At 52.0% G+C, this 243,793-nt stretch overlaps 3 protein-coding genes and 1 long non-coding RNA gene across 18 annotated transcripts; 2 read left to right on the forward strand and 2 right to left on the reverse strand.

Moving 5' to 3' along the window:
• Positions 1 to 44,213: 44,213 nt before the first annotated feature.
• SETD3 (SET domain containing 3, actin N3(tau)-histidine methyltransferase) lies at positions 44,214 to 122,594 on the reverse strand. 8 transcript variants are annotated; one of them, XM_061395286.1, is made up of 14 exons: positions 122,425 to 122,594; positions 105,937 to 106,043; positions 105,716 to 105,825; positions 104,220 to 104,312; positions 101,952 to 102,100; positions 99,571 to 99,643; positions 99,008 to 99,264; positions 58,423 to 58,481; positions 57,456 to 57,570; positions 52,620 to 52,694; positions 51,518 to 51,684; positions 50,545 to 50,630; positions 47,214 to 47,374; positions 44,214 to 45,535 (listed from the first exon to the last, which is right to left on the reverse strand). In XM_061395286.1, the coding sequence occupies exons 2-14, from the start codon at positions 105,948 to 105,950 to the stop codon at positions 45,089 to 45,091; spliced, it is 1,806 nt and encodes a 601-aa protein (XP_061251270.1). In that variant the 5' UTR covers positions 105,951 to 106,043; positions 122,425 to 122,594; the 3' UTR covers positions 44,214 to 45,088. The 8 variants fall into 8 exon arrangements, 7 of the variants coding, with proteins under 7 accessions (XP_061251270.1, XP_061251271.1, XP_061251272.1 ...); XM_061395287.1 differs by having other exon boundaries at positions 105,937 to 106,079; positions 122,425 to 122,543; XM_061395288.1 differs by lacking the exon at positions 105,937 to 106,043 and adding an exon at positions 118,447 to 118,510 and having other exon boundaries at positions 122,425 to 122,543.
• Positions 122,595 to 122,713: 119 nt separating this feature from the next.
• Positions 122,714 to 153,023, forward strand: CCNK (cyclin K). Of its 5 annotated transcripts, XM_061395296.1 has the most exons (15): positions 122,714 to 122,883; positions 123,109 to 123,204; positions 133,816 to 133,886; positions 136,067 to 136,138; positions 137,268 to 137,517; positions 138,192 to 138,273; positions 139,721 to 139,852; positions 144,109 to 144,214; positions 144,696 to 144,753; positions 145,506 to 145,675; positions 145,996 to 146,267; positions 146,888 to 146,921; positions 149,037 to 149,090; positions 149,432 to 149,503; positions 151,694 to 153,023. In XM_061395296.1, exons 5-15 carry the CDS (start codon positions 137,321 to 137,323, stop codon positions 152,317 to 152,319), a joined length of 1,803 nt encoding a protein of 600 aa, XP_061251280.1. In that variant the 5' UTR covers positions 122,714 to 122,883; positions 123,109 to 123,204; positions 133,816 to 133,886; positions 136,067 to 136,138; positions 137,268 to 137,320; the 3' UTR covers positions 152,320 to 153,023. The 5 variants fall into 5 exon arrangements, with proteins under 5 accessions (XP_061251280.1, XP_061251278.1, XP_061251281.1 ...); XM_061395294.1 differs by lacking the exon at positions 133,816 to 133,886; XM_061395297.1 differs by lacking the exon at positions 133,816 to 133,886 and having other exon boundaries at positions 136,072 to 136,138.
• Positions 153,024 to 153,395: 372 nt separating this feature from the next.
• CCDC85C (coiled-coil domain containing 85C) lies at positions 153,396 to 231,546 on the reverse strand. Of its 3 annotated transcripts, XM_061395299.1 has the most exons (7): positions 230,426 to 231,546; positions 172,379 to 172,452; positions 166,418 to 166,456; positions 162,319 to 162,426; positions 157,422 to 157,517; positions 157,033 to 157,131; positions 153,396 to 156,233 (listed from the first exon to the last, which is right to left on the reverse strand). In XM_061395299.1, exons 1-7 carry the CDS (start codon positions 231,228 to 231,230, stop codon positions 156,144 to 156,146), a joined length of 1,311 nt encoding a protein of 436 aa, XP_061251283.1. In that variant the 5' UTR covers positions 231,231 to 231,546; the 3' UTR covers positions 153,396 to 156,143. The 3 variants fall into 3 exon arrangements, with proteins under 3 accessions (XP_061251283.1, XP_061251285.1, XP_061251284.1); XM_061395301.1 differs by lacking the exon at positions 166,418 to 166,456 and having other exon boundaries at positions 162,319 to 162,423; positions 230,426 to 231,545; XM_061395300.1 differs by lacking the exon at positions 166,418 to 166,456 and having other exon boundaries at positions 230,426 to 231,543.
• A 107-nt stretch (positions 231,547 to 231,653) lies between these two features.
• Positions 231,654 to 243,345, forward strand: LOC133234579 (uncharacterized). Of its 2 annotated transcripts, none has more exons than XR_009732190.1 (3): positions 231,654 to 231,923; positions 233,735 to 241,696; positions 242,388 to 243,345. It is a non-coding gene; the product is annotated as an uncharacterized LOC133234579 (long non-coding RNA). The 2 variants fall into 2 exon arrangements; XR_009732191.1 differs by having other exon boundaries at positions 231,661 to 231,923; positions 233,735 to 233,852.
• The last annotated feature ends 448 nt before the right edge of the window (positions 243,346 to 243,793 follow it).

Consider the following 243,793-nt stretch of genomic DNA (forward strand, 5'->3'; position numbering starts at 1 on the left):
AAGATGGGGGCCCAGGAAAGCCCTCCTAACCCAGCCCACTCACGAGGGGCCAGCCCGCCGTGGCAGGTGACAAGTTGGCCTTGCACAGGTGTGGACGAAGCCTGAGGCTGCACTGGTCCAGGTGGGCTCTGCCGCTGACCCTGTGTGACCCTGGGCGGGTCCCTCTGTCCCTCAGGCCTCGGGTTCTGGGGCCTTAGGAGGAGGATCCCCCAGGTCCTGCAGCTCAACAGTGCAGGCTGGGATTCTTCTGGACAGATTTGCTGGTGATTCGGATGAGCACCATGTTTTTGCCTCCACTACTCACTCCTTACGTGACCTCAGGCAAGTTCCCCCCGTGGGGGACCAAGTCTTCAGCTCTGAGCTGTGCCTAGGGAAGGGTGACAGCACCCACGCTCCTCACAGCCCCAAGGAATGAATGTGCTCACCCCCCGGAGAAGGAGCCACACAGAGAGATCCCGTCCACTACCATCACGTGCCTCCTGGCTTGCGGGGTCTTGGGTCTGAGACGGGAGGGCGGCTCCCCACCTAGGACCCTGCTGTCTTTGATCCCCTAAGTCCTCGGGAGCTTCAGTAGCTTTGCAGGAAGCCACTTGGCTCATGAGGACATGGGTTCTGGAGTGTGACAAGCCACCGTTTGGATCTGTTTATCAGCTATGTGACCCCGGGCCAGAGACCCCTCTGAGACTCAGTTTCCCCATCTGCTCGGCAGGGCTGAGAAGCCTACTCAGCACTAGCAGAAATAACGTGAAAAGTCAGGGGGGCTTCTGTGTCTAGCAAAGAGACTGCTGGCTTTGCCCCACTGGTGACAAGTCTGGCCTGAGCGCCCAGGCGCCGTGCCCCTTGGCTCCCCGCACACGCCACCAGACTCCTGCCCGGGACCGACGGCTCAGGGGTGGGGGGCAGGGGCCTGGGGGCGCTGGGATCTGGCCACGTGCTCTGCCTCAGTCCAAAAGCCACGCTCACGTGACCATCGGCAGCGGATTGATGAAATTAAGCACAGATGGCTACTTTGTTGTTGTTCTTTGAACTGACAGCTGCTGGTATAAAAATAAATTAAATTAAATTTCACATAAGTCAGACTTTTTTGTATTTTTTTTTTCAAATGATCTAAGTTTTTTTGTGTTGTTGTCGTTAAATTGTTTTCTTTCTTTTTAACATACGGAGGCAGAGAAAACTTCAGGGCAGCAGAAACAAGAATGAGAAGGAGAGAGCGCCAGGGTGACCCCTAGATTTGGAGAAAAGTCCCCATTATGCCTTCCCAAAGCCCCACCCCTACCCTCCAAGATTTTTGAAGGACCACAGAGCTGCAGGGTTAAAAAAAAAAATCTCTTAGCTCCTTTGTCTTGAGACATCAGCCAGGGAGTCAAACAGTGTGAGTTTGAAGCCAGTCTCAGCCACCAGCCCATGTGCCCTTGAGAAGTCATTCAGCTGTCCCCATCTGTAAGGAGGGAAGTGAGGCTGCCTCCCTGGGGGGCACTTAAGTGCTCAGCATTCTTGGCTTGTTATTACCTGCATGACCCAAGTAGATACAGAATCCTCACTCACTCGGAAGGATTATTGTGAAGGTTAAATCCAAGAGGAAATATGGAAAGAAGCCCCTGCAACCCCTGTCTCCCAGCAGGCTCTCAAAAACCACCCCCTGTGGCTGGCCTCACCCACCCACTCAATCCACTTCCTGCCTCCCTGCCCCACACCTTGTGCACCGGGTCCGCGCTGGGCATGGCCACATGATACATGGGAGGAGTGGGCAGCTACAATGAATGCCCCTGGGGTCTCCATCACCTGCCCTGTGGCTGTGTTCTTAGACCACCTACTAGCCACAGCCAAGCGGTCCAGGGGAGAATAGACCAATCAGATCCCTGTCCTGAGGTTTTTCTAATGACAGAGGGAGAGAGAGGCTGACCTTGCGTCGGGTGATAAGCTGTGAACCTTTGGAGAAGGTGGTCGGGAGAGACAGAGGATGAGGCCAGCCCACAGTGAGAGGCAGAGATGAGAGATGGGGAGAAAACCCCAGGGCCATTCATTCTCTGGTCTTCCCTGCATCTCTGCAGCACCCTCATCCTTCCCACGATTCAGCTGTCCACCCTGGCTATAGACCTCTTTCTGCCTCAGCTGGCTCCAGCTCAGTGGCTCGACCAGAAGGCCCTGTCCGTCCACCCCAGGCCAGCAGAGGAGACAGCACGCACTTCTAACAGTAACAGTAGGGAGAATCCGCGAAGGGTCGTAGGCAGGCTGAGATAAAGGGCGGTGGGCACCCTGGAAGGGAGAGGTCGACTCTGATGGGCAGTGTGAACACTTTCTGGGAGGAGGAGAGACAGGAGGGACAGGGCAGAGATTTGAACAGGTGAACAGGGTGATGCTCCATGAAGGAGCAGAGTGAGCAACAGCACAGAGGTGGGAAAGACAGGCCTGCATTATGTACACGGTTAACGGTGGGAAAACACCAGGGAAGTGGGCAGGGTCAGATCATAAAAGGTCTAAGTGCTAGCCTAAGGGATAAATGTTTCTCTATGGAAGGGAACCATGAGAGCACGCACACCCCCCACACACAGGCTGCTCTTTCCTCTCAGGCCCCTGGCAGATCTTATTGACCCGACTCCTCACTGAGGTGGGATATGGTTTCGGGATCCTTCTTAAGGCTTAATGCTCCAGGCTGATGGGACATAGTGTGTGGGGTAGAACCTATTTGCTACCCATATAGCCCTGATGGGGAGGCTACACCCCCAACCCCCTCCCTACCTCCAGGGAGTGATTCGGTCCTAATTGAGTATTAGTAGGGGGCACTGACAAGTCACTACTAGCTTTTGACAAGACCCTGTCCTGCTCTGGCACTCCAATGGCCATCCATCAAACAAGGAAATGGACAAGACCAGTGACTTCCAAGTCTGTGTGTTTTAAGCAGTTGAAAACTTTACTCAAATTCCACAAACCACCCTCCAAGTACACTAAAAATCACCCTCCTGTCTGCTCTAGGGAGAGGTGGCGGAGATCCACCTGGGTTACGAGCAGCTCTCTGTCCCAAGGGCCGAGGTGCCTGCGCCTTCTCCCTGAGGATGGGTGTGTGTCCACGCCTCGTCACTCAGTCACGTCCGACTCCTTGTGACCCCATGGCCTGTAGCCCACCAGGCCCCTCTTTCCATGGGATTTCCCAGGCAGGAATACTGGAGTGGGTTGCCATTTTCTACCCCAGGGGATGTCCCCGATCCAGGGATCAAACTTGCGTCTCCTATACCTCCTACATTGGCAGGCACATCCTTTACCGCTGCATCATCTGGGAAGCCCCAAGGGTGGTATAAAGCAGTAAATCAGGACTCCCCGGTTCCCAGGGCAGGAAAAGGGAATGGCAGCTGAGAAAGGGACGTGGTCTCACAAACGGCCCCAAGCAGCGCGATTCTGATGGAGCACCAGGGGCCGCTGGTCCTCTGGACCAAGGCTTCCTACGGGATAAAGGGCTGAACTCCAAGTCCTGTGGCCCACAGCTGGCCTGGGAAGCAGGGCTTGATTTCAATCATTCAATCCCAGGCTATGACCACGCCAAGTGCAACGAGCAGTAAAACAGGGCTGGTCAACAATGGTGGTGATGTGGGTTCATGTTCCTTGGAGAACAGCTGCTTCTGAGCAGTTCAGGGGTCCTAGGCAGACACCTTGGGCTGGGGGTTTTCATGTCCCATGACATTAACCCCACCCCAAAGCTCCCGGAAGTGACCACTGGGGCCAACTCCCAGGGCCTCTGCCGCTACCCAGCCTTTGGGTAACTTGATGGAGTGCAGGCCTCCCCCATTCTGGTGACCACTCATTATTTAGCAGGAAGTGTCCCTGAGAGGTCCCTCTCCACGGGGACCTGACAAGTCACGGCAGTTGTTTTCAAATTAAGGTGTTTTTTAAAAAATATTTATTTACTTGGCTGCATCAGGATCTTTGTTGTGTCACATGGGATCTTCCCACGTCTCAGTTGTAGCAGGCAGGAGCTTTCAGTACAACGTAACTCCCTAGTTGTGGCACATGGGCTTAGCTGCTCCTCGGCACGTGGGATCTTAGTTCTCCAACCAGGGATCAAACCCACATACCCTGCATTGTAAGGCAGATTCTTAACCATTGGACTACCAGGGAAGTCCTCAATGCATGTGCTTTTATTTCTCCATCTGTGGGGAAGAGAAGGCAGAGGGCAAAACAGAGTTCTTCCAAGTCTCTTTTGATCCCAGGTTGAGCGCGGCATTTCCCTTCTCTTGACTTGGTTTCCCAGTTTGTAAAAAACAGAAGTTGGACCGGAGACCTTTTTGGTATGTAAGAGCTGGGACTTTCTCCAATTCATTAAAAAAAAAAAAAAACCGTGTAACAACAAGGATGAGAATGATAAACAGCCGTGGCAACTACCGTTTGGAGAGTGTTTGCTTGTCACCAGACACCAACAGCTTTAGCCGATGCCTGTGTTTCCATCAGTGAGGGCGGGATCATTACCTTGCTTTGAATAGCCGATGAAGCCGAAGCTCAGAGAGGTGAAGCAACCTGCCCCAACTCACAAAGCCCACCAACAGCAAGGCCACCATGGCAAGTTCAAGCCACTCTACTGCACAACTCTCAGTTGATTCTCCCTCTCACGTCAAAGTCCCCATCCTCCCGGCTTCTCAAGATCAGGAGACCTGAGAGCATATCATTCATGGAGTCCAAATATCAGACCCACAGGCATCATCTGATCCATCCCCTCAGTCAGCAGGTAGAGGCTAAGACCCCAAGGAGGGAAGGGATTGACCTTGGTGCCACGCCAGTGAGCCAGTACCTCAGGCCATGAGCTGGCTCAGGGAAGATGGGAGAAACGTTTCTATCACTTGCAACCAGCTAGCTCCTTGCTGATCTGGACAGGCCAGCCGTGTGGAAGGAGCCCCTGGAACCAACAGACAGACCGTCCTACAGGGAAGTCCTGCGGTACCACTGCTCTAAGCTCCTCGGTTCTCTGAGCCTGTCGCCCCATCTGAAAATGGGGAACCCCTGCTCCCTCCTGCTAAGGGACAGTGGCTGCACTCAGGCACAGGGGAGCAGCTCCGGGCACAGCCCTGGGGGCTCAGGGGGTGCTACAGCCCAAGGACCAAATCCAAGGACGGAGAGATCCTGGCCAGGAGAGGGCCCCCGGGAAGGGACTGGGCCTGAAGCAGCTCATCCCTCCGCTGCAGCGAGTCGGTCCTTGGGGCCGAGTCCCCAGCCGCTCGGCCGGGAGAGCCTGGCAGCCACCCGTCCCAGTAGCACCAAGAAAAGAGGATTTCAAGTAAATTAAAAACAAGCATGTGTGTTTCTCCTTGGCCCATCTGTGGCAGTTTCTCGAAGCACCAGCTCTCTTGGAAGGGGGGAAGGAACAAGGCGGAAGTCGAATGGCTCTTGTAGAAGCTGGAAAAATTAGCAATTAGGAGGGAAAATTGTAATGAGAAAATGAGCCTTAATAAGGCAAACACAATACTGCAACGGCTTTTTTCTTGCTCTCTCACGAAAACAAGCGGTGACTTCATGTCTGGGTTTCTCTGCCTTCCTGCGGCAGAGCCAACTGGGAAAGAGCGGGAGAAAATGTCTCCGTTGTCCCTAGCCAGCGTCCAAGGCATCCAGGAGAGGCGACCTGCTAGGCCGTGATGAGCAGGGGAAGCTCACCGGTGCCCTTCGCGGAACCCCTGCTCTGCTCTTGGCAACACACACTGTGTACCCACACTCCATTAGCCAGGATGGGCCAGGTCCTGCTGCAGCAACCACCCAAACTCTCACTGACTCAACACATAAACTTTACATCTCAGTCACATTAGATATCCAGAGGGTCCGCTTGGCTACGTGCTTTATGGTTGTCGTGGGGGGCAGGGGGTAGAGTGAATTTTTCAGTCTCTCACTGGCACTTACAGTTTTTATGCATAAGGGACACTCATCACTTAGCATGCATATTTCACTAGCCAAAGTAAGTACTTGGCCACACCCAACTTCAAAGAGGCATGGACCTGCATTCCTAATGTGTACCCCACGGAGGATCAGGAAAATCTGTGACGAGCCCTAACAACTATCACACATGTGTTATCTAACCCTCTCCAAGGGTCGTAGATAGTAGCATCCTCACCTCAGGGTGAAAAGGCTGAGCCTACGAGAGAGGACATGAGTCCTTTCATTCTCTCAAGTATCCATCCAGCCTTGATCACTTGCACTTTCAGTCAACAACTAAATAAGCCTCGACTTCTTGATATAACTTCCTATAATGCATTCAACATTCAGCCAACATTTTTTGAGGACTAGTGCTAAGCCTGGCACTGGGGATACTGGAATGAATAAAATACACATATGCTCTGCCTTCATGGAGCTCACGGTCTAGCTGAGAGACACACAAACAAGAAAGCGAGTGAAGAAACTGGAAAAATGACAGTATGAAGCCTAAGAAGGACAATACTAGAACTGTGAAATGAGCATGCTGAATGAATGGGTACACTAGGGAGTGAATGAATGTTCCCGCAAGACCCCACTCAAGGGCCAGCCAGGCAGCTGACGGCAGGGTCTGGAAGCTGAGGCTGAGCTGCACTGCCACCACTTTCTAGAGCTATGATCTTGAGTAAATCACTTAATTCTGCAGGCCTTGGTTAAGACAAGAAAGCTTACACTGAGAGCTTTACCTACCTAGAAAGAATTTATATAAGGTGCCCAGCACAATAAACGTACTCTAATTATCGCCACCTATAGACCAGGGACACAGAAAGAGACCTTAGAGTAATTCCAGCGCAAAGAAAACAGAGAGCCCGAGACTGGGTAGGGGCTGAACTCTGCTCCTGCCAGGGCCAGCTTTCCAGCCTGCAAAGTGGGTTGTCTGGGTATTCCAGGCCCTCCGCTCTGATATCTCTGGGCCTAAGAATTAATATCTTTAAAGGACAGCAGACAGGCACCCTTCATACAGAAACATTTGCGTCTTTCAGCTGTTTCTGTATGAAACATTGAAACATGTTTCTGTATGAAACATTGAAACATGATCCTAGGGCGGATCAATGTCCCTAGGCCTGTCCACTGATAACTTCAACAGGCCATCTGCAGACACGAAATCACCAGTGGTGACATCACTGAAACCCGTGCCCAGCCGGCTGCTACCACAAGGGCCTCTGCTAATCTCCAAAGGCATGGGCCGGAGACCTCCAAGTTCTCACCTGGGGCTGTTGGCACCACCTGGGAGTTCAGTTCCAGGGGCACTGGCAGGGCTCCCAAGCTGCTAGGGACGCAGGTACAGGTGAACAGATACCTCCTAGAAAGAAGCGTGGTGGCACCCAAAGCAGGCCGCACTGAGCTTTTATAGCTTCTCCGTGAGAGGCTCTGATTGGCTCAGGTTGCCACACTTCTAGATGGAGCATTCCTATTGGACAGAGCTTACGTCTGCCACCACCCATTTGTTTGTCTTTGGCTCCGCCCCCAAGCCCTGGTCCAATCAGCTATGTGGGAGGGCACCTGGTGCTGTTGTCTGGCGTAGAGGCAGTGGCCACGCCAAGGGCCCTGCAGCCAGGAGTGTTCGGTCAACCTGGCTGCCACCGCCCCTAAAGACACAGACATTCTGGAGGAGTCACTTACTTTCTTATCTGCAAAATGGGTCCAGTGGAATCCCCTAGTTGTGCTGTTCATATCGCCCTACAACACACCCCGGGAGTGATTCCTGGCCAGTTCCCGCCACACTCGGGAGCGGTCAGTCCAGCTGCTACATGCATGATACCTCGAGGATGCGAGTGGGGAGGGGGAGAGAAGAGGAAGATGGCCCCTGGAAGGCAGCCCAAAGCCCCCAGCCCCTTATATGCACAGCGTGCAGACAGCACCTGCGACACGTAGCCTGGCCTCTCCACGACCATTTCCTCTCCATCTAACTTTTCGAGCATCGGGCTAGCTAGCGGGGCACCAACACCATTCCTGCTGTGGACGGAAGGCTCTTCGCTGCCAAGGAGTTACAAGCCCAACGCATTAAGGCCCAGAGTAGCTGAGCATTTCCGGCCCTCCCATGGCCAAACCTCTCCCTTCCAGCCCAGGAGGGCCAGAGCTGGAGAAACAGCTGGACTGCCTGTGCAATGTGAGTTAATGGGAGTTATAATTTCTCCAGTGCCTCCGCCTAGAAATGGGAGCGATGTGCATAATTTATGGGGGTCTGGGTCTGTGCTACCAGGCTGGGCGCCGCTTGCTCGCTGTTGGACAGATGTGGGAGAAGGGAAAAGCTCCCAGAGGAGAGCCTGCCCAGAGCGGCTGCCCTGGCCTGGCTCTCAGCCCTATTCTGTAGAAATCTGATGTTCTGGGGGCTGGAGAGAAGGCCTAGGACTAGGATTTCTCTGGGCTCCACTGTCTGGGGGCAGTGGGTGAGGGGGGAATGCACCTGCTTTATTATTGATGGTGGCTTTTGTAGCCCTGAGTCTCCACCCCACTGAGGAGGGGGCATTTAGCGCCTTGCGGGGGTTCTCTCACTTGCCTTCCAGCCTGATGCCAAGCTGGGCATTTGTTCATTTTCTGACTTTTCCCCACTAGAACATCAGCTATGTGAGGGTAAGAGTCTTTGTTTCCTGACTACTGTTGCTTCAGCATCTAGAATAAAGCCTGGTCCATAGTAGGTATTCAGTAAATGTTTGTTGACTGGCTGTGTGAGCTCAGAATCTCAGCAAGAATCAAGGAGACAGTGTGGTAAAGTTGAAAGAAACAGGTATGAGTCTGAATCCTTATTCTGCCGCTGATTTGCTGTGTGACCTTGAATAATTTGTTGTTTTTCATTGCTAATTTGTGTCCGACTCTTTGCAACCCCATGGACTGCAGCACACCAGGCTACCTTGTCCTTCACTATCTCCCAGAGTTTGCTCAAACTCGTGTCCATTGAGTCGGTGATGCCATCCAACCGTCTCATCCTCTGTTGCCCTTTTCTCCTTCTGCCGTCAGTCTTTCCCAGCATCAGGGTCTTTTCCAATGAATCAGTTCTTCACATCAGGTAGCCAGAGTATTGGAGCTTTAGCTTCAACATCAGTCCTTCCAGTGAATATTCAGGATTGATTTCCTTTATGATTGACTATTTTGATCTCCTTGCAGTCCACAGGACTCAATTTAACCTCATTTTAAAACTCGGGACCACTGCTTCCTCTTCCAAAAATAGGGACAATGGGACTATTCTCTTGGGACCCTAATGGGGTATCTCAAGTTGGGAAGAAGGGTCATCAGGCATCATGCAGAGTTGGCAGAGCAGTTATGAAGCCCATCTCAGTATCAACCCGGGCTCAGGAATCCTTTCCATAGACCAAAGTTCCCCACTTGGAGGAGACTTTCTCCTCCAGGGGACCCTTGTTCCTATCTGAAGACATTTTCGGTTGTCACGCTGGAGGAAGGCTGGCATCTAATGGACAGAGGCCGAGGGTGCTATTTAATGCCTACAGTGCAAAGAACAGTCTCCACAAAAGGATTACCCAAACCAAAAATGTCAATAGTGCTGAGGTTGAGAAACCCGGGTCTAGACCAAGGAGGGCATCCGGAGCTGCAGAGTCCCTGTCTGTAACCGCAGATGGGGTGACCACAGCCTGGGCAGACTTCCACCGAGTCAGAGTCTTCCAAGCCCCCAAACCCGCCAGTGCCCAGAGGGAGCTGTGAGCATCAGGGGGGTGGGTGGGGGGGGCCCTCCTGGGGAGCGGGCTTCCCCTGAATGCCGGAGGAAGCAAGGGGCCTCCAGGGTCTCTCTCCACGCATGTAAATCAGCCCAGGAAGGTAGGAGCAGTGGCAGCCCTAATTGAGGCCAGAGAGCTGTGTCAAAAGTTCAGAGAACATTCCAGGATTTCTTCCTTAATCGTGTCTTTAAGAGCAAGCCCCAGACCCTGGCATTCACTGCTGCCAGGTGCGCCATAAACCATCTTTTCATGACAGGCTCTGTCCCAGAAAGCTGAGCTCGGGAGGGGGCTGGTGAGCTCTGCGCAGTGCGACTGGGAGCTCAGGTTCTGGAACCATCCCCAGTTCTCCAGCCACCGACTCTGAGATTCAAGAAACCACCCCCAAGCCTCCAGAGCTGCCCACCAGGACTCTAGAGCCAATGGTTCTGGGATTCTGGAACTGGGCTCCTGACTTTCTGACACTAGCTCCACAGCCAAGTGTGCAAGAAGGCCAAGGCTCAAGAAGACATGTGCCTTGATGATTCTGGAAGCATGGGCTTTGGTATTCCACCTCCAGCTTAGGGACCCCATTCGCCTTGACCTCAGGGAAGCCCAGCTAGCACAGTCAACCAGGGTGGTGAGCTGCATCCCGCAGACCAGCAAGGCCTGTACTTGCCCAGCGTCAAGACCCAAGAGGGAGCCTGGAGTTAGCAATAGAGACATCAGTGGTTTAATGCATGGGGGATCTTACACTTCTGAATCGAGGTCCTGGAGCAACATGCCACCGTGTGTGTCCGACAGTGGGCAGGACGTGGTGGTAGTCTTGGTTCCCGGGGGGAAGAGGAGGTTTCCAGTTATAGGGGCAGCTGATGTTGGGTTGGCTCATCGGTAACCAGGGGAACTACCAAGAGGGGCTTGCCCCTCACTGCCTCTTTGATAAACTGTCGTAGTGGAGATGTTCTGATCTCCACTAGTTGCAGTGGGGGCAAGTACATAGGAAGCTTAGTCGTGTGAGTAGGGTCTAGGGGGAGCAGGCGTGGTCAAGCAGGGGATTGAAGCAGGCTGAGCAAGAAGACAGCCATCTTGGACGGCCTGAGCATACACAAGGGTTTTCAACTTGACGGTCTGGCATGTTTGCAGTCACATGGCTGACACAGTGCTGAAACCACAGGGCATCCTGAGTTCCGGGTTTTCCTGCTGGAGGTCAGCTCCCTGTAGGGACTGAGGAAAGAGTGTCCACAGCCCTGAAGGTGCCCAGCACACTGGGCCAGCTCCCCGGGAATGGATTCTGGGGGGCTCCCACCAGCGAGGAACACAGCTGAGCCAGTTCGTCCAGGAGTGTGGCTGGAACGAGCCCGGGTACTCAATAATACATTCCCCCCAAATGGGGACATCGATCAGGTGGCAGCGGCGGCCCGCGCCTCCGCCTGCGTCGGGCTGGGACGACACATCTGTTTCGGCAACAAGGCGCAGGCTGCCTCCCAGAGCCCTGCAGTGTCGCCAGCCCCCAGGGGCCTTTTGAGAGAGAGCAGCGCAGCCAGCCCCGACAGGCTCAGCTTCTCTGCCCAACAGTCTGAATATTCCATGGGCTTGAATAATGCAGACCCCAAGTGAGTCAACTGGGGCTGCTAGGAAACTGCAGAGAGACAGGGTGGTGGGCTTCTGATTTTTCATTCCAGTCCATGGCTGTTTTGAACTCCAGGAGGTCCCTGCGAGGTGAGGGATGAGGCCTGACATGTGGGGCAAGGTCGGGGCAAGAGGCATCCAGCGGCACCGTGCCATTGCTGACCTCTGTGGTGTTTGAGGCATCTTTGAGTTGGAAGGAGAAAGGTGTTGGAGCTGGGCTAATCCAGGCTCAAATCCAGGCTCCACAACTTAGGCTCAAGTCACGTAACCTTGCTGAGCCTCAGTTTCCAAATCTCTAAATGGGAGCCATTGCCTTGGAGCATTAAATGAGGCTGGATGGGGAAATGCAAACTGGAATTCTCAGCATGCCTTAATCCCCCTCCTCCCCATCCTCCTCCATCACCTCCACCATCACCATCATCCTCAAGCCAGAACGCCAGGAGCTGCACTCCCACCTTGCTTTCACCTTCCCCCGTGTGCTGTGAAATTCTCCTGACTGCTTCTGAGAGTATGCTTGCCCAAGAAATGCGGGGGCTGGAAAGGAAGACCATTACACAAGGAGGTTAAAATGTCTAGCCCAGACTTCCCTGGTGATCCAGTGGTGAGGAGTCCTCCTGCCAATGCAGAGTACACAGGCTCCCTCCCTGGTCCGGGAAAATTCTACATGCCAGCTAAGCCCATGTGCCACAGCTACTGAAGCCCACGCACTGCAATGAGAAGTCCGAACACCACAACTAGGGAGCGGCCCCCACTTGCCGCACCTAAAGAAAGCCTGCGTGCAGCAGTGAGAGCCCAGCGAAACCAAAAATTGAGTAATTAATTAATTAAATGTCTTGTCTGTCACTGTCTCCAGGAGTTTCCTCAAACTCATGTCCATTGAGTCTGTGATGCTATCTGACTCTCTTATCCTCTGCCATCCCCTTTTCCTTTTGCCTTCAGTCTTTCCTAGCATTTTCCAAGGTCTTTCAATGAGTCAGCTCTTTGCATCAGGTGGCCAAAGTATTGGAGCTTCAGCTTCAGCATGTGTCCTTCAGATGAATATTCAGAGTTGATTTCTTTTAGGATTGACTGGTTTGATCTCCTTGCAGTCCAAGAGACTCTCAAGAGTCTTCTCCAACACCACAGTTCAAAAGCATCAATTCTTGTGGCGTTCAGCCTTATTAATGGTTCAACTCTCACATCCATACATGATTATTGGACAAGCCATAGCTTTGACTGTACGGACCTTTGTTGGCAAAGTGATGTCTTTGCTTCTTAATACGCTGTCTAGGTTTGCCATAGCTTTTCTTCCAAAGAGCAAGCATCTTTTAATTTCATGGCTGCAGTCACCGTCCGCCGTGATTTGGGAGCCCAAGAAAATCAAAAGTCTGTCACTGTTTCCATTGTTTCCCTATCTATTTGCCATGAAGAGATGGGACCAGATGCCATGATCTTAGTTTTTTGAATGTTGAGTTTTAAGCCAACTCTTTCACTCTCCTCTTTCACCCTCATTAAGAGGCTCTTTGGTTCACTAGGGCTGCCGTAACAGAGTATCACAAACAGAGTGGCTTAAACAACTGAAGGTTATTCTCTCCCAGTAATCTAACGTCACTAGGAATCTGAAACCAAGGTAACTGCAGGGCTGTGTCGCCTCTAAATGTGCCCGCGGAGGATTTGTTCCAGGCCCGTCTCAACTTGTGGTGGCTCCATGGCTTCTGACAGTGGAAGTCTGATCTTCACCTGCTGTTCTCCCGGTATGTGCATGTCTGTGTCCAAGTTTCTTTTTTGTTTTTTTAATTTCAGTAGACCTTATTTTTTAGAGCAGTTTTAGGTCCACACAAGAACTGAGCAGACGTTACAGAGATTTTCCATATATGCTGCAAATACACATCCTTCCCGCATCACCACCCCACACCGAATGGGACATTTGTTACCAGCTGAACTTACATTGACACAACATACTTACTCCAAGTCTGCAATTTACACTAAAGTTCGGTTTGGTGTTGTTCCTCTTTTCATTTTATAAGGACTCCAGTAATATTGGATTAGGGGCCCACCCTTATCCAATATAACATCTTAACAATTACATCTGGAGCAACCTTATTTCCAAACAAGGTCTCATTCTGAGGCTCTTGGAGTTAAGACTTAAATGAATGAATGGCGGGGGGCAAGGAGAACAGAGTTACAGTTCAATTCATAACACTCTGCAACTTTCTTTTTTCACTTAAGCACTTATAAAAAAAATCTTTCCAGGTCATTATTCCAACTTACTCTTTTTTTTAACATTTTGTCTGTTTATTTTTTGGTTTTGGCTGTGCTGGGTCTTCGTGACTGTGTGGGCCTTTCTCTGGTTGTGGCATGCAGGGCTGCTGTCTAGTTGCAAAGCGTGGACTTCTCATGGTGGTGGCTTCTCTTGTTGCAGGTCACGGGTTTTGGCATCTGGGCTTCCGTAGTTGCAGCTCCGCGGACTCTAGAGCACAGGCTTAGTCATTGAGGCACAGGGCTCAGTTGCCCCGTGGCATGTGGGATCTTCCTGGATCAGGGATTGAACCCATGTCCCCTGCATTGGCAGGTGGATTCCTTACCATGGAGCTACCAGGGAAGCCCCAACTTATTCTTTAAAAACACATGCACATGATTGAGACATGATTCACATAACATACAGTGGACCCATTTAAGGCATATCAATAACCTCAGATACACAGATGACACCACCCTTATGGCAGAAAGCGAAGAACTAAAGAGCCCCTTGAAGAAAGTGGAAGAGGAGAGTGAAAAAGTTGGCTTAAAACTCAACATTCAAAAAACTAAGATCATGGCATGTGGCCCCATCACTTCATGGCAAATAGATGGGGAAACAATAAAAACAGTGAGAGACTTTATTTGGGGGGGCTCCAAAATCACTGCAGATGGTGACTGCAGCCATGAAATTAAAAGATGCTTGTTCCTTGGAAGAAAAGCTATGACCAACCTGGACAGCATATTACAAAGTGGAGATATTACTTTGCTGATAAAGGTTCATCTAGTCAAAGCTACGGTTTTTCCAGTAGTCATGTATGGATGTGAGAGTTGGGCCATAAAGAAGGCTGAGCACCAAAGAATTGATGCTTTTGAACTGTGGTGTTGGAGAAGACTCTTAAGAGTCCCTTGGACTGCAAGGAGATCAAACAAGTCAATCCTAAAGTAAATCAGTCCTGAATATTCATTGGAAGGACTGATGCTGAAACTCCAATACTTTGGCCACCTGATGCAAAGAACTGACTCACTGGAAAAGACCCTAATGCTGGGAAAGATTGAAGAAAGGAGGAGAAGGGGATGACAGAAGATGAGATGGTTGGATGGCATCACCAACTCGATGGACGTGAGTTTGAGCAAACTCCAAGAGTTGGACGGGGAAGCCTGGCGTGCTGCAGTCCATGGGGTCACAGAGAGTCAGACACAACTGAGCTACTGAACTGAATGCATATAAATCAATGGATTTTAGTATATTCACAGATATGCATAATCTTCATTGCAGTTAATTTGATAAAATTTTCATCACCTCAAAAGGAAACCTCATACCATTTAGCTATGGTTTACCCTCTTACTGTTCACCCCTTTATTATCCCATCCTCCCCAGTCCTAAGAAACCACTAACCTAATTTTTGTCTCCATAAATTTTCCTATTCTGGGCACTTTCTATAAATGGAATAATTTATACTTTGTGATCCTTTGTGACTGGCGTCTTCTACGGAGCATATTTTCAAGGTTCATCCGTGTCATAGCAATTGTTAGTACTTCATTCCTTTTTGTGGACAAATAGTATTGCATTGTATGGACGTACCATATTTTTTAAATCCATTCAACTGTTGATAGACATTTGGTTTGTCTCCACCTTTTGGGTATGATGAATAATGATGCAATAAACATCATGTAGATAAACATCTTTGTGCAAGTTTTTTATGTGGGCAAATGTTTTCTTCTTCTTGGGCATATATCTAGAAGTAGAATTGCTGGGTCATGTGATAACTCTGTGTTTAATCATTTGAGGAACTGCCAAATTGTTTTTAAACATGGTTACACCACTTTATACTCCCAACAGTTGTGTGTGATGGTTCCAGTTTCTCTGTATCGTCATCACTTACTATTATTGACTCTTTTTTTAAACTATTATCTGAGTTTTTGATTTAGCCATCCTAGTGGGTATGAAATGATATCTCATTGTAGTTTGATTTGCATTTCCCCAAGTATGAATGAAGTTGAGCATCTTTTCAGCTGTTTATTGACTATTTGCATGTTTTCTTTGGAGAAATGTTCAAGTGATTGGCCCGCTTGTAAACTGGATTTTTTGTCTTTTTGAGTTTATGAGATCTTTATGTATTCTAGATATAAACCCTTTCTCAGATAAATGATTTGCAAATATTTGCTCCCACTCTGTAGTGGGCTGTCTCTTTATTAACAATGTCCTTTGAAGCACAAAGATTTTCAGTTTTGATGAAGCGCAGTTGAGCCATCCTTTCCTTTGCTGCCTCTGCTTGTGGTGTCATATCCAAGAATCCACTGACAAAACTGAGATCGTCAAGATTTACCTCTGGAAAGAAGGTTCAAGAGGGAGGGGGTATATGTATACCTATGGCTGATTCACATTGATGTATGGCAGAAACCAACACAATATGGTAAAGCAGTTATCCTTTAGGAAAAAAACTCTCAAAAAATTTACCTTTGTATTTTCTTCTAAGAGTTTTATAAGCTCTGCTTTGGGTTAGTTTAGTTCATTGTGTCATTTTGAGTTTTTTGTACGGTGTCAGGCAAATCTTGGGGAAGGAAATGGCAACCCACTCCAGTATTCTTGCCTGGAAGATTCCATGGACCGAGGAGCCCAGGGGGCTAGGGTCCATGGAGCCTCAGAGGTCGGACAGGACCTAGTGACTAAACCACCACCAAGGCACATCTGATCCTTTTTCATGTGACTGTCTCATCGTCCCAACACCACTTGTTGGAAAGACTGTCGTTTTCCCCACTGAATGGTCTTGGCACCTTTGTAAAAAAATGAGTCCATCATGGATGAAGATGTATTTATATGACGTACAACAGAATGCTACTCAGCCATAAAAAAGAGTGGGAGTTTTGCCGTTTGCGGCAACACGGATGGACTTGGAGGGCATTGTGCAGGTGAGACGAGTCAGACAGGAAGACAAACGCTGTATGGTACCACTTGTATGTAGACTTAAAAAATACAACAAATTAGTGAATATAACAAAAAAAGAAGCAGACTCAAAAGTATAGAGCGCAAACTAGTGGTTACCAGGGGGGAGAGGGATGGGGGAGGCGCATATACTGGAGGGGGAGTGGGAGGTACACGTAAGCTACAAAGGTATATTGCACAACATGGGGAGTAGAGCCAAGTTTTGTAATAATACTAAATGGAGTATAATCTTTAAAACTTGTGAATTGCTATACTGTACACCTGTAAATGATATAACACTGTACATCAACTGTACTTCAATTTTTAAAAAAATTTTTTAAATAGTTCACCATAGACACATGAGTTTATCTCTAGACTCTCAGCTCTGTCACACTGATCTGTATATCTGTTCTCGTGCCCATACCACACAGTCTTCATTACACGCTTGCTTTGTACTAAGTTTTGAAATCAGTACTGTGAGTCCTCCAAATTTCTTGTTTTCTCACAATTGTTTTAGCCATTCTGGGTCCCTTGCAGTTCCATTTGAATTTTAGAATCATCTTGGTAATTTCTACAAAGGAATCAGCTGGGATTCTGATAAGGATTATATTGAATCTATGGATAATTTAGGGATTATAGCCATCTTTACACTTTTAAGTCTTACAGTCTCTGCATATGAGATGCTTTTCCATTTATTTAGACCTTTAATTTCTTTCAACGATGTTTTGTAGTTTCAGAGTGTAAATTTTGTGCTATTGTTTCTTCCTCACTATTTTATTCACTTTGATACTATCATAAATAGAGTATTTCAAGTATGTTTTTTAAATATTTACAAAAAATAGTTTTTTCCCATCATAAATATGATGGTTTTTCCATTTCCATTTTTGTTTATTGCTAGTCTGATGAAAAGCTACTCTGTGGTTGCTGATTTATCTAGTATCCAGCCACCTTAGCCTTTTGTTGCTGTTGTTGAATTTTCTAGACACATAATTTATAATCTGAAAATAAAGAATTTTATAACTTCTTTTCACATATTTACATTGTCTTTGTTTATTTTCTATAACGGTACATTTAGCCCAGATAGTGTTGAGTAATACTGGTGACTGGTTAGAGAGCATCCCTGACTCGATAGACATGAGTTTGAGTGTTAAACTCCAGGAGACAGTGAAGGACAGGGATGCCTGGCGTGCTGCAGTCCATGGGGTCACAAAGAGTCAGACACGACTGAGCGATTGAACAACAGCAAAAACAAAACCAGTGGTGATAAAAGGCGTCCTCTCTTAGTCCTAATTTTAATGACAGTGGCTTTAAAATTTCTGTTCACCGATCAATTTGGGCAAAAGGACTTTACACGTTTAACAAGTTTTAGTATCTTCCTTCTTACTTAGGAGAGCATTGTAGTTAAACGTGTGTATCCTGGAGTCAGACAGGGTAAGTCTGAACTGTAAATTATTTACTAGATATGCAACCTTAAAGAACTTATTCAACCTCTGTTTCCTCAGCTATAAAGAGGGGATAATAACAGTTCTGACCTTACACGTTTGTTGCAATGATTACATTATTCCTCAGTCTTCAGACTTCCAGAACAGCAAATGAGAAGTCTGACTTTGGTCTAGATTCTCTTAGAAACATTTTTCCTCGACCTGGAATTTTGAAAGCTTTAAAAAAGAAAAAAAAAAGTTTTCCCTAGAATTTAGGAATTTCAACAGACTGATCCTGCCTGAAACTTGGGGTGCCCTCTGGATCTGAAAATGTTTGCGTTTCCATTGAGAGGGGGCAAAAAAAAAGGTAGTGACTTCAGACCAGCGTTTGTGACGATCGTTCCTATCACCGAAATATGAGTGCCACACTTCATTTTAGGTTTTACTCTGTGGCCAGTGACAATATCAATTGTTGACAACTATTTGGAACATTGGGAACTTCGCTGGTGGAAATCAAAAATTACCTAAACCACTGTTACATTATGAGATAAAGTTGAGGAAAAGAACACCCCATGACCCAGCGCTTCTAGCCCCGGGTATGAACCTCACAGAATTCCAGCCCAGGGGCACCGTGAGCCTGGCCTCGTTAAAGCAGCACTATTATGAGAGCAAAGGAAAAAAACATCCTTGGAAACCACCCAAATTTCAGCAGCAGAAGAATGAATCCATAAATTGTGGTCCGTTCACAGGACAGAATGCTATACAGTGGTGAAAAAGAATGACCTGCTTTTTGCGCCGTGCAGATAGTCTGGGGACATCATGAAAAGGGAAAAAAGCAGAGGGTAGAAGGATCCACACAGAATGACCCAATTACCTGAAGATCAAAAACATGCGAAACTAACAATGTCATGTTTGGGGCCGCATGCGTGTGGTAAAACAATAAAGAACAGCAGGAGAATGAAACATGGGCAGAAATTAAGGCCTGTGATGGCTTCGAGGGAAAATGGGCAGGGAATGGGGCCTGGGACAGTAAACAGAGGGCCTCCAGGTCAACGCACTCTCCCAATGCACTTTCTTAAACTGGGTACCCCGGGTAGCCCTGGGGTTCCTGGTGGTTACTCCTTATAACTCATGCATTTTCATAAATGCTCTTTTTTGAGTCCCACTATTGAACTCAGCAAGCATTTCATAGAGAATGTGGTTTATGAGGACCCAGGGGTTTACTGTGAAAGGGAACAGAGACAGGAGCAGGTGGCTGAAGGGACATACGGGGTCAGGGTGGCGCTGTCCTGGAGGTGTGGGTGGTAGGGGTGGTCACCAGGTACATTGTTTGTAAAGAATTTAAAACATAATAAAACTGACTGAAAGTCGGTCTGCTTTTTATTATCACCATGTGCCTGCAATTCTATACAATGTCAGTGATAAATAACCCTCTCTGGGGGAAAAAAAAAATCTTCTGCTGGTCTGATGCATAAACAATGACTACAGTTACTGTTGAATTTTAATGATTTTTAAAGTATTTTTATTACTTACCTTCAATAAACATCGAGATCTACATGGAAGTAAATTCCATCTGCACTTGAAACATACAGACTCAGCTACCCCTGGGCTGGCCCAATGGTCTCCTCCTGGTCCCAATTCCCATGGACAGGATGCTCTGCCCAGACCTCCTGCCTCCAGCCCCAGGCTTCCACCTGGTGCCTGCCCTGGGCAGCCCTCTGCATGGCACCCACGATGCCCAGGCAGACCTCAATACGACCTTGTGCTGAGGGACCTCATCACCAGCTGCCCTTCCTCCCAGCACAGGCCACCCCATTCCCCCCACTTCGAGAGCTGACCCCGTCTGCAAAGCTGACCTCACAGCCTGTCCTCCCGAGGCCACAGCTGGTGGCTCTGAGCCCCATTCCCTGTCCCACAGGCAGGGCTTTGTTGCCTGGTCCCTGGTCACCCTCAACACCTAGCCCCTGGACGCCCCCAGCTGGTGCTCAGTGCGCATTTGAGGAGGGTGAATGGTGTTGGAATCAGTCCTTCCACACCAGGATTCTGGGTCCCAGAGAGGGCCCCACAGCACCCCCTGGAGGGGGCCCCGTTGACCCTGTGTGACCCGGGCCACACACGAGGCCCCGGGACCCCAGGCCCAGAGCTGGCGTCGGTGGTCCAGGGAGCCTGTTTATGAGCGCTCACTGTCTCAAGGCCATATCACAATGCCAAGAATTAATATTTTTGCTCCCTCTTAATCCCCTCAATAAATCTATAAATTCAACACAATCCCAATCAAAACCTGATCAAGATTTTAATGGGATTTGACAAGCTGATTCTAATATTCAGATGGAAGTGTAAATGTTCAAGAATAGCCAAGACAGCTTGAAAAAAGAAAGAACAAAGAGGGGAATTTCGTCCGACAAGATGTCAAAGTATATTATAGAGTCATTTAAATAAATATAATGTGATATTAGCACATGAATAGATAAATAGATTCTTGGAACAAAAATAAAAGACTTTAGGATATGAAGAAACGTGGCATTTCAAATCAATGAGGAAAAGATGGATTAGTCAATAATAATGGAACAACTTAAAATTAAATTTTCTCTTCATTCCGTTAACAAAAATTAATGAAATAAAGACATATTTTTTTAAATCCTGGAAGAAAAATAGAATAAAAAAACGTAAAATGTATTTATGATCTTGAGTAATCTTAAACTAGATTTAAAGAAAAGCAAATTCATAAATTTCACTGTAGGATTTAAGTCTCTATGAAGAAAGATAATGTAAGTTAAAAGAAGAGTAGCAAATAAGATTTACATCGTATATAACAAACTAAGGATAAGTATCCAAAATATACAAAGAGTTCTTTAATAAGAAAATAGGAAAAGGCTCTGAAAGGATAAGATGCAGAACAGAAATTATAAAGGGTTAAGATGCATGTTAGGACTTCCCTGGCGGTACAGTGGATAGGAATCAGGCTTGTAATCCAGGGAACACCAGTTTGATCCCTGATTCTTCGTGCAGTGGAGCTACTAAGCCTGTAGGCCACAACTATGCGCCTGGAGCCTGTGCTCTGCAACAAGGGACGCCGCCGCAATGAGAAGCCTGTACCTTGCAGCTAGAGAGGAGCCCCAGCCCTCCGAAAACTAGAGAAAAATCTGAGCACAGCAAAGAAGACCCAGTGCAGTCAAAAATGAAATTAATTTTAAAAAGATGCATGTTAAAAGATGCTCACCTTATTTAGTAAAAGAGGGAAATGCAAATTAATTTCACATTTTCCCCATCAGATTGACAAATATTTAAATGTGTCAACATCAAGTGTAGGGAGATAGGTCCTCTCCTACACTGCTGGTGACCATTTTGGAGACCAATTTGTCAAGATCTATTAAAATTTCAGGGACTTCCCGGGTGGTCCAGTGGCTAAGATTTTGTGTTCCCAATGCAAGGGATCTGGGTTTGATCCTGGTCAGGAACTAGATCCCACACGTAGCAATAAGACCCAGTGCAGTCAAATAAATATTTCTTGAAAATTTTACAGGCAGCCTGCCTGACTTCTTTTCTTCTTGTCTAGTCAGACCAAAAGCTGTTAGATAAGGCTGAGCAGGGTAGGTACCCACACCAGAGGCAAGGAGTGCACAGCAGCTCAGCTTTGCTGTAGGAGACTGAATGGGTCCAAGCAGGCAAGATTTTCCACATTGAGGGCCAATGACATGGGGAATCAAAGACTCCACAGGGGTGAGAGGGTGCCCGGGCAGCTGAGCACAGGGTATCGCTGCCAAAACAGAGAGAGAGGTGAGGAGGGTCCCCATACACAAGGGTAATGATGGTGGCAATGAGAGACTGATCACCTACCCAGGGGGGATTGATCCCATAAGCAATTATTTTGAGGATATGGGGGCCTAGCATCTCACTGTTGGGAAACGGAGCTACAAATGTGGAAGGTAGAACACTCGGATGAACTCAGTGGTGTTGGAATGGAACTGGAGGAATGAATTATATACAGACAGAGAAATATGGCAACAGATGAACGTGTAAGCATATGTGTGTTTAGCTCTGTCCACAGAGAGAGCCCGGAGACTGACATCCCAGCAGCAAGGAGCACACCTCCCGTCCAGATCTTGGCTGCTAACACCACGCCCCACTAAACAGAGACAGAGCATGCTCCAGGGCTGGGGCGGAGAAAGAACAAGATACAGCTGGAGTGTCTTGTGACAGAGGGTAAGGAAGTACTCAAAGAATGATAAGGACCAGAGTCAGCCTAAAAGGCTAACCTGCTGGCCAAATCAGGACCAAAATGAAGTCGCTCAGCCGTGTCCGACTCTTTGCGACCCCATGGGCTGTAGCCTGCCAGGCTCCTCCATCCATGAGATTTTCTAGGCAAGAATACTGGAGTGGGTTGCCATTTCCTTCTCCAGGGGATCTTCACAACCCAGGGATCGAAGCCGGATCTCTTGCATTGCAGGCAGATTCTTTACTGTCTGAGCCACCAGGGAATCCAATAAATCAGGACCAAGTTGAATATCAAAATAAATAATGATAAAAAAAATTCTGGAAAAGGGGATGACAGAAGATGAGATGGTTGAATGGCATTACAGATTCAATGGACATGAGTTTGAGCAAACTCAGGAAGATAGTGAAGGACAGGGAGGCCTGGTGGGCTGCAATCAATGAGGTCACAAAGAGTTGGACAGAACTCAGCAGCTGAACAACAACAGCAAAATATATATAAATAATAATAATGATAGTAATAGAAGAGGAAAGGGCTGTTTGCATATCACATACATAAGGCTTCCCAGATGGCGCTAGTGGTAAAGAATCCACCTGCCAATGCAGATCTAAGAGACATGGGTTTTATCCCTGAGTCCAGAAGACCCCCTAGCGGAGGGCATGGAAATCCACTCCAATATCTTGTCTGGAGAATCTCATGGACAGAGGAGCCTGGCAGGCTACAGTCCACAGGGTCGCAAAGAGTCAGACACAACTGAAGCAACTTAGCACTCATACACAGATACAAATGTAACCCCCAACACACATACACAGGAGATGTGGATAAATGAGCTAACCCCCTGCCTCAACTTCTCCATCTATAAAATGGGACCGTTACAGCACCTATTTCACTGTGGCGAAAGTAACGCCACAGTCGGCAAATCTGGCAGAAATGACCACAGTCCAGTGAACAAAGTCAGCCTGGCAGGCTCTGCGACAATAGAAATCTTGTCCCACCTCCTATGATGCAGGGAGCAGAACACAGCATCACTTCTGTAGGTTCCTGAGAAGCTGCAGAACCTGAATCTAGACATGACAAGCCCCAGCTGAGACCATTATGGGAAAGAGCAGGCCTGTGCTCCTTGGCAGTGAAAAGATCAGGACAGGCAAGGAACTCTCCAGATGAAGACAGTTAAAGATGCTGTGTATGTAGGTGGGTGGGTATGAGCGTGTGCTCAGTTGCTCAGTGAGGTCTGACTCTTTGCAGCCCCTTGGACTGTAGCCCACCAGGCTCCTCTGTCCATGGAATGTTCCAGGCAGGCATACTAGAGTGGATTGCCACTTCCTCCCGCAGGGGATCTTCCTGACCCAGGGATCCAACTCGAGTCTCTTGCGTCTCCTGCATTGGCAGGCGGACTGTTTACCAATAGTGCCACCTGTGTGACAGCTAAACATGAGGCGTGGTCTGGGATCCTTTTGCTATAGAAGACCTTCTGGGACCCCTGGTGAAACTTGGATGGACTCTGAGCATCGATGGTCATAATGTGTCAGCGTTCATTTCCTGCCTTGGTGGTTGTAACATGATTAGGTGAAAATGTCCTTGTTTGCAGGAAATGCAAACTATGGTTTTTTTGCTTTGTTTTGTTGCTTTTTGGCGGGGTGGGGGAGGCTTCAGTGTTGGTGGTGCATGTGTGGGCATCTTCAAATAGTGTTCAGAAAAAGAAAGGTTTCTGCAGCAGCCTTGTCTACCTGAGCCTTTGTGGTCGTAGCTGATGGGAGTCATCATTGCACCACGAGTACCAGCAGCGGGGCTGGGTCTGTCTCAATCACCAAGGAAGTGCCGGCACATGGTAGGCACTATGTAGATGGTCCTTTTTACAATTTTTAAAATATGGACCATTTTTAAAGTCTTTGCTGAATTTACTACATTTGTTTTTGTTCTTTTTCTATGTTTTGGTGTTTTGGCCACAAGGGGTGTGGGATCCTAGCTCCCTGACCAGGGAGCGAGCCTGCACCGCTGCCTTGCAAGATGAAATCCTAATCACTGGAGCGCCAGGGAAGTGCCTACTGATGGTCTTCAAAGGGGGAGTTTGGGGATCACAAAGGCAGCCTGCCTATCAGAGAAGGGCTGTGCCTAGGTCTGTGTTCATCTCTCGATTCCTTAAGGAATAGGTTGGCTTTGTGATTTGGGCAAATTTCAATATTCTTGTTAGCAAAATGGATATAATAATAAAAGAATTGGACTGGACAGTCAGTTGCAGCTATGTAGAAAAGCTGGAGTCCCAGTCTCGGTCAGGGGGTCTGGCATCCTCACCTGGACCCCTGGACCACACCCTTCCTACCCCCTCAGAGTTCTGGTTCATGCCGACTCCTATTTCCTGGGGCCCTGTGATCGGTTAGTCCTGGAGTTGGATGCCCGTGGACCAGGATACATCGGACGTGAGCTGCCTTCAGTCTGGTGAGGATCGCAGGCACATTGACAACCACGACACAGTGGGGCAGATGCCAGGGGACCCCCAGGAAGGAACGAGAGGCCAGTAGCCACCCTGGATTTGGAAAGCAAAACCACCAGACTCGGCTCATCCGTCCAGGTCATCCTGACACCTACACAGTGGGGCGTGTGGGGACGAGCATCAGTGACAAGTCACTCCAGCTTCGGTCACAGTCTGCTCTGTGCTCAGCAGCCCACATAGAGAATCTGGTATAATCCAGGAGACAACCATGTGAAAAAGTGCTGTTACTGCCCCATTTCATGGACGGAGAAGTTGAGGCAGGGGTTAGTGCACTTGCCCAGGCAGCTATTATGTGAATGCAGGCAATTCTATCCTTTCATATCGTTGCCCAGAGAATAGATGGGGAGAGCAGCACACACACCAGGGAAGTCCTTGTCGTGGTGATGTGGTCCCCTGGGGCAGTGGGCTGGGGAGGGTGGCGATGACCCTCACTGACCTGCTGGCCATGCCAGCATCCTAGCAACCCAGAAGGCTCTGATGAATACCTCAGTTAGTCCTGGAGGACTCACATTCTTTTTTTGTGTGTTAGAAATGTCACAGGAAGTCCACTCAAATGTTTGAAGTCACTGCCAAGCGTGCACACGTTTGATATTAATTAAAGCGAAAGATGACAGCCTCCAGGAAAAGGAGTAATTTTCTTCTCTTGGAGAAATGACCTTTCAGGAGAGCTTGTTCTCAGTTCTAGCTGGTCATTATCAGAAATTACTGAGTATTTTCAATAAAGCTGGGGTGACCAGCTCTGTTGGCAGTGTTCCACCTCCTGGTAAGAGAAGGGGCTTCCTTCCTGGGGCGGGCTGGGGAGTCCCTTGCTCTTGGCCAAGCCATGAACGATGTCCTTGGTGCACACAGAATGAACCATGCTTGGAATGCCTATAGCCGCACCCCAGCCTGGACCCCTGCAGCCACCGGGGGACAAGGTCTCAGCTGCCCAGCGCTGTGACCTCCTGCTTCCTGTGGTCTCACCGTCCACCTCATCTCAGGCCCGCGGCCACGGCCACACCCTGACCTTCATCACCCCTCCCAACAGCAAGTCCAGCTCGCCCTCTCTGCACCCCCTCCCTCCTCCAGCGGCCCCCCTCCACACCCCTTCCCAAAGCTGTGGGGACGCCCCGCCCTGGCCAAGATGGCCTTTCCGTGCCTTAAACCACACAGCTTCCCAGTCCCTTCCCTCCCTGGGGAACTCGCTGCAGCTTCTTGTGGGCTGCACCTCCTGGGAGACCTTCCTCAACCCCCCTCGCTGGGCAAAGGACCTTCCCTTTCTGGCCCCCTGCCTACCTGCTTCCTTTTCTTTTAGGTCCTTGCCAGCCTCTGGCACCATCTTAGCTGTGTCCTGGAGTGTTATAGGATTCTCCCTCCAGAACGGGAGCCCCCCAGGAGTTCCAGGCCCTCTCCTCCCTTCCTGAAAGGGGACCCACGTGGCCCAGTGCCGGGAGCCGGCATATTGCATATTGAGTGCATATTGCATATTGAGTGCAGCACTTTTCAGGATCTGGAATAGCTCAACTGGAATTCTATCACTGCCGGTAGCCAGCGTGAGGAACTCCACCCATGACAAAGGTCATGAGGAAGGAGGCTTGGCATACGCAAAGGCGGGATCAAGCCTCAGGAGTCTCCCTGGAAATTCTCGAGCAATCTACCCCCAAAACCAGAGTCTGCCTACTTTCTGCTTTGTGCTTTCACCTACACCTCTGACTTTACGGGGGGCTGTCCCCCACTACCTCTCTGAAAAAAGTTAGCTTACAGCTCCAGTTAATAATTCCTGGGTGTGACAGTGTTTAACCTACAAACTCCTTTGGAAATCCTCTAGCCTGCCTGAATAGGTTTTTCCGGCCTCATTGATTGTTCGGAGCCTCCCAACTGTGAGAGGCAGGAGATGTTCTAAACTGTCTAAACACAGATTCTTTTGAGTAGTTAAAAGATTGATTAGAAATTGTATTGGTGAAGGGATTTTCACTTGTTGGGCCAATGTTTGCTGCTAAGTTTCCATATTCCTTACCTGCTGTGTCCCTGGCAGTGTATTGATTAATATAGTTGGTGTAAACAGTAGCTTTAATGTTTGTAACCTGGGACCCTTGAGTTAATTCTTTTTCTTGTTATAGCCCACCACACCTTTGCGCTGTAGGAATGCAACTTTATCTAATGCTTTTGGAGGGTGGCTCCTGACCAATCACCTTTAGAGAAAAATAAGTTTTCTGAAGAAAAGGTCTTAAAATGTTAACAGGCCTCTGGGCCAGAAGATGATGCAAATCACCTAAGCTTTTGCATATGATAAGTTTGCAGGAAGAAAGCCTGGCTTGCTGCCTGACTCTACCCCTTCCCCCATTATCCTCTATGCATAACTTAAGGTATAAAAACTACTTTGGAAAATAAAGTGCGGGCCTTGTTCACCGAAACTTGGTCTCACCATGTCGTTCTTTCTCTTACCTTCTGGCTGAATTATTCAGCCTCTTTTCTCCACTGAATTTCCTCACTGAGCTATCCTTATTTCAGCCTCTTTTCTCCACTGAATTTTCCTACTGAGCTATCCTCATTCTATTACTCTTTATATCCTTAATTAACATTTAATTAAGCAATTGTTTCCTGACCTTCGCCTACGCCGTCTCTCCTTCGAATACCCTGGTTCAGCCGGGGCTGGTCCCCGGCAGCCCAGGATCCCCAAAAGCTAGGAACCGAACTTGGCCGGAGCCTAGGTCCTGTGTTCCTCTCCCAGCTCTTCTCTCTGACCTGGTTTCCTCATCCATGAGACAGACAAGCCCCCGTACCCGCCTATCTCAGGCCACAGGGAAGGTCAGATGGGATTGCAAGTCACCTCTAGATGGTAGGGTATGAAGATGGCCCACCCGTTTGCCGTTTACTGAGCGGCTCACTGAAAGCTGAGAAATGCCCAGTTGATGCCACTTCATGCTCTGTGGGCCTGTTTATTTCTTGGAGCATCCACGCGCCTGTCCCAATGTCGGAAGTGCCTTCACTGGTCCTCGAGGTACCCGGGCACACCATCCATCTCAGTCCCTCGGACGCACTTAGACTAATAAAGGCTGAGCCTCTTTACTGTGATGGAGACAAAGCTGCTTCCGGGTTTCTTTTTGCAAGATAAATAGCTGGTGGAAAAGTAATACCGCATAATAGAATATAGTCAAGGAAGGGAGTGTTTTAATATAGCTGGATGCGGCGTGTGGGTGGTGAAAAATAGCTTAGTTTGTTTTTAAATAAGAGAAAAGAGAGGTGAGACGCCTTGTCCCTGCAGGAGAGCCTCCGAGGCCCACAGAGGAAACACACAGCCCCGGGAGGGGTGCTGCAAGCTGGTCACCGAGTGGTGGGAAGAGGCCGGGACCAGAGTCCCGAAGCTGAGTCCAAGTCGCAGCATCCTCTCCCGGCAAGTGTGAGGGAGTCCGTTTGGCCTCCGGGGCCTCAGTTTTCCTCCTCTAGAAAATGGGGGTAACCCACCTTCTTCCCAGGTGTCAAGGTTCATTACCATCCTTCAAGGCCTCGGGGATGGAAGGACCCTGGCAATTTGGTGGAGAAAGTAGAAGGGGTTTTGAGTCTCAAGGACTCAGGGAAGTACTGTGAGGTCCATTATATTAATACTATCTTTATGTCTCCCTGGGTAAAGAACTGAGTGTTCTCAAGGCTGGCACTAGGTTACACAGTCCATGGGGTCACAAAGAGTCGGGCACGACTGAGCGACTGCACTTTCACTTTTCACTTTCATGCACTGGAGAAGGCAACGGCAACCCACTCCAGTGTTCTTGCCGGGAGAATCCCAGGGACAGGGGAGCCTGGTGGGCTGCTGTCTATGGGGTTGCACAGAGTCGGACACGACTGAGGTGACTTAGCAGTAGCAGGGTTTAGAAAAAGGAACATCTGAAGGCTGAATGAGATGGTTGGATGGCATCATCGATTCAATGGACATGAGTTTGAGTAGACTCCAGGAGTTGGTGATGGACAGGGAGGCCTGGCGTGCTGCAGTCCATGGGGTCTCAAGAGTCGGACATGACTGCGTGACTGAACTGAAGGCTGAATTTGAGGAACCGTTGACATTGAGGAGGTCGCACTTTAGTGGTGAAGGCAGACGTAGAAACAAATCATTAAAGACCCCTGGGGTCTTCCCAGGCGGCACTAGTGGTGAAGAGCCTGCCCGCCAACGCAGGAGATGTAAGAGACTCAGGTTGGATCCCCGGGTCAGGAAGATCCCCTGGAGGAGGGCATGGCAACCCACTGCAGTATTCTTGCCTGGATAATCCAATGGACAGAGGAGCTTGGCGGGCTCCAGTCCATGGGGTCACAGAGAGTCGGAAGTGCCTTGGCGTGCACGTGGCACGCACACAAGAAGGCCACAGGGGGAGGCAGCAGGAAGGGTTCCCCGATTTTGTGGAGGTACCATTGGAGCAATGTCCTGCAGGCAAAGGGTCTCTGTCTGCATTGCAAGAGGCTTCTTCGTCACTTGAGGTCCGAAGGCCCCTCCTAAGCTGCCACAGGCTTTGAGGCCAGGGCAGTGGGCTCAGCGGGCAGCCCTGGTCAGCCTCCCCCTGGCTGTGCCCATGGGGTGGGTAAGGGGTGGGGGGCGTCCCAGGCCTCTCTGGGTCCAGCTCCTTGTCTGGACAAAGGTGGTCATCACAGCTCGTCATGTCGTGGGGGGAGGGCTGCAGCCAGGCTGCCCAGGTCCCAGTCACATGTGCTCATGCACACTCACTCACACACACACTCACACTCACATATGCAGGGTCACGCATGCAGGCACACCCATGCACGAACTTCGCTGGGCCTCAGCTTCCCGGGTCATCAAGCCAGGTGGCCCCGGAGCCTCGAAGGGACGTGACTGACACGCAGGGAGTGCCCTGGGGCTGCGCTCGGCATCCCTCCCATTAGCTCTTCCGTCTCTGCCAGTCCCTGGGGTGGGGGGACTCAGATGGCCTCAGAGGCAGACCATAATCCAGGTCCCGAGCAGCACCCACGTCCTGATGACGGGATGGGGGGCAGGCTTGCTCCCCCGGCCGGGCGAGGGCTCAGCTCCATGGGATGGGGGACGGCACAGGTGGGTGGCAGACAAGGAGAGCCAGAAAAGGAGGGGGGTTTCAGGCAGACGGTGGCAGGGAGGGCCTTCCGGGAGGTTCCAGGCCAGGGGGAGGGAGGCCAGGGCCCTGGAGGAAGCATCGGTGAGGTGGCGACATGACCCGCCCTCCCTGGCTGGCTGGGAACAGTGGGCTAGCACCTGGAAGCCCACCAGACAGGTAAGTGTTCCGTGCATGCGACCCTCTCCCCTAGAGATGAGCACCAGCATGTGTTGCTATTGGCTGAGTTTTTCAATTGCCTGAAAAACCCTGTCCTTTTTCCTCTGTGTGGGCTACCAGTCTCTCAGCATTTCATTTCAAAAACAAAAAAGCACCACTTGGACCCTTATGTGCTGCTACAGATTTGTCTGCGGTTCTTGCTGTACTTTTTTAAAAGAAATTAAAAAAAAAAAATTTTCATGCAGCCTGGCAGCTTGATTTCCTCACAGTGCCGAGAACACAGGGCCGCCCCTGGGCACGGTCCTTAGGACTCTCTCGTGGAGACCCTGTCCATGCGGGCAGGCCTGGGACCCCGGTGCCCTGCGGGAAGTGACAGGGCGGGGTGAGGCCCAGGCAGTCTCAGCCAGAACACAGGGTCTTGCTCTGTATTTTTGAATTGAATTTAGACTCACAGAAAAGCTATAAAAACAGTGCAAAGTTTCCATGTATCTGTCATGCAGCTTGGCCTCAGGCTCACGTCTTGCATGACTGGAGTGTATCGAGCAAAGGCAAGCAATGAACACAGCCCTTCCTCGGATGTTAGCAGGTTCCAGCGTCCCACCCAGGATCCCGCATCCCTTCGTTTTCCTGGCTCCTTGTCCTCTCCAGTCTGTTAACAGTTCCTCCGACTTCCCTTGTTCACGGTCCTGGCACTTCCAAAGAGTATCGATAAGCTGTTCTGTAAAAGGTCCCTCAATCTGGGTCTGTGTGATTGTTTCGTCAGGATTGGATTGAGGTTGTCCATTTTTGGCGAAAATCCCACAGAGGTGATGCCGTGTCCTGCTCGCTGCCTCATGTCAGGAGTTCATGATGCCTGTGTCTCTTCACTGGTGATGTTGACCTTGGTCACTTGTTTAAGGCGCTGTTTGCCAGGCTCTCTCTTGTCTGTCAAGCTCTTATCTTTCCTTTCTAATTAATACATGTCTTGAGGAAGGTACTTTGAGGCCATGCAAATTTTGTTTCTTCTCGAACGTTCACCCATTAATCTTAGCATCCATTAGAAGATCTTGTCCATAACAACTAATAGTGTGATGTTTGCTAAATGATCACTTTCTGTTTTCTTTTATGCTAATAAATCGGAATTTGACTGTAAGGAAGAACTTTCCCTTTGCTCCATTTATTTATTGAATTGATTGTATCAGTATGGACTCATGGGCAGATGTTGTAATCTATGTATTATGATCCAATACTACCATTATTTCTTTTATTGCATAAACTGGCCCATCATTTTTATCACTTCCTAATGTCCTGACACCACAAGATGGCCAATCCAAGCTCATCTTGTATTTTCCCTGTTCCAGTCCTGAGACCAATTCTCCCAGGAATCTTTATTGGAGGATGGTGCTTAGAAACCAAGATTAGACACTAGGGGAGCTCACTGTTCCTGGGGCGTACTTGCTTCCAGGCCCGCTCAGTGGACAGAGCTGGGAAACACGTGTGTTCTACATGTGCTAAGCACAGGCACACACATCCATGATCCCGGTCTCCCTGTCTCATCATACACAGTAAAAACCATGAATTCATTCAGATCACAGGAATCATTTTAGCTTTCCTCTCCTCCTTCTTTGTAACTTCTTTCTGCAACAGTGAGAAAACCAGCTCTTGGAATCTGCAATATAATGATTATTAGTTCCGTTCTCGTGGCTGAAGAGAGGAGTTTCAGGATTGCCTGCTGACCCATTCCCCTTCAAGAGACTCATTTCCTGACTGGATCTTTCCCCTGTGACCTTACAGCGTCTAGTCAAGACACTGATTTCCAAAGCTACTTAGGTTAGTTCCTTCCCCATACCCTACAGGGGTAGGTGTACTATTCATGCACAGCGTGGCTTGGTTCATTGCTGGTGGGGGTTATTCCATTTGGGTCTACTCTCACATCTCAGTTTGTTTGATTTTGGGGGCCAGGTGAAGGACAAGTGAAAGTCTGGGAAGCACTGCAGACCCCAGTCGCCCCAGCCCCCTCCCTGCCACCTGGTTCCATTCCCCACTCCTGGGAGCAATGAGAAAAATGGGGGAAATGCATGAATGTGCAATTCACACACATAAAGTCCTCAAGCATGCAAACAGTGTCCAAATTCATTCATTGTGGAGAAATGCAATTTAAAGCAATACCGATACACCATTTTCCCCCTAATAAAAATTAAAATTCAACCATGTATTCTTGGTGAGACTATGGGTAACAGGTGCTCTCAGGCACTTCTGCATTTGCACTCATGCAAATTAGTGCTTCCCTTGCAGGAAAATGTGGCAATACTCCAGAGAGCTACGTATGCGAGTACCTGTCGGCGCAGCAACCCTTCTAGGAATCCGTCCTGAAGACACAGCTGCAACGTGTGAAACAGATCCACACAGAATCGTTCATTGTAGTGTTTGTTGCTGCAAAATACTGGAAACGGCTTAGAAGTTTATAAATAAGAGAGGGGTTGAATCAACTCTGCTACCTCCGCACAGTGGAGGAGCAAGATCGTGAGCTGACCTGAGTGATTTCCAGGACATGCAGTGAAGTGAAAAACGCCAAGTGCAAGAGAGTTCCTACAGCACGTTGCCCTTCACGGGAGAAAGAAGGCAGTCTAATACACGCATTTATGCAAAGGAAATACAGGAATAAAAACAGACACTGAAGAGATGAATTACATACAGGCAGTGAGGAACTAAAAATGGAGCTGCCATATGACCTAACAATCCCACTTCTAGGCATGTACCCAGAGAAAACCGTCATTCGAAAAGATACCGGCGCCCCAGCACTATTTACAATAGCCAAGACATGGAATCAACCTAAATCCCCATCAGCAGAGGTGTGGATAAAGAAGATGTGTTACATATGCAATAGAATATTGCTCAGCCGCAAAAGTGAGTGAAACAATGCCATCTGCGGCAACCTGGGTGGACCTAGAGATTATGAACCCAAGTGAAGTCAGCCAGAGACAAATACCATACCACATCACGCACAGGTGGGATCTAATTAAAAAATAATACAAACGAACTTACTTACAAAACAGAGTTACAAGTATCAAAAGCAAACTAATAGTTACCAAAGGAGAAACACTGGGGGGAGGGATAAATCAGGAGTTTGGGATTAACATACACATGCCACTATATACGGAAAAGACAATGGCACCCCACTCCAGTACTCTTGCCTGGTAAACCCCATGGACGGAGAAGCCTGGTGGGCTGCAGTCCATGAGGTCACTAAGAGTCGGACACGACTGAGGGACTTCACTTTCACTTTTCACTTTCATGCATTGGAGAAGGAAATGGCAACCTACTCCAGTGTTCTTGCCTGGAGAATCCCAGGGACGGGGGAGCCTGGTGGGCAGCCGTCTATGGGGTCGCACAGAGTTGGACATGACTGAAGCGACTTAGCAGCAGCAGCAGCAGCCACTATATACAAAATAGATAACCAACAAGGACCTACCGTACAGCACAGGGAACTCTACTCAGTGTTCTGTGATAACTTACATGTATAACTGACTCCCTTTGCTGTGTGCCTGAGACTAACGCAGCATTGTAAATCAGCTGTGTGGTGGTGTTCGGTCGCTGAGTCGTGTCTGACTCTTTGTGAGCCATGGACTGCAGCACGCCAGATTTTCCTGTCCTTCACCATCTCCCAGAGTTTGCTCAAGCTCATGTTCGTTAAGTCAGCGATGCCATCCAACCATCTCATCCTTTGTCTTCCCCTTCTCCCCCTGCCCTCAATCTTTCCCAGCATCAGGGTCTTTTCCAATGAGTGGGCTCTTGTCATTAAGTGACCAAAGTATTGGAGCTTCAGCTTCAGCATCAGTCCTTCCAATGAATATTCAGGGTTGATTTCCTTTAGGATTGACTGGTTTGATCTCAACTGTAATCCAATAAAAATTTTTTTTTCAATTATGTGTTCCATCAAATCTATCCATCTTGTGTTGCTACTGGGTTTTGAGGGCAAGTTAGAGTCTTCAACCTACCCCTGAGTGCCATCCTTTAAAGTGGGGAATGGGGATGGGAGGAGGAACAGGCATGGGAAGGTGGAGAGCTCTGCTGGAAATAGAAGACAGGCCAGTTCAGTGTGGAGCTCGAAGGGATTCCAAAGGGACTCACTTAAACAGGTAGCTCCCCAAACACTTCAGATTCCGGTAGATTTGCTGAAATTGAGCTGAAATACCATGCTTCCTGAAGACGTTGATTTATTTCACAGTGAGAGCAGAGTCAAGGGCAGGGTCCCGTGCCTCTGGAGCATGCGTGGAGAGGGGTTGGGAGGGGACCGTCTGAGCGTGGAGAGTCGGTGCTGGTGTACTACCAGTGGGTTCTTTAGCTGCTGACCTGTGGTCCAGGTGGAGAAACTGGAGGTCAGTTAGGTAACCCGGTCACGTGGTGGAAGGGCTGTGCCGAGGTGGGGCGGGGGCTTATTTGTCCCCCAGGAGACCCGCGACCCATCCCCAGGGCAGTTTCGGTTAATGGCATCTGCAGGCCCCGGGCTGTGGGCCTGGGCTCACCCCTCCCCCACAGGTGCTCCCACCCACCTGCCTTTCCTCCTGAACCTTCTGCCTGCCCTGAGGTTTATGCTGCAGATGCCCGGGCGGCTCCCTACTCCAGCCTGAACCCCCAAGCACCGTGTAGAGCGCCATGGGGATCTGTCTGCACTTCAGAGAGCGCCCCCTGCAGGAGAAAATCCCCATTTCTCCTACCAGGTTGTGGGGGGTGGTCGGTGTCGTGGGCGGCTCTGTAACCAGCCTCCAGCCATCTCAGGGACGCCTCCTTTATCTCAGCCCCATCCCTGGCTCCGGCCCGCCAGCGCAGAACAGCCGGGCACCCGCTGCCTCCCTGTCCACTGGGACAGTACTGCTGTCTGCTGCGGCCAGGCTCCCAGGCCACCTCCCCTGAGCCCCCTGCGTCCCTCTGATGTGCCCAGAGCAACCCTGATTCCATCCCGTTTAGGGGTCTGCTCCCCTGTAGGCGGGCTTCCCTGGTGGCTCAGCTGGTAAAGAATCCACCTGAAAGGCGGGAGACCTGGGTTTGATCCCTGGGTTGGGAAGATCTCCTGGAGAAGGGATAGGCTACCTACTCCAGTGTTCTTGGGCTTCCCTGGTGGCTCAGCTGGTAAAGACTCTGCCTGCAATGTGGGATACCCGGGTTCAATCCCTGGGTTGAGAAGATCCCCTGAAGAAGGGAAAGGCTACCCACTCCAGTATTCTGGCCTGGAGAATGCCATGGACTGTATAGTCCATGGGGTCGCAAAGAGTTGGACACGACAAAGTGACTTAGCAGCAGTAGCAGCAGCAGCAAGCGACCTTCACTTTCCCTCTTCCCCTATAGGTACTGGGCAGACTATAGATCCAATAAAGTGTCTGAAACAAGCTATTGTGGACAAGGAGGAGGAGAAATGGGGCGGAAAGAGGGGGTTGGAGCCGGGGAGGCAAGAGGGGCAGGAGGAGTGGGCAGGTGGGAGAGGACTGGACCAGGTCCCTTACGGCCCGGGAGTTCAACAGGAAACCAGCGCAGGCCAGAGTCACCTTCCTACAGTTCCGTGGCTAAGACACCACGGTGTCTTTTAACCAGGCCCCGTGAAGGGCCCAGAGCATCAGGTGCGCTCAGATTTAACACAGGTTCGCAGCCTGCAGGGATATTTCAGGATCGGCAGATGCTGCTCTGTGCTCCTGCGTTTCCCTTCCGCACCCTCCGAGCGGCAGGTGTCCCTGAGGACAGGCTGCTCCCAGGAATTCTGTAAACCCAGTTGTGTCTTTGCCTGCAGACCACAGTTCTCCAAGAAAGTGACCTTTCCTTCCTGAAAGTATGCGGTCACCCTGTGAGCTCCTATCCGTCCATCTGTCCCCTCTGCCTGCAGGCGGAATGTTGTGGAATTGTTCGGAATAAAGCATTCTAGTGCAAGTCACCATTCTAATCATTTGCCAAATTATATTTTGTAAAAGCGTAAAAGACTGTTTCTTATTTATTTTATTTATTTATTTTTTTTGGCTGTTTACAGTTTCAGTTTTAGCTCACCTCTTGCTGAGCTAAATGGCTTGAACTTTGTTCTTCTAGGGCATTCTTTGGGCACCTACTCTCTGAAAGGAGCAGTGGGCACACGGAGCTGTAAATGGGGTGTCAGGGATCAACTGCAAAGTGAAATCTCGCGGCGGGAGTGCGGCAGTGGGCATGCAGGGAGGACCTCAGTCACAGCTTAAGGGTCCAGAAGCTGGATAGCGGGGGGCGGGGGTGGAAATCCAGGGCCACAGGGACCCGTGGACAAGGCCGGGTCCTGGCTCCATGCCTATCATCGGTATTTTTTGGATAAATAGGTGTAATTGTAGGTCTTAAATGTTCCTTTAATGTTGAGCATCTCTGTGCTGAGAAGCGTTTATTTACACAACACAATGGCAGCACCAGCAAGCCCCAGACACCCAACACCAGCAAAAGCCCACCTCTAGAATTAAGTTCTTGGCTGGGTCTGGGAAGCTACTTGCTCGCAGGGCGGTGCAATGCAAGGGCTCAGCGCGGTTTCCCCCGGCGGCTTCCCGGTGGGCGGGTTGTCCTAGCTAGCACTGCCACCAGGGGGCGCACGCGGAGCAGGGGAAGGGAGATGGCCCCGGTAGGACCACCTACAAAGGCCGCGGGGAGGTGACCCAGGCAGGGCTGGAGGGAGGGCGTGGGTTGGGTTGAGAGTGGAAAGGGAGGCTTGGTTTGTCTTTTGTTCTGGGGCGGAGGAAGCCTTGAGGTCCTTTCTCTGTGGTTTCCCGTGCCGGGAAGAGATGATAGAATTCCATCCCTCGTGGACAGGGCTCTGGGGTGCTGCCCGCGGCGGTGGTGCGGGGGAAGGGCATGCAGGCTGCCCATCGCTCAGCTTCACCCTTGGCCTCTGGTCGCCGGTGACCTAGCTGCCTGATGGCTCTGTTTGCTCGTCTGCCTGTGGGTCATTACAGGGATTCAGGGTGAACCTTTTGGTTAACTCACGTTGTACTTTGTTGCAAGTTTGCAGAAATTACTTATTTTAAAATGGGCAGATTGGAAACTTGAAGCCTGAAGTCTGCATAATTTGAATGACTGGAATCCTGAGGTGAGTGAACAAGCGCCTATACTCATATTATCCTACTAACAGCGCACGGTATTTGGGCTTAATTTTTCTATTTCCCCGGCTTGTAATCTTACTTTCCCTCCCATCAGATACACGGTGATTCTGTTCTTCCAGGATCAGCTGTTTTATAATCATCACCCTGACAGCGGAACTACATCCCTGTATTCATTTAATAACTATTTATCATCCTCTATCTTCCCATTTTCAGAAAGAAATAAGTGCTCCAGAAATTGGGGGAAAAAATGAAATTTGACCTTTATTAACTGGGTTAATTGTCAAAATCTCTGCTTGTAAAAAAAAATTAATGACCAAAAAGTGTAACTTTTAGAGTTTCAAAGATTAGGTTCATGTCCAAGGAAATATAAACTCTGACCTTTTTGACACATGTCATAAGTAACATCTATCCTAGTAAATTGCTGCTGTGAGCAATTATAACATTTTTCCTGTATCCAATTATGCAATTTAATTGCTGCTGGAAAGTCTGGCTTCCTTAAGAGATAGCCTGAAGAATTTTTTGATACCTACAGGAGTCATTTTATATTTGTTCCAGGGGAGTATATTTGTTCATTTGAATTTCTAACAGATTGAGATATCCTGGACAAAGAGCCTAGCCACTTTGGCCAAAGGCAGCTTGGTCAGTGAACAGCAAAACTTGTCACAGGAATGATGGGGAAACAGGAGACAAGATTCTGTGCCCAGATGCGGTCTGTCACTGAGGCTGGAGCCTCTCATTTCCTTGTTAATTGTCAGGTTGAGATGGAATGAAGTAGGTGTGGATTAGTCAAACTCCATGGGATGAACAGGTGGTTTTTAATTTTTTTTCTATTTTTTTAAACATTTTATTTTAAATTGGAATATAGCCAATTAACAGTATTGTGATAGTTTCAGGTAGACAGCAACGGGACTCAGCCATACATGCACGTGTCCATTCTTCCCCAAACTCCCCTCCCATCCAGGCTGTCACATTGAGACAGAGTTCCCATACTACACGGTAGGTCCTTGTTGGTTATCCATTTTAATTATACCAGTGAGTACATGTCCATCCCAAACTCTGTAACTATCCTTCTCCACGCTTTCCCTCCTGGTAAAGATAAGTTCAAGTTCATTCTCTAAGTCCATGAGTCTGTTTCTGTTTCATAAATTCATTCGTATCATTTCTTTTGATTCCACATATGAGGGATATCATCTGATACTTCTCTGTCTGACTTACTTCACTCAGTATGACATCTCTCGGGCCATCCGTGTTGCTGCAGATGGCGTTATTCATTCTTCATTGGCTGAGGGATACTTCGCTGTGTATACGTACCCCATCTTCTTTGTCCATCCCCCCTCTGCTGATGGACAGTTAGGTTGTGTTCATGTCTTGGCTACTGTAAGCAGCGAGCAGTGGTCTTTTAGATGCTATCATGCGGGGATGGGTGTTTGCAGACTAGTTTGAGGAAACGGGGCTAATGCCCTGCATTCACACTCACACACACCGGTCTCGTAACAGGTTCTGTTGTTTCTGTTTCAGCAAAGGAAACAGGGATTTCAAAACTGTTATTAATCAAGTCGCCCCAAAGCTATGATGCTGGGGTCCCCTCTTATCATTCCCACAATGTTAGAAAACCTGGAAATGTAGTATCTAATAAACATGAAGAAGATTCTAGTTCCCTGAGGCATGCGTTCAAAGCATGTAAGTTGTGAAAAGAAATCAGACTTAAACTCTCTACTACTTGGTAATAGAAATGAACCTTTGGGGTGGAGGAGAGAGAAGGAATAAAAATTAGGCTAAGAGAGAACTAAGGTAATCTACCATTTTGTAGATTGTGGCATTAAAAGCCCTGGCCAGTCTCGTTTATGTTAGGAATAGGAAAAAAAAAAAAACACCAATGGGTATGTACCTGAAGACCTGGTTTGGGGGTGACTTCCCCTGGAAGGCCCCCTGCACCCTCCAGACACAGGCAGGCGCTGGGCCTGCTCCTCCTGGGGCTCCTTGTGGACGAGGGACCTGGGGCCTGCACTCTTTGTCCCCCCAGCCCCGATCAGATACTCAAACAACTGTGGGCGAATCTATGGGTGTCACTGAGTGAAAATCACTCAGTCATGTCTGACTCTCTGCGACCCCATGGGCTATAGTCCATGGAATTCTCTAGGTCAGAATACTGGAGTGGGTTGCCATTCCCTTCTCCAGGGGAATCTTCCCAACCCAGGGATTGAACCGGGGTCTCCTGCCTTGCAGGCGGATTCTTTACCAACTGAGCTACGGGTGTCACTGAATCAAAGTTTATTAAGGAAGAGAAAGTAGGATGAGACCCTGTGGCCATTGGTGGCGCCTGGACCTGCGTTTTGTCACCTGGAAAACAGGGCTTCCTCCCTGTCCCAGCCCTGGCCACCTGGTGCAGTGGGGGGAGCAGCAGGCCGGGGCTGCCTGGGTCCCCGTGGAGAAGAACCTGCATCTTGAAGGCTGTCTGAGCTCCAAGAAGACAGCCCTGGAAAACCGCTGGGTCCCGTGGGGCCCTGCTCAGCCTGGCTGGAGCGCCCCCCACTCACGTCGCAGGGCTGAGTATCTGGAGGAGACAGCCACTCTGCCCCCACAAGGACAAGTGGGAAGGTCAGGCTCTCCTGGCACTCTGAGGACTCCACCCAGGTATCTTACAGGGGAGAGCGAGGCCCGCCGCCTGAAACACTCGGGAGCTTTTGTCAGTGTTGCTGACCCACGAGTTAACGGTTCCCCCGGCCTCTCAACAAGTGGCAGGAACACACCCAACCAGGCTGCTGTCCACCTCAGAACCCTTGGCACCTGAGTCCGCCAAAATGCACACTGGAAATGCTTTTCTGTGAAACACCACCTTTGTTCGAGCTGCTGGCAGTTAGGGGCAGACACGCCTAACTATGATGGCACAGGGTCTATGACAGCACTGGCTTTCTGAGCTGGGGGTCTCACGTGAGGAGCTGTGCTGTGCTTAGTCGCTCAGTCGTGTCTTGACTCTTTGCGACCCCATGGACTGTAGCCCGCCAGGCTCCTGTGTTCATGAGATTCTCCAGGCAAGGATACTGGAGTGCGTGGCCATTTCCTCCTCCAGGAGATCTTTCTGAGCCAGGGATGGAACTTGCGTCTCTGATGTCTCCTGCATTGGCAGGCGGGTTCTTTACTACTGGGCTTCCCTCATAGCTCAGTTGGTAAAGAATCCGCCTGCAATGCAGGAGACCCGGTTCAATTCCTGGGTCGGGAAAATCCCCTAGAGAAGGGATAGGCTACCCACCCACTCCAGTATTCTGGCCTAGAGAATTTCATAGACTGTATAGTCCATAGGGTCGCAAAGAGTCAGACACGACTGAGCGACTTTCACTTTCACTTTCTTACCACTAGCGCCACCTGCTGCTGCTGCTGCTGCTGAGTCGCTTCAGTCGTGTCCGACTCTGTGCGACCCCATAGACGGCAGCCCACCAGGCTCCCCAGTCCCTGGGATTCTCCCAGCAAGAACACTGGAGTGGGTTGCCATTTCCTTCTCCAGTGCATGAAAGTGAAAAGTGAAAGTGAAGTCGCTCAGTCGTGTCCAACTCTTCGAGACCCCATGAACTGCAGCCCACCAGGCTCCTCCGTCCATGGGATTCTCCAGGCAAGAGCACTGGAGTGGGGTGCCATTGCCTCAGAAGCCCAAATGCGTGTGTATATGTATATACATATACATATATATGTGTGTGTGTGTGTGTGTGTGTGTGTGTGTGTGTATGGACTCACACACAGGTACAGCTGAGTCGTAAGAGGGCACTAGGAGACTGTAAATAAGCCTGGGAGTTGGCACTGAAATGAGTGTGAGCATCTGGGTTAACTTTCCCAACCCCACAGTCAGACTGAGGCTATGAACACGGGTTTCTCTGCAGTTCTCCTGTGTTTCTACAGGAAATACTGATGGTGGCATTTGTGTTTAAACCAGCTGGCCACCACTCCATTTTTCCATCTGAAGTTCATTTGCTGCAAGGGGGGTGAAACTCTGCAGGTGCTCTCCTGGGGGTCCCTGAGCCCCAGCCCAGTTCAGGAGCCTCCTGTGGGGTTCGCCAGGCACTGCCCTGCCCCCAGGGGAAGCCCTGAATGTGCCTGTCCCACATCCTCCAGCGCTTCTTTTCCCCGAGTTCCCAAGTGCACAGAGCACCTCCTTCTCTTGAAGCTCGGCGAGCTCTGCCCGGGCTGATGGTTATTTGTTCAAATGGCTGCCCTGCCACCTTGGGGGCAGCCCAGGCTTCTTAGGAATCTGAGTTACACAGAACCTGGTGTCGCACCAGGAACACGACCGCTGCTCCGCCCGGGTCTGAAGTTCCTGTCTCAGTTGGACAGATGCGAGCAGCCTGCCCGCAGAGCAGGGACCCGTGTGCTCCCCCCACCCCCTGAGCCCCCCCACCTCTAGTCCCACGAACATTTCCTGCCTCCCGGGAGCCGCTCAGACTGACAAAATAGTAATAACTCACATCCACTGAATGCTTAGCACGCAGCCAACACTGTGCCAGAAGCTTTTATCCCCATTACCTCATCCGGTCTTCCCTGTCCCCTCGGGAGGGAGGAGGCACAAGATACCCTAAAGACAAGTACAGAGATGCCCAGGGACTGTCTGCAGGGCCCGGGAGAGCAGCCTGGGACTGTGGGCCCCAGAGCTTGCACTCTCAGGCAGCACGGACCACCTGTACTGTGATGAATAAAACCAGCCCCCGGCACTTAGAACACGCCCCTCATGTCAGGCACCCCTTCCGATGGCCAGCGGTCTGTCCGGGTCCACAGGCACAGCAGCCTCCCTCGGCGGGGATCTGCCTCCCCGGCCACTGGCCAGGGTTGTGCCGAGTCCCATCCCTCCTTCCAGGGAGGCTCCTCACACCCAGGACCAGCCCTGCAGCTTCATTTAAATAACAGATTCGACAGAGCATCTGAATGCAACCCGAGTTCCTCAAATTCCATTTACACACATGATTCTAGGTTTACACTACACGAGGTGCCACTGATGAAAAGAAACCGTAGGGTGACCCTTAATGAGGTGGCTGGATTCTACTCTACACTTAACTGAAACTTAAAAGTGAGCCCAATTCTTTGGTCAGGTGATTGGCTATAGCCTGTTAACAAACACGTTCATTTTGCCAGATCGATAATAATGGGAACGTGGCACAATATATCACAGAAAGAGCCTCTCACTGTAGCCATGGTTACAGCCAACGCTTCACGGTCTGGGTTTTCTGAAACTCACCCCCTAAACCAACCCCCAGTAACCATGATTCCTGATTTTCTTTACAGACACTGCTATTTTAGTTCTGAACCCAAGTTGCAGGTACTTTCTCTGGGTGTTTTTTTTTTTTTTAATTCTTTCACTCAAACATGTATGCATTAACCACCAAAAATATAGTTAAGTGAGGATTTACAGAAAACAAATTCCCTCCTTTTCAAGTGGAAGTTTGACTTAGTACAACCCTGTATGTTGGGAACCTGGGAATATTATATTTTTAATGTCTTACCCCATCTCTCAGAAAAATTAAACACATCTTTTAGTGAGCCTATTCTAGAAACTATTGGGGGAAATCACCCATCGATTGCCAGCTTGCGTGGAAAAACGGGGTGATTTTTCTAGGGCTGGTGAAATTTAATTGCTGTTTACACAAATAACGCACAGAGCTAACGAAACAGAAGCAGAAGCTGGCGTTTTTCCAATGACTAGCCTGAGCAGCCTCTTATCCAAAAGCACTAAGAAGAAAGTAAACTTTAAAATGATTTGAGAGAAAGGTCTATTTCCATGACAGATGGCAGTGAGGGCTCTTCAGTGCCAATTTAATCACTTTTCCTTCAGTTGTGAATCCAAGTGTCTGTGTGGGAGCGCTGCCTACCTCTCGGGCACAGGGGGCTGGTTACATGCACTGTGGTCTTGCTGACCCCGCCGGGGTCCTGCCAGGGCGATTCTCCTCGACCTAGGAAATCACGTTGTTCACACACCGTCTTCCGACATCGAAAGCGTTCTATGAGCACCATTTTTGTTACAGAGTCTCCTCCATTGGAGCCTAACCTGCTTTCTGTCCAATATCCTTAACAAGCAGACCCTGGTGGAATTAGTGGACAGAGCAGTCTCCCAATTTTTAAGCAGGGACTGCTGGTAATGTAGTGCCATTCTCTCACCTCCCAAGTAAATTAAGGGACTGAGCTCAGAGCGTGGGATTCCCCCACACACCCTCCATTGGTGCCTAAGGACCAGGGCACGTCCCTACTCCAGTCCAGCTCCACCTCAACTGGAATCTTCTCCAGGGAGTATTTTGACACCATCCCATCTCATGAAGCTAGTCTGTCTGTACCGGACATGCACCTTTCAGAGGATACACTTCACATTAGACTTGAAAGCTGTTATCCAATGAGAAACTCATCTACAATCAGTCATAAGCATTCCTGTCTCTGGGGCTTCTGTTCCAGACAGGAAACTCCCTGAATACCACTGTGCTTTTGCCTTTTGGAAGTTAGCCACGTATGTCTCCCAGACTCATACTTTGGTAAAGGAGTTCGGTAAAGGGCTGATGGGAGAGTTGGTGTCACAGGCAGCCTCTTAGGAGGAAGTTGAAACCGTGATCGCATGAACAACGCAGGACGTTAACGGGTGCCGACCTCATGGAAAGACGAAACCTGCCCTGAGTGTCCAACGCAGCAGGTACACTTGATGCGCCAAGCTTGGGGAGGCAGGGTGTCCTCAGTAGAGAATGAAGCAAGTGGTTGACAGAGCTGTGTCTTCTCCAAGGAGAAACCCTGAGAACGTCCTGGAGACATCTGTGTGCAGTGATGCTACTGAGACGGTCGGGTGAAGAGTTCACTTGGCATTTTTAAAAATAAGTGATGTACTTAATAGGGCTTCAGAGACGTGAAAATATCAACATGAAGTTGAGGATGACTGGCAGTGAGCAACTTGAAGGCTGGTGGCTTTCTGCGGAGGGACCCCACCACACCCCCAGTCACCACCCCAAGCCTCTACCTCCCCCGACACTAAGAACCCCCTTCCAGTGTTCCTGGTGCTGCCGGAACCCGAGCTCCCCCTGCGGGTAGGGGAGGGTGCTGAACACAGGCTTCTCACCCATCTTAAGTCTCCAGGGGAAGCAAACCCACGCAGCACAGGTCAGGTTCACAACCTGCCCGTTGGCGAGCAGCAGGGTTTACATAAAAGCTCCCCTGGTGGCTCAGAAGGTAAAGAATCCGCCTGCAATGCAGGAGACCTGGGTTGAATCCCTGGGCCCAGAAGATCCCCTGGAGAAGGGAATGGCTACCCACTCCAGTATTCTTGCCTGGGAACTCCCATGGACAGAGGAGCTTGGCCGGCTACAGTCCCTGGGGCCACAAAGAGCAGGACTCGACTGAGCAACTAACACTTTCACTTTCGACTCAAGAGGCCTGTCACGCTCCAAAGAAAAGGAATAGACAAAAATATTAATCACGTTTTCCTTTTAATAAGGCTTTTTACTCAAAAGTGTAGCTTTGAAAATCTCTAGCTTGTTGCGACAACCAGAGAAGCCGGAGCGGCCTCGCCTGAACACAGAGCGGGGCCCTCACGGGCGCTCCGAGCCAGGATGGAGGGCGAACGCACCGCTTCACAATCAGAGCCAACGCGGAAATTCAGGGGCAGGATACGCATGTCCTACTTTGATTCCAGGAGGAAGGACAAGTTCTTAGCACAGTAAAACAAAACACAAAGTAAACAAATCTTTAGAAATCACTAGATATGTGTGTGTGTGTGTGTGTGTGTCTCTGCGTATTTATATCATTAGGATTATCATCAACACTTAAAACTATTAAAAATAAGGTTGCCACCTTTCCTTTTCTTTTGGTACTGGGGCATTATTTTTTTAGGGAAAAAAAAAAATGAAAGGATTTCATTTCTTTTGCCCAGGCTCCCAGGTTCCCTAACCTCAAGCCCGTTTTCCGCTGGGCACCCCCGAGCGCCCCCGTCAAGCAGGAGGCGGGGCGGGCCTGCCCCTGGCTGCTGAGGCCAGGCCCACAGCAGCACAGCGGACCGGGAGCGGCATCCTTTCCCAGGAAGAAAAGGTGTCTGCCAGCAGAGGGCCTGCAGAACCTTCCGAGGTGCCTCTCCCCTCTGTGTTCTGCTTGGGCAACTGGTTGGTTTGGCCTAGAAGCAAGATGGCAATCATAATCAGAAAGGGAAGCTAGATTTTTTAAATAACTTAAAAAAATCATTTTTATATAAAGCAGCAAAAACATATTTTTCTCTCAGCAGAAAGAAAACCGTGAACAGGGAAACACAGCGATGTAAACGGGCCTGTTCATAACCTCGGCCGAACCCGGGGCTACTTTGCAACGTCCTCGGCGCTGTCGGAAGAAGGTTCTTTGGCGTCTCCAGCCGCTCTTTTACTTTCCTCTTGAGTTAAAGTTTCCTTCTCTGACCTGGTCCCGTTGGGGATAGAGCTTTCGCCGTTGACGAGCCCGTGCTCTGCGGCCTGGGCCCTGCGGACGGCCTCGCTGAGGGTCAAGGCTTCCTGCGCGCCCGCCTCCCCCTCCAGGTTCCTCAGCACCAGCGGCAGCTGCGAGTCCGCCACGCCCTCCAGCAGCCCGGCGCCGCCCTCCTCGTACTTGGGCAGCGGCGCGCGCTCCTCCATCTGCCGCCGGTAGAACTCCCGGTTCGCGGCCGCGCTCTTGACAGCTCTCTCCAGTATCTCCTTCTCACCTAGGCGCAACTTGATGGCCATGGTGGCACGGGCGGAAAGGTCATGGTTTTTCAAGAAGGACTTATCTTCCTGGAAAAGGAAACAGCAAAATCAACTATCACAAGTCGCTGAACTGGTAAACTATAGCAGCGGAAGGCACGTCAGTTATTGCCGGGGACGAGGGCACACACGGGAAACTGGGGGGTGGGGAGGGGAGAAGGTTCGGGAACTCGATTGTGGGGGTGGCTGCATGACTGTATACTTACACCCAAGCATACACTTCAGAAGTATGAATTTCACTGTATGTAAATTATATCTAAATAAATGATGGTCAAACAAAAAAGAGGAGCCTAAATCACACAGTGCTTGGATGTTGGATGAATGATGGGTATTTGAAGTCAAGTGACCCAGGAGGAAACTTTGAAAGCACAAATAAAAACTTACATTTGCTTGTATCGTATGAATCACAAATTATAAAAAAGCATTAAAGAATTTAAAAATTTATCTTCTAATCAATAATGCCTTGTGGCTCTTTTGGTGAGGGTAAACGTGTTAAGTAGAAAAACATTAGTAAGTTAAATTTGGCTCTTGTTGTTTAGTCGCTGTCGTGCCCAGCTCTTCTACAACCTGGTGGGCTGTAGCCCACCAGGCTCCTCTGCCCATGGGATTTCCCAGGCAAGAATCCTGGAGTGGGTTGCCATTTCCTTCTCCAAATAAGTTGAATGAAAAATGTCAAATACGCAATGATTTTGCTAAATAATTACAGTAATTTACATTTAAGAATCTCTCATGAGAAAAGATGCTCAACATCACTCATTATCAGAGAAATGCAAATCAAAACCACAATGAGGTACCATTTCATGCCGGTCAGAATGGCCACTATCAAAAAGTCTACAAACAATAAATGCTGGAGAGGATGCAAAGAAAAGGGAACCCTCTTACACTGTTGGTGGGAATGCAAGTTAGTACAGCTACTATGGAGAACAGTGTGGAGATTCCTTAAAAAACTGGAAATGGAACTGCCATACAACCCAGCAATCCCACTGCTGGGCATACACACCGAGGAAACCAGAACTGAAAGAGACACGTGTACCCCAGTGTTCATCACAGCACTGTTGACAATAGCCAGGACATGGAAGCAACCTAGATGTCCATCAATAGACGAATGGATGAGAAAGCTGTGGTACATAAACACAATGGAATGTTACTCAGCCATTAAAAATAATGCATTTGAATCAGTCCTAATGAGGTGGATGAAACTGGAGCCTATTACAGAGAGTAAAGTAAGTCAGAAATAAAAACACCAATACAGTATATTAGCGCATATATATGGAATTTAGAAAGATGGTAACAATGACCCTATATACAAGATAGCAAAAGAGACACAAATGTAAAGAATAGACTTTTGGACTCCATGGGAGAAGGCGAGGGTGGGATGATTTGAGAGAATAGCATTGAAACATGTATATTATCATACGTGAAATAGATTGCCAGTCCAGGTTCAATGCATGAGACAGGGTGCTCAGGGCTGGTGCACTGGGATGACTCTGAGGGATGAGATAGGGAGGGAGGTGGAGGGATATTCAGGATGGGGGACACATATACACCCATGGCTGATTCATGTCAATGTATGGCAAAAACCACTATAATATTATAAAGTAAATCGCCTCCAATTGAAATAAATAAACTTTTAATAAAAAAGAATCTCTCATGAAAAATCTTTTAAAACATGACAAAGCACAAATCCTTGCTTGATCAACTGAATCACCTCAATGGTTGTCTTATATGTTTTCAGAAGAAGCGAGGCTCGGTCTTCAAGAAACGTCCACAGTCTGACCTCGTTGTCCCAGCTGACGGGGTACTCAGAGTTCCCCAAGGTGAAGATTCTGTCAATGGCACTGTCTCCCAGCAAGTGTTCTTTCAGCTCCTCTACAGGAAGCAAACAGTGTCTGTTAGGGAAACAGCACTCCTTTCATACTAACCAGCGGCCACCTCACCAAACAGCCTCCCAGCAGCGTCCTCGCCCGCGGCGAAGTGCTCCCTTCTCCCCGGTCAGTCAGAGCAGGGTCAGAGCTTGCCCTGTCTCAGGGAAGGAAAAAGCGGGGAGGTCTCCTTGATCGGCATCCAGATCAAGCCTTGCTTGGCCAGCACTCCGAGTCTCATTGCTTTTAAGAGGGGTCCTGAGAGCCTTTAGATGGTTTCAGAAGATGCTTCTTAAAGACCATCTGGAGAGACACACCCCTTATTCTGAGAACACCCTTCCCACAAACTGTGAGCCCAGTCACACCTACTGGGTAGAAGAGACATCCAGGTAAGCAATGCAATCAGGGAAGACAAACAGCAGCACAAGGGCCCAGTGACCCTTCCAGATTGAAATCTCATGGTACCAGTTCCAGTGGCTGACCTGACAAAGCTATCTGTCTCATCTTGTAACAAGTAAACCACAAAGTGAAACAAGAAAATGGACCAGAAAAATCTTAATGAAAAAAATGTGCCTATACCCCTCACTTGTCAGGCATTTAAATAGGAATTACAAATAAACACAAGTGCACATCTCAATTACCTTCAAATACATGTAAGAAGAGGAAAGAATTCAGCAACTGCTCTGAGCACTTTATCTCCTGGCACATTATCTTCAAAAGACCAAAACGTGCCGATCCTATTCACGCTCAAGAAGCACACCCGTGCTTCTTATGTAATTATGAGACAGTGTCTCTTTCAGAGCAAAATGCCCCACAGCTGTCACTATTTACAATTCAAATGGAAGAACTTCTGCTGCCAGCAAACCAAACTTTTATTAGTATTAGTGAGAATGATTCAAAGAACGCATCAATTGTCTTGACATGACAAACTGTCTGTGACTGCAGAGAAACTAAAGAGAATCAACGAACCTAAAACGATTCAAAAGCAGGGTTTTTTAATAGAAGTTAATCTAATATTCAAAAACAAATTTATTAAGTTGCGTTTGTTAGCAAAAGATCATGAAAAAATTCAGGATTTTTACATTTTTGAGCCTATAGTTTTATTCTTTGTATAAAGAATATAAACTTCTTGGGTGGAAGAGGTATCTTTTTAGAAGTCCCCAATACTAAGGTTCCTATCTTTTTTCTTCCTCAAGCTACTCGAGTTTCACCCTTTAATGAATGCTGGGAAGCCAAGGAGCTGAAGCAGAGCTTTCTCTCTGCTGCTTTTCAGTGAAACCGACCTGACTTCACACACTGGAGATGAAACCTAGGAAAGGCCATCCACCTTTCCGCAACACTCGGGAAATGAACACAGCCTCCGGGAGCAGGCTTCTTTCCCCTCTTCCCTGACTCACAGACCCATCCTGGATTCTCTGCACTCACAGGGCTCCTCACCACCCCGCTTCTCCCCCACCCCAACCACCATGAGAGCGTGGTTTGGTGGCCCCCAGTCTGGCTCCGTGTCAAAGGCCCCGCAGCGCAAGGACCTCTTCCATGGACGCAACTCCTGCAAACCAGCAGGAGCCACAGGGGGCCTGGGCACAGGCTCTCAAGTCCAGGTCACTGCCTGTGAGCTGAGTGACCAAGTTCCTCTCCTCATGGCACAGGAGTTTCTATGTCAGTCAAGTGGGAAGCCCTGCCTCCCTCCTACAAGGTGGCTGAGAATGAACAGCCTGCACCATAGTCCTTTGTAAATGCAGACTCTGACACGGTTAGATAATCCAAGATTATCTGTAAGTTTTCTCCCAATGCAGTAGAGAATTATTTGTTTATTACAAGAGCCCCGCACAGAGTGGGGCTCCCAGACTCCAGGGGTCGTCATCGTCATCATTGATCTTAGTTATAAGCTTCTTCAGACCATGAACTGTGACATGTGACACTCAACTCTGTAACCCTACCTGATACGCAAGAAAAGCCCACAGTTAACCGTAAACTCGTGTCCACTAAGCTGGAGTGATGGCTCACCACCACACCCAGAAGCACAAGCTCTCACTCAAGTGACGGGGAGTCCAGAGCAGTGTGGCTATGAACAAGGAATGAGGACCATCATGCATGTCTCTGGGCTCTGCAGTTGGGGTCCAAGTGACCTCTCTCTGCTTTGGGACTCAGATTCTCCCACCTCCATCCCGATGACCAGCCAGATCCGGGCAGCACTTCTCTGGCTGCGGACATGAAGACAGGGAGCCGGGTGGCAGAGCCCAGCAGGCTCCCTCCAGGGGCCGGCATTTCTGCTCCGGCCCAGCTGCCCTCGCTCCAATGCTCAGACAGCCTCACACTTGTCTGTTCAATCAGGGGGCACTTGCTCGCTTGCTCACTCTTTCCCACCCAATCTGTTGTGCACAGGATCCAAGGTGCTTTACAACAAGAGCAAACTCACACACAATTAACAATGGAACCTCAGGACCAGGGGATTTGGAGGAGTGTATTTTCCAATGAAGAATGAAACATGACCGCAATAGGTCACATCTCAGTACCAGAAACCCCAAGTGGCTTATCTTACAGAAACATAAAATCAATGCTCAATACTATATATATATATATATATATATATATATATATATGAAACTCTTTTTGTGCCTGTAGTAAGAGGCTGTTGACGAGAATATTTTGCAATGTAAACAGGTTCTGTTTGCAGTGTTATGTACTCCAACTGGATGCCTGGCATTAAAAGGCCTGCTGGCGATTTTGGATCCAAACCACAGAGCTGGTTAACAGATGAAGGCCTCTGGCCCACACAGGCCCCAGCCGACCCCACAGCTTCAGTGACAACTGCCCCCTCACTCGTCCAGACACCGAGGCTCTGTCATTCCAGGTAAATAAACACATCAAAAACTCCCGTCTACAAATGTAGAATCTGATACGGTTAGATAGTCCAAGATGTTATATGTTTCTTCCTAAGGCAGTAGAGAATTATTTGTTTATTACAAGCGAATACTGACAACACATCAAGGATTTAACAAAAAACTTCCAGGATGAAACATCATTTTCTTCTTTTTCCAATATTACCATCTTACCTCCTCCCCCAAAGTGCTTTAATTTTAAGCAGTTTTATCTTTAATCTGAATCCCTCTGCCTCACACTTCATGAATTAAAAAAAAAAAAAAGTCAACATTTTTTTTCCCTGAGATGATTTACCTTCGGTCATGCAGAAAACTCGGAGAAAAGCTAGCAGCTGGGCGGAGATGGGCGGCTCCGTGAAATGCAGGGCAAAGACGCTGGAGCTGACAAGAGAAGAGGCCGCATCAGTCCCGGGAGCCCACTCCTGCCCGCCCGCTCCTCAGGGAGATCTCTAAGCCTGCCCTCGGTGTGGTGACCCTCAGGGAGCGCCGGGCCACCCAGAGGCCCCCGTGCTTCTCCCCCCAATTCTAAATACACAGCGTTCAGTCCTGGCAAGATGCGGCAGGGCTGGGCTGGCCCGGGAGGACGGCGGGGACCGCCACTGCCAGCGGTCGGTCGCCGGTCTGACAGCCTTCACCTCGGGGCACACGACATGCTGGAGAACCCAGCACACCCACGGTTCCTAACAAGAGGGTAACGATAATTTATGTTGAGTTCACATTTTAATCATTCATCAAATATTGACAAGTTCAATAAAAAAAAGGTCTAGATAATCCATTTTCATTAAGAATGGTTCCTCCATTCCCTGGAGAACCAATAAATCATAATTCTTGTCTTCTTTATCATTTTGCACCTCAAATGCAAGAAAATCTTAAAAAATTTAACCAGAAATTCTTGAAATCACTGAGGATCGTGACTTCATTACAGAAACTAATGGTGGCAAAGAATTAAATGAAACAAATTGATCCAGGTCATTAACCTTTTCAAGGTGAAAGGCATTAATGACATGGAGGCACCGATTTAACTGAAGGAGGATTTCAGGCCACATCCCCTGGAACTGACTGTGGGATGCTTTCAACGACATGATTATGTTGATCTGAAAACGCTGGTAAATCACCATACATCTAACGGTTTAAATTCGCAGTATAATAGGGATAAAGGGATTAAGACAAACTACAGCGGAGGAGTTGCGTTAACTCGCCAATTAAACACTCTGCAACTGGAAGTATTTCAAGGACCATAGGAGAGAGCTGACAGACTGTCTACGTACGTTGGGATGCCAGCGCGAGCCAGGACCTCGGCCTTCATGGCGTAGAGCCGGTCACTTTTACTCACTCCAAGCTTTATTTTCACTCTGTCGTGTGAATTATTGTCAAAGAAAAAACCACTGTGGATCACAAACTCTGCATTTGACCGAGTGCCATAAAAAATGTAAATCTGAGATGCAGTAAAGAAAAAATAAAGGGATATAAAAGAAACTTAACATCCATTCTCAGTACAAAGCAGGGCAAAGGGTCAGTTCTCATACATTTAGCGGGACTTTACACTAAGGATGGACAGCCCTGAAGGAACCACACCCTGTTCTGAAGGCCCCGTGCGCCGGGCTGGCCAGCCAGGGGAGGAGAGCGCCCCCCCAGGCCTCCCAGCACACAGAGGAGCCAGACCCCGACCTGGTCTCTATCATAACCCCTCCCGGCAGGCTCACCGATACTGTCCCTTTACAACTGCACGTTACAATTCATCTTGTTCTCCCCTCCTCTGACCACCAGAGTGTCTGGTGGAAACCCATTTCTAGAGGCTGCGGCAATTCTGCAAGTAGCAGAGGGGTGATGAACTTCTCCTCCAGACACTTGGTTAGGCTGACACTTTTCACTCTGTCTCCGCGAGAATGTCAGTGGCCTGTGTCAGATCTTGCTCACGGCTGACAGAATATAGGTGTTCTTACCTGCATATCTGCAAGCGGACTGAGAGGCTGAGCCCCGCCCACCCCCACCCCAATGATTACTGAAAACAGGTTCAAGAGAAAGTATAAGAAGACAGCTCTTGTGGGTCCCGCTTCCCTTATGGTTTTGCCACTTAAATACATAGCCTTCATATAAAGAAGGTTCTAATCCACAGAGAAAGGTATGAAAGCAATGCAGTTTATATAATGGAAGAAATCTGTTCTACTGTCGTAACACAGAGCTGGTTTTCAGTGGACAGTGTTACACACAGTAGGGCAGCTGTGCAAATCTTTCTCCCTGGCGGGCCCAAAGGTCCCATGCAGAGCACGAAGTGTTTATCCTGGTTCTGGGTCCTAGAACATGCTCCTCAAACAAGCCTTAAACACAAATCTCGCACAGTGTGAGCTGAGGGTCTCGGACGGAACCCACCTGCTCTCCGGCCCGGAAGTCCTGCAGGGCCACACACTCGCAGCGGTCATCTTCCAGGTTGTAGCCGGTGGTGATCTGCACACGGGAGGGAGGGGGACAGGACAGCGTCTGAGTGCTCTGGCTCAGAAGGGCCTTTTGTTTTTTTTGGCCATTAGAGGATAAGAAACACCCAAAGCTACTTAAAGGGGTACATTCGGCCCTGCTTCATCAAACTGAGCAGAGTTATTTTCATTAATTCTGTTCACACCAGACATCCTCCTGCAAGACCCCAAACCTGCAATGAGGGACATACCCTTCGGAAAATGTACACATTATCCCTTGCTGGTCTCAACCAAATACAATTATTCGTTACATAGTTACTGCCTTTGAGCCCATCCACCCCCAACCCCACAACACAGGACAAGCGCTCCCCAAGGATGAAGCAGGATCCCAGGAGAATTGTGAAAGTGAAGTCACTCAGTCGTGTCCAACTCTTTACGACCCCATGGACTGTAGCCCACCTGTAGCCCACCATGCTACTCCATCCATGGGATTTTCCAGGCAAGAATACTGGAGTGGGTTGCCATTTCCTTTTCCAGGGGATCTTCCCGACCCAGGGATCAAATCCGGGTCTCCAGCATTGTAGGCAGAGGCTTTACCGTCTGAGCCACCAGGGAAGCCTGTAACTGACTTGGAAATAGCATCTTTTTCTCCTATTTGGCCACTAAGAACCCAATGTGAGTCTTCTACTGGATCAAGAATCAGGGAAAAGAAAAATCCTGTTTCCAAATTATATACATATTTTACTCTAAAACTAGAGAAATTCAAACTTTCAGACAAGCAAAAGAAAAAGAGAACAGCTTAGGTGCATCCTATCCACTTTCTTTATGCTAAAGGCTATACTGTGAGTTTCTAAACCCCCCAATCACTGACTACATGGAAACCCTGCATCTCTCATCGCTCCTGTACTGGGAGCGGGGGCGGGGGAAGCAACACTGCAGTCCCAGCACTTACACCCCCACTTAATTCTCTGGGCCTCAGCTGGTCAGCATGTCACCTTCCAGGTCGCCCTTTGGGTTCCATCTGCCCAATCGCCCCCCTGCTTGTTTGTGCCTGGCTTATCATGTGCAAAACCCTCCCAACTGGTCTCAAATTCCTGCACCGGCCCTCCTGCATCCCTGGGGATATACACTGTTGACTTCTTGTTTACAGCCTTTCAGTGGTGCTCTCCTTTGCCTTCAGAAAAAAAGATCCAAATTCTGGAGCAAGGCCAGTTTTCAAGAAGCCTTGTGCCTCCTTACGGCCTCTGGACCTGCCACCCTGGCCACTGTCCCCGCTGCCTCGTGCTTGCAGCTGCCTTCAGCCCCTGTTCAGCCTGAGCCCTGGCCTCTCTGGAGGCCTCCCCTCATCCCACCTTCCCTCCATGCCCCCCAAAGCCTCTCCCACTCCACAGCAGGGCATTTATCTGTGCACCTGCCCCTGCCAGCCAGACCTGCAGCCACCTCTGGGCCTGCAGCTTGGCTCACCGTGCCTAACACCCGACACTGCCCCTGCCCTTGACAACATCTGCCTGACAAAGCAACCTCCAGCAGGGGAAGAATACGGTCCCTCAGGGCAGGCCCCCATATCTTAGAGGGTCTGTGCGTGTAAACTCAGTCACTTTAGTCGTGTCCGACTCTCTGTGGCCCCATAGACTGTAGCCCGCCAGGTTCCTCTGTCCATGGGATTTCCCAAGCAATAATACTGGAGTGGGGTGCAATTTCTTTCTCCAGGGGATCTTCCCAACCCAAGGATCGAACCTGCATCTGTTGCGTTGGCAGGTGGATTCTTTACCCTCTAAGCCACCAGGGAAGCCCTAGAGTGTCTGTAAATGCTCATTAATAAGTCTGATCTCCCCATTTTATCCCGGAGAATCAGAATTCAAGACAGCTTCACGTGCTATTTCCTAAAAAAGGTGTCAACAGCTCAAAAGATTACTTCTGAGTCTAGGGAAAGGCAGGCCAGACAACACTACTCTCTAAACCCAGCATCCTCAGAACCAATAGCTGAGTAGACACACACCGAGAAATCCGTACACTTGTGATCTGCAAAGACCAGTGAGAAACAGGAAAGCAACAAGCATGTCGTGAAGCCAGCTGTCCTGGCTCATTTTCACTTACAGAACAGCTTAAACACTTGATAAATGAAATCATGGCCTGAGGAGGCAGCGGGGCAGTCAGTGCAGAGGCCCTGCGGTGGGCGTGTGCAGGTTTCAGGGTCAGGGGCCGAGCAGGCGCTTTTCTGCCACTGCAAACACCTGGGCTTCCCCTTGAGACTGAAGCCTGACGCGCAGCTAAATGTTTCAGACTTTTCAACACTCAAACAAAAAGGCCTTGGGGAAGAACCTCCCTTGGTTCTGCCTGAACCTCCCAAAGCCATTCTCATCCTGACTGGCAGAGGCACGACTCAAACCCAAGGGCTGATCGTCCAACATGCTCCACCTGCGGGCACGAGTACAGGGGCCCCAGACGGCTGGGAAGCGGCCTTCTCTGTATAAACGGACCGCCCTCAAGGAAGGGCAGGCAGACCGGCGCCCCCCCTCCGGTTCTGACCCAGGCACGCAGAATTCAGATACAGCTCAACACGATGCCTGCAGACTTGTCTGTGTGCTTCTCTCTATGGACGGGAGTGGTTCCCCTGCGCCAGGCTCCGGCAAGCCCGGGGCAGCCACCCAGCCAGCCCCTTCCTTCCTCACGATCTTCTTCGCTGCTGCTGGTTTGGAATCACTGTCACAGAACCTGACTCTTCCATTTCTGCCCCCATAACCAGGTGCAGGCACACTGTCAGAAGCACGCAGCATTGCCCAGTTACTAATTTCTGTCTCCTCCCTCAGTGGCAAAGATCAGACAGACAATGGCTGTCAGGACAGACACACACAGAGAAGCAATCTACTGTCTGAAAAGCTAAGCCTTAATTTCAAATACCTCACATTAAAAAAGAGATTACCTGTTCAGATGTATGACATGCAACTTCACAGTGTTAAAACAGATTCTGAAATCCTCCCAGACAGAATTTCCCATGAAGCCTTACAATTATGATGGCAAACAGTTCAACAAAGGTGCAGCAGAAAGAATTAAGTATGTGGAGAAAGTAACCACTGGAAGGAAAAGTACTAACATCTCACATGAGCCTTCTCAAGGGCAGCAGTGTTCCTGCCGGGCTGCGGTGGCTTAAAGACTTGGTGAAGAGTGTAGAAAAAGACAGCATGAGCATCGTCGTCAATTCAGTAATTTTATTACGAGATAAACTTTCTTTAACTTTTAGGGGGAAAATGTGAGTAGTATACATGAAAGCAACATAAAACCAGTCTGTGTGTGACTGTGTGAACGGGCAAATGCATGGAGAGATTCTCAGAAAGCCAGTGGCCAGCTGCCCAGGAGCCACCGAGTGGGACAGATCACGGGGCCCGGTACTGGCGGGGAACCCTGAACTTCACGTAGCAGAGGCTTCTGTTTTGGTTCACAGGTTTTGTTTACAATAAATGTGTGCTTTTTACATTTAAGAAAGAAAAGAATAACCCCCAACAATCAATCAAGTCTGGGAACCAACGTCTTAATCCAAAAGAAGAAAAACAAAAATGCTACAGCCAAAGATTAAAAGCTATTCGAAAAATTTTAAAACTTCAATATGATAATCAGTTCAAAACAGCTCTGAAAGAAAAGAGCAAAATGTAAAATTTTATTAATGAAAATATATGATAAAATATGCTAAGAACACCTCAAAACGGCTAATTAAGCATATCTAAATTAAGGCGAAAGTACAATTAAAAAAGTCTTCTTCTCTACAGTTTAAGAGTGTACTGGTTGCTAGACCTTCCCAGATTAGCACTAGGGTGTTCTATCTTAAGTGTTTGGCAAATGTTACATGTGTTCTGGCCATTTTGTGGAATTACATGTAAAATACTCATTTGCAGCATTTTTATAATCTATTTATAATACTGCTAATAATAACAAAGAAAGCTGACAGTGAGAAAAGATGAACAAAAAACTAACCAAACCAGTATATGATTATAACATGTAAGTTCAAAACATCCTGAAGTTGACTACCTTTCCGACACTGATTTCAGGAAACCTCTCTCGGACACCGTCTCTGCACAGAGCAGCACTCTCCTCTGTGGCTCACGGCTGAAAGCACGCTGAGCCACAGAGGCAGACTCCTCTGCACGTCCTGACTAAACATCATCTCGGCATCTCCCTGTCTCCTTAGCGTCCTCTGAGGCCAAGTGCACCTCCCCCGCCCCACCGCCAGGGGCACCAGGACAATTAACACCAGGTTAATTGAGGGGGCTGAGGACGTGTTTGCCTATCAGGTGAAGGAGTGGGCCAGGGGACAGAAGAGAATCAGAGAAGCTTAAGGAACTGGAAATCAGTCAGCAAGGAGAGAAAACCAGTAACACAGGGGGAAACAGCAGGAAGGAGATAGGTTTTTTTCTTTCTTTCTTTTTTTTTTTTTTAATAAATCAGTATTTTTTAAAGAATCAGGAAAAAGAAACTTGGGTTTAGTCTGTGGTCCTTAGATAAGAAAATGCATGTCTAGGCTTAGCACATAAATGCTGTTCATTGTGGCTTCTGAAAGTGACATAAGACTCCCGTCCTCAGGATTAACACAGGGAGAAAACCCCCAGCCTCTACTCGAGGGGGGCAGGGCAGGTGGCAGGTTTGGTTCTGTTTGCTCCTCTGGGAGGGGAGGTCGGGGAGAATGACCTGAAGCAGCCCGCCCCTTCCCGACTACGCAGGACCCAAGAGTGGCGGTGGGGAGGGTGACCTGAGGAAGCCCGCCCCGTCCCGACTACACACGACTCGGGCAGTGGGTGCTCACCAGGCCGCTGGTGTGGTTGCACATGTCCCACAGGGGAATAAGTGCCAGGGTCACCCGGGAGCCATCCTCCGTGGGAATCTGGTTTTGTCGAGTCATAACGGAAGAGACCGCCCACCTGCAACAATCCAAAGAAAAGAGGCTGATTAGGGCCGGCACATCAGAGAGCCCAGGGCAGTCACAGTTCAACCAAAATCGAGGTACCTGACTTCTCAAAATTCTTTCCTAAGTTGCAAAGGTGACAAGTGGCCACCTTCATCGTCATTTACAATTTACTTTTAGGGTTGGTTGGGGGGGGCAGGGAATGGAAGGAAAGGAAGCCAGGGGCAATCAAGGAGTCAGCAGTTAAGGGTGGGGGTGCTTCTGGGGAAGAAAGTGGCCTGGTAGGAGGGCTGGCTGAGACCAGAGCTGGCCAGTCCTCTGCAGGTCCCGAGCTGGGCGGCCAGGGGGACCCCAGGCCTCTTTCACACAAACACTGACTCTGTTCCTCCTTGCAGCCTCAGTGAAAAGCAAGCAATATAACTCCTTTCTGATCAGAAATCCTCTAAGAATGTTTCAAAATGTGGAATGCTATTTTTTACTATGCTGTGTGCTACACTGAATCTTTTTGTTTAAAAAAAAAAAGCCCCTACTTCAAAGCACTAAAATAGTCTACTTAGAAAGAAAAAAGATCCTCCAGACCTCCCTACACTAATGTTAATCTCAGGCAACACTTGGCTACAACAACTAATCCCCACCAATACAGGTTAGTGGAAATTTCCACATGGCTATGAAAATGCGGCTACTTACCCCAGCTGTCCGGAGAAACTTGGGAAAGACTTCTTTTTTTTTTAAAGGCTTTAAATGGTCATGCAAACCACTTCTTATCAAAGCTCTTCGCACTTCTGAGACCCCAAATTCACAGGAACCACCCTCCAACACATGCCTCATGCACATGCACACCCCCCCCATCACCCTCCCACACACCAACCTGTAGTCCTCGTAAGTGAAGGAGTCCTTCAAGGGCAGTTTGTGGGCATGAGGATGGGTCTGGGAATGAGGAAGTTTTAGAAAGCAGAGGTGAAAAGAGAAAAAGGGAAGACAGAAATCAGTCAGCAGAATTTCATTATTTAGCTGCCTAACGGATCCTAACAAGAGCCAAATGAAGCAGGAGGCGTCCAGCCGCGCTACCGAGGGCTCATCGTGCTATTATGTGCTCATACATCACTGTCAACTTAATTTGTGGTGCCCAGCAGCCGCCATAAATCTGCTGCTTGTATTCTGATACCAGGGCCCACAGACAAGGCACACAAATAAAATTTAAGGTGGACTGAGTTTACAAAAGGTAGGCACACCCGCACGATGAGTATCTGATCAACACAGAAACCCAGAGCCCAAGTCAGGTCCCACCTGCCTCCACATCCTGTCTCATACTGTGTGGGACAGCCCTTACAAAGAGTCCAAAGCTCTTCTTACCTCAGTAAAAGGAGCAATTAAAGGTACTAGAATAAACTGAAACTTCTCTCATTAACCTCTGACTTAAAATCATTTAGAAGGAAATCAATTTGTTATGTGCAAATGAATCACACACATGCCAGATGCAGCTCAAATACAGAAAATCAAGAAAAAATACAGTTCTGTAAATTATGAATTAAATTTTACAAATAAATATAATGAAGATAAAATTGAGATCAGCACATTTAAACTTCACTACTTTTTTTTTTTCTCTAGACAAAAGATCATTTGATAAAAATATCCCAAATTTCACACACTGGAGAAAATTTTAAGCATCTCAGGTTCTCCCTCCATAACACTCTCCCCACACACACCTTAGACCTTTTGAGCACTTAAAAAACTTTGTCTCAATTAAGAAATTAAAAGCTATAACGGTATAATTTTAATCTTCAGTTTCCATTACAGGCTGATGGACAGATTGCAGTAAGTGATCAAATGAACAAACGGTGATTTCCGAGACACCCATGCAATCGGCTGCACTGTCTCTGCACCACGGTTAATGCACGAAGCCCCATGTAGTATGCAGTTTTTACTCTTGACGCATTAGCATCACAAGTGCACGGCAATTTATCATCGCTCACGGTAATGTACTCGCTGGCACCGGTACGCAGGACAGTGGGGGACGAGGTAAAAGTGGCTCAAACCGTAAATCAATTAGAAAACAAAAGCTGGTGCTCTGCGCGCGATTTTAGGCAAATTATATATTACACAAGGCTGCCAATTGGGTGCTAGCTCCCAGGTGCCTGCTTCTCCCCTCTAACCCTCAACCCAGTTTTAACCCTTTGGAAGAAAAGTCAACATAAGGAAATACAGTCACACAATATTGTGATGTTGTGATAATAAAAATGTGATAATAATCAAAATGAAATTAAAGAAGATGCAATTTAATATAAAAATAACCTATTGCCCGGGGGCATTCTCTTGCTGCATTTTCTAACTAGGAAGATTAGGCAATCCTGTTTCTGGTTAAAAACAACAACAACAAAACCCTATACCATGGTCAAGCACAGCAAAGATGGGAGAAGCTTCTCATTACCTCTTCTTTGAATAGATGAAATGTTAAGGCTGTGCTCCAAGACGCCTAAAGATGCTTTCCATTTAATTATGGAACTTGACCACAACGGTGCTCACGTTTTTTTCTCATAAAAGTACAAATTCAGCAGACAGGAACTTCCCTACACCCCAAACTGTGATAAGTACCACAGAAAAGCTTCCAAACTTAGAGAATTCTATTGCTAGAATTTCCTTTCACTTATAATGAAATGAAGTTTCTCACCGTCTGACATACTAGAAATGTGGCACAGCCCATCTCTCCTCAAACTCTAGGAGGTGGGAAAGCGTTGCTGCTTTTGTTATTTTAAAATATTTTAAGTTCACTTAAACTGTGGAATGCACTACGGTATTTTCAAAGTTGGTAAATTCTAATGCTAAAACCGTTAAGTATTAAAAATTTCACCCCTCCCCCTCAAAAAATTTGACTTATTGTAGAAAGATGAGTTTTCAAAATTAGAACGCTGAATGTCACAATGACTTGAGGAAGAATGCTCCAGACACTCAAACATCTTTAAATAGCTTTGGACTCTACGAAAACTCTTCAAACAAGGGCCACCTCCCTAAGGACCAAAAAGATGGAAAATTAACTCTCAAAAATGTCTCCCTTCCTACTATTTATATACATTTCTTACCAAAAATACAAGTTCATGTTCATTGTCCTGACAAAGTCGTAAAGAAAACTCAAGGAAAAAAAAATGTGCAAATGCTTTCTGCAAATTAATTTTGAAGATTATTTTCGCTGTAGAGTTATGTATATTTGCAGAATCTCTTAGAAACAGTTGTTCTTATGTGCTTAAAAAATAAGGTGTGCCCACTGTACGTAATTCTGGTTTAAAAAAATATTTATGTTCTGCCAAACACATTCACTTAACAGACTGAAATGGAATTTGAGGCTATAGAGAAATGCAAGTAACTGCCGTGTCAATGGGGCTCTCACTACTGTGACACCAGTGCCACCTACTGGCATCATAGTGGAATACATTAGAGCTGCAGGGTTCTTGAATTAACAGTCAGGGTGTGAGGCCTTCAGAGAAACTTACCCTAAACCCAAACTGGGTTTATCCAGAGTGGTTACTAGCTCAGCTTCACTCAAGAGAAATTTGGTTTGTTAAAAATAAAAAATCTAACCTGCCCCTTTAGATTATTATATAATAGTTTTACAAGAATCTTGAAACAAATATTGAAATGATTTGCATGGGTGCAAACACTGCATGATTTGCATTTAACTTTAAATATACATATTTTCACACACCCTGAAAAAATAAACAAGAATAAGAAATGTGTCTATTCCAGACACTGTTTAAACTCTGGACAGATTTTTTTTTAACACATTAAGTCTCAAGGTTTAAAAATACATCTTCCAAAAATTACAATATTAATCTGAAGTTACTTGCAAGTTCCTAAAAATGTTCTTGGATGAAACTTACTACACTTATACTTTATGGGGAGGATAACTGAACATTCCTCACTTTATAGAGCAAAATCCTATAAGGGTTTTGTTTATCTCCAGTACAAGACAGTCCTAATAGGTACCTTAAAAATAGAAATCTAAATGAAAGCAGAAGATGTGGCTAATTGATTTAAGCTGAGATAGCTGTTTCCAGGATGTGCCTACCCACACATGGGATGGTGAGGGGCTGTCTGGCTTGGACAACAGTGACCCCATAAACACAGTTTAGAAACCAGCCATAGATTTTCTGCAGATTTTTAAAGTGATTGATATTTTCACTTTCTTATGCATTATAAATATTCAAAGTTGAGATATGAACAGTTGCTGCAGCTCATGCTGAGACCTGAAGCCCTGCAGAGCTCACTTTTAAAAGAAGATTCTTGTTTGCTTATGTCAAGCCCGGCAGCCCAGGGAAGCCCTCCCCAGTCCCTCTTCTAGCGGAAGAGGCGTTCCAGATGAGACACAATAATACTGTACCTAGTACAAAATAATCACTGTGTTTGGGAAAGATTAATATCTAAAATCGTTTGTTTGGCTTCAATAAAAAGAAGTAATATTGCTAAATATGTAAGTATGACATTTTGAAGAATTTACCATATTGCCTGGGTCTGGTAGCTATGCTTAAGGAAATTAAAAACCACTACAGTCAGCATATTTCATCCTTATTAAAGTTCTGTCTTGAACTATCACTCACATAAAACAAAAATAAACCAAGAAGAAATTTAAATAAAAAACCTATGGATTACAGGAGTTTGAATATGAAAAAAATGAACAATATTCTGGCTTTAAAAAATTGATTTAGCATGCAGCTTCTCTTTATAGTCCCTTGATAAAAATGAAATCTCCCTAACAAACACTTAATAAAACCTGTCAATATCTCTAGAAAGAAAAATGACACAAATGCATTAAGTATTAAATACCCTTGGAAAAAGTCACATATTCCATGAATTTTTGATGTACTATCTTGACATTAATGTAAAACCTTGATATTTATAATTGACAGATATTTAATAAAGTGTAAAAGAAGGTGGCTGCTGTGCAGCGTGCAAACTCCTCAGGTTGATCAGAAATGAAAGATACAGTCATGTACTTAAACTAAATAAACAGTTAATATGTGCTGCACGAATCAGCTGCAGTCTTATTTCAAGCTCACACAACAAACCTTCACAGAGAAGCAAAATAAGCAGAATTCATTACTATGTGAATTCCTAATTCAAAAGCATCTCGTATGTGAAACGGTTCTGAAACAGCTCTGCACGTGAGACAAAACACCTTCGAGTTAGGGTTGGTTTTTGTTTTTAACATTTGACAGTAAACATTTCAAAAATAAAGATAAGCACTTTCAGAACTACATGGAGAGGTATTTCCTAAAACAATTCTTTAAAACACACACACACACACATTTATCTGGAAGAAAGACTCAACATCCTCTGAGGAAATTAAAAAAAAAAAAAAAGGATTAAAACACACAAGTGGTCTCTAGGACATAAACACTTCTCAAAATTAGATCTTTACTTTTCTAAAAAATACTCATCTCTCACCTTAACCAGTTTTTATATGGAAACTGAGTTGAATACATTTAATAATCACCTTCCATGAGGCATTTAAATATATTAAAAGGAAAGTAGCAAAGTTCAAAAAAAAAGACTCCTAAATACTGTATTTTAAAAAATTTATAGCCTGCTATATTATCAATTGTTAATCTGAAAAATATATACGGTAGTTCAGCAACTTAACGACGGTTCTACAGTATCAGGAATGACAAAATACAATTCAGAAATTGTGCCTAGTTGCTCTGATTAGAACTTTCCAACATAACACGTCACAGGTTGTATTTGGCATATATACTAAAAGGCAGGGGACAGGGAGGAGAAGGAAAATGTACACTTAGAACACTGAGGTTCCCCTTCTAGCTCCAAAAGCAGACTAATTAGAAGCAGCATGTCAGGCAGCGATTTCTAGTAGGTCCGTCAACCCTCCTGCTCATATTTCATTTTCTAAGTGGATATAACACAGTTTAACAGAATGACAAATTGCAAAATATCTATTGAATCTAGAATTTAGTTTTGATGACCATAAATCAGAATCAAAGCACGCTTGGTTCATACATTTGGCTCTTGAGGGAAAAAAATCAATTTTTAAGACTTTTATTTTTAAACACAGATTACATCCAACTCTTTAGGGAATTTTTCATCATAAAGTTCTCTGAACTCACTCAATACGATCAAATAAATACATCAATACACATTAAACTGCTTGCTTTTTGCTTATATATATAATTTCTATAGCAAATATGTATTACCTTAAAATAAAAAATTTAATTTAATTAAGAAAATGAGATTAGTGGAAAAACATCAATACTGTTCAGTAAATTTATAAAATTACTTTACAATGGAAGAATTGTTTTCTTTTATTGAAACACTGAAATCTATAACCTACATCCAGGTTAGATTAAACTGAAATCTACGAAACACTGCAAAAAATATGTCTGTTTAAAAACTTTACTGGTTACCATTTGTATTCCCTGAAGAGGGGCAATCGGCCACGAATCAAATTTAGTCATAATCAATCTACACTTTTGACTGTCAATCATTTGTTCACTCAACAAATATTCACTGACTCCAAAAAGAGATGAACAGGTCAGGACTAGAAACTCAACAAACACTGTCTTTACTGTCTGTCTTGAGGTACACAACGCTCTGAGGGGTGGACGCGGTCACCACTCTCAGGGGGCCCTGCCTGGCAGCAGTCAGATAAGTGACTTTAAAAGAAAGGTGAAGCCAGAAGTTACAGCCCAGACACCCTCCTCCACCTCCAGGCTTCCCTGCTGTGTCGGCCCAGCCCTGCGCCCTTCTCCGTGTGTGTGTGTGTGTGTGTGTGTGTGTGTGTGTGCACATACATGCACATTTGGTTTATGTTTCTTGGCCCAAGGAGGCATGGGGGGCAGGAGCCATGTCCCGTCTGACCACTTGGGGATCCCCAGTGTCTCGCGGGAACCTCACTGCCTGCCCACCCCAGTGAAAGGCAAACACTCCACATGCCCTTTGCCCTGGGCAGTGGGGGGAGCTGGCATCGCGCTTACAGGATTTCTTCTGCATGAACCTGCCATGGCCTCCATGACAGGTGAGCAGACAAGAGGCAGCACCAGGGTCGCCAGGCAAGTTGGCTGTGACCAGATTACAGCCCTGGGTTATCTGGTCTCCACGTTCCTCTTCAGAGGGCCGTGCCCCGTGAGCACTCCTGCCACCCAGGGAAACCACCATATGCTTCCAGAGTAGCAGGTCTGGGTTTCCTTTGCCTCTGTCATCCATCTCTTATGAATGGGGTATTTTTCTACAATAGGGCCAAAGGATCTTCTCTGTTTTTTGTTTCCCCCAAATCTAACTTCAAACACATTTACTCAAGAAAGCTCTACTTTTAAAAATCTGTAGAATCTAAAAAAATGGCTCAGATGAACTTACTTGCAGGGTAGGAACAGAGACGCAGACGTAGAGAACAGACGTGATGATACAGGAAGGATGCAAAGGGGATCAAGATGAACTGGGAGGCCGAGACTCACATCTACACACTCCCATGTGTAAAACAGATCGCTAGTGGGAAGCTGCTGTATAGCACAGGGAGCTCAGCTCAGTGCTCTGGGATGACCCAGAAGGGTGGGAGGGAGGTTCAAAACGGAGGAGATACATGTATACACATAACTGATTCACTCTGCTCTACAGCAGAAACCAACACAACATTATAAAGCAACTATACTCCAATTAAAAGAATCCACTGAGGAGCAAAATGGACCAAGCCCAGCTGTTCCCTGTTCCAAATGGTCAACAAATGTCCCTCCAGCACACTCCAATGCACCGCAGCAGAGGTACACCTTTAAACAGCACTGTCCTTCCTGGTCACCTCAGATGACCTGACCCCGAGCCTGTGAATCTGAAAAGGGGGCCAGACAAGAGACCTCTATCTTCTAAGCTCTTAAATCTTTTGGCTTATTTGCCTTTGACACTCCTCTCCCCCAAATACCTTAATCTACAGATCAACTTAAGGACTCTAAACCATGATCATACCTCTTTTCTGGTCTGCAAAAAGATAACAACTAGAAAGCAATATTTGCAACTTCTCAACTTATCACTAAAGAAACCAGAAACAAATAGAATGGTAAAAAGCAGCTATCATTTTAGATGAATATACCTGAATCAAAAAAGCAGGCTAGAATTATTTATCATCAGCTTCACAGTATTCTTTTTATTTCAGCTACTTTCAGTTCAGTTGAGTTGCTCAGTCGTGTCTGACTCTTTGCAACCCCATGAATCGCAGCACGCCAGGCCTCCCTGTCCATCACCAACTCCGGAGTTCACTCAAACTCATGTCCATCGAGTCAGTGATGCCATCCAGCCATCTCATCCTCTGTCGTCCCCTTCTCCTCCTGCCCCCAATCCCTCCCAGCATCAGAGTCTTTTCCAATGAGTCAACTCTTTGCATGAGGTGGCCAAAGTGCTGGAGTTTCAGCTTTAGCATCATTCCTTCCGAAGAAATCCCAGGGCTGATCTCCTTCAGAATGGACTGGTTGGATCTCCTTGCAGTCCAAGGGACTCTCAAGAGTCTTCTCCAACACCACCACAGTTCAAAAGCATCAATTCTTCGGCACTCAGCCTTCTTCACAGTCCAACTCTCACATCCATACATGACTACAGGAAAAACATAGCCTTGACTAGATGGACCTTTGTTGGCAAAGTAATGTCTCTGCTTTTGAACATGCTATCGAGGTTGCTTATAACTCTACTTCCAAGGAGTAAGCGTCTTTTAATTTCATGGCTGCAATCATCATATGCAGTGATTTTGGAGCCCCCAAAATAAAGTCTGACACTGTTTCCACTGTTTCCCCATCTATTTCCCATGAAGTAATGGGACCAGATGCTATGATCTTAGTTTTCTGAATGTTGAGCTTTAAGACAACTTTTTCACTCTCCTCTTTCACTTTCATCAAGAGGCTTTTTAGTTCCTCTTCACTTTCTGCCATAAGGGTGGTGTCATCTGCATATCTCAGGTTATTGATATTTCTCCCGGCAATCCTGATTCCAGCTTGTGCTTCTTCCAGTCCAGTGTTTCTCATGATGTACTCTGCATATAAGTTAAATAAGCAGGGTGACAATATAAAGCCTTGACTTACTCCTTTTCCTATTTGGAACCAGTCTGTTGTTCCATGTCCAGTTCTAACTGTTGCTTCCTGATCTGCATATAAGTTTCTCAAGAGGCAGGTCAGGTGGTCTGGTATTCCCATCTCTTGAAGAATTTTCCACAGTTTACTGTGATCCACACAGTCAAAGGCTTTGGAATAGTCAATAAAGCAGAAACAGATATTTTTCTGGAACTCTCTTGCTTTTTCCATGATCCAACGGATGTTGGCAATTTGATCTCTGGTTCCTCTGCCTTTTCTAAAACCAGCTTGAACATCTGGAAGTTCATGGTTCACATATTGCTGAAGCCTGGCTTGGAGAATTTTGAGCATGAGTGTGAGATGAGTGCAATTGTGTGGTAGTTTGAGCATTCTTTGGCATTGCCTTTCTTTGGGATTGGAATGAAAATTGACTTTTTCCAGTCCTGTGGCCACTGCTGAGTTTTCCAAATTTGCTGGCATATTGAGTGCAACACTTTCACAGCATCATCTTTCAGGATTTGAAATAGCTCAACTGGAATTCCATCACCTCCACTAGCTTTGTTCATAGTGATACTTCCTAAGGCCCACTTGACTTCACATTCCAGGATGTCTGGCTCTAGGTGAGTGATCACACCATCGTGATTATCTTGGTCGTGAAGATCTTTTTTGTACATTTCTTCTGTGTATTCTTGCCATCTCTTCTTAATATCTTCTGCTTCTGTTAGGCCCATACCATTTCTGTCCTTTATCGAGCCCATCTTTGCATGAAATGTTCCCTTGGTATCTCTAATTTTCTTGGAGAGATCTCTATAGTCTTTCCCATTCTGTTGTTTTCCTCTATTTCTTTGCACTGATCGCTGAGGAAGGCTTTCTTATCTCTTCTTGCTATTCTTTGGAACTCTGCATTCAGATGCTTATATCTTTCCTTTTCTCCTTTGCTTTTCACTTCTCTTCTTTTCACAGCTATTTGTAAGGCCTCCCCAGTCAGCTACTTTAGATTTTAACAATTTAGGATAGAGTCTGTGGACTCTAAGTAAATCAAGCTAGCATGATCAGAGCCACCAGTCATTCATAAGAGGAGAGAATTCTGACCACCATGATGAAGCCCATCTTCTGGACTGACATTCAGAGATGGAACAGACCTTGTCCCAGAAAAGGTCAGAGTCAGAGGAACTGAAAAGGAAGGAGGGAGGGACTGCTGTCCAGTTGCTAGGTCGTCTCTGGCTCTTTGCAACCCGGACTGCAGTACGCCAGGCTCCTCTGTCCTCCTCTGTCCACTAGTTCTCAGAGTTTGCTCCAATTCATATCCATTCAGTTGGTGATGCTATTAACAACCACCATTTGCTAAGCACTCAGTGCGAGGAAGTCTTGTGAACTCGCCATGTACTATATAATTTAATCATCTTGCTTCCTAGGAAGTAGGCACTATTATTAGGCCCATTCTACTGCTGCAAAAACTGAGGGACAGAGAAATCAACAGTGCGTCCAAGGTTATTACCCAGTTAATAAATGACAGGGGCGGGATAACGGCCAGGCAACAGTTTTCTGGAGTTTACTGAAAGGCACAGAATAATCAACTGTCCCACTTTTATAAATTAAGTTTAAGTTCTGATACGGTAAATACATTTTTTCTTGTTGAAATGCTAGAAAAATCCTTGGTAAATATTGCTGTCACTTAAAACGCAGCACAGAGGGCTTCCCTGGTGGCTCGGTGGTAAAGAATCGCCTGCCAAAATTCAGGAGACGGAGGTTCGATCCCTGATCCAGGAAGATCCCACCTGCCATGGAGGAAGCCCATACACCCAACCACTGAACCTGTGCTCTAGAGCCCGGGAGCCCCAGCTAGTGAAGCCTGTGTGCCTAGAGCCAGCCTGCGCTCCGCAACGAGAAGGTACTGCAATGAGAAGCTTGTGCACCGCAGCTAGAGAGGAGCCCCCGCTAGCCACAACTAGAGAAAGCCCACGCAGGGACAAAGACCCAGTGGAGCCAAACAAAGAAATGAGTATTAAAGTTTAAAAAGGGTCAGCACAAGCACAGAGATGTTTTAAGGACATGACAAAGCTTAGAGGCAGGCAATATTAGCAAAACTAAGACTGAATCTATTATTTCCAAATTACCAGAAAGGAAACCATATTTAAAGTCATTATCTACAGTCGTGAAATCTCAGACCCAGGTGTTGACTTAGAGATCATCTAGCCCAATTCCCTGGTCATTCTGGACGCGAAGAACCCTGGTTCCAGAAAACACACGTGTACCAAATACATGTAGAAATGTATACTCTTTTCCTTCAATACATTTTAAAACACAGGGGTCATATTTGGAATTCATATGCCACATCGGTGTCCTGAAAACTTCCAATACCACATTATCTGGAACCCCTATCATTTCACGATAACTCTGAACAGCCTCTAAGACACCCCACAGCTTTAATCAATCATTAAACCAGTATTATCTCCAAGTTCTTACACAGGCACTATCTCTTTGGGCTACTTTCAATTCTCCTAGTTGTCATGTTAGAAATGAACTTTGGTCCCTTAAATTTTCTGCCTTTAAGCCTAAAGGAAGTTGAAGAAGTCACAAGCAGCTAGTGAGAAATGAACCCCAGGGGTGTGCCACGGAATCTGAGAACTCACATATTTCAGACTTGGGATTCTGATCAAGATGGGCCAACTTGTGATGTAATGCATCGATTCGAAGGATTCAGGAGGGTCCCCACAACTGAGCAAGCCTCTGGAACCTCTACACTCTGAGGCACGTTGTATGAGCCCATACATCATGTATGCGACTTTGTCACCAGCTGCTGTGAGTTTGCTTTGGTAAACCCCAATGATAACAGAATCTAGGGCAAAGGTCCCTGAGGCACACAGCCAGCTGCTGGTCACAAGGGAGGTGGTGAGGGTGCGAGGCTGAGATCACATGCCGAGGTCAGGGCATGTCCACCACCCCTGACGGCGCTGGGGTGTGAGAGAGAGAACATGGCCGATGGTGAGGGTGCTGGCCCCCCTCCACTGCAGGACCACCCCCATCCCTTCCTTTCTGACACTTACACTGTGCTCAAGAGGGGCCCGTCAGAGAGAAAATCCCCAGCACTGTCTCTCTGCAGCCCTGTCAGTAGAGCAAAATTACAACCAAAATGAGAGGCACAGAGGCCACGGAACACGAGGTGAGCACACGTCTCTTGTCCCATGGCCTGGTACACAGGAAAGCTCCCCGCACCTCCAGGAGAGAGGGACAGACAGACAGACCGAGACAGAAGGGAGGAGGAGGTACAGGTGAACAATATAATGTCACTGGCAAAGAACTACTGCTGAGAAAAGTGTAAGAACCTTTTCTGTATCCCCTGAAAAGGGAACTTGCAAACACATCACCCTGAGATTTGACAAAAAAAATAAATATTTTAACATTTTTTGGTAAAAAAAAATAATACCCCCATTAAAATTGCAATAAACTGAATTATAGGCTATAATTTATTAGAGTCACACTAGAATGTTATTACAGTTTAAGTCAAGACAACTCACTTGACTAACCAAATATAATTTAAAATGCCCATGCCTTTGGGAAAAGTAGCTGAGAGCTTTCTTTTTGATTAAGCAAAATTATTTTATATTCCGCTTCAGTTGATAAAAAAAAAAAAAATTCACTCTCGTTTCAAGAGTCCATAACTCTTTCGAGCACTGTTCTATCAAAAAATAAAAATTAAGAAAGTGGCACTAAGATGTTATTGGTATTTTTTAGCTATTTCTCTACTGGCATTAAAATTTCTAACGGAAAAAAGTCATAAAGAAAAATTATTCTGTAGAATTACAGTCTACCTTGAAACAAAACCGGGTATGACACTGAGAAGGTTTAAGGGCTGATCAAGTTGTGCAGGGTTGTCTGCACCAGATTCTGCTTGGCTCCCACCTCTGAGAACCAGCCAACTGAGAGCCCAGCAGGAAAAGCAAGAAAATGCAAATCTACTTCTTTTTCCATCAAAAAAAAAAAATTATTTGCCTTGTATTTCCGTAATTAAATGCTTTACTGATCAATAGTTATGAGATGGATTTCATTCTTGTTTTTATCAGAGAAAATGCTGTCTCACTTTCTGAGAATAACACCATTAAACATCATTTTGTTGGAGCAGTCAATATCTGAAAATGGATTTCCAGTGAGAGAGCAGTTTAACCAGTGCACAGCTTTTAATCCCTACCTATAATACAGGCAATTATCAAATTGTTCACTTGGAACCAAAAGCAAAGAATCGACTATATTAGCTTAAGTCACCTTTTGACGTAAGATGACTTCTGATTATAGTCAGAGATGAGAGAATATTTTAGAACTGGGTTTTGAAAACCAGGTCTAAGTCCTAACCCAGAGTCCCGAAAGCTGGGGAGCACCCCTGTTCAGGGGCAGGGACGGCAGTGAGAGAAGTGCGGGGAAGAGAGCCTGATGGGTCCGCAGGAGCTCGGGGAGGCCAAGGAGGCAAGGCGGCAGGAGGCCCTGGGCAGGAGGACGGGCGGACGGGACCCATCAGGGTGCGTTGCCGGCGGTGGGAGCGCCCAGACCCAGGGGCCTGAAGATCTCTCAAGTGTGGAACATCCTTGGTAGACGCCATAAGTGAAGACAGAGGGGACAAGACATTATCTCAGAGGCATAGGGACGTTGTGTAAACCCAGGGGCTACACCCGGGAAGGAAGGAAAGATGGGGATGGAGAGACGGCACCCCGAGCGATGTCACAAGCCCCGGGCACAGGCCATCAGGCTCGACTTAACTGCTGGCCAGGACCTCAGAGAGACCAAGGGAGGCAAAGACACAAAGAAACTGAGAACGAGACAGCAAGGAACAGGAGAAATGCCTGTCACCAGGTCTGAGCTCTCTCGTAGTAAAGCAGCAACGGGGGAGCCTGGAGGCAGCTCAGGGCTGTGGAGACTCGGAACCACCACCTGGGAGATGAGATGGTCAGCAAGGTGCGACGAGGCATCTCTCTGGCCAGGCGGGGGTTGGCCTGTCTCGGAGCTGACGGTCACCGGGACACTCCTGATGATGCTCTTGGGCCTGGGAGCAGAGGCTGAGAGAGGCTGACATGGAGGCCTGGGATCCGCTATAAAGGGTAGTGCATACGCCTCCTTCCTAACAGACTCGAGACAACAAGGGTTCAGGTTTAGTCTCAAGCTACTCAGGCTGGGGAAGGCGGTGCAGAGAGAACCTCTTTCTAAACACTTAATGAATCTGCTGCAGAAAGAAAAAAATCTGTTTTCCCATCTGCACTTGCAGACACCTATAATAAAGTGACATTTTCCAACATAGGTTTTTCTAGATCATTAGCTTTGTCAATTAAGACTCCATGCTCAGCAAAATGACCATTGCTTTTTTCAGCCATCTTCTAATTTCTAAAAAAAAAAAAAAAAAAAAGCTGCAAAACTTGCAAGTAATCTTATATATTCCTGAAAAAAAAATGTGACGTAGAAAAGAGTTTCCCCAATTTTCACAACTAGTGTTTGGTACTACTTTACAGAGTAGAATGATTTGCCTCCCGTCCAGTGATTCACTTTGCCAACCCTAAGACAGTTTAAGATTCCTCTTATTTCAAATCGTTAGATGACCTTCAGTGACCTGTGCTTTTCTAACACAGAAGTCTGCAAAATACCACCTAGCATTTGGCTTCACACCATATTAAACTGTTCTTGAGTTGCTCCATTCATTGATTCATTCAGTCACTCCCTTGTTCAACAAATACTACCGAGTGCCTGCTCTGGAGTGAAGTGCTGTACCAGATGGGGAACAAGTGAACAGGATGTCCTGGCCTTCTACCCTCCTGGAGCTTCCTGTCTGCTGGGTAAGACAAGGTCACAGACAGGCTGAGAGGAGGAAGGCAGAGCAGAGGGGTGGTCCAGCCAGGCAGGTGGCAGGGGGTGTGGGGAGGGAGAAGGGGCAGGCAGAGGCAGCCCTGGGCTCCCCTGCTGAACCCGTCACATACGAGGAGCTGACCAACACAGACTGACCCCGGTTCACTGTTCCCACTTCCTGTTCCCGTTAGGGGTCAAGCCCCAAGGGGGACAATCAGTAAAACTGGTTCCCCACACTCAGAGCAATGACATCATCGCAGGTAGCCTGTCCGGATGGGCAAAACATGATGTGTCACAGCAGACCACATGCCGTGTGCTGGAATCACACAGAAGGGGCTGCAGACACTGTTGGGAACAAGATCAGGCAGTGACTCAGGGAGGAGGGGGCACACGAATCCGGTCTCTGAGCAGGAAGGTAGGAAGCGTCCTGGGCAGACAGCACCGGCAGGTCGGTTCACAAGGAGGGGCCGAGGCGTGCTGGGTGGAAACGCACGCGCGGAGCAGCAGCAGGCGGAAGGCAGGTGGGGGGCGAGGGCCCTGCAGGGGAGGGTCAGGGCCCAGGGCACTGGCTCTGCAGTGGCCTCCACCATCGCTCAGCAGCCTCACCCACGACAGGAAGACAGTGCCCAGCCCCCTAGGTTTGCTGGTACTTGAGGAGGCATCAGCAAGTTAGTATCCTTCCGGGGGGGGGGACTTCATTTTAGTAGACGTTGGTAAATTAACAGAAATGATGAAGGTCTTCTTGGAGCTGCTTTTTTATACTTAATATTTTGGCCACACCACACAGTTCCCCAACCAGGGACTGAACCAGACCACAGCAGTGACACTGCTGAATTCTAACCAGTGGGCCACCAGGGAACTCAAAGGTCTTCTTCAGGGAAAGTAATTTACCAAAGGATGAATCAAAACAGAGCCAAGGAAATAGAGAGTATGGGGAAGGGGCTGGTACTTTGTGAATCTGATCAAAACCATAGGTCTGAGGTGGGAAGACCTCAGCCACCAGCAGTAAGAACTGCGTCCCCAAGGAGCAGAGACCTGCCACCAACGATGAGAGGGGGCTGGGACACGGATCCCACCCCAGTCAAGCCCTCAGAGGAGAGCACATGCTGACTGCACACTGAGAGACGCCTGGGATGGAGGACCCAGAGAGGCCATGCCTGGATTCCCACACCAACCATGAGGGGACAAATGTGCACTGTTTTAAGCCTTTAAGAAACACACAAACAAAAAAATATGGGCCTGGGAGAGCTTCTCAAGGAAGTTCACACAAGCACATACATGCCTTTTAAGTCAGGATGGGCTGGGAGCTGCTGTAGTAACAAGTGTCTTCAGTAAATGCTCACAGCTTTCTGCCTTTTAGGAAAGAGGAAGTGACCATATTTACCAGGAAAAAGGAAGAAGGTGCACAGAAAAGGGAGTAAGTGACAGAAGAAGGACACGGGGGCATTTCGCTACCAAGGGCACAGGCAGAAGGGCTGTCTGGACGAGGAGCGAAAGGTGCAGAAGAAGGAGGGGTGAAGCGACACGGAACTCTGAGGAGAACAGGGAGGAGCCACAGAAGCGAAAGGTGGCCAAACACCTCAGTTCACCTCAAACTGGAGACCGGAGACTTTCCTCAGAACGAGGGGCATCTGGTCAGCTTTTCGACCATTACAAGTGCAGTGATATGGTTTCCGGTCCCTTCTGCCCCTATCTGAGCTCAGGATTCACTCAGTCACCTGAAAACGAATACTCTATTTCAATCCTAAACTTACAGCTTTTGCAGACATCTAAGCTCTTTGAAACATATGCTATGTACTCTGAACAAAGACACTGGCTAGTTAAGATGTGATAAACAGTTGCTTCTACACTGGCAGCCTCAAACAGAATCAAGTCCAATTTAGAAACCCATCTGAGTCTCTTTAATTTCCAAAGTTCCTCATGAAAATCAGGCATTCTGAAGGCCTCCATAAGGCCCATCTTATATGCTTATGGATTTATTTTGGTCTCTTCAATTCCATACACCTGTTTTGTTCTGTAAAACAGATGAAAACTGTGACGCATAAAGGGGATTGTAAGATACTCTGGACAGGCTCCAACAGCAGGCTCTCTGCTATTCCAGACTCCTACAGTCCAGGGTGCTGCTCTCTGGGCACAACATCCAGGCCTCAGCCCAGACCCACCGACCCCGAGAGCAGAGTGTAGGAAGTACTGTTTTTAACAAGTTTGCAGGTGACTTACGCTCACTCGAGTTGGATCCAGGAACTGGGTGTATTGCCAGCTGCCACCAAGGAGGAGACAGTGAGGATCTCTGCTATCTGATCAAGCCCTCCCCATGCCTCGCATGTACATATGTGCACACAGATGAACGGAGGCAGAATGCAGTGTGGGAGAAGCTACATTTCACACTAAGGTTTCTGGCCCCATCTGTGTCCAGATCTGCCCACTTGAGGCTCCAGGTCATTGAAACTCTGCCAAATAGAACATATAAAACCTTAACTTTCCCCCTTAAGCCGCTGTGTATTTTTTATTACATGTATGTATGGTTTCCAATTTTAAAAATAATTCCACTTCAAAAAAAAAAAAAAAGTCAAAAAGGCCTCTGACACCAAGGCCAAAGACTCAGCCACATTACTTTTTTCTCTAAAGCAATCTTAACGACCTCTAACATGACTCTTTTGGCCACATGACTTTTTCTCGGGATCCCTAACATAGTTTTGGACCTGACCTGCAAATAATCGATCATCAAAATTTACTCAACATACATTTATCAGGTGCCAAACATCAGGCTAGGAGCAGTGGAAACAAAATCGAAGAAAGTTTGTTCTCAGCCCTTCTGATGTTGAAAATGGCCCCATTAAAGAAACCAGTGTAATTAAACAGGTGAGTCATTAATGAACAATTAAACTCTGAATCTGCTGAGCAGTGAAGACACGGGTAAATGCGGTGCATCCTGGCTCACATGTCTCGTTCCTTCCCGCAGCAGGCCCTCAGTGCCCATCATCCCCTGCCTGGCTTCACAGTGTGGAGGACCACAACCCCTACATCAGGGACTCATCACACCAGCTTTCAGAGGCCTGGTCAGCCCATGCAGAAAAGGGTCTGACTGAGGCAGACACTGAATTTCATTATTATCCAAATCAACTCTACAGTAACAATAAAATAATTAACGTTCATTGAGTATCTACTATATGCCAAGCACATAAAATATCCTAGGCATTTTACAGCTTAACAAACTTAAACCTCGCAGGATCCCTGTAAGGTTGGTACCGCCATCACCCTCATTTACAGATAAGGAACGACGCCCCAGAAGAAACGAGCCCCAGGTCACCCGGCGAGGAAGGGGAGGTCCTTCCAAATCCACTCACCTGATTTCATGTGCTGCCTCAGTATAAACACAACACAGATCACAAACAAGTGGTGGACCCACGAGCAAATGGGTGTGTGTCAGCTGCTCAGTCATGTCTGATTCTTTCTGACCCCATGGTTTATCCATGGATTCTCCAGGCAAGAATACCGGAGGGGGTTGCCACACCCTCCTCCAGGAGATCTTCCCAACCCCAGGATCAAACCGGAGTCTCCTACACTGCCAGTAGATTCCTTACCATCTGAGCCACCAGGGAAGCCCTTGAACAAATGGCCCCCCACCCCCATTCCTGTGAGCATCTGCACTTCACAAAGAGCTCTCCACTCCTCAGTCAGTCCTCCAGGACCCACACGGGACAGCGGCCAGTGCCTCGCCTACCAAAGTGGGGAGCTGAGCCACCCCTGGGTTACTTACAGGCAGAGCCATGACTCAGACCCAGGTGTTGATTCCAAACTGGCACCTCTCTGGCGCACACTAGCCACACATAAGGAGAAAAGGGGGAACCAGTGTTGCCCTAAAAGAGCAACATTATAGTATTTTTAAGAATTTTAAAGCAAGATCTAAGTATCTAACCCTAAAACCCCTAGGTCCCCTTGCCAGGGTCAGTTTCAACAGCAAGCAGTTACCCGTCCACAACATATGCTAGATAAAGTGATTTCTTTTCCCCATCTGACCACTCAACAGCCACAAATTCTTATATATAATTAGATTTTAAAGAATATCATGAATGTACTGGACACGACCGTTAAACACAGGGGAACGTTCTCCCAACAACCTTTTTGTCCTTGCTGTCCTCCTGAACAGCTGTCCACATCGGTTAAAGGCACCACTTGCAAAGTTAGGTTCTCCTTCTAGCAATCCTAGAATGTCACAGCCTATTTTACCAGGATTTGAATATTTAAGTGGTCAGTTTTGTGGAAGACCTGACAAGTAGAAATCCCACTGAACTACAATGGAGAAACTAAACAATTCCCTGTCTGGCAAATTCTAATCATGACACTTATCTGTAGAGAACCAGGTCAGTGAAAGTCGCTAAGGCATGTCCAGCTCTTTGCGACCCCATGGCCTATACAGTCCATGGAATACTCCAGGCCAGAATACTGGAATGGGTAGCCATCTCTTCTCCAGGGGATCTTCCCAACCCAGGGATCAAACTCAGGTCTCCCGCCTTGCAATCAGACTCTTTACCAGTTGAGTCACCAGGAAGCCCCTCAAAGACTCTGGTAACAGTCTAGTAAAAACAGCACACTTGAGAGTCAGTTTATTTTGTGAGTTGCATCTTTTGTGTGGGTGTTTTCATTACAGTTGTAACCTGAAAGTTAAAAACCACAGAAACAAAAACTCTATCAAGTCCTTAATAATCGAGTTGGAAAAGGAAAAAACCCTTCAGTTTCTTCACGCGCCAGACAGTCACTTCATGCTCCAAACACTGGCCTTTAGACCACCAAACACCGAAACTTCAGTTCTATATGTGAAAACGTTCCATGTACAGTTTCTGACAATGAGTTGAATTTTGTTTTAAATAAAAGGCTGGGGGCCCAGATGTGGAAGAATCAAGATCTCTCTCAATTTCTTCTCATCCCATTCACCTCGGTTCCAGAGAGATGGATCACAAACAACTGCTAAAGGGAAGGCGGGAAAACTTCCAGAAGCGAATGTACAAGAACACCCTGATGGTCCTGGCCAGGCCAGGCTCTCCCCAGCTCAGCACTCCCGATGCTATAGGTCAGATGAGTCTTTGTTGTGGGGAATGTCCTGTGTGCTGAATGCTTGGCGGCCTCCCAGGCCCTGTTGTGAGAGTCAAAAATGTCTCTCTCCCCGAGGGAAGACTGCTCTTGGTGGAGAGCCCCTGAGCTTGGCAAGGAACTCGTTACAAGGACATGAAGAATACTACCTTAAAAATAAGACTGATAAATCAGACTTCATTAAAATTAAGAACTTCTATTCATCCAGTGATATCATTAGGAAGGTGACTAGGTGAGCCACAGACTGGGAGGAGACAGTCAAAACACATCTTGTAAAAGGCACATATCCAGAAGAAATGGAGAAGGAAATGGCAATCCACTCCAGGAGTCTTGCCTGGAGAATTCCACGGAAAGAGGAGCCCAGTGGGCTACAGTCCATGGGGTAGCAAGAGTCAGACACGACTGAGCAACTAAAATCATCATCATACAGAAGAAAACGCCAAATTATTAACACAAATAACGGAAGCAGGCGGGGGCAGGGGAATTACTGCTTAACATTCACAGAGTTTCTGTTCATGATGAGGAAAAGATTTTGATAGAGGTGATGGCTGCACGTTAGGAATGTAATTACTACCACTGAATTGTATGCTTAAAAATGGTCAAACTGACAAATTTTTCGTTACATATATTTTGCCATAATTTGAAAGCTCAGTAACATAATATAGTACTACGCTCACAAAATACACTCTGGCTTTTGATGATTCATTATAAAATATACCATAAGTCAATTGATTATATTTTTAAAGGATAATCTTTTAGCTATATTGGGTTAAATAAAATATATTATTATAATTTTATTTTAAGTCAATAAGATTGCGATAGGCACTTCCCTAAAGAAGGTGTCCAACTAATTAATAAGCAAGTGAGACCACACTCAGCACCGCTAGTCACTGGGGACAGAAGCCGGGACCATGAGGAGACAGACACACATGCACAGGCCGCCCCGAGGCCCAGGGCTGGGAGGGAGCTGAGCAACCAGGACGCTCATGCACCGTTCCTGCCACCGACTGGGTTCAGCTGCTTCGGAAAATGGTCTGTCAATGTCTACCGAGGCTGGGTGGTCACATACATGACCGCCCCACACCCCAGTTAAGTCTTCTTCCAAGAACACCCAGAAGAAAGGAATGCGTATGTCTACAAGGACATATATACAGGATTACGTATAGCAGCTTCGTTTACAACAGAGAACAGATAAATGCTCTGCGGTATATTCATGCACCGGAGGACTGTTCTGCAGCAACAAAACACTAAACCACTGCCACACCCAGGGACACGAACAGAGCTCACAGACTCTGTCCCAGCAGAGCAAGGCAGAGCTGAGTCACACTGCACAACCCTCATGACAGGAGGCTGGGGAGCAGGCAAAAGGAACCCTCAGTGACAGAATCCAGCAGGGGTCACCTGTGGAAAAGGGGAGGAGGGGGGCACAAAGGAGTCTGGGAGCTTCCTGGGATGGAAGAGATGCTCCATATCTTGATTTCGGTTCCGGTAATCAGCGTAAAGACGAATCTGTACCTACTACCTGTGTGATTTGTGTGTGTAAATTAAATCTCAATTTAAAAAGTCAGTGGAACATTTCCCAAACTGTTCATCATTACCACATGATGAGTGTTACTCACATGAGTAACTAGAGGGCTGTTCCCTTTATTTTTTACACTATATATTTATTCTATCAATATTGACCACTTTAAATAACTCACACTCAAAAGCCTGTTCATTATATATGAAATAATTCATCAATAGTTATGCATCATTTTTACCGTTTTCAATTATTTGCCACGTATAATGTCTGGGGAGACTAAAGATAATCTTACTTAAAAATAGTTTATAATGTTCGATGTTTGGAAGCAATTATTGACCTTTACTGTCTTTACAGTACAGCCATATTTTTATGTGATGAACTCTTAAACCATGCAAACCTTCCCCGCTCTAAGTTTTGTCTAGAATTTTGGTAACCGACCCTGTACCAACCAGCGAAAGCGTCCACTGCCATCAACTGTCGCCTGCACGCTCTACTGCCATCCAGCTTCTCCCCACTTGTCTCCCTTCCCCAGGAGACGGAGCAGAGGACAGCAAGCCCCTGCACCCACTGGGCCGTGACTGCAGCGGCCACTCCACGCTCCTCTGAACTGGGAGGAACCAAGGCTGGCCACGCAGCTCACTTCACACCTCATCTGAGATTCGCCTCTTTAGAACCCCCAAGGGGCAGTGACAGGCAGCTTCTCCCTAAGAAACAGGCATTTGTAAAATGCTCTATTACCTAAGAACAGCTCCCCTTCACTCCTCACCTGGCCTTACATGCCTGCGGGTGACACAGGGCAGGCTCCCCTTTTCAGTGACAGAGACTGAGGGAGCATGAGGGACAGGTCCCTGCTCACGACGACGGCGAGCTACTGCTGGGAACAGGCCTCCAGGGCTCTGAGGTCGGCTCACCAGTCCTCCCAGCGTGCCCTCTGCCTTCCTAGTGATTCCTGTTCAATCCCATCCTTCTAGCGTGGCCAAGAGCTTCATGAATCAAGAGAGGCTTAGTCTACTCAGGGAGTCTCCTTGGCTGTTCAGCACCCAGACATGGGACTGGCATGCCTCCCAGGTCCTCAGTCCCGACAGGTGTGTGGGCGGGACAGGCCCAGGAAGTCAGCCTGACGCTACCCGTCACCTCTCCGACCACGTCCAAGGCACTCCTCTGTGCAGCACCAGGGTGAGTGAGTGCCTTGCTGAGATGAAGCATCTTCTTTAAAATAAAAAGCAGAACAGTCAGTGAAGCCGGCTTGGGATGAGTCTTTCTCAGGGCAGGTCTGACTTGGCCCACGGCTATGTTCTCATGTGCTTTTCATTCCCAGAGCAGCCTGTCCAGGACGCTGGTGCCGCCCACACACTAAAGGAAACCCAGAATGGCATCCAAACGTGCCAACCCTGCGGGCGGTCCCCACCTCCTCTTGGCCTCACCCAGGAGCGCTCTCTCTTCCCCGGGAAGCAGGCCCCCGGCTCTCGCTGCATACCAGCACTCTCTGCTCTAGGCGCCCGACAGACACTGGCCAAGCCCGCCTCTGAGGGGCTTTCACTTCCACAGGACTCGCGGGCACACGTGCACGCCTGAAGCATTTCTACTGCTTGTGGTGAATGCAAACCAGATGGCTGCGCTGTGAGCACCGCACGTGTAGACGGAGTGAGCGACCCACTCCCAGGGTACAAGGTGACGTCAGCATGGCATCAGAGATGGAGAAGGGAGCTCAGATTCAGGTGGGAATCTAAGGCCTCATGTACCAACCTCCAGGGGCGAGTTTAAGTCCTGAAACAGACGGACCAGCAAAGAGGCCTCCGTTTCCTCATCTCTCAAATGGGAGCAGCAGCCAGATGCAGCAGGGCGACGGTGAGGGCTCAGAGCGCACCCAGCCTGCGCTGGCCGACCCCGCCCTCCAGCCTGCCTCCCCACCCCTCCTCTGCCCCTCCCCCGCACACCAGGCCAGCCCGGGCCCCTCCCCTCCTCAGCAAACCTGCACCCCGCCCCCTCTCGGAAGCCTCTCTGGACACCCAGGCCTGCTGCTGATGCGCCCCTCACCTCTGGGCAGTGCCCCCCGCGGCCCTGCTCACCTCTCCCGGGATGGGCTTGACCCTCCACTAGAGGGAGCGCTCTGAGACTAGAGACTATGTCTGCAGCCCAGCACCCGCCAGGGCTCCTCTCACATTAGTGGTGCTGGGTAGCGAGGGAAAGGCCTGGATGCACTGGGACCTCTGCGTGACTGTGTGACGTGTGACGTGTGTGTGTGTGTGTGTGTGTGTGTGTGTGTGTGTGAGACAGAGAGAGAGAGAGAGAGCCCGATCCTTCCCAGGAGCTCTTTCTCGGTTTGGGAATACTCCTCCTGGGTCTTCCATGCACCCCGGCCCAACACTGCGCTCGCTGGGGAGGCTTCACTCGCGTCTACACGGCTGCGACTCAAACAGATCCTAAGACTGCACCGCCCGAGCTCAGTGGCGGCGTGGCAGCGTTAGACACAGCAGCCGTGTCTAGGCAGTCCCCCTAGCCAGCCCACTGGCCTGCTAACAGGAAGCTGCTGTCCTTCTGGTTCGAGAAACCACGGCCACTAACTCCCATTAGACTGATGAGAAGACCACACAAGAACCAGGACTTCTAAGCCGATGGCAGTAGCTGATGTCAACACCGTCAAATTAAAAAAAAAAAGGGGCTTATTAATTTTAAAGGACTTCATAGCATTTAAGGAAAAAAATGAGACTGACACAAAGATTTCAGAACTCGTTAGAGACAGCCTTGAAATCACTGATATATTTAAATTGAAAGCTGCTCATCTGACAGCCCTTCGTTCAGACGTGCTATTGTGTGCATGTCACCACGGTTAAGGTTGAGTGAGCACTTCCATTAAAACCTTCACCTTTGCAAGCTTATAATTTCACAATAAAGATTTGCTCCAGGCTTGACTTTTGCATACAAAAGATTTCTACTTGAAACATATATTCCAAAGTATAAAACAAACCTGTCCGGACTGAAAACTCAGATACAAGGATTACTTTCAGTGTCTTGGGTTTAAATAAATTAGAATAAGCTAGAAATTTAGGATCAAAAGTCTCCTTTCTAAACCATAAAGATTAGAAATACAGAAAGGGTGGGGAAATCAGTTTAGGAACAAGGGGAACATAATAAACTTAAAAGGATTTTATTCCAGAAACTGCAAGGTCATCCTACACTAACTGTCTCCCAAACTCTTCTCAGCCAGTCTGTCACCAGATACTGTCAATTTGACCTTTAAATACTTCTCAAAGTCCTCAGGCTAACTGGTCTTCTGACCTCCTTGCTGCGAGGTTATCTGTAAGCAAGCAAACCAACCCAGGCAGTGTGACCACTCTGCTGCCCGGGGCTCCCTATGACATGAAGGGCACAATCCCCAGGCCTGCTCAAGGCCTCCCTGGTCTCCCTCCCTCCAGCTCCTGGCAACAGGCCTTTCTGCCTCCTGCCTTCATGTCCACTACTGGAGCCTTCTGTTTTGATATCACTGAAACATGCTCAAATCTGGCTTCTGGTGAATTATGTTAACAGGATGTTATGTTTTAAAACCACATTTTATCCCGATGTCAGCTGTAGACAGGGTTGGATGGGACTGTGGAAACTGAGGCGCCTGAGCAGGTGTCATAAAACACAACTGCGGAGGCCACAGCTATTCCATCCCACACTGGCCTGAGCCACAGAGGCTGCAAGCGTTCCAGGGAGGCGCCCGGACCCGCCTTCGGGGAGCTGGTCCCTGTGGCACACCCCTGCATGACCTCCCTCAACTCTGCGGCCACGGCCTCGGCAGGCCATGCTGTCCCCCATCCTCAGAACACGTCCTGCCGCCCCTGACGCCACGTCCTGGCTGACAGCATTTCCCTCCCTCGGCCAGACCACTCTGCCCTTCAAGCCCCAACTCAGGTACCACCTGACTGCCCCAAGGAGCTCAGACAGCAGTCACGGCCTCACATTTTTTTTTTGCTCTTCAATGATTTCCTGCTGGGTGTCTTCCTCCTCTCTCTCTCTAAAATCCCACCAGCCAAGGGCCTCAGAGGACTTTTCTATCTCCCAGCACTGACTGGGAGGAGAAGCCAGCATTCAGCAAAACACCATCATTATTAGAAGATATTTTAAATAGGTACTTATTTGACTTTCAAAAAATTATAATGAATACTATGGTAATTTTTTCCTGATGAGGCTGAATGTAAATAAAAATACAGTATCCACGCTATGTTTTCAATGACTAATATTTAGGACTCACTTTTTCTCTTAAGTTGAAAGAATAAAATTGATTCATGAAAGGACAAAACAACTCAAGTCGTAACCTGTGACAAAGCTTAAGGACTAAAGAACACAGGTGGGCCTAAAGGTGACAGCTCTCCAAAAATGTAACTCAGGCTCAAACCGTCAATAATCGCAGGGCGTTTTGCCACAGCTGTATGCGAGGTGGACACACCCCGTAATTTTCAGGAGGAAACAGCGGGAAGAGGGTCAGGAGGGACGCCCGCGGCCTCAGACGCCCACACGGCAGCACGCAGAGGCGGGGCAGCCCACTGGAGCCACATGAGGGGACACCAGGCCCCGCGCAGTCAGGGAGCCCTGGCTGGAGCGGGCGGGACGCAGCAGCAGCAGGAGAGCTGGTGGGAAGTGAAGAAGAACGGCCCCCAGCGCCCCTGCACGGAACTCTGACTCGGAGCCACAGAGCCTGGCCGTGGGCACTGGGAGAGAATGAAAGAGCAGAAGCCGACAGCACAGTGAAGTACATTTCACGTCACCTAATCTTTTGGAAAATACAGACCATCTTTTTTAACAGAGGAAAATACAGTTGCCCAAGAGAGTATACATCAGTTATGTGGAAGCAGTGAAAGTAAGCCTGCTAAAAGCAGAGGATCTGATAAACCCTCCCCTCACTGCATGGTTCGTGTCCTGGAAGAAAGACCAGGGCACACGCCTCCAGGGCTGCCGCGCGCACAGCCAGGCCTTGCTCTTAGATTCAGGCAGCCCTCATCCACGTGGCTCCTCTGAGGGCCCATCAGGCTTAGCACCTTGACACGGACCTCTGCACAAATTGGAAATGGCTGCCTGTAGCTCTGCGGGGACACAGCTTGGGAAGTGGGGAACGGGCTGGATTTTGGCCACTCACCTCCCACGAGGCCCTGGCCATGTGAGAGTCATGTGGAAAACTTGCAGGTGATCGGTTCCCCCACAGAACAAACTCTGCCCAAGCTCTGTGGGTCCCACACAGTGTCACCTGGGCCTGAAGAGCAGGGTCCCTCCAGAGGAGGATACTACAGGCTAATACATCAATCTTACAAAAGCCTGCTGTGAAGGTGGATTTTGTGTGTCAACTTGGCTGAGCCACATGCCCAAATGTTTAGTCAAGCATGATTTTGACGTTCCTGTGAAGCTGCTTTTGGAGGAGCTTACCGTTTAAGCTGGTGGACTCTGAGTAAAGCAGACAGGCCGCCCTAGTGCAGGGTCGGGGTGGGGGGAGCCCATCCAGTCAACTGAAGGCCTGAACAGAACAAAAGCCTGACCTTACTCAAGCAAGAGTGAAGTCTGCAGCAGACGGCCTTTGCATTTGAACTGAAACAACAGTTCTTTCCTGGGTCTTCAGCCTGCTGGCCTATCCTGTGAATTTTGGACTTGCCAGCCTCCATAATCATGATACCCAATTCCTTAAAATAAACTCCTTCTATATAAAAAGCTATGGTTTTTCCAGTAGTCATGTGTGAATGTGAGAGTTGGACCATAAAGAAGGCTGAGCGCCAAAGATTTGATGCTTTTGGAGAAGACTCTTGAGAGTCCCTTGGACTGCAAGATCAAACCACTCAATCCTAAAGGAATCAATCATGAATATTCATTGGAAGGACTGATGCTGGAAGCTCCAAACTTTGACTACCTGATGCTAAGAACCAACTTATTAGAAAACACCCTGATGCTGGGAAAGATTGAAGGCAGGAGAAGGGGAGGACAGATGACGAGATGGTTGGATGGCATCACCAACTCAATGGACATGAGTCTGAGTGGGCTTCGGGAGTTGGTAAAAGACAGGGAAGCCTGGCATGCTATGGTCCATGCGGTTAGAGTCGGATGCAACTGAGCGACTGAACAATAAACATACATACAGCCTATTGGTTCTCTTTCTCTGAAGAGTCCTACCTAACACACTAACATAGTAGATAAGGAAGATCTACTTGAGACAAAGGAAAGGCACACTCAAACTGTAATGTTGTAGCTGAAACCAGAAGGCTGAGAAGGAAGCAGCCACTCAAAGACCAGGGGGAAGCCCCCACAGAAAAGAAGCAGATAGCAAAGCCCTTTCGGCTACTGCCCAGAGAGGCTGGGCAATACCGGGGAACTGATCACAGCCACGGGGGGCAGACAGCAGTGATGGGGAGGAGGGGGCCCAAGAATGCACCTAAAGTGGGCAGGAGTGGCCACCTCGGCAGCCCCGCCTTTCGGGCTTTCCCAAGTATAATGGTACCAGCGGCATGACACAATTCACGTTATGAAAAGATCTCACTGGTTCTACTCAGACCTAGACAGGAGAGATCAAAAGTGCAGAAACCCTCTGAAGGGAGGACGGTGTCTGTCATCACTGGAAGGAAAATGAATTCCTAAGAAAGAAGAAATGACAGTAAAAAAGCCCCCAGCCATTTTAACAAGTCCAAACTGTTCCAGATTGAAAATAAAACCAACAAGAAAATAACCGACTTGAACGCTGAAAGAACCTGGAAATGCGACCACAAAGTCATTGCTGGTGATCTCTTACAAACCACAAACAATTTCAGAAAGCGGTCTAAACGCAAGAAACACGCAAAGTTCCCCATAAAAAAGAAAAGTAAGCCAGGGAACACAGAAGTCTGCTCCTGACCCCTTGCAGGTTCCTGCTGCTGCTGCTAAGTCACTTCAGTCGTGTCCAACTCTGGGTGACCCCATAGACGGCAGCCCACCAAGCTCCCCCGTTCCTGGGATTCTCCAGGCAAGGACACTGGAGTGGGTTGCCATTTCCTTCTCCAATGCATGAAAGTGAAAAGTGAAAGTGAAGTCGCTCAGTCGTGTCCGACTCTTTGCAACCCCATGGACTGCAGCCCACCAGGCTCCTCCGCCCATGGGATTTTCCAGGCAAGAGTATTGGAGTGGGGTGCCATTGCCTTCTCCGTGCAGGTTCCTGAGGAGCCAAGAAATAGACGACCAAGCAACAGGTGGCCCGAGTTCTGGGACTCTGAGTTGGGCGGGGAGGGCGGTAGCGTGCAGAGAGCAGGGCCTCTGGGGTCTCAGCTGAGCCGAGACCCAGCCTGGCTACCGCCCACCCCAGAGGCCTGGCAGGCCTGTCCTTCAGGAGTAAAGCGGAACTGCACCTCTCACTGGCTGTTGACAGAAGGAAACAAAATAAGGCAGTGTCTGATCAGCTTTGCTCAGTGCTGTTGCCTGCCGTTTCGGCTACCGGCTGGTGGCTTTACTCGACCAACAAACAACTGAGCCCCTGGGATGTGTTAGGTACCTTCCAGCTGAAGAGGAAACAGCACCTGCCTGCAGCGCGCTGACACTGTGGCTGGGCAGACAGACAAAGGAATGGAGAAACGCACACTACGCTGTCAGGTTCTGACATGCGCTGGGGGGAAAAGCCGCCAAAGGTGAATGCAGAGAGCAGTGGGGGTCCGTCTCTGAGGTCACCTCCAACCACCACTGCTCCCTGCTTAAAAAGTCCTCCTCAACCTCTCAGCTGAATGGACTCTTCCTTCTCTGAACTTCCATGTTTAGTTTTTCAATCTATGCCCCTAAATATCATTTTAATACTTTTTTTGATGTGGCCCATTTTTAAACTCTTTATTGAATTTTGTTACAATATTACTTCCATGTGCTTTCTGCTTGTGTTTTTTGCTGTGTGGGATCTGAGCTCCCTGACCAGAGATCCACCCTACAGCCCCTGCAGTGGAAGGGGAAGCCTCAACCACCAGACCTCTAGGGACGTCCAAATATCACTCTCTACTGGACTGATTACAGAGGGTCAGCAAGCAAGCTCCTGATTAACTCTGTAAACCACTGGCTCCAAGCAGGTGGACCTTTCAGAGAGGTGTTTGAAGGCCTCCACTGGAGGGCAGCAGGGGGAGATGGGGAGAGGAGGAGTCATGGCAGAAGGCGAAATCTTTCACTCTAAACGTCAGGAAACGGCTCTGAACGATGGTTCTAGGGAGGTAGACTTTGCCTCCGTACAAGGACTGGCCTTCTAAGTGGTCCTCATACTGCAAAGGGCTACCTTGTAGGCTTGAACCCTGAGTGGCCCGACAAAAATCAGAGGGTGGCCTTGGGGCGGGCTGGGACTGGCAGAGTGTGCCTGTGGGCTGGCTCCCGTGGGCTGGCTCCCGGGTGCTGGGCCTGCAGGGTGCCTCCTTCTTTGTTCTACATGGCCTGGCCAGCAGACGCCCGTATTTCCTTTCTACAGATAAGGGACGTAGACTCCAACCTAACCTGTGCAGATGCACCCAGCAGGTAACACGCTCAGACTGCAAGGGACTGTTCCTTCCTCTACAGGACACTGACTTCTCTGAAAACTGGCAAGCTGGGTGCAGGAGGGACGGCTCATGTAGAAGCTGCTATTAACAAGACTATTTGAAAATTATTAGATCGCATGGGCCAATCTTCTGGATAATAACTATAGCAGCAGAAACATGCTGCTCAAGAGTTTCCGTGATGGTAAAAGATGTGGTCCACCTGGTCTAACCCACCAGGGCTAGAACGACGCACTGAATACTCACATCAGACTGTCTGCCAGCATCAGTCCCAGGCAGAGTCAGTGCGCAGAGCAAAAGCAGGAAGCACGCAACCCCAACGGCACCAACAGCAAAACCCCACCCACACCCCGGCTCTCAGATCCAAGGAGGCCAGGCAGCCTGGACTCTGGGTGTGTCTAACCCACGGCAGGCACCTCAAGGGATAAGGGCAACAAAACACGGGCACCTCTGACCGCTCTCCGAAGGTCACTAGCCTGTCTTCTCAGAGCGACTGTCCTCACCACCTCACGCCGTGCAGGTCTGGAAGTTCACTCAAGCTCATTCTTCCACTGGGTATTAAAGCGCAGCGGAGGTGGACAGTCCCGGCTGTGCTCACACATTCAGCTGCTGAGAGGCCCCAGACTCAACTCGGGTAATAATGACATATTAATAACACAAAAACAGGTGTTACCAAGGTTCCTCTGTTGTCTCCTTCCTCCTCATGACTCCACTATAAATGTTTCTCTCCCTGAGAGAAGGTGAGGACAATACACAGAGTGGCCATGGGATGCGGGCAGCCTGAGCCTTAATTTCTTGGGTCATGTGCAATTACAAGAGCGGAACGGTTCTGCAGGGAAGGAAAGGAACTGGGGCGTCAACATCAACCAGCACGAGTGGCTGCAAATGTGCTGCTAACATGGAAGGCTACTCCTGTAAGGGTGCTTGTCAGAGGTCTCAAAAATAGAAGCAGGTTCCTGCTTTATCAACACACTCAAAACAAAAAGTAAAACTCCAAAATCCTATCCCAGAGAATAGGGAATGTAATCATCAGATACAGATCTCAGGGGGCTTAAGCAGCAGGTTTCAAGAAAGAGTTTTTTGGAGCTTTTGTTTTTAAACTCGTATTTTCCAAAAAGTTCCACTGATCAGATGTGTGGGAAAGACCCGAGACCGGTAAAGCGTGGGCCAGAGGAGGAGACAGGAATTGTAAAGAGGCCAGGTCTGTGGAGGCGAGGGAAGTTGGGAAAAACAGCCTCCAGGGTCAGGCGGATCTGGGTTTCAAACCTGCTCAGCCCATCTCACCTGTAAAAGGGGGTGGCACCCAGCTCTGGGTACCATGAATCAATCAGGGTAATGAATCACACTACCAACGACCTGGGGCTGGGCCTGGGGGTTTCTGCTGAATCTAATTTGATTAACTCTGTCTCAGATTCTTATGGGAAGGCAGTAGTTCCTGGAATAAAAGGTAAGAAAGCTCTCCCAGTGCTAGACACACAGCCAGCTTTGCCAAGCATGATTACCCTTGTGATGGCTCTGCTGGACTTCCATTCCTAACTCTGATCAGCAAAGCTGGAAGCTCTTCTCAAGGGGCCCAGGTGACGAGTACGGGGAGGAAGGTTGCAGTTCACAGAAGGATGGCCAAAGGGAAGCGCCAGCAGGCCAGGCAAGGGCTAGAGACAGCCACACAGCAGCCCGTAGACCCCAGAGCCTTACCTGGAAAACTCCTACAGGAGGACCCGGAGCGTGGGGCTGCCCAGCATCTCCCCTTGTACAGACACCACAAACCAGCACCCTCCCTTCACTGCCAGGATGGAGTACCTGCCCCCAACTGCACACAGGCGTGGCTTTTCCCACTCAGAAGCAAGAACACAGAGAAAAGGCACTGCACTTCCTGAGGCTGTGGAAACAAAAACTGGAAGAAACAACATGATTCCCAGAAGGTGAAGTCTGTCTCTCTCTGAATTGTTATAATTTTATACAAAACAAGTAAACAACTAAAAACAGAGATTAGGATTTTTTAAAATGTCTTTATCTACAGCCTGTGTTTATAAAAATGGTGAAAATTAGACACATGTTTAGGACGAATAATCCACAAAGTCAGAAACCTTAAATGAGGGCATGGTAAGGACAACACTCATACATTTAACACAGATTAACACTGCTCAGGGCCAGCCATAAGGAGCAAGCAAGGACACGGGCCACAGCATCTCAGCGAGAGGGCCAGGGGCTCTAACACAGATTAACACTGCTCAAGGCCAGCTATCAGGAGCAAGCAAAGACACGGGCCACAGCATCTCAGCAAGATAGCCGGGGGCTCTATCAAGATCACAGAGGCCCTGGAAACCCTCCAGAGAACACACAAGCCTGGAGTGATTCTCCTAGGTTCCAGTGTTTCCACAATTTTTCTAACATTAAAAGCCAAGCTGGTAAGGATAAGGGGGAAAAAAAGGAGAAGAGAGACAAAGAAGACCACCACTGGTCCCAGCAAGGGGAGAGGCGGCTTCCTCTGCAGGTGACCCTCTCCCGCCACTGCACACAGAGGAGCTGAGGCGGGAAGGGGCTCCTCTGGGAATGGAACAAACTCCAGCAGGCACCCTGTGCAGGCCCAAGGGACAGCCCACTTTCTGCGAAATGAGAGCCCCAAAGGGAGACGAATTAAGACTGCTCTGCCCTGAAACTAGACCACTTCTTTGTCCCCAAAGTGAAGACCAGGAAGGGCTGCAGAGGCAGACTGCGTCCCACCAGCCCCGGTTCGGGAGGGCCACCCCCCACCTACCACTGCTCATTTGCAAAGGGAGGACCTGCCGCTCCCTGGCAGGGTGACTGTCAGGACCAAAGCCCTAAGGAGGGGCCCAGGGAGGATCACCCGAGCGGGTGGCTCTGTCCCCACGAAGCATCTTCATTAGTGACCTCAGGTCCCTGCCGCGGGCTCGGGAGCCACTCCCACCCCTGGAATGGCCAGGGCCCTGGGGCACCCAGCACAGAGCACCACTCCCAGGTCGGGAAGAGGCCCCGCTGCCTCTGGGTGCAGCTTGAGACTGGAGGGCATTATGTTCTCCCCATTACATCCTGCGTTTCCACTGAAGCCATGACCACTGAACCCGGGTTCACCTCGACACCCCGAGCCCCTGAAGCGCCTCCTCTCATTCCCGCCGTCGCCCCTGCCTCACCTCTGTGGCGCTCCACACCCCTGCTCTCCGTCAGAAGTCACGACGCCGTCAGGAAATAGGCTGAGAGCCAGAGCGCCGCATACGGAAGGCAGGGCCTTCGAGGAGAAACTCAAGTGGACCCCAGGGCAGGAGCAGGGTGTCCAGGAAGCAGTGCCCACGGCCAGGTTTTCAACTTTGTATTATGTTTGCAACTTTTTTGTAAGCCAAGAAAACCATTTCAAAATAAAAATTTCCAGAAACGTCTTTGTACTCCCAGGGACATTTGTCCCTGTCTTCCTGTCCCCCAGGTGTGGTGCCTCACACTGGAGATCTCAATAAACAGCAGATGAATGACTCAAGAACCAGGAGGGTACAATGGGTGAAAACAGAAAGAAAGGAGAGTGAGCCCAAGGGCAGGAGGGGCAGATGGGCGGGCTTGCCTGGGAGAGAGGACCCTTACACAGGCTTCTAGGAGGAGAGGAAAGGCCGACAGAGGGGGAAGCTGGCTACAGAGATCCCACAAGTGCCCCCTGACCCACAGCCTCAGGGACGACCTGGAGTAAACCCACGCATAAACCGGGGGTGCCCGTCACACCTCAGCCACCAGCAGAGGCCAAGCTCCATGAACGCACACGCACGTCCTCCTGTGGTGCCGCTCAGGCACACACATTCACACGTGTGCCCAACAGCACTCGACACTCACGCACATCACCCGCAGAAGTCAAGACGTTGGATCTTTCAAGTCTGTGGAGGCCCAGGGGCTTGACTCAAGGCCGCTGCTCAGCCCTGAAGGCCTCGGCACAATCAAGAGTTCTCTATGCATACGCGAGCCTCACAGACACAGGGGCAAACCCGCCTCAGGTAACGCACATCTGCGCGGCCCGCGTGGCTCTGCCAGGGCGAGGGGCAGGGCCGCGCCCGGGGCTCAGCCGCGTTCCCCAGGCTGCAGAGACTGCAGAGCCACCGGCCTCGGGCTCTGGGGCAGCCTGTCTTCCACAAGCGGGGAGGCCGGCTGCCTGGGTCCCTCGCCACTGAGGGCCTGCGGGGGGAAGCTGCCTGTCTGGGACGACGACCATCATCACACAGCCTCCCCCTACCCCGGAGCATGAGGCCGGCAAGGAGGAAGCCCACTGCCATGGACACACACCGTGAAATATTAAAATTCACAGCACTGGGCACACAAGTGAGCTTCCCCTCAACACCCCTCCCTTTGCATCTCTGAGATTCAACCAGCGCAAAGGAGGAAACCCAAGGAAGGTGTACTAATCACTTATGTGATGAGATAAACCAGAAATAGTATTGTCATAGATACACCTCTACGCTGTTAAACCCCAAACACCTGAACTTACTTAAAACAGCATTCTGTTCAAAGTCAACAGCACGGGAAAAGGTGCACGTTCCAAGAGCACTCTCAACCTTGGGACAGGCTGGCGGCCCCACCCAAGGCCTGGCCCACCACACAGGATCTAGTCATTTCTTTTTCACTGACGTGGGTGAGACACATTTGGACTATTATTCATCTACATTGAGTCAAGATAGGATTTTCTTCCCTTTCTCATGATCACACTGCTTCAAAATTGGGTTTAAACTAAATCCTGCTTTTTATTCCCACTGATTTCTGTCACAAAACTAGTCATATTTCCATGCAAAAGTCCCAACTTGGAGCCGAACTTTGGAATGCCCTGGCCTGTTAGGTTATTTTTATTGGTTAAAGCTCTGCAGCAGTTTCAAAGGCCAAGTTCTGCCTCCACCACTGATCCTCTCCTCTTCCCTGGCCCCTCCTTCACAGACAGACAGAAATCCTACCAGCACGCAGGTTCTCAATCCCCACGAGCCTTTTCCAGCACTTGGCTGAGCCACAGTTTCTAACTTTAGCTTCCTGAGTTTGGGTGTGGACATTTCTCAACCATGAAGCTGCAGTATAATGTTTCACCAGCAGGTGTTAGATCTTAACACAGGTATGCATGACAAAGTCCCTGAGTCTGAGGCCCTGGTTACATACCAGCACCTTTGAGCCCCTAAAAGACACGCTGTACACTGCACATCTCAAGAAGAATACGATGTAGGTATAATGTAAAAACCCTGAAAAACTGTAAAGCCCAAGCCCTGCTGCACAGGTGAGGATCAACAGAGGCCTGGAAAGGCTTCTGAACCAACTCTGGGAAGCAAGCTAAAGACAGAAAGTAACCTGAACTTGCAAACAGCCGCAGTGAAAAACCCTTGACCAGAGAGATACGCTGGGAGGCAAGAACACATGGAATTATCTTCCTAGGTCTGAGGCAACAACAAGCAGAGAGAGACACATTAAAACAAAGATGCAGCGCAGCACAGAACTGCAGCACAGGACTCCACGGCGACTAGACCTGAGTACTAGCGCCAGTTTTGTTTTAGAACAAACAAGCTAAAAGCTGAAGCAAGAGGACTACGAACACTTCCCCGGGCTCCTCTCCAGGGAGCTGGGATCGCCACCAGACACACAGACCCGGCGTGCCTGGGTCACACCGCTAGTGCACCAGGAGGCCGCGGCTGGCACACCCTCCAGCCAGAGGTCAGCTCAGAAGACAAAGAATGGGCTTTAGTTCAGATGCAGAGCTTACGATAGGTCCCAGAAAATGACTTTAAATTGCAAGTCATAACAGTAAACTGTTCTGGAATTCCAGTCCCCAAACGGTAGGCCAGGGTTTGTCATTACAGCACACAGGCGTGTTTCTCTAGGAACAGAGTGCTCGAGACCCTGAAAGAGGTTTACAGGGCAGGTCATCACACTGCAAATGTTGACTGCGGGCTGCTGTGATCCTGCCCTTACCCCTGGGGGATAATTCATTGCTGAAGTAATCTGTGTGCGAATAACCGGGAGCCAAAACCCAATATCCAAGCCTAGAAAAGCATACGGTGAGAACACACGAATAACAGCAGCACCAAGCTACCAGTCCTGTTCACTCTTAATGATTACTGAAGACTTCTATAAGCAGTGAGAGCATCCTGAAACTAGAAAAACAGTGAGACTCCAAGGATGATTCTTAAAAAGGTAACTCTTGCTTATACCTGTTTTTCTTTGTCATGAATTTTTATGCAAAAACCCTCTTCTCCACAGCCCAGACCCTCTGGTTGTTTCAGCAATACAGCTCATTCTGGGCTGCCTGGAGCTTTCACTGCAATGGACACAGAAATTAAATAACTGATTAAGAAATTTTCTGTGAGACTCAGAAAACAAACTTATGGTTGCCAGAAGCAAGGGACAGTTATGGATTTGGGACAGACGTGTACCCACTGCTACATTTTAAATGGATAACCAACAAGGACCTACTGTACTGCACGTGGAGCTCTGCTCAGTGTTACGTGGCAGTCTGGATGGGAGGGGGGGTCTGGGGAGAATGGATACACGTACATGTATGGCTGGGTCCCTTTGCCATTCACCTGAGACTACCACAACATTGAAATCGGCTATACCCCAATACAAAATAAAAAGGTTAAAGTTTGGGGAAAGAAAGAAATTTTCTATGAATTCTGATGTAGTTTCAACTTGTGATCATATCTTCTGCTGCCCATTCTTACTAACTTCAAGTGAGTGTCACATTTGCTTTTCCTGAAAAAGAACCACCCTTACACTGAACACACCGAGGGGCTCAGGGTGTTCACTCCACATAAAGCCGAGCTTCTCCTGCTGGGTCCTGGGTCCTGGGGGTGCGCAGTGGCATGCAGGGTCATGGGAGAACAGTGCTGGTTCCTACAATGCCGATCTACCTTGACAGTAAGTCACCTCACACGATTTTCAAACTTCAGCAAACAAACAACTGCATGAATTTTTAACATTTAAGGGGCTTCCCTGGTAGCTCAGATGGTAAAGAATCTGCCTGCAATGTGGGAGACCCAAGTTCAATTCCTGGGTCAGGAAATCCCCTGAAAAAGGGAATGACTCCCCAGTCCAGTATTCTTGCCATAAACAGAAGAGCCTGGCAGACACAACTGAGTGACTAACATTTAATATTTAAAAACATGAGATTTAAAAAAACCCAACAATAACACCAAAAGCACGAGGTACGGAAGCAACTTCAAGTTTGTAAAGAGTCACTTGGGAGGACTTCCCTGGTGGTCCAGTGGTCAAGAGTCTGCCTTGCCAATTCAGGGGACGTGGGTCTGAGCTCTGCTCTGGGAAGATTCCTCACGCCACAGGGCAACGAAACCCATGCGCCCCAGTGCCCACGCTTCCCAACAAGAGCAGCCACCACAGTGAGGAGCCTGCACACAGTGACACAGAGAGAGACCCTTGCTCACTGCAACTAGAGGAAGTGTACACACAGCAACCAGCACCCAGCGAAGCCATAAATTAACTGATTAATTAAAAAAGAGTCACTTGGCTCTAGGCCTAAGTCCTACAAGAATGTGCTTTATTATCCACGGCCGGTAGGGATTTTAGTAGGAAAGTTAAACACTAACATGAGGTACTGTAGGACGAAGGAGGTGCAATTTAAATAATAAAACACAAAACAGAAATGGACGAGCACTTCCATGCCAAGTACTGCCGGATGGAGTGCCTCACACAGGTTAACTCACTGTGTCCACTCAGCCACTGGGAGACAGATGCTGGAATAGCCCATTTTACAGAAAAGGAATCAGAAGCACCGAGACCTGCCCAGAATGAAGCTCTGGGGATTGGAGCCCTGGCAGGCCAGCTCCAGAGGCCACCCTCTCCATTACCCGGCGGGGGTGGCTTCAGCCACGATCTCTGTCGTGTTTCACACATCACAGGCACCGCGGCCCTGGACTCTGCTGAGGGCTTTGCTGAACAACCCAACTTGTGCTGACAACAGTTATACTGAAAAATGGTCTTCTACTTCTACCTAACAGACTAGGAGACAAACACAGAGGGGTAGGGTAAAGCCACTAATGCCAAACCACACTTAATTTAACTAATAAATACATTTATTAGGATTTCTCTGCTCTTCCCCAGTAGCATATTGGATACCTACCAACCTTGTTGGGGGCTGGGGGGGGTGGGGTGGTGCTCATCTTCCGCCGTCATATTTTTTTCCCTTTTCATACTGTTCGGATGTGAGAGTTGGACCACAAAGAAGGCAGAGTGCCAAAGAGTTGATGCTTTCGAACCGTGGTGCTGGAGAAGACTCTTGAGAATCCACTGGACAGCAAAAAGATCAAATCAGTCAATCCTAAAGGAAATCAATCCTGAATATTCACTGGAAGGACTGATGCTGAAGCTCCAATACTTTGGCTACCTGATAAGAGCTGACTCACTGGAAAAGACCCTGAAGCTGGGAAAGATCAAAGGCAAAAAGAGAAGGGGGTGACAGAGGATGAGACTCTTGGATGGCATCACCGAGTCAATGGACATGAGTTTGAGCAAACTCTGAGAGACAGAGAAGGACAGGGAAGTCTGGTGTGCTGCAGTCCATGGGGTTGCAAGGAGTCGGATGCGACTGAGCAACTAAACAAACAAAAGAAGTTTGGATTTCAATTCAGGTCTGTCTGGTACCACAGAGCTTGAGTTTTTTCCGTGCAGCCTCTCTCGTGGGCAGAGGCTCATCTCACTGCTGCTTCGACCCTGCCTGAGACCACCCTCAGTGAGGGCAGCCCCGTCTGTGGCACACGGTCCTTCCCTCTTGGCCCACTGCCCTCTTCCTGACTGAACTCTCACAGCTCATGTGGAGCAGTGATGGCAGTCCACCAAATAGAGTTCACTTGCAAAGTGTGATTACAAGGATCTCCTCTTGACTCCTTAACAACTCAGACATCTCCAAACCTAGTTACAGACTTGTAAACGTTTAAAAAGAAGCGATGTCTGTTCAATGACAGCAACAGAAAAGCACTTCAAATGTATTCCCCCAGCCACGGCCAGCAGCTAATGCCGGGGTGGGGGGGAGGGGCGCGGTGGGCAGTGGCCCAGGAAGACTTTCTGACCTACCAGCAACCCACGCCAGTCAGACCCGAGGTGTCCAATCCCTAGGGATTCTGGAATTTCACTGTATAATCACAAAGCAGGGCTCTCCGCCTCTGCACTACTGACGACGTCACGGGAAGTTCAGCTGCAGGCCCCCCACCCCCGCACTCCACCCCGCCAAACCTAACAACCAACACCATCACCACACACTCTCTCAAGGACAAATACCCTTCGACCGCCCAGCTGAGAAGCACTGATGTAGAAGAGAGGAACCTACTATGTGGGCACAAATACCCTTTGCTCTCTCTTCAGTTTGATACTTTTGACACTCAAGAAAAACACAGTTTCATGTCACCCTAAATATTTTTACGCTTTCTAATTCTGTAATGTTTTTTCTTTTTACCTTTTGACCCCCTTAGTCCTTTTCAAAATCATGACACCCATGACCATTATTTTTCAAATACTCAAGACTAACTTAATTATGCAAAAAAGCCAACATTTGTCTGATAGTTATAATTTCACATTTGATATATCCTGTTTCATGATTATTGGCTAAATTTTTCAATAAAAAGGAATAATAAATAAGGAAATCCCATGGACAGAGGAGCCTGGAAGGCTACAGTCCAGGGGGTCACGAAAGAGTCAGACACAACTTGGTGACTAAACAATGACAATAAGGAATAATGATAAATAGATCCATTAATGCTTTAAGATTGTGGGTTTTCTTTTTAAGGATATTTGGATTCACTATAATTTATACAAACTGTTCTTGTTAGTTATGTGAAAATTTTATTATTATTAGAAAAACCTCTGAATTAAAGTTTATTTTTAGAATGTTCTCTACTTCCTGAGATATTCCCAATAAATACAATTTACTACCTAGAATGTGGTATAATTCAGTCACCTCAGCATCACCTAAGGGGGTTTATTTCAGAGGGTTGTTAAGAGAGTATTTTAGTGACTCAGTCTTTAAAAATCTCATTGCCTAAGCAAAACTGCGCTACTTCATTAAGACTGAAATCAACAGACCGGTGAGTGCAATGAAAACCCAGAGATCATTCTGCCAAGCCAGCTGTCAGGAAACCCGGCATAGTTCCAGAATTCCTGACCTGACCGCGGAGGCGCTACCTTCCCTCTCAGGGCAAGCCGCTGGCACTCACCATCTAACCACCCCGACATGAGAAACACATTCATGGAAAGAGCTAGTTTCCAGGTTGCTGCCTACTGATAGGACATGACAGAGGCTTAGACCTGCCAGGGTCAGCTTCACGTTTAATCACTAAGACACACGAATAACAACCAGAACAAAAGCACCACCCTTTCAGGTCACGAAGAACCACATCAAACTTTAGACTGCAGGATGGTAGCTGCAAAGTAACCAAATAACCAAAATTTTGATTTGGCTCCATCAGTATTTTTTCAAGTCAAGCACACTTGAAGTAAACAATGTATAGATGCTGTATGATAATTCTTAACAACTTCCTGAAGTTTAAAGTTTAGAAAAGCAGAGACTTCTACTTGAAGGTAAGAGTCATACAGTTTTTTATATATATCTGAAGCATTTGACCCACTGAAGGATGTAATTTATGAGTGCAGTATTCCTCTGCAGTAAGCATGCTGAATAGACAAACATTTATTTCCTGTCACAATGAAATGAGATCACCATTTCTTGCAGATGAAAAACAGCAGAGACAGACCAGCTACAGGAACAACTATATCAAGCGTAATTCAGGTTATCAAATTGCCCAAAGAAAAGAGAAGGGAGCAGCTCACTTTTCACCGGCCACTCATTAGGTCCAGAAGCCCAGGAGCTGATGTGTGGCAAATGAGAAACAGGGCGCCTCAGGAAGCAGAGACCCCGCCCTTTCTCAGCTCCACGGGAGCCGTGGCGCTGGCCCCCACCATCTGAGTGCCGATCAACTTGAACGGAAAGTAGATGCTGGGACGCTGGCTGAACCGCTGCAACACAGCAAGGAGCAGCCAGGCGAAAAGCAAACGCTCGACACCCCACAGAGACTTCTTCGTGACACTTCCACTCAGAACTAATTACAATTAACACAATACAGCGTACACTTGGAAAAACATAAAGAAATCAAGTCAGTACTTCACTACTAACGTATACATGAAGAATCCATAAAGGGACTTTCATTTTCTTGGAATATTTAGACTTGGAGCATCTTCTTGTATCAGACAGACTTGAGCGACTTCTAACATTCCAAGGTTATCTTCTGTCTCCAGAACAACGTCACGACTCTCATGAGATGGGAGTAACCACTGCCTGTTTTCACAGTGGGCACCGAGGCAATCATGTATTCCAACCACATCTCAGTGACATGTGGTAAAAACAGAACACACACTCCATGCCTCTTCCCTTAGAAAGCAAAATGTCTCAGGGCGACACTCGAGCACTCAGGTCTCCTCCTCCCCGCGCCGTCAGCACCCGCTCACCTGGATGACCTTGTAGAAGTAGGCGTACTGCCTCGCCGTGTTCTTGTACTGGCTGAAGACATCGTGTATGGCCTGTGTGGACTGCAGGTAGCGAACCTCATCCTCCTCGAAGTAGAGGGGGGTGTCGTACTCGCTGGGGAGGGTCTGAATGTAGGGCTGCCAGAACGAGTTAGGGTCGGCCCGCTCACACAGCAGATGGAAGGCCAGTGTGATGTTTCCCATGGCTTGAAGAATCCGGTCTTGAGAATACAAGGGCCCTGAATTAACCCAGAAGTAATAGCATTAGTGCCACAAACTGCTTTACAAAGTGTTCATTTCACAAGATACATTAAAGTTACAGGAGCAACCTGAGAGTCTCATAACATTTAAAGTTTAAGTGCCCCACTCTTTTGCTGTTGTCCTACTATGTCAGATTACGAGCATGGAAAACACTTCATGGGGACTGCGGGAAATATCTCACTAGTTGAGAAAACAACCAAAGTTGGTCCTTAGCTCCACAAAATGAAATTTTACATATTTTTATCATTTTTGCTCTCCTTTCAATGAACAGAAATTATTCTCACCCAACACTGAATTTTTAGCAGATTCAACAGTCATTAGTAATTTTCGTGGAACCCATAAAAATAATTCTTCTGCCTAGGAGGAAAAAAATAAGACTAGAATTACCAAAACATGTTACAACTGTCAATCCAAGCACATCCATGGTCAGAAATCCAGTCAGAAGGAAACACAACTTATAGTTGCCAACTGGCGTTTCATTTCTAGTTATCAAACATACTTCTAAATATAAATATCTATATTATAGTTTAATGAGTATAGGCATGATCTTGAATCCTGTATCCAAAGAAACGGAGAAGAAAATGGCAACCCACTCCGATATTCTTGCCTGGAGAATCCCATGGACAGAGGAGCCTGGTACAGTCCATGGGGTCACAAAGGGTCAGACACGACTGAGCGACTAAACAACAACATCCAAAGAAAAACTATAGATACTGAGAAGAAAATGAAAAAAACGGCTTTCAACTTGAATTTGAAGCAAACAGAACAATGTGGGGTAGAGCACAGGGTGTTTATTTACTCTTCCTTAGATGTATCTATTTCTGACTGTGCTGGGTCTCTGTTACTGTGTGGGCTTCTCCTTAGAGGCCGTGTGCGGCTTCTCACTGCTGCAGAGCACGGGCCCTGGGGCAGCAGGCCTCAGGAGTGGCTGCACCTGGGCTCAGGAGTGGGGACTGCAGCCTCTAGAGAGCTGGCTCAGTAGTTGCGGCACATGGGCTTAGCTGCTTTGCGGCATATGGGATCTTCCTGGACCAGGGGTTGAACCTGTGTCCCTTACTTTGAAAGGAGGATTCTTAACCACCCTGTTTATTCACTCTTTGCTATACTCACATTAATTCTAAAGACAAAACAAAATCCTACCTCCCACAAAAAGCCTAACCTGCCAATGTGAATCACTACGGAGTTTTTGAGGCCAGAGTACCCTCTTTCCTCTACATGCTTGCCCTCCAAGCACAGTTAGCTCAGTTACCAGTGAGAGCACACGCCCATAAGACATACTGTGGTTACCGATTGTTTCCAACAGTGCTACCTCACTGTCTTGGCAACATGAAGGCTTGGGTTCAGGCAGTCCTGCATGTGTCTATACTGCCTAAAGCATGGACACTGTAGTAGTACCTGAGAGAGGTGATGGTGTCACAGGTACATGCCTATGTCCAAGCTCATCAAAATGTATTCATTAAAGATGTGCAGTTTTGTGTATCAATTATGCTTCAATAAAGCTTAAAAAATAAAACACATGTGCACCGTGAAGACACCGGCACCAAGACACTGCAGGCAGCGTCCATACTCCCAGGGCTGCTCTTCTGAGACATCTGTCTGCTCGGGCCTCTCACCAGCATCTCCCGTTCCCTTTCACGTGTGTCTGGTCCCTTACTAGACATTATAAGCATCATGAAGGCAAAGAGCCTGGTGTTTTGGGAAGCATGGTATGATGATAAACAAGGGACTATTCACATACTAGCTATTCAACAGGTATCTAATAAAGCAGCATATAGCTTACCAATGGATCACTGAAAAGTAAACTACAACTTGACCAACAATGTTGCTGGGAGTTTGAGGGGACCCAAATAAATAACATCCACTTCCTCTACCTAAATTCTGAACTGAGAGAGACACAAGAATACAACAGATGGTCACACAAAATGTCACCTACGGAATCCCAGAATTAGACCGACTCCCCCACCTAGTTACAGGCAGGACTGGAGCCCACAGGCCTCCTCCCCACAGTTACAGGAGCCCCTGTAAACTCCCAGGGTGGGGAGGTGGACACACAGCAACCAGCTCCATGGAGAAAAAGCCCAGTTCCTTTTTCCAGAACCGTCAAGACTGCTATGCCTCCTCTCTAGGAGAGGCAGGAGTGAGTGCCAGAGGGAGGCCTGGAGCCGGTCAGGGAGGCTGCTGCTCCCTTAGCTGCTGGGAGGCTGCTGTCAGGGAGGCTGCTGCTCCCTTAGCTGGAAGGAAGGATTGAGGCTGGAGAAGAGCACTTGTCCCTTCTTTCCCATGGCCTCTGCAGCTGCCATCTCAGTAAGTGGTACCTCCAGGCACTAATCATCCATCCAGAAAACAGGTCTCCACCCTTAACACTGTCGATCCTCCATCCTATCCTGCATCCAATCCATCACAAGGTCACTGCTTAACAGTACAGTTCCAAGGACGACCCGGAAGGGGCTGCCTTGAACCCCGAGTCGAGGCTCCTCCAGACCCATGAGACCAGCTAGGAGACTACAGGGCAGGGAGGGGACTGTGGACTGCACCGCCGAGGTGCCCTCAGGCTCAGAACTCAGCCCAAGGCATCTGTCTCCAGGTCCTGGGCCCTCCACACCACACACCACCCAAACACTGAGCTCCCCGCCCACCCAGACCCACAGCTTACCTACAAACTCACCTTGATATCTCTTGTTGCTCTCAAACCAAAGCCCTCTTCTTTGAAGTTCACCATTTCAAAACCCTCAACAGAGGCTCCATTTTCAGAGGCCCATTTCATTAGATCAGGAAAGTAATCTTCTCTTTTTCCATCAAAAGTAACAGACAGACCTATACTCATCCATGTGTCAGAAAATAAGAGCTACTTTTAGGACATGTATCAGTCACGCTGCCACAGAAAATAAAAAATAGACTACTGGCAATAGTAATAAGACATCAATCTCAAAAAAAAAAAAAACTGACCACCAGTCACAGTGCATACCTTAACTAGTGACAGGAAAGGCAAGTTAAAACACTAAATGCCCCTGCTGGTTACAGAGCAATAGCTGCGGAGCCCAGGTAACATGAGCACTGGCTGTTAGGTTCTATCAGGTGCTATCAAGGGAGGGTATTATGGGAAGCCTTCTGACCATGCAGGTTTCCAGAACAACCTGCCCTCTCATACGCACACTCAGAACTCCCACAGACACCAAGATCAGCAACGCACACGTGTGCACAAGGAGACGTGTGGAAGGCGAGCCCTAGACCCCAGTTAAGAGCACAAAACTGAGCTCTGTATTCCGCCCAGCATCTAAAGTGAGCAGGATCCGTATATATCACTGTAACTAAAACACAAAACTTCACAATGGTTTTTTTTTGTTTTGAAGATGCAATAGTATGATACCATTTAAGTAAACTGTTAAAATACCAATTAGTACCATCTATTTGTATGGGGTTATGAATGAAGCAGAAACACATTCACTGGAAAGACAAAACCCCTGGGGCGGGGGGTAGGGGTGGGGGAATGGGTGAAGTGTGTGGCTTCAGCTGTTCCTGAGACACCTCCTTTCTTAAAAACAAATATAAGAACCAATCGAAGCACAGAGGGAGGGGAAGAGATGGGACCAGTAGGTGCAAAGGAAGGAAAAAGAACCTGACCCGAAAAGACTCGGGCATGTGTCCAGATGATACAGTGGATGCTTAGGGGTGATCTCCCAGGCCTCGCAGCACGTTTGAAATATCAAAAAAGGTGAAAAGCCACGCATAGGAAAAATCATCATTTTTTTGAGCAATAAGCAGAGAATAGGAACTTTAACCACATGAGATGCTGGGCTTGGCACCCAGCCCAGGGCCTGTGGCCATGTCCCCAGGACACAATTCACAGTTAACCAGATCCCGGGGCTGCGCCAGGTGAGATCTGCTAACTGGAGAAAACTGAGTTTGTGAGGGATACTCTAAGACAGAATGTACCCTTCCCTTACTGAGAACAAATGAGCGCTCTAACTTCAGTGCCAGCAGTAGTAAACGATCTCTACTCAGAACAGAAACTCAGGACAGACAAGAACTTTTTGGCAATCAACGTGGTGAGCCAGGATGATCACAGTGTACCAATTAGTGCAAACAAACACACTCTAAAAGAGCCGGTCCCCACGGAGGGTCTGAGACCATCCCACCTGAAGCCTGCATGTGTGCAGATGCTACAGGAGAGCACCAACACTTAACAGCTACCAGCGCAAGTGAAAAACCAACCCACTTCCCACCTCCATGGCCATCAATAAAAAGGGAGCCAAGTTCTTTCATCCTTTTAAATGCAGGCTCCTTACTGTGTTTCCTCCTTCCACTTTCCCTGTGGCCGGCATACAAATCTACTTTTTGTGTTTTACAGCACAAAAACAATAGGTATATTGAACAAGCTTTTCCAAATTGACACTTGGCCCTGTTGCCAGCCTGGCTGAGAATCATTAAGATGCCTACTGAATACACCCTGGAAAAACACAGCTTGAGAAATATAACTAACTCTCTCAATCAAGGTAGATTTGAGTTCATCATAAATCTTATTTAATGAGACACTACTCAATCTGGATATATTTGTGTGTTGACCATACGACATCATGTACTGACCTGAAACCCTGAAGGAAACACAGGATACCAAAACAGATTTAAAAACATATTTCATAAAATAAAGATCAATGAAAGTTGTACCATTTTAGTCCCCAGACATTCCCCCCACCTGAAGCCTAACGTTTTTATTCCTTCCAAAGCAGTCATAGCGCCTCATAAACGGGAAAAACCCTGATGGTTTTCTGACGCAGATCCCCTCCAACCTAGCAGCCCTTCCACAGACACCCTCCAGACAGGCATGGGGGCCTGAGGTTTCATACGGAGACCTTCTTTCTCAAAACCGCTCTGCCTTGGCTGGGCCAGGTCTCCACAGATTATTATTAGAATAAGATCACGCAAGGAAATTTACCTTTTTGCTTTTTTCGTATTTTCTCAACTAGAGACCGGATCTGCACATACTCTTCCCATTCTTTTCCAGGGCCAGGGGCAGGGCTACTGCATTCTGTAACACAGAAACCACGGCATGCGAACAGTTTCCTGCACCTTAACCTGTGAGCCTCCAGAAGAAAGAGGACCTGGGTTTTGTCACCGCTGCTGGTTTATTTTTAAAGGACAAAGACACTGTAGCTGTGATGACAGAGGGAGAAGTGCAAACCAGGTGTGCTTTTGTAAAGCACGTGAATCCTCTGAAATCGGCTTCCCTGGAGGCTCAGTGATAGAGAATCTGCCTGCCAATGCAGGAGACGGGGGTTTCATCCCTACGTCGGGAAGATCCCCTAGAGGAGGAAACTGCAACCCATTCCAGTATGCTTGCCTGGAGAATCCCATGGACAGAGGAGCCTGGCGAGTTACAGTCTATGGGGTCGCAAAGAGTCAGACATGACTAAGCACACAAACCCTCTGAAACCACTCAGGCCGAGTGTTACACGGTGCCCACAGGACACAGATGTGGGCACCTAACCTGCCTCTACCTCATTCTTGCTCCTCTGATCACACTTCCTCAGAAAACGCTCATAAACAGGAAAATGTTAAAAGCTAAGCTCAAATGCAAAACATTTTCCTGAAAACTCTTGTGGATGGTAAGAAGGAGGTACATTAAAAGTCAACATTTATTTCGAGTTAAACCCCATAACAATGACTCCTGAGGGAACCAGATAAATTGGACATAAGGACAATCAGTCAACAAACGTTTCGCATCCATGTGTAAGGCTCTATAATAAGCGCTCTGGGGGAGTTACAAAAAGAGACGGCACAGCTGCTGCTAAAACAGCAGCGAGGATTCTATCGCTGGGCCAGAACAGGCACTGTGGAGGGCCACAGGCCCCCTGCCTGCCAGGGCCCTTCGCTCTTTAAACAGCTGCCTGTTTCCCGCCCCACGTTCCTGCTAGACCTCCAGGCCCCCTCTGTTCCCTAAGGAGAAGACTAGATGTGGTAAACAACGAAGAGTAACCAGTTACGTGCTGGTGTGTAACTGTCAGGTTAGCCAGTCTTACCCACTCTTCCATCAGCACCGACTGTGGCCCTGGAACACGGGAGTCTGTCCTTAGGCCATCTACAGTCTATCTGAGGAGACGTGGGAAGGAGCAGGTGGGGGAATGTGTCTATGGGGGCCCACGCTGAATTGCGGGGGGGAAGCCACAAGAGAGGACGGGAGCACTCAGGGAGGGACAGTTACAGCCAGTACCGTACCTGTTAGGTAACAGTTACCTGTTGGTACCGTTTCTCCATTTTTATAGGTGGGGAGACTGCGGGCTGGGGAAGATAGGTAATGTGCCAGGTTCCATGGCTAACCAGCTGGGATCTGAAAACAGTCTGTTTTGCCTCCTGCTCCCCAGACCAGGGACCCCTCCCCATGAAGACAGATGCACACGCCCCCAAAGGCTGGGCAGCCGAGTCAGGACTTACTCTGCAAAAGCTCACTGGTCAGGTTCAAGGTTTCCTTCGGGGACACGCTTGCTGCAGCACCAGTGCCTGATTTCTGCGTTTTCACTCGGCTCTTCTTACCCATTTTCTGACTATAGAGAGAAAGAAAAGACAAAGAGAAAAGCCCTACATTTCCAAAGAACAAAATCAGGAAACAAAACAGGGCACGGCAGTGGCTCAGCCTGGAAACATTAAGATCTTACCTTGCAGGAGCCATATTCCTGAAGTTTCCTTCCAGAAAAAGCAACGTGTAACAAACACTATTGTTTGGAGGCACTCAAATGGGGGGAAAAATGCTGCTTTGTAGTCTCTGGAAGAAAAGTTCACTCCTGTTCACCTACAAAAACTACAGTGGAAGCAAGTTTTACTCTAGAATTGTTTTAATTACACACACTTTACTGTATATTCTACTGTGTTTATTCTGTGACACTACATTCATGTGTCACAAACTCACGTGGCCACAAAAATCTAGTCTCTCCTCACTTTGCTTTAAAAGAATAATTTCCTGTGAAGAGTATCTATATCATAAGCAACCAATCAGACTCTCTGGACAAACACTGAAGGCACTTTGGAGATCAAGGAAACTTCAGGGAGCTAATCCAATTCCTCAATCTCGTTTCAAGGAAAATCCACAGTGCCTTGCCCAGGGTTTCAGAGGAGTCGCTGGCAGACCCGAGCCTCAAAAGAGGTCTCCATCACTGCCTCCCCGTCTGGCACTGCAACCACCCTGGAGGCCTCAGGGGTCTAACAGATGAATGGCCACAGCAGACAAGGTAGTGGGAGGCAGGTGCCAGGGGCTGCGAGGCAGAGACGCGATAACACCTGTGAGCAAACAGCTGACAGCAGTGAGTCAGGAGACTGTCCCGAAGAAAGCAAGGGACTGGGACGTGTGAAGAAAGAGTAGGCGACTCGAAGCTTGGGCAAAAATGAGGGGGCCACCTGGGGGCCCGGGGGGGTGAATGTGCCCACCTGGAGAGGAGCCTGTGGGGAGCGGGGAGAGAGAAGACCCCAGTTGCAGGAGAGGTGCCACTGCTGCCCGAGGACTCTGACCCAAGGGTTCCTCCTAAGTCAGAAGTGCCTGAGGACAACCGCCCGGGAAGATGGGGAGTAGCAGGCAAGCAGCGACTGGAGCCCCCTGCACACTACCGGTCAATGACCGCCGTGGTGACGCTCCACAGAACCCTCGCCAGCAAGTTTCCCTTCACCTCAAGGGCGAGCCAGAAAGCCCACTCTGACCTACTTGGTTTTTTACAAAGAGCAACAAGTACTGAAGTGGGGAGAGCTGTGAGGGGACAAAGGGTTAAAATGCAGGATCTCCCAGTCTAGCTGTTCACTCACTCCAGTATAATGACTCCATGCAAATACAGGCAGTACTCCAACAACAGGAAAGGCATTCTCTGAAAGGACTGCCTATGTAGCTTCTCAGTCTCTGATGTAACTTTGTAACTTATGTATCAAATAAGCCTTCTAACACAGGGAGCAGAACACACAGTATCTGGCATCCTGGAACCAAAGGAAACAAGTAACAAAACCTAAAACTTGTGCAGCAAAGAGAGTGAGTTATTTTGAGATCAAACGCAGGGGAAAAAATATTAAAGCACCTTTTCCTAAACTCAAGGACTAAAGAGAAGGAAGCTGCCGTGTTCGCTGGCTCTCCCAGCGCACCTGCCACTCTCCTCTGCAGCAGGCCCTCCACATCTACAGAGGGCATCTTTGCAGAGGACCACTGAACTTGACCTGAAAATGACTAAGACTGGTGCTAAGTCTGCAAAGAAGGTCTTCTATCACACTCCGAAATGTTGCCTGGTGGGAGCACTCGGAGAGGGCTTGCTGGCCTCTCCCTACAGCCCTGCCGTCATAACCTTCTGTGTGTCAGAAGCCAAGCAACTTGAAAACATCACTCCAATAGGAGCTCGAAGACCCTGCCCCATTCTTAGCAGGCCTGGGGCACAGTGAGGCCGAGCCAGCCAGACCCCCCACCCCTACAGTGGCTGCCTCAGGGCACGGACCCAAGGGCTACAGACAGCTCCTCCACTCTGCCTGCAGCCCTTGTGCCCACCCCGCAAGTTTTCCTCAGGAATCCCCCTCTCCCATCCCGCCCCAGCATCTGGACACCTGCCCTGATAAGGATCCTTAATTAAAACAACAGCGGCTACTCTGTGTGCAATCCTTAACCTTTGGACACACAGCTGTGTTTGACCTTCCCAGACACTCTCATCAATAGACATTAACCTTCTCTTCTAGACGACATTCTCAAAAAGATGCAGCCCTCAAAAAGGTGCAGCGAGGACTCGAAAGCCTGGGCTTGGCCACCGCCCGGCGGCTCCTGTGAAACGCAGAGGAAAGCACGGCGCTCTGCAGGGAGCAGGAGGGCGGACCCGACCCGGACAGCTCCTGGACAAGGGGCCACCCCTGAGGTCCTCAGGTGACCTGCCCCTCTGGAATCCACCTCCTGCTCAGACCGCAACACTGTCCTGTGTCCTTCCTGCACACGCCCACCCCTGCCGCTTAAGTCTGCCCCACTGAGTAACGAGTGCAGAAACCAACACTGGCGGAACTTCGAAACACCTCAGGAAACGAGCGCCTGGGAGAGCAGCTGTTCTTGAATTTCATACAAGTAGGATTACACCACACAGGCTTCTTTTGCTCAAGGCAAGGTCTTTCCATAGCTCTAACGTGACACCCACTCTCCTAGGCACAGCCCTCAGGGCCCTTCACCCCGTCACCCTACTCTACCTGCCCCGCTTTCTTCCCATCACCCATTACACAGCACAGCGTCAGGATCTGCTCATGTTCTCCCCCCTTTCCAGAAGAAAGCTACCTTTGGCTCCCCCTGTCTCCTCCAGACAACAATTTTTCACATACCCAGGTCAAAATGTCCCTAGTGGCCTTGAGGAAATTCTGGGTCCTCCATGCAGACTTCACTCCCATGGAAATCAGTTAAGACTGGGTCAAGTTCAATGTGATCAGCAGATGCTAAAGGCTGCACTCTTGCCTGAAAAATCCCATGGACGGAGGAGCCTGGTGGGTCGCAGTCCACGGGGTCGCTAAGAGTCGGACACGACTGAGCGACTTCACTTTCACTTTTCACTTTCATGCATTGGAGAAGGAAATGGCAACCCACTCCAGTGTTCTTGCCTGGAGAATCCCAGGGACGGGGGAGCCTGGTGGGCTGCTGACTATGGGGTCGCACAGAGTCGGACACAACTGAAGCAACTTAGCAGCAGGCTTACCTTGAGATTTGTTGTTGTTGAGTTGCTCAGTCATGTCAGACTTCTTTGCAACCCCATAGACTGTATTCCCCAAGCTCCTCTGTCCACATGATTTCGCAGGCAAGAATACTTGAGTGGGTTGCCATTTCCTTCTCCAGGGGATCTTCCCAACCCACAGATTGAACCCACAACTCCTGCACGGGCAGGAGGAATCTTTCCCACTGAGCCACCAGGGAAGCTACCGTTGAGATCAGTCTTTGGGAATTCTCTTTGGACTGTGTCCCTCCCACGGGGATACAGGCCCCAAAGACATAAAGTAGTTCACCCAGGTTGTTGTTCAGTTGCTAAGTCATGTCCGACTCTTCGTGACCCCACAGACTGCAGAATGCCAGGCTTCCCTGTCCTTCACCATCTTCTGGAGCTTGCTCAAACTCATGTCCATTGAGTCAGTGATGCCATCCAACCATCTCGTCCTCTGTTGTCCCCTTTTCCTCCCAGCTTCATTCTTTTCCAGCAACAGGGTCTTTTCCAGTGAGTCAGCTCTTCACATGAGGGAGACAAAGCGTTGGAGCTTTACCATCAGTCCTTCCAATGAATATTCAGGATTGATTTCCTTTAGGATACACTGGTTCGATCTGCTTGCAGTCCAAGGGACTTTCAAGAGTCCTCTCCAACACCACAGTTCAAAAGCATCAATCTTTCAGCAGTCAACCTTCTTTATGGTCCAACTCTCACATCCATACATGACTACTGGAAAAATCAAGCTTTGACTAGACGGACCTTTGTTGGCAAAGTAATGTCTCTGCTTTTTAATATGCTGTCCAGGCTGGTCATAGCTTTTCTTCCAAGGAGCAAGTGTCTTTTAAAATTTCATGGCTGCAGTCACCATCTGCAGTGATTTTGAAGCCCAAGAACATAAAGTCTCTCACTGTTGCCATTGTTTTTTCATCTATTTGCGATGAAGTGATGGGACCAGATGCCATGATCTTTGTTTTTTTGAATGCTGAGTTTTAAGCCAGCTTTTTCACTCTCCTCTTTCACTTTCATCAAGAAGCTCTTTAGTTCCTCTTTGCTTTCTGCCATAAGAGTGGTGCCATCTGCATATCTGAGATTATTGATATTTCTCCCAGCAATCTTGATTCCAGCTTGTGCTTCATCCAGCCCAGCATTTTCCATGATATACTCCGCATAGAAGTTAAATAAGCAGGTGACAATATACAGCTTTGAAGTACTCCTTCCCCAATTTGTAACCAGTCCATTGTTTGACGTAAGGTTCTAACTCTTGCTTCTTGACCTGCATACAGATTTCTCAGAAGGCAGGTAAGGTGGTCTGGTATTCCAATCTCTTTAAGATTTTTCCACAGTTTCTTGTGATCACACAAAGGCTGAAGCAGAAGTAGATGTTTTTCTGGAATTCTCTTGCTTTTTGATGATCCAACAGATGTTGGCAATCTGATCTCTGGTTCCTCTGCCTTTTCTAAATCCAGCTTGAACATCTGGAAGTTCTCGGTTCACATACTGCTGAAGCCTAGCTTGGAGAATTTTGAACATTACTTTGCTGGGGTGTGCTATGAGTGCAATTGTGTGGTAGTTTGGGAGTTTGGCATTGCCTTCCTTTGGGATTGGAATGAAAACTGACCTTTTCCAGTCCTGGAAAACTGCTGAGTTTTCCAAATTTGCTATATTGAATGTAGCACTTTCACAGCATCATCTTTTAGGATTTGAAAGAGCTCGGCTGGAATTCCATCACCTCCACTAGTTTTGTTCATAGTGATGCTTCCTAAGGCCCACTTGACTTCACATTCCAGGATGCCTGGCTCTAGGTGAGTGATCACACCATCATGATTATCTGGGTCATGAAGATCTCTTTGGTATATTTCTCCTGTGTATTCTTGCCACCTCTTCTTAATTACTTTCTGCTTCTGTTAGGTCCATACCGTTTCTGTCCTTTATTCTGTCCATCTTTGCATGGAATGTTCCCTTGGTATCTCTAATTTTCTTGAAGAGATCTCTAGTCTTTCCCATTCTATTGTTTTCCTCTACTTCTTTGCACTGATCGCTGAGGAAGGCTTTCTTATCTCTCCTTGTTCTTCTTTGGAACTCTGCATTCAGATGGGTATATCTTTCCTTTTCTCCTTTCCCCTTAACTTCTCTTCTCTTCTCAGCTATTTGTAAGGCTTTCTCAGACAACCATTTTGCCTTTTTGCATTTCTTTTTCTTGGGGATGGTCTTGATCACTGTCTCCTGTACAGTTTTACAAACCTCCATCCATAGTGCTTCAGGCACTGTCTATCAGATCTAATTCCTTGAAACTATTTGTCACTTTCACTGTGTAATCATATAGGATTTGATTTAGGTCATACCTGAATGGTCTAGTAGTTTTCCCTACTTTATTCAACTTAAGTCTGAATTTGGCAATAAGGCGTTCATGGTCTGTGCCACAGTCAGCTCCCAGTCTTGTTACTACTGACTGTATAGAGCTTCTCCACCTTTGGCAGCAAAGAATATAATCAACCTGATTTCAGTATTGACCATCTGGTGATGTCCGTGTGTAGAGTCGTCTCCTGTGTTGCTGGAAGAGGGTGTCTGCTATGATCAGTGCATTTTCGCAGCAAAATTGTTAGCCTCTGCCCTGCTACGTTTAGTACTCCAAGGCCGAGCTTGCCTGTTACTCCAGGTATCTCTTGACTTCCTACTTTTGCATCCAGTCCTCCATGAGGAACTGAACATTTTTTTTTTTGGTGTTAGTTCTAGAAGGTCTTGTAGGTCTTCACAGAACCACTCAACTTCTGCTTCTTCAGCATTAGTGGTTGGGGCAGAGACTTAGATTGCTGTGATACTGAATGGTTTGCCTTGGAAACAAACGGAGATCATTCTATCATTTTTGAGATGGCACCCAAGTACTGCATTTCAGACTCTCTTGTTGATTTTGAGGGCTACTCCATCTCTTCTAAGGGATTCTCTCCCACAGTAGTAGATATAATGGTCATCTGAATTAAATTTACCCCTTCCGGTCCATTTTAGTTCATTGAGTCCTAAAATGTCAATGTTCACTCTTGCCATCTCGTCTTTGACCACTTCCAATTTACCTTGATTCATGGACCTAACATTCCAGGTTCTTACGCAATACTCTGTAAAATGTTCTTTACAGCATCAGACCTTACTTTCACCCCTCAGACATATCCACAACTGGCCACTGTTTCCACTTTGGCTCAGCCATTTCATTCCTTCTGGGGCTATTTTTTTTGCTCTTCTCTAGTAGCATATTGGGCACGTATTCACCTGGGAAGTTCATCTTTCAGTGTCATATCTTTTTGCTGTTTCATACTGTTCATGGGGTTCTCAAGGCAAGAGTGCTGAAGTGGTTGCCATTCCCTTCTCCAGTGGACCACGTTTTGTCAGAACTCTCTGCCATGACCCGTCTGTCTTAGGTGACCCTACACGGCATGGCTCATACTTTCACTGAGTTAGACAAGGCTGTGGTCCGTGTGATCCGTGTTTGGTTAGTATTCTGTGATTGTGGTTTTCATTCTGTCTGGTCTCTGCTGGATAAGGATAAGGGGCTTATGGAAGCTTCCTGATAGGAGGTACTGGCTATGGGGCAAAGTGGGTCTTGCTCTGATGAGCAGGACCATGCTCAGTAAATCTTTAACCCAATTTTCTGCTGATGGGTTAGACAGTAGGAATCTTCCAGGTAAGCACTGTCAACTCACTCTTCATTAAGAAGGGTGTAGAGAGGTGCCTGTCCTTGTCCCTGAGGTGCAAGAGCCTAGGTCTAGACCAGCTCTTAACCTGTGCTACCCAAAAGCCAGGTTGTCAGTGACCTTGTCCAGGAAAGTCCTCCAGTCACCTGGCCCACTCTGTCAGGATCCCCCCATCACTCAGCCCCCCTGCACACTGACTCAGGGGCATCCTCAAGCCTTCAGGGTACCTGAAGAACTCACGCTTCAGGAGGGTGGTGTGTCTCTGTACCCACTTCTATGGCCCAGTTCAACGGTTCTTCTGAACTCTGCAGCCATCAGTGTCTGGAAGATTCATTTGCCTCTGGATTTGATGTGGTTCGACACCAACTGTTCTAGTATTTGTGTATAGACAGCTGACTAGAAGCACCTCAGAGGCAAACGCGCATTTCTTTTCACCCTAGAAAGTACCAGGACTTCCTGCCACTGTAACCCCCTTTGGCCTGGCACCACCCCATAATATATTTATTAGAGCCTTTGGTGAAGACGCTGAAGTCTCAGCTCCAACTCCACCTACTAAAAGCTCCCTCCCCACTCTGAACCCAGAGCCCAGCCCCAAGCCTCTGCGGCCTCACCCGCTCTGGTCGACTTCATTTACGGGCTATCTCTTCACTGGAGTGGGCTTCCATGTTGTAGCAAAAAAAACCCCAACCTTCCATTTCGAAATTATCTGTAGGGTCTAGTATGGTGTGACAGACACAGTTGAGGGTCGAATATCTGCTGAATGAAGGAAAGCCTGATTTTAACGCACTAGTGTGACTTGTACGCTTCCCAGGTGGCGTTAGTCGTGAAGACCTGCTGCCAGTGCAGGGGTTCAATCCCTGGGTCGGGAAGATCCCCTGGAAGAGGTGACGGCAACCCACTCCAGTATTCTTGCCTAGGAAATCCCATGGACAGAGGTGCCTGGCGTGTGACAGTACATGAGGGTCACAAAGAGTCAGACACGACTAAGCAACTGAGCAAGCACAATATTACTTGTGAGTGATTTATTTCCCATCATTATAGTAAGACTGTACAGCAATGAATGATTTTTATAATATTCCCCCACCACTGACAGGACAGAAGCCAAAATGAGACATTTACTTAATATTTAACTACTACCTCTAAAGAACTAGGATGACTCTAAAGTCAAAATACAACTTTATACACATAAAGAGATATAAAATTCACATTTAAAAGATGGCTTCCTTTGGGAATCCACAGTTTCTTGTCAGAAAAGTTTTAAGATATTAAATTTCATAAAAGAATCTCTCTGCTTTCTAGAAAGCAACCAAGCAGAAAGAAGTTCATTTCCAACAGAAATGGAAAAGCTGCAACTCGTGCATGACTTCAAGCTCCAGGAACACTTGTGACGGGGGCACAAGCGTCAGCACAGCACTGCCCCGGTCACACCATCCCCGCCACAGCCCGCTGAGGCCGGCAGTGACCGCTGTCACCTCAGGGGACTCACACACAACTACGACTTGGCCAAGAGCCCATAGCCACCAAGCAGTAGGCCTACAGCTTCAACCTGAAGTCCTGTGTTAGGCCCAGCACATTTGCAGCGAGACAAGCTCGCTGGCATCCCCGTGCCAGGACCATGCCGGTCAGGGCAAAAGAGGAACAAGTGAGGGACAGTCAGGCCTGCAGCCTCGAGGATGAGGAAGTGGGCACCCAGGACACAGCCTGAATAACCCCTCGAATGTGTGAGAAAAGTAACAAAACAAAGAGGGGCAGAGAATAAAGTGCAGTTGAAGAAGAACGACTGGATGCTAAGATTCAGACGGAGAAAAGTGTTAGAATCCAGTCTGGGTAGTCTCCTAAATTCAACCCCCTTCTGCCTTTCTTAGCTAATGAAGATGTTCCCAACACCAAGGATTTAAAATAACTACCTACCCTGTTTATTTATGATTCAAAAACTTGTTATACACCATGAATAATTTTCATTGTGAGTTCAGCTGAATTTGGGGCAGGATTCCAAGTTTTAGCAAATGAAAGAGCCAAATAGGTATCCTGAATATTCTTAATGTTCTGAGTGGAAAAAAACTACTGCTTAGTTTAATTCATCAACTTCCTACAAAGACTCAATATTTATCTTCAATATTTATTTCAAATATACTTATTAGAAAAATTAAAATATGTGTTAAGTTAGATCTGTGTATACATACATAACAGAGAAGGCAACGGTAACCCACTCTTGTACACTTGCCCGGAAAATCCCATGGACAGAGGAGCCTGGTAAGCTGCAGTCCATGGGGTCACTAAGAGTCAGGCACGACTGAGCGACTTCACTTTCACTTTTCACTTGCATGCATTGGAGAAGGAAATGGCAAGCCACTCCAGTGTTCTTGCCTGGAGAATCTCAGGGACAGGGGAGCCTGGTGGGCTGCCGTCTATGGGGTCGCACAGAGTCGGACACGACTGAAGCGACTTAGCAGCAGCAGCATACATACATAAAGGTAAATTCCAAATTCCAGTCAAAAGATACAATACTAAATAAAAGATGTTTCCTTAGAGTTTAGATCAAAATCTGGCATAAATTACGAATTCTTATTGAATTATCTTAGGGGAAACAAATATATGGTTTAAAAAAAAAAAGGACTTAATACTTAAAGACAAAAGAAAATACTACATAGAAAAGCAATACTGAATTGACAAGCAAATGGATTCTACAATAAAGTTACTACAGTGACAGTCCTTCAAAGGAAGGGCCATCAATAAAAAGAAACAGCAAGCTAAGAGTTTTACACGTATCTATATTTCTCCACCATCAAGATTTTTTAAAAATCTACAGAATCTTCAAAATCTGGCTCTTTACAACACCATAAACTATTTTACAAGACTATCAACAACCTCTCCACTTAAGAGATGGAACAGGCTTAGAAAACCGTAAAATAGATGGCATTTTCAATTATTATTTAAATTGCTAATATGCAAGTGGCATCTGTAATCAACAACCACTTCTGATCAACGGAGTGATTCTTTCACATATTATCTGCACAGGTGGGGAGAAACATGAACACAGAGCGTGCAGGGAGCTTGGCTGAGGGGATGGTGGGAATGGTAAGGGAGGGTGCTGGATACTTAACCCATTTTTACAAAACCTACTTCACACTTACTGAACAGACTGAGATGGAATTCAGCTGCGTGGACTTCTTTTTTTCTGTCCCCCAAATATTCTAAATGGAAAGACTGTAAATGTGCATTATTCTTGAATTGCTTTCCATTTATGGCAGAAAGTGAAGAGGAACTAAAAAGCCTCTTGATGAAAGTGAATGTGAAAAAAAAAAAAGAAAGTGAATGTGGAGAGTGAAAAAGTTGGCTTAAAGCTCAACATTCAGAAAACGAAGATCATGGCATCCAGTCCCACCACTTCATGGGAAATAGATGGGGAAACAGTGGAAACAGTGTCAGACTTTATTTTTGGGGCTCCAAAATCACTGCAGATGGTGACTGCAGCCATGAAATTAAAAGACGCTTACTCCTTGGAAGGAAAGTTATGACCAACCTAGATAGCATATTCAAAAGCAGAGACATTACTTGGCCAACAAAGGTTCGTCTAGTCAAGGCTATGGTTTTTCCTGTGGTCGTGTATGGATGTGAGAGTTGGACTGTGAAGAAGGCTGAGCGCCGAAGAATTGATGCTTTTGAACTGTGGTGTTGGAGAAGACTCTTGAGAGTCCCTTGGACTGCAAGGAGATCCAACCAGTCTGTTCTGAAGGAGATCAGCCCTGGAATTTCTTTGGAAGGAATGATGCTGAAGCTGAAACTCCAGTACTTTGGCCACCTGGTGTGAAGAGTTGACTCATTGGAAAAGACTCTGATGCTGGGAGGGATTGGGGGCAGGAGGAGAAGGGGACGACAGAGGATGAGATGGCTGGATGGCATCACTGACTCGATGGATGTGAGTCTGGGTGAACTCCGGGAGTTGGTGATGGACAGGGAGGCCTGGCTTGCTGCAATTCATGGGGTCGCAAAGAGTCAGACACAACTGAGCGACTGAACTAAACTGAATTACAACTAGAATAAACATTTCTGATTACACTACTTGGTAATTCACCCAGAAAACCTTTGCTCAAGCCCAGCATCTGCTTTTCAACACATCCTGCATCTTTCCTCTCAACTCTGTAGCTAGATCGACTAAGGGAGAGGATGGCCCTCAGGCTTTCTCCTACCTAGGGCTCCCAGCTGTAGCAGTGTTCGAAGGGAGTGTAAAGCCTGCCTGATCTCTGGAGGAAGAAAAGAACCTCACTGAAATCCCTTGCAGGCCATTAGGATCAGAGGACAACATTTTGAATTAAGTACACAAATTACAGGATGGTGGCCTAGGCAAATAAAAGCGCTCCCAAATTGAAAAGTATTTAAGTTCTCTCTGCTACAAAAACTGATGAGGTGTACATAGTCCTTGCATTGGCACCATGTTAACTGAAATGTCAGGAACATCCCTCTTTGCACGGTGGCAGGATCTAGTAACACGGTCAAGTCATACTAACTTATCCCACTTCAAGAGGCTAAGGAGCACCCACCATTCCAATCTCTATCAAAGGTGTTGTGTGTCACAACTCACAACCACCAAGAAGTCAAGGCAGGCAGACAGGCAAGACAGTGGAATTAATTTCAACTCAGTAGCTACACACATAGCAAGATGAAGGTAGACCTATAAGGGGTAAGTAAAATTCCAATTTTTATACAGAACAAGTTGGGCTGTCAGACAAATACACAAACACACAAACTTGAGATCTTTTTTTAAAAAATACAGGTATTTCTTGCTTTCTACAATGTTTTTACCATATTTCCACTAATATACATGATAATTTTATAGATGCTTAAACTATCTTTGATTGACTTTTCAATACATAATAGGTGCACTTTTAAACTGCTGTTGAATTAAGTTATAAACACAATTAAATTAAAATGAGGCTTCTATTTAAAGAAAGTTGCTCCCCAAAAAACCCCTCTTTATAAAGCAAAGAATCATTCAGTATCATAAATAATCATTTCCTATTATATCTTTCTTAAAGAAAAAAGAAAAATGCTAAAGAATGAAGAAACAGCTAGCTGTAATCTGTCAAGAAGTTACTTTCAAACCACCCACACTCCTCCCATAAGGATACTAGATTCTCAAACTGTGGAATGTCAGGTTTGGAAGAGACTTCTGGGTTTATTATCTGTGTTCTCACCATGAACATCTTTAAAACAATGACATCTAATGTTAGGTAGCAGGTATGGTTGTCAAAGTGCTTTGTGAACCACAGCCAAATTCGACTCAAGGATATTTTACTAACACGGATGGTTCCCAACTTAAGATGGTTCAGCTTAGACTATTTTGACTTGTAATACAGATGGGGCAAAAGCCATAGGCATCCAGGGGAATCCTTGCATTCTGATCTTTCCCAGGCTAGTGACATGCAGTGCAATGCCCACTGGGGTGCTGAGCAGCGAGTCTCAGCTGCCAGCCAGCCAATGGAGCACGAGGGCAAGCAAAGAGCACACTCGCCACCATTCTGAACCCAGACCATCGTTCGGCTTTTCACTTTCAGGATAGCAGTCAACAAATAACATGAGATATTCAGCACATTATTATGAAACAGGCTTGTGTTACATGATTTCGCCCAACTGTAGGCTAATGTCAGTGTTCTGAGCATGTTTAAGGTCGGCCAGGCTAAGATGTTTGGTATGTTAGGTGCACTAACTGCATTTTCAACAATGATATTTTCAAATGCTATCAGGATATAACCTCATCATAAGTTGAGGAAGATCAATATAGCCAAAACAGCCTTACTTTTCCACCAGCCAAGTGAACAAGTGAATTCACACTTGGATTCAGAGCATATTTCTTGAGTAATCTGCAAAGGAAAGATAAGTTAAGACAGCCTTTAGGATAAGGTGATAACCAACTAAACCCTTGGTTACATAAACTGATATTCAGCTAGATCCGTGTGCTTTATTAAACAATAAATCCAAATGCAGTTTTAATCCAAATGCAATTATTCATGCTAACTGTCATGTTGTTTGTTTGCAGGCTAACTGTCATTTTGTTTGTTTCCAGGCTGTTGAAAGTGTGTGCGCCCTGGGGCAGGTTCCCACATGACCGCCTTCATCCTAACTGCACCGTTCAGGCATTCTCTGTATCAGGAACTGAGGTAAACATTTTACACAGAAGATAAAGTAAGATACTAGGCCCACTTTACAGATGAGAAAGGTCAAGTTTAGCGCGGTTAATCAATTTATGCAATGTGATAAGCAGAGCCTCATCAGCAGAGCTCGGTGTCCAACTTCGCCGATGCCCAATAGTATTAACATGTGAGAGGTTAAAATTTTACTCTGGCTTGGTAATCAGTACCACTTTTCCTCAAAATCTTAACTTCAGAATTAGACTTCATCTTCCATTGCAAGCCAAGAGTGTTTGGACTTGATTAGTTAACTTCTAATAATACTTGGAAAGGACTTGAATAAGAAAAAAATTTTTCAAAGCCTCAACTTTGGAATTTGAATTTTATAATCATTTGGAATCATTTTTCTTCCATTCAAATTTATTTCAGCTGAAAATTGTCAATTGCTGTGTTTGTACTTCTGGTTTTACAATCTGTTTATTTCTAAACCTAGAAGAAACTCCCAAAAGGAAAAGGAGTCTACACAGCTAATCTCTGGCCTGAGTTACTGAAGGAATTTAACAACAGAAAGGATTGCTAATCTTGCCAATTCTGTTAATTGACTTTTTTCCCCATAAGACGATTAAGTGACTTAGAAAAAAGTCTCAATTCCTTCGTAATTAAAAAAAATTATATTACTATTTTGTTAGAAATTTACTTTGAGAATAAACATTATGTAAATTCCCTGGTGGCTTAGAGGGTAGTGTCCACCTGCAATGCGGGAGACCCGGGTTCAATCCCTGAGTTGGGAAGATCCCCTGGAGAAGGAAATGGCAACCCACTCCAGTACTCTTGCCTGGAAAATCCCATGGACAGAGGACCCTGGAAGGCTGCAGTCCATGGGGTCGCAAAGAGTCGGACATGACTGAGCGACTTCACTTGATGGGTAAATTATATTTGCAGATAAAAATATTTTACAATTTCCAATTTTATGAGTTGGAAAGTGAGATGACATAAGGAAATCCAGGATACAGAAGTCAATTTTGCCAAGTAAGGTACACTTGTACAGGCAATTAAAGTGAAAATCAGGAAAATTCAAAAGCAAGGAATCCTTAAACTAATACCTGTAAGCAGTTAAATATGATTCAAAATGAACTGATAGCCAAGATAACACTTCTTCAACTGTACAAAGAAAAAAGGATGCACAGGAGATCAAAATATTATTTCTGATAAATCAATGGGCCCAAATATATTACTTTTTAATTGAGAAAACCAGTTTCTAAAGATAAAAAACCTCCCAGTAACAGATATTCATCAAACTGCATCAAGAAAGATACAGTATTACTGGTTACATTTCTAAAAACTACTGCAGATTAGTGATTAAAAAAAAAAAGAGAGACTATGTAGTTCAAACATTTTAAGAGACTTGGAATATCTCAAACTAGATTGACACCTTGCAAAAATAAAAGAGAAACCCTGAGCCAGGAGTTAAGATTTTTACTCATATTTTCACTAAAATTCCACAAGCCACAAACTAGGTACCTGCTTCCCACTGAATTCAATGACCATCTACTAGATATTTACTGTGAGCAACCTCAGTCATACTGTAGACAGCCTCTTCCAGCCACCCCCGTCTTTGTCATCTTCTTCAAGATCATGAGAGCAGCAAGTTCTAAGGAAAGGTTGTGATCAGTTATCAGAGCTCTCAGAACAAAACAGTTTTCTAGGGGCTGAACTTTAGAATGGAAAACTTTCAGTACAACCTTCACAGCTCTCTCATTTTCCAATGGCTTCTAAAGCAAAGGTTTAATCATCATTCAAAATGTGGCCTAAATGTTCACCACACGGAAGAGCAGCTTGGAGTGTCTTCCTGACAATCTTATTGCACAACTATTGACTGATGAACAGAAGTTTTCATGACTACAGACATGCAGGCATAAATGTTTCATCTTCGAGTCCAACATCATTCCTATTCCAGGGATCACTGGAGAAGAGACCAGAAGCAGCAACTATTTTACTCATTCAGACTATAGAGTTTCACTGCACACATTAACTTACAATTTTGAAAAAAAAAAAAAAAAAATATATATATATATATATACATATATACAGGGTAGTAGAAAGAAAACTGAGGTTGTTGAGGGCCCAATAAAAGTTGTTCTGTAGCTGTTTGAGAACTTGGCTTTGCCCATTACTTCCCTGGGCCAGAGGAAAACTCCTCCTTAAAATGCTGGAACCTTTCCAAAATATCAATCACAACAGCCCCAGGGACTAATCTGGTAAGAAGAGACTGCATGCATAGTAGCCCGAATAGACACACTATATCATGGCTCAAGTAAGTCTTTCCAAATTTTAATGGTGGAGAAAAGCTGCTTTTATTTTGCTATACTCTCAAGTTCTATGCATTCACTTAAAATAGTTAAAAAAATTTTTCTCCTAATTACTGGTTCTTTCTGTTTGGAAATAGCAGTGGGGTCATTTTGGAGAAGAAAAATGGGCAAGAGGTATCATTTGCACATGATAAAATCCACACTTTTGCCAGTTCTGACAAACCCATACACCGCAAGCAAGTTATGTTCGGATCTGTCGCTAAAGGGTTAACGCCGCAGAGGATGTTAAAAGCAAAAGTCACCTGTCAACGTACTTTAAAAGCACTTTTGCTTCTGAAACATCACCTCCTGCATTTGGAAATGCAACACAACACACTCCAAGTGATCCTAAACCTGTCAACACACAGCGAGGGTAAGCACTACCCCCCGCTCCGTTCCCCCGCAGCAAGTGGCGCCCGACACACTAATCGGCTCCCTTCTGCACCCGCACCCCCACGCCCCCACCCCGGAGTAGAAACAGAGGAGAGAGGGGGTGCAGACTTGCCTCGCCAGGCTGGAGTCACGAGGAAGAAGAGTTTGATACCCCAGAATGATAAACTCCAAAGCACTGAATTCTTCTTCCTAGTAGGGCACGGAGCGTGGGGAAGATGGCCAAGGGGCGCGTGGGAAGAGAGATGACCTATTTTCAACGACCGTTTTTATAACTGGAAAGTGAGGGAGAAGCGGGGCGAGGCGGGGGGCGGGGGCCGGCTAGTCCCCGGCACCCCCGCGGGCGCCTGAGGTGTGAAGAGAGGAACACGAAAGCCACACAGCCCTGGCCCAGGCGGCGGGGTGACGACGGGAAGGAGAGAGGAGAGAGGAAGGAAGCGGGTGCGCGAGCCGGCCGCACGCAGGGCCGAGCCCACGGGCGCGAGAGGGACGGACCCCGGCCCCACCCGGTGGGCGCCGAGGGGCCGGGCATTCCTGCACCTGCTGCCGCCGTCTCGGGGCGGGCGGAGCGGGGACCAGGGGGCCTTGGGCGCCGGGGGGGGGGGTGAACGCGCCCAACCCCCGCCCCCCCCGCCCCAACCCCGGGCAGGGCCGGAGGGCAGAGAGGCCGTGCAGCGCATGCCGACCTCGCCGGACTCCCGGCGCCCAAGGCCCGACCCGCCGGGCCCCCTGGGCGCACACCGCCTCCCGCACTCTGGGCCCACAGAGGGGCCAGCGGGGCGTGGGCCTGACCATGGCCGAGGGCCGCTGGTCCGGGCGTGGGGCGGCCGCGCAGAGCTCCGGGGCTGGCTAGATGGCGGTGGCGGAGGGCAGCGCGAGTCGGCTCCGAGGGCCGCCGCCGGCACTCACCTGCCCACTTTTGCCCCTTCGCGCGGCGGCGGCGGCGCCACACTCCGCCGGGACCCACAAGCCACCTCAGCCAAGCCCCAGGCAGCGGCGGCGGTGGCGGCGGCGGCCGGACGGGAGGGGGCGGGACGGCTGCCTCAGACAGCCCCGCCGCCGCGGCCCAACCCCGCTCCGCCCGCCCCCGGGCCCCGCCCTCGAGCCGCCGCCGCCGCCACCGCCCATTGGCCCGCGATTCAGACGCAGGGGGCGCGGCCCCGCCCCACCGCCCCCTGACCGTTCCTCGCCGGTTCCTCCCCAGCCATTGGACGGGCGAACTCCTGGGTCCGGAGTCGCCAGTTCGGCCCGCCAGCTTCCAGGCCATAATTGGCTAGGCAGAGCCCAGGCCCGAGCGTTGATTGGAGGACCGGAACTCCCCGCCCCCCCTCCCGGGGCCCTCCTCTCGCGCCTCAGTTCCGTTAGCAGGTTCGGTTGCTCCAGAATTCCCTCTCCCCCACCAACCCCCACCCTCCAGGGGGCGGGACCGACGGGATGGGCCCTCTAGCGGGCCCCTCCTTCCTCACGCCGCGACCGCCGACTCGGGGGGCGGGGCCCGGAGGAGACTGGCGGCTCTTTCCTCTTTTGGGAGCGCTAAGTTCTTCTCATTGGCTGACCGGCTTTCCTCCGGTCGCTCATTTTTTTCCGTCATAGACGCAGCGTGATGACGTACATCCCCGACATTCCACGTCCAAGATGGCCGCAGTCGGCAAGGAGAGACGTCGCTAAGGGGCTTACCTCAGGCGAGGGGTGAGTGAGCGACGGACTTCGGGCAGCGCCACTCAAGTCCCGCGTACCTGGAGGTCGGGTTAGGGTATGGCCACCAGCCTCCAGCCTCTGGTGGAGTCTCTCTTCCTGGATTCCGCTTCTCTCCCCTACCCCCCGGTGCGAATCAAAGTTAGCGGGCGATGGCGGGGCTGCGGCTTCCGAGACGCGCTCGGGGAGAGGGTCTGAGGCCCAGGAGCGGGTCAGGGAACCTGGCTCGGACTCTAGAGCAGGTAGCAACACACGAAATGAAAGGCGGTTGTGGTTCAGGGACTTTTTGGAAAGTGGGGAGAAAGGGCAGGGGGTCTTATGCACTCTCACACACTCAGCGATATATCCGCAGACTGTCCACATCTTTCCAGTCATTTCGCAGTGTGCCGGTCCCAGCCTTGGTAAAGCTTGAGTCTTTGCGTATTGTTCCACAGCTAGGATGCTCTGACTTCGGAGTTTGAAGACCGCTGCAAAGAAGGTGGGACTGGAATGAGGAAAACGCACTTCCGCGATTATTAATAGCTCCGTTCTTCCGTTCGCGTCGTGCTTACAGATCCTCTCCAGGGTTGTTTGGTTTGTTACTGGAGGGATTGTTCTTTAAAAGTTGAGGTGTTAAGTCCAGAGGCATATCTCAGAGCTCTCAGATTACCCGCACAAAACATGGTGGTTAACGCTCCCGAAATTTGGCCTGCCAGTTAAAACGGAGCTTTCGCTAAATCTTCTAACATTAGGAACGACTGCTCAGAGCACTTGGTTGAAAGCGGTCTTTTTATGTTTTTAATGGAAACTTGATGATGCTTGGGTAGCTCTAATTCGCTCGTTAGAGATACCTAGCACCATGCCTTGCAATCTTAGCGCTGATGACGGTTTGTATGAGTGATGTTACTAGAGTGAGAGCTGCACAAAGCTCTCTATCCTCAGCACCCAAAATACTGCCAGGATAATCTGTCCATATTGCTTGATGAATGCGTGAAAGTCGTTCAGTCGTGTCCAACTCTTTGCGACCCCCCAGACTATACAGTCTGTGGAATTCTCCAGGCCACGATACGGGAGTGGGTAGCCTTTCCGTTCTCCAGGGGATCTTCCCAACCCAAAGATCGAACCCAGGTCTCCAGCATTGCAGGTGGATTCTTTACAAGCTGAGCCACGAGGGAAGCCCAAGAATATTGGAGTGGGTAGCCTATCCCTTCCCCAGCGGATCTTCCCGACCCAGGAATCGTACCGGGGTCTCCTGCATTGCAGACGGATTCTTTACCAACTGAGCTATCATGGAATGAATGCATGGATGCTGATAGTAGTGGCGATATTCATAGATATTTGACTGGTTAAGAATCTTAGTGTTCTTAGATGCCTGCCTGTTGACTATGAATATAATAGTATGAATATAATAGTTATCCAAGATTTTTTTGGTTTATTTGGAATGACTACCATTGGTGTGTAATGTTAGTGGTTTGTTTTTTTTTAACTGTTGTTTCACTTCGATTCATGCCTGGAAAATCCCATGGACCGAGGAGCCTGGTGGGCTACAGTCCATGGGGTCGCAAAGAGTCAGACACGACTGAGCGACTTCTGTGTGTGTGTGTGTCACTTCGATTATCTTGGGATGCATTGTTGAAAAACATTAGTTGATTCTTGCATAAAAGCATGTTAAACATTTGTTCCATTTTATGGAACTTACTTTGCACCCACAGGCAATAAAGAAACATTCTAATTGTTAATGAGATTGTTATGTCTTAGGCGTCATTTCTAAAATTGAATGTCACAAAGAAAAAATGGTCATGGTTTGGCCTACAAAATAAATTGTTCGTTTATCCCCACAGGAGATTATATTTGAAAGCAATGGGTTTGGTAAGAATACAGAAGAAAAAATGTTTTCTGTTTTTTCTAAAACTGCTGCTGCTAAGTCGCTTCAGTCATGTCCGACTCTGTGCGACCCCATAGACGGCAGCCTACCAGGCTCCGCTGTCCCTGGGATTCTCCAGGCAAGAACACTGGAGTGGGTTGCCATTTCTTTCCCTAAAACTAGGTCAAGACAAAACCGGGAAGGATTAAGGTCAAGGGAATAGTGATTATAAAGAATACTTAATTGGATTAAATCTGATTCGTATTTTCAGGGTCAAATAAACAGTATACCAAAATATTTACAGATAAGATTGTGAAATCATTGTTCATAACACTTGAGGAATCTTCAAAGTGCAGTTAATGATAAATACTGGAGTTCGGTAAATGTGTCAGTTTTTGCAGAGAACCACTGAATGGCTTTGGATGCTAGAGCCAGTTGTCGTCGTTGTTCAGTGCCTCAGTCACGTCAGACTCTTTTGCACTCCTTGGATTGCAGCACACCAGGCTTCCCTGTCCTTCATCGTCTTCTGCAGCCTGCTCCAACTCATGTCTGTTGAGTCGGTGATGCCATCCAACCATCTCATCCTCTGACGTACCCTTCTCTTCTAGCCTTCAATCTTCGCAGCATCAGGGTGTTTTCCAATGAGTCAGCTCTTCACATGAGGTGACTGAAGTATTAGGGCTTCGGCTTCAGCATCAGTCCTTCCAATGAATATTCAGGACTGATTTCCTTTAGGATGGACTGGTTGGATCTCCTTGCAGTCCAAGGGACTCTCAAGAGTCTTCTCTAGCACCACAGTTCAAAAGCTTCAGTTCTTTGGCATTCAGCCTTCTTTATAGTCCAACATTCACATCCTTATATGACTACTGGGAAAACCGTAGCTTTGACTATATGGACCTTTCCCAGCAAAGTAATGTTTCTGCTTTTTAAAAGCAGATGGTATATAGCTTTGTTCATAGTGATGCTTCCTAAGGCCCACTTGACTTCTCATTCCAGGATGTCTGGCTCTAGGTGAGTGATCACACCATTGTGGTTATCTGGGTCATGAAGATCTCTTTTGTATAGTTCTTCTATGTATTCTTGCCACCTCTTCTTAATTACTTTCTGCTTCTGTTAGGTCTATACCGTTTCTGTCCTTTATTCTGTCCATCTTTGCATGAAATGTTCCCTTGGTATCTCTAATTTTCTTGAAGAGATCTCTAGTCTTTCCCATTCTATTGCTTTCCTCTATGTCTTTGCATTGATCACTTAAGAAGGCTTTCTTATCTCTTCTTGTTCTTTGGAACTCTGCATTCAGATATCTTTCCTTTTCTCCTTTGCCTTTAGCTTCTCTTCTTTTCTCAGCTATTTGTAAGGCCTCCTCAGATGACCATTTTGCCTTTTTGCATTTCTTTTTCTTGGGGATGGTTTTGATCACCGCCTCCTGTACAATGTTATGAACCTCCATCTATATTTCTTCAGGCACTGTCTATCAGATCTAATCCCTTGAATTTATTTGTCACTTCCACTGTGTAATCATATGGGATTTGATTTAGGTCATACCAGAATGGTCTGGTGGTTTTCACTACTTTCTTCAATTTCAGTCTGAATTTGGCAATAAGGAGTTCATGATCTGAGCAACAGTCAGCTCCTGGTCTTGTTTTTGCTGACTGTATAGAGCTTCTCTACCTTCGGCTACAAAGAATATAATCAATCTGATCTCAGTATTGACCATCTGATAATGTCCATGTCTTGTCTCGTATTGTTGGAAGAGGATGTTCGCTATGACCAGTGCGTTTTCTTGGCAAAACTGTTAGCCTTTGCCCTGCTTCATTTTGTACTCCAAGGCCAAGCTTGCCTGTTACTCCAGATATCTCTTGACTTCCTGTTTTTGCATTCCGGTACCCTATGATGAAAAGGATATCTTTTTTTGGTGTTAGTTCTAGAAGGTCTTGTAGGTCTTCATTGAACCATTCAAATTCTGCTTCTTTGGCATTAGTGGTTGGAGCATAAACTTGGATTACAGTGATACTGAGTGGTTTACCTTGGAAACTAACAGAGATCATTCTGTCATTTTTGAGATGGTACCCAAGTACTGCATTTCAGACTCTCTTGTTGACTATGATGGCTACTCCATTTCTTCTAAGGGATTCTTGCCCACAGTAGTCGATATATGGTCATCTGAATTAAATTCACCCATTCCGGTCCCTTTTAATTCACTGACTCCTAAAATGTTGATCTTGGCATCTCTTGGCATCTCCTGTTTGACCACTTGCAATTTACCTTGATTAATGGACCTAACATTCTGGGTTACTGTGCAGTATTGCTCTTTACAGCATCAGACTTTACTTGCATCACCAGTCACACCCACAACTGGTCGTTGTTTCCACTTTGGCTCAGCCTCTTCATTCCTTCTGGAGCTATTTCTTTGCTCTTCTCCAGTAGCATATCGGGCACGTACTGACCTGAGGAATTCATCTTTTACCTTTTCATACTGTTCATGTGATTCTCAAGGCAAGAATGCTGAAGTGGTTCACCATTTCCCTTCTCCAGTGGACCACATTTTGTCAGAACTCTCTGCCATGACCCATCTGTCTTAGGTGGCCCTGCAAGGCATGGTCCTACATGGGACATGCTCAGTATATCTTTAATCCAATTTTCTGCTGATGGGTGTGGCTGTGTTCCCTCCCGGTAGTTTGGCCTGAGGTCAAACTGTGGTGGCAGTAATTGGAAAACTGCTAATGGAAACCTCCTTCAAAAGGACTTAGGCCAGCACCCTGCAGTTCCCAGGACTGTTGTATTCAGTGCCCCTGACTGTCAACCCACGCGACCGCCAGGGACTTCTGGGCACTCACAGGCAAGTCTGACTCAGTCCCTTGTGGGGTCCCTGCTCCTTTCTCCTGGGTCCTGGTGCGCACAAGGTTTTGTTTGTGTCCTCTGAGAGTCTGTTTCCCCAGTCCTGTGGAAGTTCTGTATTAAAATCCCACTGGCTTTCAAAGTCAAATTCCCTGAGGGTTCTCAGTCCCTTTGCCAGATCCCCAAGTTGGGAAATCTGCTGGGGCCTAGAACTTTCACAACAGTGCAAGAACTTCTTTGGTATAATTGTTTTCCAGTTTGTGGGTCATCTGCTCAGCAGCTCTGCGGTGGGGCTAATGGCAACTTCCTCCAAGAGGTCTTAGGCCACACGCTGCTCCTCCCGGCTCTGCTGCAGCCAGAGCCCCTGTCCGCACGGCGGCCGCTCCTAATCCACACCTTGCAGGAGACACTCACACACTCAAAGGCAGGTCTGGCTCAGTCTCTTGTGCGGCCCCGGGTCCCGGTGCACACAAGGGTTTTGTTTGTGCCCTCTCAGTGTCTCTGGCGAGTATGAGGTTTGATTCCAAACATGATTTTGCCCCTCCTACCATCTTGTTGGGGCTTCTCCTTTGCCCTTGATGTGGAGTATCTTTTTTTGGTGTGATCCAACATTCTCTTGTCAATGGTTGTTCAGGAGCTAGTTGCAAATTTGGGTGTTCTTGCAGGAGAAGCTGAGCACAGGTCCTTCAGTCCACCATCGAAGTCATACTCCAGAGCTTATTATTAATCTATATTAGGATCTTGAGGATGAGCAAAAAGAGTTTCTGAGTATTTGGAAAAGTAGGCTCATAGCCCCAAACTGGGGGAGCTTCCATTAAAAGAAAGCTAGTGACACAAATCGTATCTCCTTTTGTTACAAGTTTACTAGACTGATGGGGGATAATTTCCTAAGAACACTGAACATAATCCCACTTCATGTAATAGATACCAGAGGTAAATGTACACTGAATAAGGTCTGGTTAGATGGATTTATAGCCATTCAAATTACCAAATCACAAATGTTGATCAACAGGTTGATGTCAACTTGAAAAGAGTTCTTTGGAGATAAAGCTGCAGGGCTCTCTGGTCTTGCTTTCACTCTGGTTAGCACTTTTTTTTGTTACCAACTTTAAATATATGAGGCATGCTTCTCAGATTAATAAATGTATTCAAAATCTGTAGTAGAAGTTTGTTAGATGACACTTAGATTCAACTCATTCTTAAAGGCTGAACTTATAAACCAAAATTAACAAGATGCAGATTTGCCAAGAATTACTGAATTCACAAAAATTTAGTTGTGTGTGTGTTTGAGATGAAGACCTGACTTGGGAGAAAAAAAAAAGGTTGTATGATGTAATGTTCCATTTACAGAAGTGAACTATAAAGTTTTCCCCAGATAGGGGAAAGGTGGTGTTTCGCTCTAATGATAAATTGCGTTTCTCCCATTTACTCACTGTGGAATTAGGCAAGTTGCTTCATGTCTCTTTGGCTCATTTTCTCAGGGATAAATTGTGAGGATAAGAAAGCATAGCTTGCGGGCGTGCTGCAACTCGGCAGACACACAGTGGGCATGTTGGTGAATATTAGTATATTCATTCATAGTATGCAGATCATATGGGGAATGTTGTTTTCCACATTGATTGCTAATGTTTAGGGAGGCTCTTGAAATACTAAAAGCCACATTGAGAAAACAGAGCTGTTTCTTTACCCAAAAGAGAAAGGAAAAGAAAAATTGTCTTCACATATTTCAAAGTCAATCAGTAGATGAGGGAAAGGTATTTTCAAGGCCTAGGCGGCTAGGTGGGAGCTACAAAGTTGTTGAAAGGTAGATTTCATTCATTCATTATTCTGCGCCATTTATGTACCAGATCCCGGGGATGAATAGAACAGATAAAAATCAATAGAAGGTTAATGCAAAAGTAATGTAAAAACCAGTTATTGATACCTAGCAATACCGTAGGCTGCTTTGTCAACTATTAAGGTCCCAGTGGAAATGGCGAATTGAAGGTGAATGACCAAACGTTACTGTTTAGAGGCAGTCTGTGTACCAGAAGAGAAAATTGAGTAGTGACCTTTATAGTTGATTCCAGTTTGTAAGTATCCATAATTCTAAATGTTGAAAATGCATTTAATCTTTTCTCAGTTAAAGTGATACATTTAAAGCACATTCCTGAAAGATGTTGTTAAAATGCCTTAACATGCCGCTTGTTTACAGAGAGAATTTTACTTTGTGGAGCTCATAAATCTCTCCATCATTTTCACAGTAGTCATGAACTGCTAATGAGAAAATTTAGAACTCTAGAGTCTTGTGAAAAAAAAAAATTGAAGAGTAATAGGGAACAGGCTTCTAGAACCGAGGTTGGAACTGTTTCGGGAGTGACTGATTTAGAGGACTGTCTCTATTCTGTTTATGTGACTTATTTTCTCTGTGTTACGCCTGTTCATCCTGTCCTGGAGTCTAACAGCACATAGGGTAGATTATTAGCATGCGTTTTGGCGATGACAGCAGGGTAAAATGGGTTTGAATTCTTTTCCATCCCTATTTAATCCCTAGTGGACTGTTCCTGATCCTTTTTTTCCACTCTGTCCCTCTCTTCTCAGCAGAAGTCTTGGCACTTCCCAAAGAGAATGGAGATGCTGTCTTATGATTTATTTTCTCCCCCTTAAATGATTTTTTAAAATATCTTTCTCACACTCTTCCTTCCCTCTGTCTCAGAGAAAAAGCAAGCTCTTTTTTTATTATCCCTAGGCTTTTTATTATCTCTTGGCCCCTTAACCACGCAGTGGCTTGCTCAGCCTCTTCTAGTGACTCCTTCTGGCTACCGACATCGTTCATTCTCCTCTATGCTGAAGAAACAATAACCTGTTTTTTAGCCTGTTCATTTTTTATCACCCATACAGTTTTCCTTCTGCCCTACTGCACCTCCAGAAAGTTTCTTCTATTTACACATGTGTATATGTCTGCTTTATTGAGATAACAATTCACGTATCATACAAATCACCCATTTAAAAAGGTACAAGTCAGTGAGTTGTGCACCCACCACTACACTGAACTTTTAATGTTTCATAACTAACCACCAGTCCTAGTAGCCTTTTCTTTTTTCCTGTCCTTTGATTTTTCTTTAGCATTTGTTGCTGTTGGCTAGTGCCTCTTGGAGAAGGCAATGGCACCCACTCCAGTGCTCCTGCCTGGAGAATCCCATGGACGGAGGAGCCTGGTGGGCTGCAGTCCATGGGGTCGCTAAGAGTCGGACACGACTGAGCGACTTCACTTTCCCTTTCACTTTCATGCATTGGAGAAGGAAATGGCAACCCACTCCAGTGTCCTTGCCTGGAGAATCCCAGGGACAGGGGAGCCTGGTGGGCTGCCATGTATGGGGTCGCACAGAGTTGGACACGACTGAAGCAACTTAGCAGCAGCAGCAGCAGTGCCTCTTACTTAAAGCTGGTGTTCCCTTGATTTCTTATGTAATTAAGGGTGGAAATTTCCCTACCTTTTGACCATTCCTTCCCTTTCTGTCCTTCCTGCTTCTTAAAGTTCTTCAGAGTTGTGTCCCTGTCTTCACGCTCCATCCTTCTGTCTATGAACATGATGTTACCTGTCACGTCTATGTAGGTGAATCCCAAGTAGATGAATCCTTTCTAGAGTTCAGTAGCCCTGTTTATGGGTCTGGTGGTTATTTCTGCACAAGTATCTAGTAATTATAGAACCACATTCTTTCCCTCCTCTATCGAAACCAACTTTTTTTTTCACACTTAAAACATAGTAAATTAACTGAAAGTCAAAGTCGCTCAGTCGTGTCTGACTCTTTGCGACCCCATGGACTATACAGTCCATGGAATTCTCCAGGCCAGAATACTGGAGTGGATAGCCTTTCCCTTCTCCAGGGGATCTTCCCAACCCAGGGATCGAACCAAAGTCTCCTGCATTGCAGGCGGATTCTTTATTAGCTGAGCCACAAGGAAAGCCCAAATTAACTTCACTCTCAGAGAAGGTAATGTTAAAGAGAAAAATGGGGAGGAGAAAGAGTTTTGTTAACTATACTTCAATTTAAAAAACAAAACTCTTTCTCTTCCCCATTTTTCTCTTCAATATTACCCTTCTCTGAGAGTAAACTCGAGTCCTCTCTTGCTGTTCTTTGCCTCGTGGCCAATTGTGATGCCTGTCTTTCTCCCAAGGCCATTTGTGGGGCCGAGGCCTGGTTAGGCATAGTTTCAGCAGCTGTTATAGTCTTCTGACTGGTCTTCCTTCAGCATGTCTCTAAACTGCCCCTGAGGCATCACTTCCCCCCACTTACCATGCTTTATTGTTTTCCTTGACACTGGGACTCCCTGACGGACACTGACATATCTGTTTCTCTTTGTGTCTGCCTAGAATGTAAGCTTCTGGTGGGGTTGAGAGCTTGCCTCTCTTGTTTTCTGTCATGTCATTGAGGCCTGGCTCATAGTAAATGTGCAGAAAACATTTGAATAAATATAGAGACATATTTGAATGAATATGAGGAAAATATTTGAATGAACATGGAGAACTGTTATTTTAATATGTTTTAAAGACTCCCAACTAGTGTACTGTGAATAAATTACAGATATGCTGAGATGTCTGTCCCCTCAGGCAACTGGCCAGTTTCCCTCTGCTCTACAAGAATGCACGAGAATGTTTATTACGATTATTAATAATTGAAAACCAGAGACATCTCAAGTGTTCATCCACAATCGGTTCAGTTCAGTCGCTCAGTTGTGTCCGACTCTTTGCGACCCCATGAATTGCAGCACGCCAGGCCTCCCTGTCCATCACCAACTCCCGGAGTTCACTCAAACTCATGTCCATTGAGTCGGTGATGCCATCCAGCCATCTCATCCTCTGTCGTCCCCTTCTCCTCCTGCCCCCAATCCCTCCCAGCATCAGGGTCTTTTCCAATGAGTCAACTCTTCACATGAGGTGGCCAAAGTATTGGAGTTTCAGGTTCAACATCAGTCCTTCCAATGAACACCCAGGACTGATCCCCTTTAGGGTGGACTGGTTGGATCTCCTTGCAGTCCAAGGGACTCTCAAGAGTCTTCTCCAACACCACAGTTCAAAAGCATCAATTCTTCGGCGCTCAGCCTTCTTCACAGTCCAACTCTCACATCCATACATGACCACAGGAAAAACCATAGCCTTGATTAGATGGACCTTTGTTGGCAAAGTAATGTCTCTGCTTTTGAATATGGTATCTAGGTTGGTCATAACTTTCCTTCCAAGGAGTAAGCGTCTTTTAATTTCATGGCTACAGTCATCATCTGCAGTGATTTTGGAGCCCCCCAAAATAAAGTCTGACACTGTTTCCACTGTTTCCCCATCTATTTCCATAGAAAACCATTATATTCACAGAATAGAATACTGTGCAGCAGAGCGTGTCAGCTTCAGTGCAGTTAATCCCTTGTTGTGAGAGATTCTTCTGTGCGTTAGGAAAGTGCTCAGCTATACTCATGACCTTAGCCACTGGATGCCAGCAGCAGCTCCCAGTTAGGATAGGCCCACCAAAACATTGCCACGTGCACGTGCCAAAACACGTGCCTGGGGGCGAGCTCACCCCAGGTTGAAACCCCTGCTGTGTAATGATGAGAATGCAACAAGGACGAGCCCCACACGCATAGTACTGAGCAGAAGAAGCCAGTTGTAAGAGAGTGATAGTATCTCATTCCACATCCTTTAGAAACAGGAAAGACTATCAGATGGGAACAGAAGTCAAGACGGTGGTTATCTTTCCGGAGGTGGTGATTAGGAGAGGAATGAGAACTGCTGGGGTTTTAGTAATGTTCTACTTAGCAACTGGATGGTGCTACACAAACATGTTCGTGTTGTGAAATTCATAAGCTCTACACTTAAAATGGGTTTACTTTTCTTTTTGTATACTATAATGCTCTTAAGGCTGGCTTCTGAGTCCTTTTGTAACTTTGACTTTTAGGACTCCGGAGCTAGCCTGAAAGAGCTGTTTCCCGTGGCTGTAAACTGGACCAGTGGGAGCAGCAGATAATGGTAGTGGTGGGATTATAACTCAAAGAATAAGATAAGTATTGATGAGCCCATCCTTGTTTAAATAAATGATCAAATAAATAAATGAGGGAGAGAAGGAACAAATCTTTCTTACAAAAGAACTCCAAGTGATGTTGAAGGAAGGAAAGAAATAGAAATTACTAGAACACCACAGTAAAAATTGCAGGCAAGATCCTCAGAGGAATGCTAAAATTAATAGCTGATATTTCTGGAGAAACAGGTACTTTGCATACTGCTTTGCATTGCAAAATATCCCCACGCCCGCCCAAAGACGTAGCCATTCATACTGCAGTAGTTTTGATACAGGTCCACACACATTCTTCAGCACAACTCCTTCAGGCAGTGGCGCTTAATTCCCTTATTTCCCTTACCCTAGAGTGTGGCCTGGACCTTGGGGCTCACTTTTAAAGAATAGAAGATAGAAAGTGAGAAATAGTGACTTAGAGTGAGAAGCTGGCAGACCCCATCGTAACAAATGAGCACAGTAAAGCAGCAGTAAAGCAAGTCGTTCTGCATCACTGTCTCCTCGAGTGGTGTGATGAGAAGGGCACTTTATGACGCTCTTCCTCAGAATTCCAGTCTATTGATAGGAAAATATCAGACAGACCTAAATCAAGACAGTTATTAGCTTCTAGTACTCTTCAAAACTAGGAGGGTCAAGATAAACAAGGAAAACATGAGAAGCATTAGAAGATACTAAGGAAATGTGAGCCCCCGAATGCAATGTAGCATCCTGGATTAGATCCTGGAATGGAAAAGAAGTTTTTGGAAAAATTAAAAATCCATATCAAGGCTATATAGTGTAGTTAGTAAGTTTCCAAAATTGATTTTTTTTAAGGGAAGCTGGTTTAGGATATACGAAAATTCATCTTTACAACCGTCTTTACAACTATTCTATAAATGTAAAATTATTTTTAAATAAAAAGTTGTTTTTAAGTGAAAGCCTTATAAAAGGATGTACTCAGAGAAATCTCATTCCCATCCCAGTTCTTTACATTCTGTTCTCCCGTTCCCTATTGGTAACCAGTTTTTTTATTAGTTTTTTTTTTTTTTTTTTAAAGTAAAGATCTCTATTCTTACTTCCCGTCTTTTCTTACATAGATACATACTAATGTTAGTAACCATGTATGCTGATCCTGGAAATTTCTCCACACCCATAATTAAAGATCTTTCTCAATCTGTCATAATAGCTGCATGGCACGCCATTTGTGTTAATGTACCATATTATTCAGCTAGTGCCCTAATGATGGGCATTTCGTTGTCTACAGTTTTTGCTGTTATAAACAATACTTTGATCTTGTGCACCTTTGTCTCCTATCTGTGATGATATTGTCTGAGTGGATACTTGGAAGTGGAACTGCTAAATCAAAGAGCAGATGCCGTTGCCATTTTGTTACATATTGCCAAATTCCCCTCTGTGAGAGTCGTTCGTTCCGTTTTGTACCCCCACCAGCAGCATGTGAGATTACTTGCTTTTCTCCAGCCTTGCCAGCAGAATATATTGTCAAACTTTTGGGCTTTTTGCCAATCTGATGGGTGAGAAATGATATCTCAGTACGACATCTGATATATATACCATTTTCTGGGTATATTATAAGATAAAGCAAATATATAAATGGTACAACTGAAGATCAAGTTTTTCAATGCAAAGAAAACATATAGATAGATACACACACATATATAAATGAGATCAAAGATTAAAAAAAACCCAACTCTTGATTTTTGCTAAGCATCTGATTTTGAGCTCTTCGTATATACTGAAGCTTTAGTAAACCAGTCTCCCCTGGCCCTCATCCATTGCCCAGTTCAGTTACACAGAGCGTAAAATTAGTTCAAGAAGATTACTTGTCTCCAGGTAGTACTTCATTCTTCCTGTTGGAGGAAGACCACATTCTCTTTAGAGCTCGCAGGTGCAAGGAGAGCGGTCCACCCCCTGTCGCTTTTCCGACCAGAAGTAGGGTTTCCAGAAGTTAGGTTTCCAGAGCCTGGCTGCCCGGATGCTATTTTCTTGCTGAACCAGACCAGTCTGGTTCTAGCTGCCTCTTTAGAACCTTTTGTCTGCCCTGTATGAAAATTCCTGTTTTCTGATCCAATTTACAAATAATTTACATATTACAATGATCTCTAGGTGAGAATCCTTATTTATTGTTTTCTTTTCTCAGCTTAGAGGTTTTAGAGAATTTCTTCATTCTGAATGAAAGAGAAGAGGATGAGAAAGCAAGAAAAATTTAAAGGTACTTCTCTCACTTGTAGACACCTCCCTTCACCCTCTCACCCCAGATCACTACACCCATTTGATCTACATTGCTCTGTTCAGTGGCTTGTTCAGATATTAATTCATCCAGTATGGTGGCTTTTCTAAGTGAAAGTACCTAAATGGAATCAAGTAAACTCCAAAATCACTGCAGATGGTGACTGTAGCCATGAAATTAAAAGACGCTTACTCCTTGGAAGAAAAGTTATGACCAACCTAGATAGCATATTCAAAAGCAAAGACATTACTTTGCCAACAAAGGTCCATCTAATCAAGGCTGTGGTTTTTCCTGTGGTCATGTATGGATGTGAGAGTTGGACTGTGAAGAAGGCTGAGCGCTGAAGAATTAATGCTTTTGAACTGTGGTGTTGGAGAAGACTCTTGAGAGTCCCTTGGACTGCAAGGAGATCCAACCAGTCCATTCTGAAGGAGATCAGCCCTGGGATTTCTTTGGAAGGACTGATGCTAAAGCTGAAACTCCAATACTTTGGCCACCTCATGTGAAGAGTTGACTCATTGGAAAAGACCCTGATGCTGGGAGGGATTGGGGGCAGGAGGAGAAGGGGACGACAGAGGATGAGATGGCTGGATGGCATCACTGACTTGATGGACATGAGACTGAGTGAACTCCAGGAGTTGGTGATAGGGAGGTCTGGCTTGCTGCGATTCATGGGGTCACAAAGAGTCAGACACGACTGAGCGACTGAACTGAACTGAAACTAAAAAAGGGAAAATTTGATTGGATGCTAGATGGAAGAAATGGATAATTTTGGAGCATAAGTCTTTGGGGTTAGGACAGACGTAGTTTTTACTGAAGAACAGAATGTAGACCAGCATGAGGGAGCTAGGTCTAATGAAGAAAGGCAGAAAGAAATGAGACAAATGCTCTTCCTTTTAAGCTGTGAAATATGGGATTTATCATACTACAGGTCACTTAAGTGTTAAATTGTGTTTGGAGATGAGCCTGGTCTTCTAAATGCTGATAAGTAGTGTGTCTTCTATTGGAAATTTTATCAAGTACAAATCTATGATTGTAGATTGTTTATAATAATGGAGATTGTTTAATGTGAGGTATCCCTTTCCAACATTACTTCTTCTCTTTTTCTCAGGATTCTAACATTTTTCCGAAAGTCTTTTGGAAAGACCAAGTCTACTTCAATAAATGAAGGAGAATAAAGAAAATTCAAGCCCTTCAGTAACCTCAGCAAACCTGGACCACACAAAACCATGTTGGTACTGGGATAAAAAAGACTTGGCTCATACACCCTCACAGCTAGAAGGACTTGATCCAGCCACTGAGGCCCGGTACCGCCGAGAAGGGGCACGGTTCATCTTTGATGTGGGCACACGTTTGGGACTGTATCCTGTTTCTGGAATCTACAATGGATGGGCTCCCCATCACCACCACCACCAAGAATTAAATTAGGCATTATAGATGAAAGAGTAACATCCCTGACTAAAACAGCTTTTAAATATCTTTCTTATTTAAATGCTACTTCAGATTTGCCTGGCTCCTTAGGGGGTTTCTGTTTCCTTTTTGCCACTTAAATGTGTAGAGCCACTGAGCTTGCGGCCACCGGTCTGGAAAGTAGCACCCACCCACTGATGGCAGATGAAGTGTATCTAAGGATAGTGAAGCCCTGCCTTATGAAAGCTCCCCAGGCAGCTCAGTGGTGAAGAGTCCACTTGCCAGTGCAGGAGATGCAGGTCCAGTCCCTGGGCTGGGAAGGTCCCTGGAGGAGGGCGTGGCAACCCACTCCAGTGTTCTTGCCTGGAAAATCCCATGGACAGGCCTCGCAGGCTGCCGTCCATGGGGTCGCAGGGCGCCAGACACGACTGAGAGCACAGCACGCACACTGTTAAAGCACAGCCGCAGCTCGCAGCACAGTCCTGACACCTCGAGACGCCCATTCATCTGCTTTGTCACTGATAATATTTGCTTTCCCACTTCTCTTGTTATTGTTTACTTTTATTGTTTTTCTGCATTTAATGAAGACATAACTCTTGGCCAAAGTCCTTAACCAGAACAACAGACACTATGACACCCTGGCAACTGGAATAATTTATTTTCATCGCTTCTATATGTTCCATTCCTTCAAGCAATTTCCAAGATATGTAAGTATTTTAATTATATTGTAATTCTTTATCATGTGTTATTATTTCTGCATAGTTCAGTGGACAGATTGTAGCCTCTCTTTTTATTATATTTTCCAGGAAGTATTCATTTTTTTACGGTACATACTATATATAAACAAAATCAAGTTCAAACTTTGTTTTTTCCCAACTAACTATTAAAATATTTTTTGACTTTTTTATTTAGGTCGATATGAGCCATAATCGTGTAGTTCTTAGTGTGCTTACTTCCTTGTTACTTTTCTCAAGATTGGCCTTACGGTTGAGACCCAGCAAAGGCAAATGGCCTAGGAGTTCTTTGTTCCATGTCAGTGAGTCTTCAGTTACTTTTTAAACCTGCCCTGTGGAGGTTCCACCTCCAGTAGTTTCCGGTCCAGGACAGCTGATCTGATGAGTACGAAGCACACGTAGAGAGCGAGGCCGTTGGAGAGGCACCAGAGACTAGCGCTCCAGGGGAGGGGTTCACTGCATCCTGGGGAAATCGGGGGAGATGCCAGGGAGGAGGGGCCAGCCCGGAGTCAAGCCTTGGCAGTGAGTGGGACCTTGCTGTGCTGAGATAGATAGAGCAGTCGTCCACCAGAAACCAGCCTGATCCAAGCTCTGGGGGAGGCGTGCAGCCAGCCAGGAGGCCCGTGGGCAGGAAGGGCATGGTGGCACTCTGGGTGGGAAAGTAGTCCGAGCTAGACTACTGTGGGCCTTGAATTCCAGACCGGGGAACTGTGACTTTAGTAGGTCAGCTGACACGATGGGAGAGTCTTATGAAGAAGACTAAATTAGACATAACAGGAAGTTAGTCTGCTGGGGCTTCTTCCTTTTGCTGAGATTTACTCAGTTCTGCACACATCTCTTCCTCACTAGTTTGTGATACTCTCAGAGGAGAGACCATGTCAGGATCCACTTTGTACTCCAGCATGGCACCTGACTGCTGTGTTACGTGTGGTCAGGATTCTGTGAATGGAGGGGCACGTAGAAGAGCAAGCAGGCAAAGGAAAGCTGGAGACAGAGCAGTGAGAAGGTCGCTGTGATGGAGGAGCTGGGCCTGGAGTCAGGCAGCAGGAGGAAGGAAGGAGAACTCGGGCCGTGGTACGGGGTGAACGCTCTCTAGCAAGGCTACTGGGCAGGGAGGCAGTGTCTCTAAGAGCACAGCATGAAAAGAAAGTTTGTTTCTATGACTTCTTCCGTCTACATGATTTACATGGCATTTTATTCAGAAAACTGTATTTAAGATAATTTGTGAAGCCAAATTGGAGGTCGCAGGGTGGAATGTTTGTATGTGGACTTTGCTTCAAGCTTTTAGAGTGCCCTAGTGTTTGTGAATGAGAAGAGCAAGGCAGGAAGGGAGGCGCCCCGGTTGTTGAGAAGGCCCCACATCTTTCTGTTTCTGGGTGAGCCTTGATAGTGAGATCAAGAGCTTTTGTCTTCCTTTCAGGTAACAGGAGCTTGTTGTCTCTTTCTGGCTGGGAAAGTAGAAGAAACACCAAAAAAATGTAAAGATATCATCAAAACAGCACGGAGTCTATTAAATGATGTACAATTTGGCCAGTTTGGAGATGACCCAAAGGTAAGAATCATAACTTCCTGTGCTCAGGTCTTGATTCCTCAGGGCAGCATTAAGGCAGAGTTCCTTGTGTTGACAATGGCTGTGGCCCCAGTGTCTGCCAGTCCCTGGAATCCTTAAGAGGCCCTTATACAGAGGACGCTCTTCCTTGCTTCTGTGAGTAAGCAGCGGGGATAACGTGCCCTACACTTAGGTGGCAGCCACTGATGTGCTTTGTTGGCTTCGGAGCCCTTCAGGAGCAACAGCACACGGAAGCGGTAGGAGCAGAGTTCTCTCGTGGCCATTAGCACTCTTAGGCCCAGAAGCAGTTTGGCTTCTCGGGTTCATCTCTAGCCGGCTTCTGGGTAGAAGGAAGTACAGGTGCTGTATGTACACGTGCTGCGTGTCTTCTGCTTCCCAAGGGTGGTGGAAGATACGGACATTTGCAGACACCCAGATTAACAGACTATCCATCTTGTCCCTTTCCCACAACACCTGCTACTGTCAGGAAATGGTGGCAAAATAATTGTACACATTCTTCTATTATTTTCTAAAAAGACCATTTTCAGGGATTGGTAGCAGCTTTCCTTCTTCCCTGTTCTTGTCAGGATCTCCCATTATGGTCCTTATAGCACTGATGAGAGTTATCCTTTATGACATTTATCACAGCTCATAATTATGTAGATTTTTTTAACCAGGTCATCACACAAAGAGTATTCCTTTTCTCAGTTGTAGTCTGTAAGAGCTCAGACCCTGTCTGTTCTGCCTGGTGCCTAGTGTTCTCTCCTGGCTGGATAGAGTAGACGTTCAGTAGACTAAATGACAGACTGAGATTGTGGGGAGAAACTAAGAATCACAGAAATGCAGAGCTGACCCAGACACAGATGTTTGGCGCACCCACGGCCCCATTTCTCCTAGTCAGCTGGTGTTGCTTCCCATGGCAGTCACCCTCCCTGCACCCCACAGAATCTGTGTGTGATTATAAAACACGTGTCTGTTAGTTTTCCTTCTCGCTTCAAGGAGGTGACAGAGGCCAGAATGCTTTTGCACATCCTGTTTTTGCGCTAAATGGTGGTCTTTTGTGTAAGTATTGTCAGTGTGGGTAACCCTGTCCCTTGAACTTATTTATAAATCCGTTCACCTGTTTATAAAAATGTGAATCTATGAGAAATTCATAACTAACAACGGTCAAAAATGTATTTTATGAAAGTAATGTAGCATCGGATATTTCTGATGCCATAGGTTTTTGATTTTCATGGAGCACAGAGACTTTTGTAGAAATGGATTGTGCTTTGGTCAGGTCTGATCACAGGGGCAGAAGGACCCTCTGGCTCACGAGCCATGGTTACTTGGGGGGAGTTGCAAAGACCTGGACGCTGCAGCCACTGGTGTGTGTTGTCCAAGACACCTTTGGAGGAGTCCTCTTCTACTTTCGACCTTAACCCCCTGTACCAGCACATCAGGAACCTGAGACCCTGACTAGGCACAGCGAGGCAGAAGTTCTGCAGCTCAGTGCCCTGCTACTGCTGCTGCTAAGTCGCTCCAGTCGTGTCCGACTCTATGCGACCCTATAGACGGAAGCCCACTAGGCTCCGCCATCCCTGGGATTCTCCAGGCAAGAACACTGGAGTGGGTTACCATTTCCTTCTCCATTGTATGAAAGTGAAAAGTGAAAGTGAAGTCGCTCAGTCGTGTCCGACTCTTAGCGACCCCATGGACTGCAGCCTACCAGGCTCCTCCATCCATGGGATTTTCCAGGCAAGAGTACTGGAGTGGGGTGCCATTGCCTTCTCTGGGCTCAGTGCCCAGAAGCCAGCAAGTGGGGAGTGGCCATGCTCATCAAGCTTTTGAGGCAGGCCAGCTTGACCCACGGGGTGGAGGGGCTTTGTAGCCCACACTGCTTTCTCACATACAGTCTCCCTCTGCCTGACTGGGTGTCGGGGCCGAAGGAAAGAACCTGGGTCTGGGAGTGGTGAGGACACTGACAGGCGCTGTCTCGATGGAGAAGAGAGGAGGGCGGATTGGAGGGAGGCCACGTGAGCACGTAAGAAAAACAGGGTCCTGAATCGTGTCCTAATAAACTTGGCCCAAACTGTGTGATTTCTCCCTGTTTCGTTAATATCTCATGTACTCGACAAACACTTGTTCCAGGCTCTGTGTTAATCACTAGACATAGGTAGCAGTAGGGCTTCCCTCATAGCTCCATCAGTAAAGAATCTGCCTGAAGTGCAGGAGACCTGGGTTCGATCCCTGGGTCAGGAAGATCTCCTGGAGAAGGAAAGGGCAACCCACTCCATATCCTTGCCTGGAAAATCCCATGGACAGAGTAGCCTGGTAGGCTTCAATCGATGGGGTCACAAAGAGTTGGTCACGAACTGAGCGACCAACACTCACAGGTAGCAAAACAGGCATGGCCTTTGCTCGCATGGATTTTACAGTCGAGCGGTGGGACAGATTTTATAATCAAATATTCAGATAGCCAGTGATCTGCTTATGAGTTGTGATAAATGGTGTGAAAGGTTATTAAAAGGTGTGGTGAGGGCTTTCCATCTGGGAACCCAGGCAGGTGCTCCAGACAAGTGCTCCAGACAAGTAGTGTGGGGCCGAGGGAAAGCTCCCCGAGGGATGATGTTGGCACCCAGACCTGTAATTATCCCTTTAATTGAGTATCTGAAACACAAAGGAAGGCCAGGCCTTGAGCTGTCTCATAATACTATGCTGCATGGCCTACAGTCTGGACACTTGTTAAAAGAGCATTTCCAAATTTAGAGGACACTGTGACGCTTCTGGGAAACAGGTGGGGGCAAAAATGCTGAGGGATTGGGGTGGAGGAGACAGTGATGGTGGCATCTTTTTTTTTTTCATACTGTATAAAAGTGTTAAGACTTGAAAAAACTTTCCTGAGAGAACACTTGGGAAACTTGGGTGGAAGCACATTCGCCCTGCCTGCCCTGCCATCTGGAATAACTCTCTTGATAGAATTCTCTGCATCCTGTGAACTGACACCATACTTGAACCTAAAACCAGTTATCTACATGGCTTCTCTTCCCAGAGTTAACAGATTTATGTAACTGTTAACGATGAGATTGTCAGTCTCTCGAAAACCCTCTCTTCTTCAACTCAAACAAGTGATTCTAACTGTTCTTGCCACACAGAGCATATTGATAGTATTTTACAATTGAAATACTATGTGAAACTGTCTTAATGTAAGTGCTCAGTCAGGCTGTACAGCGGTTGTATTTATGGGTCCTGTTTATTAACTAGTTAGGAAGTATAATCAAAAGAGATCCCATTTACAATAACAGCAGTAAAATAATATATCTAGGAATAAACCTTAAAAGAAATTTATAAAAACCATGTTGGGGCTGGGAGACTTTAGAACTATGAAAGGACTAGAAAGAAGATTTTCATAAACAAATTTTTGATAGGAAGATAGTGTAATTAAGAGGTCCATTATATAAATCAGTGAGTTCCCAATCAGAACATAGTGGCCTTCATTTTTTCTAGAACAGTACCAAATAAAATGATATTAAAATGCAGGTGTTAGGGGGAACATGCAAAAACAAGAAAAGTTTTTTAAAAGAGAAGTAATAATTGAACTGTTGATGTTTAATCTCTTTGGTCCTGGTACAGAAATAGACAAACAGATCAGTGAACAAAAAAAAGATTGTATGTGAGCACACGTGTGTATGTATAGGTAGCTTAGGATGTTGTTTGATAAAAGAGAAAATGATGATTTATTCTATAAATGACATTGGGGAAGCCTGCTTCAGGAAGGTGAAAGATTAAAACACAGTAATGATGTGCCTCGTTCACACACACACTTTTAACTGGTACAATTCACTGTCCAGGTATCCATGAAGCTGTCACTGTTGTAATCTTTCTTGCTTAAAATTTTCAGTGTAAATGCCTGAAAGATTGCATTTTTTAATGGAAGTTTGGAAGGAAACCAAGTTTTATTAATGTATCTATAAAGTAAATATCTGTTTTGTAAAGGGGGCTCGTGTGTATTGAAAGTAATAACATTTCTGAGAATGTTTGTTTCCAATAGTTTTAAAAATTAACTCTGATTGTTTTGTTTTCCTACTTGTAGTTCTTTTGAGAATTATATCGTCTCCTGAGCATGTTAAAGGCCTGAGTGGGAGAGAAGAGAAAGGGAATGAAAAATAGTTTCTAAAATAGAACTTGGGAGAGAGAATAAAAGGAAAGCTCACTTTTTTAATGCTGGTTCAGACCTGTGATTGAAATGACTACCCCAGTGTTTGTTATTTCATTTTTAGGAAGAAGTAATGGTTCTGGAGAGAATCTTACTGCAGACCATAAAGTTCGATTTACAGGTAGAACACCCGTACCAGTTCCTGCTCAAGTATGCAAAACAGCTCAAAGGTGAGGAGAACCTCTTCATTCTGAAATCATCTGTATAATAATTTGATGACACTCAAGATTATACTTTTCAAGATAGAAAAGCAGAAAGTTCAATGTGTGAAGTACCCAGGCCATAGCTTGCCAGACAATTCATATTATAGCTGCTAATGCTGTTTCCTTTTATGTATAAACAGACTCTGTCATCCAGTTGCCAAGTGATATGAGGCAGGAAAATGAGTCAGAATTTTTTTAAATAGCCTAATAAAATCAGCCTCAGAGCCAGGTTTCCCGTAAATGGTGGTTCGGTGTGGGTTGTGCGGAAGGAGCACAGAGGCAGGCCCTGGGGCCGCTCATCTGGCCTTGGCTCCCCGGCAGCAGCTCTTTGCTACGTGTTAGGACCGCTGCTGAGCACGTGGTAGGCTTTAAATAAGTACTCGTTGCCTCTTGTTTATTGTTTTTTCTTTCTGTTGCTACTAATTTGCCTTCTCTTTCCCATCTCTAGGTGACAAAAACAAAATTCAAAAATTGGTTCAAATGGCATGGACATTCGTCAATGACAGGTACATGTGTTCACATGGGTTTAATCACGGTGTTTTCAAACAGGCAGGGACTTTATGTGTCATCTAACCCGAACCCCTTATTTTGTAGTGGGGAGACTGACTTGCCCCAGCCTTAGGGCCCAGTACACAGCAGAGCTGCGGTTAAATAAAATCCAGGTCATCTGCTTCCCAGCAGAGGGGTAACCTGTTACTTCATGGTGGTACAGGATGCTGAAGCCTTACCACCGGCTTGAAACAGAGGTCCAACACAACATACCAGAGAGTTTTGACAAGTAAATACTTAAATCCATTTGATTTTGGAAAAGTTGCAGAGTATGTATCTGCAGTTTTATACTTTTTGTGATGATTCTAGAGCCTTGATGTTCTTGTAGCCCAGAGATCTAATGAGGTATTGTATGGGGAACAAAATGCCCACGAGTAGCGTTGCCTCACGTGAGGAGAAGCATCAGCACCAGGATTCCAGCCACTTAAGAACTTAAATTCACCCGTATTTCATGGCACAGCAGTTTCTGAATGTGCTGGAATTCTTCTGCCTCTTTAAGGAACAGACAGATTAGTAGCTGTAGTTAAGTAACTCATTTCAGTACATTTAGAAGGCTAAAAACTTGCTAATTAATAATACTGTGTTTGATCATGTATAGGGGTATATAAGCAAACAGACATTTGGATACAGCATCTAATCTCCATGCATGTGGTTAGTCATAAGTGTTTGATCATCCAAGTCAAGTCACCTCTTTTTCTTGTTGAACTAGTCTCTGCACGACCTTGTCACTACAGTGGGAACCAGAGATCATAGCAGTGGCGGTGATGTATCTTGCGGGACGTTTGTGCAAATTTGAAATACAGGAATGGACCTCCAAACCCATGTACAGGAGATGGTGGGAGCAGTTCGTGCAAGACGTCCCGGTGGATGTTTTGGAAGGTACGGGGCTTGCTGAGTATTCTGCAGGCTGATCATTCTTCCCTGGGAGCCTTGAGTCCCGAGAATGGATTTTCCCCAGTAGGTACATGCAAACTATTCTTTACTTAAATTCTCTAATATAGAGTGTTAATTCTGTCCAAGCACATTGTTTTGGTGAACTGAAAATGCACACCAGTGCTGCGCACACCAGAGATGGGTGATTTATTAATACAGATACAACCTGGCATAATGGTCCTTGTAGGGGCATCACAGCTGCAAGGGACATGGGGGGATTTTAAAACATCACCTTGTGAGGAACGCAATTGTTGCCTCTCGTTTAGACATCTGCCACCAAATCCTGGATCTGTACTCCCAAGGGAAACAACAGATGCCTCATCACACCCCCCACCAGCTGCAGCAGCCCCCATCTCTCCAGCCCACACCGCAAGTGGCACCAGTGCCACCGTCACAGCCGCCTCCAGGCCCCGAGCCGCCCCAGCCCCCGCAGAAGGACTCACAGCAGCCGGCCCAGCAGCCGCCGCCGCCGCCAGCCCAACCACCCAAGAAACCATCACCGCAGCCTAGTCCCCCCCGCCAGGCGAAGCGAGCCGTGGTGAGTGCGCCGGCTCCCCACAGCAACCCCCACCCCCTACCCCCGACACACACACACACACACTGCGTGTGTTCCCCTTGCTGAGGGATCGCCTGGAACTGCAACTTAGCCGTCTGCATGTCCGTGGGCAGCTGGACCGCTGGTGTGGTGGGAGGGGAGGCCTCTAGGAGCCAGGGCAGCTCTGTCCTCCAGCCCTGCTGTTGCTGTGCCGGAGCCCCAGAACCTGCCAGGGGTCATTTGCGCGTCCACACACTGCTGGGGTAGGTGTCTCCCCGGTCTGTCAGTGACGTGGGGTATCTAAAGGTCCCTCCCTACGGTAGGGGGAAGCCCTGCGGGACAGTGGCGAGGCAGCAGCCCCCGCTCACCACGGTGCCCACAGCTCAAGGAGGGCTCAGGGCTCGCTGTGCAGAAAAGCCAGTCCTTCTGTCCTATTTGAAAGGGAAAGAGGAGGGAGGCAGAAATCTGTCAGGTGCCTTGGTTTGCTCTGCAGGTTCAAGCCAAGGTTAATTTTTGTCTGAGGCCGTGTTCTGGCTGTGATTCTGCAGTGCCTGAATAATCGGTTTTTCTGATGGTTACTTTTCAGAGTCTTGTTAACCACTGTGTATTTTTTTTTGTAACAGGTTGTTTCTCCCAAAGAAGAGAACAAAGCAGCAGGTAATTTGCTGTTCTTGTGTTTCCTGTTTTAGTTTTATGTGTTGTTTATCAAAACTTTACATTCTTAATCAAAAAATCATTTCCTTTCAGATTTAGATTGACCTTAAAATTTAACTTTGGAGCCCATCCAAAACTGTACCCTACGTGCATTGTCCTCTCTGTGTTCCCTGACTCTGTGTTTTGGGATTGTACTCTAACAGAAAGTGTCAGTACAAAGGAAAACGCTGCTGCTGCTGTTGCTGCTGCTGCTGCTGCTAAGTCGCTTCAGTCGTGTCCGACTCTTTGCAACCCCATAGACGGCAGCCCAGCAGGCTCCCCCGTCCCTGGGATTCTCCAGGCAAGAACACTGGAGTGGGTTGCCATTTCCGTCTCCAATGCATGAAAGTGAAAAGTGAAAGTGCAGTCGCTCAGTCGTGCCTGACTCTTAGCGGCCCCATGGACTGCAGCCCCCCAGGCTCCTCCGTCCGTGGGAGTTTCCAGGCGAGAGTGCTGGAGTGGAAAAACACTAGCGGCAGTGAAAACGTGCTCAGCAACATGCGGTCGCTCCTTGGTATCAGCGGCAGGGGCGGCCTCCGCGACCTGCCTTGGATACCAGAGTCCCAGATACTCGAGTTTCATGGTCTGCCCTCCCTGTCTGCAGATGCAAGGGGCCGACTGTATATCAAAATAGGAATGTAGGCAAACTGCTGCAGCAGCATTTATTTTTGAAGGTTAGTTAAGCCCACCGCAGTCAACAGAGTAAAGGCCCCCAGCCAAGCAGCGAGCAGCAGCGTGCACGTAGAAAGGAGGGGAGCCACGAGCCAGGGTGCCGCCTGCTGCTTCCAGGGCCAGGCTTCTCTGCAGCACCTGTTCGCCCCATATTTGTGGATCCGAGTTGGTTAACTTGTTTCTGTGCTGGAAACCACAGGGGAGGGAAGCCGGACGGTCACAGAGGAGAAGACTAGAGGCGCTGTGCCTCCGACTCAGCCGGCTGGCGGTGCTGACCCCTGTGCGGGCACAGACCGGGCGTATTTCTGATTCTCTGTTTTCTCTGTTGCTTGGTTCCAGGGTAGGAATCCTGGGAATTATTTATTGAACTGTTGTGAGATCTTCACATTACAGTAAAGCTACATTTTTCTCAGGATCTTTGGGGAAATGATGAGTTCAGTACAGGGGAGATCTTTTTTTTAGCTCCAGAGGGGTAAGCAGCAAGTGTGAGACACAGAAGAGGGAGGGGCTGTGCTCTGTTTCACGTGGGTGCACGGTCCGCTGAGCCAGTGCCACCCTGTGAGAGGCAGAGACAAGCCCATGCGCCTCGAGGAGGACTGACGCCAGTTAGCTGGGGCTGACAGGGTGGAGTGTTTAGGTAGATGAAAGTGATCAGTGGAATGAGAATTTTAGAGAAAACAAGAGAAAGGAGTTTTACTGGACTGTGGGGTAAAGGGGAATAGCTTTGGCTAGAACCGAAGGTGGGATGGAAGCAGTGACCATGCCCACCTAGTGGAGGGTGGGTGCTGCAGAAGCTGGGGCGCCACTGGAGATGTGTGAGCAGGAGATGGCACGACCTGAGCTCACTCAGTTCAGAAAGTTTCTTGGCAGTACTCACGGCACGGAGACTGGGGAATGGGGTCGGGGGGATCTCTCGGGAAGAGGGCAAAGAGGGGCCGTCCCTGGACCTTGAATTCAGCCTGTGTCTGAGACGGAGGAAGCCAGGAATGTTGAGCAACTCCAGAGCAGAGTGGTGTACAAGCTACAATAGAGAAGTTTCAGGAAGAAAGAACCAAAAATACATACGAGAAGATAGAGTGCTCTTTTGGTTGTATGTATACTCTCTCTCCTCGTGACTGGAAGATACTGGACGCAGTGCAGCCTGTCTTGGCCACTTAGCCAGGTGGTCACTGGGGGTGCCAGTTCCATGCAGCTGCCCCACCCCAAAGGGTGGGCCGTGTGCTCTGCCCCAAGTGGTCCCGACTGCTTTGCTGTTACGTCTGCTCGTGTCCAGCCTCCAGTTAATATGCTGATAACTGGGAGTAAATACTTATGAGAAAATAAACTCGGATGTGCCTGAGCAAGAATTAAACAGCGGCAGTTGCTCCTGTGCACACTCGGGGCCTTTCTTTGTGTTCTCTGTGTTAGGGTGGACCCCGATGGATACCACTTGGCACCTGAGATTCACTCCACTTCTCTCAGGTCATTGGAGGGCTTGTCTTAGGTGGTCAGGAGGAAACTGGGCAGATTCGGAAAACGGGCTGGCCATTTTTGTTTTGTGGGGGAGGTGGTGAGAGGTGTGGGGCGTTGGCGGGGGCAAAGGCGGGGGGACCAAGGGATGTATTTGTTTGATTTCCTTTTTGTTCTTTTAAAAGGATGGTTTAGCCAGTCTGTCCTTAGCTTCCCTTAAAGCCTTCATATCTGCCTTTTCCCCAAAAAAATTCCTTAACGGTACATTTTTCTTTTCATTCTCTCTCTCTCTCTCTGTGACATGTTTATTCTACATGAATAATAGCTTTTTTAAATCTATTTTTTCTTTTTAGAACCACCACCACCTAAAATCCCCAAAATCGAGCCCACTCACCCTCCGTTGCCTCCAGCCCATCCACCTCCAGGTGAGTGCTGCTGGTCTCTGGGAAGACCAGTTTTTCTCTGTGCCTTTTTGAAGGACAGATTTTGGAAGTCCTGGGGAAAATTTCTAGAAGAATTTCAGAAATTTAAAAAGACATTAATGACCTGGGTGTGAAAACTCGCTCAGTGTTGTCTGACTTTTTGCGACTATGGACTGTAGCCTGCCAAGCTCCCCCGTCCATGGAATTCTCCAGGCAGGAATTGATCCAGGGTCTCCTGCACTGCAGGCAGATTTTACTGTTTGTGCCACCAGGGAAGCCCCTGGAACACAAAGGGGGTCCAGGCGGGTGGGAGTTGGGGAGGGTGCAGACTGACCGAGAGAGATGTGTTCTCATGACCCACAGGGTCTCCCAGTCAGTCTGCACCCTCTCCAACTCCCAGCCCCGCTCCCCTAACCTCATCCTCCCACTAGCCTGACCCCACACCATCCAGCCCCCTCCCCCTTCCCCCTCTGTATATATTACTCTTGTCTCACATTTCTGAGTTCACTTGAGGGCTCTGCAGCTAGATACACTTTCCACAGTGGAAACAACTTCCCCTCTGAAAAATTCACAGGTTTACACCAAGGGCAGTTCCAGTCCTCAGGCCTGAAAAATACTGGAAGTCTTCTCTTGTGTCTCGTTCTTGAGGGTCTATTCCCTACAGCCCCCCATCAGACCCCAAGCTAAACTCTTTAGAGGGCCCCCCGCGGGGAGACATCCAAGATGGAGCCCCTGTCATGAACGGTGCTGGTGCTGAGGATGTGGGCGGGGGTGGTGTGGGTGCATCCGGGAAGGGGGTAAGGGGCGTGAGGCAGGGGGCTGGACCGGAAGGGGCTCGGATGAGTCTGAACTCCAGCTTGAGCATCCCAGAGAAGTAATCCATGGCTGTGTCCACTGACCTGAAATCTCCTCTGCCCGTCAGAAGTGTCATTTTTCTGGCCTACATGTGACTCCAAGAAGCTGCATAAGGTCTACATCCAGGGCTTCTGCCCCCTCCACGTCCGTGTCCGTCATCCCCTTGCCCACCTTCCTCCTCCTATGGCTTCAGAAGCTGCAGCCCTGCTGGCAGTGGTGGCAGTGGGCCCTGCCGCTGCCTCACCGCCCGTCCCTCCTGCCCCAGCCCTGCTGCAGTGGCCCCACTGGCCCCTCTGCTACCGGCACCCAGGCAGGCCACAGCTCCTCTCAGAAAATTGTTTTTACAGCCAGATAAGTGAGGATGTTGTGAATTCTAAGCATATCTGAATATTCTCTGATCTCTTGTATCCAGAGATAGTGAACTACCCAGGAGAAATGAATTTAGAATTAGTTTTAGGAAAACAACAGCCCTGCCAAGTTAGGAACATTGACCCAGTCTGGGCAGGAGCGCAGTAGACCTCAGGCTCCGGGCTCTGGTGCCTGCTTTCTGTTGGCAGCGTCTCTTCTCAGTACACTTTGAAGAGGAAGCAGTTGTACGTGGAGTCACGTGGAGAAGAAAGAATGAGAAGTGTTTCACAGGCACCCAGTCAACTAGGATGCCTCCGGGACATCACTAGAGAGGGAGGCGGGAAGTTGTAAAGAGCTTCCCTTCTTTACCTGTGGCATCATTTTGGAAGGCGGAGCGTTTCGCTAGAGAAGGCGGAAATTGGTGTGTGGGAGGTGCTCCAGAGACCTCTGAGCCTCGGGGGGCCCAGGGACCTGGGACAGGGCACCGGTCAGACCTGCCGCGGGGCGGAGGGGGGTGGTCAGACACTGGCCCACGTGTTGTTGATGCCAGGTCACCAGCGTGACCATCTCTCAGCAGACAGTGGTGTGGTCTGGCCCCGGCCTGGGCTCGCCTTCTCCGGGGGCAGAGATGGGCAGAAAGAAGGGGCCCGCACGTGTTTGTGCTAGATGTGGGGCTGGAGTGGAAGGGGCTTCCCGTGCAGGGATGCCCGTGTCTCCTGCGCTCGGGACCAAGGGAAGCGAGGTGGAGAGCCTGTGTGGCGGAAAACTAGCCAACAGCGTCAGGACACGAGCGCGGGCCGTGCTGTCCGGCCACAGAGGCGGCTTGTTGCTCCTTGGGAAAGTGGCCCATGGCGCTGCGACAGGGCCGGGAGCCCCAGGGGTAATTGGGCTGCACTGGAGCCCTAAGGGGGCGGTGTCCCCCGCCTCCACATGCCGCCTGCTTGGGAGGCAGCGGCCTGGGCCGGCCAGTGACCTGTCTCCCCTCCGCAGACCGGAAGCCACCCCTCGCAGCTGCTTTGGGTGAGGCCGAGCCTCCAGGCCCCGTGGAAGCCAGCGACCTCCCCAAGGTCCAGATCCCTCCTCCGGCCCACCCAGCGCCCGTGCACCAGCCGCCGCCGTTGCCGCACCGGCCGCCGCCTCCACCGCCCTCCAGTTACATGACGGGGATGTCCACCAGCAGCTCCTACATGTCCGGGGAGGGCTACCAGAGCCTGCAGTCCATGATGAAGACCGAGGGCCCCTCCTACGGGGCACTGCCCCCCGCCTACGGCCCGCCGGCCCACCTGCCCTACCACCCCCACGTCTACCCACCCAACCCGCCTCCGCCGCCCGTGCCCCCGCCCCCCGCCTCCTTCCCGCCGCCTGCCATCCCTCCCCCAACTCCTGGCTACCCCCCACCCCCGCCCACCTACAACCCCAACTTCCCGCCCCCACCCCCTCGCCTGCCCCCGACCCACGCGGTCCCGCCGCACCCGCCCCCGGGCCTGGGCCTGCCACCGGCCAGCTACCCGCCCCCGGCGGTGCCCCCGGGAGGACAGCCCCCTGTGCCCCCGCCCATCCCCCCACCCGGCATGCCTCCCGTCGGGGGTCTGGGGCGGGCAGCCTGGATGAGATAACCTTTGACGCCTCTCTTTTCCTTTGTTGTTTTTTTAAAAGTTTTTCTAATCAACTTGAAAAGTAGTTTAAGTGGGTAAGCAGCAGAGTACCTTGAATAATCTCAACAGTTGTAGTATGGGAAGAAGTGGACGGGACCCCGGAGATGAAATCAGGGTGCTCCTGCGCACCTGGAGAGCGGGCAGAGCAGCCCGCGGGGGCCCAGGCCGCCGGCTGTGACCCCACCGCCTCTGGTCTCAGCGCGTCCTCGGGCCCTGCACCGGGTTACTTCACTCTGGTGAGAACGTTCACACGCAGCTTCAGTGAGGAGTGCGTTTCCTTCTAGAAACCAGTGCCTATTTTCCCTGGAAACTCAGTTTTCAGTAGTTCAGCTCCCTCTGAAGTCAGGCTCTCGTCAGTGCTGTCACTCCCGGTGTTCTCGCCGTGACTCCCAGGCCAGATGAACGGCTGTTTGATTTAGAGAAACCCACACCCTTTGTGTTCAAGTTACTCTGAAGGGGTTGCCTTGCTTGGATGGCTCTATTCTTTTTCCTCCAGGGAGAAAGGGAGAGATGTTCTTGGAAGTAATGTATGTTTACATCAATTTGCAAATTCCTATACATAGAGATATATTTTTTAAGTGTGAATGTAACAACATACTGTGAATTCCATCTTGGTTACAAATGAGACTCCTTCAGTCAGTTACCCAATAAAATCAGTTCTGAAATGGCCCCTTTGGTTTGTTACGGGCAGAAGGGGGGGCGCTCCTGGGGTTTGCAGCCCAGAAGCAGGTGGTCTTCCTGGGGCACAGGAGCAGGGCATGGAGGAAGGGCCCCCAGGAGATGGCCCAGGAGGGCCTTCAGGGGCCCGCCCCCCACATCAGGCACCGGCCGGGCTTTCTCCGGAGGAAGTAGTTGAATGTGGTGCTGGTTTGGGATTGTCCATCTCCCTCCATAGGCAGGTCCCTGGGTCAGACCTGGGTTTAAATTGGAAACCCTTTCCCCTGCTGGTCTGACTGGAGGCCCTGGAGCAGCAGGCGTCAGCCCCACTATCCGCCCCAAGGGGCCCCATCACCAGAGACAAATGAGCACTGCGCACGGAGGCTTGCAAGGAGCCTTTATTTATCTAGCACAAAGTATACACTATCACAATCTTCTCTGTTAACTCCTTTTACTAAAATAGTTCAAATCAATGTTTTTACCACACTATCAAAAAGTTCTATTTCTTTTTCTCTCCCCAAATCAAAGTGGTTCAATAGAAGGTAGAAACGGGCACAGGAGTCCAGGGCTACCGGCGCTGCCCGGAGCTGGGGTGGGGTCGGCCCGTGCTCCAGCCATCACGTCCCACGGAAGACAGTGTGGCTGCCGGCCCGGGGACGAGAGCCAGGCACGCGCCCGTTCCCAGAGAGCAGCACAAATACTTCCCCCACGTTATGAAAAATATACACCTCTACCGCTCTGCAGTCATGCATTTCCTTTGTTTCTTTAAAAAAAAAAAAAAGTCAGTAGTATGCATGGTTTCCTCTCAAGTTTTCAAGAAAGAAAAAAAAATGAAAGGTCACTTTTCTCTTTCAAACACTGATGTGTGGCTAATAACTTTTGGATAAAAATGTGCTCAGTGGATTCCGATTCCAGGATGGGCCTGGCCACCAGGGATGAGGCTGGAAGGTGACATCCACCACAGTGGGGACGAAAGCCACAGCACAGGGGTCCCATGGGGCTCCGGCAGCAGAGTATCTGAAACGGACCTTCACGAAAGGACACCAGGTTCAGCGACACCCCCACCCTCGAGCTTCAGAGCTAAGGCTCCGGACGGGAGGAGGGGCGCCGTGGTCGCCCTGCGCACACTCCCTGCTTAGTGGCAGAGCTGGGACTCCCCTGAGCTGGCCCCCGGGATCCTCCTCCCAGCCGTGGGTTCCTGCTGTAGCCACGGCCCGGGGCCTGGCGCAGACCGGGCAGAGGCGCTGCAGGCTTTCCAACAGCTTATGTGAATGAGATGGTATCCCAGGTACGGCTGTGTCCTGGAAAGCCGTTCCCAGGCAGCGCTGGCTCTGGACACCACCGCAGCATTAGGGGCAGGGTCACCTCCCTCCACCAGGGAAAGGTCCCTTTGAGGCCCGTTCCCCACGTCAGTTTGCAGGAGACCCGCAGGTACCAGGACACCTGACTTATTGCTTATTTTCATTGGTGGCCAAGCCAGCCTGACCCAAACATAACACACGGGGTTCTCGGATATGGCTCCCACCCAGGAGACCCAGGACCCGGGTGTGGGGGGGAGCCTCTGCCCTCCAGCTCGCTGCCCACCTGTGTAGGAATCACCCAGCTCCAAGTGCACACCCCTAGAGACGGTGCTCACCACCTGGCCTAAGGACCAGCTCCTCCCAGGGCGCCCACAGCTTTCGGTAACGCCCGGGGCGTCAGGACCATGCCCGACGCCATCAGCAGCACCCACTCGGCACTCCCCGGACGCGGGCCTCTCCCCGGGGACTGTTCACCCAAGGGTGCCAACGGCAGACAGGCAGTGGGGACGGCTCCGAGTCCCCGCCAGGGGAAGACCCAGGGCAGCCTCACCCGTCCCTTCACCTGGTCCCCGCCCCTCATGAGAGCCTGGACGAGGCCAAGACAGCCTCTCAGACCGCCCAAGCTCTCGGTACGGCCGAGACGCAGGGTTCAGCAGTGCTGGAGGAACTGGAAACGAAGGCCTCTAGCCTCTAGGCCTCACTCCCCTCCCACATAAATTTTAACATTTACATGTCTCGCTTTACAGTTTTATACACGGTCATTTTACACCAAAGGTCTTATTTGATCCTCAGAGCCCTGCAAGGAGGGCCTTAGGCTTCGCTGTTGACAGGAGAGAACACTGAAGCTCAGAAAGGGAGGTGGCCACCCACCGAGGGGGGGCAAGGCAGCGGGACTCCTCCGCAACCCACCCCCCACCAGCCGCCCCTCCAGCAGGAGGGTCCCCACTGGCCCCCACGCTGTGCCTGAGCTGCTGGCCCTGATCCTCTGAGTCCTCCTTTTTTCCCCACCAGGGGCCCAGAGATGCTGAGTGACTTGCTGAAGGTCACACAGGAAAATGAAAGCCAGAGCCCAGGGGGGCCCCTCACAAGGAGGGCAGAACCCCTTCACCTGCAGCCACGCAGCTCCGCACACAGTCACCCAGGAGGGGACCAGGCGCGAGGGCACCATTCCTGAGCAGGGGCCCGGCCGCGGCCTGGTGCCATCTGCACAGAGACAGACCCGGCCCGTCATGTGGAGCACAGACCCGGAAGTGCCTCAGGCCCCTGGGCATGAGGGACCCAGAAAGATGGGGCACCACCTGGCACAAGGCGAGGGAACATGGCAGAGGGTGTGTGACCAAGGGTGGGGGTGTGGAATCTAAAAACAAGCAGTGGCTGGCATCAGGGAGGCGCCAGGCTTGGGGGCTAGAGGAGGGGCCGCAGCGGAGCCCCCCTCATCCTAGAGTCACGGACTCTGCTCGGGGAGCCGGCATTCAGGCCCCGGCTGGTGGCTCAGAAGAGGAGCCCCGTGGCAGCAGTCTGGCAGCCGGCGGCTGCTGTCCCGGGCAGGCGGCAGCCAGGGGTGCCCCTCTGCCGGGGCTGGGCATCTCTGAGCACTCCTCAGCCTCTCGCCAATGGAGCCCACTGCCGGGCCCCGGAGCAGGAAGGAAGCCATCCAGGCTGCTCTGCTGGGGAGCCGTCTCCCCGCTATGCTGGTGTCTGAGAGGAGCGAGGGGCCGCACCCCAGCAGCCAGGCCGCGACAGGCAGCGTCCTATGTACAGTGCACCACGGAGAAAGGAGCCGGCAGCTCGGCACCGGGGCCAAGTCCACGTCCGAGGGGAAGTGGCCTACAAAGGCCCTTTGAACTGGTTCCCAGAGAGATGCTGCCGGATGGAGGGCTTGGAGCTGGCAGCATCTCCCAGTTTCCTCCAGACCACCTGTGGGGGGGAGGGGGCACTGTGAGGGGAAGGCCTGCCCCAAGCCGCCCCGGGGGCCTGTGGGCACAGACTGCCCCGTTGCTCAGGATCGCCCACGTCCCCTAGAGCCCTGGGGCCAGGGGGGTCACGGAGGAGACCCTCAGACCCAGTCTGTGCACGCTCACCCTCACCACCACTCCCCACCTCAGCGCACAGCACGTCTGGGTGCGGACCTGGCCTCATCATGGTCCAGTGGGGTCTACAGACCCGGGGCAGGGGTGGGGGTGGGGGCATGGGCAGAGGAGGGGGACTCAGGACACACCACCCCAAGTGGGGCCTGGGTGCAGCCCCTGTGACCCCCCTTCCCTCCTGGCTCCCTCGAAGTCCCACAGGGACAGCACGCATCGACCAGGCGGACGGGAGGAGGATGCTCTGCTTCCCCGAAGCCCCAGAGGGGCCCAGCTTCCCAAAGCCAAGGCAGCCCCGGGCTGGGGGGCTCGCAGAGCAGAGAGGGTCCCACGGGCACCCACAGTCTGAGCACCACCTGTGCGCCACCAGCAGCCAGAGCAACACTGGGAGACAGGTCAGGGGTCAAGGGTCAGGACGTGCTGGGCAAACCAGACCAGGATCAGGGACTCTGTTCTCAGGGAGGGGAAGCAGGGAAGAAGGAAGATGGGGCAGAGAAAGGGGGAGGGGAGGAGGAGGTGGAGGGGGCCAGAGAGAGGCCAGGGCTCCTGGAGCCCCAGAGCCTGCCCCCAGACCCCAGGCCCTCGCCCCTCCAGCGGGACCCAGCCAGCACCCCCCTGCCCCGGGACCTCACGTTGCACATCTCTCGGACGATGGCCTTCTCCTTCTCACTGAGGTCCTCCTCACAGCTGTCCTGCAGTGGCCTGTCGAGGTTTTCATGCACCTCCAGGACCTGAAGGGGCGGTCCCGAGATCACCAGGCAGGCCCTGGGCATTGCCCACCGCCCCCACCTGACCTCCCCCAGGCCTCAGCGCCCCCGGCTGCCACCCAGCACCCCCAAACCCCTCCCCCACAGTGTTCCAGGCAGCCAGGGCACCCCCTCGGCCTCCCTGCCCTGTTACTCAGTAGCCCCGAGGCCCAGAGAGGGCAAATGTGGGGTCCAAGGTCAGAGTCCGGAAGAGCAGCAGGGACCGAGGTGGGGGCCCCCCGAGGGAGCGGGAGCTGTCAGGGCCGGGTCCTCACCTTCATCGCATGCACCACGGCCTCGGGCTTCTGCCCCACGGAGCTGTAGCCGCTGGAGGAGGGCGAGGGCAGTTCGGGAGCCGGGCAGGCTGGGCCCTGCGGGAATGGACTGCGTCTGAGCTCAGAGCTCGCCCTGGTTGGCTCCCAGGGGCAGCCACAGGGCGACCAGCGGCTGGCAGAGGGCCTTGCATCTGGGACAGGGCCCGGGTGGGAGGAAACGGGGGCTGAGGTAATGGGGGCAGAGGAGGCTGGGAGGGAGGGCTGCGCCAGGGCAGAGGAGCAGCGAGAAACCTTCGCCCTTCCCAAGAAACCTCCCCACTTCCCAAATCCCATCAGTTCAGTCCCTCAGTCGTGTCTAACTCTTTGCGACCCCATGGACTGCAGCGCACCAGGCCTCCCTGTCCATCACCAACTCCCAGAGTTTACTCAAACTCATGTCCATGGAGTTGGTGATGCCATCCAACCATCTCATCCTCTGCATCCCCTTCCCATAGGCCCCTGTAAACAGCCCACGGGGAAGGTCTACTGTTCTGTTTGGCAGGTCACCTAGGAAGATGCGGAAGGGCTTGGGCTCTAACCCCACATAGCCTGACTCCTAAGTCCCCTCTCCCGGCCCAGTTTCCATCCTCTAGGGCCATCGTGGGGCTTCCAGCCCTGAGCCAGGCTTCCCAGTCCTGACCCTCCCAGCCCTGTCTGAGAATGGCCACCACATTCAGCAAACACTCCAACTGGCAACTAGGAGCCGGGCTCCCACAACAGCCTGGGAGGCCAGGAGATGAGTCCGGGAGAGGAAGGGATCCAGCCTCCGGTCCCCTGCCTGCCCTGCCTGCCCTGCCTGCCCGTGTTGGAGGTCGAGCATCTGCCCAGCTTCTCCTGGGCAAGGGGCGCTTGGCCAGGTGGCCATGGGGCAGGAGGCAGGCCTTCGGGCTGCAGTGGGGACACCCCAGGCCCCAGAGTAAGGTCAGGAAGGACTCAAGGCCGCATGGAAGGAGCTCACACTCAGAGACAGCTGGAGCCCTGGGGCCAGCAGGAGCCAGGTCAGGAGACGCTGGGCCAGGGCCTGAGATAAAGCAGCAGGTGCTGGAAGCCAGAGAGAAAAACACCGAGAAGTCCCCAGGGAGTGCGTGAGGGAGAGAAGACCCTGGGGTCTTGGGCGTCCCTCCCGTCTCTGACTCTTGGGTTTTCTTCTCCATCAACTGCCCGATGACCCCTCCAGAAACCAGTCCAACTCAGTGAGCTCGGAAGATGAGGCTATGGCCCCAGGATCCTGCCCAGCCAGGCCGCGCTGTGCAGGGACCCTCGGGGTCTGGAACATTCCACCACCAGCAGCCAACCTCTGCAGTCACCCCACCTGCCAGCATGGCCTGGACCTGCTCCCAGGGGAGCCTGGCAGGCTCGCCCTGCTCCCGGTTCCACACAGAGGCCAAGACCCCCCAGCCCTGGGGTCTGAGAAAGCTGGGCGTGGGCATGGTTCTCCAGGGAGGCCCAACCCACTCTGTATCTCAGTCTCTGTTTCTCAGCCAGGGTCTCTGTGTGTTGCAAGGCATGTGCAGAGCCCTGGGACGCTGTTCCCTAACTCTGGCCCAGGCTGCCTGGTCTCTGGTGTCATGTGGGCGAACCAAACACGGTCCTGGGGGGCAGGGGCTGGAGAGGGTGTGGGCCACAGCCAAGTCTGCACCTGGAAAAGAAGGCGGCCCTCCCCGCACTGGCCAGCAGGGGGCGACAGTCACACACACACAGCCCCAGGAGGCGCCTGGCCCTTGGCAGCTCCGGGCCCAGGTCCCCTCTGCACCTGGGGCTCCCAGAATTGCCGACAGGTTCCTGAAACAAAAGCCAGGAGTGGCTGGGGGAAGCTGTGCAATCCAGCCCTTTCCTGGGCCTCCTCGCTGGGCCAATACCAGGTGCTAATGGGGATTCCCTGGTGGCTCAGATGGTAAAACGTCTGCCTGCAACGTGAGAGACCCAGATTCGATCCCTGGGTCAGAAGGATCCCCTGGAGAAGGAAATGGCAGCCCACTCCAGTATTCTTGCCTGGAAAATTCCATGGACAGAGGAGCCTGGTAGGCTACAGTCCATGGGGTTGTAAAGAGTCGGACACAACGGAGCAACTTTACTCACTTAATGAGTGTGCAGAGGAGCCTATGGGCGAAGCCACTGCCGAACACTGGTCGGGACTCTAAACTTGAGAGCATTTCCCAAACCAGCTCACCCTGGAAGACCAACCCCCCTCCCCGCCGACCCCGATCACAGCCTGGAAGGCCCAAGGATGCCTCCCCAGCTCCCTAAGTGCCCACTCGGAGCAGGGCAGCCCACCGAGGGCTGACTGCAACCCTCTGCGCTGAAGCCATCTTTTCTATGCACCCATTTTACAGATGAGGAAGGGAAGGCTGCAAGACTTGCTTGAGGCCAAACAGCTAGTAAACCAGGGGGCCAAGCCTCCAGCCTGGGGCTGTGGGACGCCAGGAGCAGCGCCCAAAGTGGGGAGACAAGTGTACACCCCAGAGAACTGAACACAGATGTCCACACAAGTGCCCCATCCACAGGTGTTCAGAGAAGCACAATCACAGGAGGCAAAAATGGAAAGAGAGCCATGCACAGCGCCTGACGAACGGCTGAACAAAACGTGGGTACCCACGCAGTGGGGGGCTGCTTAATAAGAAAAAGGCACAAAGCTCCGACACCTGCTGCAGTGTGGATTCACCCGAGAACCCCGTGCTCAGAAGCCAGGGACAAAGACTGACACGTGTTATGCTTCCATTTATAAGAAATATCCAGAAAAGGCAAACGCAGAGGCAGAAAGCAGATTAGTGATTGTCAGGGGCTGGCAGGAGGGGGTGGGGAGGGATTGCTAATGAGCACAGGCTTGCTTTCTGGGGTGAGGGAGACATTTTGCTGCGATGATTGCACAGATCTGTGAAGATAATAAAATCCACTGAAATGGACACTTAAAATAGCCTCACAGAAGGTGTGCCCACACCCAGGTATAGAAGAGACAGCACCCCTGGCAGCGTCAGAGGGTCCTCCCCACACAAGCCTCCTCTCCTGGTGCATCCGTACGCAGGACATGGGGCTCAGCGCTCAGCCGCTCCAGAGAGGCTCTGTGCTCCATAAACAGCCTGAGAGGCCTGGACCGCGAGCCTCCACCTGAGCTCGGGCCTCTCTGTGGCAGCCTCCCACAAGACACCCCAACCCTCCCCCTCCACCCCAGGAACCTGCACCCCAGCCTCTGTGGAGCTGCGGGCTGGTCCCCGGCCCCCAGGCCCAGCTTGGCCTGGGTTCTGGCATGGACTAGCCATATGATCCTGGCAATCCACCCCACCTCTCCTCGGTGGGCCTCAGCTGCCTTCCCTCTGAAGTGGGGTGACAACCCCTGGCCACGCAGGGCAACTTAAGGGAGGCCCACAGACCCCCTCTTAAAGCCTCCTCCAGGAAGCCTTCCAGAAGCCTCCGTCCCTCCGACAGCCCAAGCAGCACTGTCAAGGCTTCAGGGGCTCAGCCTGGAGGAGCGAGCTTCCTCTGCTTACATCCCACAGGCCTGGCACACACCGGAGCCAGCTGGGCTTGCACAGCACTTTACAGTTTACACAGCACTTTACAGTTTGCAGCCTGCCGAGGCTTCAGCGCACAGTACTATCAGTGGTGAGGATTCCCACAGCCCAGGGAGAGGGTACGAAGGGCTGGAGAGCCGCCCCCCGTGGGGGCGATGCTGGGCTTTTCAGAGCCCTTCATCAGGAAGCAATCGGAGCCTCATTGAGCCACGGGGCTCCTGGGTAAATATTTGGATTATCTGTCGTCAGCGGGCTTTGCCGCCTCTGCAGCGTCAGCAGCTACATTCCTGGAGAAGGTGCGAGGCCTCGGAGAGAAACTGCAGAGGGTTCCGCCGGCAGCCAGCAGCGGCGCCAGCCCGGAGTCCCAGGAGGCGCCCCAGGCTCACCCTCACTGGCCGGGGTGGAGGCGGGCAGCAAGGCCGGGACCCTGGGAGAGAGTCGGGCCCACCGTGACCTCAGGCCGGCTCGGTTTCCTATCTGTTCTGCGGGGACAGTGAGGTCCCCGCCCTGTGACAAGGCTTCTGGGCGTGGGGAGAGCCCGGCACAGCCCTCCACGTAACAGATGCTCAGCAAGCATCACACGGCTCACCCGAACGCGTGCTTCTGGGGGAGGTGGTTTTGCACATTTACCGATTTGTGCAGTCACCCAACAGAACACTTCCATCACCTCCTCCCCGCTCCCCCAAGCCCCTGGCAACCACTCCCGCGCTCTCTGCCTCTATAGATCCCTGCCTTCTGCACACACAGAGTCCCCGGGAATGACGCGCATTCACCCACAAGGAGGGTCCTGAGCTGACCATGCGCATCCTGGGGAGTGAGCCCCCTGCCGCCCTCCCAGGGCAGGTCAGGGCCCAGGCGAGAACCCAGGACAACTGTGGGGGCCCTGGCAAGAACTGAAGCACGCAAGCATACACCTGAGCTCAAGCCTGGGGTAGCAACCCCCGCACAGACTCAGGCCAGCCCCACCCCAGCTGGGCAGCCTCTCCCTGCTGCGTCCAAGGAGGGACACATGCCCACAGAGACAGACAGTGGCTGGGCCTCATGGCCACTACACCAGCCTGAGATGCCAGGGACAGCATCTCAAGCTGGGCCTCCACCTCCCACCAACACACTGGGAGACTTACAAGGTTCCAAGGGTCGAGGGTGGAGGTCAAGGGTCAGGGGCCCAAGCGCTGCCCCGGAAGAGCTTGGGCATAAGCCAAGGGTCCCCAATCTAGCTCAGCTGTGACCGCCCACGTGGCCCTGGGCAGGTTACAAGCAAGCACGGTCTGAGCCACACCCCTCCAATTCCCCGGGGGGGGTCCAGGGTCCTCCTGGGCATGGTGGGGCCTTGGGGGAGGGGCACTTACGTTTTGCAGGGAGTCCTGGTAGGAGGGCGGCAGGCTGGAGAGCTGGGACTCCGAGTGGTACGGGGAGAAGCCTTTCCGCAGTGTCCTGAACTCCCCAGGGCCTGCCTGCTGCAAGAGAGAGAGAGAGAGAAGGGGGCGGGGTTGGATATGGGGTGGGAGGCTGCGCCGAGAGGGCTGAGGACTGCTGGCCTCTCTACTGCACGAGACTCCCCAGCCTGGTCCTCAGGGCACCTGCCAGGGGGCCCTGCCTGTGCCTTCTCCCTTCCCCGCCCCCTCTATCCATCCTCACCGCCACGGCCATCAGAAGCCCTTGACATCCCTCTCCCCACTCAAGCATCAGAGCCACGAGGCCAGGGGCTTTGATTCGCTCCCTGCTGCATGCTTTATAAACATCTGCTGAGTGGCCAAATAAACAGGTGAGTGAGTCGGTGGCTCTCCCCACCCCTCTCCACCCTCGCCCCTCTGCGCCAGCATCCTGCCCCTGGGGTCCCCCACAAGGCCTGGGCAACAGCCTCTCCAGCCCTGGGGCTCACATCCTGGGTAAAGGGAAGTCCGCCCACCACCAAGAGGCTGGGGGCTGCCTACAGAGTGAGCCTGCACAGCTCTCTGACACTTGCCCACGAGCCTCCGCCATCGGACAGGGAGCTCCCGAATGCGAGCCCCAGGCCTCGCCCTCTGTGTCCACAGGAACCAGTGCCACTGGGCTTGTGACTAAAGCCCAAGGCATGCTTAGAAGGAGTGGATGAGGGAGGAGAGAGTGAATGAATGAATGAACAAGTATAGATTTGGCCTTAAGTGGTTCACTTGGGCAAAGCAACACACGGCCCCCCTACAGAAGCTGGGGCTGGACCCAGACAGGGGGAGGACCCAGGGGTCACACTCAAACCAGCACAGCCCCCAGTCCAGCCGAGCAGAAGCCTTGGTCTGCGGGCCCTCTGAGTCCCTTCGACCCTGGGATGGCGTTTCTGAACCCAACACCCTCTTCTACTTCAAAGGAACTTCGGGAACACTGCTGGGCAGATAAAATTCAGTGGAAAGTCCTATAAATCAGCAGGCTGTTGAGTTGCCCAAACAAACCCTTCGAGGGGAGGAGGGCAGGGGTGAGAAATACGGGCAGCAGCCTCGCTGGGGCATGCGGGGGGCTGGGGTGGGGGGACCTCCTCCTTCTCATCAGCACCCCCGCCCCCCACCTCACCCAGAGGCATCTGCACACACCCTGCCACCCTCTCGCCAGCCACTGGATCCAGTTCCCCGTTTCCCACGGGACCTTCACCCTCATCAAGTCCCTGGGCTCTGCTCTCCTGCCCCCCCCATCACGCCCAGGGCTGACCCCCCAGGCCTCACAGTCTCTAGCGCCCTGTGTCTGCAGGCCAAGAGTGGAGGTGACCAGAACAGGGGACAGGCGGCCACTCCCTGATTAACCCCCCCAACCCCCACCCCTACCCTCGGCGGTCAGACAGACACCAGCCGCCCAGCTAAGCATGGTTCCCATGGCCTGGGGGAGCGCAGAGTAGGGAGAAGTGGGCAGGATCTCACTCGGGGACCTCGGGCACAGCCCTCTGTCTGAAACTGGGACAGTCACGCCCCATCACAGCCTGTCTAGGTCAACCCGCGGCATCAGAGCCCCAGGCACAGTGACCCTCCCTGGCCTGGCCAGGGGTCTGAGTGGAGGAGCCTCTACCAACAGCCCGCAAAAGAAAGAGGCCCCGCGCCTGCCCCCACCATTGGGATTTCTCTCCCCCCGGGCGCCCCTGCCTACCTCGGCAGAGTGGGGGGAAGGTCTCACCCCCAGCTCCACTTTAAAGCAAAACTCCCAAACCAAATTATTTTCTTGGGTAGATCTCCGTTGACAGCTGCAAAATCTCCAAGAGTGTGTTCTAAACCCAACACATGGACTGTCCACACCTGGGGCCACAGGCGTCTCCCCTGGGCCCTGGAGCCTTTCTCTACCCACCCCCCCCGCCTGCCTGGCGAGAGAAAGCCAAAGGACCAGGCATAAGGCCCAGCTGGCCCAACACACACACGTGTGGATGTGGACGTGGCCACAGGGCCGGGCACTGGAGCTCCAGCGCTCCCATGGGCCCCAGGGACCAGGAGGCAGATGCCTCCCTGTCCCCGCCTGCAGGCAGTCCAGATGCTGCCCTGGGCTGCAGCTCCCCTCGTCCACAGGGTCTCTGATCCAGGAACCAATGGGATCACAAGCCGCCCACATGCTGCTTGTGAAAACACTGGTTTGTACGTCTCCTCCCTCCCCCAGAGGATTCCCTGGGGAGGACGTGTATATGTGTGTGCAAGGGGGTGGGGAGATTTTAATTAGCAGCGTGCAATTTCCACCCCTGCCTTCAGTGATGGGTGTTGTGCATCAATATTTGCGAGCCCACAGCACTCGAGGAGCAAGCCACAAAGCTGGCGGGGAGAACGCACCAGCTTTCACGAGGGGCAATGCGCCTAATGACGCATCAAAATGAAGAAATGTAATTGCACTTAAATCCAAATTAAAAATCCTGCTATTTGCCCGCCGGTGCCCTGGAAGATGAAATCCCCGAGGGTTTCACTGCTGAGGGGGAGCGGTCTTCTAGGGTGACTGGGCGGGCAAGGGATGAGGCTCATTGCCGCTCCCCAGGAGAGGACCGCCCTGCCCCACCAGGCTCCCAAATGGGGTCCCTCAGGACATGGAGGGGTGGATCGAACACACAGAGCAGGAGCTGGAACAGGGTTGCCCGAATCCTTAAAAGAGACGGTAACGATCCCAGTGCTGAAATCCCCTTCTACATGGTCCCGCCCCCACTAAGGGCAGCGTGATGGTTCTGGATGGGGTTTGGGGGGCCAGGCCGGGTTGTGGGGGGCGCCCAGGAGGCTGCAGAGGTCTCCGTCTGGGGCCCTCAGCTCAGAGCCGGCCGCAGCAGGCAGCATGAACTCAGGCCACCCAGCTTCTCAGGGCCTCTGCGGAGCTGCAAGGAGGTTCCAGCAGCAGGAACGGGGGTCATCACCTTCCCAGGGAATCCTGCTTGCAAAGCTGGTGGGGGCGGGGGGGCGGCACCCCCTGGATCCTCCTGGGGAGGACCGTCAGGGGAGATGCTGAAGACAAATGGAACTCAGAGAAAAGGGGGCCACGTGCCCACCCCCGCCCCTCCACTCAGGCTCCTTTCTGGGCTCAAAGGCAGCTGCTCACCCCGCCCTCCTGCTCCCAAAGTGCTGGAGGCCCCTCGGGTGGGCCGCACGCTACCCCCAGATCTGGTCACTAAGCACTGACTGTGTACACACCTCAGCAAGGGGGGCACCCGACAGGTGAGGCGAGGCCTGCAGCTCTGGGGATGGGAGGTGAGAACTGACACGGGGGCGCCCGGGGTCCCCACCAGGCAGCCTGCCCGCAGGTGACCACTCAGATTCAGGGCCCCCGGGCCGATCTGCACGCAGCGACCAGGGGCAGGGCCCCTCAGAGGGAACCATCCCTCGGGCTGCCGGCCCTCACGGGGCAGGGCAGTGTCAGTGTCTCATGACAGGAACAAGGCTCTGATCCCAGGTGACAACAGCCCTGCTTTCCAGAATGGTAACCAAGGGCGGTAATGCCTGCCTCCCAGGGGCGGTAGGGCTGTCCTGCTCGGTGGGGCTGGGAGCCTATTGCTGGGCGCCGGTGGGCTCTTCTGACCACCAGGCACCCCTGGAGACCTCGCTCGAGGACCCGGGCCAGCCAGGACCCAGCACTAACTCCTGAGGTCTTGGCCAGCCAGCCCCTCGCCCCACCAGGCACTGCAGGTTCTCCTGCAAAGTGTGGATCACGACCTGTCCTCCTGCAGCGCCCCGCCCCCCGCCATGACCTCACACCCTGGGCAGATCGGATGAGAGGTGGGTGAGGGGGACCTGGGCGGAGTGTCACAGCAGGCCGCTGCCTGGAAACTCTAGGGTGTTGTTTTGTAAAGCTGGGAATTAACACCAGCTCAGAGAGGAGGCAAAGCCTAAGATGAATCTAAATGCCAGACCCTGGGTGGTGGTCAGCTCCCCGGGGAAGGGACAGGAAGGCCATCACACAGCACTGCAAGCCGCCCCCACCCCACACGCCACTGCACACCAGCCCTCCCCCTACCCCGGGCAGGGCTACCTGAAGCCAGCGACGGGGGCGGCCGTAGGGGCGGGGCAGCTGGAAGGGAAGAGAGCACGTGTCACCCCGCAAACGCCTCCCACCACCCTCAGCTCTGCCCTTCCCCCACCCCGGAGACTCCCACTGCCCCAAAGCCGCCAGGAGCTCGGCTGGGCTGGAGTGGGAGGCGGTCCCAGGGCCCAGGTGGGGTCCCCAAGGTGCCTCATCAGAGTCCCACGTTTTCAGAAACTCCGGATTCCACAAGGATGTGACCCAGCACATGGCCAGCCCCGGACTCCACGAGGCTGACACCAGAACCCAGGACACAGCTGCCCTCCTGGGAGGCACCCCAAGACCCCAGCCAGCCCTGGGGGAGGCCAGGGATCTGCCTCTGCTGTGTCCCCAGGGTGAAGGTCCCTCACGGGAACCTACAGGTCCTGCCGGCCAGATTTCCTTCCTTTTTCCCCCTTTTATTTTATAAGAACTCATCTGCAGGCCATTGAACAAAGGGCTGCAGGGTGACCCGGGCCCAGAGGGTTTCTCCGATCGGTGCTCAGATGAGGCACGTGGCATCCAGATGTGGCTAATGAATGGCTGGTATTTCTCATCCGCAGCTGGCACTGCCGTACTCCCCACGCAGCGTCGGCTCTCAACCTGGGATGTGAGTACGGCCCAGGACCATGGGGCCTGTGACCGACAGGTACCACAAGACCAGGTCTCAGCCACAATGACCACTGTCTGCTCCTGTGTCCCCTGGCACAATAAGGTGACTGAGGGGCGGGCCATGTGACCTCCACAGGGGGAAGACGAGGGCTTTGGAGGGCACGTGCTCAGCCGCATCTGACTCTTGGCAACCCTGTGGACTGTAGCCCTCCAGGCTCCTCTGTCCACGGGATTCTCCAGGCAAGAATACTGGAGTGGGTTGCCATTTTCTCCTCCAGGGGATCTTCTCCACCTAGGGATTGAACCCACATCTCCTGTGTCTCCTGCATTGCAGATGGATTCTTTACCACTGAGCCCCCTGGGAAGCCACTGGAGGGCACTGCTGCTGCTGCAGCTAAGTCGCTTCAGTCGTGTCCGACTCTGTGCAACCCCACAGATGGCCTCCCACCAGGCTCCCCCGTCCCTGGGACTCTCCAGGCAAGAACACTGGAGTGGGTTGCCATTTCCTTCTCCAATGCATGAAAGTGAAAAGTGAAAGTGAAGTCACTCACAGACGTTGCTAAATCCAAATCCCATCACAGGTGACAGATCTGAGCAGCTCCCCTGCCTCCTGGTCTCTTGCATGTCAAATGGGGTCCAGAAGACACTCAGCTGCTGAGTGACCCCCAGGCGAGGTCACAGTTGCTGACCTGCGACCCTTACCACCAGCCAGGCCTGGCCCTCACTGCCTTCCGTGATTCGCCCTTTAGTCCTGGGCAGCCACCGTTAGTGTCCTCATTTTATATTTGGGAAAATGGAAGCACAGAGAGGTTAAGCCACTGGCCCAGTGCCACCCACCCACCTTGAGGGATTTGAACCAGGCCCTCTGGCTCTAAAGTCCTGGGGTTACCCTCTAGCCAGGCTGAAGGCTATTGTCCACTGTCTCACAATGGACACAGGTTGAGCCTCAGGTACAGAGGTGAATTCCTAGTCTCTCCTCTTGCCCACGTCGCTAGACGGACCATCCATCGGATGATGGAAAGAGGGGGTGTTCTCCCTGGCTGAGAAAGAGGCTGGACTGGGTCTAAGATTCTGCTAAGGAACCAGTTTAAGCCCTCCGGAGACCATGTCACCCATGACAGAGGGGACAGGGAAGTGATGACCAACCACAGACATCAAACAAGGGGAGAGGGGATGGTCCAGAGCCCGGCAACAGAGCAGCACGTCACGGAGGATGCTGGCAAGCAGACACACTGTGAGCCCTGCACCTCCGGAGGGCTTGGGCAAGGGAACCACCAAACAGAACAAGCCCTGCCACCGGGGAGGCAGGTATCAGGAAGGAGGCGTCAGCCACAGGCTCGGACAGCAGAGGCCCGTTTCTCAGTGCCAAGGCCTGGATGCTTCAAAACTCAAAGTACAAAACAGAGCAAGCCGTTTCATCAGGCATCAAGCCCAGCTGAATGGGTGTAGTCTGCCAGACCCTGAAAAATCCCAGGCTCCCAAGACCAGGAAAAGGAGGGAAGGGCAGACACTTGCCCAGGGCACCCCAGGTTCCAGCCAGCGCTGCAGTGGGCACCCCGCCATCCCTGGGTTACGGGAGAAGAAACCGAGGCCCCGGGGCATAAGACACCCCACTTAAAGCCACACACACAGAGGGTGAGAGCTGGAGCAGGCATTGTCTGAACCCAGACTCCTCTGGGGCCCAAACCCGCTTTTTCTCTTACCATCAGGCCGACAGACCCACGGCGGCAGGTTGAACTGTGTCTCAATGAGATTTATACATGGCCCTGCTGACCCCACACCCCCCAGAATTATGAGACAATACATTCAATACATTTCAGTTGCTTAAGCGCCTTCTCCACCCTCCCACCCCCACCAAGTGTACGGCTCTTTTCTCGGGCAGCCCCAGCAAACCAAATCAATCACCCATCCCGGGAAATCCTCCTCCACACAGGCCTCAGTTTCCCCATCCCGGCTCGGTGTAAATCCTGGGGTCACTTCCAACGTGAGTGTTCAGCAACTCCGTGTGGCATGGCAGGACAGAACGAGCAGGCCCTGGGGCCAGGAGGCGCGGGCACCTGGAGCCTGTCCCAGCCCAGCTGCCAGCCTGGGCCACTGCCTCTGCACCCCCGGAGGGCCACCCGCTCCTGCCCAACCAGCTTCTTGCTCTTTTGTGAAGCTGGCTTCTGGACGCACGTGGAGCCTTCGCTGCTGATCAGCCCCGCAGGGAAGTGAACGGAGGGAACCACAGAGTGGCGTCAATGACAGCCACCCCCGGCCCGGCCCTGCCAGGCACGGAATCCATGGGGAGAATCATACCACGGACCCAGCTCCAGATGAATCATCGCAGGGGGAGCAGCTGCGCGGATGAAATTTTAGAGCTGACACGAGAAAGAAAATACGAACTGCAATACACTAATTTAGACTGTTGACACTCCAGTGCATTTTTAATTAAAGCTATTCTGGAGCTAAATAGAGGCAGTGGGGGGAGGGGGAGGGGTGGGCAGTGGGAAAGGGAACCCACGGAGGCCCTCTACCCCTCCCCCCAAACCCCAAAACCATATCATCTGAAGATAGTTAAAAGAATAATGTTGCTCTCTGCTGATTTTCACCAAAAGGCAGACTTTTCCGCTTTGCACAGGGCTGGAGGTTCCTGGGCAATTTTTATTTCACTGACAAGACTTAGGTGCCAGAATCATAAAATCTCACAAGCCAGAGCCCACGAGGCTGTGGCCAGATTCCCACCCATGGCAGCAGTCTCCTTCCTAAACCTGGTCATCCATCCTCCCATACTCCCACCCATCCACCCTTGATTACCAACAAAGATGATATACTCACTACCTTACGAAGCTGCTCTCCCTGGGTTAAGCAGATCTTCCTCACTCTGGGCAAGAACCAGTCTCCCCTCTGACCCAGAAGACTGGGTGGGATACAGCCAGGGCTCCCCAGATGCATTCACCAAGTCCAGCTGGGCACTGAGGATGTGACCGCTGAGGTCCTGCAGCCCGGTCCATGAGGAGCTGACACTCCAGCATAGGTGGGGGCCGAAATCCCCAAGGGAGGATCCCAAAACCCCTTCAGCAAGAGCAGCCCGGGGTGCAAAGAGAGCTCGGGGCAAGTGCTCACTGGCTAGTCTCTGAGTTCCCAGCACTTCTCCTGCACTAGCAAGAAGCTGAGCAAAAAGATGCTCTTATTCCCTAAAGCCCAATCTGATTGCCTGCAGCCAGCAAGCCTGGGCCCAGGTGAGAGGCCACTCCTCCACCTGAGGGATGGAAGTCTGTGTCCGGAGAGCCTGGCCCGAGCGTTGGCACAACTGGGGACAGAACCCCACTGCTGCTGCCTCCAGGGCAAGGCCCCCAGGGAGCAGGTCAGAGCAGGCTTGGCGGGGGAGGGCCCAGACAGAGACACCCCCTGCCCAGGTGGTGGCCATACCCGATGCTCCAGACACAGGGCCCCTGTCAACCTCCACCTCTGCCCATATGGGCAGGGGGCAAGTGGACACAGCCATGGTGGGGTGTTCCACAGGGAGGAGGAAGAGGAAGGGCTGCCACTCTGGGGCCTGAGCATGTGTAGGTTTTGAACAAGTCCAAGTCCCCAGTGGCTCAGTGGTAAAGAATCTGCCTACAATGCAGGAAATGCGGGTTCGATCCCTGGGTCGGGAAGATCCCCTAGAGAAGGAAATGGCAACCCACTCCAGTATTCTTGCCCAGAGAATCCCATGGACAGAGGAGCCTGGCGGGCTGCAGTCCCTGGGGTCACAAAAGAGTCAGACACGACTGAGCGACTAAATGACAACAAGGCCAAGCCCACCACGTGCAAGTGGGTGCATGTTCTCGATGGGACAGCGTGGCCTAGGAGAGCAGGGGCCACGGGGACACGTCTACCCTGGTCCTTGGAAACAGGACCACAAGCCACGGCTGGGCTGGACCATGGAACAACACTGCAAACAGCATCCGGAATTTGGGGTCCATGCTTTCAACCTGCTTCTCCCCAGAAACAGTGCGATTCTCCCCTCCTTGTTGGACAGGAACCAGCTCCAGAGCCAAGGCCCCGAAGTCCTGATGCTGCGCACCCCCTGGTCACCTCTGCCTACAGTTCCCGCAACCCCCCACCACACACCCTCCTTCGCAACCAGGACCAGCCCCCAGGGAGTGTTTGGATGTAGGGAGCCCCAGCTCACACCCAGGCGAGCCCCCAATCTCCCTGCCCTCACCAGGCCCGAAGAGCGTGCACACGTGGGGCCAAGCAGCCGACACCCGACACCCGACATCTGAAAACGGGCCTCGCAATCTGATGCCCGGCTGCACACCTGACACGGCGGCCATGGAGGAGCGAGGCCAGGGTGCGTGGACCACGTACTCCGCGGAGTCCTGCGGACCTAAGGGAACCTTCCAGCCACCCATGCAAGGGCGAGAGGTGGGACGGCATCCGTGGGGCTGCCCTCGGGGCTGTGAGCATCCCAGCAGCCACCCGGTGGGCAGTGGCACTGGTCGCCTAACAATGGGGCACAGCCACTGAGCCCTCCCTGGGGTCAGTTCCCAGAAATGCGCTCTGGGATCCAGGCTGGCCTCTTATGAGCCAGCAGGCGTGGCTGGGGAGATGCGAGTGCTAAGATGGAGTCAGGGCTGAGGACAAGCGGGAGAGAGGCTGGAGGGTCCACCCAGCCAGCTGCCCACCCCTGCACGGGGCACCCCGATTGATCAAGCTGACCACAGGCTCCCAACAGCTCTCCGCCCACAGTGGGGAGGGCCCCTCATCCTCGTCCGGGCAGTCAGGCCCCCTCCATGCTTCCAGCCGCCCGCAGCTGCCCTGCTCCATCTCCTCCCTGCCCCAACCTCATCACCCATCTCTGACCCACTGTCCCCGTGCTGCGGACGGGCTGGGGTCAGGCCTGGCCTCAGCTCTCTGTGGCCCTAGGTCAGGCAGGAGGGCAGAGGGCGGACCCCAGCCTGTAAAGAAACTGGCGCAGCAGGACCAGGGAAGTTTCCCTACAAGTCTGAGCGAGGGCGAGCCTGTCTGCCTCTTGGGCCTTGATGCACCCAGCAGAGGGGCAGAGCAGCCCACTTGTTCAGCAAGTGTGGGTTCCACAGCATCTCCGGGCCCCCGAGGAGCTCGCAGGACACCGAGGGGACAGACAGCGGATGGCCGAGATGGAGGGACGCCTGGAGGCTGTGGGTCCCTGAGCAGATGTCCCTGGAGGTGACTCTGGGTGGGAGTGGGGGGCAGGTGGGATGTTGGGGGCACAAAGTGGGAAGGGACCCGGAGGCCACCCGGGGCTGGTGGCGGGGGGTGGGCCCTGGAGCGGGGCCCACCGCGGCCCTCAGGGTGCAGCCAGCCTACCTGCGCCAGGAGCTTGTCACCCTCCAGCAGCTTCACCTTGGTCTCCAGCTGCCGCATGTAGGTGGACGAGGGATCTGAAAGACACAGGAGTCACGTCACCTGTTGGCAGACTGTCTCCAGCAGGAGGGCCCTCCCCTGCGTGCCCCCCGGGTGGGCCTTGGGGCCTGGTTTCCCCTGTCCACCCGCAGAACCGAGGGGAGGGGTGCTCTCACCAGCTTGTTCTGGGCTGATGCCTTCAGCCTCCTCAGGGCTTCAGGTCCAAAAGGAGGTCCCTGATGGCCCCCTCACCCCGGGGCAGACCCCCAGGGCCCGCAGTGCAGGGAGGCCCTCCCCCACGCAGTGGGGGCAACTGGGCTTCCCCTGGTCCGTCCCATCTGAACTTCAACAAACAACTGTAGGCGTAACCCAGCACCTTTCCTGTGGTCAGGGGCCGGACCAGAGACACCCCCAACCACACGCCCCCAGTTTCTAAACGCAGCAGGGGGGTAAAACCCACCCTCCCTTGACTCACTGAGCCTGCTGCTTCAGAAGCAGGAGAAAGTCCGCCACCCCAGCTCCCCACGGGGCTGGAAATGGGCTCAGAGGAGAAAAGTCCCTCCAGGCCAGGACAAGGGAGCTGGCAAGGAGAGGGGGCAGGCGGAAGGAGGCAGGACGCGGGCAGGGGAGGTCACAGCAGGGGCAGAGGGAGGAGGCTGGGCCGATGCCTCGGTGACAGTGTGGCCACCTCCCCAGGTCTGCGGGCACCTGGGAGGGGCCTGCCGCTTGCCTCTGAAGTCCCACGGCCGCCTGGCTCAGGAGCCAGCCAGGACCCTGCCCACCCTGGGCCAGCCTGCTGCTCCTGCCTTGCCCCCCCACAGCCCACGACAGGACTCAGGGTCTTCCTACCTCACACTGTGACCCTTCATCTCAGAAGACACCATTCCTTCGATGTAAGCCAGCTCCCTAACCCGCCCATAACAACGCCCCCCACAGGGCTTTTGATCTTCTTGGGCGGGGGGCAAAGGGGGCTTGGCTGTTGCCAGAGGACAAGCTGGGACCATCATGCAACCAAGGCAGCAGAGTCAGCATGACCCCAGAGGAGCCCCCAGCCCTGAGGGTCCCCGTGTGTGACATGGACATCACACCCCTTCCCCACGGAGCCTGTGGGCCGATGAGGAGCCCACTGGTGCCCTGTGAGGACGGGGCAGTGGGTGGCCGCCTCCCCAGGTAGCATGACCCCTCCCCTGCACTGGAGCTCGGCCCCGGCTCCACCAGCCTCTGCCCATCAGGAGCTCTGCCCTCTGAGATACCTGGGAGACACTTCCCCTGTAAGTGCCCGGCTGCCCCTTGACCTGCCTGCTGGGGGTCACTCTGTGCCCCGAGCACCTCAGAAGGACCTGGGAGGCTTGTGTGCCCAGCCCAGGACCAGACCCAGGAGACTGCGGCCCAGCCCTGGGCAGGAATGGGGGCAGCCCACCCCACCCCAGTTACACAGCCGACTCCTGCGCTTGCTGTCCACCAGTCACCTCTCAGGAATGTGCAGGCTTCTAGAGGAAGAAGGCCGCTCGCCCGCCAGCCTCCCACCCCCAGCTACATGGGGGACCCCGGCAGACACAGGGCAGCTCTGCAGGGAGCCCTGCGTGGTGGTCTCCAAGAGGTGAAGGGGCTTCTTCATACACACACGGGGCAGTGGCGGAGGGGGGCTGGACCTGGGGGGTGACTAAAGGCCCCCCACTAGGACGCGGCACCCAGGTCAGGGCTGGGTAGATCTCCCCTGCCTGAGCAGGGGGCCCTCGGCGGTCACTACAGTCCATGCCCTGTGCCATCCCCCGCCTCAGTTTACCCACCTGTCTGCCCAAACTGACCAGCAGCTCCCACATCCCGTCCACACCCACCCACACGCACCCACACCCACCCACACCTATGTACAGGCCTGACGGGAAGGGCCTTAGTGTTTGTGGTTTGCTGGGCCCTCTGAGCACCAAGTCGGAGATGGGGTGCAGCCTGGGCTCCCCAACACTTTGTGTCCCTCACGGGCTGCTGGCAGGAGGGTTCCCTGGAACACCACCTGGGAAAAAGACCCTCCCAGCTCCACGCAGATGGTGTTACAGTGACCAAAACTGAAACTGCTTGTTCAACAACAGCAGACAGTTCACACCCTTGTCATCATTCAAATGACGGTTGGGAGAGCTTCCCTCCTCAATGATACAGGAGAAAAAAAAAACAAAACACTTCAACGCCAGTGAAAAGAACTGGACGCAAAAGCACACATATAATTGCTGTTGTGTTTAAAAATATCTGTGTATTGAAATAAATCCAGGAAGGAGGCACACGGAAATACTGATCGCAGCGTTGCTCACTAGGGGACGGGTGATCTTTTATTTATTCACACCACTGCCTGTTAGTTTTCCAATAATCTGCTTTTAGAATAGGGAGAGATCTTTCTTTGTAAAAAAGGAGGAGAGATTAAATGATTCCCTCCCACATCACAAAGCCCCCTATTGATGTCAAGTGGGGCCCAGAGCATGGCCTGGAAAGTGGACCCCATTAACCCACCCTCTGCCCACGTCCCCCAGTTCTGGCCTGGGGGCCTTTCCTGAGCCCCAAGCCCAGCCCTGAGCCTGCCCAACCCTGCTCAGTTTAACAGCGATGAGGCCGCCTTCTCAAAATCCCAGATAAACCTCCCCTGTGCCACGGGACCCCTCCCCACTGTCTCTACCCTCAACTCCCCAAACCAGCCTGTGCGTGCTGCCTGGGGCCAGGGAGCCGGACATCTGGTCACCCGGGGGTCAGAGCAGGTGCCCTGTGGTGGGGAAGAATGACAGCCAGGTGGACCCTCAAGTAGTGGGGGGTGGTGGGAGAAGGGGATGGCAGAAAGGGCCTGGCTCCCTCATCCTCCCCAGCAGCCTTGGGCAACTGGGATCCCATGGGGCGCCTCCATGCCCCAGCCTCCAGGAGACAAGCGTGTAATTAAATTAATCCCAGGGTTTGCAGTAATGAGTGGAGCCAGCAGAAAGGGAAGCGTCATTTCCTGGCCTGATGGCTGGGCGGAGGGGGTGGGGGTGGGAGAGGGGTGTAAGGGGGGCGGTTGATTGCAGAAGGGATCCCCGAGCTGGGCTGGCCAAGGTATCCATCCCCTCAGACCTCCCCTGACTGGTCCAATTCTGGGGGACTCACAATCCACCTTCCATCCGAGGAGACAGGGAGCGCCCCCCGCAATGGTCTCACTCCCAGGAGCCTGAGTACCAGCTCTTTGTACACCCCTCCTCAAGGATCCTTGTTCCCGGGGTTGCGGCCCATGGGGCGGGGGGAGTCACGGAGCTGCAGGTCTCTGAGCCCCTCCCCGCCGGCGCCGGTCAGCTCCCCTCAGGAGCCCTGTGTCAGGTGTTGGCCCTGACCGTCAGGCCACCCTGCCCTCCCGGAAGCCGCCAGGTCACATCTCCCCTCCTGGCCCAGACCCCCGCCTGGCTAGGCAATGTCACTCCAGCCTCAGCATCAGTCCAAACTGCAAGAATTTGGGGGCCAGAGGCCATGTCCAATCACCCATCACCCCCTCCCCACCTAGCTCATAATGTTTAACAGGCCCTGGGGCCGCCTCCTCAAAGTCCTTGATAATCCTCACTGCTGGGCGCCCAGAAGGTCCTGGGAGACCTAAGGACTTAAGGAGAATTCATCCTTCCGAGTGGGTCAGACTGGTTTCCCCAGAGGAGTCGACCTTCTCAATCCTGTGAGCTCCCCTCAGCAGCAGCAACAATGACAGTCAGAAGCACCCAGCCTGTGACCGTGACATGGCACCCCCAGGCCACCCAGGGCAGAGCAATGCCAGCGGCCAAGGGCCAGTGTTCCCCGGACCTCAACCCGCAGCACTCATGTTGTCTCGCCATGAACTTTCGTCTTAGTTTGGATGAGACACAGATGCGTGGGCAAGCGGTTAGGTGGGGGGTGGGGGGGGCCTGGGAAGCTCAGGTTGGGGGCATGGGGAGGTGAGGGGGGACCAGAAGGAGCTGAGGACAGGGGGTGTCAACCCTCTGGGGAGCTCCGGGGGCCTCGGAGTCACTCGCCGAGCCAGGGGCTCGCTGACGGGAGCTGCTCCTAGCAGACAAAGGGTGTGCGTGCCCCAGGACTGCCCACCTGGATGGGGGACGGGACAAGCCCCCATGCAGAGCTGCAGGTGCCGGCAGGCAAAGCGGATGGTGGGCTCAGAAGCGGTAAGTGCCAGGGGGACCTGGGAGGGCTCCAACAGTGCCTGCCATGGTCAGGAGAAAGTTCGATTCTCCTTCTCTGCATGGGAGGAAGGGGATGGAGGCTGGGGGGCGGGCGCGTGACACAGCAACACGGGTGAGTCTGCAGCTGCCACTTCTCCCCGGGTCCCCACCAGCCCTGATCCCTGCCAGCCCACTCTCCTTGAGCAGGGGCCCCTAAGGGGCTGGGGACAGGCAGGCTTTGTGGCTGGTCGCTAGCAGGAGACGCAGCCATGCCTTGGGGCCCTCCGTGGGGGCTCACGCCCGGATGCCCTGCCCGGAGACGGCTGACGTGTCCACGTCTGATTCAATTCCGTTCTCCTCCCGCTTCATTAAGAAGGGGTCACTTGCGGCATCAGGGCTGGGGGCTCCATCGGGCCTGAAAGGTCTCATTAAGCCGAGGCCCTCTCACTGCTCCAGGTTCCCTCCCCCATCTGCCCCAGGGGATAAGAGCAGCTCCTAAAATCATCTCTGCCTTCCCGGGAGCCATTCTGGGCTTCTCTGCTTTCTCCCCCATCTCAGGACTCACCTCCAAGGGGGCAGGTGAGCACTACCCATGCCTGCGGCCACGGAAATCGGAACCAAGCAGGGCAGGCCCAGAAGACACCTCCGCTCTGCGCCACGGGGCTCAGTCTCCACGTGCGCCTCCCACCTGCCCAGGTGGTGGAGCTGTCGCCTCTGACAGGTGACCCCATGGGAGGTATCCCCCGCCCCCAGCAAGGCACAGGCTACAGCAACGCACCGAGCCACACAGGCAAGGGCCACCAGGAGCACCACCCCCAGCGGGCTCCGACCAGCTCCAGCAACAGGGGCTATGCTCTGAATGCTTGTGTCTGCCCCCACTGGAAAATCCACATGTTGAAACCTAACACCCAACAAGACGGTGCTAAGAAGCAGGGCCTTCGGGAGGTGATTAGGTCAGGAGGGTGGAGCCCCCATGAGTGCAATTAGTGCCCTAATAAAAGAGACCCCAGAGAACCCCTTTGCCCCTGCCTTGTGACAACACAGCAGGGAGAAGGCCATCTATGAACCAGGAAGTAGCCCTCCCCAGACACCGAATCTGCTGGCACTTTGACCTTGGGCTCCCAGCCTCCAGATGGAGGAACTCCTGTTGTTTATAAGCCACCCAGAGCAGCTGGAGCAGACTCAGACAGACACAGAGCAAGGCGCACTTGCCTGCAGACTGGGCTTGGCAGGCCCTAGGATGACGTTCCCATTGCCTTCACCTCTAATGAAAGAGCCATGCAGGTCCACCCCCCACCCCTCTAAACCACCCCCCACCACCACAAGGACACTAATCCAGCTGAGCCCAGGGACCATCCTGTGTCCTGAAAGGACTTAAAGGGTGTTCCAATCCCAGACCCACCTACTCCCGACCCTGGGCAATCCCAAAGGTCACCAGAGCACTGCGTTCTCACAGAGCAGACAGTCCCCAAATCCAGGACCGGAAAGGTGAGTCACCAACTTCATGACAGTCCAGGCTGCCATGAGCTCCAGGCTGCCAGCGGGGAGTGAGCTCCCCACTGCTAACGGGAAGCAAGCAGAGCCTGAAGCCTGGACAGAAGCCCTGGTAACACTGAGGTTTCTCCATGAAGCTGGGAGGAAAGGCATGGGGAGCACTCACTCTGCTCCCATCTAGTCCCCCCCAGGGACCCCGCCAGGTGGGCGGCAGAAAGCCCAACCTACAGAGAAGGAAAAAAACACTCAGCAAGTGTGACCCTGGGTCCACCCAAGGTCACAGGGCCAGATGCTGGCAGGACCAGCAGTCAGCAGGCTTGTCCCAGGGCATGGTCCCCTTCTGCGAGGGGTTCCCAGCCTAAGGAAGGAGCTGCAGGAATAACCATGTCTGCTGAAGGGCAAAGGGTAGAGTGAAGAGGCTCACCCTGGGATGACAGGGCACAGAGAGAGCAAGGATGTGCTGACAGGGAGAAATCAGGGAGTCCTGCCTGAAGGAGGCGGCATCTGAGCTGAGCACTGAAGAGCAAGCAGGACGCTGACCCGCAGGCAAGTGGGGCAGGGATGGAAGGCAAGTCCCAGCTGAGGGTGCAGAGTGAGCAAAGGCAGGGAGGTGGGTCAGGCAGGTTCAGGAGCACCTGGGCCGGTGCCCACTGGCATCTGTCTCCTGGCACCCAGTGTTGCCCCAGGAGGTGCGGGCTGAATGTGAGACAGGCATTATTTATGGATGAAGGCAAGAGGCTGCAGCAGGGATATCAGAGGAACATCAGGTTCCTGTGAGGACGCCGCTTGGCAGGGGCAGCGCTGAGCAGGGCAGGCTGCCTCGGCACCTCCCTCCTCCGGCAGGGCCAGCCCACCTGAGTTGCCCACAGTGGGTCCGCAGGGCGTGCAGGCCAAGGCAGCTGACTTCCAGAGCCTCGGGTGTGAGAAAGACCTCTCCCGTCCACACAGAACAAACGAGAACACAAATTTTACTAAGCACTGACTGTATGCCTGGAGTAGGGAAGTGGAAACCCACTATAGTATTCTTGCCTAGAAAGTCCCAAGGACAGGTGAGCCTGGCGGGCTACAGTCCACGGGGTCGCAAAGAGTCAGACAGGACCGAGCTCATACACTACTGTCTGTCAGCAGGCCCTGAGCAAAAGCCCAATCCTTCCGGCACCCCTGTGACCCCTGCACACCATCCCTGTTTACTGCAGAGGGACTGAGACCCAGAGAGTCCAGAGTCACACGGCGAGAACACGGCAGGGTTGGGATGTGAACCCAGCTTTGTCTACAGCCAAGGCTCTTTCCGCCCTCCCTCGAAGCGCCCTCAGCAGCCCTGGGGCCACACGATCACCCTGGGCCTCTCAGAACGTCACGGCCATGGGAAGTAGCGCTGCTCAGCCGCAGCCCCGGCCCGGTCAGGGGAACAGCGATTTTCACCCACTCCCCAGATGGAGAAACCAAGATGCAGAGGGTCCCAGGAACCGGTCCCGTCACAGAGCTCATAAAAGCAGGCCTGCAACTTGAGATGTGCGTGCGTACATGTGTGTGAGTGTGTGTGAGCGTGTGTGTCCATCCCCAAACCTGGTGCTCTTCCAGGCCACCCATCAAGGCACACAGGGCAAGGCCGGGAAGGCCCACGGCTCCCCTTCCCTCCCCTCCCCTCCCTGAGCACACATTCTCACCGTGGGGCAGCTCTGGAAACTCTCCGCCTCCAAGGCAGGGCCCAGGCCCCAGGGAGCTCCACCCTGGACAGCGTTCTCCTGGCTCTCTCTCCCCTCGGACTCCCCTCCGCCAAGAGCACCTGCCGGCCCCCAGGCTTTGGACCTCACGGGGTCACGAGGCTCCGAAAGGCTGGCACCCAGCCCCTCCCCGGCTCCCCCATCCATGCCCTGAGACAGCGGGCCCTGGAAACCTCAGATCCCACCTCTCCAGCTCAAACGACCCAGCCGTGCCCCACCTTCCTCAACCGGATCCTGCGGAGGCAAGAAAATGAATGGGCACAGAGAAATGAACACCTCACAGATGAAAACTGAGACCTCCCCACGCCAGCCGCTCACCCTCTCCCGACGAGGCACATGGCTGCCCCTGGCGGCCCCCTGCCCCTCCGTGTACCATGCGCACGGCTCCGGGGACCCACAGGTTGGTGCTCTGCCCTCCTGGGGCCACTCGGTGTTTAATTCAACCCACCTGGAAATCCGGAGGGACCGGCCCAGCAAACTCAGAACCTGCCCAGGTCTGGATCCACCTGCAGCTGCAGGTGTTCTCAAGCCAAAAACTCAAACTCATTTTCTCCATCTACTGCTTAGGAAGCCTGACAAGCCAGACTGAAACCAAGGGAAAAGAGGGAAAAAGAGACTTTTTTCCCCACACCTTCAGTTTTCCCTGCTGACTCAGAGGGTAAAGCGTCTGCCTGCAACGTGGGAGATCCAGGTTCGATCCCCATGTAGGGAAGATCCCCTGGAGAAGGAAACGGCAACCCACTCCAGTACTATTGCCTGGAGAATCTCATGGACGGAGGAGCCTGGTAAGCCACAGTCCATGGGGTCGCAAAGAGTCGCACACGACTGAGCAACTTCACTTCAGTTTGCAGGCCCAGAAATTAGCCTGTGTGCTTAGGTGCCAGGGCAGGTGTTGGCCTGTTAATGTCTCCTCCCCAGCCAACCCCGATTTCGCTCTGAATGATTCGGAATCAGTGGCAGAGGCTGAACAGACCAGCGAGAGGCCCCTCAGAAGGGGGAACACACAGAAGCCAAGTCACACCTGGCCTGTGTCTCCGCCACGGCACCTGGCTCCCCGGGGACCTTTTAACATTTGATCTCTTCTCCCCTGAAACCCACTAAACTGGACTCCAGCGAAGGGGCCTGGATGTCCACACACAATTCAGACGTCCTCCAGGTGATTCTAACGTGCACATGGGCTGGGGACCCCCGATCTATGCTGAGCAATGACTGTTCAAATGGTCCCCTTCTCGGGCTCCTTCCCCGAGGGACTCCATGCCGCCTGGCCCTGACTATTCCTTGGGGCTAAACTCCTGTAACACAGCTGTACTACAGGGACCCCGATGAGACCAAAACATGCGGATGTCTAAAAGCGCTGGGAGGAGGGGCAGGTCACGGACCCCAGAACGTATCGACCAAACCCTCTGGCAGCCACAGGGGAGACCTTGCAGGTTTGAGCAGGAAAGAGAGTTCGCTTTCCTGGCTAGGTATCAGGTATGTGTCTACCAAGCAGTCTTCTTGGAAGAAGAGCTATGACCAACCTAGACAGCATATTAAAAAGCAGAGGCATTACTTCACCAACAAAGGTCCGTCTAGTCAAAGCTATGGTTTTTCCAGTAGTCATGAACGGATGTGAGAGTTGAACTATAAAGAAAGCTGGGTGCCGAATAATTGATGCTTTTGAACTGTGATGTTGGAGAAGACTCTTGAGAGTCCCTTGGATTGCAAGGAGATCAAACCAGTCAATCCTAAAGGAAATCAATCCTGAGTATTTATTGGAAGGACTGATGCTGAAGCTCAAGCTCCAATACTTTGGCCACCTGATACAAAGAACTGACTCCTTGGGAAAGACCCTGATGCTGGAAAGATTGAAGGAGAGAGGAGAAGGGGACGACAGAGGATGAGATGGTTGGATGGCATCACTGATTTGATGGACGTGAGTTTGAGCAAGCTCCGGGAGTTGGTGATGGACAGGGAAGCCTGGCGTGCTGCAGTCCATGGGGTCCCAAAGAGTCGGACACAACTGAGTGACTGACCTGAAATGAACCAAGCATGAAAAGCTGGTGGGGCCAGAATGGGGCCAACTGGCCAGCAGAGGTGGCTGGAGGGAGAGGGCAGGACACCAGGGCACATTCCAGCCGTGGGCAGGGGCAGGAGATGTGGGGAGAGGCGTGGCAGGTGAAGCAGGGAAAATCTGGGCGTGGCTGGCTCCTCAGACCCAGGGATCCCCATTCCAGATACAGGGGAGCGGCTGGAGGTACAGCCAGCAGCTCTGATGTCAGACACCTCAGTAAGAACCCCGACCGGTGGGTGAGCTGCAGAGGTGGGCTCAAGGCCTTGGGAGCAAGAAAAAGAGGGGGCTCCAGGCAGCGAGCTCTGGAGACAGCATCACATCTGGACAGAGTTTTGCCGATTCCATAAAAACAGGAATGAGTCAGGCTCCCCTGGTGGCTCAGATGGTAAAGAATCTGCCTGCCAATGCAGGGTACCTGGATTCGATCCCTGGGTCAGGAAGATCCCCTGGAGGAGGGCATGGCAGCCCATTCCAGTATTCTTGCCTGGAGAATCCCGTGGACCGAGAAGCCTGGTGAGCAACCATCCAGGGGGCCGCAAAGAGTCAGACACAACTTAACAACTAAACAAAAACAACTTTGGAAAACCTCACAAACACCCACAGCAAAGGGCCTCCTCTGCTGCTGCCCCCAACCCTTGGGAGCAGCCCAGTGGCGGCAGGTCAGAGCCTGCAGGGAGAGGACGGGCCCACCGGGATGGGAGGCTGACAGCAGCGGGAAGCCACCCTCCTGCAGGCAGTTCAGGGACAAGGGTGGGTCCCCTCTCTGCCCCCCACCATGCTGTGACCTTGAACAAGCCCCTTCCCCTGCCCAGGCCCACAGAGGTGTGGGTAGGAGGCCCAGGTGACCCAGAGGGCTGAGGGCAGGACCGGGAAGTGATTCAGAGCCCCTGCAGGGCAGCACCCCTGCAATTAGGCAGAGCAGTGAGGACCCGCCTGTTAAAATGACACAAACTCGGCGTGGGGACAGCAAACCGCCCTTCCCACTTGATAGGACACCCACAGCAGATGGCTGGTGACCGAAGGATCATGGAGAAGCCTGACTTCTGCGTGCCTCCCCCGAGGTCCGAGGGAGGGCGCACCCTTCTAGCCGGTGAAGGACCAACTCCTTTCGTGGCCAGCGTACGTCGCAAGAGGAGCAAACCGGTGAAGGGTCCCAGCTCCACCCTCGAGCCTCTGTAACCCCAAGCGATATGATAAAGATATCAGCCTGCACTTACGAACTGGACTTGGCAGACCGCTGTCCACCCAAAAATGCCCACTCTGGCCTCTGGAACCTATGAATATGTGACCTTACACAGTCAAAGAGACTTTGATGAAGTGATTAAGGTCATGGCAGTCAAGAGGGGGGACCAGCCCGGATGATGCAGGGGAGCCCAACCTAGTCTCATGAGAGTGTGAAAAACAGAGGGCCGTTCCTGGATGTGGTCAGAGGGACGTGTGAAGTGAGGAATGGTCAGAAATGAGCACTACTGCTGGCTCTGAAGACAGGGATGGGCCACGAGCCAAGGAATGCAGGTGGCATCTAGAAGTTGGAACAGGCGGGTTTCCCCGTCAGGCCTGCTGACACCTGGACTTTAGCACTGCTGACCCCCAGGGCTATAAGAGGACCCATCTGTGCTGTGTACACCGCCCCAAGGTTGTCATCTGTGACGGCAGCCGTGGGAATAAAAGCTGTGGCTGTGTGGCTTCGGGTGACATGCCCAGCCACTCTGGTCTCCGTTTCATTTTAAAATGAGATGAGAGACCAGCCTTGGGAGGCTGCCATGAGGACTAAGCAAGCTGAGAAAGGTAGCAAGTGGCTCCGGAAGCCCCCGGCTCAGTGCCTGGTACACTTAGTAGATGCTCAGTTAAAACCCAGCCCCATCCTCTCCCCTGCCCACGTCCCAGCGGCATGACCTTGATGGGAAAGAGTGGTGAGTGGAGGCTTCCACGCTGCCAGCCAAGGGCACCCCGCCTCTGAGCTGTGCCACCAGCACCAAGTCACCATGGAGACGGCGGCATCCGGCCACAGACACCTCCACTGCATGACTGCCCACCTGGGGCCTGGCCCACCTGAGCCCCCTGCATCTGCCTCGCCTTCACATTTAGCGAGGCTGATGCATCACCACCAGCTTGTAAAAGTGGGGTATGAATCCAATTTAGGACCGTCACACCCAGAGATTATTTGAAGCAAGGGTGGTACTGTTTGTTCATAAAACAAATGCCCCTTTCTCTATTTTAAGTTGAGATTCTTGCAGAACGTGGAGCGTATGGACCACTGAGCTGGCTGTGATGGAGAAACAAACCGCAGCTGGTTCCATAAACCGCAGGGAAGACCTCCCCGCCATAAACAGAGTCCCGGCACCAGTGAGTGTCCTATGTGCATGGACCCCTGGGGCTGCACAGACCCCAGCGCCCAGCCCCGTGTTCACGGATGCATAGCAGGTGGCCTACAGGGAGTGGGGAAGGAAAGCGCGAGCAGGTGAGCCTGAGTCCAGGCTCAGCCCTGACTGCCTAGCAAACTGCACCCCCGGCCCAGTCCAATGCCCCAGGAAACCGGGTTCAAGAGGCAGCCCAAGCCAAACCCAGGCAGAAAGGCAGGTCCAGGAAAGAAGAAAGAAACGTGGCGAGAGAAGAAATGACCCAAGCCGACACTCACCAGACCCCAGGCCCTCATGGCAACGACAGCCAGGCTGAGCAAGGCCAGGGAGGATGTGTTTACAGGTCACCTGGAGCTCTGATTCGAAGGCTGCAAGGATGGGGTCAAACCCTGAAGCTGGGGGTCCAGGCATGAGGCTCAGGGAGAGGAAGGACGAAGCTCCTCCCGGGCAGGGGAGCCTGTACCCCGGACAATCCCATGCTACATGGATGGAGGGGTCTCCTGCAGCACCTAGGGGGGACGGGCAGGAGCCGGCTACCGCCTGGTGGGGCTATGATTTTGCTGCATGACTCAGCTCCTCTGAGGAAGCTCACAGACCTGCACGTCCACCCTGGGTCATCGTGTGGGCCTTCACGAGGCATGGAGTGCCCCAGGCAGGCCCTGGGCTACAGCTGGCAGGGAGGAGGCACACACAGCCACATCCCTGCCACGCTGCGAGGAGCGCCGGGGCGTGGGGTCTGGGCTGGCTGCATTTGCCAGGCAAGCCATCCCCGCCCATCCCACAATGCATACCATGGAGACAGACCAGGCTCCCAGGGTCCCCCAAAAGGCCGCACAAGACCCTGGCAGAGAGGGGCTACAACCCTGCAGGCGCTGGTGCTGACAAGGGTGCCCCGGGTTGTGGGGATTCACCTGGCCCTGCCAGCCTCCCCAGGTGCCTCCCCATCCTGTCATCAGCTCTCTGAACAACCCTCTGGCCCAGGCTGCCTTTCACTCGGTCAACGGAGCTGGAATTGCCCTTTGGACCCTCCGCTCTCCCCACAAGGGAGGGGGTGCATGAGCTTCCAGGATTCAAAGGTCACCCACTCACCTTGGGCAGGGCCCAGAAACCCTTCCCTTCCCACCGCGACCTCAGTGGGTGGGTCCAAATAGGACTGGCGAGCCAGGCCTCCATGGCGCCTCTAGTCAAGGCTCAGCTGCCAGGGAGACCCCAGCGCCTGCCCATTCTGGCAGGGGAGGTCCTTCCCCAGGGCGCCTCTGGAGTGCACCGACCCTCTGCACGTTTCTGGGTAGAGAAGGTGGCTAACCCTCACATCCCGTACGCTACACAGAGCAGGAACCCTCAGCCCTCTCCCCGGCATCAAACACCCGCCCTGGGCAGAGAGGGGACCAGTCATAGCAAAGGGTCACCAAGCAGCAAGGGAGCAGAGTCCAGGCATCAGGGCCCGGGGCCCTCCACCACTCGCGGTGTGACCCTGGGCAGGTCGCCTGCCTTCTCTGGGCCCCGGAACACCTTTTTCTGTACGACGAGGAAGTTGAAGGCCTCTGGGGGCCCTTCTGGCACGGTGGGCACAGGTGGGCACAGCGGGGGCAGGCCCATCACTGCAAGCAGCACCCCTGCCCACGTGGCTGTTTCTTTAAGAAAGAGACGAACGTGGAGAGACCCGAAGGTCAGGAGAGCCGGTGCCAAGATGAGGTCAGCGTTACCAACGAGAACAAACAGGCCTCGGCAGCAGCGGAGGAAGGGCCCTGCTGGAGAGGTGCCGGGGCAGCGGGAGGTGGGCGGGGCCAAGGCGCCACCCTCCGCGTCGTCACGCCCACAGGTGACAGGTGACAGCCAGGAGCTGCCCCACAGCCAGCGCTCAGTCTCAGCAGGGAGCCAGCACAAAGCCTGGAAAGGGGACCCCCAAGGGAGCAAAAGGGCCTTGCAGGTCAGCCTTTCCCAGCCCCTCTTCCTAACATCAGGGTTTACTGGGGGACCCCAAGAAACTCCCTAACTTGCCCGAGGTCATGGGCCCTTCTGGCCCCACTGTGGGCACACACATCAAAGTCCACCTCCCTCCTTCTCCTCCCTGGCATCTAGCCAGCTGTTTGTCCCGGGCAAGGTGACAATGACAATAACAGAGAAAGCCAGGGGTCACAATCACATTGGATAAAATAAGGATCCACACCGATAAAAACACATCCACACACACAGGCTGCTGAGCGAGAAGGGGAAGCCCTCCCTCCCTCGCGCCCCCGCCCCCGGCAGAATTCCAGCTGCTGAGTGCAGGTACACGGAGGAAGTTATGAAAAGTCACCACCACCACGGCCAGTGGATGCCAGGCTCTCAAGGGTGAGCATCCGGTGAGCACCAAGACACCAGTGTGTCCTCAAAGTGCTTCCCACAGGTGGTTTATTAATCATGGAATTCCATGTACTGACCGCACAGTGGGCTGACCGTGGGAAACCTCCTGACCCCACGGAGGGAAGTCTGCTCCCCAGATGAGCCGTACCAGGTGCCCCCGGTGGGACGGGCTGACGACATGGCGTTCCCTTGGGGCCATTCCTGCCCCAGACACACAGCCTGGAATCCAATCGTGAGCCAAGCACGCGGCTGCTCCCTGCTCTTCAAAACAACCGTGAACCATCAAAGGAAGACGGAGGAAAGTTTCCCAAGGAAGGACGACCAAGGAGAGGGTGTGACCCTGCACGGGGCCCCCGATCAGAAAGCAGTTGCACAAGAGACTTGCCTGGTGGCCCAGTGATCGAATCAGTGGAGGGGAGACAGGATCAATCCCCGGTTGGGGAACCAAGCTCTCAAGTGCCTTGGAGCTCCTGAGCCCAGGAGCTCTGGAGACCACATGCCACGCCTAGAGACCCCATATCGCAATTAAGACCTGAGGCAGCCAAATAAATAAATACTTTTTTAAGAAAGAAAGCAGCTGCTATAAAGTGCCGGGCTGTGCAGAGGGCCGGCTTCCATCCCCAGGCACTGTCACCATACGGTCACCACCTAAGGGAAAGTCCTCGTTCCCAGAAAACGCGGGCTGAAGGTGTGTGTTAACCCCGACTCCTCTTAAACGGTTCGGGGGAAAAAAACAGCCCACGTGCAGAGAAGGAATGAGCAAGGGATGGACAGCCCTGGGAAACGAACGCACCTGCTCTTGGGGACGTTTAAGGGCAAGAATGGGAAAAGCCAAGGAATTCCAGCCACACAGAGTCACCTCCCACGAGGGCCATCCTGAGCGCCACCTTGCCATGCTGTCTGGAGTATCACCACGAGGGGACCTAGAGTCCCACCACGGCCCCCAAACCAACACCCCTCCTCCCAGGCAGAGGCCGTTGCTGTTGTTCAGTCGCTCAGTCGTATCCGACTGTGCAACTCCATGGACTGCAGCACGCCAGGCTTCCTTGTCCTTCACCGTCTCCTGGAGCTCGCTCAAACTCATGCCCATTGGGTCAGCAGAGGCTGACCACTAACCTAAAGCACCCCCATGCAGGAAACAATCTGTGTTTCTCCAACAACAGAGCAACAGTCACGTAAATTCTGGTTAACTCACTTGAAGGGACGTCATACAGTCACTAACGAGGTTTAGAAAGACCGAGAGGAAGACGGCGTCTGTGCAATGTTGAGTGAAAAAAGCCAGATTCCACATTAAACCCCCAGCAAGATAACCAGCCACCAAAATACGCCTGCTCCAGGGAGAAAGTAAACACTCTTATGTTTTTATGAACAAAACAGGCTTATGTCAACGGCGCATTGCAGGGCAGAAGGACCCTTCAGAGCAGGGTCGGAGGTGGGAGGGGGTACTGTGCTAAATGTGTTTTGGTTTTCTTTCTACTTTTCCAAGTCCTCCTGTTTCTCTGAGGAATACGTATCCCCTTAGAAATAAAATCAATCAAATCTGTGCCTGGGCCTCACGGCCCTCCCCAGCACGCAGCCCTGGAATTCCTCTTGTCACAGGAATCAGCTCACACCAGCTGCCTCCCCGGGCAGACATGTGCTGGACCCAAGGATGAGACCCAGGAACTCTCAGGCCAGGCTGCTTCTGACTGGTGGCCTCCCAAGGCTGCCTACTTAATCCCGGCAGAGAGAGGGGTCTTCAGGCCAGTGCAGGGGCAGGCAGAGGGTCTGGACTGGGCGATCTGGGGTGAGCCCTCTGAGTCTGGGCTTCCCAGCTGGGACACGGTGACGATCACACAAGAGGTGAGATCACAGGAAGGCAGCAGTGCCTGGCACAGAAGCACAGGGTGCCCCGGGAATGACAAAACCCCCGTGTTGCAATTCTAGAGACCCCCAGCCCTCCGGCGCCAGGCTCTCTCTGGAGAGGCAGGGGAAGAGGCCTGGCGATGTCCAGTGGGCCCAGCCCTTCCCCTGTGGGCATTCCAATGCCACGGAGTGAGAGTGCCAAGGACAGGCTCACTCTCAGAGGCCCCCGGAGGCAGGAAGCTATGCATGCTCTGCCCCGCCGCCCCCGCCCCACCCCCGGAAGCAGGCCCCAAGTGCAGAAACTCCGAGCCGGGAGTCGCTGTGCGGGTCACACGCCTCCCCGGGGTGCAGTTTGCTTCATCAACAGCCACCGCCCAGCTCTGCCCTGATTCCAGAGTCCCGGGAACGTGAGAAATCCCCTCTATGGGGAACCCGGATCTAGACAGGGGTCCAGGGAGTTTCAGAACCAGGAAGAGAAGCCACTCCCCCACCAGCACCAAGTCCAGGGGGACGCCAGGACTCCAGCTGCACTGGGAGCACTGGGAGCACTGGCTGTAGCCACAGGTCAGGGCCCTCCGTCAGCCAGGACAACTCGCTCACATGCACACACCACCAGCTGGCACTGCCCTGGAGGGCAGAACGTGGGGGCAGCTGTGGCCACTCTGTACCAGACCCGGCGGAGCCATGGCCTCACGGCGTGGCCTCAGCCTGTCCAGCGGGCTGGACCCGAAGACCTCTGACCTGGTCTCACAAGTTCCTCCTACCCCGAGGCCCAAACACAGCTTGTCCCCGAGGTCACTCAGCCACAGGAGAGATGCCTCAGGCAGTCCAGCCCTTCTCCCGGGGCAAAGGGGCACAAGGGGAAAGAGTGAGGCTTATTTCACAGCCTTGGGTGCCGCACGATCTCCTGGATCTTCAGGAGCATCTTCAGCATCCAGGATCCAAAATTCAGGGATGATGCAGATGGCGACCAGGGGAGGGGTGGGACAGGCGGCAGCAGGTCCTCAGGGAACCCCAGCACAGAGGGGCCCTGCCCGTGCCCACCCCACACCCCGATCTCCCTCCTGGGCCTACAGTGCCTCTCTTCCGCCCCCAGGAGGCAGGACCCCAGGCCACGGCTCTCAGGGGGCAGCTTCAGGAGGCTGTGCCCATCCCGCAGGAAGCACCCACACCCAAGGGTGACCTTCCCGTGGCTGCCCTCGCTGCAACAGGCAAAAGTAAGCCTCAGCGTGTCCGGATATGAGCCCTGGGCTGGCATGAACCTGGGCGAGTCCCTCTGGCAACAGAACCACTCTGGCAACCATCCATCCATCTACCCGGCTGGAAAAGACACTCACTAGCCCGAGACAAGGGCGTTGGGGAGGCTGGAGCCTCCCAGATCATCAGGGTCAGGAAGGAGGGGCTTCAAACCACAGACCCAGGCCCATATCACGCTCAGAAGGTGCGTCCTCCATGCCTGGCCCCGGAGGCAGACTCTGAGGACAAAGGCCTGCCCTGGGAGCTCATGGCAGCGAAGGGGAGAAGGGCCAGGGCGAGGCACCCGCAGACAGGGCGGCACATGCCCTCCGAGGGCCAGGCTGTGCCAGAGCCTGCCTCTGCCTGGGAGCCCAGCCGGCCCAGCCACGTTCCGCATCCCTCGACCCCGGTGTGCCACCCCCCCATGCGTCGTCGCAGCAGGCAGAGCCGGGCACAGCAAAGGCCAGAAGCAGCCTCAGACACTCCAGGCTTCAGAGAGAACCACCGAGGCCCAGAATGCTGGAGGTGCCTGCGGGCCACCTGGCACTCCTGGGGCCCCCAGGGCTGCAAGTTCAATGTCGGGCTCTGGGCCAGGCAGGGGCCACGAGACGGCAAGGGAGCTGGCCTGGCAACCCACAAGCTCCCGACACTGTGCCACTCACGCTGGGGCCTAGGACACCTCAGTGAAGGACAGACCGAGTACGGAGGGCCAGGAGGGAGGGGGTTTCACGCCCGACCCCGCCGTGTGGCTTTGGCTCTGAGTTATCACTCTCCCAGCGGTGAAAGAGGCACCGTCACTGCAGAGCTGTGCTGTGCTGTTGCTTCCACTGTGTCTGACTCCATATGACCCTGTGGACCACAGCCCACCAGGCTCCTCTGGCCATGGAGATTCTCCAGGCAAGAATACCGGAGTGGGTTGCCATGCCCTCCTCCAGGGGATCTTCCCAACCCAGGGATCAAACACATGTCTCTTATGTCTCCTGCATTGGCAAGTGGGTTCTTTACCACTAGCACCACATGGGGAGCCCTGGGGAAGTTCAGTTAAACTCGATTCCGCAGGACACAGGGAGCCCAGTACCAGGCCTGGCCCTCCCAACATGTGTACATTTCCCTCCTTCCTCTCCCCTTCTCCTGGGTCGCTCATGTGAGGACCTCAAGGCAGAACTGCCCACCAGGCCCCTTGCTTCCTTCACTGGGCCGTTCTCCACCCAGAAATGCCTGGCAGGCAGCTCGCCCAGGGGCAACACCACGGAGGTGCCACTGTGTGATACCCACATCTTTTGGGGAAGGCGATTCCCCCACAAAACAAAAGCACAGTCTAGGGCAGAAGACAATGGCCTCCCCCTGCAGGCTGGCCCGAGCCCCTCCGGGCATGTACAGCCCCCAGCAGGTGGCAGGTGTCTGGACGGACAGATGCTCCAGCCGAGGGCGAGGTCCCTCCCAGGACTGAGTCCTGCTCCCTACGGTGTTTCTGCTGCCCGTGACCTTGTGCCCACCCCCCCAGCTCACTCGAGCCTCAAGGACAGCGGCAGCCCCCAGCCAGTGCCCACGCAGAGCTGGCGCTCACCGCCTCCCCATCAGTGAAGGAGGGCTGGCATGTCCCTGGGTGCCCTACATGCCCACCACGGGAGGCAGGGGCTATCACCTCACAGTACAAGCCTCCCCGGGGGCAGTGTGGCCACAGCCACAGGGCACCAGAGCTGGCCGAGTCAGGGGTGCCCCCCAGTGGGGGGAGGTGACGCCCGGCATCCGCCCAGGCTCAGCCTGGCCTTGAAAGGGGAAAGGGAGGTGTTTCCGAGTGACACACGCTCCCTGAGGGCTGTCCTGGAAACCAGAGATCCTGAAGGCACCACCACCTCCTCCTCCTCTGCACACTTCACACTCACACACGGAGCTCACACTCATGCACGTACGCACACGCAAACACACACACACACGTGTGCCCCATCCCTCTCCTGGGTCTCGACACTGAGAAAACAGTATCGAGTCGGGAAGCAGTCAAGGGGTCATTTATTTTAATTATTAAAACAGCAGCCACTTACTCTCAAGCCGTCCGTAATGCCACTTAATTACCTACTACATAAAACTGCCTTTGCATCTTAGCAGAGCAATAAATCAGCTCGGAACCAGAGTTGTTTAAAGCATTCTAGCCGAAGATTCAGAGGGGTCGGGGGGGGGTGAGGAGTTGCCCCCTCGGCGCCCCGGGAAGTGATAAACCAGGTCTCTGCTCTGAAGCCGCGGCCACAGAAAGGAGGAACGGGCCAGCTCCCGCCAGCTGGGTGCAGGCCGGCAGGCCAGGGTCCTCTCCTGGTCCCTCCGTCCACCGCGCAGCCGGCCCCTGCCCTGCCGCGCTCCATCCTTTGTGTGGCCCACAATAGCCCCGCCAGATGGCATGGCGTGGCCAGCAGCCCCTTCAAGCCAATCGCTCATCCTGTCGAGACCCAGCAGGGGCTGTGGGCAGGACACCTGGGAACTGGCGCAAGGCATGTCTCGCTCACCCCTGCCCTGACTGCCTCCCGGTCCCCGGCCCACGGACACAGGCAGCATGGAGCCCAGCTGGGCCATCAGGAGGACCTCAGGCAGGTGTAACCCCCCGCCCAGAGAAGGGGGCCAAACTGCTTGGTGATTAAGGGGTCATTCAATATCTGCAAGACACCAGGGCGAGATGGGGAGGGCGGCAGAGCAGGCAGGGAGACGCCAGGCGCCACGCTCCCCCAGGGCTGGCAGAAGGCACAGAGCTTGCCAGCAGGCAGGCATAAATCACCCTTTCCGGGGGCCGCCTGGGACCTCCGTGTGCCAGCAGCCCCTGCACACTTCTCCTCGGGCAAGGAGTCCTGTGAACGGCCCATGAAGGAGCAGGTGGGCCGGGCCGCTCCTGGGCACGAGCCAGGCGGGGCTGGATGAGTCCCGCCTTCCCTCTGAGCTGGGCTCCCAGGGCACTGGGGTGGGTGGCAGGCACGGGTCCTCGGCAGGGGACCCCTGGGCTGTCTCCAAACTCAGCCATCATGAGCTCGGCCGCAGAGAGGGCTGGGGCGGGCCCCATCTGCACGCCTGCTGAGTCCCTGCCTGGCACAGGGACTGCTGGGCCAAAGGGGCCATGCCTCTGCGATTTTCTAAAAGTCACCAGATTGCCCTCCAGAGGGACTGGCCCCATCACACTGCCATTAGCAGGCGTGAGAGCATCCGTCTCCCGTTAGCATGTAAGAAGAATGTTTTCTGGCTTGCCCTTCATTTTCCGAAGGGAAGGAGTTAACCAGTTGGACACCTTGTAGCTCCACACGTGGCCTCCTCGCCACTTCCTGGCCCTCTCACCTAGGGAGTGCCTCCCCTGGTGAGTGTTGCCACCCCCACCATCCATACCCGGAGTGGCTGGGAAAGAGGAACAGGACCCAGGTGACCCCAAGACACGTCCATCTGCCTGGGCCTCCCTGCAGCTGCAGACCAGGGTCAAGCTCGTCAGGAAAGAGGCAGCGCCTCTCCGACACCCCCTCGCCCACACAGCCCTCTAGAATTGCAACCCACTCCAGTATTCTTCCCTCCCCCTCCTAGCAGGCTTCCCTCCTAGCTCAGTGGGTAAAGAATCTGCCTGCAGTGCAGGAGACCTGGGTTCCATCCCCAGGTCAGGAAGACTCCCTGGAGAAGGAAAGCAACCCACTCCAGTAGCCTGGAGAATCCCATGGACAGGGGAGCCTGGCGGGCTACAGTCCACGGCGGGGGCAGGGGACCCAAAAAATAGGTCACAACTGAGCACACACACACGCCTGCCCTCTGCACCAGCCCTTCAAGCTCTCTGTGATTCTTGCCTCATTGTATCACCATCTCCCCGAAATTAGCCTCCACCACCTGACTGTGTGCCTCTCCCAGGTCCCCTGTGTCCCCTCCTGGGTGGTGCCTGACAGGCCCTTGTGGGGAGTGTCTGGTTAAGGCCATTATGAAGCTGGGGCGGGCGGGCTGGATACTGGGTCATCCGGGCTCATGTCATGACACCAGCCAACAATGTCCAGCCTGTCACGGGTTCTCAGGGACAGCCCAAATTAAACTGTCTTTACAGAAAAAGAAGGGCATTCAGCCAATCTGAGACCTTCTGGACAGACTGTGCCGGCTTGGGGGTGGGGCGGGGGGGGGAGGCGGCGACAGGACGGGGGTGGGGAGCAGCTGGGGGCAGAAAGGAGCAAACAGGCCAGCCGTGAGGAACGTGTGCTTGTCCAGGGAACACTCAGGAACTGCGAGGAATCCGGGCGGGAGCAGCGGCCGCTGGGGACAACCAGCCGCAGCGAAGGGAAACGGAGCCTCCCAGGGTGGCCCCGGGCCCCTGAGCGCGCAGCCAAGCGGCTGCACTCGGAGCTTAGTCACGGGCCACTGGGCCCACTGTCCCCCCCCGCTGGCTTGGCCAGGGACGGTCAGCTCAGGCTACAGCACAGCCACGAGGGGACCCCTGTCCCCGGGTCCCTGGTCCCCAAGCACTGCAGAAAGTCCTGCGACCCCTGCCCTCCACCCAGCCAGCCCCCCCAGGTACTTCTCACAGCCACAGGGCAGAGAGGCTGTGCGCCCATCCAGTGGGCAAGCAACTGGCTCCCGGGGCCCCACGACGCGACGGGTGGCAGTCACAGGACCCAGCTGGTCAGGTCCCGGGGGCCTCCGAGCAGGAGGGAACACGCTCACCTGGGAGAGCTGACCCGCGTGATCCTCAGCTGACCTTTCGGAGGCCCCTGCCTCCCGAAGCCTCAACTCGGAACCCAGGGTGGAAAGATGGGCGGGGGAAAGGGGAGGCTGCGGAGGGGATCGGGGGTCCTAAGACAAGGGGTGCCACCCCCGCCCTGGGCCTCACCCGGGGCTGCAGTGCCTGAGGCTCCTGCCCAGGAGCTCACTGTCTCAGGGCACACAGCGTTCGTGCCTGCTGATGACATGAAGCTGGGATGCCTGTCCTGCGGCTCTTTAAAGCTTGAAGGCTTCTTTACAGACACAAAGCTCATTTGCCCCATCACACTGTCTGAGCCTCACCACAACCTCACCAAGCGGCTCACATTAAGTTCTCCCATCTAACCCACAAAGACACTGAGGGTGCAGAGAGAGTCCACAACTGAAAAGCTTCCTCTGCCACTGAGGCAGCAGGAAGTGTGCCCAGATCACCCGCCTGCCCAGACACAGGTCCACGCCCCACTGACGGCATCCATCCATGGTACCCGTCAAGGCAAACAAGACGGCAAAGGGGGAGGGGGCCGTGGGAACACCACAAGCCTGCTTAAACACAGCAGAGCACGGCTTCAGAGCACTGCTCTGGCCCTCTGCAAGCCCAGGCGTTAAGGCCCGGGGTGGTCACGAGAAAACTCCAGTCCCAGAGGCCGGGGTCTCTGAGGCATGGGGAGGAAGTTGAGGGGAGGAGGGTGGCTGAGTCCCACTACCGGGCAGTCCCTTGGCATTCCACAGGGCAGCAGGGGGGCAGGCGGTGTGGGGGTCTGGAAACATCAGATGGGAAGGGCCATGCCAGGCACCACAGGCCTCTGCGAGCCCCAGGAGGAGGCCTGAGCCACAATCAGCCCCTCCCACCTCTGCCAACAGCTCAAGGCCGCTGCTCCTGTGCAGGCTGTTTCCACGTGGCGCTAGCCCCTTCCTTACAGAGGTCGTTCCTCCACTGAGACCACGCGGTCCTTCCCAGGACTCAGGGAGCAGGTCCACGGCGGAGAAGAGCCAACTCCGGTGGGGGGGCGCCGGGCCAGGCACCCCTCTGGCACACAACATGCTATACTGAGAGGGAGCAATTTCAGCCTCCCTGGTAGAAGCCGGGCCATCGAGAACACTCTCTCCCAGAGATGATCCAGCCTGAGTGGCAGTAATCTGGCTCCAGCGCACGGAGACCTGGAAGTCAGACAGGTAACAAGCCCCACCTGGGGGCCCGAGTGTGTCCCCATGATTTATGTGGCCCCGGAGAGCGAGAGGCGGGTACGTGGGCAGGCTGCCACTGTGATGAACGTGGAGCCCAGCAGGACGCCAGGCCACCCCCACCCCCTGCCATGGCCACCCCGCCAGCCCCAGCTGCTTCATAACCATTGCCTGCTGCTCCACTACAAGAGGAGTCTGTGCCGGGCAGCCTGACGCGAGCAGAACACACACAGGAATGGCCACAAACACACACGGGCCCTGCGGGCCGGGCCAGGGCGGGGGGCATCACGGTGCAGGAGGGGCATGCAGGCGGCCCCCACCCCAGGGCAAGCGAAGGCAGCTGGGGGCCCAGCCGAGCAGACGGACGGGCATGACCCGGAAGTGCCAGGGACACGTCACAGAGGGTCCCCAGAGACCAGGGAGGGGACGGCGAGGACCCCACATCCTCCAGGCTTAAACCATGCAGTCCTTCCCGAGCACCGACCGTGGGGAAGGCTTGCTCACCCCCGTCACAGCCACTGACCAAGTCTGCGCGGCACTTGCTGTGTGCCAGGCGTTCTGCCAAGCACACCACGCGAGTTATTCAGGCCGACGAGGGACACGCTGTCATCGCTCCATTTCAGAGATGGGAAAAGTGAGGCTCCTGAGGGTGGTGTCAAGTGCCCGCATCACCCAGAATGCTCCTGGGTGGGTCTAAGACTTTGCATCCAGGACTGATCTACTCGGAGCTGGACTCTTCATCACTAACCTACGGCCTCCTGACTCTCCCTTCCCCGCCCCGCTGCCCGCCCCCACCCTCCCCTTCCGCCAGCCATCCTGGGAGGTGGGGCACCCTGTCCACACCCTCCTGGAGAGTGAGTGAGGTGCCAAAGCCTCCTCAGCTCCCTGAGACAAAAATGCACACAGCCCCGGCTGACCCTGTGACCTCTGCACGCACTTACAGCAGGGGAGCCTCGCAGTGTCTGTGTCTGGGCAGGAGGTGCCTGCCTCCTGCCTGGTGTTTGCTGCCCTGAAAAGGCCTTGAGCAAACCCAGCTCCACGCCCATCGACCCCCTAAGACCCAGATGTGTCCCTCTGAGCTGGGGCCTGCCTCCTGCTGGCAGCAGTGGGCTCGTGGCCGCTTTGCTGTCCCTCGCCCTCCGCTGATAGCAAGGGGCCCAGGGGCTCCGATCTCGGAAGCCCAGAGGAGCCAGAACTTCCATGAGACCCGCCACGCCCAGGGCTGGCCATGGTCAGGGCGCCGCTACACTGCCACACCCGCCACACCCAGACATCACGGGGCAGGCGAGGCCCGCAGATGCCAACCCCCTGCCCTTACCCCACACCGAGAGCTGCCCCGAGTCCCTGAGCGGACAGCATGGCCCGGGTCAGGACCTCTGCTCGGGCCCCGCGTCTCAGGGATGGGGAAGGCAGCCCCCATCCCTGGTCTGGCTTGACGAGGGGATGGCGTGGCAGGAGCAGTCCCAGGGCCCCCGGAAAGGCCTGCTCCGACCCAGGCAGCAGCACACACAGCCTGGCGGCCGATGAGACGGGGCAGCACCGGGACCCACGGGAACCGAGGCAGGGGGCACAGCAGGGACAGGAATCCTCCGGGTGGACCAGGCGGGGTGGTGACCGGCAGAGGACCCCTCTGCTAAGGCCCCCATCAGGACCCCTGGACTTTTTGTAAAGAGCTCCATGGGGTGGGACGTCCCCGGCGGTCCAGTGGCTAAGACTCCTCACTCCCCATGCAGGGAGGGGCTCCGGTTCAATCCCTGGTCGGGGAACTAGATCCCACATGCCACAACTGAAAAGTCTGCCACAAAACTAAGGATTCCGTAAAGATCCTGCGTGCCACAGTTAAGAGCTGACGCAGCCAAACAAATAAAAATAAAATGCAAAAAGAAATAAAGACAGAAAAGCTCCATCAGAGCCCTCGTTCTCAGAGCAGAAGGGACTCCCTGCCCAGGGCACGGCAGATGCAGGCTTATTATGGGATGGGTGTCTTCAGGGGGTCTGTGTCTATGATGTTTCCCCGCTTTCCGTGAATTAGCTCCCCGACTCTGGCCTCCCTGGACCAGACCCACCCAAATCAGGGCCCTGGGCCAGCCTCTGTGCCCTGCTGTCTCTGCCTAGGGGGACGGGGTCCCAGAGTCCCCACCTTTGCCACCTTGTGCCCATTTTCCGCTGGGAGTGGAGGGCCAGTCTTATGTATTAGGGGGCATCCACAGCTGTTCAGCAGAGCGGCAGGGGGAGGTCTCTTTGCTGTGCAACCCAGGCCTGCAGCCCCAGGGCAGAGGTGATACTAGCCAAGTGTGTGAATTTCAGAGGGCCCCTGGACCCCTCAGAATCTTCTCCAGCCTCCTCTGCCCCTCTGTGTCCTAGAACCTCTGCCCCCAGGCATCTGAAGGCACATCCCCCCTCCTCAGCTTCCTTGCAGGGTCGGGGAGAGCCGCAGAGACCTCCTCTTTGGACCCCTGGACACACACGCCAACACTCAGAAGACAGCACCTTCCTGATGGGCCGGCAGGATGTGAATACACCGATCAGGACAGAACTGGCCGTGGGACCCTGTGTCGGCAGCGAGGGGGACTCAGACCAGCTGACAGGCGTTCGGGGCCCTCGGGGAGGAAGAAGCTGAGCCTTCCTGGGACTGCGGGACCGGGCCGGCCAGCCCACACATCCCGCAAACGTAAGGATTACTGTGAGTTGTGTGATTGCTAGGGGTTTGGCCAAAAGCCAGACACAGGCTCAGAGAAAAGGGCAGATGAAACGTGACTTCAGTCAGGCTGTCAACAAAGGAGAGGATTACCTCGTCAGAGACAGAGCTGGAAATGGGGGGGTTGGGGGTGTTGTTGGGGGGCTCCTCCGGGGTCCCCACCCCCAGCTCTACCTTGAACGTGATCCCAGGAGCGGGCAGGGCCCTCTCTCCTGGAGTGGCTGGTGCCTGGCACCACAGCAGGAGCAAGCCTCAGAAACACGGGTGGGCTGACCGGGGCTCCCGGGGATCGGGAGGGGGAGCTGCAGAGAGAGACCGCCCTGGGGAAGGTCAGACCCCAACTCTTGGCCTGACTGTCTAGCCCCTGCTCCCAAACCCGGCCACACCACGGCCAACTCCAACAAAAGACCCATGTGACCCGACGCCTTATCCACAAAGCAAGATCCAAATTCCCAGGGGTGGCCCCACGTCAAGGAAGCTAAACCCAGGAACCCGGGAGCCGGGAGCCACATGACACAGGGCGCTGGTTGCTGAAGCACCGAGGTCCCCAGGCAAACAGGCCACTGGCTAGCGTGGTGTTTGCTCAGCTGCACCAGGCAGGATCCCAAAAAGGTGAGTATGGCTGGCGGTGGTCACCACCGCCCAGGGCTCTCAGCAATGACGGCTAGCAGGGTCCCCTGATGCCAAGACAAAACTCAAAGCCACGAAAGTCCAAGCCTCTTATCCAGACAGGCTCGAAGAAGGCAAGAGACAGGGACCCAGCTGCTGTCTGAGGCCACGATGCCAGAACACTCCGGAACCAACACCTGAGCCAGGGGCTCAGACCGGGATCTCAGACCTCAGACCGGGATCCCGCAGCGCTCCAGGAGGCCCCATGAGAGCCCGAGACCTCCATTCGGTTCTCCCGCCACCGAGGGGCCACACACGGGGGGCTCCCAAGAGCACACAGAGCTGCCGTGAGCACCTGTCTCCAGGTTCCTGCCCCAGACGCAGGCTCGTGTGCGACATCTGCTGATGCTGGGCTGGTGGGAAGGATCCGGAGCTGAGGGTCAGCCTCAACTGGGTGGCTCACGGGCAGAAGAGGGGACCTGGGCAGGCAAGGCTGGCTCCAAAGAAGGAGCCCTCGATGTGGGGCTGGAAATACACTTCCTGAAGCCAAGTGCCACCCACTGGGGGTGACGTTCGCGTGCAGCCATCACAACCTGGCTCCTGACACGCCTGAGCACCGTACACACGTCATCCCGGCCGGCGCTCGCCACGCGCTACAATAAGGAAGGTTCAAGCATCCCCCCGCTTGACCCATGAGGAGAGAGGCACAGAGGGGTTAACCGGCCAGCCCAAGGTAACAAAGCAGCCAAACTGGGGTTTGCTGAGAAGCCTGAAAGGGGCCCTCACCCAGCTTCCTCCCACTGCGCTCAGGGTGGAGGAACGTGGGGGGGCCTGCGTGCCTAGCCCCATAGTGCACACACGCCCTGTGACAGGGGTCCCTTATCAACCCCACTCTACAGATGAGCGACCACAGCAGGGACCACCCTGTTTCCTCCTCCAGGGGATCTTCCTTCTCCAGGGACTGAACCCACGTCTCCTGCATTGACAGGCGGATTCTTTACCACTGAGCCACCTGGGAAGCCAACAATAATAATAACGGTCACCAATTCATGAGAACACCCAGCTCTAGCTGCCACAACAACCAAGTGCCCGTTGTACACCTGGGGCGCTGAACCCACACTCCAGCCCCAAGTGGCGGGTGGTGAGTGGCAGCTCAGAGGAGAAAAGGGCCGGCCTACGGCCGTGGTAACAGGGCGTCCCTGGGTGGGCTGCTGGAGACGGGAGCCGGCTGGGTCCTCCACCGCCTGGAAGGTCAGACTCGGCCATGGATGTGAGAGTGCTCCGTACCACCTTGGATTCCTTTCCTGCCCTCTGTTTGCAGCAAGATTTATGATGCCAGGAACTCCTTGGAGGGAAAGGTGGGTGGGAAGCTGAATCACAGGCACGGGGTAATCTGTGGCCTGACAGATGCACGTATTTCGGGCGGGCAGATGGAGTTCCAGGCCCCTGCAGCTGGTTTCCTGAGTCAGGCCCCATCAGGCTGATTAGAAATCAAATCACTCTCGTCCCCCAAATCAAGTCTCTCTGACCCCTTCCCTCCTGCCTCCTGACATGCAGGAGGGAAGGACCGTCACACCTGCCGGCTTCCTGGCCCTTCATCTTAGCCTGGAGTCACAGGGAGGGGGCTGAAGGGACAGGGCAAGAGGGTAAAGGAGCTAGAAACCGCTCAGTGTGGGCCCCTACCCCCTCCAGGGCGTCTGCACAAACCTGAGGCCCAGAGGGTCCCCACACAGGGTCCTGTAACCCCACCCCAGGCTCTGGAAGTCTCTGGAAATCAGCGGTACGGGTGAGATCCCCTAGATGCTCTCCCAAGTCCATGGGCTCCCCTCCACAGGGTGGTAGCCCAAGAAGGTAGACTTCTGCGTCCTTGGCCACAGGTGTGGGGGGGCAGGTGGAATGTTTGTGAATGGCCAAGGCACAGCCCTCCCTCCTTTGAAATTCCTCCATCCCCAGGGAAAGAGCCACGCCCCCCTCAAAAATGAATTTTGTGTTTTTTTTAATGAGTTGTTTATCTCTAAGAAATATAACGTAAGTCCCAACACCAGAAAAGCTGGGGTGTCATCTCCTCCCTGCCTAGTCTTTAGCAAGGAGACTGAAAGCTGCGCCTGTGGCCTCTGTCACCAGGACACAGCAGGGGCTTCCACCCAGGGGCCCCCGCCCCACCCCGAGCCCATCCTCCACCAGGCAACCCAGAGCCTTTGGTGAAGTGTGAATGAGACGGTCACCTCTGCCTGACTTAGATAAAATCCTAACTCCAACTGCCCCGCCCACTCTGCCCCCTTGGTCACCAGGCTCCAGCCACAGTGGCCTGCATCCTGTCCTGGAAAGCACCAGGCTGGTTCCCACCCGCCTCCACATCCTCCCTGGGCTGGAAGACCTCCAGGGACAGCTCCTGCTCATCCCGGCTGCAGTCCAGGAGGCCCCGCTCCTCCCTGACAGCAGCCACCGCCTCCTGTCTGCTCTTCTCGGCGCTCACCAGCACACACACCTCTCTTGTTCTTTGACTTGTTTGCTAGTTTGTCTCCCTCTGCTTATTTAACTTCTATGCAGAGTACGTCATGCACAATGCCGGGCTGGATGAATCACAAGCTGGAATCAAGATTGCCGGGAACAATATCAACAACCTCAGATATGCAGATGATACCAAACTAACTGGCAGGAAGTTAGGTAGGCAGAAAAGGAACTAAGAGCCTGTTGACGAGGGTGAAAGAGCAGAGTGAAAAAGCTGGTTTAAAGCTCAACATTCAGAAAACGAAGATCAAGGCATCCACTCCCATCACTGCATGGCAGATAGCTGGGGAAAAAGTGGAAACGGTGATAGATTTTATTTTCTTGGGCTCCAAAATCACTGCAGACAGTGACTACAGTCATGAAATGAAAAGACACTTGCTCCTTGGAAGGAAAGCTATGACAAACCTAGACAGCATATTCAAAAGCAGAGACATCACTTTGTCAACAAAGGTCCACATAGTCAAAGCTACAGTTTTCCTAGTAGTCTTGTATGGATGCGAGAGTTGGGCCATAAAGAGGGCTGAGTGCCGAAGAATTGATGCTTTCAAATTGTGGTGTTGGAGAAGACTCTTGAGAGTCCCTTGGAAAGCAAGGAGATCAAACAAGTCCATCTTAAAGGAAATCAATCCTGAGTATTCATTGGAAGGACTGATGCTAAAGCTGAAGCTCCAATACTTTGGCCACCTGATGCGAAGAACCGACTCATTGGAAAAGACCCTGATGCTGGGAAAGATTGAGGGCAAGAGGAGAAGGGGACGACAGAGGATGAGATGGTTGGATGGCATCACCGACTCAATGGACATGAGTTTGAGCAAGCTCTGGAACATCGTGGAGGACAGAGGAGCCCGGGGTGCTGCAGTCCACAGGGTCGCAAACAGTCGAACGTGACTTAAACACACTCCCCAATGATACTTCTGTCTATGTTGCTCTGGGGACTATCCCAGGAGCATGGCCATGGGGCCCCGACATGAAACAGGTGCTCAGTAAACAGCCGATAGAGAGCTCCCGCCTGGAGTACCACAGAGGATAAAGGGCAGGAGGCCTGGGCTCCTGCCCCTCTCCCTGGTGGCATCAGGACCACCCTGGGCAGGCTCCTGGACCTCTGAGCTCCATCCACCATCCCTGTGCATAAGACGGGATGAAGAAAACCTCAGAACGTCATGGTAACCATGGGAGACGCCAAGTGACAGAGCCCGATGCTGGAGGGGACACGCAAGGCTGCCGCTATTTCTGGGGACATCAGGAACCAGGCAGAGACGGCCGCCCCACCACCCACACACCACTCAGCGTCTCCTGGAGACCCCGGCGTCTCTGCCAATGCTGCTGCTGCCACTGTTCAACACGCCCACCGCTGGGTCGACCACCCAGAGTGAACACCAGCCCCCGGGGCCGGGGTGGGGGGGAGGCGGGGGGCTCCCTGCAGAGGGAGGAGCCGTGGGCGGCGGGACTCTGACCGGCGACCCCAGGGGGAGCTGGCTCTGCCTGGTGTGGGGGTTGTTATGGTCTGAAAGTCTGTGTGTCTCCAAAGTTCATACTGCAGTCCCGACCGCCACAGGTGATGCTGCTGGGGGCAGGGCCTTTGGGAGGGGCTGAAGCCAGGAAGGTGGCGCCCCGAGAATGGGATGAGTGCCTCACGAGGGGCTCCAGAGACCCTCCCCCCACCTCCCCCTGCCACCAGTGAGGCCACAGGGAGGAGGCAGCAGCTAGGAACCGGCACCCTGATCGTGGACCAAGAGCCTTCAGAAATGGGAGCAACACACTTCTGTTTTCCCGATAACAACCCCAGGCAGGGGTATTCCGTGACAGTCACCCAAACGGACAAAGGAAGGGGGCTGCCCCGGAGGCCCGCACTGCCCGCTGTGGGGGCAGGCTTCTGTCTCCACATCACTGAGGGTCATCCGGCGTCTCTTAGAGCACAGACCCTCAGCCGGCAACCGAGCACAGGCACCGGCTGAGGTTGTGCCTTCAATCAAGGTCACCACCGCCCTCCCGACTCCGGGCCTCAATTCCCTTTCGAGGGGAAGGCTGTTCGCGGCCTTGCTGGTCATGATGAGGCCCTTGAGGTCCGGCTGCTCTGACTCCAAGGACAGAGGGCACCCCCCCACCCCTACCCCCCTCCCTATCCCCCACCCCCAGGCAGCACCCTGGCCAGCATCACTGGGCTCCAACCTCACGGTCTCTAAACAGCCCCGGGTGGCACCCATTACACACGGTCCCCTGTCCTCCAGCAAGGCTGGCAGGGGTCTGCTGCTGCTGGGCGGAGGGGGCGGGGAGAGACAGCCTTCCAAGAGGACTTCCTTTTGACGGCAGCACTGTCCCCCAAATGCACTCCTCCCCACGACCCCACCCAGACCCTCAACGCCCTCTGCCCCTCCTCCATGCAAGGGTGAGGGTGGGGACAGAGGAGCCCCGGTCAGGCCCAGGCAGCTGCTGGGTGACCCTGAGCAAGTCCCTCCGCATCTCTGAGCCTCGGATTTCCAGGCGTGTTAACGCCAGCCCCCGACCTGCAGAAGGCCTCTGGTTTCTGCAAGCGCGCCGCAGCCCCTCCACAAATGAGAAGCTACCTCCCTGAGGGAGGGGCCTGACCCTGCCTCACTGGAGTCCTCTGGCCCGCCACCCTGGGGTGTGAAGGAAACACGTGGAGGGCTATGTTTGGCAGCAGCCACCTGGAACCCGGGGTTCCAGCCACCTGGAACTCCTGGCTGACGGAGGGGGCGTCCGCCTGCCAGCTTTAAAAGTGAAAGTCACTCGGTCGTGTCCGACTCTGTGACCCCATGGACTATACAGTCCATGAAATTTTCCAGGCCAAAACACTGGAGTGGGTAGCCTTTCCCTTCTCCAGGGGATCTTCGCAACCCAGGGATCAAACCCATGTCTCCCACATTGCAGGTGGATTCTTTACCAGCTGAGCCACAAGGGAAGCCCAAGAAGTACCAGAGTGGGTAGCCTATCCCTTCTCCAGTGGATCTTCCTGACCCAGGGATCGAACCAGGGTCTTCTGCATTGCCAGCGGATTCTTTACCAACTGAGCTATCAGGACTTTGGGTCAGAGTTAAATTCTACGACCCCTGCTCTTTCCTCTGCCGTCCCACCAGCTCACAGCTGAGGACTGGGGAGCCCTCCTCATGGGGGGCGTGGGGAGCTGGGGGCAAGCAGCTCAATGGAGAAGTGAAAACTTCTGGAGATTTTCCGTGTGTTCACAGGAGAAGCAGCTAGATCTCAGCTGGAGTCGCCCCTGGCCCAGGGAGCCAGAGATGCCCGCTGGACACCATCCCAACCACAGCGGGCTCTCCCCTCAACTCGGGCCTGACACACGCCCAGCACACCCCTCCCCCAGGGCAAGGCACAGAGAATCCAGCAAGTTCAACCCAGACCCGGGGCTCCGTGGGGATAAAGATGACCTGGGAGGCTCAGCCGGTCAGGTGATGCAGGGCACCCAGGAGGTAGGAGGCAGACAGGCCTGGAATTCAGGGAATGTACGGAGATAAGGGGAGAATGGCAGGGAGGCAGGCAGTGCTGAAGGCTCAGCACTGACCAGGGGAAACGAACATTCCTAAACCTGTTCCCACCTGTGTAGGGCAAGACCACAGGAGGGCCCGCCACAGGGCATTCTGGAGGTTAATGAGGTCATGCGTTGGGTCCTCGCCCAGGCCCGGCTGTGAATGGGCCATCAGTGGGACGCCGCTGCCCATTCGTGGGTCATCCCATGTATATGCCCAGGGTTCCTGAGACACCAGGGACTGCCAAGGTCAACAAGCAAGTGGTTTCGACCAGCAACGAGGAAGAAAGGAGTCCTGGAGGCGGGGACTACAGCCAGAGCGTGGCCTTTAGGATTGCATCCGGGCCTCCTCCTTCCTGTTCAATGGGCAACGCCCCCAGGATCCGGCCAAGTTCCCCGACACGGGAGCCCCGGGTGGGGCCTGCTTCCTGACCCTGGGCCCAGCACGGGAATTAGGACACTCAGCAGGCACGTGTGTGCCCGCACGAGGGAGGCGGCAAGGGCCCCGGGAGATGCAGAGGCCCCATGACTCGCAGACGGTGCTGGGCCCTCTGCCCACCGCTCACCCCACGGGGCTCTGAGGACACCGGGACCCAGGGACCATTCCGTGAGCCTGGTCTTGTTCTGTGGGTGGCGGGCCCCCCCTGCAGGGCTGCCGTGAGGACCCAGCAAGAAACGGAGGAGACTCCCTGGGGCTCACAGCGGCCTACCCTGGAGGAGATCATTCACAAACGTCTGTGCAAAGCCGCACGCCCTCACCTGATCCAGGCTGTCTCCGGGCCAAGATCTGTACGGAGGATATTTGCACTCCAGGCCCTGCACAGAGGTAAGCCCACTCCAGGCTCCCAGCTCCTCACAGGGGCAGTCACAGGCCATGAGACAGAAAGGAAAGCCAACGAGAAAGCAACTTCCAGGCCAAGGAGCCCACCCTGGGGCACCCAGGGGAGAAGGCTGGCACGCTGCCCCCAGGCGGATCCTCACAGATGGCCTGTGTTTCACAGCTGCACGGACAAGAGTGGACATGGAGAATCTGAATCGCCTGTGGGCCGGCAAGCCCTTCCATTCCCATCTAGAACTCAAGTCACCATAGGAAACCCTAGGGAAAGCCAGCCACGTCCCCCACCCAACCCCACAAATCTCCCCTGTCTGTGCAGCTCTGATGGGCATGGCCTGAATGACGGTCACATCTCCCCCATCTTCAAAGAGGAGCCCCAATCCCACAAGCGGGGCCCAGGGCACATCCCAGGGGTTGACAGATAACCAAGGCAAGCTGTGATATTTGGTGGGGAATATCAGATCCCTTAGTACAATAAAAATCAGAGAGCGGCTGCTAACTTTCCCCACGGACCACATCTAACACCCAGGGCCAGAGGCCTCCAGACTGAGCGTGGTCCTGTGGGTCACTGCAAGAGTGTTTCTGAGGGTCACTGCAAATGGGGTGAGCCGGCTGGACAGTGCATGGTGCTCCTTCCGGTTCCAATGCACAGGACCAGGCTGGCCCAGGAGAAGGAGCCCCCAGGAGGCTCACCCCCGCCTCTGCCTGGCATCGTGTCCCCAGGACAGAACAGCATCGTCCACTCACGTGCCATGAACCTCACTGCCTCTCTGGGGAAGCAGCCACACTTCCAAGAACAGGAGATCTAGGAGGTAATCAACGAGGAGCCAAGGCCCACATCCACATTGGAGTGCTGGGGGCCTGCGGGGTGCAGATGGCGACAGAGCTCCCCCGGAGTCCACACTCGCCCCAAGCCACCAGGCCTGGTGGCAGCAGGGCCCTGCTGAGGGCTTGCACGGCCTCTTTCTGGTTTACCGTCCTCTCACCCCGCAGCACCCTCGGGGGACTCGGGGCGGGGCGGGAGGGCCAGACGCTTCACTCAGCAGGAAATCAGGGCTCAGAGAGGGTAAGACTATACACCCAAGGTAGCACAGTGAGTCAGCACGCTTTCCACACCACCCTGCCCGCCCCATCAGCCTGGATGCCCGCCTCAGAAGCCCTTCCCGCACCCACCGATGAGCTGTCCCTCCCCACCCAGGCGGCCTGGGCGCACGGCGGGCACCAGTGACCGGATGCCCCAGGGACCCCACCCCCCTCCCCCATCCGCTCGCTCTGCAGCCTGCGGAGGCCTCGAGTCAGAGCAGACATCGGCGGGGGATGCGAGCGCACCTGCGCCGTGCTGGAGTGCTTCCAACCCCAGGAACAGCACTCCCAGCCTGCTTCCTCGCTACTCTCCAGTCTGTGCCTTGCCTATCCCCGGTGCTCAGGGCACTTAACACACACGGTGGATGAACAAAGGCATCTCTCCCATTGACGGCCTGCTTTGCGCTGGGCGTGGGTCCCCAGTGCGGCAAGTGGAACTGCCTGAGTGTCCCTGAGCCCACTGAACAGAGGAGGAGACAGAGGCTGGGTGAGGGGGACAACCTGCCCAGCAAGTGGGCGGCAAGTCACACGGGGCCCCCGACCCTGGAATGCCCCAGGGCTCCTCCTCCTCCACTGGCCCCTGGGTTCCAGGGTGTGCCAGGGGGGACTCCACGCTGAGAACACCACCCCTCCACGGCTCTGTCCTGTTGCTCTGACATCTCCCAGGGGCACCCCAGGGCTCAGGGCCGCCTGGCTCTCAGCAAGCCAGCTCCCTCCACATTCCAGGCCTCAGCTTCCTCACCTGCATGGAGGCTTAAGACTCAGCAGAAAGAAGGGTCAATGTTCCGATTGAGCCTCCGACCCCTGCCAGCACCAGTGGGGCGTGGGTCAGCAACTGCCTCCCTCCCACAACCCGGATGTGTGGACGGTGGGAGGGTGTCATGAACCTGTAAACATCAGTACAGATACAGACAGCATCCACTGAAACCTAGAACCTTCCATGGGTACAGTCACACCGCCTGGCAGATCATCAAATCCTCACCCCGGGAGAAAGCTTGCAGAAGTCAGCTCTACTCTTGCAAGAGGCTGGGGGTGGGGAGTGGGGGTGGGGAGGAGCATGGGGGCCCAAAGCGCCAAACGGCCCTCTCTCCCAATTACATGTCATAAACTCAGCAGCGCACCAACGGCCCAGCATTGTGAGCATTTAACTAAAGGTCGAAAGCAAAAATAGAAGCTGTGGGAGAGATGCTTTCAGGTCATTGAACATGACCGAGGGGAGCGGGGACAGGCTGTGTGGGCGGGGTGGTGACTCACACACTCTCATTCATACACACACACACACACTCACACACACAAGCATGGAGGCACTCACAGACACACACGGACATGCACCTTCTGACTCACACTCCGGCCCTCACACAGACACACACTCTCTCCCATATACATGCACACTCACACACCTTCCATCCTTCCCACCCCGGGTCTTCCCTAAGCCAATTCCCTAGTGCGTGCTAAGTCGCTTCAGTCGTGTCTGACTCTTTGCCACCCTATGGACTGTAGCCCACCTGGCTCATCTGTCCATGGGATTCTCCAGGCAAGAATACTGGAGTGGGTTGCCGTGCCCTCCTCCAGGGGATCTTCCCGACCCAGGAATCAAACCCACATCTATTATGTCTCCTGCACCAGCAGGTAAGTTCTTTACCACTAGCGTCGTCTGGGAAGCCCCCAATCCCCTAGGGAACCTTCTCCCCGCTCCGGCCCGACACCAGGCACTGGGCCCAGGGCAGCTCAGGGAGAATGCAGGCCCTGTTCTCAGGAGCCTGGTCAAGGGGACGCTGAGAAAAGCCACGCTACCTCAGCACCCTGCGTCATCCCTGCAGCTTGGTTAATCCGCGAAGCTGGTGGCTGACTCCACAGTCAGGAGACTCGGAGCTCAGGGACCAGCGGGGCGGGCCCCCACCCCCCAGCCCCCTCCAGCTCACCCCGCAGGACCCCAGGCCACCTGTGATGGGTCCCTGGTGCTCCAGATGCCCCCTGGCAGCCGGGGGGCCATAGACCAGCTCAGTCTACCTGACTCTGAGCCTGCCCGGAACCCAGCCCAAAGAACCCAGGCAAGAAACAGAAGGACCAGGCAGAGCCCGTAATGCCAGGATCAGGGTCAGGACTGCCGAGGGCAGAGGGGGTGCCCACATGACCCAGGGGGGCTACCTGGTGACGCGCAGGGCCCTGGCCACCCCCACCTGCTACAAGGCTGTGACAGCCTCTGGGGGAAGGGCCTACACACCACCACCTGCCCGCCGTCACCCCTCCTGACCCTCACCACCTGCATCTTACCAACAAGGACATCAAGGACAGAGGGAGTCAGGCTGCCTGTCTGCGGGTGGCCCGAGACACCCCCTGTCCACCCCCATCTGGCTGGGTCCCACAACTCCGGGTGTCAGCCTGGGGGTGGGGCACACAGTGACCCCAGAACCCGGTCATCGAGGTGGACAGAGCCCCTGGGGGCAGGAAGCAGGGGGCCTGGCCACCAAGGCGCGGATGGAGGAGGAGGAGCTGGGCACTCGGCGCGGCCCTCGGCGTCGGGCAGGGGAGACACGGGCCAGCACAGGGCGCTCCCCACTCGGGCAGTGGGTACCGGACCAGTGACAGTCAGGATGCGGGGCCATCCTGGGAATTCAGGCAGGAGGCTGACGAGGAAACAGCCACGGCCCAGGAAGAATGAAAGCCAACTCAAAGAGATCCACCCGCAGTGCTGGGGGAAGGGGTGGCCGGAAATGGGGAAAAGGGGGCAGCATCTCAGCCCAGCTTGCAAACAGGCAGGATCTTGCAAATGAGTAGCGGGAGGCGAGGCAATGGGAAGGGAACTGGAGGTGGAGGAGACGGTCAAGGCAAAGGCAGGGGGGCACACAGACGCCTGGATGGCACTCGGGAACTGCTACTGGCCTGGGGTCATGGAAGCTTCTGGAAGGGATGGGAGAGGTGTGTGGAGAAAGAGTCCAAGAGCCTCCAACTTTGTCCCCAGGAAGCTAAACTTGATTCTGAGACTGAGGGTCCCTGTGGGTTGGGGGCAAGGTAGGGACTGTTGTTTCCAGAAGAACATTCTGGAAGTGAGGGCTGGAGGTGGAGACCCTAGAGGCAGGGAGGCCACCTGAGAGGCTGGCTCCAGGAACACTGGAGCAGAAGTGGGCCTGGGGGGTGAAGTCCCAGCACCGAGGGATTGGGGTGGGAGCGCCCACGCCTGGAGACTGCAGACCCATGCCCACGGTGGCACTGGTCCACCAGAAACCACAAGCTCGTCGAGGTAAAGACGGGACAGAGCAGGGGGATGGAGCCCCAGGAGCAGCCACAGACCACGCCATGCCAAGCCGGGCAGACCCTCTAGGGGTCTGGACTTCTTGCAAAGCACACAGCCCAGAAGTTAAAACTCCGAGCTCTAAAGGATGCAGCGTGGCACCCGGGGGCCTGAGGCCCGGGCCTGACTCCCCCCTCCTTCGGGGCCCCCACCCAGTGGGCAGAAATCCAGTGACCTGCCCAACGGTCGATGGTCAGCCCGCCCTGGTGCGGGACACCCACTGACCCTGCTGACAACTGCCTTTTGTCTCACGGTCCCATTGTCCATGATTCTCTCGCCTGCCTGCACCGGGGTCAAAGGAGGGTTTCCAGAGGATTTCTCAGCGGGCTTAGGGAGAAACATCCTGTTGGCGGGACCTGCTGCTCCTGGCCGGCCCGGGAGAGGCCACAGAGTGGGTGGCGGTCAGTGACCCTTCAGAAGTGGCCCCAGATTGAGCGGCTACTCTAAGCCAAGCAATGGTTGGGTTGCAAGGTTGTACACAGGTGACGGGACCCACCCCTCCCCAACCAGGATCATGGGGCCCCAGAGGGCAGAGCCAGCCCCAAGCTCCTCCTGGACCCCACAACACCCCACTGCCACATTCTGCCCTCTTATATGACCTGGTCCAGTCTGGGGGACCCAGGGGCGCTCTGGGAGAGGTCCGTGTGCCCCCAAAGCTGCCCTGCCTCAGGAGAAAGGGGTGCCTTGTCTGCTCCTTGCACCCCCCCATCGGGGGATGGGGTGGGCTGGACACTGACATGACCAAAGGAGCGCAGAGGGACTGCAGTGGCCCTTCTGAAGGTCCCAGTGGGGCTGGCCACAGATGGGACAAGCAGAGGGCCACTCAAAGTGAAGAGTGAGAATTGCCCAGTATGCTTTGCTGAGACACTCGCAACACAATCTGGTAAATCAGCAATACTTTAATAAATTGAGAGAAATTCTCAACAAGCTCCCAGGAAAAAAAAGGCGGGATTACCAACTGGAAAAAAAGAAAAGTAGGATTACCAACTGAAAAACAAAAAAAGGTGGGATTACAAACTGAAAAAAAAAATGGTGGGATTACCACCGGGAGGATGTCCCTGACTTCCCTGGTGGCCCACTGGCTAAGACTCCAAGCTCCCAGTGCAGGTGGCCCAGGGTTCAATCCCTGGTCAAAGAACTAGGTCCCATAGACCTCAACTAAGAGTTCACATGCCACAGCGAAAGATCCCACAGGCTGAAACGAAGACCCCACGTGTCCAACTAAGACCAGCGTGGTCAAATAGACAAATATTAAAAAAAAAAAACAAAACAGCATGTCTTAGCTAGCATCCTGAACAGAATTAGAAAGCGAAGATCTGGAAGTGCAGGCTCTAGTTAACACACACAATCGGTGTCGGCTCAGGAACCATAACAAACGGACCGGTACCATTAGAGCCAGCAGGCAGCAAGAGAACTCGGCCCAGTGTTCATGGGTGGCTCTGCTATCTTCTCATCGACCCTGTAAATCTGCAAACGGTTCTAAACAGCAACATTTCTTTTAAAAAGTGTGTCTAACAACTCTATCCATGTGGCAAGAGCTCATAAAACTCTCCACACACATAGGAATGAGAACACTGGAAAGACGGACCCGTCAGAGGGAGGGTCTGGGGTCCGATCACTGTGTGGCCTCATCATCGTTGCTATGGTTTCAATAATGCCCATTCGAAGATGTCCCTGTGGGGGGGTGGGGGGTGAGGAAGGGCACGAGGGAGCCCTCTGCACTACAACTGCAACTTCTGGTGAGTCTACAATTATTTCAAAATAAAAAGTTAACAGTTTGTCTTCTGTATGTGAGTCTCTTTCTGTTTTATACGTAAGTTCTTTTGAATGGATTTGTTTTTAGATTTCACATATAAGGGATATCTGTTATTTGTCTTTCTCTGTCTGGCTTATTTCACTTAGTGTGATCCTAAGTCCACATGCTGCTGCTGGTGGCATTACCTGCAGACTCACATACAAAACAAACTTATGGTTACCAAAGAGGAAGTTGGGGAGGAGGGATAAATTTGGAATTAACAGATATACACTACTACACATAAAATGAACAGCATGGACCTACTGTGCAGCACAGTGAACTGTATTCAACATCTTGCTGCTTTTTTAAGTTAACAAAAGGTGTGCACAAACCTCCCTTTCGAGCCCGCATCTATTTCTTCCTTTAGGAAAGGAACAAAATGCTAATACCTGTTCTCTCCAGAGGGCAGGATTACAGGCGATTTTCAAATTTCAAACATTGACTCTCTCAGTACCTTGCAAGTCTCCCCTGACGGGCACACAATAAGGAAAGGATGATTCAGGTGTGAGCAATACTCTGTATCCCTACCAGGATGAGCCGGGGGGTGGTGTCTGCAGCATGAAAGGACCAGGTGAGGCACGCGGCTGGAGGGGTGTCCCCTGCCCCAGCTGGACACACTTGTGGGGAATGATGTCCAGAGCTCCTCACCACCACCCCCGCCCAACTCCTTTCAGGGGATCTCAGGATAAATTAGGAAGGCTGAGCTCAGGCTTGCAACAGGGGGCTGTGCATCCCAGATAGGGGGTGGGGGGGACCGAGGGGAGTGGGCAGTGATGCCCTGGGAAGACTCTGTAATGTGGGACATGCTGCAAAAAAGTAAACCCTGAGGGGCTTTGGAGCCAAGAAATTCCAGGATAAGTGTTCCAGTGACATGTATGTTTCAAGTCCATCAACTGCCCCACTGCCCGCGGAGGGGAGAAACATCACACTCAAACTGGAGTGTTGCTGACTATCTCCTTAACTCGCCCATTCCCATGGCCAGTGCCCCCAGGGAAAGTGGGAAAATGCACCCATGACTTTCAGGCCACATCACTCTGGTTCACAGAGACCATCTGGGTGCTGAGCCCACAGTGATTATTTTTCCAAATTTTCTATAATAAACAGGCATTGTCATTTATTTATTTATTTCTGGCCATGCCGCGTGGCTTGTGGGATGTTGGTTCCCCAACCAGGGCATCCAGGCCTAACCACTGGACCTCTGGGGAATTCTCAAGGCAGTTATTTCATAAGAAGAAAATGCATTGATTGTGCACTGCGTCTTGTGCGCAGAGGGGCCATGCAGGGTCCCGGTGCGAGGTGCGGGCCCCGGAGCCAGGCCCCGTTCTTCCCCTCTCTCCCCCGTATCTGGGCTGCTCAGCCTCTCTGGGTCTCCGCTTCCTCTTCCCGTCCACACAGGAAAGCTGAAGTGCCTGTGCCTTCTGAAGGTTAAACATGTGGATACGCAGACAGCATGGAGCACCCACTACCGTTCCTACCAGGCTGCTCTTAATGTTACCACACACACATCTTGATCCACTTTCAACAGCCCTAAGATGAATAAGACAAGGTCACTCCATCAAACAGAGATGGAAAAGCGAGGCATTCGAGTTTGTGTGACCTGCCTGGGTTCACATGGGTGGACCCATGACCAGAGCTCAGGATCCTCCATCTGGACCCTGTCAGGTGGCACCCAGTGCCCGCCAGGAAACTGAATCGCAGCCCCAGATGAAACCTACCCAGCAAGCTGGCCCTGACCAAGCCCCGCAAGGGTGAGAGGCCAAAGGCCCCTCCTCCCTTGGACCTCAGGTCAGAGGCTGGGCGGTGGTCAAGCTCAGGACACAGGGACAAGGGCCAGGCCAGGCACCCCGGGGCCTCCGTCCTCCTCCCTGCAGCAAGGACTGTCCCACTCTGGGCAGGACTTTCTTTCCCTGTGGCCCCTGCCTGCCTTGGGTGGTGCTCAGACCATGGTAATGATGACCCAAGACGTCACTGCTGGGTCAACATGTCATTGGTAATGATGACCCAACATGTCACTGGGGCCTCACTGCTGTCGTTCAGCTACTCTGTCGTGTCTGACTCTGCAGCCCCATGGACTGAAGCAAGGCTGTCCTTCACTATCTGCCACAGTTTACTCAAACTCATGTCCGTTGACTGGATGATGCTACTATCCAACCATCTCATCCTCTGTCGTCCCCTTCTCTTCCTGCCTTTAATCTTTCCCAGCAACAGGGTCTTTTCCAATGAGTCAGCTCTTTGCATCAGCTGCCAAAGTACTGGAGCTTCAGCTTCAGCATCAGTCCTTCCAATGGATATTGAGGGTCGATCTCCTTTAGGACAGACAGGTTGGATCTCCCTGCAGTCCAAGGGGCTCTCAAGAGTCTTCTCCGCACCACAGCTGGACCTTTGTCGGCAAAGTGATGTCTGTTTTGTAACGGGGGACCTCCCCTGGGCCTCCTCCGGGGCTCCCAGAGAAAACTGTCCCCCTCCCCACATACACAGGTGCAAACTCAGACATCAAACTCCATCTGTCTCCTGAGCAGGGACCAGCAGCCTGCGGGGAGGGACGCGGGGTCAGCAGCACTGGGGCCCGGGTCCCATCCACCACCGCCACCCCGCACCGCTGGTGGGACTCTGCTGGAGACAGCACGGCGCAGAGCGGAGAAGACCACCAACACCCCCACCCTCCCCCCAGGACAGAGGCAGGGACTGGGGCTCAGGGACGGACTGGGGGGAACCTGAGAAATCCTATGGGCCTGAGGTCTGTGTTCCCCGCTCTGTGCCGTGGGGCCGGGCCAGCTCTCCTGCCCATATCCAGGCCCCAATTCGGGCCACAGCAACCCGGGGGACTCCTCCCGAAGGCCCTTCATGATACATGCACACGTGTTTAGGAAGCACACTCTGTAATGAGGCGTCATTTCCAGATGCCAGCTCATCACTCTTTTGCCCACAAGCACCTCCTTGTCTGAGCCTCTCTGGACATGGAGAAGAACGGTGCTGTGTCAGAGAGGCACCCCCCTCCCGACCCCTGGGACCCCCGACTGCCTCTTCTCCCACCCCTGCTGCTGCCGATCCAGGACCCCAAGTCACCGCAGGCGGCCCCGGGGCTGGCAAGTCACAGCTAAGCCCTGTGGCCACAGGCATACCTCCAGAGCTCGCGAGGGCCCCTGCCTTTCTGACCCGGGGTCCCGCTTGCTTCTGTGGGGCCAGGCCAGCTCTCCTTTACCCCCAGCAGGGCAGCTGCCCACCGGGACGTTCTTCTTCCCCACAAACTCCCCTCCTGGGCCCACAAGACACTTCATGCCCCTCGGGGTATTAAAAGGATAAACTCTAAGGACAGCAGTCAGGACGTGAGGGCACATTATCCGAGGCAGCCACCTGCTCTGGGGGCGGCCCAGAGTCCAGCTCAGACTCAGCCCGGACACCCCCACCCCCCGTCACTGCCCGGGGTCACTCTCCATTCCAGGACCACCCTCTCCCCATCATCCTCTACGAACCAAAAACAGCCTCAGTACCTGATAAGAGTGGTCAGAACTGAGTCTTACTTAAGACCTCTGAGGGAGGTTGTGGATATTGGTTTTCTAATTTATTAGAAAGAAAAAAAAACACTGAGGGGTGTAGGTGGATTTATTCCCACTCTCTGCAGCATGGCCCTTCCAGACCCCTAACCCAAGGGTCTGCATCACCAGTGATAAAGCAGAGCCGCCCCAGGGGAGGGGTAAGGGATGGTGGGGGAGGGGAGGGGAGGGAGGGGGAGTGGGAGCTCACCGCTCCCCTGCCTGAGGGGCTCCCCCGCCTAACAGGACCAGCCAAGGACAGACACAGGTCCGAGGGCTGGCGCCGGGAGCACCACGCTGCCCGGGAGGCGGTCACAACAGCGCAGGTGCCCCCAGGGCCCTCCCTGCCCGTCCCCACCACCCCAGCCTGCACTGGGCCGACCCCTCCTCCCGCAGCCTCATTGCCAGGTGCGGAAATAGGACACTGGAGCAGGTGGTCACTCCCGCCCCAAGGCCCGCACCACGGGCAGCCCTAGAAACGTCTGCCACGCCAGTGACAAAGCCACGCCACCCTCCCCGTCCCTGTGAGGAACACGGTGAGCCCGGTCCCTTTCGTCTGCCCTCGGCCACCCCTTACCTGCAGCCCCGCACACACCCCCCACCCCGAGGCCTCCAAGACCCCATTCTCCCCTTTGCGAGTGTCCTTCCCACTTCTAGGCACCCATCAGCAGGCCACGGAGGGGCCAGTGGGGACGACGCTGTGAGACAAGGCCTCTCAGCTGGGCACAGGGCTCCCTCGAACCCACAAAGCCTCCCCGGAAGGCTGAAAACCCCAGCCAGCACACAAGCACATTAGCACCTTTCAGAGCCAAAGTCACAGGCTGGGCACTGGCCCATCAGTCCAGACTCAGAGCCACCTTCTCGCCCCCAGGCCTCCCCTGATGCCCTAAGCCTGCCGTTTTCATTAAGGCAAAGGAGGCACTAACGCAAATATTTTCAGCCAGAGAACAGCAGCCCACAGACCGATTCAAAAGTCACCAGAGGCCCGGTCTACAGGAAGAGGGAGGTTGCAACTCAAAAGAAGGAAATTAGGAGACTTTCCCATGTTCATTCTGTTACTGCTGGTGATGGCTGCTGCGCCCACAGCCTCGGGGAGCTGGCACGTGCACCTCTGGTTTCGGGGGGGCGGGGGGCCAGCTTGGAAAGCTAAGCCCTCGTACGGGGGGTAGGGGGTGGGGGAGGGCAGGCAGCCGACCCTCCCGGGCACTGCTTTCTGACTCTCGGTCAGGGCAGCCCCCAACTGGGCAGGCACTAGGAAGGCAAAGGCCTGAGTTTGGAAACTGAGCCACCGTGGATCCTGGAAGCCCCACAGACAACAATGTCACAGAGAAAAAAAAGCCCCGGTGGCACTAGTCCAGCAGGGAAGAAGGGGCCAGGCTGGGAATGCCCACCAGGGCAACACTGAGGCCCAGAAGGGATCCCGCGTCCAGAACCTGCCCCAGGTTCCTCTGTGGTCTCTGAGCCCCCACGGACCTGGTCCAGCTGCCTGACTTCCCAGCTGGTAAACTGAGGCCCCAGGAAAACGAGGCAGAAGGGAAGAGACACACAGAGAGAAAGTCAGGAAGCAGAGACGTGCCTGGAAACATCTACCGAAGCCTGAATCCTTAACTGCAAGAGAGGACCAGGGGCATCCCAGGGGCTCAGTGGTAGAGAATCCACCTGCCAAGGCAGGAGCCACGGACTCGATCCCCGGGCTGGGAGGACCCCACACGCCGCAGAGCACCTAAGGCCGTGAGCCCCAGCTCCTGAGTCTGTGCTCCAGAGCCCGAGAACTGCAGCTACTGACGTCCATGCACCCCGCAGCCTGCGCTCCGCAACGAGAGGCCCCACAGTGGGAAGTCCACGCACCGCAACTAGAGGGCGGCCCCGCTCTCTGCAACCCAAGAACGTCGGTGCAGCAGCGAAGACCAGCACAGCCAAACATAAATACACAAACAAATAAAATTACTTTTTAAAAAAGAGAGAGGAGCAGAGGTGTGACTTTCTGAAGATGGTGGGGTGGGGGTGAACCAGAACTTGACCTCCAAACCCACTAGACCACAGGCTCAATCCAAGATGGGCGGTGTCCAGGACGCCCTCTCAGCAAAGGGAGAGGCCATTCGATTTCACTCCCTGCGTCCTGCGTGGAGCCTCTTGGCTAGGCGTGCGTTAAGCTCATTCATTCTTATTTTTCAAAGGCTTCAGGGAGAAGCAACCTAATGTCCATCGATAGGGGAATGGATAAAGGTGTAATACAACATATACTGGGCTTCCCTTACAGCTCAGCTGGTAAAGAATCTGCCTGCAATGCGGGAGACCTGGGTTCGAGCCCTGGGTTGGGAAGATCCCATGAAGAAGGGAAATATTGATATATATACAATGGAATATTAGCCATAAAAAGAAGGAAATAACACCAATGGCAGCAACATGGCAAGAACCAGAGACGATCGTACCAAGAAATAAGCCAAAGAAAATTTTCATATTATATCTCTTATATGTGCAATCTTAAAGACACGAACTCATTTACAAAACAGAAATAGACACACAGACAAATAACAAAGTTATGGTTACCAAAGGCAAAGATGATGAGGATAAATTAGGAGCTTGGAATTAAAATATATACACTATTACATATAAAATACATTACCAACAAAGACCTACTATATAGCACAGGTAACTGCACTCAGTATCTTGCAATAACCTACAATGGAAGAAAATATAAAAAAAGAATATATATTTATATACATATGTACAACTGAATCAGTTTGCTATATACCTGAAACTAAAACCACATTACAAATCAACTATATGTCAATAAAAACTTTAAAAAAGAAACTAAACAAAAATTATCTTCCCTGGTGGCTCAGACGGTAAAGCGTCTGCCTGCAATGCGGGAGACCCGGGTTCGATTCCTGGGTCGGGAAGATCCCCTGGAGAAGGAAATGGCAATCCACTCCAGCACGCTTGCCTGGAAAATCCCATGGACGAGGAGCCTCATAGGCTACAGTCCATGGGGTCACAAAGAGTCGGACACAACTGAGCGACTTCACTTTCACTTTCATGTATATATATACATTTTTTTTTAATTGTTTTAAAACCTTCAGGGAGGGATTTCACTGTCCCTCCCAACGTGGTTCTGGGTCTTTCCTGGGCCACAGACCCCACCTCTTAGAAATAGCACAAGAGCAGTCATGTTGGGGACCCAAGTTTCCCCAAAGCCTGTCATGCCCCGGTTAAGGAGACCACTGCATGCGTGTCCACCGAAGGTCAGCACAGGGTGGGGCACAGCTGACCCTGAAGCAACAGGGCCTGCCGAGGGCCCAGAGGAGGCTGAGGGGGCCTGGCTGTCTCCCTCCTATCACGACCCCCAAATTAAAGCCCCAGGCCAGAAAGCTCCAGGGACCCCACCTGCGGCACCGTTTTGGAGAGCAGGAGGGCAGGCTGGCCTCCCCACACCACCCCCACCCCACCCCCGCCCACCGGCCACTCTCCTGCCCAGTTTGAGAGTTTGAATTGCACCAGAAACAAGGGGTCTTTTCATCCCGCACTGCCCACAAAGACCCAGCCACACACACTGGGGAGCGGATCATGTTGCCCACAGCCAGGCCGGCGCTCACGGGAACCAGGTCTCAACTTGGGGGGACGACAGGGATTAAGGACCCTGCAGGGAGAGGCGTGAGATGAAATTTAACTGCACTGGGAACCACCCTCCAAGGTCAGGGATCACCTCGAAGGTGAGGACCACCCTCCAGGGCCGGGACCTCGGAGGGAGGGCAGGAAGCATCCACCGGACCTCCTGACCACACTCGAGAGTGGCCCCCGGTCAGCAGGAGGGGTTCCCACGACTGGGGGACTGCAGGCTGGCGTGGGGCAGAGCTCCCAGGAAACCCATGGCCGCAGATCAGGGAGAGGGGCAGCAGCGGCAGGAGAAGGGGTCAGTGGACCCCCAGGGAGCTGACGCCAAGGATCCCGCCCACCAAGGCTCCAAGGGCTCCACCACGATCAGCTGCATTTCCAGAGGAAGATGACTTAGGAAGGGGCTCTCCTGGGACCCTTCTGGCCCCCCAAGGTGGGGAAGGCCGGAATATTAGCTCGTCTTCCAGAGGCCAAGCTAGTGCCCCAGCAGGCCCTCAAGGCGGGAGGGGGAGGGGGAATGGGGGGCACCATCCAGCTGTGATCTCATCGGTCCCTCTGCCCTCCCCCCCAAAACCCAACAGTGGGCTCATAGAGGGGCAACAATCAGCGAGGCCGAGCCCAGGGCTGGACCCCAGGTGTGGTGCATAATGGCTTCATCTGCCAGGGAGACCAGCTGGCATAACGACCCACGGCTGGACTCTGGCAGCTCATTTAACCCTGAAACAGTGTGCCTGCCCACTGCCCATCACAGCCACAGAGGGCGGCAGGAGGACCCTGCTGGGGGCTGGCAACTGGCCAGGATGCTGCTGGCATGGACGGCGGGGAGGAGACGGAGCGGAGGCCCTGGGTCCCCTCCCCTGCACCCCTCCCCTCACCTCAGCCCACCGTTTCAAAAGCTGTTTCTCTGTTTTCTGATCCTGCAGGCCTCCTGGTCTCATTTTGAGGCTGGGAGCAGGGGCTGGGCTCTGAGGGGGTGACCTCCGCAGCCTCCGGAAGCCCTGTCTGTGGCCTCTTTGGTTTGGGCTTCCTACACAGATCTGTGGACCCACACACAAGGCTACCAGCAGGAGATCCACGGCTGCAGGGCACCCGGCAAGAGGCTCCTGCGGACACCAGGGGACGAGAGGATGCGGACTGCTGCTCGCTCAGCCGGTGACCAGCCACCCCGAAGGGCAGACCTAGGCCTCGAGGGAAGAGCGGGATTCCCGTGGGGGCAGGAGGCAGGAGAGGGGGTTCCTGCCAACAGAAGCCCTCAGGGCCTGCTGTGCACCTGCAAGGCAGGCGGACCTTGGGGAGGTGCGTGGAGCCTGGCAGGGAGGGGCAGAGTCCCTGACACCTGCTTCCTTCTGTGCACAAGACCAAGCGCAAGGCCCGGCCAGGTGTTGTCCAGACTGGCACTGCCCACAGAACTCTCTGGAACAACAGAGAGCTTCCTTTCCTGCATTGACAACAAGCTGCAAAGCGCTTGCAAGAGGCCTGAGTGCAGCTCAGAAACCAAACCGCTCTTGTTACTTAATCTGAATTAACTCGGATTGAAACAGCCTCCAGTGGCTAGTGGGCAGCTCAGGACCAGAGCCAGGAAACCCTGGGGAAGGGTCGCCACCCATCAGGTGGAGGGCACAGGGGTGTCGGTGAGACACAGGGGCCCCAACTCAGAGGGCACCATCAGCGGGATGCTGACCAGGACACTCGACAGCTGGACATCCAGGCCAGGAGAGAGAAGTAGAGAAAGACCAGGGGCTCATTCCTGGAGGGAGGCTGACTGGCAAAGGCAGGAGGCAGCTGGACACCCAAACGCTGCAGCCAGGGAGGTCGGGGTTGAGCGGCCCACAGCCTTGTTCTAGCAGATGAGCCCATGGTGGGCATCAAACACCACCGGGAGGTCAGGATGAGGAGAAGCCAATGGGCCAAGCCGGAGCTGCCTGTCCTGGGGCCCAGGGCTGCCAGGGCCAAGAAGGGATGGGTGGGAAGGTGGGCTGGGCCTCGATGCTCCCGGGAGAAGTGAGCAGTGGAAGATGGGAGCAGGGCAGGGATCAGAAGGGGGAAGATCTTGTTTATTTTTTTGGACCAGGAAACATGAGCCTGTTTGCAGGGGAAAGGAGCCAGGAGAGACCCAGAAACAAGAGAGGGGGACAGTGGTGGAGGGAGGTCCCACAGGAGGGGCTGGGAACCCGGCCCTCCTCCCACCAAGGCTAGAAGCTGCAGAGAGGGCGAGAAACCTGTGGTTTGATTTTCTGTCCCGTATAGAAGTGGGGTGTGTGTGTGCATTCCCCCAAAATACAGAAAACACAGAGGAAAAGGCGAAAGGGCAGGGCGGGAGCTCCCATTGTCCACCCCCGGAGCTCCAGGAGATGTGAATCGAGCCTTCTGGGAGCCCCTGGCACAGGCAGCGTGGCCGGAACCCGTCACAAAGGGCCACTCCCAGAGCGGGCTCATTAGGACAGGAGCCGGTGCGCTTGGGGCGGGGCGGGCCCATTCAGGGGCGCCGCACAATCGGGCCCTTGTGGGGGGCGGTGGGGGGGGGGGGGCGGCTCCCGGAGCCTCTGATTCCAAGACAAGAGCGCGCCTGCTTCTTGCCTTACAGCCCAGAGCCGACAGAAAGACAGATCAGGGAAGACAAAGAGATGCTTCCCTGACAGTGCATGGGCTATTTCTGGAAATGGGTCGGCTCTCCTGCCGTCTGGGTGCTGTCAGCCCTGCCCACCTCTGTCCCCTTGACCGCAGCCCTAAGCAGGTCCCCAGCCCCTCTGGGGCGGCCCAGCCTCCACCCGACCACCACCCACCGCCCGCTCCACGGGGGTGACAAAGGCAGTCAGTGCCTCTCAGCCTGATGCCTGGCAGTCTGCTCTGGCTCCCGGGGGGCGGCAGGGGGCAGGGGGGTTGGGGGGACCACCAGGCCGAGCCGTGACCAGGGCTGGGGTGGGTGCTCAGCAAACGCCAGGCCAGCTTCAGATCCAGCTTTCCACTGTCCTCCAGGCAGACCATAGCCAGCTCCCTGGGCATCCAGGCGGCAAATGCGGGCAAGCAACCATCCAAACGGGCCTGTCTCACGCTCACGGCTAACGTGAGCCGACACCAGCCTCCAAGCCCGCAGGCTGGGCTCTGTGATGCCCCAGTGTGGGGAGGTGTCCTTGCCGCCAGCTGACCTGCAGACAGGCCACCTCCAGCTCAGGCGGCCTGTGGACCCCACAGCTTGTCTCCCAGAGCTTCCCACCCGGGAGGAGCCCCCAGGGAGTGTCTCCAACACCCCCGACCCATTGGGCCCATCTCCGAGAACTGGTCCAGGCACTGACATTTCTTCAAGTTCCCAAAGGTGACGTCTAATATGCAGCCAAGGTTGAGAACCACTGATAAAAGCAAAGATGTACTTCTAAGGAGCTGTTAAAAGGCAACAGTCGGGGGTGCAGGGAAGGGGTGGGCAGTGGGAAGCACAAGTCACCACCCTGGGGGTTAGGGAGGTGATATGGTTTTTTTTTTAAGTAGTTCAAGGCCATTTGATGCCAAATGGCACAAATGGAAAAAAAAAAGAAAGAAAGGCAGGTGGCCAAAGCGGATGGACCACCATTGGGTTTAAAACCAGAGGGAGAACTCATCCAACGCCTCTGGGTTGCTCATTTCTCATCCCACCATTTACTGGGCGCTTACCACATGCCAGGAAGACTGGACCCTGCCCTGGGGAAGGTTATGGGCTTGGGGACAGACAGGACAGCAAATGACGTACGTCCAGAACAGCCGGTCTTGTCCCGGACAACCCACACCAGGGGACCAGAGCCCAGCGCTCTCCTCTAGCAGCACCCAGGCCTGCAGAAGGCGATCAGATGGCAGGGGCAGGTAATTCCACTGGGGCCCTTACCATGGCTCCTCATGAGGACAGGCTGGCCAGCCACTGGCTTTGGCCTCAGTGCTGGACAGAGAGGTGCCCGCCTGTCATCACAGCAGCCACAGCCCTACCACCACCCAGACCTGCCCCTGCAAGAGACCTAACCACAAAGGTGACGGCCAGAGGCAGGACGGGCAGGGCAGGTGGCCCGTTCCTTGTGGTTCTGCCAGTTCTAGGAATGCTGAGTCAAGGGGCCAGAGGATGTGAGGGTCTCTGGCACCCTGGGCGTGGCCCACCCAAGCTTCCCATTTTACAGAGGGGCAAAACGAGGGCCCAGAGAGAAGACGGGGCTTGCATGAGGTCAGTTCACAAGGGGGCTGCGGCCGTTGGCTCTGCGTTGTTCGATCCACACAAAGAGCCCTGACCTGGGGGGTGGGAGGGGGCACACCCATGCCCCTGAAGCCGCCCCAGATGTGGGGACTGTATCAGCAGTGGGGCCCCCGTGTGTGTGTTCAGCGGGGTGCAAGGGGAAGGGAGCAGACGGACTATGGAAAGAGGCAGTCTCTGAGTGCGCCCGGGACAGCTGACTGCAGAAAAACTCTCCGAGAGAAGGTCACAGCTGGAACCGCTCACAGCTGGAAGAGCCCAGCCCAGGGACTGCAGCGGGGGACGCGGTGAGAGCAGTGCCACAGAGCCACCTGCCCCAGCACGCGCAGTCAGCGCGGCCCCGCCGAGCCAGATGTGCCAGTGCTCCAGCTGTTCCTCCCTCCATACCTGGCCTCTCCCCTCCTCTCCTCTGCTTGCATGGACCTGCTCCGTCTCAGCTCCCAGCCCCAGCCACCCCCCTCCACTCAGCTCCGGGCACCCCCGAAGAGGCTGAGAGCCAAACCAGGGCACTTGCGAGAGCAGCGAAGGGAGCATGATAAAGTCACACAGCGGTGGCCGGGGTACAGGCTGCAGCTTCACGTGGACGCCCCCCTCCCCACCCCCAAGTGACCTGATGTGACTTGCCTCTCTGCTCTGAGCCCCTTCCTCAGCAGAAACGGGGACCCCTACCACCCCACCCCACCCCCGCCCCGGTGGGTCTCGGCACCGGTGTGGCCAAGCCTGGGGCGGGTCCCCTTCCCTTCCCAGTCTCCTCTGAGAGCCTTTAGGGCTCCGAGCAGTTTGCTCCCAAGTTTCCGGCTTTCCCAGGCATGGCATTTCCTCCTGTCTAAGATACCATCAGTCACAGATGCCCGATTTTCCAGAGCGAGGGAGGGGAAGACCCTGCAGTAAACACACACGCTGATTCTAAGACGCAACCCCGCATTGCAACAGAGGAGGGGAAAGCCCACGTTCGAATTCAGGAAATAACAAATGACCAGGGCCTCTGGCCAATGGGGAAGCAGGAAGGAGGAAAGGGAAACAGACCCTCACCTACTCCCCAGGGCCCCTGGCCTCTGCTCTGGTTAAACGACACTCCACATGTCTGCTTAAACACCATACACAGGGTGATCCCAAGAACATTTACCAACGAATCAATACAACTCCTAATCTTTCTGCCCTGCTCCCTGGACAGTGGAGACCAACAGTGAGTTGCTCAAGAAGAGGCAGGCATCCATCACCAGGGAACTGACCCAGCTCCAGACCTGCCCTCCACCCTCCTGCCCCTGCCTGCCTGCCTGCGGCAGCAGAGAACAGCAAGAAGGGACAGATGACAGTGACCAGCTTCGGTGCCTGGAAGCTGAGGGTGTGGGGGCCCATTCCTGCCTGTTCACGATCAAAAGAGCATCAGGTCTGTTTCGCAGACCAACTTGTTCCTCTATCGCCAGGCTTCAGGGAAGCCAGTGGGGTCCTGTCATTACCTCGCTCCAGGGAGATAAGTGCTGCCTTCTTCCCAGCTCTGAAATCCCAGGGCACTCCCTGCAGGGACCCCCCCTCCCCCCGCTCCCCGCAACCCGCTCCCCGGCACCCAGGTTGTAGGTGTGGGCAGAGCCACCATGGGTGTAAGTATTCCATGGACAGGCACAGTGAGGCTGCAGAGAGAGAGGGTGTGTCGCCCACAGGTGCCGCTCTGCCTGAGCACCCCAATAGCTCAAGGTGGAGCCCCTGACCCCAGACATCAGGAGTCACAGGGAGGCAGGCGGGGCTTTGGGGCAGACACGCCTAGTCTGAGGACCTGCAGAGAAGGTTCTTTCCTGTGACCCTGGAGGCCCCCAACCCAGCCCACACCACAACAGACTCCAGATGGACACTCCCAAGCTGCCACTCCCCAAGCCCAGCTACATGAATCACCGCGCGTGGCACTCTCAGACTGAGTAACTGCTCAAACGTCTGCTCTTGTTTTCCTTCCTGCTCGAAGGGCGAATTCTCTCAACAACCTGCCCCACCCACCCGCCTCCAGACTATTCTCTGCTCCATTCTGGACTCGCACAACCAGCTACCCAGCTGTCTGAGCGCTTCCCTGCAGGGGGTTCGGGAATGCCCTGGGTTTGCATGCCTCTCCTGATGGGGAGCTCCCCACCTCCAGAGGCAACCAGGTCCACCTGGACCATGCTTATTTGTGGGAGCTGAAGTCCAAATTGCTGGAACTTTGGGGGTCTGCACACAGCACTAACGCCCCTGGGCTGACGGCCCATCTAGTGGCCGTTCACCAACTCCAAAGCCCTTCATCTCCTGGCTCAACACACTGGCTCTTGCTGTTCCCAAGAGGCTTCCAGCCCCCTGCCTGCCTGCAGGTTGGGAAAACACCTTGCAGGTCCTGGGCTCTCGGCACCCCTGGTCCAGATCCACCTGCAGACCTGCTTCTGCGGCTGGAATGCCACCCTCTTCCATTCAACCGGACAAGGACTCCTGTGGCTGTGACAGGGGGCAGGCACAAGGACCCCTTTACAAGCATGTGATGGGGATCCCGCAGCCCCACCCCGAGGAGGCAAGTCTGCAGGAGTCCAGGTGACAGTGGGAAGTCCCTGAGCCCATCCTTTGAGGCTCAGTTCTCGGGACACGGATGAGGAAATCGAGGCTTCCATGTGCAGTAAGCTGCCTCCTCTTACACGCTGCTCACCTTAGACACAACCCTACGCTCCTCCTTCCTCAACCAGAAGGCAGGCCACAGCTTCCCACTTTGCAGATGAGAAAACAGAGGTCCCAGAACTCGAGCAGGGTCCAGGCCCCCAATGCTTTGTGCCAATGAGGAGGACAAGCAGAGCATAGGAAATCCCCCACGGGTACAAAACACAGACCATGAGCAGTGGAGGGTTTAATCGCGCCACTCCAGGATCAACATAAAACCAAGTCTGTGTCCTAGGAACTCAGAGGCCAGGCCCTGAGTGAGGGGCCTGGTGGGGCTGTGACAGCAGAGGGAAGCTGTCTGGCAGGGAAGCCAGGGAATGAAAACAGAAGTAAGGAGCGACCCGGTGCACGGAAGCTGGCACTTTCCCATCCACAGATCTCTGGGGCCGGGAACTTCAGGCAAGGAAAACAGGACAGCAAGACTGAGGCTCTGGGTCTTGCCTGAGAAGGGGAGCCACACCTTAGCTACACGGGCCCCAGCCTGCCTGGGTCCATCTACAGGTCACAGGGGCCCTGCCAGGATTAAGCTCCGAGGAGACTTCCACTACTGGTGGGGCCTCCCAAAGAGGTGGGGGTGGTCCTCAGCCTGTCCTGGCTCAGGGGGGCGGCAGGCTGGACTGATCCAGCCACTCCTCTCTGCCCCAGCCAGCCCACAGGACTGGGAGCTAGTCACCACACCTCTCCAGACCTCAGTTTCTCCATCTGCGATGTGGGACCACTTGGGAGCTCTGAACACAATGGAGTTGGGACTGGGATGCTCTGTGGTAGGTATTAAACTGTGAGGCACAGGGCACCTGCCCTGGGTTACCAGCCAGCGAGCTCCTGGCCCTGGGGGCACAGTACCCCAAAGCCAGGGATGGCTGGTGGGGTCAGGATGGGGAGGGAGGGGGAAAGGCTTATTCAACCCCGCCTCCTTGTCTTCACTGACCTCTGCCCCTAGGCCTGGCTGGGTTTAGGAAAAGCTGCACATTAGCCGGGGCTGCTGAGCTGGGATCCCCTCATAAAAGACCTATTCAAGGTCAGAGGCTCCGTCTTTTTTTAAAGACCCAGACCACCCTCACTCTATCCTCCCTTTAAACCAACAACAAAAAAAAAACATACAAGCAGGAGAACAAACACATCTTATTTTGAGAAGCTCAAACTCTTCATGCAAACTTTTAAAGGTATAAACGGGGCCTGTACAAAGGGCTGGAGGCCCTCGTTCTGGGGTTAGCGGAAGGGGGAGTGGGCCATGTGATGTGATGGGAGGGCTGGGATGGAGGTGAATGGGCACACGGTGGGCGGCGGGAGGAAGAAAGAAGGTGGGACACGCGGGACAGGGAGGGGAATGGGAGAACTGTTAAAAATAACTTTTGTTTGAAAACTGCATTAGTTCAAAATGCAAACCTGACTTTCTGATGTTTGGGGTTTGCCTGTCCCAGTCTGCCCCCACCTCCCCACCACTAAATTAGAGCAAAGAGCATCCCAGTCCAGACTTTAATCAGCTCAGCCCAGACCTCTGTCAAAAAAGAAAAAGAAAAAAAAAGACTAAGGGCTATTTGAATTCCTATTCACAGGCCGGTCAGGCACAGGCCCAGCCTGGGAGGACCTGGAATACAGATGGGCCGCCACCCACCACAGCCTCTTAGGGCCCCGAGGGCGCCCAGCAGGGCTGCAGGTACCCTGCAGCTTCGGGACAGGACTACAGGGCCACTGAGCCCCAGGAGGTGCAACCAGACACCAGCTTGGGAGAGCTATCTGTCTAAACAGCAAACAGAGTTTCAAAGAGAAGGGCCGATGTCTATTTGGCAAACCCCCAACAGGTCCCTCTCTTTCTCATGAGGATCCTTGGGAGAAACATGCATGACAAGGTCCTGACAACAGTTGAGGCCCACTGCCTGCAGGGATAGAGGAGGACCCCCTCTACAGAAGAGGAGCAGAGAGAGGCTTGCGAAAGTGAAGTCCCTGGCTGGAGGGAAGCGGGAAGAGATTCAAACAGGAGATTGTCTGAGCCCTCCGGGCACGGAGGTTATCAACCATCTGCTCAGGGGTCACTGATAAGGAAGTGACATTTGCTGGGACAGGAGAAGCAGGGCAAACGTGAGCTGGAATTGAGAACGGGGAGTCAGCAGTGTCTGCTGATGAATATTATCAGCCAAAATGACCACAGGCCAGAGATGAGAGCCAACCCCGGGGCCTGAGCAGTACAGGACCCCCGCAGCACCACCCAGGCAACTGACAACTGACACTGCAATCTCAGTTGCCTTCCCAGGAATTGCTCAGAACATCTCTGAGCCTCTACTTGCTTGACTGTAAAATGGGGATAATACTGCCTCGCAGGGTTCCTGTGAGGATAAGTTGAGAGGGCAAACGATCTGAGGCACCAGTCTGTTATCTGATTCCACTTTCATCACCACCCAGACTGGGGCCTGTTATCTGCCTCATCTCCAGCTTGCTCTCCACCCAAAACTACAGGTCCAAGGGCAGAAGAGTGGCTTTGAAGAGAAGGGACTTTCCTTGTTTCCAGACATCCCACTCATACTGTTGGGAGAACATGTCAAGGCTACGCTCAACTTTGAGACAAAACTAAATTGACAACAATCCCACTGATGAGTGAAATTTGTGATCATAACGCTGAGTGCTTATTTCACCCCGACCCAAAGCTGTGTCACCACAGAATCTGTGGCAGTCCTGTTCCCTGTGTGCACGGGTCTTGGGGGAGCGTGGGTTCTACAGGAAAACCTACAGCTCGAACCCACCCTGCCCCTCAGTGGGCTGGGAAACCTCAGTTGGGATCCAGTCCTCCACAGCTGCTCTGCTGACAGCAGCAGCTAACAAAGACAGGGTCCACATCTCCTTGTCCAAAATATGCCAGAACTTCTCTGCCAATATGCCCTGACACTTTAGTGCCCTGCAGAGCAACACCCTTGCCAAGTGTCACTGATGACGCAGCTGAAAACCAGAAACATTTCGCTTCCTAGCCACAGACTGCCGCAGTCTTCACTTCCTACTGCACTTGGGGAAACCGAGGCCCAGAAATCTGACCCTCCCAAGCCCCACCCCTCCACCCCAGCCCCAGAAAACAAGACCAGAGAGGCTGAGACTGTGACTCCTCATTCCCCAAATGGTGCAAACCACCTAACTCTGAGCTACTCCCACTGGCCTTAAGGAGCTTGCTGGTGGGAGGTGGGGTGGATACAGAGTCACTGGAGAGAAACCCAAGTTGTAGCCTTAGATTGCTAATCAGTAACAAAATATGCCTCTACACCTAGCCCTGCCCCAACTCACAGGCTAGGAAGGTAAATAAAAACTGCCAAGGGCTAGTGCCCCACCTCCCCAGGGGTCCAGTTCCCACCCCACCCCCAACCCCGAGGCACCTGCAGAGCCCACTTGGCCACCAAAGCAAAGAGAGCGTGTCCCGTCCCCACCCGGCTCCCAGGCTGTCACTCAGGGGAAGAACAGTCATTTAAGGCCTAGATACATTTTCTCTGAACTAGGAAAGCCTTCAAAGAGAACCAGAAAGGGCTGTTTAATCTCCACCTTCAGGCAAATAGTTCAGGCAGCAGGAACAGCCACCAGAAGCAGGAGCCAAGCCACCAAAAATGTGGAAAGACAGGGAGGAGGGAGAGGAGCGAGGGAGGAGGGAGAGGAGCGAGGGAGGAGGGAGAGGAGCGAGGCAGGAGGGACAGCCACCGATCAGAGGGTTGGGGATGGGGAGGGTGACCAGCTGCCCCACTCCTACAGAGTGCTTGGGGCCCAGCAGTCACATGGGCTGGAATACAGTAGCTGGGCTTTCCCGAGGCCAAAGGTCCTCCCACCCACACCCCAGCCGCTGCTGCCAACATCGGCACTTCCAGGAAAGTGAGCAGCAGTTTACAGACCCCTTCAGAGACTTTTATCTCTGCCTCAAATCCGGGAGGTAGGGCTTACCAGCTCCATTCTACAGATAAGGAAACTGAGGCCCGAGGAGACAGAACGCCAGGATCCAGTCCAAGCCTATACTCCTCTGGGAAATCTTAAGAGCCTCAGTTGAGAAAGGTCCCCGCTCCCAGGGAGAGTCAGGGGAGCGCTGAGAAAGGCAGGAGTAATAGCAAACCAGGAAGGTTCTCCGACCTCAGTACTCTGGGCCCAGCGGCCTGTGACCCTTCCCTGGGACAGACAGCACGGAGAAACCCAGGTGGAATGCCAGCTCCGCCCCGGCACACAGGTGATCATTGCTTGAGGGCTGCCTGTTGTTCAAAGAAGAGGGAAAATTTCACTTTCACTCCCCCCCCCCCGCCCCCCGCCTCCTCATTAAAAACTTCCCGGTCCCGGGCCAGGGTTTCCAGGCAGAGCTGCGGCACCTCCAGCCAGCCCTACGGTCCCAGATTGGAGAAACTTTTGAGGAGTCTGGGGGTCCCGGACAGGCTGCGGATTCAGCGTGGCAGGGACACGCCTCCATCGCTTAACCGGAAAACTCAGCACCAAAAAAAAAAGCCCCACCGCGGGCGGGATGGCGATCTCTCCGACGCCGGCCGGAGGAGGGGTCCGGAGTGGCGGCCGCCCGCGAGGGAAAGGGCTCTGCTCCCGAGACGCGCCCTGCCCGGCGGGCGCCGTCCTTACCGTGCAGGCCGTTGGGGATGCTTCGGTGGTGAGGCGGCGGCGCCGAAAGGTCATCCAGGGACCGGCGCGTGGCGACGGCCTTGCCGTCCGGGACCTTGGGCGGCCCGGGAGGCAGCAGCGGCGGCGGGACGTGGTGGTGATGGTCGGGGCTGCCGCCGCTACCCGCGCTCGACGTGCTGCTGCCGTCGCCCACGTCCCGGGTACCCGCGCCCGCCGCGCCGCCGGGCAGGGGTCCGCTCAAGCTGGCCTGGCTGTCGATGGAACTGCGGGAGCCGGCGCCGCCGCCGCCGCCGCCGCCGCCCGCGCCGCCCGCGCCCCCCACCAGCGCCGCGCGCTCCTCGTCCAGCAGCAGCACCAGTTCTTTGAGCTCCAGGTTCTCGCGCAGCAGGGCCTCCTGGCGCGCCTCGAGCTCGCGCAGCTTCTGCTGCGAGCGGGCCACCTCGTGCCACACGGCGCCGGCCGCGTGGCGCCCGAAGCGCTGCCACTCGCGCGCCAGCTTGCGCCCCTTCTGCCGGTCGTCGTCGAGGAAGCAGCACAGCTCGCGCAGCTCCTGGTTGTCGTCCTGCAGCCGCTGATTCACGTCCTTGAGGCCGCGGATCTCCAGCAAGTGCTGCTGCAGCCTCCGGTTCACGTCGCGCATCAGGCCGCCGTGCTCCAGCATGAGGCCCACCTTCTCGCCCTCCGCGCGCCGCAGTCTCCGCGCCAGCTCCTCCTTGCTCCAGCGCAGCAGCTCCTCGTCCGGCACCTGGCTCAGCTCCTCCGACGCCGCCGCCGCCGCTGCCGCTGCCGCCGGGGGCTTCGCCATGGCGGGGCCGTCACCGCGGCATCGCCCGCGCCCTCGCCCGGCCGGCGCTCCCCGTGCCGGGGCTGCGCTGGGCCGGTCCGCGCGCGGGCGGCGGAGTGGGGTGGGGGTGGTGGTGGCGGCCGGGGGGAGCGTGCGGCCCGCCCCGCGCTGCCTCGCGCGCCCTCACGCAGTGCCTGCCAGCCGCCCGGGCCGCCCCAGGGAATCGGTGCGTCTCGAGACACGGCGAGCTGGGAGCGCTGCTGCGTCGGCGGCCGCGGTGCCGGGATCTCTCCCGGCTCCGGCTAAGCAGGCGGAGGCCCGCCCCCGGCCCAGCTCCGGAGCCCCAGCCGCCCCGCCTACTCCGGGCGGGCAAGGGGCGGGGCGCACGAGGCCCGGGCCCCGCCTCCGGGGGGTAGTGAGCGGGCGGGCGAGCAGAGGCGCGGTGGGTCCCCACGTCTCCCCCGCGCTGTGCGCCCGCCCGCCCGACGCCCAGCCAGAGGCGGGCTCAAGCCGTGGTCCCACCCCCGCGCCCGTTCGATTGGGCCTCCTCGGGGGTGTGTGGGAGGGGCGGGGCGCACTCGGGGGACGCCGCGGGAGATGGTACAGTCCACCCCCGGGCTGCCCACCGCCCCCCTCCTCCGCGGTTCAAGTTTCTGCGGCCGGAGGACGCGGCCTCCGCCAATCCCAGGGCTACAGGACGCTTTTAAAATGCAGGTACGGCTGCGGGGAGGGGCGGGGGTGACGGTGGGAAAGGTAGGGCAGGGCTTCCCTTAAAGGAGACGCGTGGAAAAGGGCGCCCAGCCCCTTCCTGGGCCCGCGCGCCCCGCCCGCCGTCCCCCGCCCCGAATAAACAAATACCCATGATCGGAAGGACAGCTCCCCTTCTCTCTGCCGAGGGCACCAGAGTCCAGCTTAGTCTGAGATACGGCGGACAATAGGATTCAGGCCCGGGGGGTCTCTCTCCCCGGCGGAGAGCGGCTCTTTGTCCGCTTCCCGACCCCCGGCTCCTCCTCTACCCCGGTCTCCACCGTGGTCCCCAGCCCGGAGTGCGCCGAGGTTGCAGCGTTTTCCACTCAAGCCGGGGGCTGCGGCGCCGGCGTGTGCGCCCCAGGAGGGCCAGGGGGCCTCACCCGCCGTCCCGGATCGAGGTCCCGTACCCTCCTCCCTGCCCCGAGAGGGCGAGGGCTTGAGGAACACGCACCGTTCCCCCGCCAACCCGACCGCTCGTCCCGGAATGCGGGAGGGAATCTGTGACTCGCGACGTGGAGACCACTGGGGAGGGGAAGGTCTCTCACTGGGGTCTTAACTCGGGGCGGGGGCGCCCATTCCACGGCAAAAAAAAAAAAAAAAAACTCTCCCCACCGGCTGCCTCGCCTGGCAACCGGATCTCCCCCCACCAGCTTGTGCGAATCCATCTCGTTACCCTCGCATCCCTGAAGTGCATTTACGGCGAGTCTGCTGCCAAGCGGGCGGAGAGGGGCGTCCCTCCCCCCGGGACCCGCTTGGAGATAAAACCCGCGCCCTCGACAGAGAGCGCCCCGGCCCGGCGCGCGCGCTCGCGCGGCAGCGGCTGTCCCGGCTTACAGAGACCCAGCCATTCATTGGACAACCGTGTACAGCGCCTCCTCTAAGCCAGGCTTCTTCTGGACCACTGGGGGATTCTCTAGAGGACCGGCGGCCACTACCCGCTGGGGGGGTCTTTGCACTCTGCGGGGAGGAGGGGCGAGAAGAAAATCCACAAACTGGAGAACTGTGAGGCTGTAATAAGTGCTGTGCAGGGGATTAAGACCAGCTGCTGTCGCAGAAAGTGATTATCAGTTACTTTAGATCCCGTAGTCAGGGAGGACCTCTGAGGAGGTGCGGTCTAAGCTGCTGCCTGAGTGACGGAGGACAAAGATGAGGGGGAGGGCACTCCAGGTAAAGGGAACAGCTAGTGCAGAGGCCCTAGGGTTGGCTTTTAGTGGCCTATTCAAGGAAGAGGTGTGAGAGATGAGGTCAGAGAGGCCAGATCATCCGTGATTCTAAGGCAGCTGGGAAAGCTGTGGGGGGGAATTAGCAGGACACAACATAACCCGATTTGCCTTTTAAGAGCTTCCCTCTGATGGCTCAGACAGTAAAGAAGCTGCCTATAGTGTAGGAGACCTGGGTTTGATCCCTGGGTCAGGAAGACCCCTGGAGAAGGAAATGGCAAACCTTACTCCAATATTCTTGCCTGGGACATCCCCCGGACAGAGACGCCTGTGTGGGCTAGAGTCCATGGGGCCACACAGAGTTGGACAGGACTGACTGACTAACACTTTCTTTTCTTTTTCTGGCCCATATGTGGAAAAGAGGTGGGGGTGTGGTGTCGCAGGCTAGTACAGATTCACCGCTCCCTTCCTCACCCTTCCGCCCCTCTCTCCGTATAGACTGATGTTTAGGAGAGGGTAGTGAGGAAAGGAGCTATGGGTCTTGGAAAAAAATAAAGATGCACCACCACCACTCCTTACCACTCCTCAATTTTTTTTTTTCTTCTGAATCTCCAGGGCTGTGTGTGTCCATTTAAAGCCACACAAATGCTTTGGAGAGCCAGCTAGGGTGACAGCCAGTGCACTTAGTAGACAAAATGATTCCCGATCACACGGTCTGTGAACCTGGAAAATGGTAAGAGCACGCTAGGGTAAGTAAATTGTCTCCACACTGGGAGGGAAAGGGGGTTCTTATCCCTCTGTGGCTGGGCCCTGAGCATAGACCTCCCAGCAGCCACTCTTTGCTGTTTGCTGAGTAAATGCATGATCAGTTGAGTCTGAATCCCACATTTGATGATGAAGAAACTGAGCCCCAGCAGGGAAATGACTTGCCTAAGGTCACTTTCATTCATTGATTTCCTAAACACACAAACATAATTAATTGAGTGTTTATGCATAAATGCATATGTATGTGTACAATCAGATATGCATTGCAAATGCAGTGTGGTAAGTACCACAGAAGAGAGGAGCAGAACACGTCATTGTAGGAGCATCCTGAGGCCACGGAGGCGGTGACCCCCACCCCCACCCCTACCCGAGGGGAATCTTAAAGAGTACGAGTTTATCAGTCTGTAGATGGGGAAGGAGAGGGTTAAGATAATCCAGGTGGAGGCAGCAGCAAAGCCAAGGCCCAGAGGTGAGCAATGGTGAGGGGTAGAAAGAGGCAGAGAACAGCAGGGGATAGTTCCAGGGGAAGTGTGGCCCCTTCCTGGGGCTCTGACGGCTAAGAGCAGCAGCAGCAATAATAATAACCATCACCTCTTACCACACACCCAGTGGGTGCCGGGGGTCCTAAACCAGCCCTCACGTAATGATCAGAATGACAACATCATTAACACCTTGGAGGATTTAACTTGGATTCCTATTGGCTGTGTTGTTTGTCTCCACAAAGCTCAGATCACTGAGTGCACACGTATGGGCAGTGTTCAGAGGGTGGTGGATGTCCAAGGACTCTGGTGTGGCCAGTGGAGGTTTGTGTGGTGGCTGAGGATTTCTGCAGGTCAGCGAGGCGATGGCAGCTGACAGGTCCGGGGCCGGGCTCTGGGGCTTCTTCTCTGATCCCACCCTGCACTCCTGAGCGGGGGAAGTCACCATGCACAGCTGAGAGGCCGCAGTGAAATCAGGGCTGAGGGAGAAGCAACTGGAATCGGTACCAATAAAGGGCAGTGTTTGCGGAGCACTTGCTATGTATCTACCCAGCCCTGGGCAAGGCTTCACAGGGACTGCCCCACCGAGTCCTCAATGCAGTCCTCAATCCCCGTTCTACAGAGGGGCAAACCAAGGCTCACAGGCTAGGTCACTTGTCCCAGGTCACAAGGCAAGCAAGTGAATGAGCTGAGGTTCAAACCCACGACCTTCTGAGTCCATAGACTGCAGCCTCCTGCACGCCACTGCTCGGCAACACCCTTTTCACTGTGACTCTGGTTCAACGACGGGGAGGCCTGCTCTTTGCCCGCACCACGCCCATCACCCGCTTCCTCCTGCTTCCACCTTCCCCATTGTCCCCAAGCCAGAGAGACTCCCTGCGCCTCTGGAGGGACCACTGGGTATGGGTAGAGCTTCCCAGCTCTCCCTGCTGACAGATCAATCACTGTGTGTTGTTAGCTCTGTCTCACAGCTCTTCTCTCACCCACCTGCTGGGTGACCTTAGGCCAGTCCCTTACCCTCTCTGAGCCAGTTTTCTCCTCTGAGCCTTCCTTCACAGGGCTAGTGTCAAAGCTTGGAGAAATGTGCCTCTCCTCCCTGTTCATTCTCCCCACCCTCTGGATCAGGAGAATCTTCCCACAAGGACATTTGCACCCATTTTCCAGATGCAAACCCTGAGGTACATTGAAACAAGGGCTGTCCAAGAAGTCTAGTGCTTGCCCCTGGCAAACAGGGCTACAAAGGATGCCAGCTATGGCCATGGGCTGCCACCGACTTCCTTCTGGGATGGGTGCAGCACAGAATATCAGGTTTAGTGATGAAGGGTCTCAATTCTCACATTTTTAAGTGGGGAAACTGCAGTGATTCTGGGCCACTAGCAGGCAAGTTTACTGGGATATCAGCTCCTGGAGCACAGCACTGGAAGGTCTAGGGGGAGGGTGGGCTCACTCACTCACATCCTTACCCAGCTGCCAGGCCCCTGGGTGCTGGAGATCAGGAAGTCGGTGATGCACTGCACAGCTTCCACAACCACCGATGTCACAGGCAAAAGCCTCAACGTTGACCTAAGGGTGCTAGTGGAAAGAACCCACCACCAAAGCAGGAGATGTAAGACACAGGGGTTCGATCCCTGCATCGAGAAGATCCCCTGCAGAAGGAAATGGCTGCCCCGCCTGCCAGAGCAGGAGATGTAAGACACAGGGGTTCGATCCCTGCTTCGAGAAGATCCCCTGCAGAAGGAAATGGCTGCCCACTCCAGTATTCTTATCTGGAGAATCCCACGGACAGAGGAGCCCGGTGGGCTACAGTCCTGGCGTCACACAGAGTTGACACGACTGAAGCAACTGAGCACAGGCACGCACTCAACCTAAGGGCAGTGGGAGCCACAGGAGAGTACAGAGCAGAAGAGAGACCTGGAAGGTTTTGTTTGATAAAGAGCAAGTGACTGGAGCTGTGAGGGGAAGAATGGATCAGAGAGAGTCAGCTGAGGCTGAGACACAGTCAGAAGACTGCAAAGCCAGGCTGGCCAGAGGCCAGGGTGGAGGTGGCAGAAAGTTGCCTTTAGGGATCAATTCAGTTGTGGGGGATCCCTCCCTGCCTCTCCCTTCCCCTCTGGAACCAATGAAATACCCTCCTTCCCCTGCAGCTGCTGACATTGCCCCCAGGAGCAAAGCACTGGTGGAGTGGGGAGGGGAAGGTGGAGGGGAGGGGGAGGGGAGGAACCCTCGGGGAAACCTAGAGAGGAGAGCTGTTTGAAGGATGGGCTCCCAGCTCCGTGCACTTCAAAACACTAGTCTTCTCATTACGAGTGATTTCCTACCACACCAAACTGCAATGCAGGTGCCTGGAACCCTACTGCCCAGCTTAAGCAATCACCGATGTCACTGGCCCCTGAAGCCCCTCCCAGGTCACCTGGCCAGCCCACCTGACCCCAGAGTGAGCACGATCCTAAATGTTGCATTGCTTGTTCCTGTATCTCATAGTGCTATATTTCCCCCTTGTAATATACTGCTTAATCTTGAATGCTTTTGAACTTTATTCAAATGGTATTATACTTCATGTGTTCTCTGGCAGCAAGCTTTTAAGTCATGCATTATTGTGTTGAAATATGTCACTGGGGTTCATTTATTTGCACCGCTGGCTGTAGAGCGAGGTTTCCCAGCCTCAGCACCGTTGGCAGTTTGAACTGGAGAAGTCTTTGTTGTAGGGGCGGGGAGGGGCTGTCTTCCACAGTGTAAGATGTTTACCAGCTTCTCTGGCCTCGACCCATTAGATGGAAGTGACACCCCTGCCCCTGTTACTGTGAAAACCAAAAATGTCTCCAACCTAAAAAAGTGATACAAATGAACTCATTTATAAAATAGAAACAGACACTCAGAAAACAAATTCATGGTTACCAGAGGCAGGAGGTGCCCGGGAGGGATAAATTAGGAGTTTGGAATTAACAGATACACTTCAATGGTGTCTGACTCTTTGAGACCCTATGGACTATAGCCCACCAGGTTCCTCCACCCATAGGATTCTCCAGGCAAGAATACTGGAGTGGGTTACCATGCCCTCCTCCAGAGGATCTTCCCAACCCAGGGAACTATATATAAAAGAAATATACTGTATAGCACAGGAAACTCTAGTCAGTATTCCATACTGACCTAAATGAAATAGAATAGATAAATATAACCGAATCACTTTGCTGTACAACTGAAACCAACACAACATTGCAAATCAACTATACTCCAGAATAAAATAAACATTAAAAAACAAGAACAAAAATGTCTCCAGACCTTGCCAAATGGCCGCTGAGAGCGAAACCTCCCCAGCTGAGAACTCCGCCGTCTAATTCCCGTCGCAGGAACACATTACCTTGACTTCTCTTCTCCTGCTGAAGGACCTTTGTTTCTAGTTTTCTGCTGTAACAGCAGTGCTGCCGTCTGTGTCCTCATGCTCACAAACACGAGCTTCTCTTGGGTCTGTACCCTCGTGGCTCTCAGAGCACAAGAGAAACCCTGGGTAAATTTCATACTGGAGGTGCCCAGTATATTGGGGGGCGGGAGGAAGAAACAGTAGAGCAGGTTTGCCCACTGTGACTTCTTTGAAATGTTTATCGAAATTGACACTTTCAAATGTGCAGAGATACCAGTGAGACATGACTCATGCTAACTTGTCAGATACACAGGATTTACTCCAGGTGATCAGTTCCAGACCCCAGACGCGTGGTCTCTGAGGCCAGCGGCGCTTCTCTGTGACCCTCATCACTGCGCTAGGAAGGGGGAAGCCCAGGCGAGCAGTCCCACCTGTGATGGGGTTTCCATCTGCCCGCCTGCAGCTGTACCCTCCTCCAGGACAAAGTCCGTCCTTCTCTGGGACCCTCCCAGCTGTGTTCGTGGGGGTCTGTGGCTGCACCATCTGCCTGAGATACCTCTGGGCCACGCCCCCAGAGACCCCCCACTCCCACCCCCAGGCCCCACCTCAGCCTCTAGATGCCCTGCCCGCCAGGCCTGGGCAGCTGCCCTTCCGGCCCTGCCCTCTGTGGAGATCGGAGACCAGCCTCCTCCGCTGCTGAATATTTCATGCTCTGATGGTGGAAATGAAGTCGGTGAAGACCTTAATTGTTAATGTGGCTCCTGCCAGTTCCAAGACCAGCCTTTCCCACTCTCTCCAGCCTGCCCCCTCCTGTTTGATGCAACAACAGCAGTAACAGTAATTCCTCCTGTGACCTGATCTGGGCGAGGCTGGGCTATAGTAAAGTTGCCCCCCACCGCCTCCAGCCCCCAGGCGAGCCCGAAGTTGGGCAGAAGCTGTAACATGCGTAACTTTACCAACCAAACCATCAGTTGGGTCCACCTCTTTGTCTACCACCGTTTGAACTGTGGTGCTGGAGAAGACTCTTGAGAGTCCCTGGCCAGCAAGGAGATCAAACCAGTCAATCCTTAAGGAAATCATCCTTGAATATTCATTAGAAGGCCTGTGACTGAAGTTCCAATACTTTGGCCACCTGATGCGAAGAGCTGATCATTATGAAAGACACTGATGCTGGGAAACATGGAGGGCAGAAGGAGAAGGGGGTGACAGAGGATGAGATGGTTGGATGGCATCACCGACGCAGTGGACATGAGTTTGAGCAAGCTCCAGGAGATAGTGAAGCACAGGGAAGCCTGGCATGTTGCAGTCCATGGGGTCGCAAAGAGCTAGACACGACTGAGAGACTGAGCAACAGCAGCACCGAACAAGAGGACGTTCCCCAGTGTCCTCCCATCAGAGAGCTGGGAACTAAGAGTGTTTGTGGAATGAATGAATGATACAGGAGGGAGCTGGCTAAGTAGGAAAGCCCTGGAATTAGAATCTGGGTCTCTAACCTGATACTACACCTGGGGGGTCCTGCCTGTCCCTGAGGCTCTGGATCTTACGAGAAAATGGAATCATTCCCTCCTCCTGCTGGGATGGAGAGACACTTAAATGCACGAGAAAAGGAAGACTCAAACCCTGAGCCACACAGTGAGACAGGTGGGGTGCTGGTTTGCTAGGGAAAGGCTTGGGAATCCCCCAGAGCCCAGCCAGAGATTCTGAGAGTCTAGGAGAAGGGCTGATCCTTCTTTCCAGCACAGGCTCAGCTCCACCAAGACCCAATTCCAGGACCCAACTTTGCAGTGGAGAGTCACATCTTAGCATTCCAAACTGTCAGAGCCCCTGTAAATGAGTCAGGGTCCTAATGAAGCTGAGCAAGACCCTGTGGGGCTCCCAGGCCTTTCTGTCCCCATTTCTTATTGGCAAGTCTCGAGCTGTCATGACCGTCTCTGGTTCCAAAGTGTGGGTTTGAACAGTTGCTAAGCAAGGGAGGAGCAGCCAGGAAACCCTCTGAGGCCAGATGAACGTGATGAGAGAAGCTCATCAAGAATCAGACCATCCTGCTCACACCCAAGTCAGTGACCCCACACACTTGACTCTGTTATAAAAACCCTCATCCGCTTCTTTGCAATGGAGACACACAGTTTTTCAAGGCAGAAGCCGGTGTGTCTCCCTTTGCCTGCCAAAGCAATAAAGCTACCCTTTTCTGCTGCTGCCGGTGCTAAGTCGCTTCAGTCGTGTCCGACTCTGTGCGACCGCATAGAGGGCAGCCCACTAGGCTCCTCTGTCCCTGGGATTCTCCAGGCAAAAATACTGGAGTGGGTTGCCATTTCCTTCTCCAGTGCATGAAAGTGAAAAGTGAAAGTGAAGTCTCTCAGTCATGCCCGACTCTCAGCGACCCCATGGACTGCAGCCTACCAGGCTCCTCCGTCCAAGGGATTTTCAAGGCAAGAGTACTGGAGTGGGGTGCCATTGCCTTCTCCCTTTTCTACTTCACCCAAAATTCTCTCTGCAGGATTTGATTTGATACCATTGCTCAGAGAGGCCACACTTTAAGTAACACTAAGGAAGCAGCTATTTCCTGCCCCAGGGGATCTTCCCGATTCTTTACCCGCTGAGCCATTGAAAAGAATCAGACACGTCTGAGTGACTAAGTATAAGTAGCACACAAGGAAGTCGCTAACTCTGAACAAGGCCAGTGGGTCAGATTAGTGGTTGTCAGCTCTGGGCACCGACTGCTTAGGCTCACCTGTGTGCGTGCTAAGTCGCTTCAGTCATATCCAACTCTGCGACCCCAAGGACTGTAGCCCACCAGGCTCTTCTATCCCTGGAATTCTCTAGGCAAGAATACTGGAGTGGGTTGCCAGGCCCTCCTCCACGGAATCTTCCCGGCCCAGGGATCAAAACTGCGTCTCCTACGTCTCCTGCATTGGCAGGCAAATTCTTTACCACTAGCGCCACCTGGGAAGCCCCTCATAAGCTGGTAAAATGCAGATGCCCAGGCCCCACCCCAGACCCATTCCATCTGGAAGAGGGGGATCTATCAGGCAGGGCTGAGAAGGACTGGGTTAGATGAAGTCCTGGTTCATTGGCACCAGGCTACCCAAGAAGTCACCCCCATTTCTGGGGACACTCCTTTCTCCAAGTGTCTAGATTTAGAGATTTTTCTCTAGGTTCTCCAAATACCCCAGAGAATCTTCAGATACACTGCTGAGGTTAAGGAAGGGGCTGAGGGATTCTGGCGTTCACTCTAGAGTTCGCTTAGATTAGGCTGGAGGAGATCCTAAAAATCTCCAGAAACAGAGAGAGAATGGGAGAGAAAGAGAGAGATCACACATGAAGTATCAGGAATCAGAAGCCCTGATGTTCTCAACAGTAACTCCAAAAGCTAGAGATCTTGGAGCAGCACGTTCAAGATTCTGAAGGAAAATGATTTCGGTGTCTGGCCTATCAAGTATGAGGGTGAAGTTTGACATGTTCAGATTTTTAAAATTTATTTATTTTGGCTGCACTGGGTCTCCGTTGCTGTGCGTGGGCTTTCTCTAGGTGCCGTGAGCGGGGCCACTCTTTGCTGCAATGCCCTGGCTCCTCATTGTGGTGGCTTCTCTTGTCATGGCACACAGGCTCTAGGCGCTCGGGCTTCAGTACCAGCAGCAGGCAGGCTCAGTAGTTGTGCTGCACAGGCTTAGTTGCTCTGAGGCATGTGGAATCTTCCCCCACCAGGGATCGGACCTGTGTCCCCTGCATCGGCAGGCAGGTTCTTATCCACTGCGCCTTCAAGAAAGTCCCAAAAGTCCCCAGATTTTTAAAAAAGTATCTCCCACGCATTCTTTCTCTAAAAATTAGGAACTAAACAAAGACACAAGAAGATCCAAAATTCAGGAAGTGGGGAATTCCAAAGTGATGGTATATATCGTGAAGGACAAAGAAGCCTGACGTGCTGCAGTTCACGGGGTCGCAGAGAGTCGGGCACGACATAGCACCAGAACAAAGGTGATGACGTAGGGAAGTCGGACAGCGAGGGCTTCAGGACTAGAAGCAATCAGTGCACATGGGAACGGGGTGGGAAGGGGCGCCAGGAAGAGCTGGCCAAGAAAGAGAACACAACTCATGCATTGCCTGGGGCCTCGGCTACCTAGAGAAGAGCATTAGAGCTCTGTCAGAGAGCCTGAGTGATAGCATAAAGAAAACCAAGCGAGTCAAAACAAGGAGGCAAGTAACAATCCCCAGGGAAACCCAGAAGTCCTGCAAGGAAGGAAATACAGTCATAGGATGTACTGTGGCTCTGTTGACCGTAGTGTTTAAATAGTATCATATGTAAACATTGATTTAACCAAAGAAAATTGTGGTACAGTTTTACTAGGAGGATGGGAGAAGAAGGGGTGGCATGTGTGGGGGTGGCTTATCAGTGGAGTAAACCTTCCCGGTCCCTAAGAGAAAGGCAGTGATAATACCTAAACTGGGAAGTCAAAGAAGAGCCCTGTAAGTGTGTTGTTTTCAAACGTGGACAAAAGAAGAATCGAAAGCAGTTGCCTCTGGGATGCAGGATCAGGATCGGGGTGGAGCCATGAGGCAGCGTTTTTTTGTTTTTCTTAGGCTTTATGCTTGTATTTGATTTTTGAAACTGTGCACGTGTATTTAAATTAATACATTTTTAACAAGCTGGCATTGGACTTCTTATTAGAAACCCTGGAGGCTAGAAGATCACAAGAGTCATCAGTCGCCTTAAAAGTCTAAGGGAAAAGGATTTCCTGCCTGGATTCTATGCCCACAGAGAGCATCAGCCAAATATGTGACTGGAATATAAACATTGTCAGAAATGCAAGGTCACCAAAAAGAGGAAAAAATGAACTGCCGTGCACCTCTCAGGAAGCTTTTGAAGCACACGCTCCCCTAGGAGCTGAGAGGGGGCAGGATGGCTCCCCAGGGGGGCCAGTCCTTGGAGGGGAGAGAGGGGATGGGGGAGGGGAGGAGAAGGGGGAGGGGCCGGCTCAGGCCCCTGAGCAGAGCGGGTAGGGCTCAGCCTGGAAGAGCCCAGGTGGGAGGAGCGAGTGAGATATCCAAATGCCTGGCCATTTGACCATCCTGCCACTAGGTTAGAGCCAAGCAGATTGAAAAAGAGACGTCTTACAAGTTTGTGGTTTTTTTTAAACGCATTAACTCCAGGGCATAGATAAACAAACTCCACCAAAAAAGAAACCATTCCTTGACTTTCGTAGGCAACGTTTATAGAATCATAATGAAACTCTGGACCACTGGTCACCTAAGCACTGGGTCGAGCCCTCAAAGAGAAGCTGACGGAGAAGATTTGAGAATGGGAGGATTTAAGAGAGTTGAAGGCTTATCCGTCATGGCCGGAAGGAATTGTAGAAAAGTCTAGAACCGAGAAATCAAGAAAGAGCCACGGACGAAAACACCTTACCGAGGAATGCGGAGATCAAACCGGAAGGAACGACTAAATGCAGAAACAGATTGTTCCGGGGGGGTGGGGGAGGGGAGGAAAGGCCAGGGAAATACTTCCTTCTGAACCTTTTACTGTTACTGGGTTTGTTTTTAACCGAAGTGCATGCATTGTTTGGTTTACAGTATAAATAATAGATGTAACTATATATATAATTTATATAAACAATATAAAGTTTATATTATAATTTATATAAAATATTTATATTATGCTATAGTGTATAATTTATATAAAATACATAGAATTTATTATATATATATAAATAATAAATAAATAATTAATCTAAATAATAAAACCTACCTCTGGGCCAGGACATGTGAAACAAGAGAGAAGGACCAGAGATGCTCCCCAAGACATAACCCCTGGACCTGATGCTCAGCAGTGCAGGCCCCAGAGCCTCCACGGCTGCAGGCCCGCCCAGCCCAATCCACCCTCACATTCTTCAAGGCCATTTCCAGTTTATGAAGCATTCTCAGGGGAGCATGCTCCTCCCATCCTCCCTGCAAAGCCTGCAAGGTGAACAGGAATTATCATGTCCATGTATGCCCACAGAAGCTGAGATTCAGTGTGTATTTAGGGGGTTGAAACGGGTCCCTGCCATGGCCGGTTGGTGGAGGACACATTCAAGA

Source organism: Bos javanicus, chromosome 21 (assembly GCF_032452875.1).
Source record: "Bos javanicus breed banteng chromosome 21, ARS-OSU_banteng_1.0, whole genome shotgun sequence".
NCBI classification, from domain to species: Eukaryota; Metazoa; Chordata; class Mammalia; order Artiodactyla; family Bovidae; genus Bos; species Bos javanicus.

Coding starts and splice junctions, on each gene's coding strand:
- CCDC85C (XM_061395299.1), bottom strand. CDS start 231,230: ATGGCGAAGCCCCCGGCGGCAGCGGCAGCGGCGGCGGCGGCGTCGGAG. Junction 172,453..230,425: donor CATCCCCAACGGCCTGCACG/GTAAGGACGGCG, acceptor TGTGTCTTTCAG/ATCCCTCGTCCACCTACATG. Junction 157,518..162,318: donor ACCAGGACTCCCTGCAAAAC/GTAAGTGCCCCT, acceptor CCATTCCCGCAG/GGCCCAGCCTGCCCGGCTCC.
- SETD3 (XM_061395286.1), bottom strand. Junction 99,644..101,951: donor GAGCAACAAGAGATATCAAG/GTGAGTTTGTAG, acceptor TTTTCCTCCTAG/GCAGAAGAATTATTTTTATG. Junction 52,695..57,455: donor GCAACCACACCAGCGGCCTG/GTGAGCACCCAC, acceptor TCCCGTGTGCAG/ATCACCACCGGCTACAACCT.
- CCNK (XM_061395296.1), top strand. CDS start 137,321: ATGAAGGAGAATAAAGAAAATTCAAGCCCTTCAGTAACCTCAGCAAAC. Junction 146,268..146,887: donor GCCAGGCGAAGCGAGCCGTG/GTGAGTGCGCCG, acceptor TTTTTGTAACAG/GTTGTTTCTCCCAAAGAAGA. Junction 149,091..149,431: donor ATTCACTCCACTTCTCTCAG/GTCATTGGAGGG, acceptor TTTTCTTTTTAG/AACCACCACCACCTAAAATC.